General features: G+C 43.2%; 1 protein-coding gene across 6 annotated transcripts; it reads right to left on the bottom strand.

The window, feature by feature from the left end:
* Positions 1-107,877: 107,877 nt before the first annotated feature.
* CCDC85A (coiled-coil domain containing 85A) lies at positions 107,878-268,278 on the bottom strand. 6 transcript variants are annotated; one of them, XM_006122144.4, is made up of 6 exons: positions 267,053-268,278; positions 261,331-262,255; positions 143,583-143,659; positions 122,301-122,420; positions 115,845-115,943; positions 107,878-109,913 (listed from the first exon to the last, which is right to left on the bottom strand). In XM_006122144.4, exons 1-6 carry the CDS (start codon positions 267,272-267,274, stop codon positions 109,824-109,826), a joined length of 1,533 nt encoding a protein of 510 aa, XP_006122206.2. In that variant the 5' UTR covers positions 267,275-268,278; the 3' UTR covers positions 107,878-109,823. The 6 variants fall into 6 exon arrangements, with proteins under 6 accessions (XP_006122206.2, XP_006122207.2, XP_006122208.1 ...); XM_006122145.4 differs by lacking the exon at positions 115,845-115,943 and having other exon boundaries at positions 267,053-268,277; XM_006122146.4 differs by lacking the exons at positions 115,845-115,943; positions 122,301-122,420 and having other exon boundaries at positions 267,053-268,275.
* Positions 268,279-288,358: the final 20,080 nt, after the last annotated feature.

The raw sequence follows: 288,358 nt of genomic DNA, 5'->3' as shown, positions 1-288,358 counted from the left end.
GCATGTTAATTTCAGCTATCGTAGTAGGGAAATCCGCGGGGGATTTAAATATCCCCCGCGGCATTTAAATAAAATGTCCGCCGCTTTTTTCCGGCTTTTAGAAAAGCCGGAAAAGAGCGTCTACACTGGCCCCGATCCTCCGGAAAAAGCGCCCTTTTCCGGAGGCTCTTATTCCTACTTCCTTCAAAGTAGGAATAAGAGCCTCCGGAAAAGGGCGCTTTTTCCGGAGGATCGGGGCCAGTGTAGACGCTCTTTTCCGGCTTTTCTCAAAGCCGGAAAAAAGCGGCGGACATTTTTATTTAAATGCCGCGGGGGATATTTAAATCCCCCGCGGATTTCCCTACTACGATAGCTGAAATTAACATGCCCCTTCCGGAAAAGGGGCCAGTGTAGACGAGCCCTAGGTTTATATATTTCTTGATGTTAGAAAAATTCATTTTGTTTTGACTAACCACAGTGATTTGAAAGAAAGAGGCATTTGGCTTCCATACTCTTTCCCTCTATTTCAAGGAATTCACTGTCTTTTATCCTGTGATCTCAGAATTCTACTGAGACTACATGGAAATAGCAAGTAAGCCTTTTCTTTTGTTATTCTTGTATGTGATTAAAGTGTATAAGTAGCTTGAGTCTGGAAATTTTTAGCATTTAAAAAGACATGGGGCCAAATTCTCTGTCATAGGTCATAGGTCTCATAGTTGACCTATGTTATGGACAAAAATGGAGGGGCGAGAGGAAATGTGGCTTTAAGACAATTTTTTTTTGCCTCCTGTATTTTTATCCATGCTTGGAACCTAGCCCCAGTGTAAATGTGAGAAGCCTCAGGGCTGCTCTAATTGTCTTTCAGTGCAATGGTTCCCTAAGGAACACACTACAGTACATCCTAGAATACCTGGAATGCTGTTCACGACAACTGTACCCCCTCAGTTCGTAACACATCCCCTCTGCCCTGTGGGAGATGTGAGAGGGAATGACTTCAGAGCTGATCTCTGCTTCCAGAGAAATTCTTATGGCCATTTTAATTGGGTTTAGTCTCTGTGGTTTATGTCTGTTCTTCAGTTGGAAGCATGCTTCCCATCTCAGGTAAGTAGACATGTAAGACAAATAGTAGTATAGTTAGGAGCAGCACAAGCGATGGCGTAGGCTAACCACCAGAATACATGGCCCGGAGATGCGGGCCCCTCTTGTAGTACTCCTGGCCATATGCTAATCGCTGTATGTGTCTTCCTACTGCAGCTGGGAACCACATTCTCAACTGCTGTGTAGATGTATCCTTAGTGATTCCATAATGCCATAAAAGGACCAGAGATGTGAGCTATTGCTCAAGGCCTCACATCATCAAAAGTTGTAGCACTATGTGACTCCAGGCCACAATGCTGAGCAACTGAACCATCTGTGTCTTTTTGAGGTCAGATCAGCAAAGCATGCATGCTCAAAAGTTCTCTTCCTCCAGGACCCATTCAGGTTCCTTTAGTATTCAGCAGCTACTATAGTGACTTACCATCCCTGGGTTGGAACCCGGAGTAGTGGGTGGGCCTGGGTTCCCCCCAAACACTTCCAAGCCAACACAGAGACTGCCCTGAGAAGGGAGACCAGGACTATAGAGGAGGTTTCACCGTGAACTAGCCTATGATGAGTATGGTTCAATAAGCTGTGGACCTTGCCTCTTATAAAGAGAAAGAGGCTATGTGAAAGGCCACAGAGAGCCTCTGAGGCTAATTCTATTCACCAGTAGTGGACACACATGGGGCACAGCCAGAGTTTTGCCACAATATAGATTTTTTGTTAGTCTCTAAGGTGCTACAGGACTACTCTTTTTGTTTTTAAAGTTTCAGATTAACACAGCTCCCCCTCTGAGACTTTAGTACAAGTCAAAGACTTTCTGACCATCAGGAATACCCTCTTGGTGAACTTCAGGGTAATGGAAATACTATTCTTATTTACAAATGGAAAACTCAATCACAGACTTATTAAGTCATTTATTCATGGTCCAAGTCAGAGTCTGTAGCAGAGCCAAGAAATAAACCCTGATAACCAGCGTAATTCTCTAACCACAGATCCCCACTCCTTCTCCTTAGTGAACTCTCACGACAGTTTTAAAATCCATTGATTTCTGTACAGTCACTCCTGGTTTATAACAGTATGTGAGAAAAGAATGAGTCCTATTGTCAGTCATGCCCCCCCCCCCACACACACACACACCCTTTTTGACATCCTGTATATCCTCTATTCCCTCTAGACAGAATCTTCTTTCAATAAAGACTTTCTTTAGCTGAGTTGCTCTCTGATTCTGAATTTTTATACTACTTGTAGGTTTGGAGAATGCATGTCCCTTAGACAATTATGTTTCTCAAATATTCTGACAACTTCAATCAATATTCTTTTCAGGTCCTCCTGCAATATCTTTTTTAAAGAATTAGCATAACCTTGGGACTTTTTGAACTTCCTTTTAATCTAATATCAGGTTAATTGTATTTATTTATTGAATATTTACCACATTCTAGCAACTTGTTATTAGTTTTGATTTGTTTGAAATAAACTAACCAGCTATATAACCTTCTCTGTAGTGGAATGAAAATAACAGAACTTATTTTCATTCCAGTACAGAGAGTTGGGCAACTTTCATTTAATTTGATCTCCTTTCATGAGAGGTAATAAGTATCCATCTTCAACCACTTTCTCTCTTTCTTTTAATCTTCCCTCATCTCCTGAGAGGTACCAGGGCTCCTTTGAATTAATAGGATTCAGCACTAGTAGGCTCTGGAATAATTCCAGTGCTAATAATCACATAAAATACATTGGGATTTTCTTGAACCTCTTTTGAACTACCAAGTACAGTTGTTTCCCTTACAATATAGCATGTTTTATGAGATCCTCCATCTGCTAAAGTCTCAAAACTCATTCTCAGGTTAAGCTTTTGAGCAAAATGAAACTAATATCCCCTTATATAAACTATATAATATCACAGTTTATGGACTAGATCCTCAGTATACTACAGGCAAGGTGATATTAAAGAGAATAAATCACAGAAGGAAGGATGACACAAATGACTCATATTAAAAGAAGTTCAGTGAAATCAATTGACAGATTTCCATTGATTTCATATAAGCTGAAACTTTACAGAAGTTGTGTAGCACAACACAACAATGTACAGAAGGTGAGAACAATTGGCCCAACTAATAGATAGTCTTAGGGATACCTGGCAATAGTCCCACTCCCTAACAAGATCTGTAACACAACAGTGCATTTCATCAATTAGTGGGAAATATACAACTGGTGTTTGAGATTGTGGGGTGAAAGTCTTATGGATATCATTACTTGACTTGTGGGAGGCTGAAGCAGTAAAGGAGCAATTAACATGAGAGAACAATAGGTGGCACATCATGGCTACGTCTACACTGGCATCCTTTTCCGGAAATGCTTAAAACGGAACAGTTTTCCGTTACAAGTATTTCCGGAAAAAGTGCATCTACATTGGCAGGATGCTTTTCCGGAAAAGCGTCCGTGCCAATGAAGATGCGCTTTTCCGCAAAAAAAGCCCCGATCATCATTTTCGCAATCAGGGCTTTTTTGCGGAAAAGAAGTCTGTACTGTCTACACTGGCCCTTTTCCGGAACAGTTTTCCGGAAAAGGACTTTTGCCCGAACGGGAGCAGCATAGTTTTTCCGGAAAAGCACTGATGATTTTACAGTAGATCGTCAGTGCTTTTCCAGAAATTCAAGGGGCCAGTGTAAACAGCTGGCAAGTTATTCCGGAAAAGCGACTGATTTTCCGGAATAAGTGGCCAGTGTAGACACAGCCCATATGTGTTGATTGTCTACCCCCTTCTTATGAGGAAGATAGTCATGCTGCTACCACCAGACACCCCAAAAAAATTACCCAAATGCAGGTGCCTTAAATTACTCAAACAAATATACATCAGTTGTAGCTTTTCATTTGTGCTTGGTCTTTGACTGTGGTGTGGTTCTTCTGTATCATTTTTCTGTCCCCCACTGGACCTGGTCCAATGAGGCATCATAGGCTTCATGAGGGGCAAAATGCCAAACAAACCAACTGGTAAAACACTTGTGTTGATCTTTTGTCTATAGAACACAGGTTCCCATTATCAAGTCTACCAAAGTTCCTGTGTAAATTGAACTGAGGTTCTGAACAGGGTAACAATGAAAATTTTCATTCTGTGGAAAGCTGGAACACAGCATAGTCATGTCAGCCGAGTGCTGCAAGAAAGCTTCAGACCTGAAGAATCATGTAAAGTTTAAGAATGCCAGAAACGTCTCTTTACTCTGTATTTGTACAGCACCTGTGCGGTGTGCGATGATGTGACACCTAGGTATTAACTTAGTGGAAATAAACAATAGCACTAACTATAATATCTTTCTGCCAGAGGAGTTAGGATAAACCAAATGAGACGCCCCTCACCCCCAAAAAATAAAGGGACCCCTGAATTCCTGGAGTACCTGATTCATCAATTCCTGAATTTAAATTGTGAAGAAGCCACTATATATTTAGAAAGGAATTTGAGTGTCCTGAAAAATGCTTAGAAAAAGATAAAGTGATTTCAGTGCCGTTCATATGTTTCTCTCAATTCTGATGAAAAAGGCACCTTCCCTATGAAAGCCCCAGTTTCATTTTTTCCAAAGTTTTGTAACTTCTATACACCAGCCTAGAAGAAAAAGTGGGGTAGTGTGGAAAGAAGAAGTTACTCACCTTCGTTCAGTAACGGTGGTTTTTCGAGATGTGTCCCCGTGGGTGCTTCACTCTTGGTGTTAGACTCGTCCCAGAGTCACTGGTTGGAGGTTTTCAGTAGCTGTTGTCAGCCATACCGTGCATGCGCAGTCAGTGTCTCGCGGCATTCACACCTTTGATCGCGTGGTCTGGCTCCCGCCAGTTCCTTCCAGCCATCCTCGGTTACTGGCAGAGCTTCCCTGTTCTCCTCAGTGAAGCATAGTTTCTGTACAGAAAATCACAATTTAGTTATAGTTAGAGTTCTTGTATGTTAATAGTTAACAGTTGTTAGTTAATAGAGAGTTAATTAGTAAAAAAAAAAGTTAAATAGTTCATTTGTTACTTTAAAATTAATTGCGGGTTCGCATCAGTTAATGGAACCCCAACATTCCTGGCTCGTCAGGTTTCAAAAACTCTTCCCTCTGTCAGGAGGCTATGCGGACATTGGACAGTCATGCAGCTTGTAACTGCTGCCTGGGGGAAGCTCACATTCCGCAAAAATGTGAGCATTGCTCAAAACTGATGACCAGGGTGTGCAGGGATAGAGAGATGCATCTAAAGATGTTTTTATTTGATAAAGCCCTGCAACCTTTAAGCAGCATTCCACCGCCAACTTCAAAAGTTACAGGGGCGCACAAGCAGAGCACTTAGTCCTTCGTCCTGTGACACCGGGATGAGCCTTATGCCAAGAGTGAAGCACCCACGGGGACCACTCGAAGACGAACAAGACTTTATGGGAAAAGACATAAAGATAGCAGTTTAAATGATCGATTCTTTGCTTCATTGGCAATTCAAAAATTAGTTTTCAGATTGCTGACATTTTTTTTTTAAGTTTTTCATTCACTTGAAAAATGTTTTAAAAATCATGTCAGGTCTCTGGCATTATGATGAACACCTTCCCCCCATGCTTTATGAAATGGACTTATGGACATAACTATACAAAACTCAAAGGTGCTTTGAGCAAATTATTTCATCTAACCTATCAATCTTTATGTCATGATCCGCTGGTTCTGTTTATCTTACTTTGATGTATGTATCATTTTTGTGTGTAAAATTAGACATATGGAGTGGGGAATACTTTGTGGGTTTAAATGTGTGAATGAGAGGCATTGAAGGTGTTACCCTCAAAGTCTTGATGAGCAACTCTTAAACAATCTCTTTGGTCCTTAATTCTGAGCAGTTGTTGGTAGGGAGTGGCCTCAATTCTTTAAAAAAGAATAGGAAAGCAGGGGCCTTGGTCTTTTGGGTGGGCTGCACCTGAAGGAAAGAGCCAAAGACTCTAGGGAGGGGAAACAGACCTGGTTTGGAGCTAAGTGTTTTTCTTTCTTTTGATTTGTAATCTTCTTTGCGCTGCCTTTTCTTACTTATTAACACTTACATCCTACTGCTTGTACTTAATAAAATCACTTTTATTTTCTATCAAACCGAGTGTAAATAATTGTTACCTGAAGGGGTAACAATTGATAAACGGAGCTTACCCAGGTATTTCATTGCTGGTTTTGATCCCATTTAGGAAGTGGTACCCCAGAGAAGTGGGGCCAAAACTACATTCTCCTTGCACCTGAAGAGATTCAGTGTCTGTACAGAAGGCCCTTGACTTGCGACGCGATTGGTTCCAAGGGAAGCGTCGCAAGTCGGGGGCGTCATAACTCGAACCCTCATTTACGATAGGTGCTGCGTGCTGTTGTAAATGCAGGCCAAGGACGTAAGTCGGGGGTTTTCTGTCCCGTCTGCACTTACAAAAATGGTTGTAAGTGCGAGGGGTCAGAACTCGGGCGGTCACAAGTCAGGGGCCTCCTGTACTGCTTCTCTGGGGCACTGGGATCTCAGCTGAGAGTCTTGGCTGGGGGAAACTAGAGGACCTGGTCCAGCAGGACCAAGCAGTGAAGAGTCCCAGAGAGTGGGAAGGCAAGTAGCAATGGCCATGTCAGTACCCCAGGAATCACACCCAAGGGGTTGTCTATGACTGCACACCGTCACAGGCATTTTGTATTTTGATATTTTTAAAATGAAATTTTCTTTTGATTTTGACTGTTTTTAAATGTCTCAATTTTATCAGAATCTGTTAACCTTTTTTTAGCCAAAGCAATGTAGCAAAACTGGCATATTCATGTTAATGTAGCAGTGCTACAGAAATACTGCCTACCACATTGTGAATTCATGCCAGTTTTGCCAAATTGCATTGGACAAAAAACAAAAGTTGGACCAATAAAATATATTATGTCACCCATCTTTTCTTTCTATCAATTCACAGTACATTTTGGTGTCACTGAACCTTCGCTTTTTTGCCAAACCTAAAGAGCAATAATGCAGCTGTTACTCTTAAAGAGTTTTAATTTCCCTTAGATCACTGCACAACATTACCTCGATATTTGCGGAATCCCCAGGGTATTCTATATCTTATCTATTAGATTGTGACTGCTGCAGACAGAGTGGTGATACTATCGAAGACAAGATTTTCAAGGTGAGTACGAGAAATAAAATAATTGTACATATACATATGTGCCCATATTTTGGCAGTGCTGGGCAATACATATTCATATCCTATGTTAGAATTTCTTCAAGTCAAGAAAGTCAAAAACTGGTGAGCATGCACAGTTAGGACTTGTCTACATGGCATGGCAATGGGCACTGGGATGTATGACGTCTAATGTGCAATAACTGTTAACTAGTTAACACACACTGAGGAATTTTTTGTGCATGCTAGCAGGGCCTACACAGACATTTGTTTAGCAAACAGAAAAATGCCTAGCACTGGGACTTTCATAGAATGCTAGAACTGGAAGGGACCTCAAGAAGTCATCCAGTCCACTCCTCTGCCCTCATGGCAGGACCAAGTACCATCTAGACCACCCCGACAGATGTCTATCCAACCTGCTCTTAAATATTTCCAGAAATGGAGATTCCATAACCTCCTTAGGCAACTTATTCCAGTGTTTAACCACCCCGACAGTTAGGAAGTTTTCCTAATGCCCAACCTAAAGTTCCCTTGCTACAGTTTAAGCCCATTGCTTCTTGTCCTATCCTCAGAGGCTAAGGAGACCAATTTTTCCTTCTTCCTTTTAGATGCCTGAAAACCACTATTATGTTCCCTCTCAGTCTTCTCCTTTCCAAACTAAACAAGCCCAATTATTTCAGTTTTACTTCATAGGTTATGTTATCTAAACCTTTAATTAGTCTTGTTGCTCTTCTCTGGACTGTCTCTAATTTCTCCACATCTTTCTTGAAATGTGGTGCCCAGAACTCAACACAATATTCCAAATGAGTTGTATATTTTTAGGTACCCTCTTGATTTTAATAAATTTAGGAAAAACTTCTGCCCTACAAAATATATCATTAAACAAAATGGTTGTCACAGACGCAATGAGCTTTTAAAAGTTCAGAGTTCAACTCACTTCTGTATTATGGTCTCTACCATAAATGGGCATTCTGAGAGCTGTAGATTAGCAACCATGGGATTTGTAAGCTGCAACCTAACAGAGCATGATGGGTATAAAAAAGCCTGCTGTCACTGAGATCATAGAGGTAGAAAGACTTGTTGTAGGGTTTCCTACTAAGGTGAAGACAAGGAAAGGTTGGGGTCTCTGGCCTTTCTAATGGGAAAGAGCTTGAAGAAGCCTGTGAAAGGATCCATAAGAGGATCTGGGGGAAAGAACCATTTGGTAGCTCTACATGCAGAAGTGAGAGATTCTGAGAAAAAGGCAAAAGGTCCCTCCAGATCCTGATGAGGGTAGTGAGTCCAAGTAGGAGGTTTTGTCATTGGAAATTAGTCTTTGTTGTTTCATCCAGAAAGGGGCATTTTTGGTTTTGCCAAGAGGCTAAAGCCACCCAGTTAATGAGAAAATTAAAAGATTAGCTGAATTTGGTGTTGAGAAAGAAAGCACCCTCGTGGAGTGATCCCACAACCCCATTTTGTGGTCTTAAAGGACCTACTCAGATCTTGAATTCAGGCAAGAAGGAAGGTGGGGAGAGCAAGTTCTCTGACTCCTCACTATGATAGAGCAAGTGCAGAGACAACAGGAAGTAGAGGAGATATGGTTTGCTCCCTGATGTGCTGGCAACACAGCTGGCTGGACACAATGGGCGGGGAAGGAGAAAGCTGCATCCAGCAAAGGCTGACTGCTGGGGTGAGGCAACTTCATTTTGTGCCTTATGTGAGGCTGAATGGAAACTCTTAACCTAGCACAAAGCAATTCTTTGCAACATTGGTTGTGGTAACTCGTGAATATCAAATGGCTAACATTCTCTGCTACCAATATTTGAGCTTTCTGCAATTCCATTTCTAATTCACACAAATATAAAAACAAATTGAACACCAAGTTATTCTCCCCCGAACAATGAAGGGTGAACAATGGAAAAATCTGGGGGTGGGAAGGAGAGAAATTAACCAAATGATACTAACTCTAGCAAGCTTTGGCTCAAGTTTAAGGTAAAGCTTCTGGGCATTCTTCTACTATATAATTGAGAAAGTTTGTGCACCTGTCTGTCCATCAATCCATCTGTGAGTCCATTTCTTCGGAACTCCTCCTAAACAGTAAGGCTGCATCTAGACTAGCAAGATTTTCTGCAAAAAAACTTGCCAGCTGTCTACACTGACTGCTTTGAATTTGCGCAAGAACACTGACGATCTAATGTAAGATTGTCAGTGTTCTTCCGCAAATACAATGACTCTCCCATTCGGGAAAAAGCCCTCTTGTGCAAATGCTTTTGCACAAGAGGGCCAGTGTAGACAGCTGAGAACTGTTTTGCGCAAAAAAGCCCCGTTGGCGAAAATGGCGATCGGGGCTTTCTTGTGCAAAACCACATCTAGATTGGCACGGATGCTTTTCCACAAAAAGTGCTTTTGCACAAAAGCGTCCGTGCCAATCTAGACACTCTTTTCCACAAAGGCTTTTAACGGAAAAACTTTTCCGTTAAAGCATTTGCAGAAAATCATGCCAGTCTAGACATAGCCTAAGAGTTCAGACCACCAAATTTGGTATGCAGCTTCCTCTGTTAGCTATCATAACTTAAAGCAAGGTCAGGGTTTGGTTTAGGGATGTAATAGTATAGTCAATTAACTGATTAACCAACAAGCAAAAGCTTATACGTTAATGTTATACATGAAACGCATTCCCCCCACCACCACCACCCCACCCCACTCCCACCACTTGCCAGTAAATTTTTTAGCAGGCTGGCCAGCAGCCCAGCTCAGTCCTGGCTTGAACTGTGTCCTGGACCTACCCCCGCTGCAGCTCTGTATTAGGAGCCAGGTGGGCAGGCAGCCCGGCTCAGTTCCACCTCATGCTGGGTTCGGGAGCTCAGATTCCTCCCCCTCCCCCCCCAGACAGGGGCTAGCTGGGGACTATAGAATAGTCGACTAACCAATAAGAATTCATGAGGTTAATCGACTTTTCAATTAACCGATATTTAACATCCCTAGTTTGATTGTGCCAAGACAATGGGATGTGCCTGGAATGCATAACACGGAAAGTGACGGGACTGCTAGCAGGGAGATTTATACTGTAGAATGACCATGGGAAGGGGGGACAAGCAAGGGGCCAAAGATGGAGACCCGAACAGCCATAACCCCACTGGGCCAGCAGGAGGCAGGAGTGGTGAAAGTGACAGTTATCTACTATATATTTCAGAGAGTTTGTCTGTTTGTGTGTCTCTCTCCCAGCCAGTGAACATGCATTCTCCTCCTGCTGCACCTGCTGCAGCAGCTATGGAGAGCTGCTTTTCACCTGGCCCCAAGCTGTTGTGGTGAGAGACGGCTGTGGAATACCTCTCTTCACAGGGAAGCCTCCATACTGAACCCCTCACCTCACCCCCACTCCAGAACTCTGATTTCAGTGAAGAGAAGTGTAAGCAGGGGCTGAACTGCTGCTTGCTGTCAGCCAGCTAAAAGGAGGGGTGGGTGTGCCCACTACAGTTGTTTAGCTCTGCAAGGTAATTAACTGTTAAATGTTGACATGTAAATACTGCTCAGAAGAGAATCTGAGGTGTGGCTATGTAAATCCCATTCAGCCAGGGCTGATGGAAGGTCAGTGTTGGAATGGAATGTGGAGAAGTGTATATCATTTGGGACTGTTGTGGGGGTAACTAATCATGCTACCCCTAAATGTGGGAACTGTAAAACATGCCACCAGTGCTTGCAGGAGAGACACCACCATCATGGTAAGAGGTCTCGGAAGAACAAGCCTCCCCCCTTCCAGAGTTGACTGAACAGAGCTGGGGGAAAGGGTTTGAGTCAGCCTGCTTCACACCTGCCAGGTGTGAGCTATAAGACTGGCCCAGCCTGCACCTTTCCCCCTTTGTTTTAAGGACAGACTTAAAGCAGACTCCCTGAGGAGTCTTTTCTTTTGCTAGTCCAGTGGAAGCTGGATTCATTTGCCAGTCCAGCTGGTGGCTAAAGAGTTGAAATCACTGAGAGCGGAAATCACTGGTTTGGCTGAGTACCAGACCTGTTGCACCAGTGAAGTAGTGGCGACCAGTGGTGTGGCGTAGAGTGGCGGCAGGCGAGGAGCGGCAGCCAGTGGTGTGGCATGGAGCGGCAGCAGCAGGCGAGGAGCGGCAGGTGCCCAGTGGAGCATCCAGAGGCGTGGAACGAGACAGCTGATGGAGCGTGGCGGAGTTTCATATAAGGTGCCCCCTATCTATCTCCCAACCCCCATTTCTACCCAGGTTGGGAGGTGAAACCCTGCGGGTGAACTTTGGGACTCTGGGTGGCACGGACCAGGGACAGAGACCTTTGGGGTGTCGGACTTTTTGGACTTTGGGCAATTCTTGGCTGGGGTGGGGGCTTGGTTCATGTTTCGGGCTATGAACTCTGTTTGTGGTGTTTTCCCCCAAGTTAATGCCGTATGACTTCTCTTTCTGTTTCATTAAATGTTTCTTTCCTACACTCAGACTCAGTGCTTGTGAGTGGGGAAGCATTGCCTCTCAGAGGCACCCAGGGGTGCGTGAATTTCCCAGATTACTGGGTGGGGGCTCAAGCTGGTTCTATGTGTGATGGCCCCAAGATATTGAACCCAGCCCTGGTTACTGCCAGGCCTACCCAGCAGAAGGGTTACAGAAGCAAAATAACTTATTTGAGTTAAGGACCCTAGCGATGCTGGGTAAATCTTCTAGTATTTTATATTAATCTATTCAGCCATCCATAATTAGAAAATCTTGGGAGAAACTGGCAGACTGTAGTGAAGCTATGAATAATTTAAATCCCAGTAAAGATTTATGGTATAGTCCAATATGCTACACTTTACATTTTGCCTAGCATTTACTCACTTGACATTTTTAGCTCTTACCTGACCCTGTAACTACACACAAATAAAACTCAATTTGCAAAACTGCTGAGTGCTTAATAATGAAAAAAACCCTCAAAATGGCTATGTCTCGACTGCAGGCTTCTTTCAAAAGATCGCATCTAGACTGCAGGCGGATCTTTCGAAAGAGAAATCCGCTTTTTCGAAAGAGAGCACCCAGCGAGTCTGGATGCTCTCTTTCGAAGACGGCCTCTTTACATTGAAGAACGCCTTCTTTCGAAAGAGGAACTTTCGAAAGAAGGCGTTCTTCTTCGTGAAACGAGGTTTACTGCCATCGAAAGAAAAGCCGCGTTCTTTCGAAATTATTTCGAAAGAACGCGGCTTGAGTCTGGATGCAGGGGAAGTTTTTTCGGGAAAAGGCTACTTTTCCCAAAAAAAACCCTGAGTCTGGACACGGCCTATGTGAGTGCTTTAACAGACACTTTTAAGATTGCATGCCATACAATATGAGTAGTGAAACTCTTACTGAGAAATAAAGAGTTCAGTAAAGAGATAAAGACAATTACATTGGGGCAGCTTCTTGCACACTGGCAGCTTCTTGCACAAGAACTGTTGTGCGGCAGATTTCTTGCACAAAAAATCTTCCACAAGAGCACATCTACACTGGCATGTGCTTTTGCGCAAAAGCATCCATGGCAGTGTGGACGCTCTTTTGCGCAAGAATGCTCTGATGGACATTTTAACCATTGGCGCTTCTTGCTCAAGAAATTCATGTTGCCTGTCTACACTGCCCTCTTGTGGAAAAGCTCTTGCTAAAAAGAGCTTATTCCTCGTGGGGAGAGGAATAACTCTTCCGGAAGAAGCCCTGTTTTAAAACGCTATACTGTAAATTTACTTGTGCAAGAACGTGCGTGCAGTATAGACAGTAGGTAAGTTTTTTTTCGCAAGAACAGCTGTTCTTGCGCAAGAAGCTGCCAGTGTAGACATAGTCTGGGAGTGTTTTAAAGGCAAACTAGAAAAAAGGACACCCGGTTCCTATTAATTTTAATTGGAATGGGGTGAACAAATTCTTTATTTGACTGAAAGTCTCACACCCTGCTTCAGGAAAGAACTTAAGCACAATATTAAGTCCATGGTTATATTCCTTGACTTCAATGAGACTGAAACACATGCTTAAGCGTCCTTCTAGGAGAGTGGTCTTCCTAAACTAGCACCTTACATTGGTACTGCACATTCTTTGGCCCTATTGCTGCAAGTACAAAGATGCTTAACTTTAAGTGGCTCTGTGGTCCCATGGACATGGGAGCCAACAGCCACCGTAGGCCCCCATGCAAGGTGGGGGCAAAGCTCCATGCTCCCAGAAGGGGCGAGGCCATGGGGAGAAGGGGTGGGGCTAGGGCAGCGAGACCTCAGCACCACTCATACCAAAGTGCAGCCCCCTCACCCAAGTCTCAGAGCTTCCAGGAGCACCAGGAGGGCCCCCAAGTCCCCAGGCATCCCTAAGTGCCACCCAGAGCACTCCACATAGTGCACCTGTGGCGATTTAAAGAAGCTGTGGCTCCGGCTGCAACTGTGGCTTCAGTTGCAGTAGTGGCTGCCCAGGAGCCCGAGGCCCCGTTGAATCCCTTTGCCTCCCCTGTGAGGAGGCCTGCCCATTGACTTCAGCTCAGCTGTATGCTCAAAGTTAAGCACATACCTATGAGTTTGCAGGCTTGGTATCTCTGGCTTTATATATTTTAATAAACTCATATTGTCTGTCTTTTCAACCCAACACTAAATAGCATTTCCCAGAAGCTCTTTTTCTAATGTACATTATTGGAAAGCACAATATATCTCTCCCTTTCCCCTATAGAGATTAAATACAATTTTTGCTGGAAGTTGCCCTACTTTTCTGCTCAGCTGTTGCAGGAGACAAATAACATTGTCACTAAACTTAATTAAAGCTGGTGTTAATAAACTACAGTGTAATGAACCAAATACAACTAATATTTTACTATATTTCTATTTGGCACTGCTTATATATAGTTTTAAATGCAAGAAACCCAAGCTAATGTCATTACTTTCAAACTTACAGCGCTTTCCTTCAATGCAGAGAGACAAATTAGTTATTGATTATCATATGGTGAAAAAAGAATTGTCCCGTGCAGCCAACTTGTAAAGATGTATTCTTAATGTTAAGCGCAGATCAATTAATAGAATCATACACATGTAGGGCTAGAAGGGAACTTGAGAGGTCATTGATTCCAGTCCCCTGTGCTACGCCTGGACTAGGTGTGTATATATAGACCATCCCTCTCAAGCATTTGTCCAAACTGTTCTTAAAAACTTCCAATAACAGGGATTCCACAGCCTCATTTGGAAACAAATTCCAAAGCTTAAATTCCAAACCCATCTAGTTAGAAAGTTTGTTCCTAAGTTTAGCTAAACTAAATCTCCCGTGTTTTATATCCAGCCCATTACTACTTGTCCTACTTTCCAGGGAGAGGGAGAACAGTTGATCACAGCCCACTTTCAAAAAGCCATTAATATGTTGAAGACGGGTCTCCATTCCAACTCATTCTTCTTTTTGGAAGACCAAACATCACAGATATTTTTTGAACCTCATAGTTCAGGCTTCATAAACCTTGTATAATTATATCTCTCTCCCTGGACTGTCTCCAATTTATCTAATTTTTTTCCTTGATATTGGACTAGTACTCCAGCTGTGCCAAAGAGAGTGGGACAATTACTTACCGGGCCTTACATATGACCCTCCTCAGAATATTAGCCTTTTTAGCAACTACATCACATTGTTGACTCTCATTCATTTTTATGATCCAGTATAATCTCCAGATCCTTTCTAGCAGCATTGGTTGTACCTCCCTAAACCAGGACTCTCTGGTCCAGCAAATCCATGGTCCAGAAGGACCATGAATGTTCCTGGACCAGAGAGCCCGGGGCAAAGAGGCCAGTGGTGGGCAAGGGGCTCAAGCAACGTAGGGAGCAGAGCACCAGAGGGCTCAGTCAAGGTGGGGAATTCTGCAATATGGCCAGGAGCCCTGCAGCAGGGCGCTCTGGCGGCGTAAGTAGTCCCATGACAGGGGGTCTGCCAGTGTGGAGAGCTCTGGTGGTGCAGCCAGGAGTCCCACTGGAGGTGGTGCAGGGGGTTCCGTGGCATGACTAGGAGCCTGGCAGCTGGGGGCTCAGATGGTTCAGGGAGCTCCGGTGGTTTGTACAGCGCTGCTCCCTGTAGTGATGTGCTGCTTAGGGAGAACTTAGGGTTCTACTGGCAGGACATCGCTACAGGAAGCAACAATCTACGAGCCACCAGCAGTACAGCCAGAAGCCCAGCAGGGGCTCAGGCAGCACAGAGAGCCCCATGGAGCGGCTGGAGACCTGTGGCAGGGGGTTCAGGCAGCACAGGGAGCGCTGCAGCTGGGAGTTCCAGAGTTGAGGGGGTCCAGCCAGGGCCAGCAGCACAGAAGTGGAGAAATGGAGCTGATAGGTGCCTGTGAGGCCGGTGACAAGGGGCCTCCTCTGGTCCAGAAAATTCTCTTGTTTGGGACCAATTAGGTCCAAAAGGTGTCGGACCATGGAGGTCCAACCTGTACTTCCACTGAGTCAGTTCTTTCCCATTTTGTAACTGTCCATTTGATTTTTTTCCTTTCTAAGAGTAATACTTCACACTTCACTTTATTTAATTTCATTTTGTGGATTTCAGACTAATTTTCTAATTTGTCAAGGCTACGGTTACTCTCACTGAAGTTGGAGAGCTTAATATAAAATTCAAGAGACCAAATTATGTGGGATTTTTCTGTGGCATAGTGTTGGAAAAGTTGTAGATTATTTCTGAGACTAAAACCATCTTCATGACTTTTTCTCTAATCATATTTAGTGTAGAAAATAGAAGTTCTTCCATTTTATTTCCTGGTTTGCACCATTTACAGATGATTGGACACATTTGTTTTGTTTGTGTTTCATGAAGTTTATTCTTTAAGCTACAATCAAAATAATAATTCCTCCAGAGTAAAAGAAAAAAGTATGAAACTCCACTTATCTTCCAGACCTCTCCTATTCACCAAGCATAACAAACTGGAAATAGGCCTACTTTAGACTCTAATGCAATTAAATGCTGTGGGGAAGAATGTATATAAACCAGTCTCTGTCATCTTGTGGATTTAGCCTGGTTATCCATCAAGTTCCTCTGGCTTATTTAAACTTTTTCCCATCATGTGGGCTGATAAAACAAAGTGAAATGCACATTTACAGTCTCATGGTACTCTGTTCTGACAGGGAAACACACTGAACAGCATATTGCATATTACTGGGAAGACCATTTCCAATAAAGTTTTATTGGATGGAGAAAGAAACATACCTATAGTCATCAGAGTTCAACTGTTTCTCTGGAAAGGCCAAAAACAGAATTATATTTGTTTCACACTTACACATTCACATCCGAAATTATCATTCCGGGTGCAAACCTGGACATGCTTCAAACAGCAGTTAGGAATGCAAAGATTGTTATGCTGACGATACAAATAGAACCGCATCACCCCTCCGTGATGTGAAAAAATAAACGTAACTATCATTGATTTATAGTTGAAGGGCTAGAACAGCAGTGAGTATGGAGCTCTCTTAATGTTGAACCCCAGGAGGGATGATCATGAATGTATGTCACCTTTACACCCTGCCCCATTTTGCAGGGTCAGCTGGGGAGCATTTCAGCTCCCAATGCAACAGCCTCAGGGTGGCTATAACCTACGGCAGGGGCCTTCCCAAAGAGACTGTTTCACATCCACCTGAGTATTCCTCCCTGCTATGAGAGTCCTCAGATCCCCAGCTATGCCAGCTTTGCACCCATAGATAGCACTCAAGTTTAGAGCCTGGTTTTACCCACAGACTTCACACACAATCTTTAAAGCATTTCCTCAGTTTACTTCATTGTAAAAAGTTGGATTTTTATTTTCACCTGTCCAGTCATAGGCTCTGATGTACCAGGCAGAGGAGTCCCGAAGCCTGCAGTCTCCATCGGATACATGGCAATTTTAACATATGGACCAACAGCCATTGGCGCTCCATGGGCAGAGGCTGCCTGCAAGATATGTGGAATCGACATCATCTGCCAGAACCTAGTCTTTTTATCGGTCTATTAGTTGTTGTCACTGTTATTATTTACGTGCCATCTTCATGGGCAGGTGAAAGTTTTCACACAGCTCTAACACTTTATTTACTTACTCCCTGGAGCCCGTATTAGACTTGTGAATTGTCCAGGGGCTAGACTGAGAGGAGAAAAGCAGGCAGGGCATAGATCTCTCTGTAGCTTCGGAAAGCACTAAGCAGTGCTCTCTCTTCCTTTGGCTGGTGCAGTGAAGGCTCCTCCTGCTGATTCAATGTACTCTAACCACAGCAATCATCTATTGCTATGTTCACTAAGGGCTCAATCCTTCAAGGTGCTGAGCAATGTCGTGGGGTCAGAAAACCGCCTACTCCTCCTGATCTCATAAACCCTACATGGAGATAAGCACTTCATAGGATCAAACCCTAATAGGTCAACTTTTTCCTAGCGTGTCAAAGGGAATCAGGGCTTCTGCTATTGGCTTGACAGAATTTATTTTTTATTCTTTTATAATTTTATGGTTAATATTGATTGTTTAAAGCTGTTTTTTGCTTGAATTTTAATTCTTTTTTTCAAAGTTGCACAACATTATGGAGGGGTCAGAAATATTTCTTGACTGTAGATGTTGAGATTCAAGAAGTTCTGTAACTATTAGAAAAAGAAATTGTCAACATCACTTCCAAATATACAAAGTAAACATGCTTAACTCAGCTGAGTCCTAAAACAACATCTTTCTTACTTTTTTACTTAATTAAAACCTGTAAATTTTAATTATCGATCAAACTATTTTTTTTCTTTGGTTTTTCACCATGAATCTGAGGTTTACTGACATTTACAGATAAAAATTGAGGCCTAGCTATGTTTTATACTTGTTACAGAACAATAACAGAAATGGACTATGTAGTATAGCCTTATACCAAGAGCCAGTACCTACTATACATTACACTTGTGCAGCTCCAGTTAACTCCAAAACATTAAAGAAGATACTTTCAATAACAGTTCAGCTTCCGTTGTAACTTTCTCTGCAGAGATAGTTTCCGTTGCATGTAGTGAGAGCTGAATTGGAGGACAAAGTTAGGTCATTGCAGATGGTTACAAACAAACTGATGATTACATTGCACAATTAAGAGTCAGCATACTGATCCTTGCAGATTGGTGCATCATGTGACATTTGTACTAACAAAAGGTCAAAGAAAGCTGCATGAGTATTTCAGGTATCTTTAATCCAGGCTAAGCTAGGCACCCATTAACAAGCAGACAATTGTCATTTGTGGAGATATAGATACAACATAACTGATTTAGTACTAAATCTTACAGATTCTAGTCCTCATCAGGCAAAACTCCCATTGGAAGACTGATCCTGGAATGAAATAATGTGATTCAGAATTCCAGCATGGGTGGAGAGTCATACTAAACCTGAAAGAATTAGCTTCACACATGAGACCCATGGAAGATGACGAGCCATGTGCACAAAATGATATACAGGCAGTCCCCGACTTATGCGGATCCGATTTATGTCGGATCCGCACTTACGAACGGGGCTTTCTCGCCCCGGAGGTCGAGGTGGCGGATTGCTACCTGCGAGCTCCGGGGCGAGAAAGCCCCGTTCGTAAGCTGCTCCGGTGCTCCTGGTCTGCTGGAGACCGTCTCCAGCAGACCAGGGGCACCGGGCGGGTTCCCGCGCTTCTGAGGCTTTGCCAGAGGAAAGCCTCAGAAGCGCGGGGAACCGCCGCTGCTGCCGCTTCAGTCCCAGTGCCTGTGGTCTGCTGGGGACCGTCCCCAGCAGACCACAGGCACCAGGACTGAAGCTGCAGCCGCGGCGGGGTCCCGCACCTCTGAGACTTTGCCAGAGCAAAGCCTCAGAGGCGCGGCACCCCGCTGCCGCTGCGGCTCTGCTCCCCGTGTCCCTGGTCTGCTGGGGGGGGGGGAGCAGCTAGTGTGCCCCCCCCCCCCCCAGCAGACCAGGCTTTTGTTTTGGACCCTGGGGCAGAGCAGCTGGGGCGCTGCCGATTGGTCCTGCAGCGCCGCTCTGGGCACTACTGGACCAACCCGGCAGCACCCCAGCTGCTCTGCCCCAGGTCCTGATTCAGCCGCTGCTGGTCAGTTTCAGCAGCGGCTGAATCAGGACGCCTGGGGCAGAGCAGATGGGGTGCTGCTGGGTTGGTCCAGTAGCACCGAGGAGCGGCGCTACTGGAGCAACCCAGCAGAACCCCAGCTGCTCTGCCCCAGGCGTCCCCAAGTCAGCTTCTGCTGAAACTGACCAGCGCTGACTACAGGAAGCCAGAGGCAGAGTTGCTCTGCCCCGGGCTTCCTGGAATCAGCTGCTGATTAGTTTCAGCAGCAGCTGACTTGGGGACGCCTGGGGTTCTTAAGTTGATTCTGTATGTAAGTCAGAATTGGCGGTCAGTTTCAGCAGCAGCTGAATCTGGATGCCAGTTCCGACTTACATACAGATTCAACTTAAGAACAAACCTACAGTCCCTATCTTGTACGTAACCCAGAGACTGCCTGTATGTGCTTATCTTTACAGGATCTGGGGCTAAGAACTTACAATTCAGACACAATGCAAAGCTCAGTGGAGCTAAAGCATGTTTTTTAAAAATTTATCCACGCTTTCGTGAGTAGAGGCTCACCAGAGAACAGCCAGAGATGATCACCAGAATGGAGAAAGTAAAAACAAAATACTGACTCAACGAAGCTGCATCTTTTCCCTACCATTGAAAGGTTTGATTTTTTTTCATCAACAACTGCATAAGCCAGAGTACTGAAGCAAGGACTGATCCTAGGATCTTCCTGCCATAATTCACCATTCGCTTTGTGAAATCAATGGGGCTGCTCATCTGAAAGAGATGCTTGCAAGCTCAGTTCCACAGTGGCAGAGAAATATTTCAGGTTCAAATAGAGCCAATGACACTTGGCTGAATAACAGGGCACCTGGTAAAATTACTTCTATGCAGGAGAGCTGAATGGCAGTCAGAACTATGCAGTAAAAATTTTCAAACTAACATCCAATTGACTGGACCCCTGTTACAAAGAAATACTGCATAGTTGGTTCTTTTTATTTACCTGCTTATCTTTGAGGCGTTAGGGTTCACAGTGGGAGAGATGACACAAACCCCCATACTCCTCCCTCACACAGGGGAGGTGACCAACCAATCTGACCCTTCTTGCTTATCATTCTCCATGCCTAACTGGGCCCCAGGATGGAACCACCTCTCCTGGAGCCTAGCACCTCATCTTCCTGCATGGGGGCATGCAGGGTCACTTGCCCTCCCCAGATTTCTGCCATGGTTCACACCAGTATATAGCCAGCAGCAGCTTTTTGGCCCTGTGCAGGAGGGAAGGGGCTGGAGCTGCTTCCAGCTACAGCAGAGGGGGAGAAGGAATGAACTGGCCCGTGTCTTTGCAGAACTTATCATTTCCCCCCACGTCTCACTATGGATGGAATCATCTTGTTCCTTCCTGCTGACACGGGGTGAAAGGGCAGCTAACAAAGACACCCCAGCAGCCTGTAGGGGCATCACTGAATGGAGTCAACTGGTGGCTGAGCAAAGGCAGGTGCCTTGGGGATGGATCAGCCTACTGCTCCCTGAGGCAGGACATAGGCCAGGTGAGTGAAGAAGGTGCTAAGCCACTGCCCATGGGGCTGCTGTGAAGCCTGCAAGTTTGGGCTGTGAACAGGCTAGTAATACCCCTCCTGCTGCCACTCCAGAGTGAGGCTGAGGAGTGGAGAAGCTTCCCCATCCCGGTGCAGTGTAGGGCTTTGGCACATGCAGAGTCTGTCTCCTCCTGGCTAGCACCCTGGCTGGAGGGTCTTTTGCTTTCCCAGGGCAAGGGAAGAAAGGAGCCTGCCAGCCAAGCTGTTGGTGAGCTGAATGCTCTGACTAGGGGCTAGTTCTCTGCAAAGCGCTGGGACCAAATGTGACCAACTGGAGGGGCTCTGGGAAGAGCAGCAGAGCTGGAGAGGGGAGAAGCAGGGAGAGGCCAGCCAGGGGGAAAGCTGATGGGCAGCAGAGGTTTCTGCCTGGCACATGCACACACTAGCCAGCCACTGAAGCTCGCAAAATTCAGCCAGTGTTGGCTGGAAATGAGATGAGGGGAGGGGTCCTGCTGGCTGAGAGCTGGCACTCAGTGAAGGCTGCCCTGATCAACCAGGAGAGGGAGCAGCTGGTCTCGCATGCTGCATCTTTGCCCCACCACCAGCGTTGTACACCCACTCCCCTGGGCAGCCCCTACACAGCCCCCCTCACTCACCACTGATGGGCAGGCAGCTAGCAAGCAGGGAACCGGTGGTCAGCAGCAGTTGTGGAGACAAAAAATATGGGACAATTTGTCAATTTTTAAGAAAAAAGTCAGGGTACCTGCAGGAGGGCTTAAATACACGAGTGTCTCTTTATAATGGGACATCTGGTCAACCTAGAGGGGGCAGAACCTCAAGTTCAACTGAGCTACATTGGGCTTGCAAGAGAAGGCAAAGGTAGTTTAAATCCATTTTGCTGCTTCCCCTGTCCGCTGATGTAAATTAGAGAAGATTCAAGTGTCTTGACCTGTCCCTACCTAGTTTGTATACAAAGGAATGCTGCTGAAGCCCACATAAGAAAGAGCTTATGGTCTAGACTGAGGGCTGAGGATCTGCTCTCTGGTATGTTTCTTGTTATACCTTGAATATTCTGCCATGAATGGGTTAAGGTTTGCACTATTTCCTATTGTGCACTTTTTTCCTACAAAATTTAGAACCAATAAAGCAAATGGCACAACATTAATTTGTTTACTGAGCATGGAATGAAGTGTTATTCACTGTATTCTGTGAGCTATAGTAGTGTGTCCAATTACCCTGACCTTTCAATATTCTCTACTGCATTTAGGTTAGCTGGCATTTCCATCCCTTCCTTGGTCAGCCAGATGAGAAATTGTACTGAATATTCTGAACTATATACAACACATCAAAATAGCCAGAGATTTAAAAAATCTTAGGGTGGCTGTTGTCTATAAAAATATGCTCAGATCTCAGATATCAAGGGCCAGGTCCTCCACAGGTGTAAATCAGGGTAGCTTCACTGAAGATACAAAGCTGTACTGATTTATACCATCTGGTGATTTGTCCATGAGTTGATACTTGTGGAGCACTGTTCTATCAGACACTGGGTGCCAAATTGGCCTCTGGCTGGATCTGAGAAGCAAGCTCTTAAGTATTTTGTTGAAAACAGCTTGGTCCTTTGGTTTTCCCAAGTGACATATGAACAGCAAAGGGGTCAGATGAATGTTTCCCTATCCTCTGTGTTTTGCTTAGAGTGGAAGGATAAGTCCGTTTATCTTTTCTGTATTTATTCTTTGGCGATCACCTGGAACCATAGGCTACGCCTAGACTACATGGCTCCGTCGACGGAGCCATGTAAAATAGTTTATTCGGCATAGTCAAAGAAGCGGGGATTTAAATAATCCCCGCTTCATTAAAATAAAAATGGCCTCCGCACTGTGCCAATGATCAGCTGATCTGGCACAGCACGACAGTCTAGACACGGCGCAGTTGACAAAGGAAGTCTTTGTCAACCACTCCGGTATGCCTCATGAAACGAGATTTACCGGAGCGGTCGCCAAAGGCTTTCTTTGTCAACTGCACCGCGTCTAGACTGCCACGCTGTGCTGGATCAAATGATCGTCAGCACAGCGTGGCGGCCATTTTTATTTTAATGAAGTGGGGATTATTTAAATCCCCTCTTTGACTATGCCAAATAAGCTATTTTGCATGGCTCCGTCAACGGAGCCATGTAATCTAGACGTAGCCATAGAGTCTTAAAATATCTTCTAAGGCCAAAAAGCTGCCACTGTCATTTCCACACATCAAGGAGTATCTTGCTTCCACTGTGTTAGCATTCATGGAATACTAATCTCCTAGACCTCCTCATTGCTACAAGGCAGTGCATAAGCTACTACTCCCTGGTAAAAGACACAGCCTATTGGCCTATGCCTGCAGTGCAGGATTAATATCGAAGATAACTAAACCATAGCTTAGGAGCTCACAGTATAAGAGGCCTCTATAAAAGGAAAAACTGACTCCATTTCATTTTATCAAAATTTGTTGATTAAAAAAAAGGAGACATGGAAAAAAAGAAAATTCTCTCTAAATATAGATATTTTTGTTCAAATATGACAAATTATACACATTGACTACACAAATAACCCTTACTCTCTTCTTAACCTTCTTTTGTTGTTCATTATCTACAAGCAGAAGGTAAGAGCTGACGGGAAAATTAATAATTGCACTTATAAAATTAGTATTTCTACAAGAATGTCTGCTATCGGTCCCTTCAGGCAGTGTTTTGTTGTCCAACTGCTACAGGCAAAATTCTGACCATGGCTTATTTAAATAAATAAACAAAATAAATAATTTCACTGAAGATAAAATCAGGAAAAATCTGAGGTGAGAAGTAACAGTGCTGTCAAGCAATTCTGTCAGGTTCATACTCGTATAGGACTCATCCTGCGAATGACATCATGTATAACATCCTCTTTAGCTGAAAATAGCTGGAAGGCCACCATCTCTTTTTACAGCCCAGTACTTTCAGTTGTATAGTGCTCCTGGTTTTGATTGTTTGTTTGTTTGTTTGTTTGTTTGTTTGTTTGTTTTCTGAAGTGTTAGTGTGCTCTTCTTTTGTTCTGTACATATGCACAATGACATATTTTAGAGTGCATACCATTTCCTGCTTTGTATACTATCCGTGTATCACATGATTGAGTTTGCAGTTGATCATCTTATGGACATAGGTCAAGTGGATTTTGAGAAAGAGAAATTTGTGTTGCCTTCCCTCCTTCTATCAGTTTCGGGGAGCCTTCACTGTATTTTTATATTATGGCAAAAGAAAAATCCCAACAATTCATCATTTCATAGCACAAATTAAATTAAAAAAGCATGTGTAGATATATTTTATATGTAGTCTGGATAATCTTTGTATTTCCCTAAGAAAATTAATCAAATGCTTTTTTGTTTATTCAGATGAACAGCAAGATAATTTTCCTTATTCACAATGTAAAAAAACCCTATACATATCATCTCTTGTTTTTCTGGACATAACTTTCCATGTTTATCTGCTTCATGTCCTTTCTGTGAAAGTAATAAATGTGTTTTTTATTGTGTGCAGCCTCTTACACTTGACATAATTTAGGGCCTCAAAATGTCACAAGCCAGTTGTCCATATGGGTAGGTGAGCTTAGCTGTCCAATGCAGAAGGAAGGGTTCCCCTTTCTGCCTCTCCCGACCCCATTTAGAATACAACATTCTTCTGAACTCAAAGACTTTACGTAACAGCCATGCTACAACACTGTGGTAAGATAGGAGCAGGCTCTTTACTGCCTCATATCACAGCCAGCCTTATTCAGACAAGCCAGCATCTAGCTCTACATGTGAATCAAGAAACAATCCATCTCTCTGCTGAACTTGAATGAGCCAAGAGATTTGGGGAGTGTGTTGACTGGGAAGTGTCTTTTAAATAAACAATACTTGTTTTGTTTAAGAAAAAAATATTCTAGATAAGAAATATCCTTCTGCAATGTGGGCCTGAGCCAAAATGCATCCAAAATGCATCTGAAGTCAATGAGAGGCTCTGAACCCAGGACTTGTCAGCCTTTTAAGTGTTGAGGAATACCACTCAGCAGAAATAGTTGTTGGTTTCTACAAACCAATCCTATGGGGGGACACTTATTTTGAAGGATCCCTCACTCCATTTTCTCTTATCTTGGCTCAAACTAATAACCCATGCTGGGCGGGTCAATATGATACCACATGATGGCATTTCTGTTTAATGTGATTTTTTTTAAACCCAAGAAATTACAGTTAAAAAAAAAACAAAAAAAGGTAAGAAAGACCAGAATTCAGATTGCAACCATAATTTGTCCCTCTTATACTTACAATAAAATCTTTAATTTTATTATCAGCACTCTTTTTCCATGCAACCCCTACTTTATGCAGTACATGGTTTGAACCTGACATGCAAAGGAAGCAGGGAGGACTAATGAAGGAGACTGTAACCTGCCTCATTTGTTGCACAAGTTGGAATCAGTGTTGTGAATAAGGGAGGAGACTGCAGGAAGAGAAAGGCTCATGACTACAACAGTTGAATGCTGCCCTATGCCTCTATCACTAAGTTTCCATGTCATGCTGGGCAAGTAACTTGAATAAAATTTTTCATGGGTGGTCGGTAATTGTGTGTTCTCCATTTTCTGGATGTCTGACTGGAAACCCTGTGATGTGATTTGCAGAAGGGCTGAGCACTCACAACCACAGCTGAAGTCAATGGGAGATGTGCTTTGAGCATACAAAGTGCTAGGTAATATTAAGGCAGCTGAAAAATTAGGGCCAAGATTTCTTAAACTGCAAGTTTTGACCTTTATCTAACTGCTACAGTTCATCTGTGCAATAGAGAGAGTCAAGCCCCTAACTTCATGGGAGTGTTGTGAAAATAAATTCATATTTGTGAAGCACTTGGACACTATAGTGACAAACACCATTAAAAAAAATGATGAGGAAGTCAATAATTCCATCTTCAAAACAGGGCTTGAAGAGTACGCAGCATATCATGTGAGCACTATCCACCCTGTATACCGAATGAGGCAGAGGTCAGATGGAAAAAATAGTATGTGATCATGAATTAAAGACTGTATGAGAATACATATGCACAACAGGGCCAAAGTAAGGTTGCATGGAGTTCTGGCAGTTCCTAACTTCTAACTGCTGGACTTTGTAATCCTAATAATATTCCTTTAATATCTTTGTTGTCTGTGTAATGTAAATATAGATGATGTATATGTAAGGGGACTGTTACCCCTTACTAAAACTCTGTGGGAGTTTTTTGGTTTACCAGCTTCAGAAGGGGAAGGGTTCATGAGACTGACAGACCCCAGAGACAATGGAAAGCAGTCAACACTCCAGCTCAGCCTGACTGACAGGTTGTAAGTGGGGATTGTTCTGGCTCTCTCTCTGAGCAAACAGGGAGCTGAAAGAGCAGAGCGAGCTGTGTGCAGGAGAGGTCCTGCAAAGACAGAGATCTGAAAGAGGAGTACAAGAAGAAGTCCAGCAGCGACAGAACCAGACACAGACAGGCCAAGCAGTGCAGACCCTGTGCTGAGCAGCAGACTGGCAGTGCTCAGAAAGCCAAAAGGAACAGAGAAACAACACAAGGAACTGGAACTGGCCAAGCAGCACAGCCTGCAGCTGGATGTGGTGAGCTACTGGGACATGCAAAGTGTGGGGAAAGGCTCTGGACTGGGAGAGGGGTCTGGCCACTTAGAGACTGAGGCTGTGTGGTCACTGCCAGTGCAAGCGTGTCCAGCCTGCAGCCCCTTGCAGCACATCCAGGGCTTCTAAGGAAGAGACTGTGAACTGTCCTTACACTCTGCAGACTGCTGTGTTGATGTCCCTGTGCTACAGAGCAGGGCTGTGTGTTCTCATTTAACCATTCTCATTGTTTCTTATTCTATTCTCTTTAATTAGTTGATGTTTAATAAATTGTATTTGCTTTGAACCTTATGAAGTGATCACTGGGCCAAGAAGGCCTGCAGTGTAAAGAGAGCACCTCGGAGTGGGGACACCCTAACTCCAGCCCCTAGTGACTACAAGGTCAGGGATTAAGCCCCAGGAAACCTGGGCCCAGCCTTGTTGGGGTTTCAAGGGCTCTGCTACTCAGGAGAGTGGAGGGGGAGCCCTCAGGATCAGGGAGCCGTGGGGTAAAGGAAGTGGGAGCGGGGACTCAGATCCTTTCGCTGGTCCATTTCACCGGGGTGAATAGAAGCCAGGAAAGTTCCCCACAAGAGCGGGACCATTCCCCCGCTTACATAATTGGCGTCACGAACAGGATCCCATTCAAAGGGTCCACCCCATTGGTTTATTTGTTGAGTTCTGGTAGCACCAGCCAGGCCTGGTCGAGAGCACTACGATGGCTGGAATTGAAGAACTACAGACCCAGGTTGCTGAACTTCAGCGCAGATTATCAGACCAAAGTGAGGCATTACAGCAAGCTAGAGCGGAGCATAGAGAAGCCTTATCACTGGCCAAGGCAGTTATAGACCAACAGGCAGCAGAAGCTAAGAAACCCCCTACTATTTATGTCCCACGGGAGCGGAAGGTTGCAGAGTTTGGTGGCTTCCCAACTAGGCCAGGAGACATTACGGTAGAGGAGTGGGTGAAGTCTGTGAAGGCAGCTCTGCATGTGCTAAGAATACCTGAAGAAGATCATGTGGATTTCATAGAAGAGCACCTCAAGGGCCAGGCCAAGGCCACAGTAAAGTTTATGGCAATGGCAGACAAGAAAGATGTGAAAAAGGTATTTGAACTCCTCCTAGAAGTGTATGGAGACAAGGTACCTATTGGAACCCGGCTAAAGGAGTTCTTTGAGCGAAAGCAGGAGCCTGGTGAAACTATCCGGGCATATGCCTATGAACTCCAGGAGAGAATGAGCAAAGTGGAGCGGCGAGACCCTCAACGAGTTTCAGATGCAGATATGGCGCTGAAAGAACAGATGGTGTTTGGGCTCCGGGATGACTCCCTCCGCCGTGAAATGAAGAGAAGGTTGAAGGAAGAGCCTGGGAAGAAGTTCCCTGAACTCATGCAGGCTGCTATTATGTGGTCAGAAGAAGAGGAAGCTCCTTTGGAAGAGACCGCCAAGCCTAACTCCAGAACACGGAGTGGGGGCCTAGTCAGTGCAACTACTGGGGAAAAGGCCCTGCCCCAAACACAGTTAACATTGGAAAGTTTAAGTGAAGCTATCCAAAAACTGGCAGTCCAGCAGGGGGAGATGCTGAAAGTAATGACTGAGGTGGTGAAAGAAAAATCCACCTCCTCCACTACTTGGCCAAAATACCCCAGGACCCCAGGGTCCCGAAGGCCCCCACTAAAGGATGAGCTGGGAAGGTACATTTGTTATACTTGTGAAAGGCCAGGGCATACTAGCCGAGATTGTCCACTGAAGAGGGGACTGGAATCCCGAGCGTCTGGAATCCAAGAGACACCAAGATCGAGTAGCACATCAGGGGAAGGCCAAGCGGGGACAGAAGGGTTCCTACGGCTGTCCCTCGGAAAAGGGCAGCATGCCAACAGTAAGGAAAAGGACCCCGATGATGCTAGTGCATTTGATGACTTCTGTGGTCGAGCTTTTGGGGACTGCTTGACAGTGATGGTAAAAGAGGTATCACAAAACCTGGTAGAAGGTGAGGATGCAATAATCTCAGGGTATTCGTGGGAAGAGATTCGCACCCTGCAAAAAGAAGGGGACCTTGGGCCAGTCTTAGAGGCAGTCATGAAGCGGATGAGGCCAGACCGGAGCTTTGGGGACAAATACCCTCAGGCTAAGAAGCTGACCAGACAGTGGGAGCGACTTAGGTTGCACCGTGGAGTGCTGTTCCGTGTAATCTGTCATCCTCGTGATGGCGAAGAAGTGTGGCAGTTAGTGGTGCCAGTGTCACTTCGCCGACAAGTTTATGAAGCCAGGCATGACCATGGAGGGCATTTTGGAGACAGAAGCACTCTTGAGGCGATGAGGAAGAACTATTACTGGCCTACAATGGCTAGTGATGTAACAGCATGGATCCGTCAGTGCAAGCGGTGTGCCCTAGCCAAGGATGTGTTTCCACCCACTCGGGCCCCTTTGACCTGCACTAACGTGACTGCCCCAATGGAGGTCTTAGCAATGGACTACACTCGGCTAGAGAAATCTTCAGAGGGGTTTGAGAACGTACTGGTTCTCACAGATATGTTTACCCGATTCACTGTTGCAGTTCCAACTAGAAACCAGACAGCGCAGACAACAGCTGAAGCAATCCTAAAACACTGGTTTATGTATTATGGTTGTCCAGCACGGTTACACTCAGACCAGGGGAGGAATTTCGAGTCAGGGGTGATATCAGCATTGTGTAAACTGTATGGCATAGCCAAAAGCCGAACAACACCCTATCACCCACAAGGAAATGCTCAGTGTGAGAGGTTTAACCGGACAATGCATGACATGCTCAGAACACTCCCACCGGAAAAGAAACGAGCCTGGCAGGAGCATCTCCCTGAGCTGGTGATGGCCTATAATAGTCACATCCATTCGTCGACAGGGTATTCTCCTTTTTATCTCATGTTTGCTAGAGATCCCAGGTTGCCATTGGATATTCTGGACAGAGAGGGCCCTGAGGAAGATGATGTGACCAATCTGGATGACTGGGTCAAAAGTCACCATGACAGGCTGAAGAGAGCCTGTGAAGTTGCTCTCAGTACGTCTAAACAGGCAGCCCAAAGCAGGAAGAGGACTTATGATCGCAAGTCCAGGGGGGCTCTCATCAGGCCTGGTGATCGTGTACTAGTTCGTAATCATAGACACCGGGGGCGTAATAAAATACAGGACAAATGGGAGTCGAGTCCTCACATTGTAGTTGCTCATAACCATCCTGACCTACCAGTTTACACCATTCGACCTGAACGCGGAGGTCAGGAGAGAACAGTTCATAGAGACCAGCTAAAACATTGCACCTTTAGTTCAGTCAGGAATCCTAGGAGGCGTAGATCAGGACGGCCTGAAGAGACTGAAAGGAGTTGGGGAATGGTTCTAGTCCCACAAACTGAATACCAAAGGGAACAGAGGGTAGCAACCCCAGTCTATAACGAGGATGACCAGATCCCTCAGGCTGAACCAGTATTACCCGAAGACAGGGAAATAGAAAATATGGGTAATGAACCACCTGTTGTAAGAAGGTCCCAGAGAACTAATAAGGGTGTATTGCCTGTTAAACTTAGAGATGATTATGTTATTGGTCCTATGTAATGGCTTAATGAGTGTCCGCATGTCCAGTAGAAATAAGATGTTAAGTATGTGAAATGTTTTTGTTAATTGTTAATGTTTTTTATATGGTGTGAATTTTGTGGCTGTGGTAGAATTCTAGCAAGGGGGAATGTAAGGGGACTGTTACCCCTTACTAAAACTCTGTGGGAGTTTTTTGGTTTACCAGCTTCAGAAGGGGAAGGGTTCATGAGACTGACAGACCCCAGAGACAATGGAAAGCAGTCAACACTCCAGCTCAGCCTGACTGACAGGTTGTAAGTGGGGATTGTTCTGGCTCTCTCTCTGAGCAAACAGGGAGCTGAAAGAGCAGAGCGAGCTGTGTGCAGGAGAGGTCCTGCAAAGACAGAGATCTGAAAGAGGAGTACAAGAAGAAGTCCAGCAGCGACAGAACCAGACACAGACAGGCCAAGCAGTGCAGACCCTGTGCTGAGCAGCAGACTGGCAGTGCTCAGAAAGCCAAAAGGAACAGAGAAACAACACAAGGAACTGGAACTGGCCAAGCAGCACAGCCTGCAGCTGGATGTGGTGAGCTACTGGGACATGCAAAGTGTGGGGAAAGGCTCTGGACTGGGAGAGGGGTCTGGCCACTTAGAGACTGAGGCTGTGTGGTCACTGCCAGTGCAAGCGTGTCCAGCCTGCAGCCCCTTGCAGCACATCCAGGGCTTCTAAGGAAGAGACTGTGAACTGTCCTTACACTCTGCAGACTGCTGTGTTGATGTCCCTGTGCTACAGAGCAGGGCTGTGTGTTCTCATTTAACCATTCTCATTGTTTCTTATTCTATTCTCTTTAATTAGTTGATGTTTAATAAATTGTATTTGCTTTGAACCTTATGAAGTGATCACTGGGCCAAGAAGGCCTGCAGTGTAAAGAGAGCACCTCGGAGTGGGGACACCCTAACTCCAGCCCCTAGTGACTACAAGGTCAGGGATTAAGCCCCAGGAAACCTGGGCCCAGCCTTGTTGGGGTTTCAAGGGCTCTGCTACTCAGGAGAGTGGAGGGGGAGCCCTCAGGATCAGGGAGCCGTGGGGTAAAGGAAGTGGGAGCGGGGACTCAGATCCTTTCGCTGGTCCATTTCACCGGGGTGAATAGAAGCCAGGAAAGTTCCCCACAAGAGCGGGACCATTCCCCCGCTTACATATAGTTGCCTACTGAGAACTATTGTAAAGAGTCCTGTAACCCTGTGGAAGCTTTTCAGTTAAAAAAAAAAAACTACTGCTGTTGGAAGTCCATTTCAATCTAGTGAATGCCATTTATATCATTAATGAAATGTGAGTCTAATTTTGATTGTGTAACACATTTAGTGATGACAGCATATATTTAATATATCCACTAAAAGTTGCTAACATGATTTTAATTGAATGACAGAAAGTGTGTTTGACTTTAAAATTACCATCACAGACTTCTAATGGATTTCTTAAAAGACGTTGATATTAACATGACTATCACAGGATTTAAATCAGGCCATTAAATCCTGTAATCACAGTGCTAAAATGCTAGTAATATACCTGGAAATAATCCACTGAAATATAAAGGGCTTTCCCATTTAGGGCTGAAACAAGGCTAGATTGAGAGAAACAGATTGACTGGCAGAGACAATTGTAATGATATCAACAGAGTTAATTAATTGTCATACTGAAAGGAATAGCTACAGTGTGTTAAATGGGCCAGAATTCAAAGTGAGTGTAGTAAATGTTGCACTGAACCTGCTCTATAGGTGCCATGGTTGTTAACAGGGTTAAAATAACCTTGTGCATCATCAGCACTCGATTTGTTAATTATACATATTAGTTACATAGTGGATAGTCCTGACTTGTGACATACATTATCAGCTTATACTATGGGGCATAGATCAGCATTTATGCATGCTCCCTGTCAGTACCGGGCACAGGCTAGGGAAGCTAATTATCCAACCAGTGGATCAATTTAGTGATGAATTCTGGTCATGCACCATCTGAAGCATGGTGCACATACACTAAGAAGAAGCAGCAGCAGCAGCTGCTTATTCTATGTAGTGACATCTGTCTTTCATCAGTCCATGGAATCAGGGACACTTTTCCTCTTGCTGCAACTTACAATATACTTGAACCTCTTTAATCCAGCAATCTTGGGAAATGGGCTTTGGCCAGATTAAAGAATTTTCCAGACAATGGGCATTTGCCATAATGAAGGGTAAACAAAGTCTATTACTAAAGCTTGTGTATGTCCAAACCATTATAGAAAACTGTATCTGTATAACATATCATAAGATAAATACTTAACTCACTGTATTTAAATGGTTTTATTATCATATGTCGGTAATGAAGCAGAAAATTGCTAATTGTGCAATACAGTCCTCTGTCATTTCTCATGTTTACAAGTTAAATTTGTGCTAGACAGTACAGTATGCATTTTTATGTTGTTTTTATTATCGTTATGAAAATACAGGAATTAAACAGACAACCAATACTATAAAATTATATATTAGTGTATTCTGCTATATCTCTGTTGTTTGCATGTTATATTTGTGCCACACCATATGTACTCTTTTTGTTTTGGAGGTGAAAATAAAAGCATTTTGCAAAGTACTGAATTTTTATTTAACATTTAACATAGACAGCAATACATGTGGGCTGCGTCTAGACTGGCAAGTTTTTCCTCAAAAGCACCTGCTTTTGCAGAAAAACTTGCCAGCTGTCTACACTGGCCGCTTGAATTTCCGCAAGAACACTGACTTCCTACTGTCTGAAATCAGTGCTTCTTGCAGAAATGCTATGCTGCTCCCGTTCGGGCAAAAGCCCTCTTGTGCAAATGCTTTTGCGCAAGAGGGCCAGTGTAGACAACACGGTATTGTTTTGCACAAAAAAGTCCCGATCGTGAAAATGGTGATCGGGGCTTTCTTGCGCAAAACCACATCTAGATTGGCACGGACGCTTTTCCGCAAAAAGGGCTTTTGCGGAAAGCGTCCGTGCCAATCTAGACGCTCTTTTCCGCAAATGCTTTTAACGGAAAAGTTTTCCGTTAAAAGCATTTGCAGAAAATCATGCCCGTCTAGACGTAGCCATGGGGTCTGGGAGGGAGGAGCATGGTGAGGTTGAGGGGTCTGGAAGGTAGGGTGCATGAGGAGGATGAGGGTGTGGGTTCTGGGCATGAGAGGGATGCAGGTGAGGCACTTACCTGGAGTTCTGCTCTCAGAGGCACACATAACTCTGCACTCCCTGCCACTATGGGAGCTGAGGGAGAAAAGCCTCTGGAGGAGCATTTCACTGCCCTGCCCAAGCCCAGCCTTAGGGCCAGGCAAGCAAGGCAGTTGCCTTGGTCCCTGTGCCTTCAGGGCCCCACTTTGCCTGGTGCCTGCCCACCCGGCTGCTCACTCACTTCACTGGCTAGGAGCCTCGTGGCCACACAGCACAGCCAGCCACAGCATGCCACCTTGGGCCCCACAAATTCTTTGTCCAGGTCTGGCACTGCCATTCCCCCAGCTGGGACGGAAGGGAGCAGAAGTGCACAGAGCTACTTCCTAATCCCCCTGCCAGGATCTGAGCCATAGGTGTTCCTGGACCAGGGACATCTGGATTAAGGACTTTCAAGTGTAGCTACATACTGAATAAGCAGCAATTACTTTCTTTGGGTAACTTTGTTCATTTCTGCTTTGTTTTGCATCTGTCTTCTTTAACAAGACTTCTGTGGTACCTGGACAACTACAGTCTCATCTGAATGGACTAAGGTCATTTCCTGAAGGTGTAAGTACTGCTGTCATTCCTCTGGCACACTATCATTTGGTCTTCTGTGGTTTTTGGATATCGATAATCATTTTGGGTATAAAATGAGGGACTTTTGCTTCACAGGGAGATTCAGTTCAGGAGTGTGGTGGGTTCTCTTCAGTCACTTCATTCGGGGATGAATGAACCTTTCCAGTTCTTGTTGGTAACTGAACAAAGCACTGATCCAAAGAGAAAACACAGGTCAGTCACTTGTGGATGTGGGGGAAATCCTGGTCCTAGCTAACTCTATCTACTGTTTTCTTAATCCTGACTGGTTGCTGGGGATTGTAGGAATTCCCTCCCATGTCTACTCTGCCAGGCCTCAGCATCTTCTGTGGATATACAGTATTTTTTCCCCTGTCAGAAGGAATGATCATACTGGAATCTGAAGGCCTCTAGCCACAGGCCACAATAATTCATGCTTCTCTCCCCACCAGTATACCTTAACCACCAATCCGAAGTGATCATCTCTTGGGGAGAGGTGAAACTCGGTATCCACAGTCATTGGCCTTGCTATTAAGGAGGATGCTTTTTTATACACATTTGACCTGAGACTGCCACTTCATTTGATACAGTCTTGCATGACCATCTTATAAATAAATTAGGGAAATACAATCTAGACAGGGCTACTATAAGGTGGGATAACCATTCCCACAGAGTAATTATCATGCTGGAAGGGCATAAAGTGTGGGTTTTGCAGGGATCAGGTTTGGGACTGGTTCTGCTCATTATCTTTATCAATGCTTTAGATAATGGCATAGAGAGTACATTTACAAATTTTGCGCATGATACCAAGCTGGGAAGAGTTACAAGTGCTTTGGAGGATGTAATTAGAATTTTAAATGATCTAGACAAACTGGAGAAATGGTCTGACGTAAACAGGATGAAATTCAATAAGGACAAATGTAAAGTACTCCACTTAGGAAGATACAGTCAGTTTGTCACATACAAACTTGGAAATGACTGTCTTGAGGAGTACTGTAGAAAGGGGCCATAGGGGTCATAGCTAAATATGAGTCAAGACTGTTGCAAAAAAAAAAAAAAAAAAAAAAAAAAAACAAGCATCATTCTGGGATGTACTAACAGGAGCATTGTAAGCAACACATGAGAAGTAATTCTTCTGTACTACTTTGCACTGATTGGGCCTCACTGAAGTACTGCATCCAGTTCTGGGCAGCATATTTCAGGAAAGCTGTGGAGAAACTAGAGAAACTCCAAAGAAGAGCAACACAAATTATTACAGGTCTACAAAGCATGACCTATGAGGGAAGACTGAAAGATTTGGGTCTGTTGAATGTGGAAAAGAGAAAACTGAAAGGGAACATAAGAGTTTTCAGGTACATACAAGCTTGTTACAAGGAGGAGGGATAAAAATTATTTCCTTAACCTCTGATGATAGGACAAGAAGTAATGCATTTAAGTTGCAGCAAGGGAGGTTTAAGTTGGACATAGGGAAAAAGTTGCTGTCAGGAGTTACGTCTACACTGCAATACTACACTGCAATACTATTTTGAAATAACTAGCGCTATTCTGAAATAACTTAGTCCGTGTCTACACAGCAGGCAATTATTTCGAAATATCGTCACAATAGTGTCAACCCGAAGGACTTCTTACTCTGATTCCTATAACCCTCATTGTACAAGGAGTAAGGGAAGTCGGAGGAAGAGCGATCTATTTCAAAATAAATGCTGTGTAGATGCTCCCTATTTTGAAATAATCTATTTTGAAATAAGCTACACAACTGACGTAGCTCAATTTGCATGGCTTATTTTGAGTTAAGCCCTGCAGTATAGAAGTACCTAAGGTGGGTAAGCACAGGAATAAAATGCCTAACGAGGTAATGGAATCTCCCTAGTCTTCTATGATTCTATGGTTTGCTGATGGGCATTTGTCTAATCTGCTCTTAAAAATGGTGCTTGGTCCTTCCATGAGAGCAGGGGACCGGACTTGATGACCTCTTGAGGTACCTTTCAGTTCTAGTCTTCTATGATTCTATGGTTCATTTCACATAGGATTTCAAAGTCCTCAGCCTTTCAGTTTCTACTGACACAGGCCAGAACAAAACCAGTGATCTAACAGTGAAAGCTTTTGTGCCTGTTACCAATCTCCAGAACCATTCTTTTACCTATTCATGGTACCTCAGATGTTACGTTAAATATTTCCCACACTGTGAATAGGCATTTCCATACCCAACACACTTGTAGCACTGATACCAACAAAACGTCTCTGAGCTGCAGACTTTTCAGTTGCCCTACCAGTGGGATTGACTGCCCCCTGCTCTAGGCAGTAGCCATTCAGATAGTACCTGCCTTTGTTTGATTTATTCTGCTAGATTTCATCTGATGAGCTAAAATTACTTGTATAGAAATCAATATATAATAGAGCATGTGACATCTGTGAGCAGTACAGGTTGGACCTCCCAAAACCGGGACTCCCTCATCCGGCAACATCCCTGAGTATTCCTGGACCAGGGAGTCTTGATTGGGATCCCCAGTGGCAAGAGAGCTGGTGCCTTAGAACCCAGTAGGGCTGGGGCTGGGACCAGCACAGGAGCGCCGGTAGCACAGCAGGGGCCATGGCAGCCCCAGTAGCAGGACGGGGGTGTGGCAGTTGTGTCAGCCCTGATAGGAGGGTCGGGGCTGGAGAGGTGGTAGCTGTGGAAGCCCTGGTAGTGGGGATGGGGCCATGGCAGCCCAAGTATCAAGGCTGGGGACAGGGATGCAGCAGCCCCAGCAACCCCGGTAGTAGGGCCAGGGATGGGGACACAGCACCCGTGGTAGCCCAGTAGTAGTGAGGCTAGGACTGGGGCTGGGGCAGTCCAGACTGTTGAGGCCACAGCAGAACAGCAGCCCCTCTGGGGGAGGGGGGAGGCAGAGCTGGGGCCAGCAGCTGGGAGGGCAGGATCAGAGAGTTCCAACCTTTAGTAATAATACTCTTAGGCGACGTCTACACTACTGGCTTTTTGTGCAAGAACAGCTGTTCTTGTGCAAAAACTTGCAAAGCATCTACACTGCACCGCGTTCTTGTGCAAGTCAATTTACAGAAAACAGGATTTCTTCTGGAAGAGTTATTCCTCTCCCCACAAGGAATAAGCCCTCTTGCACAAGAGCTCTTCTGCAAGAAGGCAATGTAGACAGGCAACATGAATTTCTTGTACAAGAAACCCCTATGGCTAAAATGGCCATCAGAGCTTTCTTGCACAAGAGAGCATCCACACTGCCATGGACGCTCTTGCACAAAAGCACATGCCAGTGTGAATGCGCTCTTGTGGAATACCTTTCACACAAGAAGTCTTGCGCAAAACAGTTCGTGCTCAAGAAGCCTGCAGTGTAGACATAGCCTTATGGTTAGGAAGACTCACACACTGTTGCCACTATACCAGGTTTTTCCCGTTGCTGTTGTCTTTCCTAAAAGATATAGATGCACACGGATATTGCTTGACTTAGTTTACAGCCTTTTCCTGCTCTACTCTATTAATTTCTCTCTCTCTCTCTCTCTCTCTCTCTCTCTCTCTCTCACACACACACACACACACACACACACACTCTCTCTCTCTCTCTCTCTCTCTCTCTCTCTCTCTCTCTCTCTCTCACTCCTGCTTACCAAAAATCCCTCCAAAAGGCAAAACAAAACAAAAACTACCATTTCTACCTCCACCATATTTGGTCCAATATATGTATTAATTGAGAAGTTATCCATTTTAATGCTAAACTTTGGAAACATGCACTGAGCAATATACTGAATTATTGCATGAAATTGCTAAATGTGCTAAGGGAGATACTGACAAGTGCAAAAGGTGCCACCATTCCTGCTGAAATTCATTGGGAGTGGGGCTTCTAAGTCCAATTTGTGTCTGGAAAACCTCCCACTGTGCTGATAGCTATGTATTCTCTATTCATCTCTCTCTCTCCAGGCTCTTCTTTAGCCCTCATCACCTCCCACCAAGCTCAGCAAAACAGATGACCATGAGATTGTTTTTCCAAATGAAAAATGTACATTTTGATACAGTATGAACATTCTGAGTTGTGCAACGTGCATTGAATGAACATTTTTTTTCCACAAAGACAAGGTGGCTAAGGCAATATATTTTATTGGCCAACTTCTGCTGGTGAGAGAGACAAGCTTCTTAAGTTTTCACTGAGTTCTTCTTCAGGCCTGGGAAACTTACTCAGCATGTCACAGATAAATATTACCTATTAACAGATTGTTTATCATAAATAGTTACACATATTTAATGGGACCATTCAAGGTGAAGTGGCCACAAAGTTCTACAAACCATACTCAGTGGGGACCCAATCCTGAAAAAAATCTTTGCTGGACCCCCACTTCTGGCTTTTAAACAGGCTCTCCACGCTCATTGTCAGAAGCAAACTCCCCACAGATCAGGACATACGGACTGAAAGCAATACCAGACTCTGACACAACGACAGACGCAAAACATGCGGACATATCTCCATGGCTACAAAGGATCAAACCTCCCACAACACACCTTTCAAGATCCTTGAGTTTTACACATGCCTGTTACATTCCTCATCCACTGCACACAATACCGTAGTAACAACTATATGGGTGAAATCAGACAATCACCATACTCTTGCATGAACTCACATTGCAAAATGATTAACATCCTGTCACCGACTGGTAAACACTGCACACGACGAAGTTGTTACAATAAAAATGCTTGTAATTAAAGCAATTTATTACAGAACAGAAGTAGCACTCCATTGTTCAACCTTACACACACACCTCACCCAGCTTCTCTGAGAGGAAATCCATCCCCCTTATCATCTGATTGCTGTATCTTGTCCCAGGGAAGAGCTTATTTTCTTCTGCTAAGTTTGGTAAAAATCCAAAAATGATTTTTGAAATTTTGCTTTCTAAATATTCCCCTGTCCTTCACATTCTGTTTCCTTAATTTGGATGACTCGGCATATCTCCAGGTTTGTTTGGCCAAGACATTTACTGTGCTGGTCTTGCTGAGAAGTAATATATTAACAATTTTATGGGATAGGAGTGTGTGTGAATGAGAAGGTACAAGGATTACTGGGAGAGTGATTTAGCACTATAATATAGTAAAAGTCAGTGAGCCAGGCAGTGCAAGGGTTAACTGGGAATATACATCATTAAAGCAGAGATATAAATTCAAAAAACCGAGGCAAAGGTCCCAGAGAAGACCAATAGCAATATGCATAGGGCAGCCTGCACCTCTTTTCTATTGAATCAAGTGTCTCTACCCAGGGCAAAGCCAGGTTACAAGGAGGAACTAAGAAACTGACCGTCTTCCTTCATTGCTTTAAAGAAACAGTAGGGTCTGCCATTGTGTTCTCCCTTGCTAACTGTTTTGCTGGGATCCTTGACATTTTACTGGGACCTCTGTATGTATGGGTATAAGTTTGGAGAGGCAATGTTAAGGTTGGGTGAGCAAAGACAGTGAATGATGAAAGAGTATCTGGTTCTGTGGAACTCTTTACTGGTCATTTACAGACATTTTAGTACTGGCACTTTCTGAAGAGTGTCAGGTTTGCGTAAATAAAGTGGAGTATTATGTTTGGGTGTTAGCAGGACTACAGTGAAGCATACAATGTTTGTCACTCTAACTAGATACAATGGAGTCCTCTTACAATGACCCCTTTCTTCATATATCAACCTCAATCAGGAGTTCACTACAAGGAATTGCACTTCTTGCTCTGGTATGACATCACATTGAAACGCTTTTGAACTTTCAGTCTACTTCCCTATAAACTGAGTCATCTAAACCATGAAAAGAATAATGTTCACAGATGGCACAAAATGGGGGGAGACAGAGGATAGGTCACTGACAGAACAAGCTGGATCTGTTGGTAAATTGGGGGCAAACAATCAATATGCATTTTAATTTGGCTGTCTCCATATATCGAAGAACAAAGAATGTTTGATATACTTACAGGATGGGGAAAAGCTATCCTGGGAAACAGTGTCTCTGAAAAAGTTTTTTTTTTTTTTTTTTTTTTGCTGGGGGCGAGGGTGTGCATAATCAGCTAAAAAGGAGTTAACAGTGCAATGCCATGATCAAAAGAGCTAATGCAATCCTTGGATGCTGTGATGGAGTGGAATAGGCCCTGAGGTTCCCTTCTGGAGGCTTTGTGGTCCTGCCACACCCCACCCTAAAAGAAGGCTGTAGAGAAGCCCTCTAAGCTTCCTAATCTGGCTGTGTGGGAAGCAGACAAACAGGGGCTAGCAGCTCAGTAAGGCCATATCTAGAATATGCTGAAGTTTTGAAAGTTGCAATCTCACTTTCAAAAGCAGAGCTTTCGAAAGTGAAAGTAGTCGGGATGCGTTTTTTTCAACAGCCCCCCCCTTTTTCAAAAAGCCGCTCTTCCTCAAAAATGAGGTTTACGCAGCTTTTCGAAAACGGTGGGGGGCCGCCAAAAAACCGCATCCCAACTGCTTTCACTTTCAAAAGCTGTTTTCGAAAGTGAGATCGGAAGAAGATATGCAAATTCCCCTGGAATTTGCATATCCTCTTTCAAAACTTCAACATAGTCTAGACGTACCCTATGGGTACACCTACACTGCAACACTATTTAAAAATAACTAGTGCTATTCCGAAATAACTTAGTCTGTGTCTACACAGCAGGCAGTTATTTTGAAATAGTGTCAAAATTCTGTCAAGCTGGAGGACTTCTCATTCCAACTCCTGTAACCCTCATTGTACAAGGAATAAGGGAAGTCGGAGGAAGACTTGCCTTATTTTGCTCTATTTCAAAATAAGTGCTGTGTAGACGTTCCCTATTTCAAAATAAGCTATTTTGAAATAAGCTATTTGCGTAGCTTATTTAAAGGTAAGCCCTGCAGTGTAGACACACCCTATAAGAGCTGCAGGGTCGGAGCAGGAATAGTTCCAGCAGGAGGAAAGTAGATGGTGCTGCAAGCTGGCAGCTGAGAATGCACTAGGACAAGGCACTGAGGTACAGATGAAGACTGTGCTGGGATCGTGGGGAACTGGCTGAGGGAATTATAGCAGCAATGCAGTTATTTAAAGGAACATTGCAGACAGATGCTATCTACAGGATCTCTGGGTTGGACACGGATCAGAGGATGGGCTTAAATTCCTCCCAACCCCCATTAGCTACTGGAGAAAAAGGCCCAGCTATAGAGAGTTGTGGCCCAAAAGTCTCCAAGAGGGTGAAGATGTTGCCTCTATGGAAGGAGCCCTGAGCACTATTCTAAGACAGTAAAAAGCACGGAGGAAGGCCCCTGATGGCTTGTACCCCAGAGGGGGTCTGCTTTGTCTTTCATCTGACAAACTGTATGACTTGGCCAGAGGGCTGAGTCACCAATGACACACCCCTGACAGAAAAAGCATGTTCAGAAACATGCACGCGGTCAGGAGGTGCTCATGAGTGGTGACTGCACCCTACTACAGATGCACAAACAGAGGATTCTTGAATATCAGTAGAAAAGTTATTTTAACTCTGTGTTTGGCATTGGTGAGACCAGGGCTGGAGCTGTGGAGGCTGGAGCTGAGGCAAATACAGCCAATTAGGACCCAGCTGTGACTATATAAATGTGACTGGAGGGAAGGAGAGACTCTCAGTCACTCTTGGTCCAGCTGGGGAGCAGGAAGGACCTAGCTGCCAGGGAAGCTAGAGGCTTCCTGACTTAGAGCAGGGCTGGGGAAAGGCAGGCAGAGCTGGGGAAGCTCTAGCCAGGCAAGCTCCCAGGCTGTAAAGCCTGAGGCAAGGCCCGCGGCTACTAAGGCTGCAGAGAGACAGCCAGGGCAGAAGAAGGGCAGGTCCTTTGTCTGCGTTTCTGACACAACTGTATAGATTTTGTGTCAACAATTCAACAAAGGGAGCTCTATGGTGGGGCTGATTTCAACATGTACTTAGAAATCCACTTTTGTTGCACAGGATTTCAGATTGTTTGTGGCAGATCATATTTTCATATGGAAATTTGCAATGTCCATATGAAATTGGGGGCCTCTAGTGTTCACTCTACTTCTAGTACAGAGAGGCCAAATTCCATATTGTTACAGGGAGTTCCAGTGATGCTTTCAAACCAGTGTTTAAATAACAGCTTCTTCACAGACAGTGACCCCACTGGCAAAGCAGTTCCTGTGTCAGTAAGAGGAAGTGTTCCATCTTCCAAATGAACCATTTCACTTAAAATGTTTGACAACACAAGCTAATTATGTGGCTCATTGTTGTTCCAAGCAAAAGAAGAACTGCAGCCTGAAAATGTGGCAAATGGCCACCAGACTGCTGTGAGAATACTGGCAGCGGCAAAGACACTGCTATAAGCAGAGTTGTAAAACAATGCAAATCCCTTTCAATCTGTACCCATGGTGGTCTATCAGTCTGTATGCATTGTGGCAGTTGAGCTCAGCTCTGACAGCTGAAGTTGCTTTGGCATTGAAAAAGAGTGTGGATATTTGCCCAGACCATCAGGAAGAAAACCTCTAAGGGAATCAAAGTACTAATGAGGAAAAGGATGTTCTGTTTGCATGTGACAAAGTTGAGGGAAATCTGAAGGACATTTGCTCAGGAGGGTTCATCTGTCTGACAGTCAGACATTTAGGCAACATGCTTTGTGTTTCAGAGATGGTCATCTAGATTTAGGACTTCAGATAAAACCTTCAGTGCTATAGAATACTGCTGTTGTGGGTTTTTTTTACCAGTATCTACCTAGCTCCAGTATCCTGGGAAAAAGTCTGTATTGTAGACATAGCCAGAGGTATGGACCCCATATGTGACACACTGCTTGGGCACTGAGATCCTAAGGTCTAGTAGCATCAATCCCAAAAGCAAGTGTCCTAGCTCTTCTGAGGTCCTAATTTGTTGACACATTAGCCCAGAGTGCACCTCGCTGTGGAACTAGGAAGTTCCATAGTTATGTGCTTTAGGGACTATGTGGCAGAGAAGACAGGAACCCATGCTTAGTAAAGGAATGTGTTATTCACAATCACATCACTCTTGCAAAAGCACAAAAGGACTGCAAATTTATGAAAAACAACAACATCCTCAATTCAATCCTCCTCAGTGTTACCTTACCATTCTTGTGAGCCCTGGATGCCTGAGTTTTTTCTTTGGTCCATGCCCTCAGACTAAGTAGCTCTTCCTGCGTACTTCACCTGGTCTTCTGCACATAGTGATGGATTGGCCCCTATTGCATAGAGAAGGATCCCTTTTTAAAAAAAGTCTCAGTGCCTCTTGTTGACCATGTGCTTCTGCCAGGGAAATTCCCAGTTCTCCCTGCTAGTCATCTGCTTCAGTGTAGCGAGACGTTCAAAGTCAGTGGCTGTGCTGGTTCTAGTGAGGTAAAGTCATTCAGTGTTCATAGCCCTTGATAGCTCTGTCATAGCTTCTCAGACAGAGCCTGTCAACTACAGGTCAAGCTTTTGCTACCCAGTGGATGCTTTATTTCATAATGAAGTTTACAATCTAAAAGTGATAGAAATGTTGCCATGTTAGTCTGGTGTAGCTGAAACAAAAAACAGGGCTATGTAGCACTATAAAGACTAACAAGATGGTCTATTAGGTGATGAGCTTTCGTGGGCCAGACCTGAGGAAGTGGGTCTGGCCCACAAAAGCTCATCACCTAATAAACCATCTTGTTAGTCTTTATAGTGCTACATAGTCCTGTTTTTTGTTACAATCTAAAAGGGAACTCACAAAACAAAGAATTCATAAATTGACACTGATATAGCCCCCAAACTTTCATGGGATGAAGCATCGCCTGTTGATGCACATGCTTGACAGCAAAAGACTGATGAGAAAATCATACTTGTGAGATGCAAACAAAAGTTTTCTCATTTGTTTAGAATTTCTACTGTTTTGCTCCATCGGATCCATGCTAAATTGCTTATAAGAACACAACCCAGCAGCCACAGAGAGAGAAGCTGATTTGGCATCTCAATGCACCATCTGATTGATACTGGTGAACAGGAGAGTCCAATAGATCACTTGGAGCTGGAAAGGGAGAGGCAGCATGGTGCAGCTTGACATGTCTTCTTGCAGTGACATCAGAAAATTCATTACTAGTCATTACGAGGCATGGAATGAGATTGCTGCTGTTTCACCTACTTTCAGTTTTCAAGGTAGTATTCTTCATGCCACATTCAACATTATTACCTATGGGTACATCTAAACTACATGGCTCAGTCGACGGAGCCATGTAGATTTGTTTGTTCGGCAAAGGGAAATGAAGCCGCGATTTAAATAATCACGGCTTCATTTAAATTTAAATGGCTGCGGCGCTGAGCCGACAAACAGCTGATCAGCTGTTTGTCAGCTCAGCGCACTAGTCTGGATGCTCCAGCGCCAACCTGAAAACCCTTTATCTACCTCCCCGGTAAACCTCATCCTACGAGGCATAACGGGGAGGTCGATAAAGGGCTTTCAGGTTGGTGCGGGAGCATCCAGACTAGCTCGCTGAGCCGACAAACAGCTGATCAGCTGTTTGTCGACCCAGCACCACAGCCATTTAAATTTAAATTAAGCCGCGATTATTTAAGTCGTGGCTTCATTTCCCTTTGCTGATCAGCCTAATCTACATGGCTCCTTCATAAGGCCATTTCTGCAACAACTGCCAGTAAAGGGAAAGAGCCACAACTCAATCCAAATTAGAAAATAAATGGCAGTACTGCAAAGTAAGATATATAGGCCATCAGTTCTTTTTCTTAGCAGAACACATGGCTTCATGAGCATATTTTTAGCATGTTAGGGGGACAAAACAGACAAATGCAATGAGGCTCTCCAGCACATCTCTGGATGTGTCTAGACTACAGGGTTTTGTGACAAAAGTGGACTTTTGTAGACAAAACTGTACCTGTGCGTACACTGCCGCTGAGTTCTGTCAATATAACGTCGACAGAACTCAGCAGTTTTGTCGACGGCTGTAAACCTCATTCTATGAAGAATAACGCCTTTTGTCGACTGTTCTGTCGACAGAAGGTGTTATTGCATCTACACTGTCATTTGCATCTACACTGTCATGTCAACAAAGCGGCTTGCTTTGTCGACAGAACTGGATGTAGTCTAGACGCTCTTTGTCGACAAAAGCCTGTAGTCTAGACATAACCACTCAGCCATACAAAGGGACAGAGACATCCAAGAAACAACAGACTTCCCAGGGAAGAGAGTAAGACCTTTGTAATGGTACCCCGCCTAAGGATGTCTGGGGTTATCATTGCTTCTTGTAGGTCAATCAGGACAGGGTTTAGGGTTGTCAAGATGGCAGATGAAATATTCGCTCTCAGCCCCACAAACTGAGACTAATTTTACATGTAAAGCAGTTGGGGGGGAGGGACTTCTTCCCCTGCAGCAGAGGTGAGTGGAGACCTATTCGGGGAGTTCAGATAGCACACTGATTGGCATAATGTATGACTCTCAATGGAACAGAGCCGCATGTGCTAAAGACCATGCACAACTGTCACCACTTACATGTGTTTTCAAGGAACAAACCTCTAAATAAGCTGGTGCTAAATGGCCATCACACCAAGATCTGGTGGATTTTGGCCATTTATCTGTAGTCTCTGCAGAATTTCAAGGACATAACATGGACAAGCAGAGCTGGCCACAAGCCCCTTCCTCTTTGTTGCCCTGACTTAACAGATGACTGCACCAATTTTTTTGAATACTTTTTCCATTCCCAAGGCTTCTCTGCAGGCCAAGCACATTTGGCCCAGAGTTTTCACTGTAGTCATCTGAGTTTTAAAACCCAATTATCCTGTGGTCTGGTCCAAGGATTTCAACTGCATTGTGCTTACTGCACTGAAAGTGCAAAGCACTGACAAAGCAATACCTTGTCTATTTACTTTATGAAATTAAAACACTGAAAAAATCAATTTTCTTTCTGATATAATATGTTTTTGGATAACCACTATTGTAAATATCAGACTCACACAGAAGTTCATTAAGAGCATCATGCTTCAGGTGATTTGCTGAGGGAGTGATCCTTTATCTCTCAAGCACTGGAGCCTCTACATAACTTTAAGGCGACAAGGGCCCAGATTAGCATTAGGTTCTTAAAATACCTTTGAAAATCTGGACTATTATCTCCAAGGACACTTGAGGGAGTACACCCAACCAGGACATGTGTCACACTGCTTCAGAGGGCTAGCTTGCCTCCCACACAGAAGTGCTTTCCTAGTGCACCCCAACCCTCTAATGACCAGGCCTGCAACCCACATATGCCACCAGAGGATATGCAGTGCTTCTCACTGTGCTAGCAGATGCCTAATCCTTACTTCCAGGAGCGTGTATTGCTGCAGTGTGGGATTGCTCTTGGGGTCAGGCGGTGCTCCCTGCATGCTCTTGCACTCATGCAGTAGCAGCATGATGGTTTGCAGGGTACATGTTGCTTTTTATTTATTTGGTGATTTTTATTGCTTACCACCCTGTGTTCATCCCAAGGACAGTTCAAGTCTTCTGTGTGAAAAAATCGACACATGGTGACCATGCCCCTGTTGCTTGCCAAACCAGTTCTTAAAGTTCTCTGCTCTGCCAGCAAATGGCTCCCCAGAGAGCCCCGGGCTACTCCATCCATTGGCCTAGGCAGGAGAGAGGTGCAGAATTTCACACTAAATTACTCTGGGCTAAATTAGATTTTTGAGGCAGCAGCTTTTGGTGTCAGAGAGCCCCATCCAATTTAGAATGGATGAAGAGGGGATATTACAAGATCCACGGCTGTTAACCTGGTAATATAGATGAGTGTTTCTCAACCTTTTTTTATAAAGTACCCCCTTTTAAAAAAAATTATAAGTACCCCCAGTACCTACAGTTTTCAGACACACACATTTTTTTCTACCATTGCAATACATTTATTTAAAAGTTAAATCGTAAAAAGTACAAAAATAATAAAGCAGTGTCAAACTTAAATAAAACTTCAGTTTTTTCCAGATTTCAGTTGTGTTGACATACTCCCCAGACTTCTCCTGAGTACTCCTAAGGATACTCATACCACTAGTTGAGAAACACTGGTATAGACATAGCTACCGTGATGTATTTTTTCAGTTCTAGGCATCCCCACCTGTTCCATTATTTTGAAATAATAGCTCCCAAAGTAACTACTTTGAAATAAGCTTATTCCTCTTCACAAGCAGGAGTTATTACTTCAAAATAACAAGCCCCTTATTTCAAAATAACTACCAGTTTTGGTAGTTTGGATGCTCCCCTTGATGTTTCAAAATAAGGGGAGTCATTTTGAAGTAGCTCCCCAGTGTAGATATGCTCTGTGGGACTCACTGTGTCTGCACTCGTGCATTTTCTTCAAGTAAATTACAAGGGCAGGGTTTAAGCAAGTTTGTCATTTATCACCTTTTTAGGAACTGTTCTGCTGTTCTCATCTGCCCGTTTTCTTCCAGTATGGTGGGTCTGTTTTGATCCTGCAACAAAATAAATACTGCATTATCTAGAATCTGCATAAAGGCATTTCTTGACAGTTATTGTTCCATCTAATTCCATCTCCTAAATAATTTAATTTAGTGCTGCTTTGGCTGTGTTGAGGTTTAAGTTGAAAATATTGGAAGGTGTTTTGCATATAATGTGGCATTTACAGAGCCTGTATACAGACTGTATACCAGAATTTTTAAAGAGTGATTTATCTGTGGTAATCTTCCAGGCTGACTTATCTGTTTTAGGCCCTGAGAACTGCTCTACAGGGCACATCCACATTGATGTCGCTGGGGCTTTGGGCTGGTGGCAGGGTCCACGTGCACGGTATATTTTGTAGGATAGGGCTTTATGTACCCATCCTTTCACTGTTCAAGTCACGGTTGTTCTCAAACATTTTTAACTGTTATGGAGCAATCACAGACCTGAATGACCTTTGCCTGTTGGGATCAGCAGGGCCACTTACTTTGAAAGTCTGTCTACACCTGGGCTGAGCAAAAAGCTGGAGTGGTTTGCCAGGGTCAGTCCTAAGTGCATTTTATTTATCTGCAAGTTCATAGGTACAGTCTCTTACCACTCCTGTTGGCCACAGATAACCATTCCCTGGTCTTCACCACTTCCCATGGCTTGCATTGACTGGGAATGACAATCCGTGGCCAACAGGAGCTGCAAATGGATGCATCTGCAGACACTCAGGTAAATAAAACACTGGTAGCCCACCATGGGCCACTTATTGCTCACCCCTGGACTACACACATGCAGGGAGAGCCTGGAACTTAATTGTGAAGACCACATCATAATAGAGACTGGCCAGATATCTCCATCACATGGACCATCTTTTCTCACATTCAGGATTGCTTAACATTACCCTGGAAACCACAGCAATCATTGACATGGAAAGGCACTATTAGGAAAATCTTTGTGCAGATTTTACTGCTTTTAACAGAAAGGAGAGCCAGCACCATACAACTAATCAGCTCTCCTTCCTGAAACTCACTGGCAACTAGTGTCCGCTAGATCACCGTTCAAGATCTAAGTGTTTGTTAGCATGTCAGTATCCATGTGTACCACTAACCTCTACTGGATGGAATGTCAGACCAGCTCAGACATGTGTGGTCATATTGCCTACAAAATATAAACCCTACCAGGCTTACAACTGATTGAGATTATCCATGGGTATGTCTACACTACCCCGCTAGTTCGAACTAGTGGGGTAATGTAGGCATACCGCACTTGCAAATGAAGCCCGGGATTTGAATTTCCCGGGCTTCATTTGCATAAGCCAGGCACCGCCATTTTTAAATCCCGGCTAGTTCGAACCCCGTGCCGCGCGGCTATACGCGGCATGGAGTAGCTAGTTCGGATTAGGCTTCCTAATCCGAACTAGCTGTACTCCTCATTCCACGAGGAGTACAGCTAGTTCGGATTAGAAGCCTAATCTGAACTAGCTACTCCGTGCCGCGTATAGCCGCGTGGCACAGGGTTCAAACTAGCTGGGATTTTAAAATGGCGGTGCCTGGCTTATGCAAATGATTCTTGGATTCTGTTACCTCCACTCCAACTCATCACTTTACCCACGAAAGCTCATGACCCTAAACATTTTTTGCTACTCTCTAAGGTACCATAGGACTACTCGTTTTTAAAGTTACAGATTAACTTGTGACTCAGTAGTGGCAGGCTTACCCAGCATTTCCTGGGCAAGGAGCTTACAGTGTGGAAAGTGCAGGAGTCAGGGCAGGGCCTTGGGATGTGGGTGTACAGGAGGCTGGGTCCCATCCAGCACAGGCCTCTTCTAGCCCCCCACATACTTGTGGCCACCGGGGGTGCTTTCTCTCTCTCCAGCTCCCCCCCCCCTTCCCACACACACACACATACAGCCACCAAGGACTTTCCTCCACCCCCTCCAGCTCGTCCCCTGGCTGCCAGGGGCCTTTTTTACCCCTCCACCCTTCCCCCTCTCCAGCACTGTAGCAAGAGCTGAAAGGGAGGGAAAGAGTTCAGGGCAGGTACCTACTCACTGGTGCACTGGCAGGCAAGATGGCAGAGACTAAGCCCTGCTGGCCACTCCCTTGGTGATACGGCTTCCCCCTTTGGACACTCTGCAGGACAGCTCTCTGATGCAGGCTCACTGTTCCCAATGGCCACTCTCAGTATTGCATCCCTCCAAACAGCAGCTCCTCCCTTTGCAGGTTATGAAAACAGTCCCTTTCCCAGAGCTTCCAGTTGTCCTGGTGCAAGAAAACCCTGACCTTACCTTCAGGACAAAAGGAAAATGTATACCAAATTTGATGGTCCTAGCTCTTACTGTTTACTGTTCTTGAACAAATGGACTTGCTGATAAACACTCAGACTGGCACAAACCTCTAAAATATACAGAGAAATGTGGTTTGGTGGTTTGTTGTTAAAAGACATTGTTACTATTTTCATATCAAGACTCCAAGCTAAATTTAGGAATTTCTGGTTTAAAGTCCACCCTAAAGTCCTAAGTAATGTTTCCCGAAAAGCTGTATAGTGCAACAGTCAATTACTGAAAACACTATAAAATGTGAAGTAATTTATAGAACCATGTACTGGAAAAAAAGAAATTATTAGAAACATTCCACTAATTTAGAGAAAAAAAAACTTTTCCAGAAATATGACACAGGAAATAAAATATTTATGATAACAGGCTTCTATTATTTATTCATATCAAATGTCCCAGAGTTTCAATATGCTTAGTGCTTTTGGATGCCTCCATTTTTGGGACCCCAACTTCAGTATCTTTCAGGGGCTTGGGGTTTTTAAGCAACTGCTGAGCATACACTCAAAGCGATCAAGCAGGCCAATTAGGCGCTGTCAAACTGAGAGCCTAAACTTGGGGCATCTAAATCACAATGAACTGTCTCAGAATTGGGGCCAGTGTATTTAAAAACACCCCATATAAATAACATGTGGGCAGCAAAGAAACCTTTTCGTGGAATATCAGGAAAAAAAATCTATTTTGCAAAATCACTATTTCTGCACGTGAGTGGACCCCAATACATAATTTTGTATTAGCATAGGAAATCCTTTTCCTTTCTGGAAAAAGGCACTAGTTTATTAGTTCACTGATGGCCATCCTTGAATTCTAGCAGCCTATTTCCCCTCTTACATTCTAAAAATGCTGTTGCCTGCAGTGGAGTCACCCTTGATGTACATCACTGTAAGTGAAAGAAAAATCAGGCTCTTTCTTTAATGTCATATATTACAGATATTTGTCACATAAGAAACACTTAGGGGATCAGATTCAAGGCCTCAGTCCTCACTGCTTTGTATCACTCCCAACATTTTCTATGTGACATAAAGCCACCATAGCAACTGCTGGGCAAAGTCCCTTCCACCTCCTGTGGTGCTAGAAATGTGTCCAGAGGAAAAAAGTGGGAGTATGACCAAAGTGTCTCTGGATTCTAACAGTTCCTGGCTGCAGGGCAGCAGTTGTTCTAATCTCAGCAGGGGAATGAGTCCCATAATCAGGATATGTCTTAAATCATCTTTGTCCCATTCCTTCCTGAACTGCACTAAACACAGGTCAAGCAGCCCAGTACTCTGTGTCTTGGCCAAATGAATCAGACTCTTAATTTGTGTTTTTGTGTTGTTGGTTTTTTTAACCATTAAGAAGTCAAGGGGGCCATTCCTGTGATTAAGTATGAAAGTAATGGTTACCAAATCAAGCCTTAAGGCTGGTTTTGTTCTGTCAACAAGTGTTCAAAGTAACTTTTTTTCTCTGTAACTATGAGATAACTAATGTGTTCCCTTCAGGAGCTTTGAAGAATTCTCAATACAAAATCTGTGCATGAGACTACAATAGGCCAGTGCTTCTAGGCATTTTTACTATCTTCCAGAAGTTTACAATTGTAGGACAAGATTGTGTTTGGTATGATAAATGGAAGATCTCAAATAAAAATGAGTGGCACTAGAATTTAGATGGGTTTTAGTTTGTGTCCTCACTTACAGGTGGAATAAATTATACTACTGATCAGAAAAGTAAAATTTTTTTATGGGAATTTTTATTTAAATGTCTTGTAAATATTTTAGTTTTTCAAAGGAAAGCTGAAACTGAAGATGGTTTGGGTTTCACAAACAATTCTCGGTTAAAATTTTGTTTTCAGACATCATTTACAATAAAATCAGATTTCAGTTTCTAGTCTTTATTAAACATGTTTTATGCATACACTTTCACTTTGAATGGAAATATTGTTCAATAAAAGAGTTATGAGTAGCTTTAATGTATTTGTAAAACAGAATTTGAGGGGTTTTTTCAGTAACAATCAAACAAAGCAAGGAGTTAGAGAACTGTAGTGTAATAATCATGAAGACAAATTAGATTGCTATCCCCAATGTGTTTTTTCAGAGAGGTACACATTTATTTTTAAAGAAGTATTTGTTCCAAGATGAACTTTGGCATATATAAAATACCAAAGCAGAGTTCAAACAATGTGAAGGTCCAGTCTTTTTCTGCAATAGTACTTGGATTATGTCTTATCTCCTCATGAAGTTTAAATATTTTCTCAGATCCTTCCTCTCCTGTTTTGCATAAAGAGGATTTCAGTTCCAAAATGAGTTTTACTCTTACATCACCTTCTTTTGGAACCTGAGAAACTTAGAAGAAATAATATAAAGCTACACACTATAGAACATTGTTTCTAATGTAACCTAAAAAGAGATCCTGGCAAACACCTACTGTACTTGTTTCTCCAGCCTTTTCCTCATTTAGAAACAGATTAGAAAGGACCAAGGTCTCCCACTACTGCATCCAACCATGGAAATCAACGGGTGTCACTTGAATGCAATGGTTGGAGAATGGAGCCAAAAAGATTCTGTCTGCTATGTGTTATCTTCAGAAATGAAGATATTGATTTAGAAACATGAAATTCCAACATATGCGTTCATCAATGGAAAAGGGAATTTCTATCAGGCACCTACAAAAGTTACTGTCTGAAAATCTGAGCATTGCACCATTCCTACTATGGACAGACTCATGGAATGTATACAGGAAACATACCCTTTTATTCTGAAAAGTCACACAGGTCATTTTTAATCATGTCATTTTTCCTGATTTTTATCTCAGAGAAAAAGCTTAAGTTTTGATCCATGGGTATAAGGAAAAACACAAAGGGTGCATCTACACATCTACCCTAAACTCAGAATAAAATATGCAATTTGTGCTATGCAAATTGTGTATCTTATTTCAAATATATTTCAAAATAACTTATCTCTACAGTGCCAAATTTCAAAATAACACACTATTTTGAGACATCTCTTATCCCATGTGCAACAAGGTTTACCAGGATAGCAAAATAGTGTGCCCATTATTTCAAAATATATTTCAAAATAACAGGCAGCTTGTATAGACATGGGGTAGCTATTTCAGGATACTAGAGGTATCCCAAAATAGCCGTGCACCGTAGACATACCCAAACACATATACATTTTCATCTAAAAACTCAGCTAGTTAAATACATTGACTTTTACCCTTAATCTAAGTCTAATGGCCAGGTTAAATACACCTGAAATGAGAAGCTTTGATAAAAACACTGATATTGTGGTGATGCTTAACAGCAACAAGGCTACCTGGGGTTCTGTAATAAACCTCCTTTAGTCAAGGGACTTAATAAAAACAATGGTGGTTTTGTCCTCTTACAGAGATTTCAAAGTTCAGGTTCACAGCAAATGAATTTTTCTGCCTATTTATGACTGAATTGATGATGCACTAGAGTTCTATGCCATTGATGTATCTTCTCAGGGTTAGGAATTCAATCCCACTGAAGCTGAGGCCTTTACACAGAACTGATGCTTGACATGAATAGAAGACCTTCATATAAAAGAGGAGTTCATTGAGGGATGTGCTGAATGGAATGAGCCATTGAACAAGCAGACATCATGATGAGATGGATATAATTGGGAAACCAATAGCACACTTGCCTTCCACAATTTCCTGCAGTTTGCATGATAATTTTATACAAAACCCTGAGAAAAGCAATGAAACGGGACTATGCAATTGTAACTTGACCATAGCCTCCTAAATAGAGCAATGAAGAGAAAATCATTTCAGCTCTTAACTGCAGAAGGGATAAAAGTGTCATCTGTAGTTTGCTGGTTTAAAGAAATGTTCACGTGGGGGACTCCTCCTATCACACTGACTTCAGTGGGCTAACCTGTAGGCAGAATGTTAAGCTAGCTTGTAGCTTTTCTCACAAATCTGCATAAGGGGCAATACACAAGGGGACCGCACTAGGAGAACTGCAGGGAAGGAGCTGTGCCTCAGAGGCATACTATGCCACTAATTAACATGTCATAGTAGGGATAAGCCTAACTGTCCTAGCTTTAATCTAGCTAGTGCAGGTGACAATAGTAGTGAACTTAGAGTAACATGGGCATCAGCATGTGTTAGCCAACAAGCATTCACCCACCATGGGCTTGTACTGGGGTGGCTGGCCTGTGCTGTCTACATCTTCATTGCTGTTGATACTGATGAGCAAAGCATGGGTAGTCCTACCCCTGGATATGGCTACCTGCACTACAATTTCACCTTAATTAGCAATGGAGACATACCCTGAGAGGCACAATTGTCTACTTGTTCCCTCTTGTTGCAGGGAGAAAATACTTTTGCTGCTGAACCGCAGCAATAGGAAGTTTTGACAGGCCCCACACCAGCTCAGTGACTCCCTCTGATCTCCTGGGGACAAGACCACTCTTCCCTGCAGAGAATGCTTAAAGTCCAAGTAACCCACTCAGAGCATTAGAGAGAGTCTTACATTTACCTAGGTCTTCACATATGTGCACAGACACAGTCTAAAGGACAACGTAAAAACCCGTGGCACCTTATAGACTAACAGATTTATTGGAGCATAAGCTTTTGTGGTCAAAGACCCACTTCGTCAGATGCACACACAGTATATATAGTGCCAGTTTACAGAAGTACAAAAAACATCATGCTGATGTCTCTAAAAGCTTGCTATTCAGAACTAGGGTAAAACACTTTACGATGTTGTTTGGTTTAGTTTTTCTCTTGTATTGAGTGAAGAGTGACTACAGAGACTTTCACTGAAAAACAAAGCACAATTTACAGAAGACTGTTTTTTGCATGTGAAGAATAGCTCTTGTAGACATTCACATCTAATCATTCCCAAATAAATGAATAGAATGGCAAATGCAATTAGAATAACTGAGTATGCATTAAAAATAATTTATGAAAAGAATAATTTATCCTTTGCACATCTTAGAATGGTGTAAAAATCTCCAAACTATACAACAACTTTCCATCTCAGTATTCAGATTTCAAAGTCAAAAGTGAATAATTCACTAATTCCAATAGCATTAATAGAAATTAATGCAAAATAAGTTCCACAGGAATATACAAAAATGTCAGATGACAATACCTTTGTAAGGCAGAACATATTTTATGCATCCTGCTCATTACTGCCTGAATGTCTTTTGTCATTACTATTATTCATATTATGTATTATGAGATACCCATTGAACTTTCTAGAATATGAAACATTTACAAAGAAATTATTTTTAAAAGTTATTAAGTTGTAGTTACACATTTATGCAATTGTACTCATTGCTTTTCTTACTGCCATGATGCATCAGACAAAAAGACACTTAAATTCCCACTGATGGACATTTCTAGCTATGTATGTATTATATATTATAGGGCTGCTTAGAAAAAGAGGCTTTAATATTCTTTTGGAAAGCTATTAATTTTTAAACCCAACTTACACAGCAGTAATTCTCCATAAGTTAGTTTGTCAAAACATCTCCCAGGAAGTGCATATAGAATCTTCTCTACTTATTCCCAAGGACTTAGCCCTTGATATGAAGTATAGTCCTAGAACCAATATGTAGAAAAGCAAAATTAAAACAATGGAGAAGTTTTCAAAGCCAGACAAGCCAGGAAAGCAAATATGCCTAAAGTTTCTTCCCCGTTAATATGATAATAATAAAATTGAGCGCTTACTACTAACCAATTTACACTGCATCACAAACCATATAAATAGAGATGATTGGAATATTGTTTACATTTTTAATTTAAAAATTGTTTCCAGAGGAAAATGGAGATAAGGGGGTGGGGGGAGAGATCATTTTTGTCAACATTTTCCATAGAAGATATAGACATTTCAGTGGAGAAAATGAAAATATTTACCCCCAAACCAAAAAGATATTCATTCCAAAATGCCTGTGTGGTTCCTACTTGTAATTTGTAATTTGACCTCCTCATGTCCCCAGTCTCTTCTATGAGCAGGATTTACTAGCCCATCTACATTTCCCAGTCTCCCCTCTTGCTGGGCTGCCTCTGTGCATCAAGGGAGATGATGTCTACTGGCAAATGTTTTGTTCACATTGGCCGTGTCCAGACTCAGGGTTTTTTTCGGGAAAAGTAGCCTTTTCCCGAAAAAACTTCCCCTGCGTCAAGACTCAAGCCGCGTTCTTTCGAAATTATTTCGAAAGAACGCGGCTTTTCTTTCGATGGCGGTAAACCTCGTTTCACGAGGAAGAACGCCTTCTTTCGAAAGTTCCTCTTTCGAAAGAAGGCGTTCTTCAATGTAAAGAGGCCATCTTCGAAAGAGAGCATCCAGACTCGCTGGGTGCTCTCTTTCGAAAAAGCGGATTTCTCTTTCGAAAGATCCGCCTGCAGTCTAGACGCGATCTTTTGAAAGAGGCTCTTTCGAAAGATGCTTTCGAAAGAGCCTCTTTCGAAAGAAGCCTGCAGTCTAGACATAGCCATTGTGAATAGACCTAGTTGTGAGACATGTTCTCTGAAGTCAAAGTAACAGCCCCAGAGGAAGGTAGTTCATAGAGCAAAGGCACATGTCTGTTGCGCCAAACCCAGCTAGTGACAAAGGAAGAAAGAAGGATACAGGAGAAGATGTGCAGTTCAGTAGGAGTTTTGTGAGCATTCTCTGAGGTATCTGTAGTATAGCTTTTCAAACTAGCATCAAGCCTGAAAAACACTACTTGCAAACATGACTCTTTGGCCTGTCAAAAAAAAAACCCAGTCATGTAGCACTTTAAAGACTAACAAGATGGTTTACTGGGTGATGAGCTTTTGTGGGGCAGACCCACTTCTTCAAATAAGCAAATAAACTGTTCATTTCATGCCTTTAAAGTTTTTCTGAGATAAACCAGTAATCAAGAAGAGCAATTTCATTCTCCAATGGCCTGATTCTGCCCACTCACTTGTTCTGACCACTCTGAAGTCACCTATCAAATAGTTTCTGGAGAAGGGACAGGGTAGATGTTCACATGGAACGGTAGGAGTAGGAATATTCCAGCTTCCCCAAGCTGCTGTTGCAATCCATTTCATTGTGCTATTTACAGAGAAAGTTGCTATGCAAGGTGAGAGGGTAGCAAAATCAGGTTCTAAATGGATAAAATTGTATCTCCAGCCATTTTTCCTCAATCCTTATTAGTGAATTTTAGAATTACCAAGTAACCTTCACCTCCCCCGCTTAACTATATAAGCATTGAGTCATCTGTCAGCAGAATTTTGCCATGCCTTACAACATCACCTTTATAGAAACCGAAGTCCTCAAAGGACAATGCCAGTGGTTATTGATTTTTGAACCTCTGACACAGCAGATAGCATTCACGTGAAAGGAGAGATATACAAGGTCAATGCCTTCTATAAGACACACAGTTGGCTACTTGAAATTTGATTAAATTCAGTAAACCATCAAGGATTGATCGGCAGCCCTGTTTATAAAGGGTCATATCTGTACAAGTGTAGGCCTTTTTCTGTTCCATGCAATTTATTCTCTGTTCTCAGTGTCAGAGATTTTGAATAACACAAATGTGACCTTCCTATTAAAAATGAAATAGTATTTAAGATCATCATGAGTTCAACTGTCACAAAGAACCCAAGAAATATAGCATTTATGGTTACATAAATCAAAAAAGTCATATTTGTAAAAACATAACTTCAATAAAGGCCATCATCCTATGTTTTGGCAAAACCTTTAATCCACTCACAAGGCCATGGTCTGCAGCTGCTACTGTAGCTAGAGTCAAGCAAAAACATCTACAGATGCTATGCCCCCCATACAAAGGGGTTTAGGATGCAGGACTACCCAGGGGCACCAAACTTATCATTGTTGAGATACAGGGAGCTGTGTTTCCCAGCACTGCAGCATCGTGAACTGCCTGCAGAGCGTCACTGCCCACAATATGCAGCGGGACTGCAGTAGACTCATACCATTCAAGACTTTCTGTGCCTTGGGAGATCTGTACCTCCTGTATGTCTTTAAAAGTCTGTACGGGTAATGAACAAGAAGAGTCTTGAGGTAGAGGCCTGAGCAGATACAAAATTTGTATCAGCATCCACAAAATGAGTCATGAATATTTGCATTGGCACCCATGGATGCAGATACAAAGCAGATATCGTCAAATTTTCAGGGTTCTGGTTAAAAAATTTGCATTTGCAGCCACATCTATATTTGCAAACATGAGCTGTGGATATTTGCATCCACGTCTGTGGATGTGGATACCCGTGGATATAAAGTGGATATCCATAGATTTGCAGGGCTCTAGTCTGAGGTACTGGGAAACTATCCAGAGACTGTAACTGCTTCCCCCATAAATGTTGAGAAAACTATTTCTTTACATTGGAGCAAATCCAGCCCATCACCTGAACCATAGAAACATCCTTGGCAGCAGAATCACTGCAGGGACTGGAGGGATATAGAAGGTATTCAGTCGCTTCACAAATTCTGCTCCTCCCTGCTTCCTTTTCTCCTCCCCCATACATCCGCCCCCGTGAGAAGCTTTGTAAAGATTTAAAGAGCCACAGATCTTATTCCAGCCACTAAGCCAGAGCGGCCTCCACAAAATGGTTCCAATGCCATTCCGTGGTCTTGACCATAAACACATCTTTTCCACCCACCCATACACATACATTTATTGTTCTCCCCACACAACTGCACATCAGCAGATCACTCAGCCTATTACCCAGAGCAAACATTGGCATGTGAATTTACCCCTACACAGCTAATAAGAATGAAAGATAATCTGTTCTGATTTTAAAACAACCCACTTGGGTCCATGCTGGCCTTTAAATTCTTCTATTCATCAATATCAAAATAGACCCCCAAAATGTAGGCTAATAACCCTAGGCTGTGCTATCTTTAGCAGTTCCCCTGTGTGCTGCTATCTTTTTAATTGTTATTGTGGAAGCCTTTGCTGCAAAAGTGGCTGCTGTTTTATTAGATAAGAATCATTCTGCACTCCACTTGTTCTGTATGGGATCATCATTGAGCTAAGTAGAATCAGATTATGCTGACAGGTCTGACAGTTTCTAAATCTATTATTTTCCTACACCATATAACTAAAGTACATACTACATAGAAAGTGGTGTGAAGGGATGTGGAGGTGTGTGTGTGTGTGTGTGTGTGTGTGTGTGTGTGTTAACTTACGTTGTAATATTTTGCTACATTGTATTAATATGCATATAAAGCTGATCTAAAGATAGGTATTAAGTTATTGCAATACAAGATTAAATCTCTTCAGCTGATTTGTATTGATTGATTTTACTTTGCAGTGTTGACCACTTCATCCTATATAGCTGCTTTTGTGTGTTTGTGCATGCATGCTATAATAAAGGGTGTAGAGTAAAGTATAGCTCCCTGCAGCAGAGAGAAAAGAGTCAGCATCCTTGAGTGTTTACAAAATCACAAATGTCTCACTAGGGGACCAGACTGGAGCCAGGGTCTAGCTTTTATTGTACCAAAGCCAACTACCACTAAATATACTCTGTTTCACTGTTCCAAACAACTACTGTAGCAAATCCGGCCCCATATAAATCCTTACCTCATCAATAGCCAATCAGGTTTCTCCTGCGGGAAACATACTTCTCACTGTTACAATTGTGACCTAATAGTGCTCTCAAAATATTTAGAAGTAGAAAGTGCTGATGGATTAGCGATGCACCCTGGAAAAAAAATAATTCCAATGTATTCTTCCATCTCTGTGAATTGCAACTTTACGGCTGATTATTAGCTCTGGTCAAATGAAGGAATTCCTTTCATTTCAGTCATTGTTTCATAGTTTAGACTCTAAAATAAGGGGCTCCATATTAGTCATCTCTGTCACTTCCAGGTAACTCTAGTTACAAGTAAACTGACTGACAAATGCATCTTGGGAAATGAATGCCAAGCTGTATTTGTTAGGTTCACTCCTCATCCACAGTAGTGCTGACCAAACTGAGATGTGTTACTCAGAGGTTCTGTTTTCGTTCCAAGTCACTAGCACTGCCAATGTTCTGGTGATAATTAGGGCAAAATACTAATGATATTAGATTTTAATGGCAAAAGGTTTGGCATCAGGGATTTGGTTTATAATCACATTGATGAAGCACAAGCTGAAACAGAGCCTGACTCCTTCTCCCTCAGCTGTGTGTGCTCTGCGGGGCTAAGTCAATGGGCAGCACTAAATATCAATTTAACTAAGCAGGTGCCACTAAGTATTGGGGAAGATATAAGAGGCAGCCTCATTGTCAGTCACCAGCTGGGTCTTACTGCGGTTAACGTGAGCCAAGTGCTGAGCATTCAGGGAGTTAGGCCCAGATCTACAAAAGTAGAGCAGTAACCAAACCTCAGATTTAGGGACATAATCCTAGATTTAGGTATCATTAGGATCCACAAAAGTCCTGCCTGGCCACCTCCAGCTCACCCTGTAGGAGCCTAAACTTACATAGTGCTTAAAACATCATTGTAAAAGTCCACCTATGTTTCTGCCTGTAGGAATGCTCACTGCTGTCTATCTTACGTATAAACCATTCACGCAATCCACAAAGCAGGGGGAAATAACTGTTCCCTCACCTGATTAAGGAAGGAAATGCCAAGTTTACAGTCACATTCCTACCCAGAGCCACAGTTTGAGCTAGACCTTCAGTCTCCAAAGGCCAGAAAACTGCCCTTACCAGCCCAAGGCAAATCTCTACATAGAGCCAGCTTTTTGCCAAATACCCATTTCTGTTCCTCTACACAGTATAACGGATGGTAAGCAGGCATGCTGGGTGCAGGAAACAAGAAATTTCAAGCTAAATTAAAACAAAAACCAGGATTATGTAGCACTTACCAGCATCCGTTGGAGTGCCCCACTCACTTGGAATTAGCTGTCTTAACTAGACCCCTAATTTGAACCCTGGAAGACTGAGAGTCTCTTCAATCTTCCTCTGTAGTGTAGACGTACCCTCTGAGAGAAATTCAAATAGCTCTAGCTATGATTCTTGGAATTAGTTCTACCAGTAAGTCTAAGCAGCTTCTACATTTCCATCATTGGATATGCTGGAAATAGAGACAATAAAACAAAGAATTCACCTGGTACCAACCACCAGTTACAATTTGCCTCTTTATCCTTGCCTCACATGAAACTGAAGCAAAATTTCATTCATATGTCATAAAGGTTCCCATTGATGCTCTCCCATTAAAAGAAACAAGAGACGAGACAAAATAATCTCATATTTTAAGCAAACATAGCAATGAAGTCTTTGAACTTCATTAATATTTACCATGTATCATTTCAACCTCGACAAGTGTTATAGCTGTTTAGTAGGTCTATATTAAAAGTCACTGACAATAGCAATCAATATAACTGAGCCACTATACAAAATTTAAAATCGATCCATGTTTCACTCCATTACATTTTTTTACAAGGTTTAAAGTGAACTCCTTTAAACAGTTTGACAACCTGCGTTCCCTAGTCATTCCTAAACAGGCAAATGATGAGACTGTGTCCACTGGTAGGCCTGCTAGGTGTTTTATAAATAGTAGTAGCTCATTTTGGAAGCACATTTTGAGGGGGTTATATCTTGTTCACCTATTCAAACCACAAATTGCTATGCTATTAATATAAATTAATAATTCACCTAGGAAGTTGCCTGGGAATGTATTGTATTTTAAAATGGGCATTTTGTTCTCTAGTACTAATACATGACATTTTAATGCAGACATTTAATTAAAATAGTATGGAGATACTGATGCCACCCAAGAGAACCTGTGAAAATCCTGCCATCCTTAGCATGTTTGTTATGCATACCAGTGCAGCACTCATGGCCAGGATAGGCAGAAGATTTCACACTTCTTGCATAATATCCATTCCAATATCGATTCCAATTAATGGAATTTCCTCAGAAACTCAATAGGTACCTGTGACAGGATGTGAATACCCTGCACTGGGGCAGAAGGGGTTAACCCCACACTATGGGCAGAAGAAGTTCCACCCCCCAGACGATAGCAGGCATGCTCTGTTACCAGATTTGCCCAATACTCTGGGGTATGCTCATTTATCAGGGTTACCCTTATGGGACTGGGGGAAGGTTAACAATTCTATCAGTGTGCTGTTGGTGCTTACTTGGGCTCTCATATGGAGCTGAATTCTCCCTGCTGCCAATTCCCCCTCCCACTGGAGCTCTCCTGCAGGAACTAGGTTCCTCAGGATGGGGTTCTTCCCACCTTAGCAACACACACAGACACTCACACCCACTAATCAGAGCACGTCTGAGAGGACTGGGTACTCAGCACTCACAAGCTGACCCCCTCATATGTCCCTGGACTCAGCTGGCTGGGTTTCACAGCAATGCCACATTGCACCCTCATGTGCCTTTGGACTCCGTGGGCTGGATTAAACAGCACTTTAAGCTGCCATCCTCATAAGCCCCCAGGTTCAGCACCCCCTATCCCCACTTTCACACCACAGTCATTCACTGGTAAACCACACGATGAGCAAACCCCACAGGATTTTGGGCACTACAGGGATCTTTTGCTTAGGTACAAGAAGCGTTGTTGCAGAGCGAATGGGGAAGCCAAAACAACACCCCTTAAGGAAGAGTGAGCAAAAGAGAAAGAAAGAGAGAGAAGCAACCAGTTTAACAATGAAAGTGATTTATTTCTGAGTAGTGAATAGATATCAAACAGTTACAATATTAAATCTAACAATTACAATATTAAATCTAAATTGAAGCTGATTACAAATGTTATGTAACCATATAACAGTTTACACAGGGCAGGGTCAGGAGGCTATGCTTAGAGAGATAGTTGAGAGAGAAAAAGAGAGAGAGAGAGAGAGAGACCTCACCACTCCACGGAGCTTGCACTGATCGGGGTTCCCAGATGATGATGGTAGCCGGGGGTCCAGAGGGCAGGAGAAAAGCAGGACAGAGCACCCCAGCACGATCAGACAGGAGATGAAGAAGTCTCAATGGAACTGATGCAGTTTAAGTCCAGGTATCAGAACAGTTTTCTTGGGGCAAGGAGAGGAGTTTTTATAGGGATAGTTCAAAGAGAAAGAGGAGAGACAATAGAGATTGATCACCCCTGGTTATGGGTGATGTTCCTTGAACGAGCTCACAATGCAACTAGGCATTCAGTATTTTAGATGTCAATAGGATCGTTACTAGAATTGGTCTGATAATGACTAATCTGGGTGTGAGCAGGCCTAGGTTCATTAGCATCTGGAGCAGGGATTTCCCATCAGGCAGTGCTTCTCTGCTTTCGGTGTCCCATAGTTCAGTGCAGTTCCTGCCTTGGAAGAGCTGCTCTCCATTCTGTATGCTAATGAGATGTCCCTCTGTTCCATCTTTAATGTAAATGAGTCTGGGGTGTTTCCTTAATTGTATCACCCTTGTCTGAAGCAGCTAGGTGTGTCTTCCCCGGCCTTTTCTTTGCTTTGTTTTTGATTCTAGCAGAGGCCTGAGGGAGGGGAATGGTTTTCCATGAATGTCACTCCCTGACTCCCCAAGAGCACAAGGCTGACAGGCGACCATGTTCTGGTTCCCCAAGAATCACAGAGCTGGTGGGTAACAAATCACAGAGCTGGTGGGTAACAGCTCCAAGTTCTATCTCATATAAAAGGGAGCAGCCTAGCTCAGTCTGAGCTGACTGTTGGAGAATTAACTTTTTGGTGCAGGATCTGGCTGAGGAGCTGTCTGAGCCCTTGTCTGCTGGAACTGCAGATCCTGAGGTCCAGACCAGAGATTTGTTCCTACCAGCATCCCACGGAGTTATCTGCACTTAGGAGCCTGGATACCCTGATGCATGAGGGACTACAGCTTCAGGAAGCTCAGTAGGAAATGACCCCCCTGGACAGTGAACAAGTGGTATCTCCCACTCTTGTGAGGTCAGCATGTTTGAGTAGGATTCCCCACTGACCCAGGGGCAAATCTTTGCCACTGTCAGAGTTCTGAGTAAAGGCCTGGTGTAGTCAGTTGAGCCCAGGTTGCTGCCCCTTGTGATGGCCCCTTGCACTGGCTATTAGGCCATGCAGCCCTGATTACAGGAACTGCATTAGCTCTGGCCACTAGGCCATAATGTCCTGGACGGGAGGGCTGCTGCTTAAAACCTGACCCTGGCAAAACCCACAATAGTCTGATAGGCTCTAACTGCAGTAACAGCACATCCCCTGCCCTCCCCAACAAAAGCGGAGGCATGCATAGACTGCCACTGTAATCTTTGCCATTCATTTTAGTCTTGATTATTACACTCATAGGTAATATGAGGTTCAAGATAACATTGTATATCAGCCACAGGGATGCTGAGTCATGTGAGTAGACCAAGCCTAGTTCCTCTGTGTCAGAGTATATGGGCCCAAGTCAGACAACTAAGATGGGGAAGTGCAATAGTTGAAGATGGTGTCACCAGGAGGGCTTTGGCTTCCTTGACCATGGGATGCTGTTCCAAGAAGAAGGACTGATAAGCAGGGATGTGGTTCATCTTTTGAGGAAGGGGAAGATAATATTTGGATTCAGACTGGCTAACCTAGGGAGGAAGTTTTAAACTAGATTCGATGGGGGCAGGTGACCAAAGCCCACAGGTAAGTGAAAAACATAGAGACCTGGGAGATGGTTCAGAAATGGGAGGGAGCATGGGCTATAATAGAGAAATAAAGGAGGGACAAGGCTGAACTGGGGTGGGGCAAAATCAAATCAGAATCTTAGATGCCTGTATACAAATACAAGAAGTATGGAGAATAAGCAGGAGAAACTTCAAGTGCTAATAAATGAACACAACTATGACATAGTTGGTATCACAGAGAGATGGTGGGATAATACACATGATAGGAATATTGGTATATAAAGATACAGCTTACTCAGGAAGAATAGGCAGGGGAAAAAGGGAGAAAGTGTTGACTTACATATTAAAAATGAATATACTTGTACTGAGGTGGAGATGGACATACAAGACAGACTTGTTGAGAGTCTCTGGGTTAGGTTAAAAGAGGTAAAAAAACAGGATGATATCATGCTAGGGGTCTATTACAGATTTACCCAGGCAGAAGAGGTGGATGAGGCTTTTTTTAAACAACTAACAAAATCATCCAAAGCGCAAAATTTGGTGGTGAAGACGGACTTCAAATATCCAGATATATGTTGGGAAACTAACACAGCAGATCACAGAGTATCCCACAAGTTATTGGACTGAATTGGAGACAATTTCTTATTTCAGAAGGTTGAGAAAGCTATTGGGGGGAAGCTGTTCTTGATTTGAACAAATAGGGGGGAATGGGTTGAAATTTTGAAAGTGGAAGGCAGCTTGGGTGAAAGTGATCATGAAATAATAGAGTTCGTGATTCTAAGGAATGGTGGAAGGGAGAACAGCAAAACAGAAAAAAATGGATTTCAGGAAGGCAGATTTTAGTAAATTCAGAGAGCTGGTAGATAAGTTCCCATGTGAAACAAGACTAAGGAAAAACAACTGAAGAGAGTTGGCAGTTTTTTAAAGGTACATTATTAAGGGCCCAAAATCAAACTATTCCACTGCATAGAAAAGATAGAGGGTGTGTCTAGACTGGCAAGATTTTGTGCAAAAGCATGTGCTTTTGCGCAAAAATTTGCCAGCTGTCTACACTGGCCACTTGAATTTGCACAAGAGCACTGACTTTGTAATGCTTCTTGAGCAAATACTTTCACGCTCCCGCTCGGGGAAAAGCCCTCTTGCACAAGAATACTTCCCTGTAGACAGGGAAGAATTGTTTTGAGCAAAAAAGCCCCGATGGCTAAAATGGTGATCGGAGCTTTCTTGCGCAAAATCGCATCTAGACTGGCCACAGATGCTTTTGCACAAAAGCACTTTTTTGCGCAAAAGCATCCGTGCCAATCTAGACAGAAAAGAAAAACTTTTCTGTTAAAAGTATTTCCACAAAATCATGCCAGTGGTATGGCAGGAGACCATCTTTGATCAACTAGGAGATCTTACATGATCTAAAAATCAAAAAGGAGTCATATAAAAAATGGGAGCTAGGTCAAATTACAAAGGATGAATATAAGCAAACAACAGAGGTATGCAGTGGAAAGATTAAAAAGGCAAAGGCACAAAATGAGTTCAATCTAGCTAGAGAAGCAGTTCCCAACCTTTTCCAGGTAGGAACACATTTTGACAATTCAGGAAGACTTGCTGACCCAGGGCAATTCAACAAATGTGTGAATGGCTCCTTAAGAGCCACCTGGGGAGACACCTGGCAACCCTTTTGAAATGTAATGGCAACTCATATTTAGGCCCGACCCATTGGTTGGCAAACCCTGAGCTAGAGGCATAAAGGGTAACAAGAAGGTGTTCTACAAGTATATTAGGAGCAAGAGGAAGACCAAAGACAGGGCAGGCCCATTGCTCAGTGAAGAGGGAGAAACAATAACAGGAAACTTGGAAATGGCAGAGGTGCTTAATGACTTTTTTGTTTCAGTTTTCGTCAAGAAGATGGATGGTGACAGGATGTCTAACATGGATGTTGACAGAATGCTAGTGCAAATGGGATAGGTTTAGAAGTTAAAATTTAAAAAAAGAACAAGTTAAAAATCACTTAGAAAAGTTAGATGTTTGCAAGTCACAAGGGCCTGATGAAATGCATCCTAGAATACTCAAAGAGCTGATAGAGGAGGTATCTGAGCCTTTAGTTATCATCTTTGAAAAATCATGGGAGTCGGGTGAGATTCCAGAAGACTAGAAAAGGGTAAATCTAGTGCCCATATATATAAAAAGGGAAAAAAGAACAACTCAGGAAATTACAGACCAGTCAGTTTAACTTCTGTGCCAGGGAAGATAATGGAACAAGTAATTAAGGAATACATCTGCAAGCATATGAAAGATAATAAGGTGATTGGGAACAGCCAGCATGGATTTGTAAAGAACAAATCATGTCAAACCAATCTGATAGCTTTCTTTGATAGGGTATTAATACTGGCCTACACAAGTGAAATTCCCTCCTCAAGAGCGCAGGATGATCAGCAATGGTACCGTCTCCACACACAAACACAGATGCCAACACTATACCCTGGCTTTACTCTAGCAATTACAGTAAATCCCCCAAAATGCAATAAGTGAAACATACAGCTCCTAAGTGCTTTGGGTTGGGAGGAGAAAGAGGGTATGTCTACACTACCCACCTAATTCGAACTAGGAGGGTAATATAGGCATACCTCACTTGCAAATGAAGCCCGGGATTTGAATTTGCATGAAGCCAGCCGGCGCCATTTTTAAATGCTAGCAGTTCGAACCCTGTGCCGCGCGGCTACACGCGGCACAGAGTAGCTAGTTCGGATTAGGCTTCCTAATCCTCATTCCACGAGGAGTACAGCTAGTTCGTATTAGGAAGCCTAATCCGAACTAGCTACTCCGTGCCACGTGTAGCCGCGCGGCACGGGGTTCGAACTGCCGGCATTTAAAAATGGCGCCGGCCGGCTTCATGCAAATGAAGCCCGGGAAATTCAAATCCCGGGCTTCATTTGCAAGTGCGGTATGCCTACATTACCCTCCTAGTTCGAATTAGGAGGGTAGTGTAGACATACCCAGAGGGAATCACTCTGCAAGAAGCTACTTGCTTATTTCTGATATCATGAAGAGGAGCAGGGTATAGGCATATTGACAAACAGACAGATGCCCCACTCTTTGGATCTTAGGGCCACTGTGGAACAAGGTTGGAGTTTTGGTGAAAACTTACATCTTGGAAGCCTTAGCACTCCCTTGTTCACTCATCCTGGAGCTCAGTTATTTTATGCCAAAATTATGAGTAACAATCAGTTACTAGGGTCATCTTTAGATAATATAACTCAACACCTTTTTTCTTTTTATTTTACTCATTGTTTCATGCCATACACGCTCCTTGAGGAACTAGTCAGAAAAATGTCATCCTGATGGAAGCCTCTACTGCTGTGGTCACCAACAGGTCGATCGCGAGCTACTGGTCAATCGCAAGGCCTCGACCAGTCGCTCGCGAGGCGTCCTGTCTGCCCCGCCCTTATTTCCCTACCACCCCCTAGAAGCCCCTCTACTTACCTCAAGAGAAAACGGAGGTAGTGTCGGCTTCAGAAGTCCCGCAGCTTAGCGCCACTTCCAGCTATTCCAGAAGTGCGCTAACTGCTCTGCCGGCCGGTGTACTGTGGGAGGGAGCATCGGCTCCCTGCACCGCACAGGAGGGGTGAGTCAGCCCCGGGGCAGGCGCGTGCACGGGGCTTCCCTGCGTGGGGTCAGCCCCCTGGGCAGGCGTGCGCTGGTTTCCCTGGGAGGGGGGGAGAATCCTGGGAGCAGGGAGATGCGGGGGACTCTCTGCCTCCACTGGCACCCCACTCCCCAGCCACAGAACGCTGTCCCCACTCCCCTGTCCCCAGCTACAGAATGCTGTCCCCATTCCCCTGTCCTCAACTACAGAATGCTGTCCCCACTCCCCTGTCCCCAGCTACAGAACTCTGTCCCTATTCCCGTCCCCACTCCCCGAACTCTGTCCCCATTCCCGTCCCCACTCCCTTAACTCTGTCCCCACTGGCATCCTGCCCCCAGCTGCAGAAACCTGTCCTCTGCCCTCCCAGCACCCTGTTCCCTCTCCCCTGCCCCCAGCCGCTGAACTCTGTCCCCACAAAATGTATAATTATAAATGCTTCATTTTAGATTTAAATAGCATGAATAAAAAAGGCCATTTATTTCATAACTATAAGCACATGATTTTAATTGTATGTATCGCATTATTTAAAAATAAACTATTTATCAGAGTGTATAAGTAAGGGCTGGGGATAGCAAGTGATGGACAGGAGGAGAATAGAGAGGGCGGGGCTTCAAGGAAGGGGTGGGGCGGTAGATCTTCGCCTGTTCCGAGATTTAAAAAGTGATCTTGGGTGTAAAAAGGTTGGAGACCACTGCTCTACTGCTTTAGTTTGTATAATTGTTCCTCAAGCAAACCTAATGAATTTTGTCCCATGGCAGTGAACAGAGAAGGAAAACTCTGCTTTCATCTGCAGGGTTTTGCTCATTTTAGCATCAGCTAAAGAGTTATTTTTCAAATGTTGAAAAGATTTTTCCGTCTTGAAATCTAAACTGTGATTCACAGCACAAAGTGCACTGAAGGACAAAGGGAGCATTCTGTTTGTTCTGGCACATTTTTGCAAACTGAGTCGTACTCCTCTTATCAGCAGCACTTGCTGATGAAAGAGAAGGAAAAAAGAAGAGAACATGTTAGGGGTTAGAGTGGGAGAAAAAAATAGGAAAGTCACAGAAAGGAAATAGGAAAGTCTTTGCATGTATATGTGTAAATGATTACTGTGTGCACAAATGGGTCTTTGCATGTGGAACTCCTCAATATACCCTTGCACCATTGAGTTTTACAGGCATATGGGGTTTTTTTCCTGGACAAAGCTTTGGCTTCAATGCTAGAAATGCAGCCAGCTTCTTGTGTTCAGTAAAGACGTGATGCTGCATGGTGCTGGTTTCCAACAGGTGCTAAGCCACCTCAGCTCCCATTGACTTTAGTGGGCATCAGTAAGCCCCATACCTCTAAATATTACTCAGCAACTTGAAGAATTAGCTCCTTCATTTACATTCCGATTTCATGTTTGAATTTCTTGCTCTGGTTTTGGCTTTGGTGTGAGAATTTTAAAAGTTCTTCTCTTTGATGAAAGGAGCCTTGCAAGGATATTGACCATAGAAAAGGAAAATCCTTTCCTCTTTTTGAAAGACAGGATGAGGCAACTGAAATAGGAACTCTTGAAGGTACAATAATTCCATGGGAAAAGTCCTGCATGAGCTCCCATGAGCTTTTCATTGTTCCTGAAAAGGCATGTGACCAAGAACAGCCGTTCCAGTCCCATCTTTGCATTGATTATGCCCTTCATGACTCTGCTGGTGACATTCCCTCTTTGCTCTGAGCTGCAAATTAGACATTTTGTCATTCATACGGAATCAGATTTCTTTGTAATGACTAACTCAGCTCAGTATCATCTTCAGTCCAGACCACCACAGACTAACTCCAGAGATCATATATTATTCCTTGCTCATCTGTGCAGCTGGGGTGGTAGGAGGGAGAAAGAAAAAAAAAGTACAGAGATATTGCCTTGTCAAAAGCTGTGATTGCTTTTATAGTTGCTGGTATGCACAACCAGAATAGCTGTAGAGTTAAACTACACATGGTGACTTTGCTTTCTCTGATAGTATTTCCTGATAATATTTGTGACTTTGGGAGTACTCCAAACAGATACATGCATCATTTAAATCCATAGACTAACTCCATAGGTAAGAAGCCCTCACCCTCCTCCCCTGCCCCCGCTCAGCACTGGGAGTGTTTGTGGGGTAGGCAAGGGCTATAGTTTTGCTCTGATGTCCTCAAGCAACCCCCCATCCCTTTCAACATGGAAAGGAGGGATTTCTCTGAAAAATGTTCTACAAAAATGGTATGTCTGTGTGTCTGTCACTGGGCCTTTGCTGAGGTTACAAGGAAAAAAGTATTTTTTCTAATTTCCAGCCCTACTAACACAACCAGGGAAGCTAAGAATCAAGCTGGGTTCTTTCTGGGGAGCACATGTTCATCAGTGTTAAAAATATCCCACAGGCAAAATAATTATCTCAGTTACATCCACGTAAGACCATTGACTTCAGATTCTGCCCTGGACTTGTACATTTGGGTTGTCCAGATGCTACTGCACCACTAGAGCAAAAGTGGGCCCCTTGAATTTGAAATGAGAGCAGTTACCAACCTGTACTCACTCCTGATGTCAGCACTAAGTCTATACAAATTATATTGTCTGTATTTGCAAACATCTTATATACAGTCTTCATAGAGCATATTTACCATGTAATTACCTGTCAAAACGTGCATACATCATATTTAGTTATCAGCAATTTATGTGTGGGGAAGCTGCATGTATAATGCTCAGCTACTTATTTGTGTAAGCAAAAAGTTGTAGCAAGACATTTGATAGATCACACTAGGATGTGAAATGAATTTACTCACTCATAAGTAGAGGAATGACTTGTATTCAGTGCTATAAATTATTCATGAACTATCCTGACATTACCTCTACATTTTCAAAGTGCAATACAAGAATGAGACACAGTAATTGCATTGAAGTCAATGGAAGTTATAACCACTAGCTTCTCTAAATCCTATGGAACCCTTTGAAAATCTAGGGTAAAAGAGCAACAAAATGTTAATTTTGTTTTTAACCCTCTGAGCCTGATATAGGAAATGTGAAATACCGAATGTATCTGATAGTTTATAAAAGCATATCTATATGTTTTGTTCACTCGTAATTTAACTAGATATGGCATTAGTGAGTTATTTTAGCTATTTATGTTAAGGAATAACCAATTTTTTCTACTGAGTACTGTCCTGGTTACTTATGGAAGACAACGGTCTAAGCACAACAATTCTCTGATCACAACAATTAGACTTCTAAGCTTTGGGGGCCAGATGTTCAAGTTCATGTCAAGTGGCCAAACTGCAGGAAGGCAGTTCACCCCATCTATGGATCTAGCCCATTGTGTTTATTTTCTGCTACAAACACTCCTGTTGTGTTTCTTCAATCTTGTTATCTTTGCTGGTGCTGATATAGGCTTGTACTTTTTGGCTCCCTGTGGGCTACAGCCTGTAGCCCTATGACTAGTGTCCAGGTGGCACTTTTTTAGGAATTGCTGTGCCCAATTGTTTAACAGTAGGTATCACTTCCTCCCTGGCCTCCTCTAATAAGGGCTCAGAAAGTCATTTGCCCCTTATAAATATGTATATGTACAAGATTAACTTCAGTTTGTAAAACTCAATCATCGCTAAAATTAGACTATTTGTACTGAACGTACCCATTCCTCAGGCAGTAAGAATAGAATCACTATATTAATAATGAGCTGCATCATTTCAATGCTACGTTCTTCTCCAGATTCCATGAGTATCAATGGGAGGGCTGAAGTGTATGGAGTTATGTCAAGCTAAAAGCAGTGTAAATGTGAGGAGAATAAGGCCCTTAGATTTTAACACGTAGTCAATGCAATATATTTACATTTATTTATGTGTATTATACATCTTTGCAATTGTTAAAGATAGTCTGTAGAAAATCCACTAGTCTAGACCTAGATTCAAATAACCTTTCTCCTTCTGTGACTTATCCCACTGAAGTTATTGGGTGACATTTTCACTTCTGGTCAGCCCCTGTGCACTTAGTAAAAGATCGGGAGCAGCATAAAGGAATTCTAAAGGCCCAAGGACAAGGATAAGAATTCTCCTGATGCAGGAACTGAGGAAGAGAGCTGCTGGCTGCACTCCTGAAATACTTCTGTAGGGTCAAGACTAAGTTTGGAGGGACATGTCTGTAACGAGTCCACAGAAATTCTAGGCAGTGCTGTTGGTCATAGACAGCTGGACTCTTCCTACCCTAAATTCTATGCTGTGCCTCAAGATATAATCTTACTCACTGTGAGCAATCCAAATCTCCTCCTAGCAAATATCAATCTTAGATATGCAAAAGTACATATGCTGCTATCCATTCAAACTGTAGCTTCATCTTATCTTGAAGAGAACTCCCATTAGAGCATAATTTTATAGTTAGAGTACCAGAGATTTTTCAAAGTCTCCTTGATGGTGTTGAAAATCTATGCCTAAATGTAGTGGGAAAGCACATCTCTCTATATCATCTATCATAGCAGAACACTTACTAGAACCTTTTGTTAAGTACAAAACTTAAAGTAACTCCTTGAAACTTTGTGTTTGAAAAACAATTCCTAATAAAACCTCCAGTGTCTAATATGCTGTCAAAGTAAGTGTAATGTACTATAAGATTGCTACATTTAAATTATCTATTTGTAGCTCAGTCTGTAATCCTATCACTTTGTTAATATTATTTTGTTTCATTATGGTCACCTCTATTTCCCTGTAAATGAAAGTCACTTTTGGGGATGTCTGAATGGACATCAAGCTGATGTGTTGTCGCAATCCAATTTTACAGCTCTCTCTTTTAACATTATAGATATGTATATAACTTTAGGTGTGAAGCTATGTTATTCTTCATGCCACAAGATTTGAGACCCATGTAATATATAATAAATACCATGAATACAGCTAATATTCAGTTTATGAAGAAACCATTTAGGCAAAATTTAATTGTTCCTAGAATTCAGCAGTCTGCCTAACATTTTTGCTCATCCATAATGGACTGCATGTGGTAATTAGATTAACTGTGTTTCCATCTTGCAATCATTCTGATTTATGAGCTTATACATTCAGGTTTGTTTCTATAATGACTGAAAGTGTCTTAGAACTAAAATGCAGTAAATATGATTTAGAATAAATTTTTAAATGGTATTCATTCAATATTTTTTCTTAACCTTTTATTTTCATGGTTGCTGCACACTCAGTTTCTTGTGTGTAATAAGATGCATAACACAAGATTTATCCTAGTGTTATTCAAGTTATTTTCAAGGGACTAGTCCTTTTTCTATGTGGCATTACATGATCAGTAGTCCTCAAATAATTTTTAAATGAGATATTTCAAGTTAATAAATGGAAATAAGTCCAAAAATTACCATTAAAACAAATAGAAGAGCTTTTATTTTAATTCTTTTTGCATGTTACTTTTGTCCCAGGCCTTTCCTCTGTTTGAATACTGGTAATTGCAAGGTATATATGCTGCTGTCCTTCTTAAGATAAGTGTCTGCTAACATCATCCCTCTAATGCAGTTTCTGTATTCATAGAGTAACTTCATCTTATATTGAAGAGAACTCCCAGTACAACATAATTGTAGCCCTGCACTTGTCGCACATTGGTTGGCATATTGGCATGTTAAATTTTAGACTATAGTCGCTCAAGCAGAGATTATGGTTTTGGTATCTCAGTAGTACAGAATAAAATCTGCCTTCAATAAACTGAAGTTATTGAAAATCCTACCTTACCTGTATTGCAATACATTTAAATGGATTAGTTATGTTAATCAAGTCTCGGTGTGGAGAAAACTATTGATTGGATGGCTATCATATTTCAGAAGTATGGTCTGTAGTTTTAGGAAGAAAAGGTGTCTACTGGTTAAGGCACTGGACTATGAATCAGGAGCCTTGTAGTAATAACCTGCCTGCCACAGACTTCCTGTGCGACCTTGGGTCATAGTGATAAATAAGTCTTACAACAGCATGAATCACTCTGTTGACATTTGAAAGACAAGGCAGTGCAGGTAATAACTTTTATTGGACTAGCTTCAGTTAGTGAGAGAGAGAAGCTTTTGAGCTACACAGAACTCTTCTTCAGGTCTGGGAAATATACTCAGAGTGCCTCAGCTCAGCACAAGATAGAACAGATTGTTTAGCATAATGTTTCAAGGGAACATTCAAGGTGGAAGTGGCCTGTTAATGTCTCTCCAGGCATTGGGCATAGGGGTGAGAAATCTGTGGGAGTGGATGTTAGAGGGTTATGGATTGTGAGAAGTGTTTGTCGGCAGCTCAGATGATGTTTTTATCTTTTACCACTTTTCTGTGTGTGTTTATTATCACAACCCCACTGGCAGTCATAAGAAAAAAGAATCTACTGTCTGGACACCTCAAGTGTCATTTTCTCCACAATCTCTCCAATATGAAGAACAGTTGTTCAGTCCTTGAAATTCAGCTATCAGTTAGTACTCAAATCAGCAAAGGGGGCATTATTGTAGTCCTCTACTGTGACGGCTACATTAATGAGGCTAAACAACAACTCTCTAGTGCTACCTACTATAAAGAACTAAGATGAAACCTCACCCCACAATTTACCCATGAATTTGAGGGTATCATCAAATCCTTTACCAGACAACTCCAAGAAAAACTCTAAAAACATCATCCCCCATGAAACTACCCCAGGGATCACCTACATGCTCCTCAAGTAACCCAAACAAGGAATTCTGGGCAGACACATCATATCTGGCTATGGAACTTCTACTGAAGGAATATTGTGATTCATAGAAACCATCCTCAAACCATTAACCATACAAAGGGTATGTCTAGACTACATGCCTTTTTTGACAGCAGCCTTTTTGAAAGATACTTTAGAAAAAAAGTGTCTAGATTGCACTAAGCGGATCAAAAAAGTGAAAAAAAGGGCACCTGGAAGCATTTCTGCCAGGGCATGGGGGCAGCCTTTACTTCCAGATCCTGCTACATGATCTTTGCAGAGATGCGTGCTTTCAGGGATCCTCCTGAACAGCCATTGCTGTGCTCCTGCAGCTGGCTTGCCTACCTCCTAGAGCAGGCATGTCCAAAGTCCGGCCCGCGGGCCAATTGCGGCCCGTGTTCCGGTTTAATACGGCCCCCCAGGTAATTTGGCAATATCTATCTTTTATGGCCCCCAACGAATCCATATGTATTGAGATGAATACATTGTAAAATCTCAGTTAATGTCAGTTGGTCTAAATCAGTTATAAATATATTTGGACACAACATGTATACTTGGTGTTATGTTCCTGTTCATATTTTTTGAACTTAAAAGTTGACAGACAACCTTTATTACCAATAACATGTAATGTACTTTACAATGTTCCTGACATATTTCAGCTTCCTGGATTTTTTTTTTCATCTGGCCTTCAGATATGAAAGGCAGAGTGATTTAACACCTGTTTAGATTTGTCATCCATGTGACGAAATGAAAAGTATGCCGTTTGCAATAAACTTTGCATAAAATAGTTAATTTGCATTTAATTTTAATGGTTCAAAGAATGTCAGGCAAAATGGTCGGCCCTCACGCATGTTCATTTCATCAAATCTGGCCCTCTTTGAAAAAAGTTTGGACACCCCTGTCCTAGAGGGACAGCAAAGCTTCTGCAGTGCTTGCTTTGAGTGCCCTGCTTTATGGGACTCCACAGCATTTTGTTTCCTGGTTGGTTTTTGTGCTTTCAATTGTTTTTTTGCCATGGAGCCTAGCCAGCAGCTACGGCCTCCCTGAAGCCCAGAAGATGTGCAGCCCCCCCCCCCCCCCCACACACACACACACCATGGCCAAGCAGCACAGACAAGTCTCAGGCCACAGTTGGGGTTCCCACAGCTTTCTGAGAGGCCTGAAGCTGTGTTGCAATCCCAGAGTCTCCAACCCATGCCTGCACCTGGCATCACTGTCTGCAGGAGCAGGAGGTGCCTCGCACCCATGCGGGTGCAGGAGTAGGATGGCTCTCCCTAGGGTCGGGCATGTGTGGGGCCCACCCCAGGCTGTGATCAGCATGACACATCACAGTTCTGCACCATCCGCTTTGCTCCCGCTTTTCTTGCCCTGTGTGTGTTGGACCCTCACAGCACTCGCCTGATGTTCCCTCCTGGTGTCTGAAGTTGTCTGGGAGGCCTCCTGCATCTGAGTGTCTGGCTCCAGGGTGCGGGTCACTGTGCTCCTGCTGGTGTCTTCCTCCTCCTCCTCTTAAAGCTGCTGGTCCTCTAGGGTGTCATCCTGGAGTTGCTGCACAGGGGTCTCCATTTCAGACTCCACAACCTTCTCTGGAGACAGGGGTTCCCCTGCCCCCAGGATCCGGTCCAGGTCCTCATCGTATGCACAATAGTGTGCTGTTTCTCCAGAGTGGGAGCAGCACTCACGGGCCTAAACATACTCCTGCCACAACTCCTTCACCTTTGCTCTGACCTGGTCTAGTGTGCGGGGGTGGTGGCCTTTTTTGGCAAGGCCATCAGCCATTCTGCCATAATTGTCCGCATTCCTCCTCCTGGACTGCGGGGCTTGAAGAGACTCCTCCTCGGACCAGAGCTCTAAGGAGGCTTTGAACTCAGGTGCAGACCAGGAGGGTGCCTGGCATTTGGTGCCCCTGGAAGGGGCAGGAGGGTCTCGGGGAGGCTTGTCCCTGGGACATGGCTCTGAGTGGGCCTTCCAGCAAGAGCCAAGCAGTCAGGGTCCTGGTTGGAGCTGGCTTGCTGCCCTAATGCTACTCCTGGTGCCTGTGCCTTTAAAAGATGGCTACAGGCAGGAACAATAGAGGTGAAAGGTCTGGCAGGAGTGTCCACCAGGGCTTTTTCCAGGAGGCCTTTATTTTCGGAAAAAAAAAACAACCCTTCCCTGCATCCACGCATACCTTTTTTCAACAGATCTGTCGAAAATAGCATTATTCCTCGTAATACAAGGTTTACCGCAGTCAACAAAACCGCCTCATTCTTTTGATTTACTGTCGACAGCAGTCTAGATGCAGGGGAAGTTTTTTTGAAAAAAGGCTACTTTTTTTAAAAAATCCCTGTAGTCTAGACACACCCAAAGGGCCTGCTTCCTCCAGAAACTCCACCACATTACCAGTCTCTCTCGGAGCACTACTCCTGCTACCATGGATGGCATCTCCCTGTACATCAGGAATGGGGAACCTTTTTTGAGTCAGGGGCCACTGACCCACAGAAAAATCAGTTGGGGGTTACAAACAAGTGAGAAGATAAAAAAACAACCCTCACTGATGTGGCCTCCGACTAAGAAGGAGAAAGACACTCCTCACATTCCCCTCCCATAGCAGAGCCTAGTGGGGCCCCAGCTAATAGATTATGTGCTCCAGCTCTGTTGGGGAGATGTTGGAGGGGCCAGATCCAGTCAAGCTGGGAGCTGCATTTGGCCTCCGAGCCTTAGGCTCTCCACCCCGGATATACACCAACAGCCCTCACAGTGGCAATATTGCTGCCTCCCTTAAATATTTCTAAGATATTGGATAACACTCAGGGTATGTCTACACTAAAGCGCTAATTCGAACTAACTTAGTTCGAATTAGTTCATTCGAACTAAGCTAATTCGAACTAACGCGTCTAGAACTAAAAACTAGTTTGAATTAGTGTTTTGCTAATTCGAACTAGCATGTCCACATTAAGTGGACCCTGAACCGGGCTTAAGGATGGCCGGAAGCAGTGCAGGCAGGGCATCAGAGGAGGACTTAGAGCGTGGAGATGCTGTCTCAGGCTAGCCGAGGGCTGCGCTTAAAGGGTCCCGACCCCCACCCCGGACAGACAGTTCTCAGGGGTGCCCCGCTTGCAAAGCAGTCCTGGCTTGGTGTGCCCGGAGTGCCCACACTGGGCACATCACAGCACTCGGCCATCAGCCCGGCTGCACTTGCCGCAGGCTGCCATCTGGGGAGAGGGGACAATTGGGGGGCTGCAGGAGAGCTTCCACCCCCAGAAGCCCGGAGAGCCAGCCCAATCCTCCCCATTGGGGGCGCGTACCCCATTCCTCCCTCACCTCCTTCCACTTACCCTTCCCTAGCCCCTTTTCTTGATGTACAAAATAAAGGACAATTGTGTTAAAAAATGGAATCTGTCTTTATTGAACAAAACTGGGGGAGACTGGGAAAAGGAGGTGGGAGAGGGGAAGAGAGAGGCTGGGAGAGGGGAGGGCAACTAAAATGATCAGGGGTTGGGAACAGGTCCCATATGAAGAAAGGCTAAAGAGACTGGGACTTCTCAGCTTAGAAAAGAGGAGACAGAGGGGGGACAGGATAGAGGTCTCTAAAAGCAGGGGTTGGGTGCAGAGGGTGCATACAGAAAAGTTCTTCATTAGTTCCCATAAAGAAGGACTAGAGGACACCAAAGGAAAGGAATGGGTAGCAGGCTTCAAACTAACAACAGAAAGTTGTTCTTCACAAAGCAAAGAGTCAACCTGTGGAACTCCTTGCTGCAGGAGGCTGTGAAGGCTACAACTAGAACAGAGTTGAAAGGGAAGTGAGATCAAGTCATGGAGGTTGGGTCCATGGAGTGGTATTAGCCAGGGGGTAGGAGTGGTGTCCCTGCCCAAAGTTTGTGGAAGGCTGGAGAGGGATGGCACGAGACAAATGGCTTGGTCACTGTCTCCGGTCCATCCCCTCCAGGGTCCCTAGGGTTGGCCGCAGTCGGCAGACAGGCTACTGGGCTAGATGGACCTTTGGTCTGACCCAGGACGGGCATTGTAAGCTCAGGGCTCAGGGTCGGGGGTCTCAGTGGACCACCTTGATTTTCATGCACTCCTGCTCCTGGGTGGCCAGGCTGGCAGCTCTCCTGCCCTAGACGGCCACCTTCCTGTGCCTAGTGCGGAGATCGTGGACGAGGTCCACGATGTCCGCACTAGCCCAGGCGGGTGCCCGCCTCTTGCAGTCCTGGGCAAGTTCCCGGGAGCTGCCAGCCTGGTCCCGGGAAGAGGGGGAGGGCTGGGGGGCATCGGGTGGCTGGCTCGAGCCGTGCCAGGTGCAGGGTCTGCTGGCTGGGTGCTGGCAGGCTTGCACCTGGCACGAGCACCGTAGCCAGCCCATGCCCCTTTAAGGGGTCCGGGGCCGGGAGGGGGGCATAGAGTTTCCCTGGTGTTGGCCAGAGTGGCCACCAGGGAAACCTGGGAAGCCTTAGCCTCCCACTAGTTCGAATTAAGGGTCTACACAGCCCTTAATTCCAACTAGCTAGTTCAAACTAGGCTTAATCCTCGTAAAATGAGGTTTACCTAGTTCGAACTAAGCGCTCCGCTAGTTCGAATTAAATTCGAACTAGCAGAGCGCTAGTGTAGCGCCTATTAAAGTTAGTTCGAACTAATGTCCGTTAGTTCGAACTAACTCTGTAGTGTAGACATACCCTCAGATATTGACCCCAAACATATCACCAAACTCATCCATTTCATCCTCACCCATCACAATTTTACATTCAACAACAAATACTTTGTCCAAACCATTGGAACAGGTCTGGATACTAAGATAGTTCTAATATGTCAACATCTTCATTGGCTATCTTGAGGAAGAATGTCTGGGCAAATGCACCACAAAAGCCAAGTGGTATACCCAAGATACAACAATGAAATTTTCATCCTCTGGACAGATGACATATGTTCCCTCATAGATTCCCATCCACAACTTTAGCATCCACCACAGATCCATTAAACTCCCTTTAGAATACACCCACATTATAATCAACTTCCTGGAGCTGTTTGAACCACAAACAGATTCAACAATACGACCCTACAGATACCTTTATACAAGAAACCCACAAATTACCACAAACTGTCTTCCCAGATCTAGTAACCACTTCATACAGACAAAGAAATCTGTTACCCAGAACCATGCACTCAAATACCAAGGAATATGCACTGATGAGAAAGTCCAGGACATACACCTTAACACATTTAAACTCACCTTCTCCAAATAAGGAGACTCCACCAGAAAAGTAGATCTCATCAGGGAATAGGCCTATCACAACATGAGGTGTAACTCATCCAGTGCACCAGCTGTCCCAAAAATTATGGGTGTGAAATGAAACAACTATGCTTTTGAATGAGCTCACAAAGAAAAATGATAAAAGACACAAACACCATACCACCTGTGGGTAAACACTTTTTGCACAGTGATCATTCTATATTTGACCTCTCAGCCCTTCTCCTCAAAGGAAACTTGCATAACACTTTCCAAAGGCACTTTCCTAAGGTCTTAAATTCATAACTTTGGTAGATACTAAAAATCATGGACTGACTAGTGACACTGCCTTATGGCTTATTATTACAATCTGTAACCCAATGAACCCATCCTCCACCTCTTAGCTTCCCCCTACCCACACACACACATCTTCATTTGCCTCCCTAGATCGAACTAGGGGGCAAGTGCAGACATACCCTATGAGTGTATGTGTGTGAACAGACCACTTCACCTTGAATGATCCCTTGAAACACTCCTTATGCAAAGCAATCTGTTCCACCTGCATTTAGCTGTGGTACTCTGAGTATGTTTCCCAGACCTGAAGAAGAGCTCTGTACAAGCTCAAAAGCTTGTCTCTCTCAACAACAGAGGTTGCTCCAATAAAAGATATTACTTTACCCAGATATTAGTAATATTAAATTGTCTTTCTAACATCCTGGGGCCAACACATTTAGAATACTGCATACTGCATTTATTGACCTTGGACATATTTCTTCTAGACACTATGCTTTTGTATTGGCAGGGACCATTGCTTTCCATGGCAAGGGAAATCTGTTCTGTACTCCTCGTCCCCTGAGCTTTTGCTTGTTTTGCTTAGGTGTCTGTGATCTGAAGAACTTATGGAACAAGTTTCAGTGCTAACATGGAGAAAATAATCATTTCAGTATATGCGGCGAGGAGTCCTGTGGCACCTTATAGACTAACCGAAGTGTTGGAGCATAAGCTTTCGTAGGCAAAGACCCACTTCGTCAGATGCATGTAGTGGAAATTTCCAGAGGCAGATATAAATATGCAGGCCAGAATCAGGCTAGAGATGACGAGGTGGATCCAAGCAGGGAGGATTGCGAGAGAGGATAGCAAGAGAGGAGAAGCTGCTTTTGTAGTTAGCTAGCCATTCACAGTCTTTGTTTAATCCTGAGTTGATTGTGTCAAACTTGAAGATGAACTGTAGCTCAGCAGTTTCTCTTTGAAGTCTGGTCTTTGAAGAGAAACTTCAAAGACTGTGAATGGCTAATTAACTACAAAAGCAGCTTCTCCTCTCTTGCTATTCACACCTCCAGATCAGCTGCTAGAAGTGGGCCTCATCCTCCCTGATTGGATCCACCTTGTCATCTCTAGCCTGATTCTGGTCTGCATATTTATAACTGCCTCTGGAAATTTCCACTACATGCATCTGACAAAGTGGGTCTTTGCCACGAAAGCTTATGCTCCAACACTTCAGTTAGTCTATAAGGTGCGACAGGACTCCTCGCCGCTTTTGCAGATTCAGACTAAGATGGCTACCTCTCTGATTTCAGTATATGCAATTTCATTTTAAAATATTTTATAATTGTACAAGCTGAAGAGTATCATTCTACAACTTTTATAAGTGTTCATCTGTCCTATATACATAGAACCAACTGACAAGCTGCTGTAAATTGATGTATCTCCAGTGAGGATCTGGCCTATCATTTTAAATACAAACATGAGGAAACAAAAATGATAATTCAGAATCTCTCTTAGATCTAAGAACCAAAACACCAGGATCATGAGAGGTGCATAAAGTTGAGGCGATCATGTTCCACTCCAAAATACACTACTTATTAACCAATTTAATTATGGATGGGTAAGACCAGTGGCATATGGTCAAAGTCCTGTGTGGATAAAATATTTGTATCCGCATCCACATTTGTATCTGCAAAAATGGGCTGCGGATATCCACATTGACATCCGCGGATGTGCATATCCACAGATATAAAGTGGATATCCAAAAATTTGCAGGGTTCTAGATACAAAATCTGATTCCACGTCCACAAAAATTAGCTGAAGATATCACATCCACACCCACAGATGTGAATGCACACAGATATACAGTGGATATCCACGGATATGAAGGGCTCTACATGTGGGACATACTTTAGTGACTATTTTGGTGTTTGCAGTGTTAGGATAAGTGTGGAAACCTTGCACAGTGTAGAACTACACTCTAGATATATTTTAATTACCTTTTTTATACAGGTACTCACTAGAAGATCATGTGCAGTAACTGTGGAAATTGTGTTGCATTGCATTTACTGACATGCATACTACTGCACGGCAGTTACAGTGTATAATAGGTAAGCTTATCATCCAGTTCTATTTAACTGATGGATGCAATGTTAATCTTCAACATGCCAATCATAGAATCACAGGACTGGAACTGACTTCAAGAGGTCATCTAGTCCAGTCTCCTGCACTCATGGAAGGACTTGATACTAGATCATCCCTGATAGGTGTTTGTCTAGTCTGCTCTTAAAAATCTCCAGTGATGGAATTTCCACAACCTTCCTAGGAAATGTATTCCCTGACAGGAACTTTTTCCTCATGTCCAACCTAACCATCCCTGATACAGATGTTAATAGCTGCAGTGGGGTCAGAGTCTCTCACTGAGTTATGCTAACTTCCTCCAGCAGAACCAATGCACAGAAAAAATACAGTGACACTAGCCAGTCCTACCCACATCCCAGCTATATCAGAGTGAGATATCCCTAGCCAGAAAGTTAACTCTAATTGTCATTAAAGTGTATTCAGTTAATGTATGTCTACACTAGCACCCTAGTTCGAACTAGGGTGGTTAATGTAGGCAACCGGAGTTGCAAATGAAGCCCGGGATTTGGATTTCCCAGGCTTCATTTGCATATTGCTGGGTGCCGCCATTTTTAAATGTCCGCTAGTTCGGACTCCGTGCCCGCGGCTACACGCGGCACGAACTAGGTAGTTCGGATTAGGCTTCCTATTCTGAACTATCTGTACACCTCGTTCCACGCCATCTAAAAATGGCAGCACCCGGCAACATGCAAATGAAGCCCGGGAAATTCAAATCCCGGGCTTCATTTGCAACTCCGGTTGCCTACATTAACCACCCTAGTTCGAACTAGGGTGCTAGTGTAGACATACCCTTAGATATTGATCCAGAACCTCCTGGAGCAAAAAATACTCCCAAACTCTCATTGATTTCAAATAGGGGTTTTACTGTACTCACCTTAGGCACAAGTAGAGTTCCACTGAAATAAATGGGAGTAAACCAAGCCCAGGGAACATGGCTGCCTTAAATTAGCAGTGCTCCTGAGAATATCTGACTATCCTTGAAAAAAACATCAGCCTTCTCCTTCCTAGAGGCAGACACACAGGCATAATGGTGACACACTCCGTTTACTGATTAAGACCCACATTTTACTACACTATGAGTGAAGGCATTTCAAACCAACCTGGTCATCTTAGTTAAAAGACTGAAACTAAAAGGGCCCATCTCCAAAACTCTGGAGTCCTTCTACTGAGTTGTCAGAGGATTTATATGGTCTGGAAAAAGCTCTGTATTGCTAACTGTACATACAATTGCCAGAGTCACTTTCATTTTAGCTGAATCAACACAGATGGCTCAAACCAAAAGGTCATGTCCTCGATCAGCCCACATGTGCAAGTTTTTAAAAATAGCCTTTTAATTTACTATATCCAAACAAATATGCACCTCTTTTCAGACTACAGAGATCCCTTACGCATTATGGGTCACTTTATGCACACTTCTCACTGTGCATCACGAGTACAAAGTCAGAACCCTGACACTCAGGAAAACAGTGTATGCTCTTCACTTACAAGTATGAGCTCCTTGTTTGAGTGCCTGATTCTGTTCCCCTAGAAGTCAATGGGAGCTCTTCTATTGATTACAGTGGGATGATAATTGGGCCCTAAATTTATTTAATCAAAGTAACCTTTGTCTACAATAAAAAAAAGCCTGTCTAAGCCAAAAACTAGTGCATCTGGTGCAACTATGGGGTTCACTTCAGCTAAGTGACTGAGTGAGTAAGGACTGCTTTTTTGTAAGAGTTGCAGGGCTGTGCCAGTAAAGCTCTGAATGAACCACAAATATAAAACTGAACCATGTAACCTCTCACTTGAATCAGCTTGTGTCCTGATGACTATAGGACAGGTAATATGACTTCAGTTTTTAAAAAGGCTCCAGAGGCAATCTTGGCAGTTACAGGCTGCTAAACCTAACTTCAGTCAAAGGCAAATTGATTAAAACTATAGTAAAAACAGGATTATCAGGCACAGAGATTGCTTCCATATGAGGAGAGATTAAAAAGACTGTGTACAAACAATTTACAAAAGATACGTCTAAGTAAGATCACTATATACTCACGCAACACAGAAATTAATGAAATTAATAGGCAGAAGGTTTAAAAGTGAGCTCACCAAACTGGGTGACTAGGCAATAAAATGGCAGAGGAACTTCAGTGATGATAAATTCAAAAGTAATGCACACTGGAAAACATATACCCAATTCCCAGCTATACATACAAAATGCACAGAAAGAGATCTTGGAGTCAATGTTCATAGTTCTCTGAAAACATCCACTCACCAAGAAGTGGCAGTCAAAAAAGGGAAAGGGATAGATAATAAAAGAAAAGATAATGCCACAATATAAATCCACAGTATATCCACATCTTGAATCCTGTGTTCAGTTCAATATATACAATAGACTTCCGATAATCCGGCACCTTTGGGACCCAGGTGGTGCCGGATTATCAGAAATGCCGGACTATCAGGAGGTACTCTGGAAGGGCGGCTCTCGTCGGAGGGGAACAGCACTGCAAGGGCCGAACCCTCTGCCATTTTAGAAGAAGGCAAAGCCTGCCAGCCACGGAAGCAGAGAGAGGCAGGCAGCCGCTTCAAGAAGTTCTAGTCAATTACACTGCCACCGCTGGATCAACAGGCTCTCAATCTACCTTTCCACTCTACTGCCTGGGGCGGAGAGAGGGTAGGAGGTCGGCGGGCAGGGGGTGCTGAACCCTTCCTCCTGTTGCAGGGAGGCAAAGCCTGCAAGCGGCAGAGCCACAGAGGCAGCGAGAGGCAGGCAGCTGTTTTGAAAATTTCTAGTCAATTACACTGCCCCAGGCTGGATCCACAGCCGACAGGCTCTCAATCTGCCTTTCCTCTCTACTGCCTGGAGGGGGGAGGGGTGGGGGAGGGTAGGGGTCAGTGGGGTTGGGTGGGATGGGGGTGTACCGAACCCTCCCTCCTGTTGCAGGGAGGCAAAGCCTGCGAGCGGCGGAAGGGGAGAGGCGGCAAGGCAGGCAGCCGCATTCAGGAAGTTCTAGTCAGTTACACTTACTCCGGCTGGATCCACAGCCGACAGGCTCTCAATCTACCTTTCCTCTCTACTGCCCGGAGAAGGGGGGAGCAGGAGAGGGTAGGGGTCGGCGGGGGTGTGCTGAACCCTCCCTCCTGTTGCAGGAAGGCAAAGCCTGCAAGGGGCAGAACCAGAGAGTGGGCAAGAGGCAAGCAGCTGCGTTCGGGAAGTTCTAGTCAATTATACTGCCCCAGGCTAGATCCACAGCCGACAGGCTCTCAATCTACCTTTCCTCTCTACTGCCTGGAGAAAGGGGGGGGCAGGGGAAGGTAGGAGTCGGCGGGGGAGGGGGCGGGGGTGTGCCTAACCCTCCCTCCTGCTTCAATCAGGCAAAGCCTGCAAGCGGCAGAACCAGAGAGGGAGGGAGAGGCAGGCAGCTGTTTCAAGAAGTTCTAGTCAATTACATTGCCCTGGCAACAGACTCGCAATCTACCTTTCCTCTCTACTGCCTAAGGGGGAGGGAGACAGTGGGAACGGGTAGATCCGCAGCTGACAGGCTGCTGCTCACTCACTTGATCTTTTGATCCTGGACTATCTGGTCTACTGGTAAAAGCAGCAGGGACAGGAAGGGGAGATGATCTCTTGTGAGTTTCAGCAGCAGCCTGTCACCTGCGGATCTACCCGTTCCCACCGCTCCCTTTTTCAGAAAAAGCTTTTTGGGAAAAAGGCGTGTGTGGATGTGGAAGAGAGTGTTTTTCAAAAGAAGAGGCCTCCAAGAAAAAGCACAAGTGCCCTGGTGGCTACTCAGTCCACGGTAATCACAACTGAAATGCAAGATAGCGTTCAATCAATGTGGACACTATCTTTTGAAAAAGTAAATCACTTTTTTCTTGCACTTTTGCTTTTGCTCTTTCAAAAAAAGTTTTTATGGAAGATCTCTTCCAGAAAAGCTTCTTCCAAAAGAAGCTTGCAGTCTAGATGTAGCCCATCTTATTTTCTATCCCTTTTTTAATGATTCCTAACATTCTATTTGCTTTTTTCACTGCTACTGCACACTGAGTGGGTGTTTTCAGAGAACTATCCACAATGATTCCAAGATCTCTCTCTTGAGTAGCTGTAGCTAAATTAGTCCCCATCATATTGTATGTATAGCTGGGATTAGTTTTTCCAATGTGCATTATTTTACATTTATCGACATTAAATTTCATTTGCTATTTTGTTGCCCAATCAGTTAGTTTGGTGAGATCTTTTTTAAGCTTTTCACAGTCTGCCTTGGTCTTAACTATCTGGAGCAGTTTGGTATCATCTATAAATTTTGCCACCTCACTATTAAACCTTTTCTCTAGATTATTTATAAATAAATTGAATAGGATTGGTCCCAGGACAGACCCTTGGGGAACACCACTAGTTACCTCTCTCCACTCTGAAAACTTAACATTTATTCCTACCCTTTGTTTCCTGTCTTTTAACCAGTTATTAATCTGTAAAAGGATTTTCCCTCGTATCCTATGACAACTTACTTTACTTAAGAGCCTTTGGTGAGGGACCTTGTCAAAGGCTTTCTGGAAATCTAACTCTAGGGATCCCCCTTGTCTACTTGTTTGTTGACCCCCTCAAAGAACTCTAGTAGATTAGTAAGGCATGATTTTCCTTTAAAGAAACCATGTTGACTTTCCCTCAACAAATTATGTTAATCTATCTGTCTAACAATTTTATTCTTTACTATAGTTTCAACTAATTTACCCCATACTGACATTAGACTTACCAGTCTGTAACTGCCAGGATCACCTCTACAGCCCTTTTAAAATGTTGGTTTCACGTTAGCTATCTTCCAGTCATTACGTACAGAAGCTGATTTAAAGGATAGGTTACAAACCACAGTTAATAGTTCCACAATTTCACATTTGATTTCTTTCAGAACTCTTGGGTGAATGTCATCTGGTCCTGGTGACTTGTTACTCTTAAGTTTATCAATTTGTTCCAAAACCTCCTCTAATGACACCTCAGTCTGGGACAATTCCTCAGATTTGTCACCTAAAAAGAATGGCTCAAGTTTGGGTATCTCCCCAATATCCTCAGCTGTGAAGACTGAAGCATAGAATCCATTTAGCTTTTCTGCAATCACTTTATCATCTTTGAATGCTCCTTTAGCATCTTGATCGTCCAGTAGGTCCTCTGGTTGTTTATTAGGCTTCCTGCATCTGATGTACTTAAAAACATTTTGCTATTACTTTTTGAATTTTTGGTTAGCTGCTTTTCAAACTCCTTTTTGGTTTTTCTCTTATTATATTTTTACACTTAATTTGACAACATTTATGCTCCTTTCTATTTTCCTCACTAGGATTTAACTTCCACTTTTTAAAAGATTTTTTTTTATCTCTCACTGCTTCTTTTACTTGGTTGTTAAGCTATGGTGGCACTTTTTTGGTTCTCTTACTACGTTACTCTCTCTTACATTGCCAGGGGATGTTGCAGTGGCAACATATAATAGGGTACAAAAAAAATTGGATATGTTCATGGAGTATAGTCCATCAATAGCTATTAGCACAGACGATAACCCCATGCTCTGGGTGTCTGTAAACCTCCAACTGCCAGCTGCTGGGACTGGATGACAAGGGAAGAACCACTTGATAATTGCCCTAATCTGATCATTCCCTTTGAAGCACTGGCATTGGTCACTTTTGAAGATAGGATAGTGGGCTAGATGGATCATTTGTCTGACCCAGTGTGGACATTCTTAGGTTCTTAAGATGAAATCTTGGCCCCACTGAAGTCAGTGGAAGTTTTGTCACTTGTTCTAACGGGGTAAGGATTGTGCTCATAATGCACAGTACCAAAGTGTAGCTAGGTGTTGTCAGTACCAAGGTGCATGGGACAATACTCGTGAGATGCAAAAGGTGCATTAAACTTATGTATTAAATAACTGAACATTTTACCAAACTATTGATTGTTCTAGAATAATCTTTTCCCTATGTCCTATTGGGCTTCTTTGACAGATTTGCAAAGACTCCTTTCAAAAGTGACACTGGATAAATATCCACATTTTAAACTGACTCAAGGCCTATTTTAAATAGAAAGGTGGGGTAAAAATATTTTAAATAAATAAATAAATATTTCTGCTCCAGCAAACAGCTGGGACTTTTTATTTGGAGTAGCAGGGGATGCTCAATCCTTGGGAAAGACTTGATCTACAACGTTCCCTTAAGACTGATAGGTGACTTCTGGAAAGCTTTTAGGATGCATGTAGGTTCATGTATTGTTTTCAATATGTTTTCACTGCAAACCTTTTGCCTTTACAGTAAATGTGCTTGCTTCAAAGGAGCCATGCGGTAGCTTATAACTGTGGGCAATACTCTGGTCATAGCCCTTGGAGAGAACGCCAACTGCACGTGCTATGCTTTTCAGGCAATCTGGTGAGCTAAATATATTTCAGTGTAATCTAGGCAGCTGTGCAGCCTTAAATCTCCCATCAGAAGGGAGTGTGATGTGGTTCTCAACCCACTGGTCATGGCAGCTTTGAGCCTAAAATGGGTGCCTCCGAGGGGCTGCTGAGAGGGTATACAGATATTGTTACCCTGAAACTCTGACAAACATCTTCAGGAAGTTATTTGCAGTAGAGCTTCTGTGTCAGGCTATTACACACTTGGCAATAGCCCATGTACAGCCATGCACATTTGTCTTCTTGCCAGTTAATCTATAGTGCTAATGAGGGTGAAGAACAGAAAGGAGAGAGTTTCTGCTAGTACATTAAGGGTAATAGTAAGTCCTTCCGATGCTCTTCACACCACTTCACCCTCTAGTTTAAAAAATGGCCTCTCCATTAGTGTGACACCACATGGTGCTCCATTAGTGTCTGTGATGAACAGTTCACACTCTAAGGCAGGGCTACTCAACACACGGCCCATGGGCCGCATGCAGCCCACAGCCCATTTGTTTGCAGCCCGCAGCATGGTTTGGATTTATGGGGGCCCAACATGCGGCCCCCGAGTGGGAGCCAAGACAAAACAGTAGTCAATATAATGGTCTTCTGTTGATATGCGTTTTAGGAGTTAAATTTCTGGACTGTCATTGCTCAATAAAAGTGCTGTCATATGAGCAGAATTCGGGTAAATATTGCGTTGTATTAATATCAGCAGAACTGTCTCACATGGGGCCTGTGTGTTGTGTAGTCTTGCCTTAATATTTGTATTCATGCCTGTCAGTATAAAATAAGCTATTTGCATATTTTGCATACATATTTGCATGTTTATCATAGAATCATAGAATCATAGAATAATAGGACTGGAAGGGACCTCGAGAGGTCATCGAGTCCAGCCCCCCACCCTCAAGGCAGGACCAAGCTCCGTCTACACCATCCCTGACAGATGTCTATCTAACCTGTTCTTAAATATCTCCAGAGAGGGAGATTCCACCACCTCCCTTGGTAATTTATTCCAATATTTGACCACCCTGACAGTTAGGAATTTTTTCCTAATGTCCAATCTAAACCTCCCCTGCTGCACTTTAAGTCCATTACTCCTTGTCCTGTCCTCAGTAACCAAGAGGAACAAATTTTCTCCTTCCTCCTTGTGACACCCTTTTAGATATTTGAAAACCGCTATCATGTCCCCCCTTAATCTTCTTTTTTCCAAACTAAACAAGCCCAGTAAATGAAGCCTGGCTTCATAGGTCATGTTCTCTAAACCTTTAATCATTCTTGTCGCTCTTCTCTGTACCCTTTCCAATTTCTCCACATCTTTCTTGAAATGTGGCGCCCAGAACTGGACACAGTACTCCAGCTGAGGCCTAACTAGTGCAGAGTAGAGCGGCAGAATGACTTCACAAGTTTTGCTTACAACACACCTGTTGATACAACCTGGAATCATATTTGCTTTTTTTGCAACAGCATCACACTGTTGACTCATATTCAACTTGTGGTCCACTATGACCCCTAGATCCCTTTCCGCCATGCTCCTTCCTAGACAGTCGCTTCCCATCTTGTATGTATGAAACTGATTGTTCCTTCCTAAGTGGAGCACTTTGCATTTCTCTTTATTAAACCTCATCCTGTTTACCTCTGACCATTTCTCTAATTTGCTAAGGTCATTTTGAATTATGTCCCTATCCTCCAAAGAAGTTGCAACCCCACCCAGTTTAGTATCATCTGCAAACTTAATAAGCGTACTCTCTATCCCAATATCTACATCATTGATGAAGATATTGAACAGTACAGGTCCCAAAACAGACCCTTGCGGAACTCCACTTGTTATCCCTTTCCAGCAGGATTTAGCACCGTTAACAACAACTCTCTGACTACGGTTATCCAGCCAATTATGCACCCACCTTATCGTGGCCCTATCTAAGTTATATTTGCCTAGTTTATCAATAAGAATATCATGCGAGACCGTATCAAATGCCTTACTAAAGTCTAGGTATATGACATCCACCGCTTCTCCCTTATCCACAAGGCTCGTTATCCTATCAAAGAAAGCTATCAGATTAGTTTGGCATGACTTGTTCTTCACAAACCCATGCTGGCTATTCCCTATCACTTTATTACCTTCCAAGTGTTTGCATATGATTTCCTTAATTACCTGCTCCATTATCTTCCCTGGGACAGACGTTAAACTGACCGGTCTGTAGTTTCCTGGGTTGTTCTTATTCCCCTTTTTATAGATGGGCACAATATTTGCCCTTTTCCAGTCTTCTGGAATCTCCCCTGTCTGCCATGATTTTTCAAAAATCATAGCTAAAGGCTCAGATACCTCCTCTATCAGCTCCTTGAGTATCCTGGGATGCATTTCATCAGGACCTGGTGACTTGCTGACATCTAACTTTCCTAAGTGATTTTTAACTTGTTCTTTGTGTATCCTATCTTCTAAACTTACCCTCTCTCTGCTTGTATTCACTACGTTAGGCACACCTCCAGACTTCTCGGTGAAGACCGGAACAAAGAAGTCATTGAGCATCTCTGCCATTTCCAAGTTTCCTGTTACTGCTTCTCCCTCCTAACTAAGCAGTGGGCCTACCCTGTCCTTGGTCTTCCTCTTGCTTTTAATGTATTTATAAAAGGTCTTCTTGTTTCCCTTTATGCCTGTAGCTAGTTTGATCTCATTTTGTGCCTTTGCCTTTCTAATCTTGCCCCTGCATTCCCGTGTTGCTTGCCTATATTCATCCTTTGTTATTTGTCCTAGTGCTCGGCAAGTATCATTGCGGCCTCCAGGGCTTCCAAGGTTGAGTAGCCCTGTTGTAAGGAGAAACGTGGGTGGTTGTTTAGACCAGATGTAAGCACACACCCCGGGTATGTCTACACTACCCCGCTAGTTCGAACTAACTTAGTTCGAATTAGTTAATTCGAACTAAGCTAGTTCGAACTAACGCATCTAGAACTAAAAACTAGTTCGAACTAGCGTTTTGCTAGTTCGAACTAGTAAGTCCACATTGAGTGGACTCTGAACAGGGCTTAAGGATGGCCGGAAGCAGTGCCGGCAGGGCATAAAAGGAGGACTTAGAGCATGGAGATACTGTCTCAGGCTAGCCGAGGGCTGCGCTTAAAGGGTCCCGACCCCCACCCCGGACACACAGTTCTAAGGGGTGCCCCGCTTGCAAAGAAGTTCTGGCTTGGAGTGCCCTGAGTGCCCACACTGGGCACATCACACCACTCGGCCATCAGCCCGGCTGCACTTGCCGCAGGCTGCCATCTGGGGAGAGGGAGTAATTGGGGGGCTGCAGGAGAGCTTCCACCCCCAGAAGCCCGCAGAGCCAGCCCAGTCCTCCCCATCGGGGGCTCGTACCCCATTCCTCCCTCACCTCCTTCCACTTACCCTTCCCTAGCCCCCCTTCTTATTGATGTACAAAATAAAGATAATGTTTCTTCCAACATTGACTCTGTCTTTATTGAAAAAAACTGGGGGAGACTGGGAAAAGGAGGTGGGAGAGGGGAAGAGAAAGGCTGGGAGAGGGGAGGGCAACTAACATGATCAGGGGTTGGGAACAGGTCCCAGATGAAGAGAGGCTACAGAGACTGGGACTGTTCAGCTTAGAAAAGAGGAGACGGAGGGGGGACAGGATAGAGGTCTCTAAAAGCAGGGGTTGGGTGGAGAGGGTGCATTCAGAAAAGTTCTTCCTGAGTTCCCATAAAGAAGGACTAGAGGACACCAAAGGAAAGGAATGGGTAGCAGGCTTGAAACTAGTAAGAGAAAGTTGTTGTTGTTGTTGACAAAGCAAATAGTTAACCTGTGGAACTCCTTGCTGCAGGAGGCTGTGAAGGCTACAACTAGAACAGAGTTGAAAGGGAAGTGAGATCAAGTCATGGAGGTTGGGTCCATGGAGTCCTATTAGCCAGAGGGTAGGAGTGGTGTCCCTGCCCAAAGTTTGTGGAAGGCTGGAGAGGGATGGCACGAGACAAATGGCTTGGTCACTGTCTTCGGTCCATCCCCTCCAGGGTCCCTAGGGTTGGCCGCTGTTGGCAGACAGGCTACTGGGCTAGATGGACCTTTGGTCTGACCCAGGACGGCCATTGTAAGCTCAGGGCTCAGTGTCGGGGGTCTCAGTGGACCCCCTTGATTTTCATGCACACCTGGTCCTGGGTGGCCAGGCTGGCAGCTCTCCTGCCCTAGACGGCCACTTTCCTGTGCCTAGTGCAGAGATCGTGGACGAGGTCCACGATGTCCGCACTAGCCCAGGAAGGTGCCCGCCTCTTGCGGTCCAGGGCAAGCTCCCGGGAGCCGCCAACCTGGTCCCGGCAAGAGGGGGTGGGCTGGGGGGCATCGGGTGGGTGGCTCTGTGCCGTGCCAGGTGCAGGGTCTGCTAGCTGGGTGCTGGCAGGCTTGCACCTGGCACGGGCACCGTAGCCAGCCCGTGCCCCTTTAAGGGGTCCGGGGCCGGGAGGGGGGCATAGAGTTTCCCTGGTGTTGGCCAGAGTGGCCACCAGGGAAACCTGGGGAGGGCTAGCCTCCCACTAGTTCGAACTAAAGGGCTACACAGCCCTTAGTTCGAACTAGCTAGTTCGAACTAGGCGTTAGTCCTCGTAAAATGAGGTTTACCTAGTTCGAACTAAGCGCTCCGCTAGTTCGATTCAAATTCGAACTAGCGGAGCGCTAGTGTAGCGCATAGGAAAGTTAGTTCGAACTAACGTCCGTTAGTTCGAACTAACTTTCTAGTGTAGACATACCCCCATATATGTATGCTTTGCAATAGGGATTGTGAGGAGGGGTTCACCTCTAGGGTCATGAATTACAATTGCAACCAGGACCCAAGGGAAAAAAATCAGTATAGTAGTTTCTGGAGAAGTCTCCATTGATTCTCAGGAAACCAAGATGCATCTGATTGTGGTTGCTTGTGTGCAGCACAAGAAAAAAGAAATCATTCAGTGAATTTATTGTGGCCAAAAGACATTATCATATATAGAAACAGCCTGTAGTCTCAGTCCAGTTCCTAGTGAAACATATCATGAAAATATACACAATTGCACTCACTGATGACTTGTCAGTAGAGTTGTTATGGTCCGAAGGTGTCTAGAGACATAGAGAATCATACTGACAAACTTACAAACAAGTGAGGGGAAGGAGCAGAACAGTGGACTATGCTGGAGGTTACGACCAGGATGGAAAATAGGTGAATGTGGTAGAATCATAGACTACTAGCACTGGAAGGGACCTCGAGAGGTCACCAAGTCCAGTTCCCTGTTTTCACGGCAGGACCAAGCACCATCTACATCATCTCTGAGGGTGCGTCTAAATTACATGGCTCCGTCGACGGAGCCATGTAAAGTAGTTTACTCGACATAGTCAATGAAGCGGGGATTTAAATAATCCCCACATCATTAAAATAAAAATGGCCACCACGTTGTGCCGAAGATCAGCTGATCCAGCTCAGCGCAGCAGTCTAGACACAGTGCGGTCGACAAGGGAAGCCTTTGTCGACCGCTCTGGTAAACCTTCTTTTACGAGGCATACCGGAATGGTTGACAAAGGCTTGTCTTGTCGACCGCGCCGCATCTAGACTGATGCGCTGTGCCGGATCAGCTGATTGTCAGCACAGCACAGCGGCCATTTTTATTTTAATGACGTGGGGATTATTTAAATCCCTGCTTCGTTGATTATGTGGAGTAAGCTACTTTACACGGCTCCGTCGACGGAGCCATGTAGTCTAGACGCAGGTAGTTTGAACTAAGGGGCATTTAAAAATGGCAGTGCCTGGGAACATGCAAATAAAGCCTGGGATATTTAAATCCTGGGCTTCATTTGCAAGTTCGAATGCCTACATTAGCCACCTTAGTTCGAACTAGGGTGGCAGTGTAAACATACCCTTACATTTTTGAGCATGCTTATTGTCCAGAAATTAGCAGTGAAATTGGCATCATCAACTCAGTTTAATTTCAGCCTGCTGCATTGCCCCTTGGTGAGGGGAAAGGATTTGATGAATAGGGCCTGAATAAAACTTCGAAATCTGAACATTCCTGAAGTTCAGATGCAGACATGAACTAGGCAGTTGAGATCCATCCCAAGTTATCGTGAGCTTGATTCTGCAGTTCTTACACAAGATGAGGGGTGCTCGCTCACACAAGCAGTCTGATTTACTGCAGGGGGATTGCCCATGGAACTTTTACTCTGAGTCAGTAAAGCGTGAAGAATCGGCTTATAGAAGTCTTCATTTTAGGCTTGACTCGAAGCCAGCTGAGGTCAATGGAAAGACTCCCATTGACTTTGGATCAGGACCTAAATAATTTCTAACTTTCTTTGACATTCTTAGATACTAATATGATATTTTCCTGCATGCAAATTAACTATAAAGCACTAATTATATATCTTTTCTCTTCCAGAGTGAAACTGATCGAAAGACACAGCTCTCTGTAGCCTTTATTTTCCCCTAAATTTATTAATGATTTCTGTAGAGACCAAGATTAATTATTCATCCTTATTTGTTAGGATTTTCTTTTAGATCTTTTAGTGGAACAATTAAATAGCTCATGTATTTTTGTGAGAAACCCAATTTACAGTAATAAGTCATTTCTGGGCAGTGAAACCTTTTATTGTTTTGATTTCTTAAATCTGAACACATATTTTATATGCGGTAACTAAATTAAAAAGAACTGTATTCCTTTGGGGATTAAAGATTCCAGATGTAAATTGTCCTAAATAGCTGCAGGCACTTGGAGTGTTCCAAAGGTGCTTAAACTTGAATCAGTTCATAGCAGGTTCCACTGAATGCTACCATACAAATTAAAAGTATTAATATGGGAAGGCAAGGTTTGTAAGCTTTTAATTACATTTAAAAATATTTGTAAACAATTTAATTAATATACAGACCAAAAGGTGAAGATGTAATAGTGATGTCCTGGGACATGTTGTTAGGGACCATATAAATAGAAATTCCCCTCTTTTTCCCAAAACAAAGCCAAGTAAATAGGCTTTTTTTGGCAGGGGGATGGGGTCATCCATATGTATACCTGCCCAGGCATGGTGTTGGGCAGTTCCACAGCCCTTCTGGGGCTGCTATTTCAGTTCCTTATCTAGAGCAGGATTTGGAATCCCTGTAGATCACCTACACAGAGATTTGCATCCTCATCACCAGATACACAATGGTCTCACTCTCCCACTGCTCTCAAACTTTGCTCTAACTCACCCCAATCTCCAGAGAGCCCATGTGGAGTCTACCTACGCCATCAGCAAAGATTGCAGAATGCCACTCAATGTTGTCACACCCATTGTACGCAGAGTGGCCACCGAGAAATGTTACCTAAAATGTATTGTAACATGGTTAATGGTATGCTCAAGCCCTGGGCAAGCTTCTCAAATGTGCATCTCCTCTCCCACTTCTTGTAGTTTCATTTTGTTCTTGGATAAGAGATGAAAGCCCCTAAACTTGCAAACCAAATCTTGCTCTAATTTGTCCACAAAGAAACCCCATTCAAAACCAACAGGACATAGTCCCTTTCATTTAATAGAAGCTGTTTCAAATGTGAAGTGAGACCAGCCTGAGAGACAGAGGTTGAAAGTCCAAATCATGAATAGAGAAAACCTTAAGCCCTGGTCCACACTAGAGAGTTATTTCAAAATAACTCCCCTTATTTCAAAATAACAAGAGGAACATCCATCCTACTAAGTCCATTATTTAAAATAATGTATTGGGGTTATTTTGAAATAATAATTCCTGCTTTCCATGAGGAATAATGCCTATTTTGGAATAGTTATTTCGAAATAGCAGTAGTGTCGACGTTTCTCTGCTGCTATTTTGAAATAACTACTCCCCAGAGTCATTCAAATTCATTACTCCCCAGTGTTTCCTAGGGCTCTAATTCGAGGTAGCATGTCCACATTAGGGGTGTGTCTAGACTACATGCCTCCTTCGACGGAGGCATGTAGATTAGCCAGATCGGAAGAGGGAAATGAAGCCGCGATTAAAATAATCGCGGCTTCATTTAAATTTAAATGGCTGCCCCGATCTGCCGATCAGCTGTTTGTCGGCAGATCGGGGGAGTCTGGACGCGATGCCCCGACAAAGAAGCCTTTCTTCATCGACACAGGTAAACCTGGTTTCACGAGGCTTACCTGTGTCGATGAAGAAAGGCTTCTTTGTCGGGGCATCGCGTCCAGACTCCCCCGATCTGCCGACAAACAGCTGATCGGCAGATCGGGGCAGCCATTTAAATTTAAATGAAGCCGCGATTATTTTAATCGCGGCTTCATTTCCCTCTTCCGATCTGGCTAATCTACATGCCTCCGTCGAAGGAGGCATGTAGTCTAGACACACCCTAAGGGTGTGTCTACACAACAAAGTTATTTCAAAATAATGGCTGTTATTCCAAAATAACTATGCAAGTCTACATAGCAATTTTATTTCAAAATATTTTTCAAAATTACAAATGGTTTATTCTGACTTCTGTAAACCTCATTTTACGAAGAATAACACTTAGATATTTTGAAAGAAGGTGTGCATAGATACTCCACTTCTGCTATTTTGAAATAGCCCCTCACTAGGGCCATTCTAAGTTATTCCTCCTGGGGCTTTAAATTGAGATAACACATCTACATTAGGGAAGCCTGCCTCAGACTAATTTTGAGGCTTCCCTACAGTGTAGATGTGCTATTTCAAAATAACTATTCTGGAACACCTTATTTTGAAATAACGGTGCAGAGTAGATGTAGCGTAAGGAAGCCTGGCTCAGACTAATTTTGAGGCGTCCCTGTAGTGTAGACATTCTATTGTGAAATAGTAATTTTGGGAGTTATTGTTTCATTTCAAAATAATTTCCTAGTGTAGACATGCCCTAAATGAGGGTACCCAAATTATGAATTACCTTTAAAAATAATTACTTTCCTTGCTTGGTGCCTGAGGCTGTTTTCTCCTGCAATCAGTAAAGTAGTATGATGAAGTCAAACTCCAACAGCATAGTTGATAGTCATTGGTATCACACTGTTGATCCTTCCTCAGTTTATACATATTCATGAATAAGTTGCTCATAGTCAAAGCTGTCATAAAATGGTCTCTGCACCCACAGCTTCTCCTTTTCATACTGCAAGTGTCCTGCCTCCACTGTAGCTGCTATGTCCCTGACACCTCAGGAAAGAATTTGACTTGCATGTCTGTATGGAAGCCTAAGGCTGGGTTGCTTTAAGGGAACTGTGTTGTTGGCTTCTGGATAACCAGTAAGATATTATAGAGGCTCTTTTGCGCTGGCTGGGTAAATCTAAGTATTGGAATAAACAGCAGCTTTGGGGAGTGGCTGTTCCATTCTTTGCAGTTCACCCTAATTGTGTGACCACAGTTGCCTCCCCTGGTCACACCTTAATTATAGGTGTCACTACCAGCTCTGCTTATAATATGATATGCGTGTATGTCACTTACTGACCTACAGGCAACATATGCAAGCTAAAAACTCTTCCCTGAGAAGAATTTATACCTGGCGCCTGAAACTGAAGTCACTGGGTATTATCCTGGAAAATTCTGTGGGCTTCCTGTAAGGAGCTGAGCATCCTCAGCTGCTCATCATGTTGTGGCATCAGGCCCAATGGGAATGGTAGGTGCTCAGCACCTTTGAAAATCATGTCACTTGGGTTGTTAAATAGGGAATTAGATGCCTGAAATTAGGCAAACAGAGTGAGAAAAAAGTTGGTCTTTACCACTCTGTCTCAATTTCCACATCTGTGAAAATAGGTATATTATTTCCTGCCTGTATTCAGGGGAAATCCCTCCTCTGTGCGTTGTTCTGAACTTACCTACAACTCTTTCTTCTAAATCCCTCTGAAATATTCAGAGTACAGATTGGTTGTATGATTGCATCCAAGAAGAGGGAAATATGTTCCCCCTGATATATTTGGTACAACAAAAGAACCAAATTTCACATAGCCAATGTCCAAAAATTCAAGCATATAAATTCAAGCATTCATGTAATTAAAAACTAAGGAAAATTGCACACAAAATCCCCTTACCACCCACCTTGTAAACGTAAGAGAAAATTGCAATCTGAAAATGATGTTAGAGAAGAGAGCATTTTCTTTAAATATTAGTTGCAGGTAAGAGTAGCCTCTTCAAAATGTAGGAATAAAGCGCTGATTTAAAATTTGTTTCACAGTCTACATAGGATCGGATTCAAGAAAATATCCCTATTCAGGATAATACTTAAGCATGTGCTTAAAGTTAAGCATCTGCTTAATTGCTCATCCTGATCCATGGGCTAGGGAGCTAATTAATTTACAATATCACAACCACAAACATTTTTCCAATACACACAATGCGTTTGACTGCTATGTTGCTTATTTGCAGATAATGCCAAATAAAATGTTAATTTTGTCCTTGTCCCCATTTGTTTTGTCTTGGCTAGATGGAGCACTTATCAAGACTCCCTCCTCAATACATTTGGATCAGGGTTCAGATTTTCCTGGAGAGAAACAGAAAACCAGGCTGGCTGAATTAATCCTATAAGTGGAGTTTGTATTGGCTTTATATGCTGTAATTTAAATGATTTTTTCTATGATTTGGTTTGCTTTGTAGTTTTTACTTGTTTGTAGTTTGGTTGCAGTGTGTGAGACCTGTTACCATTTATATTATTGGTCCATTTTCTTAGCTAGAGTATAATAACTGTTCCCATGGTAACATTTTCTGGTGCACCTTTTTGTTGGCTTTTCAAGGCTGTTCTGGATGTGCTTCATGGTGTTCTGTTAATCTTCATCATGCATGTGCAAAATTGTTGGTTGTTTTTGTATGGGGGCGTTTTATTTTATTTTATTGTATTGCCAGTTGAGCATAGCTTTAGAGTATATTTGCTTCTTTATTGTGAAGCTTAGTGCCAATTAAAAGAAAAAGATTGACAGCACTACTCTAAAGAGGCACAGCAGAGTTCAAAAGTCCTCACCATTTTTTTTGTGAGCCTCATCTTAATCTGATGGGCACCTCCAGAGCCAAGAGAATGGGTTTGTTTATTCACCTGATCATGAAGTGGCCTCTCCGCTGAGAACACCACTGAAGCTGACAATGTGGTGTGATGCAGGTTTTGATTAGGGGGGTTCCTAATTATGATTTTCAAAACAATTAGTTACTTTGAAAGCATCACTTTTTGCATACTCAATTACAGAGACCTTAAAGAAAAATGATTTTTGGATTAGTGCGTTCTGAAAATCAGTCTTTAAAGTGTGGCTTACGTGGACACCAGAAAGCTGAAGCATCCTAAATCACTTGTCACTTTTGAAAATCTTGACCTAATCTCAGAATTGAGATCCTGCAAACCAGCAAATCTATTTAACATAGCTCATTAAGATGTCATCAACATGAATTACATCACCTTCCCTACTTTTTCTTAGCCAAGTTACACATATTTGCCTCTTTTTGTCTCTCTGCATGAGTTTTTCTCTCAAGACTCTCACATTGTTGTAGTCAAAAGTGACAGACTTAGGAACTGATTGTGTTGCAACTGACATAACATACTTACAAAGAATCACTGGTTTTTTTTTTAAATCCTCCTTAGTAATTAGTTTAGCAATGATTACACCTTTCCTTCTTTTCATACAATCCCCGTTTATCATGCTATTTAGTGTGAAGCTCCCAATGATATTTACTTCAAAATCGTCACCAAAGCCAAACTATCAAGGTTACTTCTTTAAATATGACTCTATGATTACCTTTTTTAGTGAATATTAAATGTCCCATTGCAGAGAAATGGTAAATAATTCATTTCTTTGAGAACCAAACTGCTAGGGAATGATTGTGGATGAACATAAACACAGCTAACCCCTTGATCACAGACAGAAGATGCCATTGTTAAAGAATGAATGGGAAGTGATTGATCACTCTTGTCCTGACTGCCCAAAGAGGTGAAGGAATGGAAGTGACCAAGACTAGCCAAATCAACTGGGAACTTGGGACTGACTCAACCTGCAGAAAGGTCTGCAAGAATTCCTGCTTTTCATTTCCTCTCCTCAGTCCTTTCTTATTTCTGCCAAGACACCATAGTGTCATGGGAACATGTAGTCATTCTGTTAGTCACAGAATAATCATATAAAAAGAGACAATTTCACTGCTGAGACCTTGAGGGCAAATAAGAATCCAACACACCAATGGCAGATTCATCAGTCTTTTGTTGGGTTACTCAGGCCATTAGAGTACAGCAACAAGAACACTGGCCAAGTCTGAGGGTCATTACTTGGCTCTTTATCCAGACCCATCAAGCCACATCTTTCTACTCCTGCTGGGTTTATGGCATGGCAGAAACATAGGGACTCCCCATTGCTTTTACAGCTTTTAGGGTTGGATCTTGCAGAAATATGCCTAGAGATGTATTTTCTGTTCTGTTTTGTAGGCATACAGCCTCACCCTGGTCTCCCGGAGCATATTTTTTCACACATATATACAGCTCACAATGTCTTCTGAGTGACACATTTGTGAAACTGGCACTGAATGTTACATCCTGCTGGAGGCAGGTTCTCAATCTGTTCAGTTTGACTGGGGCTTCATTTAAACTTCATACATAGAATGGAGTGAATGAGTGTCTGTCTGGAATCGGGGGGTATTTGTTGGGGAGGTCATGGACAGCAACAAGTGCTGGAGAGTGTGATTGAACAAAGAAAAATCTTTGGTGGAGCTGATGTTCAAGAGACTCAGTTTAATATAGCATAATACTGTACACAGATCCTGATCTGTAGAATATGTTTATGCTAGTGCTAGTGTGTTCTAATGGTATGTCTACACTGCATGGCTAATTCGGGATAATAGCTACCCTGCATCTACACCCCCGGCCCATTATTTCAAAATAGTTTTTGAAATAACGAGTGTGCTATTTCGCCATCCCGGTAAACCTCGTTGCACAAGGGATAAGGAATGGCTCAAAATAGCGTGTTATTTTAAAATTTGGTGCTATGTAGACACGCCAAATTTCAAAACAAGTTATTTCAAAATAGATTTGAAATAAGATACAAAATTTCTGTAGTGAAAATTGCGTATCTTATTTTGAGTTTAGGGTGCTATGTAGATGCACCCTAAGTACTGAAAAGAACATGCTAGCTGTTTATATTGTTCATAAATATGTCCATCAACTGTAACCTTTTGGGAGTATACTATAGTAGAGTCATCCAACTTGTTAAAAAAACAGTGTGCTTCTCTGTGCTGTCTAGCTCTAAAACAAAGACTAAATTGTTAGCAGTTTTGTTGTAACTCTGTTGGTCTAAGAATCTGAGAGAGACAAGATTAGTAAGGGCATATCTTTCACCGGATCAACTTCTTTTGGGGAAAGGAACAAGCTTGGAACTTCACCAGAGTTTCTGTTTAGGTCTGGTGATGGTAGGCAGTGTCAGAGCTAGACACAAGATGGAACAAATAAGCATAAGGAACAAATAAATAACTTTTCTTTATTCACCATCTCCATACAACTCAGGATTTTATATACCTCTATCATATCCCCCCTCAGTCTCCTCTTTTCCAAACTGAAAAGTCCCAGTCTCTTTAGGCTCTCCTCATATGGGACCTGTTCCAAACCTCTAATCATTTTAGTTGCTCATTTCTGCCAAAATATCTTTTTTTGAGATGAGGAGACCACATCTGTATGCAATATTCAAGATGTGGGCGTACTATAGTTTTATATAGGAGCAGTAAGATATTCTTCATCTTATTTTCTATCCCTTTTTAAATAATTCCTAGCATCCTCTTTGCTTTTTTGACTGCCGCTGCACACTGCGTGGACATTTTCAGGGAACTATCCACGATAACTCCAAGATCTCTTTCCTGATTAGTTGTAGCTCAATTAGCCCCCATCATATTGTATGTATTTTTGGAGTTATTTTTTCCAGTGTTCATTACTTTACTTATCCATATTAAATTTCATTTGCCATTTTGTTGCGCAATCACTCAGTTTGGTGAGATCTTTTTTTAGTACTTCACAGTCTGCTTTGGTCTTGACTATCTTGAACGGTTTAGTATCATCTGCAAACTTTGCCACCTCGCTGCTTACCCCTTTCTCGTTTATGAATAAGTTGAATAGGATTGGTCCTAGGATTGACCCTTGAGGAACACCACTAGTTACACCTCTCCATTCTGAAAATTTACCATTTATTTCTACCCTCTGTTTCCTGTCTTTTAACCAGTTCTCAATCCATGAAAGGATCCTCCCTCTTATCTTATGACAACCTAATTTACACAAGAGCCTTTGGTGAGGGACCTTGTCAAAGGCTTTCTGGAAATCTAAGTATACTATATCTATTGGATCCCTCTTGTCCACATGTTTGTTAACCCACGTTCTAGGAGACTACTTAAAATGAAGTGAACAATTCTTTTCTCTGTAGCTGTAGAACAAAAGAGGGTGATAGGCAGCAAGATGTGTTTTAATGAGCCAACAAACCAGTCTTTGTTAATTCCATGGATTTTTTTATAGTGTCCAGAAGAGTTATGGTATTAAATCCTCAAAACTCATCTTTTGAAGATTTTCTGCAGGTTTCCTTTGAGGATGAGGCCTGAGAGGACAGATATAGAGTGATCACTTTATGAAAAGTGTTCACCATTGGGTGATAGGGCATTTTTGTCTTTTAGCATTTTTCTGTGTGAGCAGATTTGAGAACCATAGTGGCTGGTTTCTCCAACATAGTTGTTGTTGGGGCATTTGGTGCATGGATGAGGTTTGCACCACATATTGTGATAAGCACATGTGGAGTTCATGGCCCTTGAAACGTGTGTTGTGGAAGCATTCGTTATTTTAACATAGCTGCAGGCTTTCCATGTGTTGTTTTGGCAGCATCGGTGAGTCCTGGTCTATGGAGAGTTTGCTTCTGGTGAAGATGTCGGTGGGTTGTTTCAAGGCAAGAAAAAAGGGTTCCAGAGAGATTTCTCTCAAATGAGTTCCAGAGTGGGGTGCTAGGTGACAATTATGGATGTACAATCAGTGGGAATTTTTCTGTATTGGAGCAGGTTCTTTTGGAGTATTGGGGTGGCCCAATCCATAAGTTCTGTTTCTCTGATGCAGCATGTATGATGAAGATAGTTTTAAGTATGTTAAGGTATATTTGATGGACTTTCTCTTCATAGCCTATTTTGTGAAACCTGTGTGTAGATTATGTATTTCTGTATGGAAATTACTAGATCTGTGGAATTCTGTTTTATTGAAGCTTGCGGTGGTGTCCAGGAAGCTGATGCGGATGCAGGAGTGTTATAGTGTTTTAGAGACTGGATGGTGGTTGTTGAAACTGTGGGGGAAATCTATGAGGGAACTGAGGTAGCCCGTTCACAGGATGAAAATATAATTGCTTTGGTGGTGCATTTTTCCAGAAATTCTATCTCCAACTGATCTATGAACAGGTTAACATGTTGGGAAGCCATCTTAGTACCTCTACCTGTTCCCATAGTTTGGGCAAAGTGTTATATGTTAGTCCCTTATGTTTACAATCAAACCCATTCTGTATTTAGTTCTGAGCCTCTGCTTACCTTCTCTAGACTTAAAGAAGCTAAATATCTTGTCTCTTCCACCAACAGATGCTGATCAAATAAAAGATATTTCCTTGCCCATTTTGGGTACATCTAGACTGCACTGCAAAATCAAAATAAGATACGCAATTTGTGCTATGCAGATTGCATATCTTATTTTGATTTTATTTCGAAATAGGCTATTTCAAAATTTTGTGCGTCTACATGGCACCAAATTTCGGAATAAAGCACTATTTTGAGACATCTCTTATTCTTCGTAGAACGAGGTTTACGGGGATGCCAAAATAGCGCATCTGTTATTTCAAAAATTATTTTGAAATAGCAGACACATTCCTTGGACGTACATGTTCCTTGCAGTCATGACATATCCTGTGTCTCCCTCAAGAGGACATTGTGTGTTTTTAGGTGACCTATCTTGATAATAAACTCAAGGAATCTATAACTTTGAGGAGGTTCACTCTATTAGGCTTTTGTAGGCAGTTGCCCAATAGTATAGAGAAAGAAAGTTATGGAGTTTCATGAAATTTGGGGGAAATTGGTATTGTTACTGCCTGAGAGGTTTTTCTTTTGTGAATTATTGCTAGTAACAAAGCTTCTGTAGGTCATATTGCACTTCTGGGAACACTATTGTTTTCAGATTATAACCTCAGTCTCACCTGTGCTTTCAATGGGGCACTGAAAATGGATTCAGGGTAATAGCTTTTAAGACCAGCAGGGAGCATTACAATCATCTAGTCTGACCTCCTGTGTAACATAGGCCATAGAACTGCATCAAGTCATTTTTGCATCAAGCCCACACTTTTAGTTTGTGCTATTGCATATGTTTTAGAGAGACATCCTGCCTTTATTTAGAACCTTCATGTGAAGGAGACCCCACTGCATCCCTAGGTAAATTGTTCTACTGGCTAATTACCCTCATGGTTAAAACTGTCTCTCTCATATCTAGTCTGAATTATAAGCAGTGGAGCTTATTATACCTTTATCTATGAGATTAAAGAGCTGCCTTCTATTCACACATGCTTTGTCCTTTGCTTATGCATCCAGAGATTGTATCTGTTCTCTATGTATATTCTTGTCAATGTGATCAAATCCCCTCTTAATCATCTCTTAGTGTGAGAGACTAAAGGAGGTAAAGCTACTAAGACATGATTTCTAGACATTAGATCATTTTTGTAGCTTTCTGAACCTTTCCCAACTTGTCAGCATTCATTTTGATCTGTGAGCACCAGAACTAGACCCAGAATTCCAGTAATGATCTCACTAATGCTCTATACATAGCAAATACCACTTCCTCTTTATTACTGCTTGAGATTCCCCCCTACTTATCCAGCTAAGGATTGCATTCACTTGCTTAGGTAACCCTTAAATCCTTTTCAGAGTCTTTGCTTGCCCATCCCAAATGTGATCTAAATACCTTTCATTTGATTAAGAACATAAGAACGGCCGTACTGGGTCAGACCAAAGGTCCATCTAGCCCAGTATTCTGTCTACCGCCAGTGGCCAACACCAGGTACCCCAGAGAGGGTGGACCGAAGACAATGATCAAGTGATTTGTCTCCTGCCATTCCTCTCCAGCCTCTGACAAACAGAGGCCAAGGACACCATTTTATCCCCTGGCTAATAGCCTTTTATGAACCTAACCTCCATGAAATTATCTAGCTTCTCTTTAAACTCTATTATAGTCCTAGCCTTCACAGCCTCCTCTGGAAAGGAGTTCCACAGGTTGACTGCACGCTGTGTGAAGAAGAACTTTCTTTTATTAGTTTTAAACCTGCTCATAAAATAAAGTTTTAACACATGTTGTATTGACACATGTTGTTCAAATGAACCCAATTTACCAAGCACATGAGGTCAGTCGGTAAAACTGGCCTGTTCCCATCCATTATTTACCACTTTGCCATTTTGGTGTTGTGTGCAATTTTTTTCTCCCAGCTCACTCATTAAATTATTGAATATCATTGGGCCAAGAATAGATTCCTGTGGGATTCTAGAAGAAACACCCTAATGGATAGTTATTCTCCATTTACAATTAGGTTTTATTAATCTATCTGTTAACCAGTTTGGGTGCATCTATACAGCAGCATTATTTCAGAATACAGCCATTATTTCAAAATAACAATACGAACATCTACACAGCAATTCTGTTATTTCAAAATAAATTAGAAATAATGGACAGCTTATTCCAACTTCTGTAAGCCTCATTCCATGAGGAACAATGCCTATTCCAAAATAACTTTTTCACTGCTACTATTTTAAAATAGCTCTTCCCCAGAGCCATTCAAAGTAATTACTCCCTAATGCTCCCTGGGGCTCTAAATCAAGGTAGCAAGTCCACATTAGGGGAGCCTGCCTCGGACTAATTTTGAGGCTTTCCTGTAGTTTAAACGTACTATTTTGAAATAAGCTATTTTGGAGTATTTTTTCCGGAATAGCTTATTCTGAAATAAGCGTGCAGTGTAGACATAGCCTTTGAGACCTGTGCTCTCTTTCTGACTGACACTCACTGCTTGGTGATCTTGGACATGTCACTTTACTCCTCTACATTATTTTAATAATAAGTACTTAGTAACAGGTATAACTGTTGGAACCTCACCATCAATAGCATTGTTTGCAAACAAGAAAGAGCAGAACTTGCATTTGATCCTGAAGCAGGTAATGGGAGTAAAAAGCAAAAAGTAAAAAAATCTTCTTTGGGGCCCTGAGTCAGCAGATAGGCCAGTGAGGAAAAGATTGCTTCAGGTAGGGCCATTTTTTTGCATAATCAAGCACAGTTAAAGGCTAAATGATTCCCCAAATATATTTTTAAAGTCTCTTGGATTAAGGATTGGGTTATAAAGGCTGCTCTTAAAAATCTATTAGTTCCACTATACTCACGTAGTAAGATGTTGGTTCCTTCTGGACCTCAGCACATACATGCAGATGGAAGATGGCCACTCTGATAAGTCCTTACATACAGGAAAGGAGCAAGTCTAATATGTACTGTTTTAAATTCTGAACTGTGCTATTTTTATACTAATTTTCTTCTTTGTCAACCTATGTTCATTGTGTGATTTAGGTCAATAGTCAAAAAATAATGATAGGCAATAAAGAAACCTAAAAACCAGAGCAAAATCTAGGTGCACAGTGTAACATCTATGAAGTATTTTTCTCTCTGATCAGATACACTTCTGATGGAGTTCTTATTACAATGAAAAAGGATTTAGCTACAATAATTTTCTTTTCCCAGTAGGAAGCAACTGTTTAACAAAAAATTATTCCTGCTCAGAAGCATTAAGACAAACTTACAGGACATTTGCTCCTTTCAATCTTCTGTTATGGTCAAAGACTCTTGGAAGTCTCAAAGGGTATGTCTACACTACCACCCTAGTTCGAACTAGGGTGGTTAATGTAGGCAACCGAAGTTGCAAATGAAGCCCGGGATTTAAATATCCCGGGCTTCATTTGCATCTTGCCGGGCGCCGCCATTTTTAAAGCCCCGGTAGTTCGGACTCCGTGCCGCGTTCCACGAGGCGTAACGGTAGTTCGGAATAGGAAGCCTAATCCGAACTACCTACTCCGTGCCGCATGTAGCCACGGGCACGGAGTCCAAACTACCGGGGCTTTAAAAATGGCGGTGCCCAGCAAGGTGCAAATGAAGCCCGGGATATTTAAATCCCGGGCTTCATTTGCAACTTCGGTTGCCTACATTAACCACCCTAATTCGAACTAGGGTGGTAGTGTAGACATACCCAAAGGTAGCCCTGACTCCTTTCATCTTGGAGTAGCCAATCTGAACTACTTTACAACTAAGCTGCTTTAAATTAAGCTAAATGCCAATGGTACCCATGGACCCATGGGACAGGCTGGGATCACTATCCTATAAGAAATCCTTGGTCTGTCCCTGTTTCTCATGGCTGATTTCCATATACCACCATCAGAAAGAGGTAGATGGAATGGAAGCCACCATATTGGCTCTACATCACAAGCAAGTCTCCCTACACTGAGATGATCCTCCCATGCCCAGCTATATCAGAATGACAAGATGGTCTATGCCAACTACCTGACATAAACCAAGACCTCCATACAGTAGGATCTGGGCCAGTGTCTTAAAGCAGCAGAATCCAACAAGCAGGGAGTAGACAAGATAATTTAAGGAGCTGTAATTTCCATTTTTGGAGCATCCAATGACTGTTTCCATTGACTTCACTGGACAAGAGAGCTAGATTATGTATTTTTGAGCCCTAATGTAACTACAGTACAATAAGTACTTACAATAGATCTCTCAATGAACAGAATTTGCTTTTAGCATTAGTTCACGTCTCATTAAAAGAAAGCAAACGACTGTGGGATTGAATAATTTATTACCATTGCTAAGATGAACACAGACACTTGATACCCAATTGTATGCAGAACTGTAAAAAAATAGTTTTAATACAGTATCAAAATTTACACAAGTGTCACGTCAAAAGACCAGTGTCCCACGAATTACCCCTGCAGGTAAATATTACAGTTTTACTCCCCCCTCCCCACTATATTATAGGAATACAACAATTTAAGTTTAATGATAAAACTGCTTGAGATAAAAATGTGGAAATATAACAAGCATTTTTATATAAGTATTATTTAAAAAATGCATTTTTCAAAATGAAAAGCCAAATTCTGCAGTCCTCACTCAAGGAAAAGGAATCAACAGGAGTTGTGTCTGAGAAAGGAATGCTGGATTGGAGGCCTTACAACTATGTAGAATGGTACCAAATAAAATGAAAGAACAGGTATATTTACTGCCACAAATTAATCCATAACAGGTTTCTGAAGGCAGGAAGCTGATTTCACACTACCATATAAAAAAAAGTTGTACAGCAGCCCAGCTACATTCCACTACCAACAACCAATAATACAACGTAGAACAAGCCCACAAAAAACAGACTATCACCTTTGAATCAAATTTTAGTAATCAAGAACAAACCCAAAATCTGGGAATTGTTGCATTCCTATTTTTTGATGCTCAGCTATGGTAAAAAGTTAAGCAACAGCATTCAGTCACAAGCCTGTTGCACATTCATACAAGTATCATTGCATTTATATATTCACAAAATACCTATTTTAGCATTTCAATACACACAATCTAATGTTATAGACACAGAAAAAAAATAAGCTAAGCACATCCACAGCACCTCCTGGTCAAAACTCAGGCAATCTGAACAAGAGCTTTTAGCATCAGAATAAATGAAAGACATGCTCTGAGTAGAATAAAAGTTTTCTTTGAAAGAACACTACAGTGGGCCAGGAACGCTTTTCATAAATGCAATGCAATCTTTTGGACTCATATTTTTGATAAATAAAAAAGCATGTCTCCAAACTTAGTAGAAATTAGCATTGGCAATAGGAAAATGATTTCAGAAAAGAATTTTGATGGTGGTTTTGATTTGAGATCTTAAATATTGTTACCTAAGTAGTCTATTCAAAGGGTGGTGCCCATTACATATGTCTCCAGGAGGCGTTCACCAAAGAAGATGAAAAAGTCTATCTTCACTTTCATACTTTCATTTAGAAAGAAATTGTGTTTTACTACATGTATTGTAGTTTTTGCTACACTAATGGCTGGTTAGGAGATTTTATGGTCTTTTAGCACCTCAAAATATAAGTATTCTAAAAAAAAATCAGCTGAAAATTGCCTAAGCACCATTAACTAATATTGTGTAGACTGAAGTGTGAGCTACCAAGTAACTGACTTTCTTGTAACTGTGATGACTGAAGGCACAGTTTATTGGCGTCTCTCCACTCTGGTGAAAAACTTCTGCTAAACCTAATGGAAAAGTCATTCAGACCCACTGGAGGTCCATCTTAAATCATTTTTGTGTATCTCCTGCCGAATCCCAATTATGTGTTAAATAAGAATCATTCAAATCTTTTCATTCTGAATGTGTACTTTTGAATGACAATGCCTTGGCTAAGAGACAGAGTTTACAGCATACTAAAAAGACAAGGCTAAGACACAAGGGCACATAACTGTTGTCTGAAAGACTTTTATGAAGAAGCTGTGCCAATTTTCAAAGCAGTAGTGTCGTCAAACGTAAGCAGAGTTTACCCATTTCTCAGTCGGAGAGTACGGAGTCGAGTTTAGGTCAGCCTATCCGCTTTGTTTTTTAACCACTTCAACGCTGTTCCAAAGAAGTCATGAATCTTCATGTAGACATCCTGTTGTCAGCTGAGGCGTTACTGTGGCTAAAACAAGTTCCCTTTGTCACTGGCTATTTAAATGCTATCTTCTGAGAGAGGTGATACTCAGGTCCCTTTACATAGGTCCTTTATACTGATTTCCCGACAAATGTTGTCTAATTCCAGGACATGAACCTGCAGCATCTCCAAGCTTCCGCCACACAACCTAAAGGCAAGTGACAGAAAGAGATGTCAGCTGTATCATCCAACAAAAAGTGGATTTGTCTATCTGTACGCATTATATATACACTTGTACCATGCAGCATTGACAGAAACAGGCAGAGACACAAAGTAAGAAGAAAGAATAAAATTTGAAGGAAATATGGTATCTTCATTTTTAGTCAACTGTTACTTAGAAGTCTGTTCAGGAGCAATGTCTGTCCTGAAAACAAGGGCCAGCTTTGGAAATCTTTAAACAACTGTTTCTAAGGCAAAACTTTAATCAAAGTTAATTTCAAGCACACAGGCACCAATCCAGCAAAGAGTTTAAGCAAGTGCTGGTCTTGTACCTTTGTTGGATAGGATCACTCGTACCTCACAAGTTAGTGAGAATGTTCAAGATTTTTCATGGTGGACCACGTGGGAACAGATTTGCTCCTTGTCCTCCCCTCTGTTCCCATTCATGGTTGTATTACATACATATCACAACTACAGCAATTCATGGCACAGAAAGGCAATATTAAGAAAGCATTTAGTATGCTTTTAACTGGCTTTTAATTAAGATTACCAACAGGAAGCAAGAACGGTTAGTGTCATGTGAGTAGACATCGCTCTGTGGATGACCAAAAAACAAGTAATGGATCACTAGACAAGACTGGTTATTAGGAAGAGAAATAGAAGCAAAACAGGTCAGAAGTAAAGATGAAATAGGAGTATGCAAAATCAAGCACAGGGCTGCAAAGAGATTTACAGACCAGTTGTATAGGCTCAAACCCGACTCCAAAGCTCAATGCCCTCTGAATTTGGTGTTGTTCTAAACTGGTCCCACATTGTGGCCTAAGCTATTGCCCAGGCCCACCAATTGGGGAAGTGAAGGGGGCAACTGCCCTGGGGCCAAATGATTCCAAAGGGCCTTACGCTCTCAACTATCACTGCAGTGGTGCAGTTCTTTAACCGCTGCAGTTCTTTAACTCACCATTGCAGGGCTGTCCAGCACATTCCAGGCAGCACTGAGGAATGGGGGCACATGCAGTGGTCCAAGCAACTCTGAGGGTTGGCTTTTCTGACCCTGCCCCTTCTGCCCACCCCATCCAGGAGAACGGAGGGTATGTCTACACTAGCTCGTTAGTTCGAGGGCAATGAGGGCAACCGGAGTTGCAAATGAAGCCCAGGATTTAAATATCCCGGGCTTCATTTGCATGTTCCCAGGCACCGCCATTTTTAAGTCCCCCTTAGTGCGAACTCCATGCCCGCGGCTACATGCGGCACGGAGTAAGTAGTTCAAATTAGAGATCCTAATTCGAACTACCATTACTCCTCGTGAAACTCCTCGATCTCTAATTCGAACTACCTACTCCATGCCGCGTGTAGCCACCTAACCCTGTAACTTAGATGACACTTAAGTTGTTGCTGTAAAATTTCCTCTTGTGACCGAGCAATTTTGAGGAGGGGGGACATAACTCTTAGCCCAATGGATAGGATATGAAAGATGCCCAATTCCTTTTTATTTGTCCAGAAGGCCATTGGAGCAGAGGGTAAGTGCCCTAACAGGATATAGAGCCATTCTCACAGTGTCTCCTGCCTAGTGACTTCAATTATTTAGCTAAAGCGGAACATCTTCTCCAGGTGAGATTGAAAGTAACTCGCATCAGACCATCCCAAAGCTCAGTGGTTAGGATCCTCACCTCAGAGAGGATAAAACCCTGTTCAAAACCTCTCTCATCCAGTGCTAGGGAAACCTGAACTGGAGGTCTCCTAAAGTCCAGGTAAGTAGTCTAACCACTAAGATTTAAGCATTTCCTATGTCTTGTAAGAAATGCTGTTAATTCATAACTCCAAGAAAGGGTTCACGACTGTGGATTCCAAGAAGAGATAGGCACCACACTCCCAGAGAAGCTGACTCAGACTTTGGGAATCACAATGATTTTCTAGGCGCGAAAAAGTTGGGCATTGTGAAGCTTAGGGTTTAACATTTAAGTCCCTTTGGGTATGTCTACACTACAGTGCTATTTTGAATTAACTTATTTCGAATTAGTTAATTCGAAATAAGCTAATTCGAAGTAATGCATCTAGACACAAAAACTAAATCAAAATAGCGTTTTTCCAATTCGAAATAGCGTATCCACATTGAATGGACCCTGAATCGAAGGTAAGGCTGGCTGGAACCAGTGCCAAAAGGGCATCAGGGTCGGACTTAGTGTGTGGGGCTGCTGCCTCAGGCTAGCCGAGGTCAGTGCTTAAAAGGCCCCCCATCCTGGACAGACAGTTCTCAGGTTTCTCTGCTTGCTGGTCCACCTCACTGAGGGACAGCAAAGCATTTGTCTCGGAGTGCTCTGCTTGCCCTCGCTCAGGACATAACGGCACTCTGCAACATGGAACCAGACCTGCCCCCGGGGTCTCTGCTGTGTCTCATGGACACATTGCCAGCAGCCTGGCTGCACTGTCTGCAGGCTGCCATCCGGGAGCACCATGGAGGGGCTGTCAGGATCCAGGGGGCCCTGCGGGAGAGCTTCCACCCGGAGGAGCACTAACAGTCTCCCCGGTCTGTCCCACTGGGGGCTTGTGCCCCATTCCTCCCTCTCGTCCTTCCACTTTACCCTTCCTTAGCCCCCCTTCCTGATGTCAAATAAAAGACACGTATTTTCAAAAATATAACCTGTCTTTATTTAACACAAGTGGGGAGGGGGAATGAAACTCTAGGGAGACAAGGGAAAGGAGGTGGGAGAGGGGAGGGAGAAACTGGGAGGAGGGAGCTGGAAGGGGGAAGCAAGAGGAAGAAGCGGGAGAGGACTCTCAGGGCTCAGGAGTGGGGGTTTTGCCGGGCCAATCGCCTCCCAGCACAATGGGGGAGGGGGCCTTGTCATCCCCAGGAGGATGGGGAGGAGGGTGCGGAGGATGAGGTGGGGGGTGTGGACATTGAGGAGGAGGCTGTGGAGATTGAGGAGGAAGCAGTGGGGGGGGACAGGATTGGGAGGAGGGACAGTAGTTCGGGGGGGGGCAGCAGGCACAGGACTGGCACGGGGCACCATGCTCTGCAGCAGGGCTTGCAGGTTAGAGTTCAGCGCTCGGTCCTCAGCAAGCTGCTCCTGGTGGAGCTGCAGGTCCTCCAGCATCCAGGCCTAGATGGTGCGATGCAGGGCTCGCAGGGCCCCCAGGTGCTGGTCCTGGTACTCCTGCCATGTGCTGGTGGTCCGGAGGAGGCCGCGGGTGCAGGAGCATGTCCCGGGCAGGATCGTGTGCCCTGCATGAGCAGCTGGTGCAGCTGTAGAGAAAGAAGAGAAGTGGTCAGTTCTCCCTGGGGACACAGTGGATGATGCCCAGCCCCCTCTCCTCCCCCTATGGCATAAGGGCGACTGTGCCCTGCACTGTCAGAGCCGCTGTGCTTGCACAGAGGCCATGGTCAGGATGTCTGGCTCTCCCCGGGACTGAGAACTGGCCCAAGACCGCATCCATGCCCCTGTGCCGTGTATAGTGAGGCTGGGGCAGGAGGGAAGATGTCCCCTGCCTCTGTGTAGAGGGGGCGTGTGAAAGGAGAGCATCCTCCTGGGTCTCGCCCCAGGATTGGGAGCATGTCAGGTCTCTTCACACCTGCATGTGCCTATTGGGCCACGGCCCCTGGGTGTCACACAGCTGGAGCCACCTGCCCAAGGGTGGCATGGCACGTGCTCACATGTGCACAGGTGGCTGCGTGATCCATGGGAGGCATGGCCCATGCGTGCAGTCCCTGGTCTCCCTCTCTGCCTCCCCCCCCAGGTAGGGGACAGTGGTGGCACTTACCTGGTATGGCCTCCCTGGCTGACCCTGCCGACTCCAGTACTGGGACAGCTGGTGGTGGCCCCTCTGGTGTGTCCGGTTCAGAGCCCTCTGGTCCTAGCTCGCTACCTCCCGGGCTGGCATGGACTGCCCCGCCCCCCAGGAGTTGGTCGAGGGCGGGGAAGTAGGGGCAGGTATGCCTGCCACAGCTCTTTCACCTTCAGGCACATCTGCTCTTGGGTGCACCTTTGGCCTTTCCTGGCCATGGTGGCCACTATGCGGCCATAGACGGCCTCATTCTTCCACCTAGAGCAGAGATCATGGATGTTGGGGGCCTCCCCCCAAACCTCAATGAGGTCCACGATCTCCATACTAGTCCATGAGGGCGTGCGCCATCTACGGCCCCTGACTGGCCCTTGGGTGCTGGGGGCCTGGGCGGGGGAGAACTGGCTGCCCTGGCTGCCATCCTGTGGCCACTGCCTGAAGGTCTGCGGCTGCTGGCAGGCCTGGCTCTCGCACGTGCCCAGTGGCCAGATTCTGCCCCTTTAGGGCCCCGGGGCTGGGGGAAAGGAGTTTTCCTGGTTGTGCCCAGAGTGGCCACCAGGGGGACCTGGGAAGGCTGGAGGCCCCCTAATTCGAAATAAGTGTCTATACAGCACTTATTTCAAATTAAAACAAAATACAGGACTATGTAGCACTTTAAAGACTAACAAGATGGTTTATTAGACGATGAGCTTTCGTGGGCCAGACCCACTTCCTCAGATCAAATAGTGGAAGAAAATAGTCACAACCATATATACCAAAGGATACAATTAAAAAAATGAACACATATGAAAAGGACAAATCACATTTCAGAACTTCTGAAGTAGGATGCAGGTGATTAGGTCATTGAGACAGTATCCTTTCTGGTTGAAATGGCAAGAAACTGTTTTTTCTTTGTGATCCTGTCTAATGTCTGTTTTGTGAGCATTGATCCTTTGGCTAAGAGTCTGAGATGTTTGTCCAATGTACATAGCAGACAGACACTTTCAGCACATGATAGCCCCCTCCCTATATCCCCCAATTTATAAATGGAGAAACTGTAGCACCAAGCAGTTACTATTCCTGTTTAGTGTCACACAGAGCTTCACTTTCTTTTAACATCCTAGTCTTGATGAGAAAGCTGAGAATAAAAACCAGGTCTCCTGAGTCCCAATCTAGGGTCTTATCCACGGGACCACTTTCTCTCTTTCTCTATGCAAATTTATCTCTCTATATATACATATATAAAAAAATGACCTCCTGGATGACAAATTGAAGTTATCATGTCATCAACATCCACATGCCACCGCTGCCACCTGCCTCCGCCTACGTCCTCAGCTGCTTTCTGTGGCCAGCTTTGACGTCATCCCCTCCAGGCATGGGCTGCTCCAGCTCTGGCTCCTGCTTCACACCCTGGGGGGGCTGCACTGCTGGGGAAGATCTACTGGGGCTGGGTCCCCTCCACCATCCGAACCCAACCTGCCATCCCTGGGCCACGCCAGGTCCCCTCTGCCATCCAAGCCCAACCTCCACTCCTGTGGGCCTTGCCAGGTCTCCTCTGCCATCTGAGCTCAACCTGACTTCCTCCACCCCAACAGGCTGTGCTGGGTCCCCTCTGCCATCCGAGCCCAATCCCTCCACATCCCCTCCGGGCTGCTGTCCTGACCTCCGCTGTCCTGACCTCCCCACCTCCCAGGCAGCCTCTGCCATCCGATCCTGACCCCCCACCTTGGGGCTATGCTGGGCCCCCTCTGCCATCTGAGCCTAACCCTCCCCCAGCCTCTTCATCCCTTCCACTGAGACCTTGCACCCCCAGCCTGCTCCTGCCCTTCCTCCCCAGCCAGACACCCTGCCCCACAGCCCACTTTGCCCCCTGGCCAGACACCTACCCCCAGAGAGACGGGGGTTGGCGAACATAGCAAGCAGGGGTTATAGCCCCTAGTACGTTATAACATAAAATATGCTGATCAATGCTGACCAGAGTGTAACAATTATTTAGTTCATGAAAAATTGGTACATTATGTTATGGAGTGTAAGTGGCTTTTCACTTTCATATGGAAATGTTAAAGGCATATTGTCAGCAATTTGTAAAAATTAATAACCTGAGTACAAACAGTGTTTCAGGCTTCAGTACAGAATACAAAATTAAGCAAATTAAACTTACATTGCACATTTCTCTGACTATAGCTTTTTCTGTCTCACTAAGGTCATGGTCATATTCTTTACCATGCTGCCGATCTACATTTTCCTGAGCTTCCAAGTCCTGGGTATGTTGAAAAAAAAGTAAACTTTATTTTACAAATGGAATTTGTTCAACTACAATAAGAGCATTCAGAAATTTAACCTCCAAAAAGGCCTTTTCAGCATAATATGCATGTGTAATTGAATAATAGATTTAAGTGTAATGAAGCAGATCAGAGAGTGTAGTCAGCTCACAATTTCCTCCAGTATACAGTGAAATTGGACTAGATTTAAAAGTTTGATGCAAAAATTACCCGGTAAGGGTCTTTCGTCTCTGTTATGCAGGAGGTCAGAACAGATGATCATAGTGGTCTCTTTTGGCATTAAGCTGTGAAAAGGGCTTACCTTACATCAGTACTGTTACCGCCCTGCTCAAAATCAGGAGCCAAGTCCACCCTACTCCTCCCTTGCCCCTTGCTGAAACCAGGAATTGAGCTGCGGGGCCATGACTCCTGTGAGGCAGGAGCATTCACAGAAAAAAGAGTGGGCACTTAACCCTGTAGAGCAGCTCCTCCCCTCCTCTCCAGCCCTCTTGTCTGCCAGCAAGCCACACCAATCAATTCCTCTCCCTCACTCCCTTCAGTTGTTGAGATCAGCTGTTCAGTGGCTGACAGTGGGGGACAGGGAGGAGTGGGGACTGGAAGAGAGAGGGAAGCGGTGGAATGTGGAAGGCCAGACCAGGGGATGGGGCAGGGATGGAAGAGGTGGGACAGGGTGGAAGCCTGGGGCGGAGTGGGAGTCGAGCATGCTCCAGGAACACAGCAAGTTATCACCGTTGCTTGGCACCAACCCACGCCCCCACACATACACACTCAAAGTGGGAGGGCCTGTCACTCCTCATGGAGCAGAAGCCTGGAGCTACAGGGATGAAGCTCCAATCCCTAGTACCCACATAAAGATGAAATTGGGAGTGGAGTGCCAGGACTGAAGCTCTGACCCTTGGTGCCATAGGCCCCAACTCTGGGCATGCCCCAGGCTTGGAACACTCACATTAAAAAACAGTGGGTACTAAGCATCCACAGGCAGCTCTGTGGATCAGCTTCTCCCACTCCCTCTTTCCCCTCCCATCTGCTCAGTGGTATCCAAGGTGCTGGGAGGACTGGGGTCAGGAAGAGGCACAGCAGGGGCAGTAGGTGGAAGCGGAGTGGGGTCAGATGGGGCAGGTGTGAGGGTTGGGGGAAAGGGTGAAGTGGGGGCAAGGGCTAGGTTAGAGCAGGGATCAATCACCCCTCAGGAACACAGAATGTCAACACCCTGCCTGGCACCACCTCCCCAGGATAAACTGGGAGTGACCCAGCAGCCAGGAACAGAGCTATGAATCTGAAGCCCCACACCCCAGTACCTCCCATAAGGCTAAAACTGGAAGCAAAGTGGTGGGGCTAGAGTCCCAACTCTCAGCTCCCAGACCTATAGCCCTGAGCGCTAATGCTCTCAAGGGGCACAAACCCTAACCCCCCCCCCCCCCCAGGAGTCCTAGTGGCCCCTAAAGTCAGAAGACCTTATGCCCCCCTGGGTAGACTCCCACCATTCCTGTGGCTGCAGCCCTAACTCTTCCATTTCTGCAGTTCATCACAGGTTGTTCAGAGTTACAGATCATTTCAGAGTTATGGACAGCCCACAGTGTCTGTAACTCTGAGGTTCTACTGTATCTCTACATAAAAATATGGGTTTGGGTGATAAAAAAACATTCTGGTCATAACGTAAAAGCATGTGCTTCTATATGAAATGTTCACACAGTTATTTCATATGTAATCTAGTTATGTAGTCTTAAACCAGGCAAATCTCCCAAGGAAAGGCTTTCTTCCATTTGGGAAAAGAGCATTCAATGCATTAGATCCCAATCAAAAAATCCATGCCATTCACTCAGCCCTACTGTTTTAATGGTTCCTAGAGGGTAACCTCGTCCTGGGACTTAGTGCAAATGTGCCAGTTGTCACAAGGAAGAGTGGCACCGATGCCATCCATTTTACTAGATCATCTTCTTCCTGTAAATAGGCACAAAAATGCTGGGCACATTGACCTCAATGTGCTTTGGATTAGGCCCTTCAGATTTTGATTCAGGCAACAGTCTTGATTCAGGAGGGCACTTACACCCCCACACCTAACATTGAAGTCAACGAAATTTAAACACATGCTTAACTTAAGCATGTGCTCAAGTTCTTTACTAAACTTTGGGAAGCACCTTTCTGAGATACACCACATAGAAGGTGCCCTTTCATATACTTCCAAGAATTGTATTTCAAATCAACATAATACTTCATGGATTTCAGTTTTGATGAAAGCCAATTTCTAACTTGTTTTATATTTGCTAAATATTTATGTGGTGTTGGTGAGAGGTGATACTCTCTCTGAGCTCCTGAGTCACTGAGGTGCAAACACTCAGGCTGTAACTCACCCTAGATAGTTGTTAAAAGGTTTGTGGAATTAAGTCTCTTCTGCATGGAAAGAAAAACTTTTCTAAGTTTATTTGTGTTTCAGAGCATCTGCACCAAAGGTAGGTCAGTGGCCAGCATCCCCTTACTTTCTGATATTCCTGTATAGGGATAAAAGACTCACAGCCGGCTCAGGTCAGTTGACTTGAGCAAAATCGAGGCTGAAAAATCGCTGTGAAAAATGTTCTGGTTCAGCTCAGGCTGAAACCTGAACTTTGGGACCCTGTGAGGGTGGAGGGTCCCACAGAATGGGCTCCAGCCCAAGCATGAATGTCCACACAGAGATTTTTGAGTCCCAGCAGCCTGAGCTCAGTATGTCCAAATCAGCTGACCCAGGCTAGCCGCTGCCATGCCACAGGGCCTTTTAACCCTGTGCAGATTTAGGGTATATGTCTCCATTACATAGTCTACATTACCAAATTTTATTGAAGAAACTAATGTTGACATGCAGAAATCACAAAAAAAAAAAAAAAAAAAAAGCACGTTTACACTTGCTCCCTCTTTTGACGGATTGTGTCCATATCTTTAGCTCCCCTGTCAAAAGCATGTACAGTATTCCACAGTGCCTGGAGACACCATCTGTCTCTAAGTGTTATGGGACCTCAGAAAAGAGCATGTGGTATCTTGGGACTGTGCAAAACATCCATCAGTCACCGTAGTCCATTTTTACTCATAAACCTATCCCTTTAAAATTCTCCCGTTTGGTAGGAGATTTCCTGCCCTGAAGGGTGAATTTTAATAAACCACACTGAGATGCTGTAAAATAAAAGACTCCCTCCCTTGGGCTGTGTCCAGACTCAAGGGTTTTTTCGAAAAAAGTAGCCTTTTTTCGAAAAAACTTCACTTGCATCTAGACTACAGCTGCGTTCTTTCAAAATTAAATCAAAAGAATGCGGCTTTTCTTTCGATGGCGGTAAACCTAATTTCACGAGGAAGAATGCCTTTTTTCGAAAGTGCTCTTTCGAAAAAAGGCATTCTTGACTGCAAACGGCGTTTTCAAAAGAGAGCATCCAGACTGCCCGGGTGCTTTCTTTCGAAAAAGCGGCTTGCTTTTTCGAAAGTACTGGTTGCAGTCTAGACGCTCTTTTTCGAAAGAGACTTTTTCGAAAGATACTTTCGAAAAAGCCTCTTTCGAAAGAGGCTTGCAGTATAGACATAGCCTGGATGTATAAAAGGAAATTTAAAAAGACGGGTCTGTAAAATAAAGCAGACTTTTTGACTTAGATCTACATATAGAGTTTGATCCTGCATTCCTTGCACACCCAGAGCTACTTCTAGTGTCAGTGGGAGCTTTGGGTAGACAAGGAATGCCAGATCAAACTTATAATGTTGCAATGAATCTCAAGTTTGGCTGAAAGTAAGAAAATTTATTTAACTGGCAAAATTTAACACACATCAGGAAATGTCTGGCATCATTCATCTCTATTTCTGCCTGCTGATACAATTCCCGCCAGGATAAAAGCAAGGGTATCACATCACAGAAAACTAAATTCAGTATACATCCTAACCATTTTAATATCCCTAATGAGACTTTACCACTGTAAACACATCCACTTACCTCCACCAGCTATCATACACTCTCAAATGCATGTTGATAATTGTTCCAATCAAAGCCATTTGTCAGAGGTGCTACAGAGCTAACTGCAATAATCTTATTTTGTAAATCCACATGATCTCTAGGCTAAGTTGTTTTGTGCAGCTTTGTTTTCCATAATGACAGCAGGTGAAATTCATCCATCTGTGGAGGGGACACACAAGACCTGGGGAGCCACTGATACATGCACTATTCAAACTGAATTGCTTCTCCTCCCCTAGATACTACAGGGGCAGGATGGGGAGATTGTACTGCTCCCAAGCAGACTGGGTGTATATGGTGGCTGGCAGTTTAGGAGAGCATGTGGCCAAAGTCTAGTCGTATGCTAGAGCAGCGGGTGAGGAGAGGCTGCCCACTCCCTGATACTTTGCTGAAGAATGGCTTTCACTGTCACAACGCCTACACACTTCACCTGAATAAAAGCTGTTTACTCAAGCTTTATGCAGGAGAATTCAATGTCACCCAGCCACTTGTAGGAGAATTCTCCTTCCCACTAACCAACACATAGGGTATGTCTAGACTACATGCCTCTGTCGGCAGAGGCATGTAAAATAGGCTACCAGACATAGTCAATGAAGCAGGGATTTAAATTTCCCCTGCTCTATTAAAATAAAAATGGTCACCGCACTGTGCCAGCTCAGCTGATTGTCAGCACAGCGTGGCAGTCAAGACTCGGATCGGTCGACAAGGGAAGCCTTTGTCGACCAATCATGTAAACCTCGTTTCACGAGGCATAAGGGATCGGTTGACAAAGGCTTCCCTTGTCGACTGATCCACATTTTGACTGCCGCGCTGTGCAGACAATCAGCTGAGCCAGCACAGTGTGGCGGCCATTTTTATTTTAATGAATTGGGGGATATTTAAATCCCTGCTTCATTGACTATGTCAGGTAGCCTATTTTACATGCCTCTGCCGACAGAGGCATGTAGTCTAGACATAGTTATAAAGTCAAATCGATAATATTCAGCACTTACCTAGCACTTTTTATCTTCGAAGAGCTCAACACTGACTCCAAACTTGCTCACCTTACTGAGGCAAAACTCCCAATGACTTCACTGGGAACTTTTGTCTGAATGAGAGGAGTGCAAAAATGGGCCCCTTAAGTAACTAATTTATCCTTACATCATTTCCTGGTAAGGCACATAAGTAGTTACAATGAGTATTATTTCTGTCTTCAAATGAATAAACTGTATAAGAATAATTTGCCCACACCATGTAGAAGATTATCACTGGCAAACCTGCACACTCCTGGTTCAAGGCTCAGACCATGCGTTTCTCTGGCAATGAGTTAACACACTTGTTCAAAGTGCCCCAAAAGGAGCAGAGATATCTACTGTATAGCTGACACACATACAGTACTGGTACTGTGTATTTGCCTGGTTGCCAGGTAAAATCTCCTGATATGCTGGATACTTCATGATAGCTCATTTTAACAACATTTTGTTTCATTAAGGGAACCATTTGCTACTAACTTCTTAAAAGTCAACAGGACTACTTCCTATGCACTCACCAATATATAAGTAGGAGGCTCACAATCTGGACCAAAGTTAGCATGAAAACAGATTTACTCTACCTTCTGAACTGACTCTACAATGATCATGAATGGTTTTCAGCATTACATAATAGGTATATCATGCTCTCTGGGTGCATCTATACTACACTGCACCTGTAGCTCAAAATAAGCAATACAATTTGAGGTATGCAAACTGCGTAGCTTATTTAGAGTCAATTTCGAAACAGCGAATTTCAAAATTTGGCAGTCTATCCAGCACTTATTTCAAAATAAATTGCTATTCCAAAAGGTCCCTTACTCCTTTTGGAATGAGATTTACAGGGACTTTGGAATAGCAAGCCCATTATATTTAGAAATAATGGGTGCGCTCAAAAGAGGCAGAATAGCTACTTTGGAATACCAGAGGTATTCCGAAATAGCACTGCAGTGTAGATGTAGTCTCTGAAAACACACAACAAAGTCCATATCATGCATGTGAATACTGTAAACTTTGGTTTCACTTTCATAAAAATAGTTTGTGATATTCATATTAATCACTTTATACTAAAGAATACATCTGATCCACAAATTGCCTGTCCCAACCTTCATCATAATAAACATAAAAGAAAATATGTATCATTATTTTTAAGGGAATGCAATAGGACCCATTCTGCTAGACAGTGCACATTCACAATGGAGACAATCCTTGATCCAAAAAGTTCACAGTCTAAATACATGAGTGAAACAAAAAATAATGTTGTGTATGAAGATAATATTACAGTGATCTTGCTCTAAGTACAATGGAACATATGCCAAACAACATACGTAACATTCTGCATAGACTGCATAGCAGTGTGTTACCTTAATAGCATTTACCACTGCTTCAGGTTGCTGAGAAGATGAGACATGTCCACTGAAGCTAGTTGGATGGTTTGGAGAGCAGTAACTCCCATCCTCCCCTGATGGCATCCTAAGGGGTCCCTTAGTAGAAAATTAAAAACTATTTAATAACGAAAGGTGTTTGTAACTAGTTAGGCAGATGTAATTTTTTTTAATCATGTGAGCATGGACGGTATTTTTCATTCAAAATCCTTTCCTATTTCTGTGCGATGCAGTTGCTACTTTCAGTAAAAAAAAGACCTGAATTAAGTCTAAAACACCTGAGCTACCTTGAGCAAATGGCATGAGTTTGATTCTTGAAAGACACTTGTTATCCTGTGAATGATCACTTACCATCATAGGGAGAAAACATGGTCGAGAGATTAGAGCACAAGGCAGAATCAGGTGCTCTACTCCCAACTTTGTCATGAACATAACATCTGCAAGATGATCTACACAGGTCTATCAGTGTAGAACAGCTTGCTGTACTGGAGCCTCATTGACATCTTGAGCAAGTCATTCAACTCTGTGGCACAGTTCTCCCATCTGGGAAAATTAGCATACTACTACTACTTACCAACAGTCTTCAGAAGGGTGTTGTGAAGCTGAAAGGAAAAGAGTTTTGGCCCCAAATGAAGGTGTTACAGTCCAAGGCAACTGCACCTGTTTTCACCTCCACAGTCCAGCTTCTCAGCTGTGAATTCTCTTGAGAAGAGACCTGTACCCTCAGAACTGTCCCATCCATTGGACAGTTTGAGGCAACTATCCCTGGGCCCCGCGAAGCCCAGAGCGGCCCGCAGGCCTCGCAAGGGGCCTGGCGCCAGCAGCTGAGGTCAGGCCTGTTCCTGCACTCATTGGTGGAGGGAAGCAGAGAGACATGGCTGGGAACCAATGGAGAAGAACAGGCTGGGGAAGAGTTGCCCCACTTTCTTCATCTACCATAAGTGTGAGGGCAGGCCCGGCCCCTACTGCTGATGCCAGACCTTCCGCTAGTCCTTTGGCCCGCATTGCTCACCGGAGGGGACTGGAGGGGACTTGAGCTCACTGGAGGGGACTTAAATATATATATTTAAAAATGAAAGCAGTACAGAGGAAACATAACAATAAACGAAACCTTGCTAATAAGCTTAGCACAAAGCACCCAAAAAGGCTCAGGCAGGATTCAATACTTCAGACCCCTCCAAGGTTTGATTTTCTGTGGTCAGATATTCCATAACAGCTTTCTGTAAGAGCAACCATACCCAGCACCCTGAACATCACTTTTTATACAGTTTGGGTCTTTGACTTTGGGACCCTGGGATCAGCAAAGGTCCTCTCCTCAGAGCAAAGCTTCAAAAGACAGAGTTCTTGTGTTCCCAGAAGGGGTGTATTTGCCTTCACCTTCCCCCTAGAGATTTTCTGGGAAAACCATAGAATCATAGAATCCTAGGGTTGAAAGAGACCTCAGGAAGTCATCAAGTCCTGCCCCCTGCCCTAAGCAGGACCAACCCCAACTAAATAATCCCAGCCAGGGCCTTGTCAAGTCAGGACTTAAAAACCTCTAGGGATGGAGGTTCCACCACCTCCCTAGGTAACCCATTCCAGTACTTCACCGCCCTCCTAGTGAAATAGTTTTTCCTAATATCCAACCTAGACCTCCCCCACTGTAACTTGAGACATTGCTCCTTGTTCTACCATCCATCACTACTGAGAACAGCCTCTCTCCATCCTCTTTGGAACCTCCCTTCAGGAAGCTGAAGGCTGCTATCAAATCCCCCCTCACTCTTCTCTTCTGCAGACTAAATAAGCCCAAATCCCTCAGCCTCTCCTCACAGATCACGTACTCCAGCCCTCTAATCATTTTGGTTGCCCTCCGCTGGACTCTCTCCAATGTATCCACATCCTATCTATAGTGGGGGGCTCAGAACTGGATGCAGTACTCCAGATGTGGCCTCACCAGTGCTGAATAAAGGGGAATAACTAACCATGCAGCTATATTTGTCCCATAAGTTCATTTTTATTCGGCACATTGTTTTAAATAGTTCTTCAACAATCAGAACACTTCTCTGGGTTTTTGCTGGTCACATCTTCCCTATTAAGTTTATATACAAGTTCTTGAAAGTCACCTGCATTCGCTCCTCGTTTGTGCCATTGCATCAAATGTTGCCAGTCTCAGAAGTAGCTCCCATATATGGAAATATCAGCTCAGACAGCAACCTGGCAAGTCCAATCTGCTCTTTACTTGTGAGCTGCTGTGGCATTCAGAAATGCTCTGGGTGGCATCCATAGATTCTCTCCCACTCTGAGAGGAGTGTAGACTTTTAGGGTATGTCTACACTTCAAAGTTATTTTGAAATAACAGTTGTTATTTCGAAATAACTTTCCTAACAAAATTAAATCAAAATAGTGGAAGGCTTATTTTGAAATTGGTAAACCTCATTCCACAAGGAATAACGCCAATTTCAAAATTGCTATTTCAAAATAGGTGCTGTGTAGACACTTATTTCTAAATGGGGGCCTCCAGCCCTTCCCAGGGTACCCTGATGGACACTCTGGCCTCAACCAAGAAAATTCCTCTCCCTCTCCCCAGAGTCCTTAAAGGGGTAGACTCTGGCCACAGTGCCTGTGCCAGCTCCAAGCCTGCCAGCCCAGAGCCAGCAGTCACTACCTCTGACCCAGTGGCCCCAAAACTTGAGCCAGCAAGCCACTGGCAGCCAGCCCTCCACTGCTCCCCAGGAGCAGTCTACCAGCTCCCAGGAGCCTGCCAGGGCCCGGAGAAGGTGGACGCCTTCCTGGTCCAGGGCGGAGATCATGGACCTTATTCAGGTTTGGAGGGATGCCCCCAACATCCATGATCTCCGCAATAGATACGGGAACGCGGCCGTCTATGGCAGGATAGCTGCCAGCCTGGCCACCAAAAGTCACATGCTAACCCAGGAGCAGGTTTTCATGAAAATCAAGTTGGTCCAGCGAGACCCCTAACCCTGAGCTTCCCCTCCCCCTTTTCCCCTTGCTTCCCCCTTCAAGCTCCCTCCTCCCAGGTTTCCCCCTCTCATCTCGCACCCTCTCTCCTCCCTTCTCCCACCTCCTTTTCCCAGTCTCACAGAGTTTCATCCCACCCACCCCAGTTTTGTTAAATAAAGAGAGTTTGTGTTCATGAAAATATGTGTATTTTATTTGACATCTGGAATGGGGGTTAGGGAGGAGTACAGTGGGAGGACGTGAGGGAGGAATGAGGCACAAGCCCCCAGTGGGGCAGACCAGGGAGGCTCTTAGTGCTCCTCAGGGTAGAAGCTCTCCTGCAGGGCCACCTGGATACTGACAGTCCCCCGATGGACCTCCCAGATGACAGCCTACAGAAAGTGCAGCCAGACTCACAGCAACATGTCCACGAGAAGCACCAGAGAGCCCAGGGGCAGCTCTGGCTCCATGTTGCAGAGTGCTTTGGTGTCCCGAGTGAGGGCAACCAGAGCACGCTGAGGGAAAAAATGCTTTGCTGTCCCTCAGTGAGGCAGGCAAGCAAACAGGGAAACCTGAGAACTGGCTGTCCGGGGGGGTTCCTTTAAACACAGGCCTCAGATAGCCTCAGGCAGAATCCACACAAAGTAACGCCTGACCTGATGCCCTGCAGAAACTGGTTCTGGCCGGCCTTAAATACAATTCAATGTCAACTCAATGTGGACGTGCTATTTCGAAATAGCCAAATGCTATTTTGAAATGCATTGTAGATGTGTTATTTTGTGTGTAGACGTGTTATTTTGAAATATCTTATTTCGAAATAGCTATTTCAAAATTAGATATTTTGAAATAACACCGTAGTGTAGACGTACCCTCAGTGAGTAGGCGAATGGGGCAATGAAGGAAAAGGGAATTTCAAAAGTGTAGCATTACAAAAACTCAAAAGAGAAAGACAAAAATAAGCAAACAAACAATGGAACAGAGACAGAAATGGATAGGGGATAGGGAAAGCCAAGAGTAGCAGCTAGCCTGGCATGAGAAGATGAGGGATACATCTACAGTGAAATAAAAAAAACTACAGCACTGTGTTTCAGAGGCTGGCTCAACTGGCTCAGATTCATGGATTTGAGGCTGCAGGGAATTGCACTGTAGATGATCAGACTTAGGCTCTGAGACTCACCCTCCCAATGGGATTTCAGAGTGTAGGCTCCAGACCAAGCCTGAACATCCACACTGCAACTTTTTGCCCTACAGCGTGAGCCCCACACACTCGAGTCAGCTGACCCAGCAAGCCATGGCTGCACCACAAGTCTTTTACTGACCTCAGGGGATACTCCAGCATAGAGTTTGGAGACCAGCATAATCTAGTGGATGAAGCACGGAGAAAAGGTGGGTTGTATTCCTGGCTCTGCCACAGACTTGCAGTGGGAGCTAGGTAAGGCACTCCTTGTTCTTATTGTTCCCTTCCACTCTTTGTCTGCTTGACACTGTAAACGCTACAAGTCGGGAGCTGTCTCTCATACTGACCATATCTATAGATTTTACCCAGCATAACTATGCCAGCCAGAGGTGTGAATCTTGACTGACGTAGCTGCATAAGTAGAAGTTGGTAAAATCTCCACTGACACTAGAAGCTCTTTGCTGGTATAGTATGCTGGTATAGGTATAGCATCAGTGCAGCATTCCTAGTGTAAACATGGCCCATGTGCTTGGCTAGCACCCTTACCTGCTACTGTAATAGAAATAGTAAAACCATAATAGACACTGATCTATGTACTTAAACAACAAACAACAACATTTAGCATTTTTTTTAGAAGGGACTTGAAGTTATTGCAGACAATGCTAACTCTACTAGCTAACTAAACATTTGCTAAAATAAACTTAAAAAACAACAAATGGTCTGGTAGCACTTTATAGACTAACAAAACATGTAGATGGTTTAAAGTATTTCCTATAGTGACAACAGGGAGCACAAGGCAGTACTGCTGTGCTGAGGTAATCTTCTCTAGCAGTCTGGTGAAATGTTAAAAATACCCTACCTACAATCTCGCAGTAGCAACCAAATAACAGCACAGACAGAAACAGCTGTGTCATAGACTGAGGAGGCGCTGATGACCTTTTAAACTTGACTTGTTCTAATATGATCCCTTACTGTTTTCATCCCTCATATAGAACCCAATTTAAAAGGAAAAGTACCGCGCAAATCAAAGAAAATCATTTAGAAGTTGCTAAAATAGAGAAAAATATGCCTCCCTCAAACATTTTTTCTCAAAAACATTATATGATATACAAAAATCTGTAATTATTTGTTCTGTGGAAATGAAAATGCATTTATAGAATAATAATAATAAATAATATGAAGAGCCTAGACAGACCTTGTGTTAGGTGCTATGCAAATAAATAATGTGAAACAGTATCTCCCAAAAAACCCACATCTAAATAGAAAAAAAAAGCGGGGGGGGGGTGAGGGAGGGAAGGCAAACAGGCACAGAGAAGTGACATGCAACTGAATTCTTTTGCACAAGAAACAACCTGAGTTTATATGTTCTGCTCCTGATTTCATCAAAACATTTCAGCTTGTGTAACCCCATGTCTCCATTATGTAATGCCTGGTATAGATATTTACACCAGGGCAAAGTGTAAATGACTGCATAAGATGAAGGGAATAGAAGGATCAGGTCCATTATGATTATTACAGACAATGTGCCCGATTCTGAGACTTCCTGGCACCCTCAGATTGTGGGACTGGGATTGTGGGACTTTGTGAAAAATCCTAGAAATAAAGGCATAGCTACAGAAATGAGACTGCTCCTCTATAGATATCATAAATGTACATTGAACACATGTAAATGAATGGTTAGATCAGTGTTTAAAAACATTTCAGGTTCTTAAGCATGTACGGTACTGTTCATCTTTTCAAAGGATGTTGGGATTAAGGATGCTAAAAAGTGGGTATTTGACTAATCGTATAGTCGATACAATTTATAGTAGACACAATTAGTCAATAAGGGAAGGCGATCTGTCCCAGCTTGCGCCAGTACAGGAGCTACCCCCGCTGCAGCTCAGAAGTTTAAGCAGACTGGCATGAGCTGGGACTGAGCCGGGCTTGCTCAGTCCTGGCTTGTGCCAGGTCCAGCAGCCCCTGTCCATGGCCAACCCTGGGCACTGTGAATTTAGGAAGGGAGCTTGGAGTTATGAAAGTACAATAGCTATAGCTATACATCTGCTAGAGAAGCCTAAAGCTACCCTTTCAGAAAGGAAATGTGTTGAAAGGGGAGAGAGGGAAAGATGATAAAATTGGAGCAATTGTTTTTTTGGGAAAAAAAACTTTCAGGTCCCTTTGTTTTCTTATGATTCAATATTTTCAGTTTCTTTTGCTGAAAACTGGCCAATTACAAACCGTTGTAACATAAATATTGATAAATAAATAAAGCAAGGAAATGCAAAACTCTTCACACACAATTAAAACCTCCCACATGCCATAACTTCAAACCTCTGGAGCTTAGTGCCCCTACATGGGACACTGAGCAAGGTGTGTGAGTTACACAGGCACTATGCTTTCTTCCAGGATGTCACTTCTGTGTATACTTGCCCCCCAACTGCTCTCGACTGAACATAGAACTAGTTGTGAACACTCATAGTTCAAAGCAACCACTGTTCTCAAGGCAAACCCAGAGCACATGTTTATAAGGCTTTTGAAAAAATGAATCTTTTCCTCAGGCTTCCATCCCCTTTTGTCCTTTCACAAGAGGTAACAGCTTCATATGTGCTACAAAAGGTGCTTTGCTGCCCTGGATTGTCATTTATCTGGGTAGCTCAATGGCCGCCAATTCTGGTATCTGGAGCTTTCATGGGTACAACCCACTTTTTCAGATGAATGGAGCATTAAAAATCCAAATCCAAGAATAAAAAGTACATCAAAATTGGTTCAGAGGGGTAACCAAGTTAGTCTGTAAGGGTATGTCTACACTTGAAAGTTAGTTCGAACTAACGGACGTTAGTTCGAACTAACTTTCCTAGGCGCTACACTAGCGCTCCGTTAGTTCGAACTTAATTCGAACTAACGGAGCGCTTAGTTTGAACTAGGTAAACCTCATTTTACGAGGACTAACGCCTAGTTCGAACTAGCTAGTTCGAACTAAGGGCTGTGTAGCCCTTTAGTTCGAACTAGTGGGAGGCTAAGGCTTCCCAGGTTTCCCTGGTGGCCACTCTGGCCAACACCAGGGAAACTCTATTGCCCCCCTCCCGGCCCCGGAGCCCTTAAAGGGCCACGGGCTGGCTACTCACTTTGTGCCAGTTGCAAGGCTGCAAGCACCCGTGCCTGCACAGCCTGCACCTGCCACAGGATGAGCCAGCCATCCGAGGGCTCCCAGCCCTCCACTGCTCCCCACGACCAGCCTGGCGGCTCCTGGGAGCCTGCCCGGGGGCGCAAAAGGCGGGCGCCCGCCTGGTCAAGTGCGGAGATCGTGGACCTCATCGAGGTTTGGGGGGAAGCCTCCAATGTCCACGATCTCCGCACTAGCCACAGGAACGCGGCCGTCTACGGACGCATGGCTGCCAGCCTGGCCGCCAGGGGCCACCAGCGCAGCCGGGAGCAGGTGCGCTGCAAGATTAAAGACTTGCGGCAGTCCTACTCCCGGGCCTGCCTGCCAGGGGCTGACCCGGAGGCCTGCCCCCACTTCCATGCCCTGGACCGCATCCTGGGGCCTCATGCCGTCCCTGCCCCCCGGGACGTGATTGACCCCGGGGCAGAGGGACCGCTCCTGGACACCGAGGAGGAGGAAGAGGGCTCTGAGAGCCAGGAGCCTGCCGCCAGCCTTCCCAGGACCCGGGACCCCCGAGGCACCCCACAGAGCCACTCGCCTGCATCATCAGAGGCCGTGGAGGCGTCCACCTGTGAGTACCCTCGTGTTCCCCTTATGTGTACGGGGGGCTGGGGCGAGAGGGAGCCCCGGGACCGTGCGCCTGGGCCTTGCCCACCACGGAGCAGCAGCTGGGGATCCTGCAGGGGCCCTGGCCTTGCAGAGGTGAGCTGGGTTTCACACACCTGGGCCCCTGGGGTAATTGACCGCTGGTCTTCTTGCACCACAGCTGCAGCACCGGGGCCTGCAGGGCGCACCACACCGCCTGCAGCAGCTGCCCACGCCCGGGCAAGCAGGACAGCCAGGAACCAGGAGGACTACCAGAGGCGGCATCTCCGGTTCCTGGACCGACAGCTCCGTCTCCAGGACCACTGGGTCCAGGAGGACCTCAGGCTACGCCAGAGGAGTCTGGAGGCCCTGGAGGAGCAGGGCCGTGCCCTGTGAGGCCACCTCCAGAGCCTGCTAGACCGCTTTCCATTTCCTCCTCCCCCTGCTCTCCCTCTTGCTCCCCTTCTTGCTCCCCCTGCTCCCCCTCTTGCTCCCCCTCTTGCTCCCCCTGCTCCCCCTGCTCCCCCTGCTCCTCCTGCTTCCGCTCCTGCTTCCGCTCCTGCTTCCTCCACACCCCCTGTCCTCTCTGCCCCCCCCTCCACAACCATTCCCCACCGACGCCCCCGGACCCGCAGTGTGGCGAGACGGGAGAGGCACCCAGACTCCCACCCCTGAGCTTTCCTTTCCCTTCCTCCCTTCCCTCCCCTCCCCTTCCAGCTCCCTCGTCCCAGGTTTCCCCCTCCCTTCTCCCACCTTCATTCCTCCCTCCCCCACCCCAGTTCTCTGAAATAAACAGACGTTTTTGTTTGAAAAACAGGTGTCTTTATTGTACAGTAGATAGGGAGGGGAAAGGGGAAGGGGGGGGTAGGGTGGAAGAAGGCCCCGGTGGGGCATGCAGGGAGAGGTCAGTCCTCCTCCTCCTCCACCTGGAAGCTCTCCCGCAGGGCTTCCCGGATCCGGATGGCCCCCCGCTGGGCTTCCCGGACGGCGGCGGTGCGGGGCTGACCGTAGTGTCCAGCCATGCGGTCAGCCTCAGCCATCCAGGCTGGCAAGAAAGCCTCCCCCTTCCGCTCACACAAATTGTGGAGCACACAACATGCCGTCACCACGGGAGGGATGTTGTGCTCGGCCAGGTCCAGACGGGTGAGGAGGCATCATGAGCCAGGGCTGCAGTGGGTAGGCGGCATCCCCCACCAGGCAGACGGGCATGTCCACGTCCCCGACCCTGATGTGGCGGTTGGGGAAGAAGGTCCCGTCCTGCAGCCGCTGGCACACGGAGGAGTTCCGGTACACCCGTGCGTCGTGTGCTTTGCCGGACCAGCCCACATTGATGTCCGTGAACTGTCCCTGGTGGTCACACACGGCCTGCAGGATGACGGAGAAGTACCCCTTTCTGTTGACGTACCGGGACGCCTGGTGTTCCGGGGCACGGATGGGGATGTGCGTCCCGTCGATGGCCCCCCCGCAGTTGGGGAAGCCGAGGGCGCCGAATCCCCGGATGACGGCGTCCGGGTCGGCGAGGCGGACCACCCTGCGGAGCAGCACCCGGTTGATGGCCTTGACCACCTGCGGAGAGAGACACAGCAAAGCGTCAATCAGTGGGGCGCCTGGGTGGCTGGGAGCGTGCGTGCCCTGGCAGTGCCCCACGCCCCACTCCCGGAAGCAACCCCCCTGGCGGCGTGTAGTACGGCCGGGACAGCCCGACCCCTCCGGTGCGGGGCGCCTTCGCCTCCTCCCGCCCCCCCCTTTGTCCCTGGGGCGGCCCATCCCCTCCTCGCAGCCCCCCTCCCCCCCGGCTCGGTGGCCGACGAGCGCCGTACCTGCATGAGCACTGCTCCGACAGTGGATCTCCCCACGCCGAACTGGTTCCCGACGGATCGGTAGCTGTCCGGCGTGGAGAGCTTCCAGAGGGCGATGGCCACCCGCTTCTGGAGGGGGATGGCGGGCCTCATGCGAGTGTCCCTTCTTTGCAGGGCAGGGGCGAGCCACTCGCAGAGCTCCAGGAAGGTGTCCCTCCTCATCCTAAAGTTCTGGGTCCACTGTCGGTCGTCCCAGCGCTCCAGGACGATGCGGTCCCACCAGTCGCTGCTGGTGTCCAGACGCCAGATGCGGCGGGGCACGCCGGTGCCGGGGCGCCGCCGCGGCTCCTCCACGGCCCCCAGGGCGGCCAGGCGGAGAGGCAGGGGGCTGACATTCCCCAGGTGGTGCCAGGCAGCCTCGAGCCATTGGTGGCAGGCTTGCAGCAGCAAGTCCAGAACGTGCACCAGAAGGTGCAGGGCGAGCCGTGGCTCCATGTTGCCACCTGCGGCGGTCCCCCCCGAAGGGAAGCACCGACACAGACGGGCACAGAGACCAACGCTTTGCTGTCCCTCGGCGAGGTTGGCAAGCAAGCAGGAAAAGCTGAGAACTGGCTGTCCAGGGGGGGTCCCTTTAAGCACGAGCCTCAGATAGCCTCAGACAGCAGCCACACAAAGCAACTGCTGACCTGATGCCCTGCCAGAACCGGTTTCAGCTGCCCTTAAATGCCCCCCTGCGTCCAATCAGTGTGGACGCGCTAGTTCGAACTAGCAAAACGCTAGTTCGAACTAGTTTTTAGTTCTAGATGCGCTAGTTCGAACTAGCTTAGTTCGAATTAACTAATTCGAACTAAGTTAGTTCGAACTAGCGCTGTAGTGTAGACGTACCCTAACTAGCGGATGTAGTGGCTGATGTGGCTGGCTGATGTTGACCCAACCACATCAGCCACTACATCAGGGGCTCATTTAACTGCACATCCGCTAATGTGATATACGCCATCAAATGCCAGCAATGCCCCTCAGCCACGTATATTGGCCAAACTGGACAGTCTTTACGGGAAAGAATTAATGGACACAAATCAGATATGTAACAAACAAAAACCTGTTGGAGAACTAGACACCAACACTTCATATACAAGTTTGATTCCTACCATAGAGGTATGACAAAAGACACAGACTGGCTAGCATGCTACCTTCCACATCCTAGTGACTTAACCAACTAAACAGTGGGCATTTAGAAAAGGTGCAAATGGTTCTTATCAGCTTCTTGTAACTTGAACACTGTAATGCACATTTTTTCTCCCCCCAGCCTTTGTTTATTCTTGGATCTGGACTTTTAATTCTCCATTCATCTGAAGAAGTGGGTTGTACCCAGGAAAGCTCTTGATACCATCTAAATGTTTTGTTAGTCTTTAAGATGCTGCTAGACTATTTGTTGTTTTTTAAAGTTTTTCCAGTTACAGACTAACTCAGCTACCTCTCTGAATCAATTTTGGTGTAGTGCCTTATCAGGGAGTTGGATTTAGGTCATCTTTGGCAAACAGTGGCAGTGTTGTACCATCAGATCTCCTCCAGCAGTACCGAGAGGAGTCACTAGAGATGTTTATGAATTAATAAATGAAGTATATTGTCATGGTTTTCTAAATAAACTAGTAATTTTCAGTGCCTCTGAAACTCACTCATCTGCTGGATGTGGTGTAGTGTCCCATGTAGTGGCACTGAGACCACTTAAAGAGAGAATAATGTGTCTTCTCTACACCATTAGCTAATAGGCTTTTAGCTTATGTGGTAGAGGCTTATGCACTAAACCCAGAGGTCACAGGTTCAGGTCTGCCAGCATTACATGTCCAAGTTTTAGTGTTCAACCCGAGAGTTCCAAAATGGGATCAATTTTCAGGGGGGAAGTAATCAGCGCCCTTTGAAATGCCTCAAAGGAGGCACCCCAAAACCGAGGGAAACAAAACCTCTAGTCACTTTTGAAAATCATGATTGATGTTTGGAAAATGTAAAAAGAAAAAGCAGATTCTTATACTGAAAGCGAAGTTGGGTGAAAGTCTTGGAATTCTGATGATTGATGGATGACAAGTGAAGTCTTGAATGATTCTGCAGCACAACACATCCTCTATTAAATGTCCACGCAAGGTACCTACATAGTTGTGCATTACAATGGGAACTTCTTAGAGTGGCCAGGAGAAGAGCAGAGTAGCCTGAATTTCCCCTCTCCGTCCCCCCTCCCCCCCCAGAAGAAAGCAGGTGCTTGCTTCTTTTTTTAAATCAGTGAATTCAGGGTTCCATCACCTCATCACTGCAGGACCTCTTGCAACTTATTCTGAGGCAGCTGGTTCTGTTTCCTGTCAGAGACGGATACTGAAATAAACTGACTGCTGGTCTGATCCACTATGACATTTCCTGTGGTCACTTATGCTACTATGCACTGTTGACTCAATTATGAGCCTGAGATGCACTAAGGCAAAGGTGGAAGGGCTTGTTCTGCCTGAGTGGCAGTGTCAGGAAACACAATGCCAACAGAAACCAGGAACAAATACCACACTCCTAGTGGCGCTGCATGGGACATAATCATCCATGGTACAGTACTTGTGATACTTGTGCTATTTGAGCAGATTAGCACTGTCACTGATTGTCAGTGGGGAGCAGAACTATATTTATGCTCCCTTCAGCCTCCTCTTTCCACTACCACAGGACCAAAGCAGACAGACTATGGCTCCTGAGCAGAAGCACGAGGGATATGGGGTTCTGTGTCCTTTCTCCTCATCTACTCCCTCTCTCAGCTAGGGATGTAAAAGCATAACTGTTTAAATGGTTAACCAACAAGCATCAGCTTATTGGCTTGTTATGGTTACACGCTAGCTCCCACTCCTGGAGAGCCAGATCTCACCCCTCTTTCTGGGCTTTGAAATAAAAAGTTATACCGCAGAGCCTGCAGCAAAGCCAGCCACACTCCCAGGGAGCCGGCTGCACTGCAGGCTCTGCAATATCAAGCATAATATGTATAAGCTTTATACTGCAGAGTCCACAGCACATGTAATTGTGTAACTGCTAGGATTTTTAATGGTTACAACGTTACATTTTAAACCAATTTTTTACATCTCTACTCTCAGCATACCTGTACTGCGAGCTAATGAAAACTGGCATCCCGTGTGTACGTGAGTTTTTAATTTATGTTTCAGTAACCAAAATATCAAGATAGGAGCATATAAAACAGAAGGCCTTTGATCCTGGACTATTCAGATCCAACAGCAATTTTGGCATTAACTTCAGTGGGGCCAGGATTTCATTATGGTTCTTTAAATACTTTGCTTTTTTTCACCTTCTTTGCTCACCTGAAAACACCAGTCCCTGCTTCTCTTGTCCAATTAACTCAAGCTACACTGAGTCAAGTTTGTTAGTACCACTGATCTAACCTACACTGTCTGCAAGTCAAAGGTCTGCAAAAAGCAGGGCTGATTAAAGGAGCTGAGAGCCACATAACACTTCCCTTTCTTTCTAGCCACAAACCTACAGCAGAGAAAGACGGAAACAATAAACATGTGAACCTTTTTCTATTGTGAGTAAAATTATTAAATTCCTAATCCCAGGTCATCCAAAGCAGCTCTTTAATTAATAGGAAACAGAGGAAAATCTAGCACAGCCTCACCATATTGCTCTAGGAAAAACTAAAATAAAATGAATGGAAACCTTGCAACTCTCTGGCATTGATCCCAGAAAATTGGTGAACTCGGTCTATATTTCAGCAGTGCACAGATGCACTTCACAAATAGTTAAGTCACACAGAGTGAAGACTCTTGTAGAACAGTGCATGAAATAACTTGCTCCTTTAAGTTAAGAAAGCTAATCTTAGGCCTTTTCGCTATCAGGGCCACCTTAAAATATCATTTTTCTGACTTCACTGTTGATAAGTATGGTCATGAATGAAAATCCACTGCAGTATGTTATGCACTCCATCGAAGAAAGCTTGTTGTATTCTCACTAGCCATCTCCCCATGACATACAAGAATAGCCTAAAAGGAAGAGCTATAATACATAGTACACTGCCACCCACAGGATGGCTGTATTCACCTCCAAACAATGCTTCAGAGGAAATACAATTTTCTTATTCACTGGGGTCTGCATCAATTGCTCAACTGGCATAGGACATCCTACCTCAGCAAGTATAAAGACCTTGTTCTTCAGGAACATGTACTCCCAAAGGCAAGGACTCTGCTAGGGAAGCTCATTCTTCCAGCTGGAAGAACTCCCACTCCAGTTCAATCACTGTGGGTGTGTCTAAACTACATGCCTCCGTCAACGGAGGCATGTAGATTAGACAGATCGGCAAAGGGAAATGAAGCCGCGATTTAAATAATCGCGGTTTCATTTAAATTTACATGGCTGCCGCGCTGAGCCGACAAACAGCTGATCAGATGTTTGTCGGCTCAGCGCGCTAGTTTGGACGCTCCCGCGCCGACATGAAAGCCCTTTATCGACCTCCCCGTTATGCCTCGTAGGATGAGGTTTACCGGGGAGGTCGATAAAGGGCTTTTATGTTGGCAGGGGAGCGTCCAGACTAGCGCGCTGAGACGACAAACAGCTGATCAACTGTTTGTCGGCTCAGCATGGCAGCCATGTAAATTTAAATGAAGCCGCGATTATTTAAATATTCCCGATCAGCCTAATCTATATGGCTCCATCGATGGAGCCATGTAGTTTAGACACATCCTGTGTGATGCTGAAACCCAGCCACTGCTCTACTCTCCCGTGTTCCCCTCTAGTTTTTGCAAGGCAAAGGGTATGCTTGTTGACTTGTTTGAACTGTTCATGAGAAGGGAGGGGAAATGAAGCAATTATGATAGTAGGATAATCTGTATTTGCATCGCCGTGCTGTGAGGAAAAGAACATTAAAACAAACCAGCAAGGAGTTGATTGGAAATAATCCCATGGATTAAAATGTACATTATTTTATGTCATTTTTGTTCACTACATTTATTGCTGTTGTAGATATCAGAAAAAAAAACATTTTTTCCTCAGGTTTTTTAAAAATTTCTTCAGTGAAAAAAGGAAACTACTATCTCTCTGAGTTCCCATCAGATGGTCAGACACCTTTTTCAGGTGGATCAGCTGGCAAAAGCAAATGGGATAAATGCCCACTTTTGTCAAAAAGTGCGGTGGGGAAAAACATGCGAGATGGTGAGTGACAATGTCAGCCCCATGCAGGGGGCAGGCAGGACTCTGACAAGCAGCGATGCTAGCTCCTGCCTTATGCGGGGGAGGGAGCAGTGACTCCAGTTCTAGCTTTATGCAGGGGGTATGAGAAGGCAGGGCTCAGGTGAACCCCATGCAGTATCTCATTTTCCCTTTTGGAAATACGGTCATTCTCTGTGTCTCAAGCTATGTCTAGACTACACTGATGTATCTAAAAAAGGTACGTAAATTGCGTTCTGCAATTTGCATCCCTTTTTCCAATAGTTTTCTCGGAAGAGGCTTTTCCAAAATTTGGCCCATCTACACTGGGCCAAATTTTGGAAAAGCCTCCTCTTTCAGAAGAGCCCTTTTTCCTCATGGAAGGAGGAAGACATAGTTTCCGAAAGAGCACATCTGCTCTTCCGCAAAAAAAGCAGAAGAGCAGACGCGTTCCCCGGACATGGCGGAGTTTTTCCCGCCTGAATTCTTACTTAGAGCAGATCTCATTGCTAAATAACAATATAGTACCTAGACGAGCCTTTCCCATCCCACAGCACAAAGCCTGGAAAACCATGCACGGATCTATAGTGAAACAGGACACTGAAGAGCAAAACCAACAAGAGCACATGCTACTTTTTAAAAATTTCAGTTTACAAAATAAAGAGTTTCTAAAGTAGTGGATACTGACATGTGATATGTGACAGGGGCATAACTTTTTGTAGCCCTGACCCAAGAAATGAAGCAGTCTCTTATTAGCATTCCTATATGCTTCTTCTATCACGTAATGTCAGAAGGGAACTAAATCTTTCACACACACACAAAACCACACCATGTCAAGACCCTATTATGCACAGTTGAATGGATAAGCAGAAAAGTCAGACAAAATAAAGAACTTGAAAGGCCGAGCAGGAATCCATGGTTATCACTGTTAGAATACCACAACAAATCTTCTAAAGCTCTATTAAGATTGTCCATTGAGAAATGGAGGTAAAGAAATGAAATGTCAGCCCGATGCCACAAGAGAAAGTCAGCATTTGACCTGGAATTAGAAGGTAGGGACTCCTATATATGCAGTGACTACAGGAAGATGCTGTGACCGAACTCCAAAATAAAGTTTTTTTCAGGAAGTTCTTTAAAATCGCTTTTGCTAGCTATTACAGCAATAAGAGAAATGACTTAAGGCTATATCAGCTTTGATTCTCATAGGCCCTGCATATAAACGTTACAAAAAAAAGTAAATGGACTGTACAGGAATATCTCCAGATTATGATCTGAGATCCTAGAAACCTGTTTACACAGAAAAACATGGGAATTTGAATTTTTATAGAGAATCTTTGCTTTTTTACATTTTGTGAAAAATAAATAAATATATTAACTATTAATTACATTTTACTGAAAATGCCAGTGTCAGTTATTCAATGTGCACAACCTCTCCCTCTGGTGGTTGATTTTTTAGCACACTTTAAATTTACATAGGTAATCATATTGTGACAGGCTCCTAGCTAAGCCACAGCTCTGCCACTACAGCCTGGCTGAAAAGGGCAATTGAGGCCAGCTGAAAAAGCCCAAGCCTGAGGGGCTAATGGGAAACAGCTGTGGGCTTCATTAGCCTGGAGGCTAGATACTGCTGCAAGAGAGGCAGTTAAGGGGGAAGTGGAAGGGGAGGAGCCAGAGAGTGCTCCTCAACCAGCTGGAGAGGCTAGCTGAGTTTGCTGCAGGAACAAATAAAAAAAGCTCTGTAAATAGAAGGTGGTGGGAAATTGGCACAGACAATAAAAGGCACAGGTGATTGCACAAAAAGGGTCCAAGAAGGGGTTCCAGCACAAGGAGCCTGGGCAAGGGATTTGTCACAATATCCAATAACCTGTTTCCCAAATATAGAGAGTTTTTGTATCTCAAATTCCACTGCAGCCTCCAGAAATGAGTAATTAAAGTTATGAAAAGCTGCCAAAAACTTTTTAAAAATCACCCCTAAACACCATGTCACTAAGTTTGGCAACCCAGAATTTATAACAGAAAAAGAAGGGAGAGGAAAAAAATGTACCCATCAATTGCAGTGCTGGTGCTAATAAGGCTAATTGAGTGAGCTGGAAGTGTCCCATACTTACCTTTCAAAGTCAATGAGGTGTTAAATGTAAGGAAGGCTGGTTTCATAATGGGACATCCAGTTAATGTCTTTGTTCAGGCCCAGGGAAACAGTGTCAAATTTGCAAATGAAGGTCAATTCTGCTCGCTCTCTCTCTCTCTCTCTCTCTCTGTAATTGGCTGGTGAAATTCCTTACACTTCCATGGGTCCCTTAACGAGTCTTTTTATATGCCAGATCTTCCTTGGTTCAAATTATACCACCTATAAACATCCTTCCCAAAACTGTATCTCTCTAAGTACAAAACTAGCAAGCACTGTTACATACTTGTGTCTGCTAATACTCATATACTGTTTCCCTATGGCAAGCCAATGTTTTTGGCATCCACCATAGGAAGACCTAGCCACATGCTTTTAGTTTTGGAAAGCATTTGGGGTTGTTTTTTTTTTTTTTTGCCCAAATCTCTTTATCTGTGGCCATGATATTGAATGTACTTGAATTATATTTTGTTGTTTATCAGCTGAAAAGAAAACATACTAATTGCTGCCTCCTCCCCCTCCAACAAAACAAATTTACAACCTGTCTGAAGTTTCTCATAACCATTAAAACTGCTAGTAAGATATCAATTAGCAATTGAGCAACTGTTGGGAGACTTTTGCAGTCTTAAATGCATATAAGAATTTTTAATACCACTTCTATAGCCTGATCAGACTGCAATATTGACTTGTGGCTATTGTTTTCCCCTAACCATTATAATCTCTAGGCACAGCACAGCAAACTAGAGCTCAGAATTTAATGTGAACTGTGAGGATGTCATAACTTGAAACACTCACCTTAGCAGAGGTGCCTTCTAATAAAATCTTAATAAATAATAAAATAAATAAATAACATCTTAATAAAACCTCTAAAATGCAGGTAGATGGGGTCTGAAATAAAAACTAATGTAAGAAAAAGACAAGATAAGCAAAGGAAAACGGGAGGTAACTAGTCTGCAAGGGGTTTTATTCTCTACGCATGGTATATGGTCACACAACTAGACAAGTTTGTATGATATGAGTAATGCATATCTAGAAGAGGAAGAAAAAGGTAGGGGAGGAAAGAGCTTAAAGAGGAAAACAGATGGGTTACCAGAAAAAGACAGGTGAGAAGGCAGGAAAAAGTAAGCACCATAAGTAGCACCGATCATACTCAGGGATAGAACAGTTACTAACAAATGTATCTCTCTCACTGTCTTGTACAGTCATGGAGCTTTACAATCCTTCCCATTCTGCAGGGCAAATTCCACTGAACAACAGGAATTGGTTGTTTTTTGTTTTAACAAAAAAAAGGACATTTCCTTCCCAAAACACAGGTAGAATTTTCATGCCCATACGAGGAAAGGAACTTCGTTCAATATTGTGCACTTGGAATAGAATGATCAAATTCTATTGATAATCAGCCTATCCTTCATAAAACTCCCAGGCTGCGTCTAGACTGGCATGATTTTCCGCAAATGCTTTTAACGGAAAAGTTTTTCCATTAAAAGCATTTGTGGAAAAGAGCGTCTAGATTGGCATGGACGCTTTTGCACAAAAGCACTTTTTGCAGGAAAGCATCCGTGCCAATCTAGACGCAGTTTTGCGCAAGAAAGCCCGGATTGCCATTTTCGCCATCGGGGCTTTTTTGCGCAAAACGGTTCTCAGTTGATTACACTGGCCCTCTTGTGCAAAAGCATTTGTGCAAGAGGGCTTTTTCCCAAACGGGAGAGTCATTGTATTTGCGGAAGAATACTGACAATCATTAGATCGTCAGTGTTCTTGCGCAAATTCAAAGCAGCCAGTCTAGACGCAGCCCCATTGATTTAATCAGAAAGAGAGTTAGACCAACACCAAGAGATCTTTTCAAAATCCCATCCTATAGCATCTACTCAGCAGGGCTTAACTCAAAATAAGCTACGCAAATTGAGCTATGTCAATTATGTAGCTTATTTTGAAATTGAAACTGGGAGAGTCTACACAGGATTTATTTAGAAATAGAGCACTCTTCCTCCAACCCCTCCTTACTCCTCGTACAATGAGGGTTACAGGAGTTGGAATGAGAGGTCCTCCATCATGACAGTATTTCAACATTATTTTGAAATAACCGCCTACTGTGTACACACAGACTACGTTATTTCAAAATAGCATTAGTTATTTCAAAATAATGTTGCTGCGTAGACATACACTATGTCTTTCTACTTCTGTTTCGGCTTGACATGTGTTCATAGTATAGTTACCATGTTTCTCATAATGACAGTCAACCCAGACAACAAATCAAGATAACCCACTATCCTTTTAAAGCTTAATAACTTGGAAAGTAGAAAACCAGGTCAGATAGAATGTTGCCCTAAACAAGAGTCTCTCATCAACTCACCTAAAAGCCTTATTCACTTAACTGAGTATGACTTCAGAATGGGCTAGTTGCTGTCTATGCTTCCTTACTGTACTGAAGACAATGCAATTCCTAGGATGAGTATGCATGCTGGCAAAGGCCACCTCATGTAATTTTCTTCATTTCTAATAGTACGTTATCCACTGGTTCTTGGCTAGCTTCTAGAACCAATAAACCAAACCAAGACATAGACAAACATTTGACCATAAAACATATATTTATTAATATAAGGCAAGATGCAGACTTTGTTGCCCACTTAATAATTTCCCTAGCATTTCCCTCTGCTCACCTCCCCATCCTTCCTCAATGGCCACTGTCCCTATTAAGACTTTTAGGCAATAATTTTAGAACTGATTTTGGATACCCTATATGAGAAACCTTAAAAGGTCTGGATTAATAGAGGTTGGGAGTTCTGCACTTTCTAAAAAATCAGATCCTTTTGATGTGTCTCAATAGTGCAACCCAAAAGGGAGACAAACCAAACTGCTGGTAACTTTAAAAATCTTGGCCCTAAAGTGTTTCCTGGAAAATCCATCTCCATCTCCTACTACTGTTGCGCCACACCTAAAACAAATCACAGATTGTGTTTTTAGGTCAATAATTCGCATTTGCCGTGAACATCTTGCTTGACAAGACAATAATACTTTGCATCACAGAGTACCTTTCATCCCAAAGGCACTGCAAATATTATTTTATGTATGATAATCCTCATCAGCCCTTGAAGGCAGTAAGTATTATGTGCCCATTTTTCAGATGAATAAATTAAGGTATAAAGAAATGAAATTGCTTGCTCAGGGTCACATAACTAGTCAGAGGCAGACCAAGGAACTGAACCAAGAACACTCCTTTAACTAGTAGACAAAATCTCCCTTAAAATCTGCTTTAATAAGGACATCGCCAACTCTGATTTTGAGCAGTTCTCATAACTAATATATTTGTCCCCATACTTTCTATAAAATACTAAATCAGAGTCCGTGAATATCATTGTCTCTTCTCTTCACCACTATCTTGGATTTTAAATGTAAGTGATAGTGGTCTGAGTCAATACAATGAACGTGGCCTTATCTCAGTGTACTGTCTCCATTTAAATTAGCATCACACATGGCTTTTTTTTTAATGAACTATTTCATTTGAAAAGTTACTGATTTCCCCACTATTTTAAAACAAAATAGAATAGTAAGATGCAATTGTCAATTAAAAGCTAGTATGTATTGGAAAAATTCAATTATTCATTCATTGCTAATAAATAAATACAGTTAAAAGTAAAAACCAAAGCATGTACCAAGGAGAGCTTTAACTTCACATCTAAAAAGCTGCATGATGACTTGATGTTTGTTTATTTTTAAATGTAATTTCAGGCTCCTCATTAGGTACCTAATACATTTCCCCTGCTCCTGCCTCCCTACAATACCTACAATAAACAATTTATTATTTTAATTGCTTGGCAAATTTCCATTTTTAAATCAAAGTAATTTTTAGATGACTGCACAATAGCATTTGAAACTTTCTACATTTTGCCCAATGATAACATATAAACAAAAGGTTTATATTTTAGAAAGATATAGAGAAATTCATTCTACAATGAAACTAGGAATGTCAAAGGTCAGCTGTTTATAATTTTAAACTTCTTAATTGTTAATTATAACATGGGTTTCAGCCCCCAGGGAATTCTTATAAGCTATCAACATTTGTAAAGGAGAAAAAAAATGCTCTGAAGTATTCTCCTGATCTCAAATACACCAGTAGAAATGCTCCACTATAATCAGCAATGAGAAATGAAAATAAAAGATGCTGCTAGAGGCTTTGATTGCTGTAATGAGAGCCTTTGATCACTGTGAGAGTCCAATTATATCAGTGCCAACCTGCAGAAAACACTAATGTTAAATACTAAGACATGAGTGTTACTATCTAGCTAGGAGCTACTGTTCCTATCAATAGGAAGTCACCCACCTGGGGTAGCATGCGATTTTCCTCCTCCAGCTGTCTTACTCTTGCCTCCAGCTGCCTAACATAGGACAAGGTTGAGTCTAAAATTAAAAAGAAAAAACTCACATTATACACATGGGTCTGCTTTTGTGCACTAGTATCAGATCCTGTATAAAACAGGAGATTTCTGATTTCGTGTAATCTCAGCAGATATCTCCTTCTAAATGTACCTTACAACATTCAGTGATGTTTCTTTCTTCTAAGACAATATCAGCTAGTTCTGATACTGTAAGTAGTTTAAAAACTTTAAGACTTGGCAGAATTGGCCTAATTCCTTGTTGATTGTGAGTCTATACTACTGTACTAAATGACAAGAGAGTTGCTTCTCTACAACACAATGAAAGCCCCAAAGAAAGGCAGTGCAGATCAATTTCTGCTAATCCCTACTCTGAGCTTTCTAACTTTGCTGTGCTATGTAACCACATACAATTTTAGAAACACAAGAATAATACAGTGAACTATGGGGTCATGTTTACAAAACCACAGAGACAAAAGAGTTTGTTCTATTGCAAGATCCAGTCATAGAAGTAAATCCTGTTTACCCCATCCTGCTGTCCCAATTCACAAATATTTTCACTGGCCTCAGGTGAACAAAGACAGCAGAATGTCCCTCAGGTCTGAGATTCTTAAAAGAAGCACACATCAATTCCATGGGCTCACTTTCACCCTAGACAGTCATGCATGACCAATTCTTCTCCCACTGACTTAAATGATGGCAGGATTTGATCCATAAGGAGAAACAAAGCCAAAGTTCAGATGATCGTGCATATCTTGGTACAAATGGAAGCTCTGCAGGTGGAAAATTACATCTAAAGAAAATGTTCACAAATGAGGTGTAGCACCTAGTTTAACATTAATTACTGAAGGCTACTTTTCAGTACAAGAGCATAACTGTAACTCTACCAGCTCCTATTAATTCAACAGAAACCAGCCCTTCTTTTCAGCCTGGTTCACTAATCTACTATACCACTTTTAGGGTGGTGTACACTAGTGACTTTAGTTGGAATTATACCCACCAACTACTCATGGAATAGAATGGAGAATTAGGTTTTTGGTCTCTTAATGGATCTGTCTGTGGACATTCTGGGTCAGGTGTTCAGTTGGCATGAACCCAATGGCTCTACAATTCCCCAATTGAAATTAGCTAAGCATCTGGCTCTCTAGATCCCTAATATATCCAAATAACTTCATGTCCATGAAATAAAGATGATGTTGCATTGAAATACGATGTAGCTATAGCAGTGTTCATCCTAGAATACTTAAGTGACAAGGTGGGAGAGGTAATAGCTTTTCAACAAAAGCTATTACCTCACCCACCTTGTGACTCTAGTAGAGTAGGTTTCACTTAACACACTTATCAAGAGGTAGGGGCACTTTAATTCTGAATTAGAGCATACACACATGGTTTTAACACAGTTAAACACAATTTTAGTTAACTCTGATTAACTTTCCTCTGTCTCTATGTACACAAGCTGTGTAAAAAATGCACACATATATAGTCTATATGAATTTACAGAACATGATGGCAATACTTAGTCATTTGTCAGAAAGAATTAGTACACAGTTAGGTACTGGACTAAATATAGAAAAGTGGAGAAAGGTAACATGAGGTTTTATATGCTATGCTCTGCAAGTGTTGTATTAACTAGTGATGGCTGAGTCTCTGAAGAGTCCTAAAAATTGGTTTAGACAAGCGCTGAAGTTGCAAAGCTCATCTAAAACTAACCATATCCTTTACAAAGACCTCCCCATGTCATGACTACTCCCTTCCCTGTAACCCACCTCGGCTGGTAGCAGCACTTCACAACAGTCTCAGGGTATGTCTACACTACAAAGTTAATTCGAACTAACAGACGTTAGTTCGAATTAACTTTGATAGGTGCTACACTAGCAAACCGCTAGTTCGAACTTAATTCGAACTAGCGGAGCGCTTAATTCGAACTAGGTAAACCTCATTCCACGAGGACTAACGCCTAGTTCGAATTAAGTAGTTCGAATTAAGGGCTGTGTAGCCACTTAATTTGAACTAGTGGGAGGCTAGCCCTCCCAACTTTCCCTGGTGGCCACTCTGGGCACCACCAGGGAAACTCTTCTGCCCCCCTCCCGGCCCCGGAGCCCTTAAAGGGGCACGGGCTGGCGATGGTTCCCGTGCCAGGTGCAAGCCTGCCAGCACCCAGCCAGCAGACCCTGCAACTGGCACGGCACGAACCAGCCACCCGCTGCCACCCAGCCCTTCACCTCTTCCCGGGACAAGGCTGGCGGCTCCCGGGAGCCTGTCCAGGTCCGCAAGAGGCAGGAGCCCGCCTGGTCTAGTGCAGACATTGTGGACCTCATCCACGACCTCCGCACTAGGCACAGGAAAGTGGCTGTCTAGGGCAGAATAGCTGCCAGCCTGGCCACCCTGGAGCAGGTGTGCATGAAAATCAAAGTGGTCCAGTGAGACCCCCGACCCTGAGCTCTGAGTTTAGAATGGCCGTACTGGGTCAGACCAAAGGTCCATCTAACCCAGTAGCCTGTCTGCCAACAGTGGCCAACACTAGGTACCCTGGAGGGGATGGACCAAAGACAATGACTAAGCCATTTGTCTCGTGCCATCCATCTCCAGCCTTCCACAAACAGAGGCCAGGGACACCATTTCTACCCCCTGGCTAATAGCACTCCATGGACCCAACCTCCATGACTTTATCTCACTTCTCTTTAAACTCTGTTCTAGTTCTAGCCTTCACAGCCTCCTGCAGCAAGGAGTTCCACAGGTTGACTATTTGCTTTATGAAGAAGAACTTTCTGTTATTAGTTTAAAGCCTGCTACCCATTCATTTCATTTGGTGTCCTCTAGTCCTTCTATTATGGGAACTAATTAAGAACTTTTCTTTATGCACCCTCTCCACACCACTCATGCATTTATAGACCTCTATCATATCGCCCCTCAGTCTCCTCTTTTCTAAGCTGAGAAGTCCCAGTCTCTTTAGCTTCTCTTCATGTGGGACCTGTTCAAAACCCCTGTTCATTTTAGTTGCCCTCCCCTCTCTCACCCTCTCTCTTCCCCTTTCCCACCTCCTTTTCCCAGTCTCTCCGAGTTTTGTTCAATAAAGAGAGTTTCTATTTCTGAACACACGTGTCCTTTATTTTGTACATCAGGAAGGGGGGCTAGGGAGGGGTAAGTGGAAGGAGGTGAGGGAGGAATGGGGTACGAGCCCCCGATGGGGAGGACTGGGGTGGCTCTGCGGGCTCCTCGGGGTGGAAGCTCTCCTGCAGCCCCCCGATAGATCCCCCTCCCCAGATGGCAGCCTGTGGCAAGTGCAGCCAGGCTGATGGCCAAGTGCTGTGATGTGCCAAGTGTGGGCACTCAGGGCACTCCAAGCCAGGACTGCTTTGCTGTCCCTCATCGAGTTAGACAACCCCTGAGAACTGTCTGTCCGGGGTGGGGGTCGGGTCCCTTTAAGCACAGCCCTCGGCTAGCCTGAGACAGCAGCTCCATGCTCTAAGTCCTAATCTGATGCCCTGCCAGCACTGCTTCTGGCCATCCTTAACCCCGGTTCAGGGCCCACTCAATGTGGACATGCTAGTTCAAATTAGCAAAACGCTAATTCAAACTAGTTTTTAGGTTTAGATGCACTAGTTTGAATTAGCTTATTTCGAATTAACTAATTCGAATTAAGTTAGTTCGAATTAGTGCTGTAGTGTAGACATACCCTCACATAGTACCTTCCTAAGGTGAAATATTTTGGGAAGTAGTTCACAGTCTTTCCTTCTTTTCCAACAACACTCTTTAAGGAAAGACTGTGCACTTCTTCCCTCACCCCCATATGGTGCCATCTTCCCAAGGGGATTGATTTGCAGGCTTCCGCCAACAAGAGGAGGCTTCTAGACTCAGTGCTGCTCCTTTTGAAAACCATGTTCTTGTCAACCCAGCTTGTGCCATTGTCTTCTGAATTTAATTTCACTCTGCATGCTTTTCACTTCTTCCATTTTCTGCCATACCCACCATCTAGCATGGAACATACTTATTATATTTGTAAAAGATTTTCACCTCTCTCATTTATTCCTTGCTTTTAGCAGTTCATAGCTTGAGGATCAGATCTTTAGCTGGTGTAAATCTGCATAGCTTTATTGAAGTCAACATTGATTAACACTATCTGAGCATCTGGTGTAAAATCTCCTAGTTTTTCAAATGTTCCATAGTATGAAACATTTATTTTAATCTCCCTACCAATGCTTTTAATTCTAACAATTAGGTCAGATACAACGAACCTGATCTAGTCAATGCTAATGTAAATGAATAGTCCTTGTGCCCTTGATTATTACAAATGATATAAATTAATATACTCACGTTATGTTGTACAATGGATACCATAACATAAACAAGGCGACATTTTTCCCCATTGAAATCAGGGACAAAATCCCCCATGACTCCTATGAAACTGGATTTCACCGACCGTATACTTAGTGCAGCACAGCCAAAGGCATTATGAGAACTATATCTGTAACACAGACCAGCTCTTCTACGTTAGTGTTGCTTCCCAGCCTAGCAATTTGTAATATTCTAAAATACAGCTCCCAAGGGGTAAGCCACGCCCTCTTATGGCAGGGCACTTGTGTTCTTTTAATTACCAGACTTGGGTTAGCTTAAGAATATGCATCAGTGTCCTTCCTAGGCTCTGATTTATTCGGTTTTCTAGAGGGCATGGCTTCATTTCTTTATTGCCCCAGATCTCCTTCCTTTGGTCCCCATAAAATAGTCTGGTCAGCTTTTTGTCCCAGTTCAGGAACCCTCCCAACCACCTTCCTGGAGGAGGTGTTGTGTTTCAGTTACTTTATCTCTCCCTTCAGCAGGAGCCCTCAGCAGCTATCCTCCGTGGGTCTAAGGATGTAAAATTCCATTTAAAAAGTTAACCGTTACGTTTAACCAGTTAACTGGGATCCTGAACTGGGAGGTATCATGGTGCAGTGCATCGTGGTGAGCCCAGCTGAGCTGGATAGTCACCTGCCTATGTCACAGCATGGTGCAGGGACTGCTCCAGACTGGCCTGGCTGCCAGTTAACTCCTTTCCCTATAAGCATCACCCGGTAAGGTGACCAGTTAACCTTTTACATCCCTACTTGGGCCTGGGTTATAATTTAGCCAGCTATAGGGCCTTAAATAGCCTTCTCCCTCTGCTGACTCCTTTATTCCCAATTAATCCTTAGGTTAGGAGGATCCAAATGGCAGCCTTCTCCTGCTGGTGTCTTCTCACTTCTAACTTAGGGGCCTGCAGGAGCCTTCTTCTTCTCAACTGTATCTGCAGGCATTTAGAGAGAGGAGGCAGCATTTATGTTGGACCTCTTCTCCTAGTTCATTCCCAGTTATAGGGGGAAAGAGGGCACTCTGAAAGGTTCCTGGTCCTAGACTCTTAAAGATATAGTGATAAGATTTCCCCCCAAGCATCATTTATTCCCAGGATCGCTTTCTCTCTGTTCACAATGCCTGTTAGTCCATATAATGGACTCCTAAACCCATACATAAATGGCTATGCCAGACGACTAGGTGGCCCTCTGTCTTTAAGGGGCAACATATCTGGCCACAATGTCAGACAATTACTTTGAAAGACATATTGCTACTCATTGGACAAACAGATGGTTTTCAGATGATGTAATTAGTATAGCCATTTGTGTTTAATGCTTCTCTAAGTACATTAACATATTATCTATGTGGTTCCTAGGATTTTAAAGGCATGGCAAAAGACCTCCATTTACTGCAAAGCAAATCTTAATTGCTAGTTGCATGGATGCTTACATATTTACTCCTAAACAGATTGAATCTCAGCTTCTTCCATCTTAAAATAACTAATAAATAATGGAAAATATTTGCATTAATACCAGTAAAAGATCTATCATCGTTTTATGACTATCAGCCTAAAACTGACAGTGAGGTTGCAGCCAAATGAGGACTTGCATAAGATCAAACCATCTCTTTCAGCTCAAGAGGTAAATAGGGCTTAGACCCAGAGACAGGATGCTGGAATAGATGGACCACCTCTTCTTAGCATATGTTCAATATGCCTCAGGGTGGCACGTGACCAGGATTCATCACTGAATTTGAACCATTGGCTGTATCATTAGCTTCTCCAAACTAGGTGTGAACTGATGGGGAGTGTGATACGAATGAAGGTCCACAACCCACTATGGACTTCAGTATGAGAACTCATAGCTTCATTTTTGGCTGCGTATTACTTCTGCTTCTCACATGGTACAATATTTCTGGTTTTAGACATTTGTTCTACTGAAGCAGCAATCTTGAACCAGTTCCATTCTACTTCATTAAGTATGATCCCGATCAAATAAACACACACTTTATAATTATAGCATTATTCGGTAAAGTCACAAACACAGAAATTAAAGATTTAACAGCCTTTTCCAGTCACAGCCCCTTGAAGAGACAGAATTGTTTCCTTGGTGTATTACAAGGTCTCTCTACACTGAAATAAAACACCTGCTGCTGGTCCACATTATCTGACTCAAGCTTGCAGGACTCCAGCCGTGGGGCTATAAAATTGCAATGTAAATGTTCAGGCTCTGGCTCGAGTCCAGGCTCTGGGACCCTGAGAGGAGGACATGTCCTAGAACTTGGACTCTACCTGAGCCCAGATATCTACACTGAAATTTTATAGCCGTACAGCCTGAGTCCTGCAAACCCAAGTCAGCTGACACAGGCCACCCACAGGTGTTACACTGCAGTATAGACGTGTCCTTTGAGTCTCCTTCCTGTTTGAAAGTATATCCAGATGTACTTGATCGCTTAGTGAAGATGAGACTCCTCAGAGTTTCACCACACATAATTCCTCAAATGTTCTCTTTTTACATCCGCTTCACATGCTGTGAAAAAAGTTAGAAGTGTAATCATTGTGCCTCACTTCATGCTGGGAATGAAACTAAAATTCTTGTCTAGATTATCTGCATAATAACCATGTGATAATTTACCATGCTCCAACACTTAATACCACATTTTTGTAGAAATTCGGATACAATCTGCCTGACTGTCAGTTGGTCTAACACATTATTAGAGGACTTCCACATTTATATATCTGATTATTTTTCTCTTATGACGTCAGACTTCTTTAAGCTGCTAGATATTTTTGCCTTGTGTCAAACTATGTTATAATCTGATATTATTCCCACATGCATATTCTTATCTGGGAATATCTATTTTCACTATGTCTGTGACTGATCTTCCTAAATCTTTCTTCACATTTTCATCTCTATTTTAGAATAGTTCTGGGTGTCACTTAAAATTCTATTTTCTTAAGATACCCTCCCTTTGTTCTATTTCTTCCATCAGGGCATTCTCATACTATGAATGTGGTTTAGACCCTGATTCAATACCAACTGAAGTCAATAGTAGTTTTTCCACTGACTTCAATAAGACTAAGGGTATGTCTACACTACCACCCTAGTTCGAACTAGGGTGGTAATGTAGGCATACCGCACTTGCAAATGAAGCCCGGGATTTGAATTTCCTGGGCTTCATTTGCATAAGCCGGCTGGCGCCATTTTTAAATGCCGGCTTGTTCGAACCCCGTGCCGCGCGGCTACACACGGCATGGGCTAGATAGTTCAAACTAGCAAGCCATTCCGAACTATCTGTACGCCTTGTGGAACGAGGTGTACAGATAGTTCAGAATGGCTTGCTAGTTCGAACTATCTAGCCCGTGCCGCGTGTAGCTGCGCGGCACGGGGTTCGAACAAGCCGGCATTTAAAAATGGCGCCGGTCGGCTTATGCAAATGAAGCCCAGGAAATTCAAATCCTGGGCTTCATTTGCAAGTGCGGTATGCCTACATTACCCCGCTAGTTCGAACTAGCGGGGTAATGTAGGCATACCGCACTTGCAAATGAAGCCCAGGATTTGAATTTCCCGGGCTTCATTTGCATAAGCGGGGAGCCGCCATTTTTAAAACCCCGCTGGTTCAAACCCCGTTCAGCGCGGCTGCACGGGGCTCAAACTAGGTAGTTCGAACTAGGATTCCTATTCCGAACTACCGGTACACCTCGTGGACCTTTAATCATTATTGTTGCTTTTCTCTGGACTTTCTCCAATTTGTCCATATCTTTCCTGCAATGTGGCACCCAGAATTGGAAACAACATTCTAGTTGGGGCCTAATCAGTGCAGAGTAGAGCAGAATAATTTATTCTTATGTCTTGCTTATGACACTCCTATTAATACATTCCAGAATGATGTCCTTTTTTTTGGCAACAGTGTTACGCTATTGACTCATGTTTAACTTATGGTCCACTATGTTACCATATCCTTTTCCACAGTACTCCTTCCTAGGCAGTCATTGTCCAATTTGTTTGTGCAACTTATTGTTCCTTCCTAATTGGAGAACTTTTGCATTTGCTCTTATTGATTTTCATCCTCAAATATTTGCAGAAGTTTGAAACAATAGGGAAGGGCCTTTAAGATGTTGTCTGTAGTCATTGGGAAGCTATTACAAAGACATGAATGAGTGTCTAACCTTGCTTTTATTTCACTGGCTTTGGCAGAAACGTAAGATTTGCAATAACGTATCAAACCAAGCCATTTGCATCCATCTCTTAGCAATGATAAATAATATCTCACCGGATGATAGGTGAAAACCTGCACATAGCCAACTATGTATCATTAGAGAAAGTAATTTTTCCCTTGTCTCTAAGGGTATGTCTACTCTACAAAGTTAATTCGAACTAACAGACGTTAGTTCGAATTAACTTTGATAGGCGCTACACATACAAACCGCTAGTTCGAACTTAATTCGAACTAGCAGTGCGCTTAATTCGAACTAGGTAAACCTCATTCTACAAGGACTAATGCTTAGTTCAAATAAACTAGTTCAAATTAAGGGCTGTGTAGCCCCTTAATTCGAACTAGTGGCAGGCTTGCCCTCCCCAGCTTTCCCTGGTGGCCACTCTGGGCACCACCAGGGAAACTCTTCTGCCCCCCTCCCAGCCCTGGAGTCCTTAAAGGGGCACGGGCTGGCTACAGTGCCCGTGCCAGGTGCAAGCCTGCCAGCACCCAGCCAGAAGACCCTGCACCTGGCACGGCTCGAGCCGGCCACCCGCTGCCACCCAGCCCTCCGCCTCTTCCCTGGACCAGGCTTGCGGCTCCCGGGAGCCTGCCCAGGTCCGCAAGAGGCGGGCGCCCGCCTGGTCTAGTGCAGACATCGTGGACCTCATCCATGACCTCCGCACTAGGCACAGGAAAGTGGCTGTCTAGGGCAGGATAGCTGCCAGCCCGGCCACCCAGGAGCAGGTTGGCATGAAAATCAAGGTGGTCCACTGAGACCCCCGACACTGAGCCATGAGCTTAGAATGGCCATACTGGGTCAGACCAAAGGTCCATCTAGCCCAGTAGCCTGTCTGCCGACAGCGGCCAACACTAGGTACCCTGGAGGGGATGGACCAAAGACAATGACCAAGCCATTTGTCTCATGCCATCCATCTCCAGCCTTCCACAAACAGAGGCCAGGGACACCATTCCTACCCCCTGGCTAATAGCACTCCATGGACCCAACCTCCATGACTTTATCTCACTTCTCTTTAAACTGTTCTAGTTCTAGCCTTCACATCCCCTGCAGCAAGGAGTTCCACAGGTTGACTATTTGCTTTGTGAAAAAGAACTTTCTGTTATTAGTTTGAAGCCTGCTACCCATTCCTTTCCTTTGGTGTCCTTTAGTCCTTCTATTATGGGAACTAATGAAGAACTTTTCTTTATGCACCCTCTCCACCCAACTCCTGCTTTTATAGACCTCTATTCTGTCCCCCCTCAGTCTCCTCTATTCTAAGGTGAAAAGTCCCAGTCTCTTTAGCTTCTCTTCATATGGGACCTGTTCCAAACCCCTGATCATTTTAGTTGCCCTCCCCTCTCCCACCCTCTCTCTTCCCCTCTCCCACCTTCTTTTCCCAGGCTCCCCGAGTTTTGTTCAATAAAGAGAGTTTCTATTTCTGAACACATGTGTCCTTTATTTTGTACATCAGGAAGGGGGGCTAGGGTGGGGTAAGTGGAAGGAGGTGAGGGAGGAATAGGGTACAAGCCCCCAATGGGGAGGACTGGGGTGGCTCTGCGGGCTCCTCGGGGTGGAAGCTTTCCTGCAGCCCCCCGATTGACCCCCCCCCCCCTGGATGGCAGCCTGCAGCAAGTGCAGCCAGGCTGATGGCCGAGTGCTGTGATGTGCTGAGTGTGGGCACTCAGTGCACTCCAAGCCAGGACTGATTTGCAAGCGGGGAACCCCTGAGAACTGTCTGTCCGAGGTGGGGGTCGGGTCTCTTTAAGCAGCCCTCGGCTAGCCTGAGGCAGCAGCTCCACACTCTAAGTCCTAATCTGATGCCCTGCTAGCACTGCTTCCAGCCATCCTTAACCTCAGTTCAGGGTCCACTCAGTGTGGACATGCTAGTTCGAATTAGCAAAACTCTAATTCGAACTAGTTTTTAAGTCTAGATGCGCTAATTCAAATTAGCTTAGTTCGAATTAACTAATTTGAACTAAATTAGTTCAAATTAGCGCTGTAGTGCAGACATACCCTAACAGTGACCAGTATCAGTTCAACATAGATATAATCAATCATGCTTTAACAGTCAAAACTAGAAGTGTTATTACTGTATCCAACCCATATTAATATGTAGCTACTATATTTGGTATATTGTCAACATCCTCTTCTTATTTACACGAGTATAAATTCATGGTGGTACCATAAATGTCACTGAAGTTATTCTGTATTTCCACTGGTTTAGGTGACCAGAAGCTAGCCCTGTCAGAACTGCATCCCTTCCATGACATTCTTAACTCTTAAAGAATTTCTTGTTAAAAGTATGGTGACCTTCCCCAGAAATCCAACAATGTTAAGGTTGGTACTATCATACAGATAGAAATGAGATTTGCCTACAGGAAAATTGTATTAAGCTCAGAAAAATGTTTAGAAACTGTTTACTATGGGGAATGATTGGTAAAGCATATGTTTTCTAGACAACCTATCATAGCAAAACTCTTAAAGAAAAGTATGTATCACTCAGATTATTGTTCTTTTGACAGGAATAATTATTTGTCTTAAAGTTTGCTGCAGCATAACTGAGCTCTCTCATCTATGATTACTGGTCTACGACTACTCCGTATTTCCCCCTGGTAGCTAAAAATAGAACTTTTGTTAGTGGTGATGGTTCTTTTTGTTTTGTTTTGTTTTGTTTGTCAATTCACTAAACTCAATTCCATGAATACTACTTTGATTATTTCAAAAGTAAGTCTTACTGCTTGTGGGTTTTGTATTTTAACTAAAATGTATCCTTCAGTTTAGAATTTTTTCAGTCAAAACAGTTATTTTTATTTCTTAAGCAATAAATGCTGTACCTCCGGTTCTCAACGCACACAGGATCCAGACATGTAAGTAATTATGGCTCTATAATTAGACATTTTTATCCAAATTTCTTACAGTGATGTTTTCTCAGTTGCAGCTTTTACTTGCAAATTATCTCTATTTGTTGAAGTCAGAGGTTTTTTTTTCCACAGTCTTGACTCTGCTATAGTCTTGGCTTTAATGGTTTATTGATGAAGTCTGACTGAGGTTGTCTGTGTGTTTGCATTTGTCTGGACTTAAGTGCTACTTTGACACTGTAGATGATGACATCCTTTTGAAATGGGGTTACACTGACCATAACCAGAGTGCATTAATTTTGCTCCTACTCAACAGCGTCATTCTGTTTCGGTAGCAGACTTTTGTTTGACTCCTGGTTATGTCAGTTTGGGACTTCCACAAAGAGTTGTTCTAAGCCACACTCTTGTTCACAATTTAGATGTTCTCTCTGAGACAGGTTTTTAAAAATACAGGCTTAGGTTTCTATTTTCTGTTGAGGATAAGCAGATTTATATTTCACTTAACAATACTGATTCTACTGCCTTGGCGTAGGAGGTTTATTTGCTGCACATAAAACTCTGGATGCAACAAAATTTATTCCAGATGAATTCAGCTCTAAGAAAAGCTCTGCTCTCAGACCTCTCTCAAAGCTCTTGCCAAAAAGCTTTTATTACAAAAGTGCATCTCAATGGCTAGGAAATCATCACTAGATCTTAGATCAGATATAATATAAGGTAGTCTTGATTCAATCTTCTCCTTTAAAGCTATAGGTTGGATTTCTTTTTAGCAGCTGCATAAAAATGCCACTTATGAGGCCCTGCTGTAAAACCCATAACATTGATTCAGGCTTTTTGTTGACTCACTAGTTGACAATCATGATGCTTTTCTTACTGGGATACTTGATATCCTTTGAGCTCAACTTCTGTCTGTGTAAAATGCATCTGCCAGGTTATCAATGAAAACTGAGAAAAATCAAACCCATTATGCCATTGCTAAAAGCTTCTCACTAGTTGCAGTTTATTCTAGAATTGATTTTATGTGCTTCAGGATTGTCAAAGGTCCTACCGGCATTTCTTATTTCACTGAATGGTTAGTTCCCTATACCAGCACACTCTCTTTTGCTCATCCAGATGTACCCCATTGCACTTTTAATGCAGCAAGGAAGAACTGGTGTTCAGAATGGGCTTGATTCAAAGCCTATGGAACTTAATGGAAAGACTGACAAAACTGAGCTTTAGAGCAGTGTGACGGGGTGTACTAACCCCGCACTGGTCTGGGAGGGGTTAACCAGGCCTGCTGGGCTGAGAAGACCTCTCCCCCACAGCCCTGCTGGGCATGCTTCAACTGCAGGCCCCGTATAAAAGCCAGAGGAGCAATTGGGGCTGACCACAGCAGGAGAAGGAGCTCCTACCAGAACTACGGAGCAGCTGCCGCAGCAACAGCCACTGAGGCAAGCGGATGACTGGGAGAGCTACTAACTGGGAGGATGCAGGTGGGGAATATGCCTGCCAGCATAGGAAGTTGTCCGGTGGGACAGGTTACCCACCCTGTGACAAGCAGGTTCAGTAAGAGTAGAGCCAAAGAAGGGCAGAGAGCTGTAGGCCTCCCCATGAGCTTGGTGTGTTTCGGGCAGATTCCCTGCTGAGCCAGTGGTGGGATACGCCTACCACTGACAGGGCCCCAAGCTGTGGCCCGATGGAGAGGGAGGGCCCGGTCCTCCTACCCCCACCGTTCTTGACCCTCCCCGGGGGGGAGGGGGAACGAACCTATCACAATAGAGACTTGGCTACTGGGCTTTACTGCCCCACAGACTAGGGTGCTATAGACTTGGCCACAAAGCCTTATTGCCCCGCAGACAGGGGGTGCTATGAACTTGGCTGCTGGGCCTTACAACCCTACTAACAGGGGTTGCTTGAGGCCAGGCCGCCGGGCCTTACTGATTGAGGGCACTACAGACTAGGCCACTGAGACATAACACCCAGCCGATAGAGGATATAGCTGGGGCCAGATTACAGGGTGAGGCACCCCGTGACAAGCAGCTTCAGTAAGAGTAGAGCCAAAGAAGGCAACAAGGCCACAGGCTGTGCTGAGGCTCAGAAAGATTAGTAGTATACGAGGATCACTAAATGAAAAGAACTACTAAATCAGAGAAAGGATTACGAATTGGCCCAGGACCAAGAGATAACCATGGGAAGGGTTCCACAATTAGTGTATGGAGAGAAGCACATGGATGGGAGAAAGAGGAAGCATCCAGTCTAGGACAATAATCTTCAATTTGTCACAGTTTTAGTATTCTGATCTATTCAATTTGTATTTATTATTGCTATTAATACATGACTCCTTACTGAAAAGGCCCCTGGGTTCTACAAAATGCATCAACAGTACAGAAGCATAAGTCAGTTCTAACGAACCAGCTACTGACAACCCTCCAGCATCAATTCTTCTTTCTCCTACCCAATTGTGCAGAAACAGTGTCATTGTTCCATACATACGTGTGATAGCCTAACTGTGCAAGAGGAAAACAGTCATGTCTTAATGACATGTGAGGGCCAAATCCCACGAGGTGCTGGTTCATGCAACGATAGGTGCTCAGTACCTCCCAGCTCTGGATACAGAAGTAATAGCTGCACCTCGGATCAGAGAAGGTACAGATTTTCTGACTCTGTGGAATCAAAAGCCCACTCGCTCAGCTAAGTAGTCTGAAGAAGCACATAAATCTCCAAATGGGATTGGTTGAGAGTTAAACTTTTGATACAGTCATTTTGTCAGTAATAATTCAATTGGAAGTCAAGGAACAGTAGAATCTGTACTACTGAAGACAAAGTCTAATAACTGTGAACAGTAATTTTGCATTAACTGAAACCTAGGAAGTACTTGTGTGCACATCTCTTTAACTAACACATTTGCAGGCAGTAATCCAGCCTACACATTCCCACTCCATGTGTTATCATATTTGTGTCAATCAAAACCAATATAGACAAAATTCTAGTGATGTTCTTGAAGAAAATAATTGGATCACTGAAATGACTGAAACTGGTGATGGACAACACCCACATTTTTACTGTCTTTGCAGGAACTCTGAACTTCCTGCCAGAATTCAGAAAAGAGACCAATGACAACACAAACATGTGCAGGAACAGCTCCTACAATCTCTAGGGTGAAGCCTGTGTCCCCACTGAAGTCCTGGGAGAAGAATTATACTACCTACGAGTCATAAGCATAAACTCCCTGCTCACATCAGGCGTGACCTGACCAGAGGAGGCCCCTCCAACCCTAACCCCTCCACCTACCCTCATTTAATTGGTTAACTGATCAAACATAACATTGAACTGGTTAATTGATTAACCGGGATTTTACATCCCCAGCTTTATCCAGATGAAAATGTTTCCATCAGTATTCTGCTTAATACATTTATATACCAATATTATATACCAGTCTTTTATGTGCTATGAGCTATGTTGGAAAGCCGGGTAGAAATCCCAGGAGATTACTTTAGAGTTGTGTGGTTTGGAATGCCAACAGATGCAATGAATTCACCTTAGATGGCATTTTCCACGCTGTGTTTTAATCTGTTTAGTGGGCATTTATCAACCACACCCAAACACCTTTTCCTGTGTTGGATGGCATGACATGTTACTCTACAAAGCACTGTTTAGAAGTGAATGTTTGGGATTCGTGACCCTCTTGAAAAGCTTTTTACCACGATGGAGAATTTTTGGCCCACAAAAATAATTGCTGTATTCCCAAGCTTCTTGCACAAGTTATTCTTATATTGGAGGGAAATTTTGCCTTTAAGGTTTGCCCCTTGCCATAGAAGACCCACAAATATACCCAAATCCTAGTGGATTTCAGGGGATCCTTCAGAGGCAAGGTTCATCTGCAAGGAGATGCTTCATCTCTTGCATTGGCTATCACCTTTGGACAGCGGCTTCTGCATCACGCCTGATGTGAACAGGGGCTGCTCCAGTTAGGCAGAGGAGCACCCCTGCCTGCAGCGCACTGGAGAGGGCCCGCCTCAGATGGTGTCCGTCCTGCAGCAGGCCTCTTAGGGCTGGAGCAGCCCCGTCCACAGCAGTTGGAGGCTGCTCCAGCCCACCAGTTAAGCAGTTAACCATTCACACCCTTAATCTTAGCAGCTGAGGTCAAAGAAAGATACTGGAATAGATAGAAAGAAAATGTCAAGCAGAATGTGAAAAAGTCTAGTTACAACTGATCTTATTCATGCAACAGACAAAAAGACTTTAGTAATTTGAGTTACAGATCAGACAGGAAAAGATGGTTACAATTAAAATATATGCTCTGGACACTAAGGAAACTTATAGTAATAAACAAACCTTACAAAGAACACAACCCACCAACTACCTGAAAGGACCTAGTGGAAAAAAAGGAAAAAAAAGATAAATATTCTAAATATTCATATACAGGTTGAACTTCTCTAATCTGACTCTCTGGTCTGGCTACATCCATGGTCCCGCCTGATTTTAGTTAGCTGGATGCCCACTTATCATAGGTGTGGCCAAGTATCCCATGGTTCAATAAAGTTTGATTACAGCCAATAGTACTGGCTTTCAGTGTTCTGTGCTGTTATTTAGCTCTAATTTAGCTTTAAATGTCTTCTCAGAGCCTATTATGCCATGGAGGTGTTGATAATGCTGCTTGACAATATTGGCCTCCTGTAGTTTGGCAAGTTCTCTGGTTTGGCACCGGTCAGGTCCCAAGTATGCCTGACTAGAGAGGTAAAAATGGTTTTTTTTAGAAATGATTATATGTAGTTCATATAATCTCTAACCTAAATGTATTGGTATAAAATACCATAAAACACTTTCAAACAATAACCTTATATTTTTCCCCATGATCACAACCAAGACTCAACCTACAGATCAAAAAACCCAGTTAGGCCTATCTGTCAAATACCCACCCTCTAACACTCACCCAACACAAACATTAGAGTGCTTCATTCAGTAAATCAAACCAGTACATTACTTAATTGCCATGTTTGTAGAATTTTTACATTTTATGTGTAGTCCATGACCTAAAACAATTACATGTTGTTGTAATTATAAAATAATCATGTTGCTATTAGATAAGTAATAGGGACATGGATGAGGGAGATCACCGCTGGATTGCTTTTCTTGCTTAATTACCTTATTTGACAATGGTCATGCCTGCTCACACAATTTGCAGGGATGTTTTTTTCTGTGACATTGTAAATCTTTATCTCAATTCTCAGTCATAGAAACACAGCTCATCAGTAGTAAAAAGAAAAGTTATTCTGCTTTTGGCTACAGATATAAAGATTTCCAAGAGTATCTTACTAGCTGCCTTACAAACATTGCCAATAGACAATTTTGTACTGGAATAATGAATCAGACTTGCTAAAGGCAGTAAAATTAATTCTGAATTTCAGATTTGTGCTTCATTTACCCCAAAGCTTGGAGTTATAAAAGGTAAGTTGATTGGAAGAGCTCAAATTAACTCCTCTAGTTAAAGCTACACAGACAAATCTATCCTTAACAGAAAAGAACTGTTATTCAGACTTTTACCTTTTGGATTTAATTTTTCCAGCTTTGTTCTGAGTCCCAGAATTTAAAAAAAAAAAAAAACTTTGAGCAAAACTGACGTAGCCATTTTAACAAATGCTTTGTCTTCCTTCAGACTGCTCCTCTACCATGATGCTTACACTTGACAATGGCTAAGCAGCTGGTTTGCTGGTTATTATATTAACTGTAGTCATCCTACTGTTACCCTTTCCTCACCTTCTCTGTTTGTCATATTCACATGGCTTATGGTTTATAGCTAGATTGTAAGCTCTTTCTTATGCTGCCTAACACAGTGGGGCTTTGAACACCAGTTGGGGCCTCTGGACATTACCACAATTGAAATAAATCATTACCGAAAAGAACAAAAATGAATGTATGTATATCATAAGGCCCAGCTCCTTTCACCAGCCAAGTGTGAAAGGCATGCACAGATTATAAGCACTTTCCCTTCACTCCCTTACCGTCTGGGGAAAGGGATGAAAAGCAAGCCATGACCTGGACAGCTGCCCCCCTACCCTCCTGAAATGGCACCTTTGACTAGAGCCCTGATTGAAGAATGTGAATAGTCTCAGTGGATTTCATGGGGCCACTAGCTATGTGTGGAGTAGCTGTCCCTGTTATGTAAGGATGTAGATATGACTGCGGAGACCAAAGATATCCTCCATTTCGAAGGCCTGGTCCTGCACTGCAAGAAGCTGTAAGCTAAAGTCAATACCAGGCTCCAGATGCTGCTGTGTTCGAATTATGTAATGTTGAACTGAAAATAACTTCTGTGTGAAATACAAGCTCTCTGTGCCTTTAACACAACTATACGCTCTTACCCTGAAACTTGGACAATGATAACATGATGGATTTAACCACAAGCTACCCATGTCAGGCATCACATATGACACTCACTTGTTCAGCAGCCTTGTCATGCCAACCTTCAGCTCAGCTGCAGAATGTCATGCATTTGGTTGAGCTGCAGGCAGGAATGGTAGCCACAATGGCCACCAAAGATCACTATGGCACGTACTGCTCCACCTCTCCCTCTCTACTCCCTCTGTTTGATGCAGGCAGCAGCTGGAGGAAGAAGTGTCAGTAGCTGCACAAGGTGAGGGATAATATTGGCATCAAACTCCCTTGTCTTACTCTGCCCCCGCCCCCATAGCCATACCTCACCAGCCATGCCCAATCTCATACTGAACTAACCATCATCCCAGCCAACTACCTCTAACACCAACCACCCTCTGACCACCCTAAAAAAACAATCAACCCTTAACACCTGAGAACCACCATCTAGGGATGTTAAATATCAGTTGATTGAATAGTCAATTAACCTCATGAATTCTTATAGGTTAGTTGACTATTCTATAGTCTCCATGGGTGGGGCCAGCATCCAGTGCACCCTGGCTTCACTCCTCTGTATCAGACGCAGCAGTGCAGGGTGCCAGGCAGGAGCTGGTCCGCAAGGGGAGCAAGTTTAGAAACCAGCTGCCTGTGACCTGGTGCTGCTGCTTCTAATAAAGAGGCAGCAGCATGAGGTGCCAGCAGCCCCTATCTGCGGGGAGGAGAGCGGGGGGGGGGGGGGAGTGAGCTCCCTGACCTGGCACAAGCCAGAACTGAGCCGGGCTGCCTGCCCACCTGGCTCCTAATACATTTTAAATGCAGAGCTGCAGCAGGGGTAGGTCTCAGATCTGTCGCAAGCCAGGACTGAGCGAGGCTGCTGGCCAACCTGCTAAAAAATTTACTAGCAAGGAGGAGGGGAGGAATGCATGTAGTCTGTAGCATTAACCGATAAGCTTTTGCTTATCAGTTAATTGACTACACTATTAAATCCCTACCACAATCTACCACATTTTTCACAGCTTCTTGTTCTGCTTCTGCCACTTCTTAAGACAAAATATGTTGATCATAAACTGAATGGGATTATGTGCAAATATGTGGCTATATAAATTACATAGTTAAACAAGTTGCCTAAATGCCACATGGTCTGCACAAAATCAGCACCTTATGGGGAAAAATTATCACATCAGTACGAGCTTGCTGAGTTCCCTGGCATGCTTTCACAGAGAGCCATCACAATGCTATTATAATATGTTGCTTCAGATTTTGTTACTGTGGTGATGATTAAGACATTGCTTCAAACATTTGGAGGAAAAGTAATCTACAATTCAGCTATAATAACTGGCACACAGAAGTGCTGACAGATTACATCGTGTACAGTCTTTCATCTGCTTTAATGCTATACTACAATTTGAGGAGAGACCATATGCATGTGGATCTTAATCTGTCTTCCATCCTCAGCTACTATCATGATATTCCTGCAACTCCTGACAGCCGCTTTATGAAAAGTAGCATTTCTTTCCATTCAAATCCCAAATTGTGGTATATAAGTAGTTATGATAAATAGCCACATGACATGGTCTAACTGTCAGATATACTGTGGTTGGGGAGTTGTGGGCCTTACTGAAACATCAGAGACTGGCCATAGACAGGAAACCTAAGAGGATGGACTGACGCTGGGAGATAGTACAGAGAATCCTTTCTAGATGCTAAGCTCACATGTCTTGTTCTCATGCTCAGGATCATACTGAGTACCAGATTTGAAAAGACAGAGAAGTCAAATTGACAAAGATCTTGAGGGTTTTTTCATCTATTTCAACAGCATATGATATAGTACACCCACTGGGGTCAATTGGGCATAACTCATCTGATCAACTCCCAGCCAGTACAAAAGTCTTGGGCATTGATGGAACTTAAGTATCTCCTATTCTCTGTCTATTGCACACAATTCCTGAGGTGTGAAATACTTTAGTCCAACTAATTTTTGTGACTTTGCTATGATAGATAAGCTATTTCAAAATTTACTTGAAATAACCTACGCAATTGCGTATCTTATTTCGAGCTATGGATGCAATGTAGACACACCCTGGAAAAGCTATTACAATCAGAGGCTCAGGCTGTACTAAAGCCCTGATGTGCAAGCCATGTTACATTTATATCAAGCAGTCAGGACAATCCTTCTAGAAAAGAGTTCATTTGCACTAAATTACTAGGCCAATAGAGAGATAGCATAGTGTCCATTTAACCCTGAAAAGTTATGGTTAGTTGGTCAGTTCTACTAAGCTAAATAAAGGGCAGAAACGTGGACTATGTAAACAACTAAACAGGTTTAAAGCATACGTGCTATCCCAGTGCTCCACATCATTTACTTCCAGCTGCTTTCAGGTGTTTTCTTTTGGGTTCTCTTTTAATTTGTCTCAGTTTGTCACTGTTCCAGAATTAATTTTTGTGATAATGGTGGCAAATGGTTTGAATGAAGTAGGGATACCCCTAAGTAAACTGAAAAAAAAAATCAGAATATGACAGGCTTCATCTGCAGCTCTCACAGCACTTTACATTGCACACATGATTGCAAAAGCATCATAATATGCTGTTTTTAAAAAACAATGGTATAATTTTTCAAAAGCAACAAGTAATTTGTGCGCCCCGTTTGACACATCTCAGATAGATCTGAGAGAGGATGCTTGGTAATTCTGCAAAATCATGCTGCCTTTTGTTATTACGGTGCCACCCAAAAATTGGGAACCCCAAAATCACTAGTCACCTTTGTACATTTAGGATTCTCTGTAATCCAATATTTATTTAGGCTCAACTATGATATCCATAATCACACTGAAGATTAACTTTCACCACGAATACTGAAATTAACATGAATGAATATGCAGTAGAAACAAGATATTGTTCAAAGAAAACAAAGGTGGTACAATCTGGTCTGTCATAAAATACAGTTTAACATACCATGCTCTGGTGGTGACTGATGTATCTATCCTTCCTCCAGCTGGATGCAAGATCTGTGTAGAGGGAGCTCTCCATATGGAGAACATGGAATGGATGGATTTATCACTTCCTTCTTTGAACACAACAAAGGTGTGCTATCAAAGTGTGGGGATTTTGTCAAGATTTCCTGAAACATGTATAGCTAAAATTCACATCTCATCTTAAAATCTCTCTGGTCTTTTGCTTTTGAGGAATGCACAATTTGATCGGTTCTCTAAGAAACATCTCTTGCAGTCTCCATTTGTTATGAACACACATATTTTATGCTTCTGGCAAAAGAGGAAGAGAGTGCGTAAAAAAATAAACAAACAGAAGAAAATTCCATCTGACTTAGAGCTATATTGAGTGGAAACAGAAACATAAGGCTCCTCAAAAATATACAAGAGATTGGGAGAGAGTCCCCAAATAAGAGCTCCATGCCAGAATATTAGATCTGGCAAGTGAATTGTTTACCATGTGCCTGGGGCCAGATCCTCAGCTGATCAAATCAGTATTGCTACACCAGCTAAGAATCTGACTCCTCAATGAATAAATTGTGTTCACCAGTGGTAGCACTTTATTAAGGACACTGTGACAAGGCAGCGGAGCCCTGCACTTGCTTCGGTCCCTGGAGGACTAAGGGGAAAGGCTCGTTGGGCGGCCCCGGGGAAGCGACAGCCGGCTAGGCCATTGGCTGCCCCAGGCCAAGGGGGGCTCCTGGTTGGGGCTAGAGTAACACAGGCGCTGACCCCAGGGACAGGGTTTGCCCCAACACGCGGCGTTCCGAGGGGCGGCAACCTGACAGACACTAACACGTTTTAGTTTGCCACCTCTGTGAATTTTAAGATAAACCACAAATTCTTGTACAATTTTCTCTGCAGTGTCATGATTTAATTAGAAATAGCTCAGTGCAGACACAAAGGCAAATGAGATTAGTCATACATAAAACACGGCTAAGTTTCTCTTACCTTTCTACATATCACTTCAAATTGGAGAGCAGTTAAAGATGAAGATTTACTAAAGCTAGCACAGGGAAGATGTAAACTGCACCTCCCTGAGCCAGACATGGACACTGCATACTAGGAGAATTCATCCCAAGGAAGAGCAGGTGGTGATGCTGTCGTCTGCCCTCCCTCTCTCTGCCGCTTGTAGCAGATTTAATTTCCACAGAGCAGTGATTGCTGAAATGGATATGTTGACTCACATATCCTCCAGCCACTTGGCCACACTACGTCTTCGCCTGCACCTACCCATTTCTATAGAACATATTCTTCTCAGATAAGGGGAGGCTGTAGCCACCTTACATCAGCATTTTGTCCTACACACCAGCTATTCTGCGGCTGCATCTTTGCCAGCCTTCTATCAGACCCTTCCAAAACCACTGGTTCTTTAACCTAGACTCATCTCCTCTTCTAGATAGGTGGGGAAGTCAATGGAATGTATGTACTTTCATTTTACTATTCAGAGGACAATAATTTATCTAAACAATCCCTCTCACTGTACCATCTTCTGCATAGGAGAAATAATCAAATATAAAATCATAGAACTGGAAGGAACCACAAGAGGTCATCACATCCACTCCTCTGCACTCATGGCTGGACTAAGCACATCTATACCAGGGGTGGGCAATAATTTTTGATGGGGGTCACTCAAAGAATTTGGAAAGTGGTCAAAGACCATACTCTTTCATTATATTAATGGTGCAGTGCAGTGTCTGGGATAGAGGTTGGGTGCAGAAGGCAGCATTAAATTCCTGCAAATGTAAACAAACTTGTTCGTCTGAGCAATTGGCTGGTCAAGAAGTAGGACTGCAGACTCTAAAGTTTTAAGTTATTTTTTGTACATAATGCTGTATTTGTAGGTTCAACTTTCAGTACAAAGAGATTGCACTACAGTACTGTATTAGGTGAACTGAACAATACAATTTCATTGTGTTTTTTACCATGCAAAATATTTGTAATTAAAAGTAAATATAAAATGAGCACTGTATACTTTGTATTATATGTTTTAATTGGAATCAGTATATTTGAAATATCAAAGACATCCAAAAACATTTAAATAATAGTATTCTATTATTGTTTAACAGTGAAATTAATCACAATTAATATTTTAAATTGCTAGACAGCTCTATATATACTTTGTAATGCGCAGCCAAAAATAACCCAGGTAGCAATTTCTCTATTGCAGCATCTTTCTTCAATGAGCTATTTCTGCTAAAGGCTTTCAAACCCATGGTATATTGCTACCTACGGAGGACGAGTGAGTTGGTCTTAACCATGTTCTCAATCTGTTATGGAAAAGTGCAATTTAATTCAAAGGGGATTAAATCAGTAGGCTTCTACAGAAAATACTCTTAAACCTATAAAATTTACTACAAAATTATATTCATTCTAGCTTCTGTAGGTTTTATTTTCTACCTTTTTGCAGATTTCTATAAACAGGGATGTAGGAAACTTCAGAAAGGCTAGACAAGGCTATAATTTTCTATTACATTGTACACAACTTTTCTATACGAGATAACATAGCTGGTTATCTGTATCATCCAGTTGACACAAACATATATTTAAATAAAGCCTCTCTTCTTTACTTCTTGGTTTTTTTTATAGTGGGCAAGCAGTTCCCTTTCCTAAATAACTGAACTCTGTTTTAAGCCACAATGGACAGCGGAAACAATATCTTTGGGTATACTACAATGTTAGTTCGAACTAACAGACGTTAGTTCGAACTAACATTCATAGCCGCTACACTAGCGCTCCGCTAGTTCGAATTTGAATCGAACTAGCGGAGCGCTTAGTTCGAACTAGGAAAACCTCATTTTATGAGGATTAAGCCTAGTTCGAACTTACTAGTTCGAATTAAAGGGTGTGTAGCCCCTTAATTCGAACTAGTGGGAGGCTAGCCCTCCCCAGGTTTTCCTGGTGGCCACTCTGGCCAACACCAGGGAAACTCTATGCCCCCCTCCTGGCCCCGGACCTCTTAAAGGGGCACGGGCTGGCTACGGTGCCCGTGCCAGGTGCAAGCCTGCTAGCACCCAGCCAGCAGACCCTGCACCTGGCACGGCACAGAGCCACCCACCCGATGCCCCCCAGCCCACCCCCTCTTCCCAGGACCAGGGTGGCGGCTCCCGGGAGCTTGCCCTGGACCGCAAGAGGCGGGCACCTTCCTGGGCTAGTGCGGACATCGTGGACCTCGTCCACGATCTCCGCACTAGGCACAGGAAAGTGGCCGTCTAGGGCAGGAGAGCTGCCAGCCTGGCCACCCAGGAGCAGGTGTGCATGAAAATCAAGGGGGTCCACTGAGACCCCCGACCCTGAGCCCTGAGCTTACAATGGCCGTCCTGGGTCAGACCAAAGGTCCACCTAGCCCAGTAGCCTGTCTGCCAACAGTGGCCAACCCTAGGGACCCTGGAGGGGATGGACCGAAGACAGTGACCAAGCCTCGTCACTTGGCAAGTCTCGTGCCATCCCTCTCCAGCCTTCCACAAACTTTGGGCAGGGACACCACTCCTACCCCCTGGCTATGACTACTCCATGGACCCAACCTCCATGACTTGATCTCACTTCCCTTTCAACTTTGTTCTAGTTGTAGCCTTCACAGCCTCCTGCAGCAAGGAGTTCCACAGGTTAACTCTTTGCTTTGTCAAGAACAACAACTTTCTCTTACTAGCTTCAAGCCTGCTACCCAGTCCTTTCCTTTGGTGTCCTCTAGTCCTTCTTTATGGGAACTCAGGAAGAACTTTTCTGAATGCACCCTCTCCACCCAACCCCTGCTTTTAGAGACCTCTATCCTGTCCCCGCTCCGTCTCCTCTTTTCTAAGATGAACAATCCCAGTCTCTGTAGCCTCTCTTCATATGGGACCTGTTCCCAACCCCTGATCATGTTAGTTGCCCTCCCCTCTCCCAGCCTTTCTCTTCCCCTCTCCCACCTCCTTTTCCCAGTCTCCCCCAGTTTTGTTCAATAAAGACAGAGTCAATGTTGGAAGAAACGTTATCTTTATTTTGTACATCAATAAGAAGGGGGGCTAGGGAAGGGTAAGTGGAAGGAGGTGAGGGAGGAATGGGGTACGAGCCCCCGATGGGGAGGACTGGGCTGGCTCTGCGGGCTTCTGGGGGTGGAAGCTCTCCTGCAGCCCCCCAATTGCCCCCTCTCCCCAGATGGCAGACTGCGGCAAGTGCAGCCGGGCTGATGGCCGAGTGCTGTGATGTGCCCAGTGTGGGTACTCCGGGCAATCCAAGCCAGGACTGGTTTGCAAGCGGGGCACCCCTTAGAACTGTCTGTCCGGGGTGGGGGTCGGGACCCTTTAAGCGCAGCCCTCGGCTAGCCTGAGACAGCATCTCCACACTCTAAGTCCTTCTCTGATGCCCTGCCGGCACTGCTTCCGGCCATTCTTAAGCCCTGTTCAGGGTCCACTCAATGTGGACTTGCTAGTTCGAATTAGCAAAACGCTAATTCGAACTAGTTTTTAGTTCTAGACGCGTTAGTTCGAATTAGCTTAGTTCGAATTAACTAATTCGAACTAAGTTAGTTCGAATTAACGTTGTAGTGTAGACGTACCCCTTCAGAGTTCATAGTGCAATGAAGCCAGAATATGCCTCCTGCAATTTTCATGGAGAAAGAGACTCTTTTTAAAGTACCATTACCAGCAATAGAGGACTATAGTTGTTACTGAAATTTATATTACAGTAGTGCCCAGAGGCTCCATTGTTTTTGGTATTATATATCTACATAGCCCTCAAGAACTTACAATCTGAGGGTATGTCTACACTACCCTCCTAGTTCGAACTAGGAGGGTAATGTAGGCATACCGCACTTGCAAATGAAGCCCGGGATTTGAATTTCCCGGGCTTCATTTGCATAAGCGGGTAGCCGCCATTTTTAAAACCCCGCTGGTTCGAACCCCGTGCAGCGCGGCTACACGGGGCTCGAACTAGGTAGTTCGGACTAGGCTTCCTATTCCGAACTACCGGTACACCTTTTAAAAATGGCGGCTACCCGCTTATGCAAATGAAGCCCGGGAAATTCAAATCTCGGGCTTCATTTGCAAGTGCGGTATGCCTACATTACCCCGCTAGTTCGAACTAGCTGGGTAGTGTAGACATACCCTGCGAGAAGTGCTCAAAGGACCTGATCCAAAGCCACTGAAGCCAACAGAAAAGCCCACTGATTTCAAGAAATTCTGAATTATGTTTCAAGAAAGAAGATATACTGATCAAAGACAATATCTAATCCTAAAATAGTAGCCCCAGTCCAATGCTACCATCACCTTCTCCCAAAGATGATTAGACAGGAAACAAAAATTATGATTTTTTTAACATAAAGTTGGTTCTTTTATTTGCCTCCTAGTTTCATTTAAGTCACATTTCCAGGCCTTTCACCAAAATGACAAGGGCTAAATATTTGCTGTTTTAAAATAAAGATGGAAGCTGAGAGTCTTAAAGTATCATGTGACATCAGAATTGAGGATTTAAGAAAAATACCAAATATTGTGAACTCACAAAAAAAAAAAAAAAAAAAAAAAAAAAAGAGTTGGCAACTCAATATTCACAGCAGATTTCTCACATTGCATATGACAAGAATCTAAGTAACCAGGCTAAATATTTTATAGATTAGGCTACTTCATACATCACAATATACATTTCAATAATTGTGATTTAATAATTTTGGAACATACTTTAAGCTGATAGAGCCAAGAATGTAGTACTAGTTTATCCTAACCATTTTATTAATATTAATACATGTGGAAAAATGTAGTAATTCTGTAAAAAATGAAAGTTCTAGAAAAAACAAAAATGCTGACACTTTAGTCTCCTATCAGCTACAGGCTAGAAAGATATCTCCTGAGAATTTTTAGGATTAAGACAAAAAGATATAACTATTCTCAGAGTCCTGTATGATAGAAGACAGATATGACTTCAAGGATGAATTGCAATGAGTAAAACAGTCAAATGGGAATTGCAAATCAGATGATAGCATATACATCTATCCACCCTGTCTCATTAAAAAGACAATAAAAAAGACAACCTCTTATTTTATTAAGTCAGAATGAGCTTAGACAGTACAATGATGAAGCTATGGAAGTAGCTATACAGGTAGAAAGTTCTGTAATTGATCTGGCAGGGTAGGTACTAGATCAAAATGCAGATAGCACTCTCAGGAGTTTGAAAATAATGAAGAAAAGCAATTATAAGGATTGAGATATTTTAAACCAGAAGGGACTATTATGATTTGTTAGTCTGATCTCCTGTATATCATAACCCACAAAATTTCACTGAGTGACATCAATAACTTTTGGTTGAATTAGTACAGTTAGAAAGACTTCCAATCTTGATTTAAAAATGATGAATAAATTTTCCATCTCTAGGAGAATCAATCATATCCCTTTGTACTTTGTTCCAATGGTTACTTACCCTCTCTGTTAAATTTATGCTTATTTCCAATCTGAACTTCACTAACATCAACATTGGTTCTTATTGGTTTGTGCATCGTATTACAGATTCTTCCAGTACTGGAAATCTCCTACCAACTTTTAGCCTGTTAACCTTGTCTTGATAAGCTAACAATTTTCTGGGTTGTCCACTGACAGAACTAAAGCTGGTCACAACATGGATTCTTTTCCATAGGGGTAATGTTTGACAAAAAAAAAAAAAAAAAAAACCAAGAAAACATTCAGTTTTCCATCTAAAAACATATTTGACAGAAATTTTCAAGCAAATCTAGTCACAACCCGAAGATGGTATGAGAGGCACTAAACTATTGAAGCAGGGACATACTCAGCCTGTGCCAGGAATACACAGATTAAAAAATATTGCAATTTTTATTGCAATTGTAGCCTTAGAGAGAAATGTCAAAGGCTACGTCTAGACTGCAGGCTTCGTTTGGAAGAAGCTTTTCTGGGAGAGATCTTCCGAAAAAACTTCTTCTGAAAGAGAGCATCCACACTGCCAAAGTGCATCGAAAAAGCATTCTGCTTTCTCAAAATATAGCAACCACATTGAATGGATGCTATCTCACATTTAAGCTGTGATTACTATGGACAGAGTGGCCACCAGTGCTTTTTCTTCTTTCCTCTTCTTTCGAAAGAACTCCCTCTTCCCCATCCGAAAGGTCATTACCAGTTGTCCCCAGCAGGAGGTTACCCACCACATGCTGAATAGATCAGGGCCACACACAACCCTGCCCCTGAGTTATATTCCCACAACTTTTGTCCCTGTGGAAAGGATTTTTATTGGATAGAAATGAATTTCTATTGAGTAGTATGGAAAATTATATTGCTGACAAGCACCAGAAAACCAGGAAATTTAATGCTGAGGTTCTTGACAGGTAGCTTTGCAGCCTTGTCCTTCTTGGTTTTTTACACTGTGACTCTTTAAAAACATTCATTACCACAGAAGAGTTTCTTCTGAAGTTTTGCAATCCTTCAAATTTAGCATAAAAGCATTGGCTAATAAATTGTTCACGGTGGCTAACAAACATTATTGTCTCACAGTAATTGACTATGCAATGAAGATTTTTAATTGCATAAAATTCCTATAATAGCTCATGTAATAGCTCATGTAATACCTGTGTTAACAATCCTGCATAGCCAATTCATTTCTTTAGTTAGTAACTGCCTTTCAGAGTATTAAATGAGAACATTAAAATCACAATTGAAAGTATTTTGTTTGAAAGATTTGTCATAGCTGACAAATAGAAGTTATGACCTCACATCCTTACAGCATGATACTTACTGCCTGTGTGATATTTTACAATGTTTTATTTAAAATACTGGCATCAGTATATGAAATATTTTAGAAATCTAGTCAACAGTGTCATAAACCAGAGTCTATGAAACTTATTGTTATTAAGTTGACAAAAAACGTGTTGCAAGCTGACACATATTTCCATACCTGCTGTGATCTGACAAGCTACATGTTGTGCTTACAAAAAGTGTCATATCCAGATACAAGCTCTCTCGTCGTCTTTGCCAGTTCTTTTCTTTTCACTTCTTTGTGTGCGCGCGTGTGTCTAAATATGGCAAATCTCAGAGGTTCTCAACTTTCTTCCTTCTGAGCCCCTCTCTCCCCCCAACATGCTATAAACATTTTTCAGCCCATCCATGCCACAACTACTGGTTTTCAGTAGATTAAAAACCGGGGCAGTGTGGATGCAGCAAACATAGCAACTTGACCAGTGTTGGGGGGCTCACAAAGCTAAGCTGCTTGGGTTTCGGCTTCAGCCCCATGCAGCAAGACGAGATTCTGCTTTCTGTCCTTGGCTGCAGTGAATCTAATGCTGGCCATGCTCCCTGGTTTATTTAGAGGATCACCTGAAACCTGTGGGCCTGGACTTCCACTGGCATAACTGACTATACAACTTGAAAAAAGTCCTCTCTTTAACCATTAAACAAATAAGAATCCATGCTTATTTCTCAATGTTATTGTACTGTATGTGCCTTACTCCTAACTTGGAAGGACTGTCTCTTAGCTGTTAAGTGACTAACCATCCATTTCTACAAGATCTGCCACATGACACAATCCATAGCCCGGAAGTCTTCAAATTCCACCTATCTTACAGTGGATTTCCTTGCCCATAAGGTGAATTCCACTGATATCTAGGCCTGAATTTTCAAGGTGCTCAACTCACAGGACTTCAATTGAAGTCAACTGGAGTTGCAGATAGTCAGTATCTATGAATTCACAAGCCTGCCTCACTTAAATCCATTCATATGTGAAGGTATATCTCTTGTTGTACCTAAAGATGTACCTCTTGTTCATGAAAGTCCTACAGCAATGGGCAAATGAAGTCAGATGCAGGTGGAGTATACTACTGGAAGCAGCTAGCGATAAACTTTTATATAGGTGACCCAGGAGTGATGTCGTCTGCTGAACTGGAACAACGGCAGCTCCCGTATCCTGCCAGGTGACAAAGCAGCCCTATTTAGGAACAGTGTTGCTTTCTTTGAAAGAAGAGGGGGAGAGAAAATCATCCTTAAACACAGCTTGGTCTAATTGATTCCTGTCAGTTAACCGCAGTGAACTGGATATCAAATTTTGTGGTCATAAGAAAAAATCAACAACTGAACAGAAACTACGCTTTGTACCCTGGAATGTATGTACACTTCTTGACAGTGATGATCACCATGAATGCAGGACAGCAATCATTTGTAGGGAACTTGCATGTTATAACATTGATGTCACAGCCTTAAGCAAAAAACCACATCTTTGGTACCAACAAGTTCACAGAGACTGTAGCAAGCCATTCATTTATGTGGACTATCCTAGGGGGGCATCAAAGACAAGCAGGAGTTGGCTTTGCCATCAGACATCACTAATTCCCAATCTGAACCCCAGTCACATGTCCTTGCCTCATGACTGCAAAGCTTAGATTGAGGAAGGGACAATGCCTTGTACTTGTTAAATAGTAATAGAGATGTAACCATGTTACTCTGGTCTAGCTGAAACAGAACACAGGACTATGTAGCACTTTAAAGTGCTATGTTAGTCTTTAAAGTGCTACATAGTCCTGTCTTTTGTTTGTACGTGTTAGTGCAGTACATATGCACCAACTTTGCCTGCTGCAGATGATGAAAAGGACTTTTTACGATAACCTGAATTCCGTGATCTCTACAGTATTTTTTATATCCAAACTATATATATACTCTGCAATTTTAACACTAGAGTTGGTCAGAATTGCACCACATGTCCAAAGGTCCTTGGACATCATGGTATTTGAACTCAAACAGCACCCTCCTTCAAACTTGTGCGCAGCATGTGCTTGCAATAGCAAGAACATTCTTCCAATAGGCAAACAAATACAAAGCAACTTAGATTCACCCTCGGTCTAAGCATTGGTATATGACTGACTATTTAATTACAAAACAAAGAGATCTTTCTGATGTTAAGTTGACTCATGGCACTGGCTCCTGGTCTGACTTGCATGCGATATAGTGTCATCTCCTTGAGCCTTTGTCCACCAAAATGTCATCATTCTGCTGTCATGCCAGAAAAAGTTGGATGTAGATAAACTTGAAATACCTGAGACACAAGCATTGCTTCAATTTAGTCTTGATGCTTCCTTAGTCATCAACAATGAAGGTCCAGAGCAGCCATCTGCTGCTGGGGAGGACAGGATTAACATTAAGGAAACAACCTATAAATTGATGTCAAAATACTAGGTTTCCAAAAACATAAACACTGGTTTGATGAGAAGGACAAAGATCTGTGAGCTCTTCTTGATCAGATGCATGTGATATACCTGGCCTGGCTAAGTGATTAGGGGTATGTCTACATTACCCTCCTAGTTCGAACTAGGAGGGTAATGTAGGCATACCGCACTTGCAAATGAAGCCCGGGATTTGAATTTCCCAGGCTTCATTTGCATAAGCGGGTAGCCGCCATTTTTAAAACCCCGCTGGTTCGAACCCCATGCAGCGCGGCTACACGGGGCACGAACTAGGTAGTTCGAACTAGGAAGCCTACCTAGTTTGTGCCCCGTGTAGCCGCGCTGCACGGGGTTCGAACCAGCGGGGTTTTAAAAATGGCGGCTCCCCGCTTATGCAAATGAAGCCCGGGAAATTCAAATCCCGGGCTTCATTTGCAAGTGCAGTATGCCTACATTACCCCGCTAGTTCGAACTAGCGGGGTAGTGTAGACATACCCAAAGAGAATGCCTCCAGAAAATCAGCATACATTGAGCTAAGCATAAGGCACAAGTGAAATTATGGCAAATAAAAGAGGACTGGTGGAAATGTAAAGCAGTCAAACTTCAAGATGCAGCTGATAGATATGATTTTAAAGCATTCTATATTGGGCTGAAGGCAGTCTATGGGCCATACGTTGCTGGTTCTACACCAGTGCACTCTGCTGATGGCAGCACTCTAATTATAGATAGTGCTAACATCCTTGACCACTGGGCTGAACATTTTTGCTATGTATTAAAAGTAGACATCAACTTTTGACACCAGGATTCTTGAAGAGATTCCTTAGTGGGCTAGTGATTCACTGCTGGTTACAATGCCAACTCTTGATGAAGCATAAAAAAGCTGTGAAGCAGATGAAATCTGGAAAGGCACCTAGCGGTGACACAATCCCATCAAAGATTTATAAAGCTGGTGGTGGCCAGCTGATACACCATCTCACCAATTTATTTATCATCATATGGGAGAAAGAGCAAGTCCCCAAAGACTTCAAAGACGCCCTGATTATATACATATACAAGAGAAAAGGTGACCATGCTGTGATGACCACTGGGGCATTTCACTGCTGTCGATAGCTGGTAAGAACCTGGCCTGCATCCTCTACAACTGGCTGTCATTACATGTGTTCACAAATGGCATTACTCCTGAAAGTCAGTGTGGATTTCATGCTGGTTGAAGCACTTCCAACATCACAGCCAGGCAGATCCAAGAAAAATGTAGAGGGCAACATCAGGATCTCTACATGATTTTCATCAACCTTACCAAGACATTCGACATGGTCAACAGAAATGAAATTTGGAAGATACTTGGGCAGACTGGCTAGCCTGAAAAATGTATCAATATAGTTCAGTCCTTTCATGAGGGTATGCTGAGTCGTGTCCTTAGCAATGGAGAGACATCAGCACCTTTTGAAGTGTCAAACGGTACCTTGCTTGTCTCCTGTTCAGCATCTATTTTTCAATTATGTTTTTAGTTGCTTTCAAGGATTCCGCATTGAGTATATCTATTCAGTTCTAAACTGATGGTTGCATTTTCAACCTCCGAAGACTCACACCAAAGTGTTCTTCATAGTTATTCATGACCTTTTGTTTGCTGATGACTGTGCATTGTTAGCTCATTCAATCGAGGATGCACAGGAGCTGCCCATTTTGAACTCACTGTGAGCCTCAAGAAGACAGAAGTATGTTCCGGTCTGTGCAGAAAGAGCCCAGCACTCCAGTGATCACTGTTGCTGATAGTGTCCATAAGACTACTGGTAAGTTTCACCACCAGGGAAGAGAACTGTTCCCCAGCATAAATGCTGATGACAGTGTATCTGCTCAACTAGTCAAAGCCAGAGCTGCCTTCAGAAGATTGATCAAGCACTTATAGAATGACCATGGTGTTAAACTTTATACAAAGGTAACAATTTATCAGGCAGTTGTTCTGAATATCCTGTTGTATGGCTTGGACCCATGTGCCATATATCACGGTCCCATTTTGAAACTTGACCAATTCCAAATATGATCCCTCAGGAAGACTACCCATGTGAATTGGTGGGACAAAATTCCTAACACAGAGCTCCTTAAATTGTGTGGTGTCATGGGCATGGAAGCAATGCTTATGAATGAACAGTTTCAATGGATTGGTCATGTTATGAGAATGGATGACACAAGGATATTGAAGATGGTCTTCTATGGCCAGCTTGTTCATTGAAAGCTCTCTATTGGTGGTCAGTATAAGAATTATAAAGATATCTTAAAGGCCAACAAATAATCATGTGACATATCATCCAATAACCTAGCTTAGGACAGATGGTTCTGGTAGCAATTTAGCTTAGGACAGATGGTTCTGGTAGCAAACTACTGTACAAGCTCTCAAATGCTTGAAGGAGAAGCACATGGATCAGACAGACACACCTTTTAGGGGAAGGTCTATTAATTGAGATTCTCTAGGTTCTAGTCAGGAGGAGAGGATGGAAGATGATAAAATATGGGTCAGATAAGATGAGACACATCAAATGAGAAAGAGTCTAACACACCAGGAAATAGCAGATAAATAGTGTCACATTTTTAAAGTGCTTATACACAAACACTAGACCTCTATATAATAAGATGGGTAAACTAGAGTGCCTCATATAAAAGAGGATATTGATATAATAGGCATCTCAGAAATTTGTTGGAATGAGTACAATAAATGGGACTCAGTCATACCAGGGTACAAAATATATCGGAAGGAAAGAACTGATCATGCTGGTGGGGAGTGGCACTATACACAAAAGAAAATGTAGAATTGAATAAGCCAGAATGTTCCATAAAATCACTATGGGTAGTAATTCCATGCTCTAATAATAAGAATATAGGAGTAGGGAACCTATTATTGACCACCTGATCAGGACAGTGATAGTGACAATGAAATGTTAAGATTATGAGACTGAGGGTATGTCTACACTACCACCCTAGTTCAAACTAGGGTGGTAATGTAGGCAACTGGAGTTGCAAATGAAGCCCAGGATTTGAATTTCCCGGGCTTCATTTGCATCTCGCCGGGCGCCGCCATTTTTAAATGTCCGCTAGTGTGGACTTCGTGCCGCACGTAGGTAGTTCGGACTAGGCTTCCTATTCCGAACTACCGTTACTCCTCGTTTCCGCGCGGCACGGAGTCCGCACTAGGGGACATTTAAAAATGGCAGCGCCCAGCGAGATGCAAATGAAGCCCGGGAAATTCAAATCCCGGGCTTCATTTGCAACTCTGGTTGCCTACATTACCACCCTAGTTCGAACTAGGGTGGTAGTGTAGACATACCCTATGAGATTAGAGAGGCTATCAAAATAAAAAATTCAGTAATAGTGGGGGCTTTCAACTATCCCTATATTGACCCCCATATTGAAAATTGTACCAATGCATGTCAGAGGGTACGTCTACACTAGCCTCCTAGATCGATCTAGGGAGGTTAATGAGGGCAACCGGAATTGCAAATCAAGCCCAGGATTTAAATATCCCGCGCTTGATTTTTGCATGTTCCCGGCCGGTCGCCAAAGGGCTGCAACCGGCCCATGGGCTGCAGGTTGCCCACCACTGATCTAGGCTGAGTTGAACCAAAGCACTCTTTGAAAGGACATACACATGGTTCAAGCTCTACTTTTAACTTACTTTTTTAGGGACACTTTCAAAGCTTATTGGCCCTTTATGTAAGTGCTCCTCTTTTAAAAATATGTTCCTCAGTTTAAAAATACTTCTGTTATGGAGAAAAATACTGCCATTCTCGCATGTGGGCAACAAAATGCCAAAGAGCTCCCTTGTGCTGCACAGTGCAAAGGAAATAAAGGAGAACCAAATAAACCCAAAAATAACAAAAGCAGGTGGTTACATCACGTTGCCATTTCAGGAATGTCTAGAAGCCACTGCACGCTTACACTGTGTTCCTAGGTGTCATTGGACTGAGTGGGGGCTTTGGAGCTGCAGAGAGGAAGAATTCTGTATGATAGGCTTCTCTTCCACTAGCTAAGGTCTGGCTGGGAGGGACAAGTCTCAGTTTGGGCAGCACTGAGGCCTGGGTTACCCCAGATCTGCCTCTTCTGCCCAAGGCCCCACACTTTTGGGAGCATGGAAAGCGTCCACCCAATCTTGCAATTCTGTCAGCCCCGTCTGCAAAACACCTTCAGAGTCTCAAGCACAAATCTATGATGTATCTCGCTGCTTCCTCCCACCTCAAAGGAAGACATAATGCATAGACACTGGGCAGGTCTACACTACAGGGTTAAGTCAACCTAAGTTATGCCACTGCAGCTATGTGAATAAAGTAGCTGAAGTCAATGTAGCTTAAGTTGACTTAGTGTGATAGTTACACTGAACTAGGCCAGTGGGAGACACTCTCCCATCAATTTATTGTGGAACGAGGAGTAACGGAAGTTCAGAATAGGAAGCCTAGTCCGAACTACCTAGTTCGTGCCGCGTGTAGCCGCGGGGCATGGAGTCCGAACTAGCGGACATTTAAAAATGGCGGCGCTCGGCAACATGCAAATGAAGCCCGGGAAATTCAAATCCTGGGCTTCATTTGCAACTCCGGTTGACTATATTACCACCCTAGTTCGAACTAGGGTGGTAGTGTAGACATACCCTTAGATTGACCCCTGGTGGATCGATCACCTGGTAGGGAAGACAAGCCCACTAGTAGAGTTCAACTCACTACATCTTTCATAGAAGGGAGTCATTTTAGGCCACATTTTTAAAATGCCATGACCTAAGCATGAATGACTTGAACATTTCTCAATCTTTTTCATACCAGGGACCATCTTGCTAATTTCCTAAACTCTGTCTTGGAGATCTCAGGATCCAGCCAGAGATCTTGATTCATAGACTGATCATTGATTGCTCCAGTCTTATAATAGAATAGTTTAAACAAGGGTATAGTAAATAAGCCATAATGGGAATCTGCTTGGACAGGTTTATTAATATGCAGAGACAGCAGAGAGTACCAAATTGGTTTTGATTAGTTAATTTGAATTATTTAGTGTGGATAGGTATGATAAGTAGCCTCTCTCCTTCAAGTAGAGAAAGACACAAGGTCTGTGTTCTTTGTTGTCTTGCTTGTTTCTGTTTTAGAAAGTGTTATAGTTTGTGTCTGTCTCTTGCCCGTAGAGGGGGTTATAGTCCTGATACCCTCTGCGCACCCCATCTATCCCGTGCTTGCCACTAGTCTTTCTGCGGTCTTGATTACTCCTCATGGCACCTTTTTACACCGAGAGGAAAGGGAGACCTGGACCCTCCGTCACTCCAGGTCTCAGCCCAGGACTCTATGAACAGGCACAACGGTGTCCTGTTCGGCCGGTGGGGCCACAGCGTAACTCACTGGCCTGCAGGCTAATCTCAGCCCTGTCCTGGTCTGCTTCCTTCCCTCTTGAGTGGCAATTCAGTTGCCCCAGGTTTCATCTCCATCCGTCGGTGGTGCTGACAGCCTCACTCCTTCGTAGCTCTCATTCTCTCTTCCTCACGCTCCACCTTCCCTCTCAGGTATGTCTCCCTTTCTTTTCAATGCCGGCGCCCTTTTTTTTGGACTGCGGCATGTGCACTGTCCAGTCAACGGAGCTGTCGTGCTGGGAAACCCCCACGCATGTGCGCGCTACGGCTGCCAAGCAGTCCCGGCACAACCACCTGTGTCCCGCAGTATGGGGGCCAAGCGCCACTTCAAGTCGGGACTTGCTCCGTCCTGCCCCGCCACCTCATCACAGAAAACCAAAAGAGCTCTTCAAATTACAACCAAAGTGAAACCAGCAAGTAAAACAAGATGGTGTCTATTAGCAAACCAATGGGAATTTTTCTTGATTAAGGACTTTGAGCGGGCTAAAGTAGCTTTTGTGGATATTCTCCCCATAGTGGCTGTATAGTCTGAAGAGTAGGGTATGTTCACACTATCCAATGAACCTCTCCCCAACTATTCAATCTGGGGGCTATGACGAGTTCTAGGCCTTGCTGAATCACCACTAGAGTGTTATTCATTTTCTTTATCATGATTGCTTATAAAGTCTTAAATGCCATCACATAAAACAGGCAGAAGTGTTATGTTTATTGCAACATGTCTTCCACTCAAACACATTTTGTTGATAAGTACTACAGACAAATATAGTCTCACATTCCAGAAAAAGCAGCGCATGCAAGATTTTTTAGTATCTGTTATCCAAGAATGCACTGATTAGGGCTCCCATACTATACAATAAAAATGATTAAATGTAAACACTACTAACACAGCATAAAAGTTTTATATAGTATTATATTTTATATGGCTCTGCTGTATCATATATGCTGCATTGCTCTGTGGTTCTTTTTCCCCATTAGATCACCTGCAGCTCATGTGATGAAAGTTTCTCCGTTGAACTTTTGACCCACTTCAGGTAGAAAAGCTCACTACAGGATTATTAAAATGCTCTATGTCCATAATAGACCCTCATTCATTCTAGTGAGCACTTACGTATATTGTTCCACTGAAGCCAATATAGCTTAATGGGAGCAAACATCAGAAACACACACATCTAGTACAGCAAACATCGCCTGGGAATCAAGATACCTGGTATCTATCCCTAGCTTGACCATCACATTTTTGTGACTCTCTCTCCCTTTTGTCTTTCTATTTAGAGTGTAAGTTCTTCAGAGCAAGGACTATCTCACAACATTTGTTTTAAAACATAAGAATGGCCATATTTGGTCAGACCAATGGTCCACCTCCCCCAGAATTCTGTCTTCTGGCAGTTGGCCAGTGCCAGATGCTTACAGGGAATAAATGTAACACAGCCGTTACCAAGTATCCATCCTAGCTTCTGGTAGTCAGAGACTTAGGGATGCCCAGAGTATGAGGTTGGCTAATAGCCATCGATGGACTTGAGTCTTCCATGAATTAATCTAATTCTTTTTTTTTAAAAAAACACAGATAAACTTTTGGCCTTCACAACAACTGAATGTGCATGCTATGAAGTATTTCCTTGAATTTGTTTTAAATCTGTTGCTATTCATTTCATGGGGTGATTCCTGGTTCTTGTGTTATGAAAAGTGTTAAAAAACATTTTCTTATTCACTTTCTCCACACCACTCATGATTGTATAGACGTCTATCATATCTGCCCTTACTCTTCTCTTTTCTATACTAAACAATCCCAGTCCTCTTAATGTCTGCTCATATGGAAGCCCTAATCATATTTATTGCCCTTCTCTGTATTTTTTCCAATTGCAATACAGGCAGTCCCCGGGTTACGTACAAGATAGGGACTGTAGGTTTGTTCTTAAGTTGAATCTGTATGTAAGTCGGAACTGGCGTCCAGATTCAGCCACTGCTGAAACTGATCAGTTTCAACAGCGGCTGAATCTGGACGCCAGTTCTGACTTACATACAGATTCAACTTAAGAACCCCAGGAATCCCCAAGTCAGCTGCTGCTGAAACTGATCAGCGGCTGATTCCAGGAAGCCTGGGGCAGGGGCTTCCTGTAGTCAGCCGCTGGTCAGTTTCAGCAGCGGCTGACTTGGGGACGCCTGGGGCAGAGCAGCGGGGGTGCTGCCGGGTTGGTCCAGTAGCGCCCAGAGCGGCGCTACGGGACCAACCGGCAGCGCCCCAGCTGCTGTACCACAGGCGTACGGAGCAAAGCCGCAGAGCACAGGGGCAGCGAGACAGCCCAGACGCACCGTGGCTGTCCTGCTGCCCTCGGGCTCCGCGGCTTTGCTCTGCTTTGCTCCCCGTCTCCCTGGTCTGCAGACCAGGGGGACGGGGAGCAAAGTGGCGGAGCACACGGGCAGCGGACAGCCTAGACGCGTCTGGGCTGTCCGCTGCCCACGTGTTCCGCCGCTTTGCTCCCCGTCCCCCTGGTCTGCAGACCAGGGAGACGGGGAGCAAAGCAGAGCAAAGCGGCGGAGCACGCGGGCAGCGGACAGCCCAGACGCATCTGGGCAGTCCGCTGCCCGCGTGCTCCGCCGCTTTGCTTCCTCTCCCTGGTCTGCTGGAGACCAGGGAGAGGGCCCCGTTCGTAACTGCGGATCCGACATAAGTCGGATCCGCGTAACTCGGGGACTGCCTGTAAATCTGTTTGAAGTAAGATGACCAAATTTGCATTTAGTATTCCAGATGTGGGCACAGCATGTGCTTATATAGTGACATGATATTTCCTATCTTATTATCTATGCCTTTCCTAATAGTTCCTAACCCTTAATTTTTTGACTACTGCTGCACATTGAGGAGATGTTTTCAGAGAACTATCCATGACAACTCCAATATTTTATTCTTAAATGATAACAGCTAATCTAGAATTCATCATTTTGTATGTGTAATTGGGATTATGTTGTTCAATGTGCATTATTTTGCATTTATCAACACTGGATTTTATTTTGGTACCATGTGACAGCTTCCAGGGCTTCAGTCAGCCGCTGTGCAGTGGCTTAGAAGGCCAGGATGTACCCCAGTCCTGATGCCTCCCAATGGGCCTCACCACTGACCACACGATCCTGCCCTCCCAGACTTTCCCCACAAGCTCAGCAGCAGCTTACCTTCAAGGTGCAAGATCTTTTTTTATAGTAAGATAAAGCCCAATTATTGTCTGACAGGACCATATATATAGTTCTTACGTTCTGTTCTGATGTGGGTATATTATAAATAAAAAAATCAGAACAGAAAGGATAAGTATCATTAACTAAAGGTTCACAGTGTATAGATTAATAAGTAGTCTTGACACATGCATAGAGCAAATTCCCACATACTATTTTTCCAATGCCCTACATAATCCTTACTTGTATCACTTTCCCTTTGTTGTTTAACACAAACTGCGGATTGTTTAGCACATTACTGAACTGCATAGTTGTTTGGGATGTGCAGAACTGGAAATAAGGACTAAATTCATTTTACTCATGACCACCATCAGAATGTGAATATAGGCCACCAGAGGTCAAAGGTTAGTGCACAAACAATCTCTTAAATTAATATTAGTAGCTATAAGCAATGCTTTTAACATATCACATTAATGAGGCATGTAAATATCCATCTGTTAAAATGGAAACCTGTGACAATGATTTGGAATAATGTAATGCTGCAGTTTGCTTCTGGAAATGTTACTTTCATGTTAAATAAAATGCTAATACAGTTCTATTAAAAACAAAAAGTACCTAGCTTGGTACATTCTGTATGTATTACTGATAAAAGCACACATGCCCAAGCTTAAATTATTTCATAATAGTAGCACTAGCTAACTTACTTTATATCCATAACTTCCATACAGATTCGCTTAGCATATCAATGGCAGTGATAATCTGACAATGAATAATCAGCCTTAAAATGAGCTAGCTGACTCATTAATGTGTAGCAAGCTCACAATCAACTCTCAACAAAATAAGACTGTATGGAACATAGCACCAACACCATTCAAAAAGTGAAAACATCTCAGACATGTGAAACTGGTCACTGGTAAAACATGAGCTTGGTTAAACAACACATCTGATGATGAAGCTTTAAATTTCTACATTATAGAAGCATTTCAATTTAGAAGGTTGAGGGTTGTTTCATTTTCCACCTGCTGCAAATTATAAAGATTTACATTTCCCATGAAACACTTCTTTATGAATTTTTAGTGTACTTAAGTACTCAACAATACATCGTAGTTCAGATCATTATTATTCACAACCATTGGCACTAAAAGTATTTAATATCCAACTTGCTTTGCCTGAAAGACCATAAAAGAAAAAGGAAGGGGTGTCTGATGAATGTAGGTAAATCTGATGAGTCATGCTCACCATGAGTAAAGCATGGAGCTTTTGATAAAGAATGTGAATACAATAGTTGAATACCACCCCGTTGTATATTTATTTTATGCGATGCTGCACAGCACTCAAGGGCCTAAAGACTGACCTAAAATCAATATAATGACATGAGCATGAATATAAAGTTTTTTTTATCTTTCTAATATAAATGAAAGTCATAATTAGCAATGACTTATATGTTTGGGAGTCAAGGCTTGATTTGAATAAGAATCTATAAGAACAGATGTTTATCTGCAATGTCTCCAAACTAAGCAAACCCTGAATCAGTAAAATTGAGGTGAAAATCTCAAGAAAACAGGATCCTTTTCCAGATTTTTATCATTTGCTTTTGTGAGCCCCAGCTGCAAAATACATAGCAAAAAATGAGGTAGGTGGAAGTTTGCCTCAAAAATTTTCAAAAAAACCTGCTGATTCTCAGTGCTTTAGTTTTTCAGTGCCTGCACTGAGCCATCATGGACAGCAAGCCAAACACTGAGGATCCCTAATTCACAGGCTACTTTTGAAGATGTTTCTTTTCTAAACCAATTCTCTAATAGCAACTAATTTTTGATTAATTGTTTAATCCGGCATGGAATATGTTTTCTGCCTCTGTAGCTTTGTGTGGGATATTCTGCTTTTAAACCAAGACATATGTTTAATCTGAACTGAGCCTTAAATGAAAAATACCTGCTAAAAGGAACTGATTTTTTGAGGATGAGTGCTTACATCTGCAATGTCTATACCATCTCCGACTATACATAAAAAAGGATTTACAAAATTCAGGGCCTTACCATAGACAAACAATATACTTCATCCAGGTTGAATCAGTGGCATGCTTTATTTTAGAAAGTAGTAATATATTATCATCTCCCCAACATGTAAGTCAAGAAACTTCTTTGGGGAAAAATATCTTATCTAATGCCATTGGAAATCAGTGACTGTTTTCCATTAACTTCAATGTACTTTGGATTATGCCTTTAATTTTGTCTTTAACCACAAAAACAAATTTGAAAAATCCCTCAGAGAAATTCCTGAAGTTGTTTTAAATGTATAATTCAGGTGGACCAAAATTTAATGAATCTACAGTTTTAGAAGTAAAAAAAGTGACCTAATATCTATTTAACAACAGCTATCTGTTTTTGATTTTTTAGGGTCCATCTATTTTTTATTTTAAGCTGAAGTCGAAATACTTTAATTTGGCATTTAGCACTGTCTACACAGCAGGAAGTCGAAGGAAGAACACTCTTCCTTCAACTTCCCTTACTTTTTGTGAAATGAGGTTTACCGTAAGTCAGAGGAAGAAGTCCTCCAGCTCAACATTATTTCAAAATAAAGGCTGGTAGTGTAGACGCACACTATGTTATTCCGAAATAACGCTGCTGTGTAGACGTACACTTAGACTCTGGTTTCTTGTTGTAAAATAGTCCCCTCAGAGCCATTCTGTGAAGCTGATTAAGATGACAGAAGGAATTAATTTTTTTTTTTTTTTTGCAATATGAAAATAGGACTTTTTTGGCATTTTTCATGCTCCCAAGTGGGAGTTCCATAGAATGTCTATTTTGGGGCGCTCGAAAAAGAGGGCAGTGTGAGGACAGTTTAACTCAATGCCATGCCACTCTGGATTCTGTTCTCGTGAAAGCTGACAGCCATGTTCAAATGTAGGGCCTGCTTAAGTGGGCACAACCCCATTGCTTTCAACTGTGTTATATTTCCTGATTCAATCAGTGGATTTAACCAAAGAATACAAAATTAAATTGTTCCAAAACTCAGAGTTGATAGTTGCTAACTTTGATCACTACCACAGAAAACACATGTTATTTGTAGTTTCTTCCCAAAGCTAACAAAAGTAGTGGCCATACTGAGCAGCAGCTATCATACCTAATAATGCTTTGACAATACACATCACTTTCATTTAATAATCTCTTTCATCCCAGAAAAAGATAAAAAATATCACATTGCATCAAGCAGACTTATGAAATCATAATATCCTATTGACTCCAAGCCAATGTCATTCATGTGAGTATATCTGACAAGATCAGAATTTCTGAACCTTGTAAAAGTACAGATCAACAGTGAAACCCTAGAAGCTGGATGTGAAACAAATTGAACACAATGGCATAAACATTGTTTACCTATCTCAAGCAAATTAAAGAATTCATCCCACCACCAGAAAATTAAAATGAAAGTATCCATCACCCCCAAAAAAGTACTGCAGTCCAAGAACCAGACCCTGCTCATAGTCTGCCAGTAGGATGCTGGTCCCTTTCCAAAGGTAATGTGATACGTTTAGAGTTAGTTGAGAACTTTTCAACCAAACAATTTTATTTGAAAGTGCCAATTTTGTCCAAACCGTTTCTCAGGTCCAAGATAGAATTTCTGGTCAAACCAGAGAAACAAAGCGATCCAACCCAGAATAACAGAGAGCCCTATTAGATCATTCACCTGAGATGTATAATACTCAGGTACAAGAACCTGTTCTAAATCAGCCAGAGCAGGGATTTGAACTTCCTACATGAATGCTCTGACCATGGGATACTGGCTATTCTGAAATGGAGAGCTCTTGTTTTTCTATGAAATATTTGAAAAGATCTAGGTTTCATTCTGCATCCAAATGTAAACAGCAACATTTTTCACAAAACAAATCTTCTTTTCCAGACAGTCAGAGTTCTATAGGACTTACCACTAATTTAGTATGTAATCTTGGACCAGTAGCTGCTACATGGCAGCTATGTAGCAGGCGGGGTGACAAGAACACTGGGTTTACATAGCTTTTGCATCTGCCATCAGAACCATACTGCAATTTCACAAGGTAATCATCTATGAACTGCAATAAACTGTTATTTTACTGATCCTCTGAAGAGGAATAATTCACTAGCATCTGATTTTGCCAGCTACAGTCATGTGACCTAGCTGGATGGAGCTAAACACTTCCCACTCAGCATGTTATAAATGAGTGGTGGGCAAACTTTTCAGCTGGAGGGCCACATTTCGGTATAGAAATTTTATAGCGGGCCATGAATTCTCATAAAGTTGCGAGTTGGGATGCAGGAGGAGAGAGAGCTCTGGCTAAGGATGTGAACTGTGGAGTGGGGCCAGAAATGAGGAGTTCAGGTGTGGGAGGGAGCTCCGGGATGATGCAGCAAGTTTGCATGTGAGAAGGGGTGCAGATTCTGGAGTGGAGCCATGGATGAGGAATTTCATATCCTAGGCCTCAACCCCTACCCTAGCTTAGATTCCCGTTCTGCCCTCCTGTACCACAAACTATTCATCCCTAGCTCTACCCCACCCCAGCCCTCACTCCCCCTGCTCCCTAACCCCTTGCCCCAGCTCTGATCCCCCTCCTGCCATCCAAAACCCTTGGTCTCAGAAACTGCATTCCCACCACAGGCCTCAGCTCTGTACCCCAGCCCTCTGCCCTAGCTATGATCATCCTCCAGCTTGGGTGCAGGCTCTGGGATGGAGCCATGGATGAGGAACTTGGGGCATAGGAGGAGGCTTTGGGTTTCATCGGGGGGTTGAATTGCGGGGGGTGAGGGCTTTGGCTGAAGGTGCAGCCGGGGATGAGGGGTCTGGTCTGGAACAGGGAGTTGGGGTGTGTTGGGGAGTGGGTTCTGGGAAGGAGTTTGGGTGAAGGACGGAATTTCAGGCTGGGGCAAGAGGGTGGGGTGCAGAAGGGGATGTGAAATCCCAGTGGTGCTTACTGCAGCTCCCAGGAAGCAGCTGCCAGGCCCCTGTGGCCCTTAGGCACATATGTGGCCAGGAAGGTTCAGTGCACTGCCCTCATGCACACAGGCACCACCCCCGCATCTCCCATTCATTGTGGTTCCAGGCAATGGAACTGTCAAGCTGGCATTCATCAGTGGGAGCAACCCGGAGCCTCCCACCACCAAGAGGCCAGAGGGACCTGGCAGTCATTTTCGGGAGCCATGAAAAGCAATAGGGAACCTGCCTTTGCCCTGGACTCCTGCTGCACCACTGACCAGACTTTCAATGGCCTGGTCGGCAGTACCAATCAGAGCCAACAGGGTCTCTTTTCAATTGGAGATTCGACTGAAAACTGGACACCTGGCAACCTTAGACTGCTTCCTCTCCTCTTCTCTAGGGAAGTGTGGTGCCCACCTACGGGTAGGGAGAATCCGGGCTATCGTTGCACCAATCTACACACCCACCAGACAGTGCTGCTGGTCATTTGTGTAGGGGTAGTAAACTCTGCCCCACTTGGGATTTAGGAGTTGTCACACTACCCCTCCATACCCAGCAGTTCTGGGAGATATTCTGCTTTCTTGAAGTAGAAGGATCCCCAGTTCTCCTCCTGAGCAGTGTGAGTCACATTTATATACACTGTGTTGGAAAGTAATGTTACAGAAAATCCAAAGCAGACTTTAGGAGATTTCAGCACATTAAATTATTTAAAAATTTAGCACCCTACATTGCCAGAAATAGTGAAAGGCCATGACCCCCCCTGAGTATAAAAACACATGCACACCGATTTGATGTTTCTAGGCCCCTTCTAGAGTTAGAACCATTTTGCAAAATTTAAATGCCTCTGAATTGAAACTGACTTATCTAATTACCCTCCAAACCTCCCTTCCCCCTCACAAAATTGTCTTCTGGCAGAAAACCACACATAAGAAATAGTCAAGTGGACTAATTTATTTCTGATCAACCTTGTCAGGGGGATCAAGAGTTAAATTAGGGCTTGCAACAGAGTGATAGCCACAATCTTAACGATAGAGAGATACTACAATGACCAAATATTATTTTGAGTTGTTGCAGATCTGGTTGAGCACCCCCTGTTGGACACTCAGACATGAGTGCGGATCCAAACACTGAATCCCACATGCTCTTAGCTTGCTGAGGCTGGCCAAAGTTTAGTCTTTTGCTTCCATGGTTACGGTGAAAAATCATGACACTTTTCTTTGGTGGGGGGAGGACAGCATAGTTGACTAATACTGGGATGTCTGGTCACCCTGATTCTAGCACAGATGAACAATGGAAGCATGCATTTTCATCTCAGTAAATAGACATTTACTAAAATTATCCCTTTGACAACGAGTAAAAAATAGGCCTGTCTGGAATGCAACATCCTGTATTAATTGAATCACAGACAAAGTGCTTGAAAGTCCTAAAAGTTTTTTTTCCCCCTAGTGAAAGCTAAGGATAAGGTTAATATTACTTGTTGGTCTCTGTTTATCCACAGATCCACCAATGGGATGTATCTGCCAAACACGTATATTCATGCATCTCTTGGTTGTTTTGAGATACTACAATGGGGAGCAGGTGGAAAATACTTTTGGAAACAATGTCTGACTGATACCAACATCATTCTTGGATAGTAATTTTAGACCTAATGAAAATTCAGAGAATTCATGTCTGTAGCAGGTCTCGGGGAATGCCAATAGATTTTGCTTTAATTTTTATTAGTCATGTCTCAGGTTGTTTAATAATGGGCAGGATATTGTGAATAACAAATGAAAGAGATAAAATTTATAAGAACTTGTCTTCCCCATGATTTGTTTAGAACTTTGCACATTTGTAATTTAAAGGTGCAAAAAGTACTTTCTGTACAGTCTTTATCAACCTGAAGATAGTAATATCCAGACTTTAACCTAGAGTTTATTACATTTCTAGCAAGATGACAAATAAGAATAAACACCAAACTTTCATTTTTCCAGCCAAAAATGTAAATCCTTCCTGAAGACCTATTTCCACAGTACCTACAAGAAACTACTCATTTCCTTCTTTATTCCTGTAGTGAACTACAGGAACTAAACCTGGAAACAGCTGTGCAAGTAGTAAGACCCAAACTTATCACCTATCTAACCACTCGGGATGTAAGCGAATAGTTAAGTAGTCGACTACCTGATAAGCTTAAGACTACTCAACTATTCACATTCCACCCCACTTGCTGCCTCTGTATCAGAGCTGGTGTTGAGGGAAGTGGGTAAGGAGGGCTGGGACCTCCCGCGGACAGGGGCTGTTGGACCCGGTGCAAGCTGGGACTAAGCAAGCCCGGCTCAGTCCCAGCTTGCACCGGGTCCAGGAGCTACCCCCACTGTGGCTCTGCAGTTTCAATGTAGTAAGAGATGGGCCGGCTCTTACTACACTTAAAATGCAGAGTTGCAGTGGTCCCAGACTGGGCACGAGCTGGGACTGAGCCAGGCTTGCTCAGTCCTGGCTAATACCGGGTTCAGAAACTACCACCACCACAGCTCTACAGTTTAAGTATAGTAGGTGCCAGGCTGCCTGTGTGCCCAGCTTCTACTACATTTAACTGCAGAGCCGTAGTGGGAGTAGGTCCTGAACCCAGCACGAGCCAGGACTGAGCGCCTTCCCTTATCTACTAATCGTGTAGTCGATACAAATTGTATTGACTACACAATTAAAAAATTACCCACCTCTTAATATCCTTATTGACCATTTTGCTTGTCTGCTGTGCACCTCTCCATTTCCCATCTTCTGTCTCTCTTTTAAACTGTGCACTCTTCAGGAGAAGACTTTGTGTTTGGCAAGTACCTTGAACATTCTGAGCACTACTGTGATTTAGTTAATACATCTGATTAACTCCAGCAAGGCCCCTTTGAACAAGAAACAACAGCAAAGGCAAAAAGTCAGGGAGAGAGAGAGAGACAGAGGACGGCAGTGGAGCAATAGCCATTGCAGCAGAAAACACCACAATGGTATCTGATTAATTTAGTTTTCACCATCCCTCAACATGTTTGGGTATTGCTCCCAGGGTTTGACTTTCAGTGAGCTGTGAGAGTATCAGAAAAATAGCTCATGCCAGGGTTCCAAAGCACATATGTCAAGAGGACATACCCAGAAGTCATCATATAATTTTTTTTTGCAATCAACATAAAATAGCCACCATTAGAGTTATGTGCTCATTCCATCTAGAACCAGTCCAAATCCCAGAGATATCCTGTCTTTGTAATAATTGTAATCTTTCCACTGTGGATGCAGAGGGCCCAATTCTGCCTTCAGTTATAACTCAAGACAATAAGCCAAATGTACTGAAGTCAGGGGAGATACCCTAAGGGTGAATTTGTCCCCATATGGTTGCATAGGACATTGAGAACTGATTTGGACTCACAATGCTATTTTTAAAAATAACAAAATTAATATATTTACTTTAATAACAATAGACATTTTCACCCGCTATATATGGTCTCAATAAGAACATATATAAGAACATATATAAGAACGGCCATACTGGTTCAGACCAAAGGTCCATCTAGCCCAGTATCCTGTCCGACAGTGGCCAGCACCAGGTGCCCCAGAGAGGGTGGACCGAAGACAATGATCAAGCGATTTGTCTCCTGCCATCCTTCTCCAGCCTCTGACAAACAGAGGCCAAGGACACCATTTTATCCCTTGGCTAATAGCCTTTTATGGACCTAACCTCCATGAAATTATCTAGCTTCTCTTTAAACTATATTGTAGTCCTAGCCTTCACAGCCTCCTCTGGCAAGGAGTTCCACAGGTTGACTACACACTGTGGCTGTGTCTACACTGGCATGAATTTCCGGAACTGCTTAAAACGGAATACCATTCCGTTTTCAGTCTTTCCGGAAAAGGAGCGTCTACATTGGCAGGCTGCTTTTCCGGAAAAGCACTTTTTCCGGAAAAGCGTCTGTGGCCAATGTAGACGCGCTTTTCCGGAAAAGAGCCCCGATCGCCATTTTCGCGATCGGGGCTTTTTTCCGGAAAAGACTACTGGGCTGTCTACTCTGGCCCTTTTCCGGAACAGTGTTCCGGAATAAGGACTTATTCCCGAGCAGGAACAGAATAGTTTTTCCGGAATAGCGGTTGATTTTGTACAGTAGAGTGTCATTGCTTTTCCGGAAATTCAAGGGCCAGTGTAGACAGCTCGCAGCTTATTCCGGAAAAGCAGCTGATTTTCTGGAATAAGTGACCCAGTGTAGACACAGCCTGTGTGAAGAAGAATTTTTGCTTATTAGTTTTAAACCTGCTCCCCATTCATTTCATTTGGTGTCCTCTAGTTCTTTTCTTTATTGGCCCTCTCCACATCACTCATGATTTTATATACCTCTATCATATCCCCCCTCAATCTCCTCTTTTCTAAACTGAAAAGTCCCAGTTGCTTTAACCTCTCCCAGTTGCTTCCAAACCCCCTAATCATTTTAGTTGCCCTTTTCTGAACCCTTTCCAAGGCCAAAATATCTTTTTTGAGGTGAGGAGACCACATCTGTACACAGTATTCAAGATGTGGGTGTACCATAGTTTTATACAGGGGCAGTAAGATATTCTGGGTCTTATTTTCTATCCCTTTCCTAATAATTCCTAGCATCCTAATGCCATCTCAATGCCAAATTCAGCATGGCAATATTGTAGTACAGGTAGAGAAAGGGAGTAAAACACTCAATAAAACAGGGTAAGTGGTAATACTGGAACTTTTCCTGTTTAGTTGGGATGGGGGATTCTTTACCTTATGCCCTCCTGCAGTAGCATATTCTGCTACATCACTCTGGCACCTGAAAGCATACATCACATTCTTTTGCACATCCACGGAATGCCATATCAGTGCACACTATGCTACTTTACCATTTACATCTGTTTCATGACCAACTTATGCCTGACGTGAAATGTCAACCACCATTTGTTTGACTGCTCAGTCTGACTCCCTGAATGCAGCACTCTAGGCTAAATACCCACTAGGTCCCCAATTGGTCTTTATTTTAGAAGTTTGCAGTACTTGAAATGGCCCACTTCAGCCCTAATTAATAATATTCTCAAGTGCAGTTATTTTTCCCCTCACAGCTGCCAGATGGAGCAGTGTAGATTACTCTCCACCTCATCATTTGAGTGTTTAATTTTTGTAAAGCCTCTGTTACATAGTGTACTTTTTCCCCTTTCATCCCAGCACATTTGCCCTGTTTGATCCAACGTAATAACCAAGTATAATGAATTCTGGCTTCCCTCTGAGCTTCAGATACTACTAGTAGGTCACTTCACTGTTTTTTGTTACGTGCTTGTTTTTATTTAAAAAAAATAATCCTTATAACAAATAACAGGCAGTGTAGCAGGTCAGTTTGAAACCCAGCTGGCCTAGTGGCCAGACTCTTGTTCCATAGTTCTTTTCAGTCTCTCCATTTTGGAGGGCCTCAGCCCCTCTTTGTGCATCCCTTTCTTTTCCTTCAGGGTTCTGTCATGACAGAGGAATAGGAGAGCAAGATAGGGGCCCTGGGCCCCTACTACTCCATCAGGTCCTGAACCAGGCGCTAAAAGAATATTCCAATGCCCATATTACTAGTTAGTCCACTCTGTTAGACAACTGTGAATTGTGTTATTCAAACACATAGCTAACAGACTGCTACTAGAGAAGGGATAGATCATAAAAAAGAAAATATTATAGTGCCACTATATAAATCCACACCATTGAGGGGTGGCAAGCCTGTGGAGGCCCCTCAGCTTAATTCTCTCGGTTGAGTGACCTCACAACCCCCGAGTCTATTTATGGCACAGCCCAAAGCCTCAGTCAATATAAACACCCTTTTACTCAGGGTATCATGGCCCCTGAGGCCCCGATCAAAAAGTTCACCCGTCTGTTCAGGGTATTACAGCCTAGTGGCATCGGTCCACATACACAAGTCCCCCCTCTTCAGGGTAATACGGCCCCCTGGTCTTAGTCCATGGATAAGCCCCAGCAGCCTAAGTCTATGCCCCATTGGTAAAGCAGGGTTTTGGATATGGAGCAGCTTTCATAGGGGGAGAGATTAAAAAGACTGGGACTGTTCTGCTTTGAAAAGAGACAACTAAGGAGTTGACAAGAGAGGTCTATACATTCATGAAAGATGAGGAGAAAATGAGTAAGGAAGTATTATTTATCCCTTCATATAGCGCAAGTAGTAGGAGTCACCTGATGAAATTAATAGTCAGTATATTTACAACAAACAAAAGGAAATACTTCTTCACACAACACATAGTCAACCTGTGGAACTCACTGCCATGGGATGTTCTAAAGGCCAAAAGTATAACTGAGTTATAAAAAAAATAGATATTTTCATGGTGGATCTGTCCATCAGTGGTTATTAGCCAAGATGGCCAGAGACACAACCCCATGCTCCAGATGCCACTATCAACTTCCAAAAGTTGGGCCTGGATGACAGGAGATGGATCACTCAATGTTCTCTTCATTCCCTCTGAAACATCTGGCTCTGGCCACTGTCAGAAGACAGAATACTAGACTAGACAGCCCAATAATGTCATCCAGTATGACTGTTCTTATAGTACTAAATATTAGAAAAATAATATTTTATACTATTATAAGAAATTATAAAGGATTTTTTTCTTTTTTATCTCTCTCTGCTGCAGCAGCATTTCAGTATTTACCAGAAACAGTTTAAGAGCTGTGTACAATATGAAAATGGTTGTGGTCGGCGCAAATAGCAGGGTGAAGCATAGTGTCAAGGAATGTCAATCCCGCTCTTCATTAGCAACTTCGGTATGCTTCATTTGCCTCCCTAGTTCAAACTAGGGGGCAATTTTAGACATACCCTTAGAGAGCTGATCCTGAGCCTATTGAATTCAATGGGAGTTTTGCCATTGACTGCAGTGGGCTCAGGATTGGATCCTAAAATAGCACAGAATCTTCTGGGGGTATGTCTACACTACCGAGAAGATCAAAGCTACTGCTGTCAATCTTCCAGGGTTTAAATTAGCAGGTGTAGTTAAGACAGTTCATTTGAACTGAGAGGGGCATGCTGGTCAATGCCAGTAGTCCTGCTTGCACTCATTGACGTGGCCCCTGACTGAGAAGGCAAAAGACACTTCTCACATTCCCCTTGCACACCAGAGCCTTGGGGGGCCCGGGCTAGTAGATTTTGTGTGCTCCTGCCCCAGGCAGGGTGGACTACAGAAGGACTGGAGCATCAATGATGCAGGGGAGGGAAGCCTCGAGGGCCAGATCCAGGCAAACTGGAGGCCACATCTAGCCCCTGGGCCTTGGGTTCACCATCTCTGGATTAGAGGATTATTGCTAGGTACCCTGTGAGACTGCTATACTCAGCAGCCCATAATGAATGATAACACCAGTTTTCACAATTCTATCTTAATGAGAACATGGAAATTAATATCAGTCACTTTATTACAAGCCTATCTAGCACATGACATGCAGCATTCTTCATTTCTCCTATCATCTAGTTACCGTAAGTAATTAACTTCATTCTTGACAATTCAAAGGTTTCATTCTTTTTTCACCACCGCATATTCTCATAGAAAGATATATTTCCTTGAATCACCTGGTGGATATGAAGTTCCTATGATGACAAAGAAGAGTATGCACCTCTCCAGTGAATGCATTATAAACGTCAAGAAAAAAAAACCAATTACTAGCATTGACAAGATGTGAAACCTACAGGTGAAACCTACATTGTAACATTTAAACAATCAAATTCCTGTTGGTTAATAAAATACCATGACTCCCCAATAAATTCAAGTGAAATCTGACCAATTTGCCATACTCAGGTAACCTGATTTTGAACAAATTAATTCTGCAGATTATTTTTTCAAGCATACTTCTGCAGATTAAGCAAACACTATGAAGAATATACATACTTTAAATATTTGCTTCTTTTTCAACCACGTCCCTACGGTACACGTTACATTTCCTTTTATTGATAGGTCTTTGTTTCTTTAATTCTTCATGGCTGTTGTATTGTTACCTTTATACACTCACACCCTAATATTCAGCTCTGAGTTTGATTAGGCTTTTTATCCTTGTTTTGTAATTACAGTAGGGGTATGTCTAGACTATATGCCTCTGTCACCAGAGGCATGGAAATTAGACTACCCAACATAGTCAATGAAGCCGGGATTTAAATATCCCCGGCTTCATTAAAATGAAAATGGCCACTGCGCAGTGCCAGGTCAGCTGATCGTCGGCACAGCGTGGCAGTCAAGACGCGGATCGGTTGACAGGGGAAGCCTTTGTCGACCACTCCTGTAAACCTCGTTTCACAAGGCATAAGGGAACGGTTGACAAAGACGTTCCCTGTCGACTGATCCACGTCTTGACTACCGTGCTGTGCCGACAATCAGCTGAGCCGGCACAGCGCGACAGCCATTTTTATTTTAATGAAGCCGGGGATATTTAAATCCCAGCTTCATTGACTATGTCAGGTAGTCTAATTTACATGCCTCTGGCGACAGAGGCATGTAGTCTAGACATATCCTAGGTTACTTTTTTGCATGCTCTTATTACTTATTTTAAAAGACGCTTTTTCCTATTTGGCCAAAAACATTGAAAAATATAGTTCATAATTTTCTATTCCTATGCCATAACCCATTAGTTTAAATCTTGTCTGTACATTTTGCTTGTATTCATATCCCCACTGTTCTTCTGGTTTATGAATTTTCACGTGACAATTATTATCTGGAGGCAGAGAGAGAAATGATATACTGTGTTTAGCACTGCGCCAAGTGAAATTTACAAACAAAAGGTAATGTATCTTACACAAGAGACAATATATATTGAGTACAACCAAAATATGCTGAATGCAAATAAGCAGCACTTTCTACATAAGTCAATACAATACATAGCCTCCCAACTAAGACAGAATACTATACCTAGGAATTTAGTGCTAACATCACATTTGTATAGACACACTTCCAAATCACAGCCCGTAGTCTCAGATCTGGCCCTCTGTGCCCCCAGAGAGGTTTCACTGAGGAAGCACATACTATGATTCTGTTAATTATTCTCCTCTTAGATTTGTGCAAAGGAGCATATGGCTACAATATCCAATGGAGGGAGAAGGCCCATAGCATACAGAACTAGGATATACTGAATCAGAGAATTCCTACTATTACTCTGACCATGCTACCATATTCACCAGCCAGCTCTGCTCACATTTCGTGGCTGCCTACAGGCCCCCTCATACAGGGGAAGTTGTGTGACACATTCACTTTGTCACAACTTTCTCATGGCTAACACTTTACTGCTGGTAGCCCCATACCTTGGATATGTTAGCAGACTCCAACCTAGACTTGGACTAAAAGTAACACATTACCTGTAAGATACTGACTGATCTGTTTTAACCCAACACTAGTGTTTCCTATCTTATATGAAGTTTTCCTTTTTCATTTTTGAGAGGTGCTGAAGTGCCTTCTGTCTTATTAACCATTACTCTTAAACCTTTAAAGGACAAAATTGAATGTAAATGGTGTTAGCTCACCAATCCAATAAAATGGTAGCTGATTAAAAAAAAATCCCTGTAAAAACTGACATATCACTCATTCTTCTTGCAAGTTTGCATGCAGCTTACAAAAAATGAAAGTGACACTGGCATTTTTTCTTGAATCCTTAGAAAATGTTGGAATATAGATTATCTATCAGAAAACTGTCAAGCTAGATTTTTAAGTCAAGCAGACTAAAATGACCTCAAATGAGCAGTTTTCTTAGTTTTATACCCCAAAGCTAACTGCTGAAAAATGAGAAGTTATGTCCTCAATTTGACTTCTCTTATTTTTAATGTCCCTATGCATTCCTGCGGCAACACTAATCAGTTTTGGATTTATAATAAGGTCTTTCTTGTGTATCAGGCTACATAATATGCACATAGCCTTTTTTAGTCTACCTGAATATTATGGAGCAAATCTTGAAAGCTGGGGCACAGTGAATGCCCCACAAAGCAACACATTTAGAGGAATCAAGGGGCATTTGCACACATTTCAAAAGATAATTAGATATGCTGTTACCTAACTGTATGCACAAGTATAGGTTGAACCTCTCTAGTCTGGTGCCCTCAGGACCTGACCAGTGCTGAACCAGAAAATTTGCCAAACCACAGGTCCATATTATCTAGCAGCATTGCCAATGCTTCCACTGTTTACTGGGATCTTAGAAGACATTTGGGGGTAAATTAAAGGTAAATAACAGCACAGAACTGAGAACCAAGACTGGTAAAAGAAACAAACTTTATGAGACTGCTGGAAATTTGGCCACATCCATGATCAGTGGACATCTAGCTATCTAAAATCATGCTGGAACACAGATGTTCCCAGCCAGAGAGTGCTGGACTAGAGAAGTTCAACCTGTATTTCTTTGTTTCATGGATGGAACAGGCAAGCATGACTTTGGGGGACCATCATTTGTACCAGTCTTAAAAATTAGGTGCCACATGGAAAAAAACTGTTTAGGTCACCTCAATTTTGTGTGTATATATAGTTAATTAGGGTACGTCTACACTACAGCGCTAATTCGAACTAACTTAGTTCGAATTACTTAATTCGAACTAATCTAATTCGAACTAACAGATCCAGACTAAAAAACTAGTTCGAATTAGCATTTTGCTAATTCGAACTAGCATGTCCACATTAAGTGGACCCTGAACCGGGGTTAAGGATGGCTGGAAGCAGTGCCGGCAGGGCATCAGATGAGGACTTAGAGCGTGAAGCTGCTGCCTCAGGCTAGCCGAGGGCTGTGCTTAAAGGGACCCGACCCACACCCCGGACAGACAGTTCTCAGGGGTGCCCCGCTTGCAAAGCAGTCCTGGCTTGGAGTGCCTGGACTACCCACACTGGACACATCACACCACTCGGCCATCAGACCAGCTGCACTTGCCGCAGGCTGCCATCTGGGGAGAGGGAGCAATTGGGGGGCTGCAGGAGAGCTTCCACCCCCAGAAGCCCACAGAGCCAGCCCAGTCCTCCCCATCGGGGGCTCGTACCCCATTCCTCCCTCACCTCCTTCCACTTACCCTTCCCTAGCCCCCCTTCCTGATGTACAAAATAAAGAAAACGTGTGGTCAAAAATAGAATCTCTCTTTATTGAACAAAACTCGGGGAGACTGGGAAAAGGAGGTGGGAGACGGGAAGAGAGAGGGTGGGAGAGGGGAGGGCAACTAAAATGATCAGGGGTTTGGAACAGGTCCCATTTGAAGAAAGACTAAAGAGACTGGGACTTTTCAGTTTAGAAAAGAGGAGACTGAGGGGGGATAGGATAGAGGTCTATAAAAGCATGAGTGGGGTGGAGAGGGTGCATCAAGAAAAGTTCTTCATTAGTTCCCATAATAGAAGACTAGAGGACAACAAAGGAAAGGAATGGGTAGCAGGCTTCAAACTAGTAACAGAAAGTTGTTCTTCACAAAGCAAAGAGTCAACCTGTGGAACTCCTTGCTGCAGGAGCCTGTGAAGGCTAGAACTAGAACAGAGTTTAAAGAGAAGTGAGATAAAGTCATGGAGGTTGGGTTCATGGAGTAGTATTAGCCAGGGGGTAGGAGTGGTGTCCCTGCCCAAAGTTTGTGGAAGGCTGGAGAGGGATGGCATGAGACAAATGGCTTGGTCACTGTGGGTATGTCTACACTACGCCGCTAGTTCGAACTAGCGGGGTAATTTATGCATACCAAACGTGCAAATGAAGCCCGGGATTTGAATTTCCCTGGCTTCATTTGCATAAGCCGGCCGGCGCCATTTTTAAATGCCGGCTTGTTCGAACCCCGTGCCGCGCGGCTACACGTGGCATGGGCTAGATAGTTCGAACTAGCAAGCCATTCCGAACTATCTGTATGCCTCGTGGAACGAGGTGTACAGATAGTTCGGAATAGCTTGCTAGTTCGAACTATCTAGCCCATGCCGCGTGTAGCCGCGCAGCACGGGGTTCGAACAAGCCGGCATTTATAAATGGCGCCGGCCGGCTTATGCAAATGAAGCCCGGGAAATTCAAATCCCGGGCTTCATTTGCACGTTCGGTATGCATACATTACCCCGCTAGTTCGAACTAGCGGGGTAGTGTAGACATACCCTGTCTTCGGTCCATCCCATCCAGGGTCCCTAGGGTTGGCCGCTGTCGGCAGACAGGGTACTGGGCTAGATGGACCTTTGCTCTGACCCAGTACGGCCATTCTAAGCTCAGAGCTCAGGGTCGGGGGTCTCAGTATTTTCATGCACACCTGTTCCTGGGTGGCCAGGTTGGCAGCTCTCCTGCCCTAGATGGCCACTTTCCTGTGCCTAGTGCGGAGGTCGTGGACGAGGTCCACGATGTCCGCACTAGACCAGGCGGGTGTCCGCTTCTTGCGGTCCCGGGCAAGCTCCCGGGAGCCCCCAGCCTGGTCCCGGGAAGAGGGGGAGGGCTGGGGGGCATCGGGTGGCTGGCTCGAGCCGTGCCGGATGCAGGGTCTGCTAGCTGGGTGCTGGCAGGCTTGCACCTGGCACGGGCACCGTAGCCAGCCGTGCCCCTTTAAGGGGTCCGGGGCCAGGAGGGGGGCAATAGAGTTTCCCTGGTGTTGGCCAGAGTGGCCACCTGGGAAAGCTGGGGAGGGCTAGCCTCCCACTAGTTCGAATTAAGGGGCTACACCTCGTAGAATGAGGTTTACCTAGTTCGAACTAAGCGCTCTGCTAGTTCGAATTAAGTTCGAACTAGCGGAGCACTAGTGTAGCGCCTATCAAAGGGTATGTCTACACTACCCTTTGTGGAACGAGGTGTACAGCTAGTTCGGATGAGGAAGCCTAATCCAAACTAGCTAGTCCGTGCCGCGTGTAGCCGCGCTGCACGGGGTCCGACCTAGCCGGCATTTAAAAATGGCGCCGGCCGGCTTTATGCAAATGAAGCCCGGGAAATTCAAATCCCGGGCTTCATTTGCAACTCCGTATGACTACATTACCCCCCCTAGTTCGAACTAGGGGGGTAGTGTAGACATACCCTTAGTTAGTTAGTTCTGAATTTTTAAATCAGCAATTTTTACATTCATACAAAATGTGCAATCAGTGTGAGACTCAGAATTGCTCACCATTGGCCAAACTGTGCTTCCTTTAACATTAAGGGGAATTTCAACATTGACTTCAGTGGCAGGAGAGTTATGCCAGACTAAGATCTTATAGAATACTCTTTTTCTACTGCTCTAGTATAGGACAAGGTTTAGCTTGCTTTGTATAACTTACACCATCTGATCCTCCATTGGGATGAGTTTCAATTCACCTTCATTGCATCTGCCATTAATTTCTTGCATGTATGCCCCTGCTAACATCACCTTTTGTTTTTTTCGTATTCTTATAAAAGGATCTGTTTGAGATTTTTATAATATACTGGCCAGAAGAAATAATGCTGTACATTCTCTTCAAAGGAAATATTTTCTCCATACGCTGACCATTTCCTGCTCGTCACAGTGCATCTTGCAGTTTTTCTTCCCTTACCTTAACACTAATCATCTCCTAATTTTTGACAACTCATTCAATGCATAGCCTATGTCTACTCTGCAGTTATTTTTTGGAAAAAGGTACACAAATTGCAAACCGCAATTTGTGTACCTTTTTTCCAATTCTTTTTTCGGAAGAGGCTTTTCTGACATTTGGCCCATGTACATGAGGCCAAAAATGGGAAAAACCTCCTCTTTCAGAAGAGCCTTTATTCCTCATAAAATGAGAAATACAGGGCTTCCGAAAGAGTGCACCCTCTTTCTTAGAAACTGATCCAAAAAAGCAGATGCGTTCCCTGGACACGAAAGAGTTTTTCTGGGATACCCGGTATACCAGAAAAACTCTGTAGTGTAGACATAGCCTCATACTTAGTTGAATATGATGCCCATTTTCCACTGCTAGTGCTTCTTTCATTATTGTTCTGCTTTTAGAAAGCTTATCTAATCTACTTCCTGCTGAAGCTGCACAATTCACTACTTAACTGAGCCTACCTGAAAAACTCATGACTGTGTTGACCTCAATGATGCAAAGTTTTTGTTTCCTCTCAGAAAAAAATCACTAGCAAAATAGTATGTCCAGAATATTATACTTTCCCCCTACTTGGTTTCCATTACTTTACCTTTTCAGCAATGAAAGATGATGATGAAGCATACTAAGAACGTAAATAGTTAACTGGTTAACCATAAATGGTTAACCGGTTAACTGTTAAGGGCTTACCAGTTCGAGCCCTGTGGGGCCCACTGTAGGCTGGGGGCTGCTCCAGCTAGCCAGAACAGCCCCCATCTGAGGAGGGCCCACCCAACACCCCTGCCACAGATTACACACTGGCTCCGTGGGAACGGGGCCAACAGGGGGAGGCTTTGCTGCAGCCGTTGTTGGTCTCACTGTTTATTGCAGAGCTTGCAACACATATAACCTGTAAACACAGAGGGTGCCTCTACACAGCAGGGTTTAACTTGAGCTACGCCAATGGCATAGCTTATTTCAAAACAGCTTATTTGGTAATTGGGAGCATCTACACAGCACTTATTTCGAAATAGAGCACTCTTCCTCTGACTTCCCTTACTTTTGAAATAGAGCACTCTTTCTGGGTATGTCTACACGAGGAGTAACGGTAGTTCGGACTAGGAAGCCTAGTCCGAACTACCTAGTCCGTGCCGCGTGTAGCTGCGCGGCACGGGGTTCGAACGAGCCGGGATTTAAAAATGGCGGCGCCCGGCTTATGCAAATGAAGCCCGGGAAATTCAAATCCCGGGCTTCATTTGCAATTGCGGTATGCCTACATTACCCTCCTAGTTCGAACTAGGAGGGTAGTGTAGACATACCCTCACTGACTTCCCTTACTCCTCATACTAGGAGGGTAACAGGAGTCAGAGTAAGAAGTCCTCCAGCTTGACAGTATTTGGACATTATTTTGAAATAACTGCTTGCTGTGTAGATGTGGACTAAGGTATTTCGAAATAATGTTAGTTATTTCAAAATCATATTGCTGTGTTGACATATCCTAAGATTTTTAGCAATTACACGGTTACATTTTTAAATCACTTTTTACATTCCTAAAGCATATTGTGTAAAATATAAGTGTAATGCAATAATGTATCTTTAGCAATATGTAATCAGCCAAACTCTACTTATGAATGCATGCACACAAGTCTCACTGGCATAAATGGGTGTTCTGCATATGCATGTGAGTGGAGAACATTATCCAACAGGACTACCGGTAATTCCTTTGAGAGATTCAGCTAAGACCATAAACTAGTAAAGTGATGCTCAAGTGTTTTGTGTCATCAGATCCTCAAGCTGGAATTCTGTATGCACATTTTGCAAGATATAAAATGTTGCTTGCTGTGTAGATGTACATGAATATAGTTAAATATTCCCCTCTCTGCCTCTTGCCTGCATCTTCATAAACTCAGGCCACTGCTCCTAAGTCTTTTGCCCTTCTGGCTTCCTAACTGAATCTATCACATGAGGTCAAAAAGAAGAGAGTAGGTCAACATATGAAGGATAGATTTTAAAAACAACAACACACAAATGTACAGACAAATTCAGAAGGTTAAGGCACAATACAAGATTAAACTGGGTAGGGCCATAAAGGATAACAAGAAAACATTTTGCCAATATACTATATATTTGAGAGAGTATCTCTGTCTGTCCAAGAACTCCTCCGAAATGGTAAGAGCTAGGACCACCACATTTGGTATACAGGTTCCTCTTATAACTTAAATCAAGGTCAGTGTTTGGTTGTGCAAGGAAAATGGGATGTGCCTGGAATGGGACTGCTTCTCATAAAACCATATAGAAAAGAGACCAAATCACCAGCCCCTAGCCTCCCACCTCCTAGGTTCCTCTAAGGGAGGACAGAGGGGCTGAAGCTTTCCTTCACCTCAGATTCTTCCAGGAACATTGCTGGCTATTCCCCTTCATCAAGGAGTAAGGGGAAAGTGCATAGTTTGATGCATTCCTCTAGAGAATAATGTAGCAGACATCAATGTAAATTAAGTAGGCTCTGAGGCGAAAATAGGAAAAGAGCTAGTTAAGAATTATTTCAACAGATTAGATTCTTCAAGTCAGCAGGACCTGAAAGAACACATCCTAGAATACTTAAGGAACTGCCTGAGAGAGATCTCTGAGCCATTATTGATTATCTTTGAGAACTCGTGGATGATGCAAGAGATCCCAGAGGACTGAAAAAGGGCAAATATCATACCGATCTATAAAAGGGGAAATAAGAACAACCCAGGGAATTATAGACCAGTCATCTTATCTTTAGTATCTAGAAAGATAGTGGGACAAATCATCAAACAATCCATTTGTAAGCACCTAGAAGTTAATAAGGTGATAAACTTCATTTATGAACAAATCCTGTCACACCAACCTAATGTCTTTCTTTGGCAGGGTTAACAAATTCCTGAATGTGGCGAAGAGGTAGCTGTAATAGATCTTAATTTTAGTGATACAGCCTATACACTGGGGGTGTGTCTAGACTACATGCCTCCTTCGACGGAGGCATGTAGATTAGCCAGATCGGAAGAGGGAAATGAAGCCGCGATTAAAATAATCGCGGCTTCATTTAAATTTAAATGGCTGCCCCGATCTGCCGATCAGCTGTTTGTCGGCAGATCGGGGGAGTCTGGACGCGATGCCCCGACAAAGAAGCCTTTCTTCATCGACACAGGTAAACCTGGTTTCACGAGGCTTACCTGTGTCGATGAAGAAAGGCTTCTTTGTTGGGGCATCGCGTCCAGACTCCCCCGATCTGCCGACAAACAGCTCATCGGCAGATCGGGGCAGCCATTTAAATTTAAATGAAGCCGCGATTATTTTAATCGCGGCTTCATTTCCCTCTTCCGATCTGGCTAATCTACATGCCTCCGTCGAAGGAGGCATGTAGTCTAGACACACCCTGGGTGCACAACTAGTTCGAAAACCATACTCAGAAAGTACTTATTTATAGTTCACAGGCAAGGTGGTAGGGCATATCAAGTGGGGTCCTATATAGAGTACTGCCCTTGGTCCACTTCTGTTCAATATATTCATAAATTACTTGGATAATGGCATTTAGAGTACACTTATAAAGTCTGTGGACAATTTCAAGATTGGAGGATTTGCAAGAACTTAGGAATACAAAATTAGAATTCAAATTTTGGCTAAGATCAAGTGTATTATCTTAAACTGGAATAACTGTCAGAAATAAACAAGATTAAATTCAGTGAGGACAAAAGCAAAATACTTAATTTAGGAAGGAAAATATCAACTGCAAAAATAAAAAATGGGAAATGACTGTCTAAGGAGGAGTATTGTAGGAAAGGATCTAGGGGTTATAATGGTTCACAAACTAAACATGAGTCAGCTATGGAGTATTGTTGCAATAAACCAAACTCCATTCTGGATGTAAAGCAGGAATGTAAGCAACACACAAGAAACAATTCTACTCTACTCAGCACTAAGGATGTTAAGGACATTAGATGACTATCTGATCCTGGGCTTAGTGCGGCACAGCCACTTTGAAACGCAATGGTGGCATTTCAAAGGGGCAGCGCCACATAGCTGATCCTGGGCTCCCTCCTACCAAAGTTCCTCCTATCAGACTCTTCTTTTTCCATTGTATGAGGAACAATCAAATTCCAAGCATATCCCATTGTCTTGCCACAATCAAATCCTTTCCTTGCTTTAAGTTATGATAAGAGGAAGCGGCATACCAAATGTGGTGATCCTAGCACTTACCATTTAGGATGATCACTTGAAGAAATGGATTCACAGACAGACAGACAGACAGAAAAACAGTTGGGCTGTGTCTACATTGGCACCCCTTTCCGGAAATGGGATGCTAATGTAGACTTCGGAATTGCAAATTCCGCGGGGGATTTAAATATCCCCCACGGCATTTGCATTTACATGGCTGCCGCTTTTTTCCGGCTTGGGGATAAGCTGGAGAAGAGCGCCAGTCTAGACGTGATTCTCCGGAAAATAAGCCCTTTTCCGGAGGATCTCTTATTCCTACTTTGAAGTAGGATATTTTCCTGATAACATATTATGTACTTCCTTGTCCAACAAGTTTTTTTTTCCCTGTAATAATGGCTTGGCCTGAAGAACAGATATAAATTACACTGAAACTTCAAAACCTACAAAAGGGGCATGCCTACAACTACTGAAGCACATCTATAGTAACAAATGGTACCTCCAGCTGTACAGCACATCTGACCACTTTTCTGGAGAAGTAGTTCAACTGTGACCCTGAAAGACCTACTAACCCACAAAAACTGCTTTGTGCAGCACCCAGATGTTCCACAGAGATTGGGCTGGTTGCCAGCAATCTTGATTTTGCTGAGGTCATTCCACTTCCCAAAGTGCTGTTTTCAGTATGGTAACAATTAATAAAATAACTTTCGGAGATCGGGGAATATTATTGAGGTTCAAACGCTTGGATGACATTTTAACACATTCACCATATTGAGTATGATGCAAAATTATTTTAGTTCAGATCAGAGGGCTATTTTGCTGATCACTGTCAGAACTCGATCTGAGCAACTCCTATAGGGTATGTCTACACTACAATGTTAGTTCGAACTAACGGACGTTAGTTCGAACTAACATTCATAGCTGCTACACTAGCGCTCCGCTAGTTCGAATTTGAATCGAACTAGCGGAGCGCTTAGTTCGAACTAGGAAAACCTCATTTTACGGGGATTAAGCCTAGTTCGAACTTACTAGTTCGAATTAAGGGGTGTGTAGCCCCTTAATTCGAACTAGTGGGAGGCTAGCCCTCCCCAGCTTTCCCTGGTGGCCACTCTGGCCAACACCAGGGAAACTCTATGCCCCCCTCCCGGCCCCGGACCCCTTAAAGGGGCACGGGCTGGCTACGGTGCCCGTGCCAGGTGCAAGCCTGCCAGCACCCAGCCAGCAGACCCTGCACCTGGCACGGCACAGAGCCACCCACCCGATGTCCCCCAGCCCACCCCCTCTTCCCTGGGACCAGGCTGACGGCTCCCGGGAGCTTTCCCTGGACCGCAAGAGGCGGGCACCTTCCTGGGCTAGTGCGGACATCGTGGACCTCGTCCACGATCTCCGCACTAGGCACAGGAAAGTGGCCGTCTAGGGCAGGAGAGCTGCCAGCCTGGCCACCCAGGAGCAGGTGTGCATGAAAATTAAGGGGGTCCACTGAGACCCCCGACCCTGAGCCCTGAGCTTACAATGGCCGTCCTGGGTCAGACCAAAGGTCCACCTAGCCCAGTAGCCTGTCTGCCGACAGCGGCCAACCCTAGGGACCCTGGAGGGGATGGACCGAAGACAGTGACCAAGCCATTTGTCTCGTGCCATCCCTTTCCAGCCTTCCACAAACTTTGGGCAGGGACACCACTCCTACCCCCTGGCTAAGACTACTCCATGGACCCAACCTCCATGACTTGATCTCACTTCCCTTTCAACTCTGTTCTAGTTGTAGCCTTCACAGCCTCCTGCAGCAAGGAGTTCCACAGGTTAACTCTTTGCTTTGTCAAGAACAACAACTTTCTCTTACTAGTTTCAAGCCTGCTACCCAGTCCTTTCCTTTGGTGTCCTCTAGTCCTTCTTTATGGGAACTCAGGAAGAACTTTTCTGAATGCACCCTCTCCACCCAACCCCTGCTTTTAGAGACCTCTATCCTGTCCCCGCTCCGTCTCCTCTTTTCTAAGATGAACAGTCCCAGTCTCTGTAGCCTCTCTTCATCTGGGACCTGTTCCCAACCCCTGATCATGTTAGTTGCCCTCCCCTCTCCCAGCCTTTCTCTTCCCCTCTCCCACCTCCTTTTCCCAGTCTCCCCCAGTTTTGTTCAATAAAGACAGAGTCAATGTTGGAAGAAACGTTATCTTTATTTTGTACATCAATAAGAAGGGGGGCTAGGGAAGGGTAAGTGGAAGGAGGTGAGGGAGGAATGGGGTACGAGCCCCCGATGGGGAGGACTGGGCTGGCTCTGTGGGCTTCTGGGGGTGGAAGGTCTCCTGCAGCCCCCCGATTGCCCTCTCTCCCCAGATCGCAGCCTGCAGCAAGTGCAGCCGGGCTGATGGCCGAGTGCTGTGATGTGCCCACTGTGGGTACTCCGGGCAATCCAAGCCAGGACTGCTTTGCATGTGGGGCACCCCTTAGAACTGTCTGTCCGGGGTGGGGGTCGGGTCCCTTTAAGCGCAGCCCTCGGCTAGCCTGAGACAGCATCTCCACGCTCTAAGTCCTCCTCTGATGCCCTGCCGGCACTGCTTCCGGCCATCCTTAAGCCCTGTTCAGGGTCCACTCAATGTGGACTTGCTAGTTCAAATTAGCAAAACGCTAATTCAAACTAGTTTTTAGTTCTAGACGCGTTAATTTGAATTAGCTTAGTTCGAATTAACTAATTCGAACTAAGTTAGTTCGAACTAACTTTGTAGTGTAGACATACCCATAGAGACAATCTCTGCCTTGAAAACAAGACAATCTTAGGATAGGAAAAAGGACTCTTATTACTCTTTTTTTTAACAGATGGAGCACTTATATACGGAGAGATTAATGGTACTCCTTATAAAAACATTCAGTATTGGTCTAATTTTGCTCTCCTTAGAGTTTTACTGTGGATTTAATTGGGATTAGTGTTAGTTCAATGCTGAGTGCTTTTGAAAATCCAACTCTAAGGGATTTGGTCATACAGGAACACTTAGGAAGTGAAGCCAATGCTCCTAAATCTTATACAGTGACTTAACCTTAAGGTCATCTTTCCTCCCTAACAGAATGATGTCTGAATTCCAGCTCAATTTGTTCCACTAGGACAAAAACATGGTACTGTTCAAGTACTAGAATGGCTGAACTCAGCTTAATTTATGAGATTTCCTAAATAGCCCACACCAGTAGGACTGCAGGTAAAGGCAAAGAAAGCTAGATTTAACCTGGGATTATTTTATCTAATGTAGAAAATTTTCCCATTACTTAAGTTTCATGACTTTGTAGTTGGCAGAAGTCAATAATTTGAAATCATTCTTTTGTGACTGCATAGCTAAGTCCTTTAACACACATAGGAATTTATTACACTATCAATATTCATTCATATTTTTTTACAACTTTTCTCAAGGGTGAAGACCAGAACGCCAAGGGCTTGTTAAGAAAACTGTCTCTTTCATAAGTACAGCTGTTCATCAGATAGGCAAGCCAAATATAGTCATGAACACCCAAACACTGATCACTCATATTCATCTAACATGACAGTAAAAAAAAAATCACAGCAGACTTTCATAGAATCATAGAAGCACAGGGTTGGACAAGACCTCAGGATGTCACCAAGTCCAATCTCCTGCTCAAAGCAGGACCAATCCAGGGCTTTGCCAAGCTAGGACTTAAAAATCACTAGGGATGGAGATTCTACCACATCTCTAGGTAACCCATTCCAGTGCTTCACCACCCTCCTAGTGAAATAGTTTTTCCTAATATCCAACCTAGATCTCCCCCACTACAACTTGAGACCATTGTTCCTCATTCTGCCATCTGTCACTACTGAGAACAGCCTCTCTCCATCCTCTTTAGAACCTCCCTTCAGGTAAAGACTGCTATCAAATCCCCCTTTACTCTTCTGTAGACTAAACAATCCCAAATCCCTCAGCCTCTCCTCGTAAGTCATGAGCTCCCGCCCCCTAATCATTTTGAATGTCCTCCGCTGGACTTTCTCCATTGAGTCCACATCCTTTCTGTAATGAGGGGCCCAGAATTGGACCCTATACTCCAGATGTGACCTTACCAGTGCCAAATAAATGGGAATAATCACTTCCCTAGATTTGCTGGCAATGTTTCTCCTAATGCAACCTAATATGCCATTCGCCTTCTTGGCTACAAGGACACACTATTGATACATACCCAGCTTCTCATCCACTGTAATCCCCAGGTCCTTTTCTGCCAAACTGCTGTTTAGTCAGTTGGTCCCCAGCTTGTAACAGTACTTGGGATTCTTCCATCCCAAGTGCAGGATATTAACTGAGCAGAACTGTTTCTGGCTTTGTTTTGTTTCTTGGCTTGTTGCATTTCCTGGCTTTTAATACAAATTATATCAATAATTTACAGTGATCAGTTATGATCAGATCAATGTCAGAAGGAGGTACATAGGTTCTCATATAATCAGACCACAGGAATTTGCAAAATAATAGGATGGCTATTTCCTTTACCAGCCATGGGTATGTCTACACTACCCCGCTAGTTCGAACTAGCGGGGTAATGTAGGCATACCGCAATTGCAAATGAAGCCCGGGATTTGAATTTCCCGGGCTTCATTTGCATAAGCGGGGCGCGCCATTTTTAAATCCCCGCTCGTTCGAACCCCGTGCCGCGCGGCTACACGCAGCACGAACTAGGTAGTTCGAACTAGGCTTCCTAGTTCGAACTACCATTACTCCTCGTGGAATGAGGAGTAACGGTAGTTCGAACTAGGAAGCCTAGTTCGAACTACCTAGTTCGTGCCGCGTGTAGCCGCGCGGCACGGGGTTCGAAAGAGCGGGGATTTAAAAATGGCGGCGCCCCGCTTATGCAAATGAAGCCCGGGAAATTCAAATCCCGGGCTTCATTTGCAATTGCGGTATGCCTACATTACCCCGCTAGTTCGAACTAGCGGGGTAGTGTAGACATACCCCATGATAGACAGAGGCCTAACACAAGTTTTGAAAAAAAAATTAAAGATTATTCAGAAGATTATGTGTGGGAAACTATAATTCCAAGACAGAGAAAGAATAAACCTGTGTAGGGCATTTCTGTCAGTGAGGGACCCATTCAATGACAGAGAGAAAAGCAAAAAGTTCAGGAACATGGAATTTTCCTTCAGACACAGTGCAGAATAATTTGGAGCCTTAGATAACACATTACTTATAGTTATATAAAATCTTCAGAAGTTAAATTTAGTAATGGCAGTGAATTGGGATGGAATACAAATATATTTCTTTTTAACATAAACACTATCTCAGATGATGAAAATATTGTAAAGATTTGTAGAAATTCAATTTCAGGAGTCTCATTGTATCAGCAGGACCTTTGTTGATAATTCACATTCTGCTGAGGGACCATTCTCAATCTCAGCTCTTTCTTGCTCACAGAAGAACTTCATTGAATGTGATAAAGTCAAATCAATATAAAGAAGTTTAGTATCAAGCTTTACCTGGCAAATTCTGCTATCCATTACAAACATGACTTCAATGGACTTGTAACCAAAACCAAAACTTAGCTAGTTTGATATAGCAACCATTTTGCCTGCTTTTGGCACAAAAAGTAACTGTTAATAGCACGCTGCTGCACTATGTAACAGTTCATGACAAGAAGTGAATGATAATGTATCCAGTTAAAATTACAGGGGAATGTGCGTAAGCAAAATGTAATTACCCATGTTAACAGATGGACACAAAACACTGGAAAACTCTTCCATTCTCATAAAAAGTCTCTGGGATTTTAAACAAGTAAGAAGGATTTCAGTTTAATCTCTCAGCTTCAATGCTTCCTATGTTTATTCCTGACTCAGAGGGAAAATGCTGTGTATTGCATTATCTACATCTCTGCCTGCAGCACCTGGGTTGTCTGGATGCTCATACAAGTAATGACCCTGCCTCTCCGTGCTTATCTTATAAAATGAGTAAAATGAAGAAACAGCTGCATTAAACATAAGAATATCCATAAGGTAACAAATGTTACTTTCATTGTACACTTTATACATGGACATACTGAGTTCTGACATCTTGCTTCCTACTGAAGTATACATTGAACTGAAATGATTTTCAGTTGCTTAGAAATGCCTTGATCGTGATGTTTATTTCTTGTTGTTTTTAAAATATTAAATGCACTGACATGCCAGTAGTCACTATAGGTAGAACAGATCAAAAAAATTATAAGAGCTAAATGGAACATGGATAGGGCCCTATGATTCATGGCCTATTTTGGTCAATTTCATGATCATCAGATTTTAAAAATAGTAAATATCATTATTTCAATTATTTAAATATGAAATTTCATGGTGGTGTAATTGTAGATTATGGTGAGGGCACTGAGGCACTTGACAACTCACAGGGGCAGAGCCCAACGGGGTTGTGGATTTGCTTCAAGACAGAGTCGATTAGGGATAGATAGTTGCTTTTATTAATCTCGCTACATCACTACAATTACAGGCTTAATACTGCCAGATGGTTACTGCAAAAGTAATATGCCAATAAGTATAGGCGAAGCAATGCATAAATGAGTAACAGGCACCTGGAAATGCTTATGCCCCTTCAGTTCTACGGGGAGTCCCATTCTGGTCACCTCGCACTAGGCCGCAGTGGACGTGGCTCCAACTGGGGGACCCAGGGCACCCTTCGAGGTTTAGGTCCCTGTTGAGACTCACAGAGGGGCAGGTCTCCCAGTGATCTTATACTACAGTTGTTTACCAGGTGTGCACATACGTGGCTCAGTGCCATTCTTATAACTTTCATGAGCTGAGACTGAGGTCAAACTTGTTTACTGCTCAGTAGTTTCCCAGAAAAAGACAAGGGTTAAAGCTGATAAAGCTGCTGCTGCCAGCAGCAGTGCAGAAGTGAGGATGCATGGATATAGTCTGGAGGCCCTCAGACAGCAGCTGCCACTCTGCAGCTGCCCACCTTTGAAGGCTGCTGAGATGATGTAAGTATGGCATGGAATGGTATTGCCACCCTTCCTTCTGCACTGCTGCTGATGGGGTGCTGCCTTCAGAGTTGGATACCCAGCCAACAGGTGTCATTCTCTGACTTCTCATCTCTGAAGACAGCACAGAAGTAAGGATGGCAATCCTGCAATACCTCTAAAATAATCTTGTGATACCCTTGCCCCCCATAACTCCCTTCTGGGTCACGACCTGCAGTTTGAGAAACTCGGGTCTCCCCATTGAAATGAGTATAAGTATAGCCTAAAAGCACAAAAAAGACCATATTTCACAGAGGGAGACCCTATTTCACAGTCCATGATGCATTTTTATGCACATAATTTTGATAGGGCCCTAAACACAGGGCACTGACATATAGGACCTAATTCTCCACCTTTGCATACATTCAGCCATTGGTTTCTGTTGACTAGGAAGATGTTGCTGAACTGCTCTGTTACTTTTGGTCTGAGTGAGAGCTGGTGTATAAAGATGGGTCTCACAATATGGTCTACACAAGGCAAGATTTGGGCTCATTAAGATCCCTTGCAGCTTGGTGTTTAACTACTCTGAGGAAATGCTCTGTCCTCAACTCCCTAGACTTCAAAGTAAGGATAGCTCTGAGTGTCCCAGTAATTGAAGCCACCATGAGGGATCCCACAGGAAGAGTTGGAATACCGAGAGACCATTCAAGTTAAACCCACGGAGGGCTTTAAAGAACAGAACCACCCCCCACCTTGAAAGGGAACCAGAATAAAATAAGCCACAAACCCTTAGTTTTAGCAGGGTGCTATAAATGGCTATAAGACTAGATTTAGATATTCCTAAAATATCTCAAGGAAAATACTGAAGTTCTATAACTGTGAAAAGTGCATTTTAACAAATACTATTTTCTTTTTTCTTAATATATTTCAGTTATGTTTTTCGATCAAATAAGTTGCCGAGGTGGACAAACTAAACAAGCAATTCGTGAATAATCCACTAACATATAATTCTACATGTTGGTTCCACATTTTTAGGGCAATAGAGTACAAAATCACTGACAGAACTAGGACATCTATTTCATGCATGAAGTAGCACTTTATTGTGATAAAAGTATCTTTATCTTTTATTTAATTGATTGAGGTCTCTGGCTAGTTCCAAGATCCTGCAATAGGTTTCCACATTCTATTTACCAGAGTTTAAAATAAATCAAACATTGTACCTGTTGGATTTTTAGAAAATGATATAACTATTTCAACTACTGAAACTTTCTATCTCAGCAAATATAATTTAATAATTTCAGACATTTCCTTTGTTCACCATTTCACTTATATACTAATTGAATTGGTGGTGTCACCTCCTACAGTTCAGCCAATTAAACTTTACAGAGCTTATCTTTTATTTCAGCTTTCAAATTAGCCTAGAGCAGTAGCTCTGTCTTGTATGCTAAACATCCGTAACACAGTACAAGAAGCTTCAAGGATACTAAAAGCAATTAGTACACATTTGCATTTTCTAAACCATTTTAGGGTATAATCTGGAAATGAAGGGAGAGAGACTTTCCCATTTGGGCAGAGTCTTCATGGTCATCCTAAAAATCCAAAGAAGCCCTTATATAGATGAACTCTGTGCAATTCTTCCACATTTAGATTCTCTCCCAGGCACCTAAGCTAAACGCAAACACTGATTTAAGCATCATTTGGAAATGTCCCTTCCCTTTCCACATATCAGCATTTTATACAGTTTGCTACTGAGAAAAATGGACTGTATCTAGCAAGCTGGCTGGCTAGCTATCTGGCTAGCTGGCTGGATCTAGAACACTAAACAGCAACATAGATGAGAAGGAAAAGAGGCAGCAGCAGAAAAATGCACAAGATTTTACCACCTCCAAATTGTAAAGAGCTTTAAGATGTATTTCCTGATCCAATCAGCTGTCAGATAAAAATGGTGCCATGTTAGCACACACAATCAACTTATGTCTATTAACTGACAAATCATTCATTAATTTATCTAAAACAAAGAACAAAGGCCTATTTGTGTGCATTGACGTGAATAGGTCTGTGTCTTCGGGTAGAATCTGGCCCCATGTATTTTTACATTTGTGTAATTTTTGCAGTTTTTTGTCCAGAGCTTTGTTCCACAAACCATCAATGTACAATATGCAGAATGGAGCCACAAAAATTGTATTCTCCACAGTATAGTATACAGTGATGAAGCATTCCTTACCTTACATTATTACTATTATTACAGATGAACAGCTCCCCTTGGAAGGTATGTATTCCAGAAAACAAAATACAGACCCCTGAAATCCTGTTTCAAGAAAGAAACTCAATTCAATCCATGTGACTTCTGTGATATTTATACTCAACACAGAGAAGTTAATTAAACTTCCATGAAGTTAAGCAGAATTTTTAAGATCAGCAGTGATCTGAATACAAATAGTGGACATTGCAGGCTCTCAGAAAAACAACATGACCTGATTCTGTCCCAGTGGAAGTTAATGCAAAACTCCCAGTGAAGTCAAGGGGAGCAGGAATAATCCCCCGTATCTTAAATTTGTCATTTAATTTTTTTTTAATCAAGAGGAGTTTTGAACATTTCTCATTTCCCTAGGTATCATTCTGTATTTTTCACAAGAATACTACAAATAACACCTCAATAGGAGCCAGGAAATATTGCCCCTTGATCATCACTATGATTTTACTGTTCTTAAGAGTATAACAGGCATGTGTTTAGAACTGTCAATGTTTTCTTCCCTCTCTTCCTTCTCTACTTACCCGCATCTTTTCCAACACTGGTAATAACAATTACTGTGAGAAACCAAAAATCAGATGTATTTTTCAAAAGCTCATTCTAAAGAACAAAGCACAGATCCCTATGCAAACAAAAGAATCACAAAAGATTTCTATCCTACAAGCTCTCAGTACAAGGGTAAATTTCCTCTCTACTTTTGCTCTCACAGAAAACAAAAATGTGATTGATAACCTAAGCAAAATATCCTGGAACTACTCTTCCAAACATGCACCACTCTCATTCCAAAGGGTTAGCTCCATGCTGAGTAGGGATGTAATTGACTAGTCAACTGTCCGATAAGCATAAGATTTAGATAGTTTAGTGACTCGACTAGTCAGTTCCCCCTCCCTTGCTGCCTCTATCAGAGAGAGTCAGCAAGAGGGGGAAGCAGGAGCTGGTGCTGAGGGGAGGCCGCTTAAAAGCCAGTTCCCCCCCGCTCCTCCCCAGCATCAGTTCCACATGGGACAGGGGACGCAGAGGCACAGAGGGAACAGCATGAGCGAGGACTGAAGCAATGCCCTCTCACGCCAGGTTTCAACTGTGTCACTTCTGCTTTTGAAATGTAGCAAGAGCAAGAGCCCATGAGGCTCTTGCTACATTTCAAAAGCAGAAGCACCTCAGAGAGCAAGGGGCGAACAAGAACTGAAGCAGGCTGAACACAGTCAGAACACAGGGCAAGTGGAGACTGCTTGAGTCCCCACTCGTCCCTTGCTCCCTGCTGTGTTTCTGCTTTTGAAATGGAGCAGGAGTCCCCCGGGGCTCTTGCTACATTTCAAAGGCTGAAGCACCACAGTCAGAACATGTGTTCCCCACTGCTCTTCTGCCTTTAAAATATAATAAGAGCTGCAGGCAACTCTGACTACATTTAAAAGCCTGAAGCGCAGCCAGAATAGCGAGCGCCCAACCTCCCTCTTATCAACTAATTGAGTAGTTGATGGAAATTCCATTGACTACTCGATTAGCTGATTCATTGAAATTTAACATCCCTAATGCTGAACAGTAATTTTATTTCACTCTTGTGAGAATACACAGCCTACCTCACCCCTTCTATCCTTTTCAGTACCTTAAGAATTATGTTCTGGACATATCACATTCCAAATATGATTAACAAATGTGGAGCTTTCAAAAGACTAATACTAGACTCTAATAATTTAGAAGCCTCCCTCCCAGATATTCAGCTGGTGTAAATCAGAGGATCTCCACTGATGTAAGTGGAATTAAGTCGATTTATACTAGCTGAGGATCTGGACTATCCTGTTTTCTTATGAGGCCCAATCAATTAAGCTAAATGCCAGTCTTTCACATACATCACTCTGAGCAACCATGGTTCACAGCATAAGTCTGTGAAATTTCTCATGGTGAGTATAAAGGCCATGGGAATCTGTGGGCATTCACTTCTTGAAATATTTAGAAAAACTATTTTTTAAAAGGGGAATTCTTTGCTTATTTCAAGCACTTGTGGTTTTTTTTTTCGAAGTGATATTATTTGGAACTGGAGATGAAACTGGAAATGGAATAAATTATGTTTTTATTTCTATGGTGGACTCTTGTTTGCTTTCATTTTTTGCTATAACACCTAGAATTCCTCAGCCCAATTGGCTTTTCCTGTGTCCCAATTCACCAGCCCCTTTGTGGCAGTTTTTAGGAAAAGGCTTATAGTCCCTTTCACTCATATCTGAGAACCTAGTCCAACAACCAGTAAAGTCAGTGGAAGATTTTTCCATTGACTTCAGTGATCTGATACATGATTCATACTCCTATCATGACTCAGCCTTCCCTGAGGTCAGAGCCAGTCTCTCCAAGGCTCCCAAGAGTAGGTATCCAGCACATTTCATCATCCAGTACCATTTGTTTGAAATACAGGGACACCAGTACAAAGAGAACACTACTTATGCGACTTCTTCACTTAGGAACACAGAATTTCCAAAAATCGGCCCTCAGTATTCACACCTGGAATAAATGAGATTTCAGTGGTGTTACACCGGTGGAACTGGGAGCTGAATTCAACCCAGGATACACAATACTCTTCTATTTTTGTCAGAAGACCATGTCTAAAAGCACTACTTGAAAACAAACATGAAATTATTCTGGCTATGAAATATGACAATAAATGCTGTAAGTGCTTGTTCACATACCTCAATGCCACTTTTAGCTCTATACACAGAGTTGTCCACCAGTATCTGTCCAGTACTCATTTACAAACTGTCTTATTCCATATGCATGGTCTTCTGCCTATCAGTATAACAATGTCTTGATTACATCCTTGTATTATTTCTTCTTTACATAACTAATTTGTATCATTTCAAATATATTCTTGTATCTAGTTACAATGTTTATTTGTTTAACCAACTGCATAGTCTGTATACCTAATTGCTTCCAAGGTTGGGTACTTTCTCATACTAGTAATGATCCCTTCAAAACACGAATAATTTGTTTAAAAAAAATCCTCTTTATGAGAAATTCCAAATACACAAAACATTGAGCACAAACTACCTATACTGCAGGGAACATTATTATCAAGATGGCCTCTCAATCGAAGTATAGTTTATTTTACATTGAAATCTGAATTTCAAAATAAATATTTATCTGTTTGAAAAGCTATTTTTGCACTTAATCAAAAGAATCTTTATATGTCTTCAATCCTCACTCATTAAACTAGCTTCTGTTACCACAGTCTTTTCTCCAGGCAGAGGATCTGCCCTCTAAAATTTAATTTTTAAGACGTGTAAATATTTTTTTTAATTTTGTTTGTCTAGCCCAAAAATCCATTTCTCTTCTCTGGCATCCTCCAGGAAAGGTGTCTATCCCCACAATATCTTTGGTTGGTGTTAATGATCTGGATGAGGGGATTTAATGATCTGGATGAGGGGATGGATTGCACCCTCAGCAAGTTTGCGGATGACACTAAGCTGGGGGGAGAGGTAGATACGCTTAAGGGCAGAGATAGGGTACAGAATGACTTAGACAAATTGGAGGATTGGGCCACAAGAAATTTGATGAGGTTCAACAAGGACAAGTGTAGAGTCCTGCACGGAAGAATCCCAAGCATAGTTACAAGCTGGGGACCAACCGGTTAAGTAGTAGTTCTGCAGAAAAGGACCTGGGGATTACAGTGGATGAGAAGCTAGATATGAGTCAACAGTGTGCCCTTGTAGTCAAGAAGGCTAATGGCATATTAGGTTGCATTAACAGGAGCATTGCCAGCAGATCCAGAGATGTCATCATTCCCCTTTATTCGGCTTTGGTGAGGCCGCATCTGGAGTATTGTGTCCAGTTCTGGGCCCCCCACTACAAAAAGGATGTGGACGCATTGGAGAGGGTCCAGCGGAGGGCAACCAAAATGATTAGGGGGCTGGAGCATATGACTTATGAGGAGGGGCTGAGGGACTTGGGTCTGTTTAGTCTGCAGAAGCGAAGAGTGAGGGGGGATTTGATAGCAGCCTTCCAACTTCCTGAAGGGAGGTTCCAAAGAGGATGGAGAGAGGCTGTTCTCAGTAGTGACAGATGGCAGAACAAGGAGCAATGGTCTCAAGTTGTGGTGGGAGAGGTCCAGGTTGGATATTAGGAAAAACTATTTCACTAGGAGGGTGGTGAAGCACTGGAATGGGTTGCCTAGGGAAGTAGTAGAGACTCCATCCCTAGAGGTGTTTAAGTCTCGACTTGACAAAGCCCTGGCCAGGTTGATTTAGTTGGAATTGGTCCTGCCTAGAGCAGGGGGCTGGACTTGATGACCTTCTGAGGTCTCTTCCAGTTCTATGATTCTATGATTCTATGAAATTTATCAGAATTACCATTTAGACAAGATGAGAGAATAGAAGTAATCGGGTTGTGTATTAATCTCATGATTTTTTCTATGCATTAAAATTATTTAAGAAAATTTTGCAACTTGCTATCTTTGTAAGATTATTTAGTTAGTATCTTGGTAATTTTCAAAGAAACATACTTATAACAAATTACTGGAAAAAGCTTCAATCTGTTTTCTGAACTGTAGGGAATTGTTTTTCAGACCTTAACTAAAGACCTAATCTTTTCAGTGACTGTATCACTAAGATACAGTACATAATAAGAAGCTTTCATTATTTTCAAAGTGTATTGTCAATGATGGATTTTCTTTCTCTAAATCAAATGTGGATGGATGTTTCCAAGTACGTGCACAGACAGCAAATTCAAACAAATACTGCTTTGTCACAGGATCATGTTGTCAGGATATTTCCTACTGATTTTTCTGACCCTTTGTGGATCTCCAATACATTTATACACCTTGTCATGGTGTCATGCTAACACCGTGACAGTTAATTGTGAGTCCAATCCAAACACCTCTTGCCATTCATTTTCTATTGGAATGTAATTTCTCAAGCTTTGTCTCAGCAAAAAAAAGTGAATTATGTTATAAACGTGTATTGTCCAAACATGGTGGGAAAGGCAGTTTTAAACAGTTAAGAAACTTTTCAGATATTCTTTTTTTTACACCCTGCTAACTCAAACAGTATTATTTGAAAAACTCATAGGGTGGTGACTTTAAGGGTGACTTGCAACCGTAGGCACAGCCTTCAGCAAGGGATAGTGTGAAACAGTTTCATCTGAAGAGTAGTCTTGCCAGGCATCATGATTCAGCCATTCATCTTTGTTTCAATTTCTCCTCAGCTTCCTCCTGGCTGCTAGGCAGTTGGGAAGGTCTTAGTAATCTACTAAATATATATATAATATCCCAATGCTGACTTGATCACTCTGACCTCAAAAAGGGGAGGTGCATTTGTGGTTTCACCCATTCCCTATTTCTTCCAATTCAGGGATGTAGTAAACAGGCAACTAGTTCCACTTATTCCTAAATATTTGCATTCAACATCTGGACAGCCCATGAAGTTTTATTCCACCGTACTCCTTTGCGTAGTCCAGGTCTGAGCCTGCCCAGAAATAAGCACTATGATCCCACTTCTGTGAAGTGTAGAATGCTCCCATCTCCCACTGATCCCAGCCCTCCGCAGAAAGATTCAGCTCTGCATGACGAAGTTTGTCCTTTGAACTAGCATTAAGGTACAGATGCTTGATACCAATGTTGCTCAATGCATTAAGCCTCACCTCTTCACCTCTCTTCAAGAATTTTTGAAAAATTACATCTTGCAATATTCATCCCTTACCTCTATTTCAGCATATAATTATCATAATAACTGTAACCACACCCATGTGACTGGGCAATTCAGAGGAAAGGAGATATCTGAGGGACTTGGAACTTTTGCTCAGATAGTGCTGCTCATTTCTCTGCTAGTACACCAATAACCCTCATTATTTTCAATCTGTAACAAGAGTAGCAGTAGTTTAAGACTATTTTTAAGAGTACTGATATAACTGGATGTAGCAGTGCACCAAGGGATCAGCAGAATGAGGGAGTCACACTGAGATGTTGATCGATGCTCTGGTCAATTTTCATGAGGGTTAGCACTAGGTTTGCTGCCTATCTGTATAAAAAAAAGAATAGAAAATCATTGACCCAGCCTGGTAATTCTAAGGCTTAAATGTGGACACTCTATTCAAACCTGATCTTAAAAGCAATCCCACTGAAGCCCATGAGATAAGAAGAGTAATAAGATCTATTAAGTGTCAATAAAAATATCAAAATTTGGTCTTAAGATTTTAAGAGTTAAAAATAATAGGCATGGGACTATTTAAGTCACTAAATTGTACCATCCACCCTTTATACATTAAAAAATAAAACAATATGAAGGTCACTCAGTAAAAGATACAATTTCAATAGTTTAAATCCATTTATAAATTTAATTTTACCTAATCGGACTAGATATTTGTGCCATACCCATCACCACAACATCAGAGTGTTTGTGCATTTTTTATTGGACTTAAAAACAAAATATGAGCAATACTTTCAATGTGCTTCAAGCACTGGACAGGTAGGTATAAACTCTATCATCAGATTCTAATTTGCATCCAGTAGAACTATTTGCTTATATTTGCAAAACATTACTGCAAGCCTAAAACACAGAAGCATCTTTAGTGAATTCTCCCAGCAACACATTTTTCAAAAATTGACATTTAAACAGCTGCAAGACTCTGAGCGGTGATCCTCTAAACAGCACCTCATAAGCTATTGAAAATAAAATAAGGAAAAACGAAGAAGGACTTGTGATTATTTTAGTCACTGATACATTTGTAGTAATATATGAATCTCCATTATGCTCAGGACCAAATGCAGCCCTACTGTTACCAAGCATAATGCTGTTGAAATCAATGGTGTTACATCAGTCAGAGGCTAGCCAGAATTTATGTGCTAAGGTTCATTACACAATGATTAAAAAGAGAACATGGACTCTCATATACCACTGTTTATGTAAGAAATTAAATCTTGTTATGTTATTATATTAAACATTATAATACAATGTTGCATTGCTCCATTATGCTTATGATTTATTCTAAAAGTCAATAAACTACAACTAAAACTGAAAACACTATATAAACTAAGCTGTGCTTTCAAAACAATACTCACCACTATAATCTTTCTTGCAATTACATTTGCTACTTTGACTATTGGGTCTGTGCTCCTTGTTAGAGCAATATAAGGCTGGACCATCTCTCTTCTCGGAGATTCTCACAAACATTTTCTACGGTTTTGATCCCCATGAATTTGTTTTACAACTCATCAGATAGAGATTCCAAAGCCAAAATTTGATTGAAATCTTTCTGTCAACATGACCTGAGTTTGAAGTCAGTGACAAAGCTCCTCAGTGTAGTTGAGTCTCTTGTGGTTCTAATTATGTTGTGTGTATTTTGCACAGTTCTGCCCTTCAAAACAGGACCAGGGCCCAAATTCTGCAAACATTTACATGCATGCTCAACTCTAAGCACTTGAACTAAGTCCAACTGAAGTCAATGCTACCACTCATGTGCTTAAACATTGGTACATACACAAATGCTTGGAGGACTGGAGCCTAAGATGCTAGGCAAATCGCACTGCAAGTTTACTTAGAAAAGAGAACCACAAGAAAAATGTAACTACTAAGCCATATTTGACTTTTGAATAATGTGCATTGTCTCTGGCCTGATGGATCATGCTGATTATGCTTAGCAGCACATTGCTAAGCTTTTAAGCAGCTCTACAGTACTGATAGAACTAGACAGCATGAGCTATCAGTATTGTCCACTAAATGCCTGTATTCTGTTCTTTTCTACTGCTGCACTTAACCTATTTTCTCATGTTCCAGCTACAGTGGACATCTTTTCTGACAGACTCTTAGGGTGTGTCTACATACCAGAGTTTAACTGGAAATATGCTATGCAAATTGAGCAACGTCAATTGTGTAGCTTATTTTGAAATAGCTTATTTCGAAATTGGGAGTGATTACACACCACTTATTTTGAAATAGAGCATTCTTCCTCTGACTTCTCTTATTCCTCGTACAATGAGGGCTGCAGGAGTCAGAGTAAGAAGTCCTCCAGCTTGACAGTATTTTGACATTATTTCGAAATAACGGCTTGCTATGTACATGCAGACACGTTATTTCGAAATAATGCTAGTTATTCCGAAATAATGTAGCTGTGTAGACATACCCTTACAAGAAAATAAAAATAAAACCAACATCTAACCATGTGGTGAGGCTGCCATGTAATACAAACACACATACACATACACTGGTTCTGCTGCATAAGTAGGCTTATATAAGATATTGTGGAGCCTATGCAAGAAGAGTGAATGAAGTAGCTACTGTGATTTTTCCAGACTGCACAGGGATGGGTGACAAACTTCACTGGGCTTTCTGGCTCTTTTCTAAAGTTACAACAACAAAAAAAGCTTCCTGCTTTTCAGAAGATAGGCTTTTCAGGGCATCATCTGTGTCCTTCTAAGACGAGGTGTGCAAGAGGCTGCCAAAGGGCTGGATCTGGCCCCTCCAAGCCACGAGATCGGGCCTGTGGCCACCTTACCAAAACCCTGGCTTAGAGTATGTCTACACTACAACTTTAATTCGAACTAACTTAGTTCGAATTAGTTAATTTGAACTAAGCTAATTCGAACTAACGGATCCAGACTAAAAAACTAGTTCGAATTAGCGTTTTGCTAATTCGAACTAGCATGTCCACATTAAGTGGACCCTGAACTGTGCTTAAGGATGGCCGGAAGCAGTGCCAGCAGGGCATCAGAGGAGGACTTAGAGCGTGGAGATGCTGTCTCAGGCTAGCCGAGGGCTGTGCTTAAAGGGTCCCGACCCCCATCTGGGACAGACAGTTCTCAGGGGTGCCCCGCTTGCAAAGCAGTCCTGGCTTGGAGTGCCTGGACTACCCACACTGGACACATCACACCACTCGGCCATCAGCCTGGCTGCACTTGCCGCAGGCTGCCATCTGGGGAGAGGGGGCAATTGGGGAGCTGCAGGAGAGCTTCCACCTCCAGAAGCCCGCAGAGCCAGCCCAGTCCTCCCCATCGGGGGCTCGTGCCCCATTCCCCCCTCACCTCCTTCCACTTACCCTTCCCTAGCCCCTCTTCTTGATGTACAAAATAAAGATAACGTGTCTTCCAACATTGACTCTGTCTTTATTGAACAAAACTGGGGGAGACTGGGAAAAGGAGGTGGGAGAGGGGAAGAGAGAGGCTGGGAGAGGAGAAGGCAACTAAAATGATCAGGGGTTGGGAACAGGTCCCATATGAAGAGAGGCTAAAGAGACTGGGACTTTTCAGCTTAGAAAAGAGGAGACGGAGGGGGGACAGGATAGAGGTCTCTAAAAGTATGAGTGGGGTGGAGAGGGTGCATACAGAAAAGTTCTTCATTAGTTCCCATAAAGAAGAACTAGAGGACACCAAAGGAAAGGAATGGGTAGCAGGCTTCAAACTAGTAACAGAAAGTTGTTCTTCACAAAGCAAAGAGTCAACCTGTGGAACTCCTTGCTGCAGGAGGCTGTGAAGGCTACAACTAGAAAAGAGTTTAAAGAGAAGTGAGATCAAGTCATGGAGGCTGGGTCCATGGAGTGGTATTAGCCAGGGGGTAGGAGTGGTGTCCCTGCCCAAGGTTTGTGGAAGGCTGGAGAGGGATGGCACGAGACAAATGGCTTGGTCACTGTCTTCGGTCCATCCCCTCCAGGGTCCCTAGGGTTGGCGGTTGGCGGCAGACAGGCTACTGGGCTAGATGGACCTTTGGTCTGACCCAGGACGGCCACTGTAAGCTCAGGGCTCAGGGTCGGGGGTCTCACTGGACACCCTTGATTCTCTTGCACACCTGCTCCTGGGGGCCAGGCTGGCAGCTCTCCTGCCCTAGACGGCCACTTTCCTGTGCCTAGTGTGGAGGTCGTGGATGAGGTCCACGATGTCTGCACTAGACCAGGCGGGCGCCCGCCTCTTGTGGACCTGGGCAGGCTCCCGGGAGCCGCCAGCCTGGTCCCGGGAAGAGGAGGAGGGCTGGGTGGCAGCGGGTGGCTGGCTCGAGCCATGCCATGTGCAGGGTCTCCTGGCTGGGTGCTGGCAGGCTTGCACCTGGCACGAGCACCGTAGCCAGCCCGTGCCCCTTTAAGGGCTCCGGGGCCGGGAGGGGGGCAGAAGAGTTTCCCTAGTGGTGCCCAGAGTGGTCACCAGGGAAAGCTGGGGAGGGCTAGCCTCCCACTAATTCGAATTAAGTGGCTACACAGCCCTTAATTCAAACTATTAATTCAAACTAGGCTTAGTCCTCGTAGAATGAGGTTTACCTAGTTCGAATTAAGCGCTCCGCTAGTTCGAATTAAGTTCGAACTAGCAGATCGCTAGTGTAGCACCTATCAAAGTTAATTCGAACTAACGTCTGTTAGTTCGAATTAACTTTGTAGTGTAGACATACCCTTAGGGAGTAAAGGAATCTCAGTAGTTGAGTGTGGCCCAGCAGAGTGATGCTGCTGCAGGGCCAGAGAATGGTGAACTGTTGCTTAAGGAAGTTCATAGGAAAAAGAGTCCTTGCAGTGCTTTTAGCAAGCAGTTTGCAGTGACTGAGAGAAGTGACAATGCCTTGCTTGGAGAAGGTATTCAGGAGAAAGCTCTGCATGTAAAAGGTAAGAGCTCGATGTGTGAGACACTTGTTTCACTGCCTGATAGACAGAATTTGTCTGTTAGCAGTGACTCCACTGACTTGGATTTAGAAGAATCTAGTGTGGATGGTTTTGGAGAGGTCTCAGAGGGACTGAGGATTGTTTCAGATGAGACAGAAAAAGCTCTTTTGGAAAAAGGCTTCTTCCTCATAGAAAGAGGTTTACCAATGTCTGTTCTTTCGAGTTTTTTTTTGAAAGAACGTGATTGCAGTGCGGATGTAAGTGAAGTTTTTTTCATAAATCGGCTCTAGAGTGTAGACATAGCCTTAGTGAGGAAAACAGAAGCACAAACTCTGGCAAGTCAAGTGTAAAAGTATAAATAATCAGAAAAAAAAATAATTTGAAGAGCAACTAGCAAAAGACAAGAAATAATAGCAAACATTTTAAGTCCCTCAGGAGCAGGAAGTAATTTTGTATATGTGATTTACATTTTGCCTACCTTAACATTAATAGGCAATCTGTCTTACAGGCTTTATCCTTTTACTAACTTTTCTGATCTTGGATAATGGTTTAACAACATGTTCAAATATTCATGATTATCTACTTTTTGGAAGAAAAATTAGTGACTAATACACTTTTTCTACTAAGACCAAGATCTTCATTCTCGATAATATTTTCAATTTAATATATCCTTCACAGCCCATTGATTAATGTACTGCTAGTCTATAATTTTCTTCAAATTAGGTATTTTCTACGCTCCAGAATAAATACTAGTAAATATATTTGCTGACCTTTTAAGGCTGTTAGAGATCAAAAACAAAATTTCTTGTTGCAGCCACTGCAAAATAAGTCACTGTTAAAAAATACTACTGATATTCTTCCAAACCAAACCAATTTAAATACTACACAGGGAACAGTGAAATGTCTGAAAGAGACTGATTAATAGACTTCTTTGTGTTGTTTTTAAAATTACAACCAAACTGCAGAAGAGTCCTTTAAAGGTCAAACTGATACTATAGAGGCAAGTAATCTAAAACATCTATGATGAATGAGCTGTTAATTATTTATAACAGTTCAACAGGCAGCTGCTAAAAATTTGTGCAGCTACATAGCATCTTACATTTATAGTGAAGATTTTAAAGTAAAATTATTATACATTAATAAAAAACAGAATATTGAAAAGTACAGTGTGAACATAAGAAGAATACCAGCTACTGTAATAGGAATAGTGAGCTGAGTAAAGCAAATAGAATTTGGCCCTAAAGCTACGTCTAGACTCCACTGCTTTTTCGGGATACTAAAATTATCCCGGAAAAGCATTGCTGCATCCAAGGAACATGCCTGTAATACTGAGGCCTAAAAATCATGGAGTAGAGTGGAAAATTTACTTCTCATGTCTTGCTTACAACATTCCTGTTAATAAATTTCAGAATTATGTTTGCTTTTTTTCAACAGTATCACACTATTGATTCATATTTAGCTTGTGGTCCACTATAACTCCATTTCCACAGTACTCATTCAAGATCCCCTAGTTAAGCCAGGGTGATCTCTTCCATACTTCCTATTTTTCCTATGCAGTGGAATAGTTTGCTCTTGTGCCCTTAATAATGTCTCTTTGAAAAACTGCCAACTTTCTCCAGCTGTTTAACCTCTTAGATTTGCTTCTCGTGGGATTTTACCTACCAAGTTCCGGAGTTTGCTACAGTCTGCCTTCTTGAAATCCATTGTCTTTATTTTGCTGTTCTCCCTACTACCATCACTAGAATCACGAACTCTTGTCAATTCATGATCACTTTTACACAAGCTGCCCTTCATTTGCAAATTCTCAACCAGTTGCTCTGTATTTATTAAAATCAAATCTAGAACATCCTCCCTCGATAGCTTTCTTCCACCTTCTGAAATTGTCTCCAATACAATCCAAGAACTTGGTGGATAATCTGTGCCCTATTGTATTGTTTTCCAAACAGATTCCTAGGTAGCTGAAGTCCCCCATCACAACCAAGTCCTGTGATCTGGATGATTGTGTCAGTTGTTTAATAAACTCCTCATCCTACTTCTTCCTGGTTAGGTGTTCTGTAATTGACCCCTACCATGACATCACCCGTGTTTTTTACCCCTTTTATACTTACCCAGAGACTCTTGACAAATCTGTGTCCTATTTCCATGTACACCACAGTCCAAGTCTATACATTTTAATATATAAGACACGGTGAGGAACCTCTGGCCAGTGGCCCAGAAGAAGCTTGCCAGGGTGGGCCCCTGGAGAACTGCCATCAGAATTAACCAGGCTCCTGTAGCAGGCTTCTGTTGCAGCATCTTTACCTGGACACAAACTTTTTACATTAGATATCCCAATATATTGTAATAATAATGCAAATCTTTAGACCCATGTAAAAAAAACTAAGCAGATTTTATTATTTTTCTGGCAACTGGCAAATCCATAAAAACCCAGCCAGGCTGGTCAAATATCAGTCAGTGGGTAACCCTGTGCATAACAGTGCTCCAATATGCTAGCATCCGCTTGTCCTTTCCTAATGATGGTGGAATCAATAGTTCCAATGGAGCAAAAGGGTAACTGATCACCTGGATGGAATATTCTGCAAAAAGTCACACCTTAACTGACTTCATCAGCCTCTGAGTTTTCAAGTCCTGTAAGCTTTTTCAGCTTTATGCTAATCCTGTGCCAGGGCTACTAATATAACCAGTCAATGACCAGTTCCTACACAAAGCTGAAGCGTTCACCAATAATCTCTCTCCATGCCCCTGCACTGGAGCTGATCCAAGTTTCAATGGGAGAATAGGACCTCCTCTTTCCTAGCACTCCTACAGATACAAGGTGTCAAAAGAGGTAAGGGATGGGGCCTGCCCCCTAACCTCTCACTACACTGGACAACAGGGAGAGTTCATAAAAGTAGTAAAGCAGTATGTGCTGGCTGGGAGCCCCTAGAAGAGAACCTAGATGGGTCTCTCTCTGCCACTTCCTGAACTCCTAAAACAGAAAACAGCTAACCTTTTGGAATTCCCACTTGCTAGTGGTCAACACAGCTTCTAATTAGTCTTTGAACACTAGAGAACTAATTCTTGGTGACTTTATGAAAAACTGTAGAAGAAGGCAAGGCCTTGAACTGAGACAGTAAGTTCAAGCATCATGTCATGTTAGATGACCATCTTTCTGTTGCAAGCCAAGGATGTGATTTGGCAATGAGGCTTTTACAGTTAAAGTGCTACATCCCTTTTGATCCTGCCGTGAGGACCTCACAACTGCAACACTTGTCCTCAGGACCACATGCCTCAATTACTGAAATCCCTGCTTAGCAGGGTGTCTCTAGTGCTCGCAGATTGTTCAGAAAGGCAGCCAGGACAATACATATGCCCTCTGGATAAAGCTACTGTTACCATGAAAGGGCCACCCTGTGTGCTTCTCATCAGCTGCCTGCGGCAGTGAATTGATTTTAAGATAGCACAGTTGATTTTTAAAGGCCTTAATAGTGTCAGAGTCAGTTTTAAGAGATGTCTCATCCTTCAGCCTCAGCTTAGGGGGTCTCTGCAGTCACGCACTATCTATTCTTTAAATGACCTATCTCTGGTTCTTAAGGTGGATCTAAAATATGCTTCACCCTAAAATCCATTTCCATCATCTCTCCCTGACTTTTATAAAACTCCTTAAAACTCCTTGCCATGAAGGTTTATTTGTTACTGTAAGAATTAGGGATTACTATTCATGAGTCTCTGTCCTTCTGCACATTTTTCTTTTGTTTTTTCTAGATCTCGACTACTTTTATTTTTTTCAAAGGTAGTTCTACTATTTTAATGACTTTAATTATGGCAATGTTTTAATGATGTAAAGTTCTTTTAGTTATTTATTAGTATCATCATTAGATGAGGCAAAATCCAGGAAGCAGCACAATGCAACATTTCTAAGTGGTTTCAAAAGGAATAATGGTTTCATCAGCTCTGGGCAAATGCAAAAGACCACAGAAGAGTGAGCGCCTGGAGTAGCACTGTTCAAAGTAAGTACTGTGTCTACACTGTCAATAGACAGGTTACAATGAATGAAAAGATTTCATAAAGTCACACAGAACGAGTGTGTCTGAAAAATACCATTATCTCCAGATCAAATGTGCTGCATTAATATATGTCTTCCTTAATATGAAGTTCATTTTGTATTTATACAAGCACACATGCTCCATGTTAAGGCTGTATTTAAAATACTTTAGAAAAAAGGGATATGTTAATTATATAACAATATACGGCCAACATACAATATATTGTTTAGTACTATTAATTCCATATTTATATATGAACCAATGTGTCACAACAATTCAATTGTAATTTCTTATTGTAAATGATCAAAACATAAATAATTGAATTGCCCCATCCAAGAAAAACCAAAAATCCATTCCTGAAACGAATAACACTGCTCATGGCTAGTTCCAAACAAACCTCATCTTGCATATAGAGAATAAACTAGACTCATTTTCTGTAGTCACTAAGGGTATGTCTATACCGCACTCCTCCTTCAAGAAAGGAATGCAAATGCAGCTGAGCGAAATTGCAAATGAAGTGCAGGTTTGAATTTCTCATGCTTCATTTGCATCATCACGTCCGGGCGCTATTTCAAAATACCCTATTTAGAAAAAAGAAATACAGTCTAGACATGGTTATTTCGAAAGAAAACCCTTCTTTTGAAATTACCCTTAAACCTCATTTTATAAGGAGTAAGGGTAATTTCGAAAGAAGGGTTTTCTTTCAAAATAACTGCGTCTAGATTGCATTTCTTTTTTTGAAATAGGGTATTTTGAAATAGCTCTCGGACGCGATTATGCAAATGAAGCACGGGAAATTCAAATTCGTGCTTCATTTGCAATTTCGCTCAACTGCATTTGCATTCTTCTCTCGAAAGAGGAATGCAGTGTAGACATACCCTAACAAGCCAAACCTCAGAAACTACAGGAGCATGGTTTGTCAGCACTTTTGAGAGAAAACGTTATAATCCCACTTCAGTTATGTCTATACAGCAGTGTTATTTCGAAATAACTGACATTATTACAAAATAACATTAACCACGTCTACACTACAAGCAGTTATTTCAACATAACATGGAAGTAATGTTAAGCCAGAGAACTTTTTACTCCAACTCCTGTAGCCCTCTTTTTATAAGGAGTAAGGGAAGTCAGAGGAAGAGTGCTCTACCTCGGACTTCCTGTTGTGTAGACAGGCCCAAAAGCTGAAATAAGCTATTTCGACTTAAGCTACGCGATTGACATAGCTCAAGTTGCATAGCTTATTTCGGCTTTAGACCTGCAGTGTAGACATGACCTTACTGTTTAGCTGTACTTTCTATACAAATATGCATATCACATTATTAAGAAGCAAAAGAATATCTCATCAAGTACTGGAGCTATTCAGAGTAAGGAGTTTAATGCCATTTCATTTACAATATACAGTTTTAATTTTTAGAATGCGAGGCAGTGTTCATCCTGCAAATTTTCATAAGAAGCATGGTAACCACCAAGGAAGAATGCAGTCTATTTAATTTATACTCTTAACTTTCTCTATCAATAGGAGACTTCCCCAATGTCATTCAGTTTCCCCTTTCCACCACTATAAGATACTCCCTCTTTTTGCCCTGCCCCTCAAACATAATTCTACCTGTACTCTACTCACAGCTTCCTCAACCTTCCCACAATTTTTGACATTGATGATCATCCCCTTCTCCAGGACATTCTCTCCTCCCTTGGCTTTCATTACTTCTAACATTTCCATTTGCCCTTTTGGTGTATCTTTTGGAGATTTCTCTTTCACTCCCTCTGCAAAGGACCTACAGGGCTTTGTCCTTGTCTACTCTTCTGCTTGGCTTTACCCAACCTCATTCATTCACTCAAATTTAACTATCATCTTTATTCTGATGGCGTGCAAATCTATTTCTCTCTGTCTGACCTGTGTCTCTGACCAGTCCCATATATCTAAATTTCTTTCTCTGAGGTTTCATCCTTGATGGGTCACTGACAACTCAAGCTGAATATGGCTCATGCAGTGCAGAACATGGGATATTTAAAACTACACTGAGCACAAAACAAGAAGGAATCATTTATAACATGGTTCGTCTCAGATAAATGACATCATGGGGTCCTGTGGCTATTGTCTCTCAGGCCATGTCTACACTACACGTAATATTGAAGCAGCTGCAGTCGATCTTCCAGGGTTCAAATTAGCAGGTCTAGTGAAAACATACTAATTCAAACTGAGAGGGGTGCTCCCGTTGATGCCAGTAGTCCTGCTTTTACGAGGAGTAAGGGAAGCTGAAGGGAGAGTGTGCTCCTTTAGACTTCCTGCAGTGTGGCCAGTGCCAAAATTTGAGTTAGGATTACTTTGCCTTAAGCTGTGCAATTAATGTAGCTGAAGTTGCGTATCTTAATTCGAACTTATCCCCTAGTGTAGACCAGGGCTCGGTGATTTCCATATTAAAGGTGTTGATCTTAAAAGTAAAATGATGGGGGATGAGCCTTAATAGCTTGGCTCTTAGAGAATTTCTTATGTGTATTTTGCTATGATTTCCTAGGCTGTTTTCACTGTTTGTATTAAACTACTTTTTTATTAGGTATTTTAAACTTCAAACATTTAATGCTCATCTTATCTTAAATTGGAGCAATGATTTAATTATTTGACCTCTAACCAGGAAAAGGTTTTGAGTGACATACATGCATTAAGCCCACACTATTATTATAAAATTAGCTACGTATATTACGAATGTTTTCACAGGAGAAAATTACATGTCTCTGCAGAATGTTTTACAGAAAAGACATTTATACAAGAGTGTTACCTCAGAAGTGACACCATATGGTCCTGCACTTCAATTTGCAAGAAATACTAAGTGTAAAATAAAACATACTCAAGTCTTTCTGACAAGCTACTGCCCTGTGAACCTTAAAATATACACATATTTCAGGGAGACAATAATCAGAGCAATCTAATTAAGAAACAGATCATTAGAAGACTATCAAAGGTGTTGGTAAATCATGCTCAGGACACATAACCTGATGTTTGCACTAGTTTTTATGCAGAATTAAAATAGTAATAGACCTCATCTGAGATTTAAAATAAAGGATGATTTACAGAGATTAAATTTCATTCAAACAGACTTTATAATAAATAGTCCCATTAAAGATTGAATATTAAACACCGCAGGAACTTACAGTAATTGCAGTATCTTTCTGTACATACACTAGGAGAGGCTACAGTACTGTACCAATCACTTCAGAGTGGAAAATATTGACAAATGGGTGTCCAAATTCCTTAGGCAGCCATGAAAATCTCAATCTTAACTGCAAATTGTGCCCATTGTAAGTGGTTTTAGAAATGAACATTTAGACTGCAATTCATTACGTAACCATCCTGTATAAAATAGAGATGTAAAATCTGGAGCTGTCCCTGCCTATGGTGGACCCCCATGGAGATAGAGCAAAACCCTTCCCACTAGTTAACTGGAACCAGTAAGCATCCCTGGTTAACTGGTCACATCTTCAGTACAAAAAATGACTGTGGGTGTTCTTTCCCAGAGCTTCTTTCAGATCTATGGCCACCCCTTCATACAAATTTCAACTTACCATTCCACCAAGCTAGTGCATGCCATAAACATCAACAGCAGTGATCTACCTGCCAGAAATATGTCGACGCTGCAGAGAACACTGACCCCACCCAGCTTGGAAGAGGCTAATAAGCTCCAGCCTCCACATCTGCCAGGGTCACAGTGTTCTGCCGTTTAGACTACACAGATGTGAATTAAAATATGCATACAAGAGCTGTGTAATAAGTTCCTAGGCGGATGCTGCAGGCGCGACTGGAAAGGTACCCACTTCATGATAATGTAGTCCTCTTTAAACAGGACTATATTAACTTAAACTACTTACCTTTTCATACCACCCATGCCAGACATATGGGCGAGCTACAGTTCAGCACTATGGTGTACTCTGCAATTCACATTTCTTTAGTCCGAACAACAGGGCAAGGTAGACACAGCTTTAGACACCCATCACAGAGAATTAAACATGCTACATCTCACCTCCTCCTGCCCACCAGTATGTTTGCAAAGATGTCACTGTATTGGATGAAATCAATGGCCAGACTGATAATACTGTTGCACAGTCTTATAGTAAGTCAGTTTGAAACAAAACACACACACAAATCAGGCTTGAACACAACATTTTGAAGTCTGTGCTCTTTTGTTTCTCCTTAGGTTAGCAATCTCTGGCTGATGCACAACTGATTAATACAATCAACTTTCTTTGCCAGAAGTTGACTATAGTCATAGTACAAAGCCTAATGTTGTAGCACTATACTGTAACTTGAAAAAAACACGTCACGAGAAACAAGATCAGAAATTAAATCTCCCTTTGCAAACATGATCACAGCATGTAATCCCTTCACCAATTTTTATGTAAAGCTTCAGTCCTTTGTTTATTAAGATGTTTTGGGGAGAGAGGTTCTTAAATTGCATTTTTTTTTTTTTACTTGTGAGCAAGGATCTTTAAGAGAATCTCATTACAAGCATACCAGGTTTTCTGCATCAAAAATAAAATAGTTGTTTAGTTTCCCTTTTGCCCAGCAAAAATGAGGTCTCTACAGAAAGTGGATTTCAAAAGGAAACAAACTGATAATGTTGGTATCATGATAATGATGAAAAATTAGTTTTTCTGTACATGACAGGAAAGCTTTATTTCGCCTAAGATATCAGTTTAGAAAGACCTATAAAGGAATGCTGTGTTGCTAAGTGGACACTGCATGGGCCTGCGCCTCAGGATATATGGGTTCCATGCCTAGCTTGGCCTTGCCAGATGCTTTCACCAAAAATCCCAAACATGTCAAAAAAAAAAAAAAAAAAACAGGAGACCAAACTTAGCTGAACAACAACAACAACAAAAAACCAAGCAGACAAAAGTTGTTGACCAAAAAATAAAAAAGGCCCTGCGCCTTTAAGAATCCCCTCGCTCCTCGTTTCCTCCCACCCATGCCAGACACAGCAGGGGAAGATTGTCCCCACTGGCCTTCTGTCTGAGAAACATTTTACATGTCTGGTATTTTCTGGGTTTTTTTACCGGACAGGGCCAGAGAAAACAGACTGGGCGAAAACCGGACACCTGGCAACCCTATTACTCCTAGGTGATCTTGGGCAAGTCACTTCCCCTCTCTCAGCCTCAGATCCCCCTTCTGTATTACACAGATAATGATTCTGACTTCCTTTATGAAGGACTTTGAATTTGACTGGTGAAAAGTGCTACGTCTGAGAAGCTGACTAACTTACATTTATCAGTTCTCCCACAGCTCTAGCTAAACATCAAGACTTGGACCCTGCAACAACTTAAGTACATACATAACATTATGCAGGCAAGCAGTCCCACTGAAATCCACACTCACAAAACAAAGTTATGCAATGCTGGTGTGATGGCAACCATCTCAGGGACTTAACATGAGTTTCTACAGCTAGTGCTTAGAAGATAAGGCCCCTAGATGACACTGTAATAGACTCAAAGCCTCATTCATGCAGGCACAGAGGGCGTTCTGGAACACACATGCAGAGCACTGTGCATCGGCAGATGTGAATGCTGATATCTGCAGCTCATTTTTGCAGCTACAGATGCAGATGCACATTTTGATCCTCGCAGGGCTCCATACACTAAGGATGTGAATGTTTAATGGGATAACTGGTTAGAGCTAGAGCATCCCCATGCCCACTGTGGGCAGGGAACTGCACCAGCCCCGCAGGGCTCGCCACGGACAGGAGACACTCCAGCCTAACCAGAGCACCCTTGGTCCACAGCACACCCAGACCAGGGCAGGGGCACAGCCCTGCTACGTGGCATCCCCACTCAAGCCTGACCAAAGTGCTGTGCCCCCCACACCCTGTTTAATTAGTTAATCAGTTAAAAATAATGTTTAACCAGTTAACCAATTAAACATTACAGTTAACTGGTTAACCAATTAACCAGGATTTTACATGCTTCTACACACAAGCACACACAGATTAGGCCTATGTACAGTCTTTGCAGAACTGGGGCCTGCAAAAAGAGGAGAGGATTTTCTGATGGCTCATCACAGCAAGCAAGGCACAGATGTATAAAACAATCAAAGCTACAGTGCCTCACTCACCCAGGCCAGTGCAACTGTTTCTATCCAGAAGACTGCAGCATTCACTTGTCCTGACAGCAGCTCAACAGGACTCTGATGAGTGCAGCACTGAGTTTACACATTTAGATTCAGAGCAAGCAAATTTAAAATCTGAGGATATGTACTGGGGCTGGAGCAGGCAGGCAGATCTACTACCACTGCTGATTGCCAGCAGATTCATTAACGAGATTATTCTAGTGACCAATTTAGTAGGGATTTTCAGTCCCTTCCTTTGCCAGATGATCTGTTTAAATACCGTGTAGACATAACCTTGGGAAGGATAGATACTACATTGTACATTTATTTCCATGGCTACTCAATCTCAGTTTTCTGCCCAATACTTTTAAAAAAAAATAAATTTACAAAACAAGAACAATTGAACAACAGAAGATACAGGAGCTGAACTGCTATAATGGGCCCATCCCACCAGGTCAGGGATGCTTCCAGCGTGGTGTGCAGTCCCCTGATCTTTCAGGGAACTGAAGAACCCAAGGAGCTCCCAAGAACTACACAGCACCTTGAAAAGGCAGGTCCTAATAAGCCTGTGAAAAATAATAGCACGCCCTGTAAAATGCCAAGGATTATCGGAATGATTATCACTGCAACCTTGCTTCCATGCATCGATTTATTGAACTGATGGAAGCAGAAACTATGACAAAACCTGTAATATAAACCAGCTCTCAGCAATCTCTGTTACAGGAAACAGACAAACCTTCCCATCAATGTTTTAAAAGAATTTCTGCTCACAGTGCAGGATTAGAAGACATTACTACTTACAGTATTAAGTGCTTGATCCAGATGAAATTAACCCACGCAGCTGCAGTCTCCCAGAAACTCTGTGGAATTTGCATTAATCCCATGGCTAGACTCAGCCCTGGATTTGCCAAAATAATCCAGCATGATTGAAAGCCCATAATAAGTTCTGCAGTTGGGTAGCGTGTTCCCAAAAGGGGCAGCACGGATCATGGTTTGAGCACTTATTTAACATAACCCTATGGCAGCCTTTGCCAATGGGCTTTTCTGCATCCCACCCCCAACTTAATTTAAAGCTGCCTTCCAAAGGAAAATTCTTTAGAATGCCCTTTCTCCAGATTGTATTCTCTGGAGCACAGCTGTCCCTGATGGCACAGGCAGGAGCAAGTAACATTTCCTATGCCAGTAAGGATGAACTGAACCCAACAGCTGCCACTGTGAAAGAAATACCCTATTTTATTCCCCAAGCCCACATAATCCCTTTCTTTAAAGCAGACCCCCTGGGTTTTGTTCTTATTTATGCTGAAACTCCTTTGCACTGCCAGAGCAGTCTAAATAAGACTCAGACATTCTGACTGCCTCCCTTCATTGTCATGCATGGGAATCAGGCTCATGATAGTGATGTTGGAAGAATCGCACAACAGATATGCAGGACATACCCTGATATCCTTCTGCAGGGGATGCGTCATCATGAACTGAGGAAGAACTTTAAGAGGAGTTGTGGCCAAATGTTCCTGTTCTGCTCTGGCCGACCTGTGAAGCTCTCTCCTGAAGTTAACAAAAGCTGCTTTGATAAAGAACTGTCCATAGGTGTAAAGTCCCCAGAATTGGCCTAAACCTCCTGTGTTCTTGATATACTCAAACCATCTTCTGATATTGGGCTGCTGCTGCCCTCTCTAAGGCCAGGTCTACACTAAGCCTGGAAAGTCGGGTTAAGGTATGCAATTCCAGCTACATAAAATACATAAAAGGGAGGCCAACAGAAGCAAACCCTCCTGTCAGCTTCCATTACTCCACTGCCAGGACTTCTGGTGCTGATCAGAACCACCCTCAGCATTCGATTTAATAGGTCTTAACTAAACTTGCTAAATTGAATGCCAGAAGATCAATCTCCAGCGCAGCCTGTTAGCCATCTACCTCTGTCCTGATTTGTGCTCCATTCTTCCATCAGCCTGTCATAGTGCAAGAAGCACTGCAAAATCGAAAGAGACAAATGAAGAAAATGTCACCGGTCTGTCTAGTAGCTTCATATCAACTGCCCCTCCCACTTATGATGATATTGGTCACCGTGAGAAGGAAGGAAGAGATGTTGGATGAGTCTTAGTGCTTTGATTTAAGGAGCTCCTCATTCTCTAGGACACACCATTTCTCATTGTTAATGCTGCTTGTTTTAACTCTTTGCATTTTTCCCACTCTGGATAATGAAAACCAACTAATAGTTTCACTCTGGATTATAGTCTCCTTTCAGTCAATTTCAATGTCATGTTCTCATTCATTAGTTCATTGTATTTTGTGGTTAAAAGCAATTCAGATAATTTTGGGGGGAACAGAGGACAGTACTTATATTTATACTTGAGTTTTATGTAAATTCACTCAAATGATTTGAAGTTTGTAAAAGCATGCTATTAAAATCTTTAATTTGGGGGCAAATTTCACCTATTTCATACTATTTTTCCATAATGCAGATATCTGCCATCTCATAGTAAAGAAATGATAATTAAAACTAATATCTAAAAGCAATCTACTGACAAATAAATCTCTTTGAAATGTAACTATATTAAACAAGAAATAAAAAGAGATTTGCCATATTAATAAAACATTGAACACTTGCACAATTGTACATTCAAACCAATATTTTGTTCTCAAAGCAAAAAAATATTGATTTCACATTGCAATATAATTCAGTCATTCAAACAACACCCTTTTCCAAATGGATATCAGAATTCTTCCAGCAACTGAGTTTGTCAGATTAAAAAAAAAACCCTTCTGATGACAGAGTACCAGAATAAAAATGTGTTGTCCTGGTAACAGACTCATAGCTTCACAATCTACAGTATGCTCTTCCAAGTGGTTGTTGATAAATGTTTACATGCATATTAAAAAAGACCTCTGTTTGATTTGAATTGTTTCATAAATGCCAAGAAATAGGATAACAGAGCTCCCTTTATGCAGCATTTCTTTTTGCTGTTAGACAGCCACAAGTATCTTTTCTGTCTCCTTTGGATCTGCAACCTACATATAAGAGCTGGACTGTGATCAACACAAAGAGTTGGCATCATCCAAGTAATTCTCAACAAAGTCAGGATGACTGGGTGTTTTGAGTTGACATAACTCTCAGATCCAAGATTCCAAAACAGTCTCATCAGTCATTTTTGTGTTTTCAGTTAATCCAGGGATTCAACTTGAGTACAATTTTTCAGTATATTCTAAAAGATAGGCAATCTCATTTTCCATTTTATTACTTTGATATTGAAGTAGTAAGAGATATAAATGCCGATTCCCAAAAGCTAACAGAGCTTGGTTGAATATATCCAAGTTGCAGTGAGTCTCTCCAAACTACACACATGCGCTGTAGTAGCAACTAGATGAAATGTAACATTCAGCATATTGATTGCAGGATGTATCAGGTCTCATTTCTTAGCAAGTTCCAACAAGGAATAAATTAAAGAATACTAAGCACCTGTACCTGGCGGAGACACTGATTCTGGTGTCTTCTGATGTTTAGTTAAGACTGCGGAGCCTTTGGTCTTGGTGGTTCGAGATCTGGTTAGGAAAAAAAACTTTGTTGGAATGCTTTGCTTTTATGTTTTATTATTTTTATGGATTTAATAATGTAGCAAATCCTAAAATGGTTCAAGGTCCAACAACAAATGAAAACAGTGACTAAAATAGCAAGTTAATGATGTCATTCAAAAAAGCGCTGCAAGAAGAACTTTAGAATGTTCCAATTTTAGCCCCTCTGCATTCGTTTCAACAGTTTTAGTTTGACAGGTTTTGTTTCACTAACTCCAGTGAAATACTACATAATCTATAGTTAGACAATATTTTCCTGAAATATATCTTAGTGTTCCTAGTACTGACCTCAGACAACAAAAATCATAGGATAGATTTTTAACAATCTTTAGATTCATCCACTGTAGAACTCTGTACTAAAAGACTTCTAAACCAACATAGGATGTAAATTAGCACATTATCCCAGCTTTCTGCAGAGTTTGTTTAGATGTGAGTTACACAGTAACAAAGCACTTCAGTCATGCTTCAGAAAGCACCACAGATGTTAATTCTTAGCTGTAAATCTACATTTCTAAAACGTGCAGGTAATGATCAAGGCAGAACTAGGGATGCTAAATATTGGTTAATTGAACAGTCAATTAACCTAATGAATTCTTATCAGTTACTCAACTATTCTATAGTCCCCGGGGGTGGGGCCGGCAGCCAGTGTGCTCCAGCCTCGCTCCTGAGGAGCTCCCCACCATCCCACACTTTGTATCAGAAGAGGCAGCACAGGGTGTCAGGCACGGGCTGGTCCCCGAGGGGAACCAGTTTAAAAACCAGATCCCCTGGTGGACCAGCTGCATGTCGCCCCGCACTGCTGCCTCTGATACAGACCCAGAACCAGCATGAGCCATAACTGATACAGGCTGCTGGCTCAGTTATGCTAAAAAAATTACTGGCGGTGTATGGGTGGGTGGGAGGGAAGGTATGTAGTCTATAGCATTAATCGATAAGCTTTTGCTTATCTGTAAATCAAATACACTATTACATCCCTAGGCAGAACTTTAAAATCTATAAGCCCATGAAAAAAGGTAAACTGAAGGAAACACAGCAATGCAGCCATAGCCATTTGGTCATGAAGCCAAACATTTGGAAGCATATGGAAGGTAAAACTAGTTTGGATGATTATATGGAAGTAGTTAAGCATTTAAGCTTTAAATCTAAACTATGTCATAAGAGTTCTGGGAAAATTACTAAGTGCTTCCCAAGATCACAAAGTCTTTTAAATGTGTAATGGGTCGTATTTACTTACTATTTACTAGTTCATATTAGGGATGTAAAATCCCGGTTATAAATGTTAACAGTTTAAACAGAATGTTAAACATTCCATTTAACCAGTTAACCAGGATCCTGCAGTGCGGTGGGCCTGGCTGGCTAGAACAGCCCCCAAATTGGGCTGCCAATTAAGCGATTGCCAGCAAGCATCACCCAGTTATTGGATACCCATTAACATCCCTCATTCATATTTGCTTTATTATGATGTCTATCTCAAGGCTCACTTTGATTAGCCTTGAATTAACTGTACAGGCAGTCCCCGGGTTACGTACAAGATAGGGACTGTAGGTTTGTTCTTAAGTTGAATTTGTATGTAAGTCGGAACTGGTACATATTGTAGGGGAAACTCTAGCCAAACATTTTTTTTAGTTTTGGATAGCATAGGGAAAGGTTAACTCCCCTCTAATGTTTGTTTTGCTGTCTGTTCCCCTGTTCAGAAGATTTCACATCTATTTCTGTCCCTGTGACAAACTCAGGACTAAAGGAGTAACTCATCAAATACCAAACAGCTCTGCACCATGCTTTGAGCTAATAGCTTTATTTCCACACACCACCCAGGGTTCTAGGAGGAGGGTCCTTTTTTTGCTAACACAATGAGGCCAGCACTTTGTTTGTTTTGGTGGAGTCTTTGTTTGCCCAGGGAGCCCAGCATGTATAGGGGGAGGAGGGGCGGAGAGGCTGCTTTTGTCTGCTGTTCGGCAGCCTGTTGCTCAGGGGAGGGGGCAGCCTGTTGCTGGCAGGGGGAAAGGGGGGAGGCGTGCAGGATGCAAGGCTGCGGGGGGGGGGGGGGGCAGCGGGCGTGGGGAGGCACTTTTCCTCTGCCCGGCAGCTCTGCGGGATCCCTGTCCCTGTGGCCAGCTGCTGCAGGCAGAGGCCAGTTGGAGCCGGCCGAAGAGGAGGAGGAGGTGGATTCTAGGACCCAGGTGAGCGAGCCCCGGGGACGCTGCTGCGCTCCGGGAGCCCGGCATGTATAGAGGGGAGGAGGGGCAGAGAGGCTGCTTTTGTCTGTTCGGCAGCCTGTTGCTGGCAGGGGGGTGGGGGGGGGGGCAGCGGGCGTGGGGAGGCACTTTTCCTCTGCCCGGCAGCTCTGCGGGAGGAGGAGGAGGATCCTAGGACCCTGGTGAGCGAGCCCCGGGAATGCTGCTGCGCATGTGCGGGAGTTGCCTCACCCCGTTCGTATCTAGGGATCCGACGTAAGTCGGATCCACGTAAGTCGGGGACTGCCTGTAATACATTTCTATTATCTCTAACAATGTTTTATATGCTTCTGTGTTTGACTAATCTGAACAGAACCCTAAAATCATACTACATTTCTACAGAACTGCACTATAAATGTTGCAGTCTCTTCTCCTCCATCACCCCATATTATTTGTACTACATTTCAGGATAACTTAAATGAAAATTCACACCAATCAGAAAAAGAGAAACTCAGTAAACTTTCGCCATTTGTGGTAGATGTGTTCCTGGCACCACCGCAAATTGTGAAATCCACAAATACTGAGGGCTGCAGCTCCCAGCAACTGTGGTGAGCTCCCTGCAGTTCTCAGGTCCCACGGTGAGCTCCCCATAGCTCCCGAAACTCACTGCAGCTGCTGGGAGCTGTGGGGTATGCACCATGGAGGCCAGGAGCTGTGGTGAGCTCCGCACAGCTCCTGGTCACCAGTTACCCATGGCTCCCAGTAAGTGCAATTAGTGCAGGGGAGGAAGGGATCCTGATTGTTGCTGACATCTGGTAATGCCCCTCCCCCAAGCTGTGTTTCCCCACCAGGCAAGGAGGGGTGCAATGGGGGACAGGAGAGACCCATGAATACGCAAAACCGCAAACAGTAATTCCGTGAATCGCAAGGGTCTCCTGTATCCAGCAGGCTTTCAGAGACATTTGCTCATTACATAATATGAATAAATAAATGAAGCCATCTTTTCCCAAGGAACAGTAAAAATACACTGGAAGCTCTGTAACAAAACTGACGCATTATGAACCACAGACATTTTTCTATTCACAGACAATCTGCGCCTATCTGTTTATATGTAATTAAAGTGCCAGAGTATGTGAGGTTATTATATTTTCTTGGGCCAACTTCTGCTGATGCAAGAGACAAGCTTTCAAGCTTCACAGAGCTCTCCTTCAAGTCTCTATTGAGACCTAATAAAAGTTCAATTACTATCAAAATGGCAACTTTCATACAGTGCACTACATCTTTAGATCAAAATCAGCTAGTGGGCACACCTCCAATCCGAATCTCACATCTTCCTGGAGACTACTATAGTGATTAGTTACCTCAAAAAGTAAGTAATACTAATATAGATGCAAGATTTAAACAAACTAACTTTAATGGGATTGGTATAGCTACTTGACTAAGGGTACGTCCAGACTACATGCCTCCGTCGACGGAGGCATGTAGATTAGCCAGATAGGCAGAGGGAAATGAAGCCGCGATTAAAATAATCGCGGCTTCATTTAAATTTAAATGGCTGCCCCGCTCTGCCGATCAGCTGTTTGTCGGCAGATCGGGGCAGTCTGGACGTTCCCCTGTCGCCAGAAAACCCTTTTGTCGACCGCCCCGTTATGCCTCATCCCACGAGGCATAACGGGGCGGTCGACAAAAGGGTTTTCTGGCGACAGGGGAACGTCCAGACTGCCCCGATCTGCCGACAAACAGCTGATCGGCAGAGCGGGGCAGCCATTTAAATTTAAATGAAGCCGCGATTATTTTAATCGCGGCTTCATTTCCCTCTGCCTATCTGGCTAATCTACATGCCTCCGTCGACGGAGGCATGTAGTCTGGACGTACCCTAAGTATCTACCACCATCTTTCCCCTATTGACTCTCTCCAAATATATTCTATCTTTATTACTAATGAGATTTACTTAATTGCCTCTCAAGTCCCACTGCTCTAAGTTCCAGGTCTCTTTCTGGTTTGGTTCTGTCTCTCCATGTATCCTTGCTAATGCTCCAGTTTTAGAACTGTCTGCAAATGGGTTCACAACTTACACCAAAGGAAGGCCATGCAGCAGTGCAAAGGGTTGTGTTTTATTTTGGCGATGGGCATTTGTTATTAAGTTCCTTGATCAAAAACTTCTGGAAATTCTAAAAGAATCTGAATTGATCTACAAGGACTCCTTGGGGAATTCTGCCCCCCCCCCCCCCCCCCCGTTGCAATGCAGAAATTAAAATTGTGCATGAAGAATTTCCTTCTTTTCACCCATATAAATAGGCTGCAGACCTGCTAGCTTCCAAAACGAGCTGCTGAAATAGCAGAGCCCACCTTGCAAACAGAAGATACTTCCAGTGGTGGAGAGGAAACTGGAGGAATCCAGGAAGCTTCAGGATTAAGTATGCTCTGAAGCAAGTAGGTGGCATGAAGAAAATTCCATACAAGTCAAGGGACCAGCAGAAGGCTGTTTCAACTTCTGGATCCTTGGGCTCTGGGGAAAGTGGATGTGGGTGTCTGGGCTGGGGGGGGAGGGGGAACACAGCTGGGTTCTGGGAAGAAGTGGCAGAGAAACAGGAAATGAACTGTCATAGGGGTTTCTCTAATTGTACTCCTGGGAGGGGAGAAATTTAGTGTGTCTGTATTTTTACATACATATTTGCTGACTGGTATTTTGAAATAAATTACCAACATAAGTGAAACTGGCATGATTATATAGTGTTATTTTGACAAATAAAGTGTGCCGAATTTTTAAAAATTGCACACCGAATTTTTAATCTTTTGGTGCAGAATTTTTAAAATTTTTGGCAACATGTAACCAAATCATCACTTTTGGGAAACTTACAAATGCTTTTACTTTTGTAATAAAGGTCTCTAACATCAGTAGTCTGGTGGCCACAGCTGGAAAACTAGCTTGTAGAATCAAGAACATGTATCGTAAAAAAAAAGAGCCATCTTTCAAAAACTGTAACCTAGAAACACAGGGATTGCCATGGTAGATCCATCTCATCCTATATCATGTCTGTGACAGTGATCAATACCAGCTACATTAAATGAAGATGCAAGACACATTGCAATAGGCAGTCATGGAATAATTTGCCCATAGTGATTTTTCTTCCCAACCTACAATAGCAGAAGATGGCTTATATCCTCCCACAAAAGAGTTTCAGTTTTGTTTTGTTTTGTTTGATTTTATTTTTACTACTGTAGCTCTGTATATTGTCAAAGTCCCAAGAAATGCTAATCCTGTTTTCAAATCCTGCTAAGCTCTTGGTCTTATTGGTATCCTGTGACAATGAACTTTGCTAACTGTGGTTTAAAAAATTAAGGAGGCTCATCCTATCAAAAAAAATTTCCCAAAATGCCACTGTATAGCAGTTTATCCTTTTTCAAATTCAGATTCTAAATTCAAAAGCATTTCTGAAAGACCAAAATACTGAAGATTAGAAAATATATCTTCCTAAAGTCATAAAATACAAGGTTGCAAGGTTACACACACACCCATCACAACATGGATCAGTTTTGATCCTGTGACATTGAGAACACGGCATTTTGAAGATGTACTACTCTCTGTGGCTATGTCTACACAGCAGCATAACTAACGTTACTCTGAAATAACAAAAGGTATCTTCTATGCTACAAGCCATTGTTTCAAAATAATGGCGAGTTGAAGGACTTCCTACTCTGACTCCTGGTAACCCTCATTTTATGAGAAACAAGGGAAGTCAAAGGAAATGTGTTCTTCCTTCCACTTCCAACTTTGTAGACAGTGTCAAAAGCTGAGTAAAGCTATTTTGACTTAAGTTGTGAAATTGACATAGCTCAAGTTGCACAGTTTAATTCAACTTTAGCCCTGCTGTGTAGGCATATCTTGGAAAAAGTAGAAACATTCAGGCTAGCGGCTACGTCTACACTGGCATGATTTTCCAAAAATGCTTTTAACAGAAAAGTTTTCAGTTAAAAGCATTTTCAGAAAAGCACGTCTAGATTGGCAGGGTGCTTTTCCGCAAAAGCACTTTTTGCGGAAAAGCGTCCATGGCCAATCTAGATGCGCTTTTCCGCAAAAAAGCCCCAATCGCCATTTTCGTGATCGGGGCTTTTTTGTGGAAAACACTACTGTGCTGTTTACACTGGCCCTTTTGCGCAAAAGTCTTTCGGAAAAAGACTTTTGCCCAAACGGGAGCAACATAGTATTTCCGGAAAAGCACTGACGATCTTACATGAGATCATCAGTGCTTTTCCGGAAATTCAAGTGGCCAGTGTAGACAGCTGGCAAGTTTTTCCGCAAAATCAGATGACTATCACAGCCACTATGTCTACACTAAAGAGTTTTGTCTGAAAAATGGACATTTTTCTGACAAAACTTGAGGAACATCCATACTGCAATTGTGTTCTTTTGCAAGAAAATCTAAAGAACAGAGGGGGTTTTCCAGCATTGGTAATCCTCATTCTACGAGGAATAAGCCCTTTTTGTGAAAAAGGCGTGTGTGGACAGGGAAGAGTGAGCTATTTTAGAAGAAGAGGAAAATGCACAAGTGCCCTGGTGGCCATTCCGTCCATAGCAATTACAGTTTACATGTCTGGACGCTCTCTTTCGAAAATGCAGATTGCTCTTTTGATGGACTTTTGCAATGTGGACACTGTCTTTCGGAAGACATTTTTTCAGAAGATCTCTTCCAAAAAAAGCTTCTTCCAAAAGAAGCCTGTAGTCTAGATGTAGCCTCAGAAATTTAGTGGATGGAGTTTCAAAATGATTTTCTTCATGGAGACTACACTGTAACTATTCAAATTGCATCACCTGGACAATGTTTATTTCAAGACGACTAATTGAACATAATGCTGAATGCTCTCTTGGTAGGGAAAAATTGCTCGTATGTGTCAGGAAAGAACTAAAGTCAGCCTAGCAGTTCTCTGGCTCAGTAATTAAGGCAATACTTGGTAGCTCTAAAACCAATAAACAAAATCACCTTAGCAATGAAAACTAGGCATGCACGGTTTTATTGCGCTTCACTAAAGAAATACATCCTTGGGAATCCCTAAACAACATATAATACAAGTAAGCATCTGTACGGCATGATGGATGGTAAACGCATGCTGCTTTCCACTTTACCTGACCACTTGCGCTCATTATTCATTGTTAACCCATTCTACGCCAACTCCTATTACATCTAGCAGCTCTTCCTTTAATGCTCTATTATTTCAACTCAGCAGTAAGAAATATTCTGTTAGCATATGCAGAAGGAAAGAAAAGAGGCTTTTTGATTAATGTATATTATAAAATCCTAAAAGAGTGAGGAGGTTAAGCAAAGACCACTTACAAAGTAAAGTATGATAATATTGTTGATCTGCATTAATACTGTCATATCTCAGATAGTCTGGCAATTTAATCACCATAATATAGCTAGAAAACATTCTTTACATTGTAACAATATTGCAATACAAAACCCCAGTTCTGAAATCAACTAGAGTAAAGCGTTGAGTTGAGAGTTTATAAATTGTGGCTGACCTTCCCTCTCAGCCTAAAAATTTTAATATACTACATAAGTCAGGTAGGCAAGTGTTCTCAGATCCTCCAAGCTCCTGATTGTTCTCACGGAAATCAATTACTTCAATGGGTGCTAAAAACAAACTCCTACTCGCTAATCTAGTATCACAATACAACATAAAAATCAATTAAGAAACTATTGCTCAAATGTATCCCACGTGTAATCCCAGAAAAGTTGATAGATCTGAATGAAAATTGGATCACCCAGAAGGGTTCTGCTGAAGGTGGCACAGCGATTTAAAATGTAGCTTTTCACCTCTGGAAGTCTATCTTCAAACTTCATTTATGTTCTAATGTATATGTGAAATGAGCTGGGTAGTATCATATCTCAAATGACCCAGACAGTCTGGCACAGCTGTTAGATTCTGTTCTGCAAATGTCAAATACAGAGAAGATCGGGGCACTTGCTGGTCTGGAATTGATAGGACTACGCAGATACCTCCGTGTAATTGCCATATGCCTAGCTCTATCCATCCCCACTTGGGGAAAGTGACAATGACTCAGAGAGTCCACTAAGCATGAAAGTTAATTCAAACAAAGCGTGCTTAAAAAAAATGTGCCAGATAACTGGCCTGCAGTAGTTATCCCCTCTTCCCTTTATGTGATTCCCACTCATTTAACAACCAGCAATTCTGCTTTGGTGCCACGGCATCTGTACAGCAACTACTGGACACATTATTAGTTCAAAGCACATGCCAGGCAGAGTGGCTGTTTTGCTAGAGTGGAGGAGTACTGTTAAAATAGTCCACCAAAAAAGAAACTGCTGGATGCCAGGAGCCCAAAATATTTTTAACTTTTATTCAGCACAGCAACAAGTGAGGAGAGAGGAAGGAAGTCTGACAGGGGCACATAGGAAAGCAGGAGGAAAAGGAGAGTAAAGGTGAAGGGAAAATACATGCATAAAGCAGTGTTTCTCAAAGTGGGTCATGGGCTTCAGTTTGCCGTTTCCAGCCAAGAGGAGCCACGAGAAACAGCAGACTGGAGCCAATGGGATCTGCAAGCCTCCACAGCTATGGAGCCTTTAGAAAAACAAACTAAAGCGGCCTGTTAGCAGCTTTCTCAAAGTGGGCCATAGGCGTATGGCCCACTTTCAGAAACACTGTCATGAGGTTAAAGGGGTTTCAAATGTTACTGTCCTCAGGACCTAGGAATTCTCATGGATACCACTGGTCTAGCAGATATGACTGGTCTTTTACTCAGGAGGTTTACTAGATTTACCATTTGCTATACTCCACTCTCTAGATACACAGGCACCTGTTTTGTTTTGAGGCTTTTGTTTCCCTTATGGCTAACTTTTCCTGTTGAACTAGTGGATCCCTTAGACCAAACTTCTTTGCTCCATGACTCCTTTCTGACAACAAAAATTACTACAAGACCCCAGGACAAGAACTGAAGAGATCTCGCCCCGGACAGGGGGGCCAGAGCCAAAGCTCAAACTCCACCATCCCAGATGGGGAGCCAGAACCATAATCCCACTTCATCCTGATCAACAAGAGCTGAAGTACTCAGGCTTGGACTTTATCCTGGGCACTGGGACTTAGACTTGCTGGAGCCCGCAGCCTAAGTCCAAACCTAACCCCAGCCATGACCCGTTTTGGGGTCCTGACCCACATTTTGAGAACCACTGCCTTAGACTGTTTGTAAACATTGCTTAGATGGCAGTTCCCCAGCACGTACAAGGTATACTGTAGAGCTCTTTAAAAATGCTCTATGCATGGTACCAAAGAGGGTTTAGCTAAATAAGATTTCCAGAATATAGGGGTGTGTCTAGACTACATGGCTCCGTCAATGGAGCCATGTAGATGAGTTTACTAGACGTAGCAAAATGAAGCAGAGATTTAAATAATCGCGCTTCATTTACATCAAAATGGCCGCCGCGCTGTGCCGACGATCAGCTGATCCGGCACAGCGGGGCAGTCTAGATGCGCCGCGGTCAACAAGGGAAGCCTTTGTCGACCGCTCCGGTATGCCTTGATTATTTAAATCGCTGCTTCATTTTGCTATGTCTAGTAAACTCATCTACATGGCTCCGTCCACGGAGCCATGTAGTCTAGACACACCCTAGGATCTGTCACACCAGTCAGGCCATGGGACTAACAAAATGGGTTATCCTGAATCTGGTATGGGTCTCATGAATGGATTTCCAGAGAAATTGGAACAAATCCATCTAACACCTGGATGCCAAACCAACTCCCAAGTATTTTCACCGAATTCAATAGGAGTGGATTAGACACTGGCTAATCGTACAATGCTGTCCATGGAGGAAGAGAAGAATTCTTTCATGACGCCTGAGGCAGTCAGCATCATGATGCCTTGAACCACAAGATGTAACTACCCCTATCTTAAGATGCATAGCAATGTACTATGGCTGATCATCCATACCCTGCTGTGAATCAGTAAGCTCTGTGCTTGTGTGGCCACTCAGGAAAAATTAAAATCCATCCAGCTAATTAACAAAGCACCCCCAGATAGGTTTTTGTTTCTATTGGTGATGCATATGCACAGATGCCTCAGTGCAAATACATTTATTCCACACATGAATGGAAAAAATCCACACGTGGATGGAAAATATTAGAGGAAATATTGCTGTGAACTCCTGTGGTGAAGCTAAGTACATGCTGCATGAAATAGTAATGGAAGGTTCCTTTTACTATTCCTATTCTCCTGCCATTCACTTCACTGTGTGACCTGACATTTCACCTTGTGGGCACTTCACAACAGAAATGTTTGTTTTCATTCGGGAAGAGTTACAGACACACAAAGGGCAGTTACATGCCCAGCACTAATTAGAAGTGGATGCCTAGGATTGGATTGGATTGGATACCTAACTCCCCTTTGTACCTTTTGAAAATCATTTTCTATAAGCTTTGTAACTTGATAAGTCCCCTCAACTCCTTTCTTTTCAAAGCCAATTGATCCTAGCCTTTTGCAGTTTCCTGTCCTATGTAAATTCTTCTTTCCCCCCAGGCACCTATGTTGTCCTGCACTATCCCTCCCTTCTCTGCTCTACCCTCTCCACAGTGTATGGGAACCAAAATTAAACGTAATAAGATGCCTTGCTTGACATCCATTTTTACGTATATTATATTCTTTACCATGTCGTATTCTTTATTAATACACTCAAGCACACTAGCCACTTTTTACATATACAGGCAGTCCCCGGGTTACGTACAAGATAGGGAGTGTAGGTTTGTTCTTAAGTTGAATCTGTATGTAAGTCGGAACTGGCGTCCAGATTCAGCCGCTGCTGAAACTGACCGCCAGTTCTGACTTACATACAGATTCAACTTAAGAACCCCAAGCGTCCCCAAGTCAGCTGCTGCTGAAACTGATCAGCGGCTGATTCAGGAAGCCCGGGGCAGAGCAACTCTGCCTCGGGCTTCCTGTAGTCAGCGCTGGTCAGTTTCAGCAGCAGCTGACTTGGGGACGCCTGGGGCAGAGCAGCTGGGGTGCTGCTGGGTTGGTCCAGTAGCGCCGATGAGCGGCACTGCGGGACCAACCGGCAGCGCCCCAGCTGCTCTGCCCCAGGGTCCACAACAAAAGCCTGGTCATCTGGGGGGGGGGGCACACTAGCTGCGCCCCCCCAGCAGACCAGAGACACCAGGAGCAAAGCCTCAGAAGCACGGGAACCCGCCACGGCTGCGGCTTTGCTCCCGGTGCCCCTGGTCTGCTGGAGACGGTCCCCAGAAGACCAGGGGCACCGGGAGCAGCTTTTCTCGCCCCGGAGGTCGAGGTGGCGGGACCACTGCCTGCGAGCTCCGGGGCGAGAAAGCCCTGTTCGTAAATGCGGATCTGACATAAGTCGGATCCGCGTAAGTCGGGGACTGTCTGTATAGAGAAAAGACAGAAAGACAGAAGCAGAGAGAGGGGTGTGCAGTATAATAAAACTTTATATAAATCTCAGATTAATTTTTACATGATCTTAAAAAATATGGTGAGTTCATACTGTAATACTGCAGAGCCCACTGTTTTCCTATTTTTACAGAACAATTCTCTAGATCTGATGCTCAAGATTTAAAAGTGTTAACAGTTTAGTTAAATCACAAAAGCCTGAATTGTTGCAATTTCTGCTACCAGTCATGAGCACAACTACTATATGTACCAAATGGAAATGCAACATAGAAATGAAAAATGAGGGCAAACAGGTTTGATGTAGGTCAATTCAGACTGTGCTGGCCCAGTGTGAGTGTTCATGGGGACAGATGCAATACTATTACTCCCACCCTTTACGTCCCACAGGAACAAGCCAAAGTTCGATCCGCTACATTCCCTAAACACAAGGGCTGTGTCTACACTGCACCCCTTTTCCGGAAAAGGGATGCAGATGAGACAAGTCGGAATTGCAAATGAAGCGGGGGATTTAAATATCCCCCGCTTCATTTGTATAAACATGGCTGCCGCTTTTTTCCGGCTCGGGGCTTTGCCGGAGAAAAGCGCCAGTCTAGACGGGATCTTTCGGAAAATAAACCCTTTTCCAAAAGATCCCTTATTCCTGATTTTAAGAGGAATAAGAGATATTTCGGAAAAGGGTTTATTTTCCGAAAGATCCAGTCTAGACTGGTGCTTTTCTCCGGCAAAGCCCCGAGCCGGAAAAAAGCGGCAGCCATGTTTATACAAATGAAGCGGGGGATATTTAAATCCCCCGCTTCATTTGCAATTCCGACTTGTCTCATCTGCATCCCTTTTCCAGAAAAGGGGTGCAGTGTAGACACAGCTAATGGCTGTGTCTAGACTGGAAAGTTTTTCCACAAAAGCAGATGCTTTTGCGGAAAAACTTGCCAGCTGTCTATACTGGCCGCTTGAATTTCCGCAAGAACACTGACGATCTTATGTAAGATCGTCAGTGTTCTTGCAGAAATACTATGCTGCTCCCGTTCGGGCAAAAGCCCTCTTGCACAAATCATTTGCGCAAGAGGGCTAGTGTAGACAGCACAGTACTGTTTTGCGCAAAAAAGCCCCGATGGTTAAAATGGCAATCGGGGCTTTTTTGCGGAAAAGCGCGTCTAGATTGGCACGGACACTTTTCCGCAAAAATTGCTTTTGCGGAAAAGCGTCCGTGCCAATCTAGATGCTCTTTTCCAAAAATGCTTTTAACGGAAAACTTTTCCGTTAAAAGCATTTCCGGAAAATCATGCCAGTGTAGACGTAGCCAAGGATAGTGTGGTGCTATCACTGAAATACTCTTGAAGGGAACAAGAATGGACAGGAGAAAGATCCAGGCCATCTTCCATATCAGTGTGTATGGGGAAAGTCTATTGCACCCATGCAGACATGGGCTATTCCAAGGGCCTACCACAAGAATGATTTCTGGCTGAACCAAAATACCATGGCTGCCACATCCCCTATCAGAAGCACTCTGTAGGCTTAACTCTGCCTACACTGAAATAAGGGCATGTCTACACTAGGAAATTAATAGCTCCCAAAATAACAATTATGAAATAAGTGTTATTCCTCATGAGAAGCAGGAGTTGTTATTTCAAAATAACCAGCCTGTTATTTCAAAATAATAGGCTTGTTCGTGTGAAAGCTCCACTTGTTCTTTTGAAATAACTCCCTACTGTACACCAGGGCTAAATGATCAGACTAATAGGCTGCATCTAGACTGGCATGATTTTGCGGAAATACTTTTAACGGAAAAGTTTTTCCGTTAAAAGTATTTCTGCAAAAGCGTGTCTAGATTGGCACGGATGCTTTTGTGCAAAAAGTGCTTTTGCGCAAAAGCATCCGTGGCCAGTCTAGACCAATTTTGTGCAAGAAAGCCTCGATCACCATTTTAGCCATCAGGGCTTTTTTGCGCAAAACAATTCTTCCCTGTCTACACTGGCCCTCTTGAGCAGGTATTCTTGCGCAAGAGAGCTTTTCCCCGAGCAGGAGTGGGAAAGTATTAGCACAAGAAGCACTGATTTTGTACATAACAAAGTCAGTGCTCTTGCGCAAATTCAAGCAGCTAATGTAGACAGCTGGCAAGTTTTTGCGCAAAATCATTCGCTTTTGCGCAAAATCTTGCCAGTCTAGACGCACCCATATTGATTTTAATGGGAGCAGAGTTAGGCTCCCAATGAATGCTTATGAAAATCCCCACTCAAAATTTTCTTTTGCTGGACTATCTAATTTAAACAATAAACTTTGGAATTTGGCCAATGTTGACTTAAAATAGGTATTTCTTATTATCTTCCAGCAAAGCCTGATTTAAAAGTTTACATTTTTTGTCTGTTTCTTGCATAGGGCTGAAATTCTCTACTGGCATTTCAGAAATGCAATCATACAGCCCAAAGATACTACATTCACGCAATGTGCATGTTTCATTGTCATCTGCTCTTCCCTATACATGGGTGTGAGGATGGAGGTCTCTTAAATGAAATCATTTGCAGCATCTTCCACTTTTATGTGCATTGTTGTCTGCTACATTATATCAACTGTTGATGAAGACCCAGTTTAATCTTTAGTTAAACTTTTAGTAAGCAGAATGGTGATGTGCCAGTACATTCAGCCAACTGTTTAAACTAGCTGCAGAGGGGTAGCCAAGTTAGTCTGTGACAGGAAAAACTTAAAGCTGTGTATGGGGTGGAAGTTGTTGAAATCCCTGTGAAATTCTTCAAGGGTTTCTTTCCTGTGGGTTCATATGATGAAGATGTCATCGATGTAACCTAAGTAGAGTAAGGTTTTAGGGGGCAAGAGCTGAGGAAACGTTGCTCAAGGTCAGCCATAAAGACATTGGCATATTGTGCTGCCATGTGGGTGCCCATGGCTGTGCCGCTGACTTGAACTTTAACTCCTCCAACACATTATCAGCAATCCACAACCTATCCTGGAAAATGACCACTCACCCTCAGAGGCCTTGGGGGAAAGACCAATTCTCACTTACAGACAACCCCCTAGCCTCAAACAAATTATTTCCAGTAACCACGTAAGACACCTCCATAATAATCATCCAGGAACCTACAGTGCAATCAGCCCCAGTGCCAACTGTGCCCACACATCTATACCAGCAATTTCATCGCTGGACCCAATGACATCAGACACCAAATCAAATGCTCATTTAACTGCACATCCACTAATGTGATCTATGCCATTAAATGCCAGCAATGCCTCACTGCAATGTATATTGGCCAAACTGGACAATCTCTACGGGAAAGAATTAATGGACACAAATCAGATATCTGAAAAGGCAACATACAAAAACCTACTGGGAACACTTTAATCTTCCTGGACACTCATTAATGGATCTCCAAGTCATCCTTTCATTTCAGACCAATTCCACAAGCCAAATACACAAAGAAGGATTGGAACTTAATTTAATTCACAGGTTTAATTCTTATGCAAATGGTCTGAACAGGGATATAGGATGGCTCGCACACTATCTTCCACCTTTTAGTGACTTAACCAACCAACCAATGGAGTTGCTAATAGTTTTTAACAGCCTCATAACTATTTGAACTATCTACTCACTGTCTCACTTTTTCTTCCTCCCTTCCCCTTTTTTATTCTCTCCCCCTGCCCCCTTACTTATTCTTGGATATAGACTTATTATACTCCAGTCATCTGAAGAAGTGGGTTTTGCCCAGGAAAGCTCATTAAACCATCTACATGTTTTGTTATTCTTTAAGGTGCTACTAGACTATTTGTTGTTTTTTAAGTTTTTCCTGTTTAAACTAGATTAGGCATCTTTGTAAACCAACATTAGTGTTCCTATTAAGATTCACCACATATAAAATATAAAATATTTCCAGTGTGGTTAAAAATGTGAAAGGCAGTATTTACAATTCTCTCCAAAGTGTCAGACACAAATTATCCAGTGACATGATGCTATCCAAAATCTCCACAATCTTCATATTACAAACTACACCTCCAGCATCAACCACACTATAACACAAAAATATTTTCGTTTGTATAACAAATCTAACATATTCTAGTCATACAGATACCCATAAACTGAAGTTCAGTGGAAGGACTCTCACTGACATCAGTGGACTTTGTGTCAGTATGTCTCAATCCTGTATCATTTACATGAGCATATTTCCACTGTAATCAATAGGAGATCTACAAGCAGAAGTTCTGCAAACTGATTTGATCCTAAAACCCAGACTTATGTGAAACATGCAGATAGTCCGACCGATGTCAACAAAGCTACTTGCAAGAGTAAGCACCTGAATAAATAGTGCTAGATCAGAGCTCTACTTACATGAGTACAGAAGTTTCTGTTTAAAAGGCTACATTTACCAACAAGTTACCACACCATATTATTTGAGATACCACAATGATTTCCTATACTGAGAATAAGGAAGCCTATACTGAGAATAAGGAAGTAATTGTTACATCTTAAACAGCACTGTGTGCTGGCTGTTGATAAGATTGATTTTTAAAGGAGGTTACTGTACCTTAATTAAACTTGCACAAGAACATATGCCATATTTTGCTCTTTGGCCACAGGATGTTAGCCATATTGCATACTACCCACAAGACAGCAATTAAATCAGTTGCAGTATTGCCACTCAACCTTTTCTCCCTGAAGACATACAGCAATTTCTGTGCTCATTCACATACAAGTAGTGTACTCTGCTATGCATGGTCTTTCCTTAAAAAAGCAACACATTTATAACAATAATTGTTCGTAATTTAAGATTTGTATTCATTTAGCCTACAAATATTTTTTCTATTAAAGAAATGCTGCTGCAGTTGTTCTTTACATAAATTCCCAGCAGTATGTACCAGTTAATGTTAGTCAGCACTTTTACTTTGGCTCATTAATAACCTCAACAGGATGCAAGAGGCAGTTCTAAAAGCCTTTGATATTTTCCTTTGACACAAAAATCAAAGTCCAGACTAAATCAGACCCAGAAAATGGGAGATTTATAATAAACCATTTAGAATAAAAAATTACTCAAACTACTAGCCCTCAAAGCCTATTAATTAATTTGGAGGTACAAATACAATACCTATGTTTATGTCAGAGTTAAAGATTGTCAGACGTTATTTCTAGATTCCATAAATGTTCACTGTAAAACTTACTTTGCAATTGCTATTTTGAACTATAATTTCTATAGTTTTCTTATCACCAAAGAGACCTGTGCTCATTAAGTAGAACACTTTAAGAGTGATAACTATAAAATATTAATGGCTACAGCATATGTTGTATTCAGCTGATGTCTTTAAGGTTAAATACATGTTTTCAGTTACAAACACTGGGCCAATTTCTACTCACCAGCCCTGATTCAGCAGAGCATTTAAACATGTACAGCTTTTGAGCAGATGAGGGAACCCATTTTGGTGAACTGCACAGAACATTTTCCCATGTTCTACTTTTTAAAACTTTCACAGTATGATCATTAGAATTTAAAAAGGAATAAAAAAATCATATTATACTAAAACTGGAAGGGACCTTGAGTGGTCATCGAGTCCAGTATCCTGCCCTCACGGCAAGACCAAGCATGAAAACCATGTAATGCAATCATAATTTTGGCATTTACAGGTGGGGGGAGCAGAAATTTAAACTGAAAGCTGACACCCAGCATCCTTTACTTACCCAATTGGGCCTACTAATACTGCTCTCAGATGCAATTAGTTCTTATTAACTTCATTTGGGAGCCCTAAGAATGCATCCGAGAGAAAACTAGACCTTAAGTATGACTACACATACCATTCTACATAATGAAGCATATTTACTTAAAGACCATACAATTCAGATATCCTTAGTATAGCCTATTCAAAAAGCCTTAACTCCACCATGTTTGCCAGTTTCAATCAAATTATTATGCTATTTTAGACTTATTTTTGTATGTATTTATAACACATATAGTAGGGCAAAATTTTGCCATTGTAATTGTGGAATTTTGGACAGAATGAAAAATACATATAGGAGCTTTCATTTTATAGAAATGTCTTGACTGTTTACAACAGTGCTTTCCAAATACCAAGAGCAATTTGTCAATTTCAAGTCTGCATAACAGAAGTTTTCAAAATAATGTTAATCAAAGAATATTCATCAAAAAAGGAGCACCTCAAATTCTAAGCATTTTATATTTTTTCACAATTTATAAATTGGAAATGAATCTGTATCCATGAAAAACCAACTCATTATGTGTTCAAGCTGGTAACTGTCACATAAGAGTGACAAGACCATAATCTGCTATGTTGCTTCAGTCACATGCTATTTGAAACTGCCAAGTTAGAAATCTTAGACAAAATTTATAGCATAAATATGAAAGATCAACAACATCCAAAGCAAGCAATGCATCTGTAATAAAGAATCAACATTTGTGTGTAGGTTAGGATTTTTCTCTTTTGTGTCTTTACAGAAATAATGATGTTCATATCCCCACTGCAGAAAAATTCCGCAAAATGCATCTCATTACAGTAATATACATTCCACATTTTAATCACACACACAATTTCCAGCCCTACATAGGACTCAATCTTGCAAAGCACTATGTTCACCTCTCACTGAAGTCAGTAAGAACTAAGCCCTGGTCTATACTAGATAATTATTTTGAAATAAGCCCCCATATTCTGAAATAACAAGCAGAGTGTCCACACTACCACTCTACATTATTTTTAAATAACGGGCTGATTATTTTGAAATCTGTACTCCTGCTTTCCTTGGGGAATAAGCTTATTTCAAATACTTATTTCAGGAGTTATTTCAAATTTAGTTACAGTATTTCAAAATAATTTTCTAGTGTAGCCATGCCCTAAGGGCTCATGGCCCCCACAGGATGGTTTGGCATCAGGCAGAATTTTACCCCTACAGCCTGATCCAAAGCCCACTGCAGTCAATGGGTACGTTTCCTTTATTTCAAACAGATTTGGATCAGGCGTCTGATGAATAAGTTAAAATTCTGATTACAAGAGATGAAATTGGTCCAGTACAGCTCGGTACGGTTTACTGGTAAAAAGTGGCCACCGGTACGGGCCCATACACAGCTTTAAATTGCCATGAAAGTCCTGAAAAGCTGGCTGAAGAAAGCTAACCCCCATCCCTGCCCCCTCCACCTGGGGCCCTGCCTCTTTCAAGGACCCAGCTCCAGCGTACCAGTAAGATTTTTAAATTACTTTCACTTCACTTATTACACATTTAACACATACTATAAATTGAAACAATTTTAAACCTTACTATTCTTCATATGCTGTCACAAATAATATTTCAATGAGATTGCAAGTACACTATAAAGTGAACACTATACATTGATATTTGATCAAACACATGCTGTCTTGTACTAGTTGACTAACCCACACAGGATCCCACAGTGCCTATAACAAGTTGGATTTTTTTTTCATAAAATGCAATGATTATAGCATTATTTTTATTCCATACCAGTATGTTTTGGGTTTATTTTTCCTAAAGGCCCTTCACATTTGTGCTTGTAAACTGTATTATCTTTACTGAGTTGCACTCAAATTCTGGGTAATCTAACACACAATTTCCTAATCTGCATTAAAATGTGTAGGCTTTTTGCACATGTCCCAGTATGCATAGAATTGTGAAAAAGCAGACTTACAGGCCACTTCTGAAAATGTTGTTCTTTATTATCCGATGTCATTTTTCTACTTTTTAAAGTAATTCACAAAACAGTTTGGCTACATCTACACTGCACAGCTATTTCAAAATAAATTATTCTGGAAATATCTTATTTTGAAATAGCATGTCTACACTGCAGAGAAGCCTCAAAATTGGTCCAAGGCAGGCTTCCCTAATGTGGATGTGCTATCTCAATTTAGAACCCCAGGAGGCACTGGGGAGGAATAATTTAGAATGGCCCTCATAAGGGACTATTTCAAAATAGCAGCAGTGGATCATCTACACGCACCTTATTTCAAAGAAGCTATTAGCATTAAGATATTAGGATGTCCAATGTTTTGCATTCATTTCAAAATCAATAAACTGAATGAAAAAAGAAATGTACTTTTAAAAAGCATAAGGAGTTTTTAAAAAGTATATATCTTTAAATCTATATTCTCATTTTTCAAATATTTGCTTTAATTAATTGTTTTAAAAATTAAAGAAATCTCCATATTTAACTATCGCTCAGGATTTGGTGATGTGGTGAATCTATACTCCACTAGGAATAAACCAATCCTCATGCCTGAGGAGTAGGTCATCTCACAAACAAAGCCTTCCTATAGGTCATGTATTATTTAAAATGGTCCAAGCTGAGGGAGCCATGTGGCAAGCTGAAGAGGAGTACAACCCAGGCATATAATTCATTATGGCCTTGATCCTAAAAGCAGATCCACACAGCCAGTGCAAAGTTCTATTGTAGCAAATGAGCTCCATACAGATGCACGCTTCTGGCCCTAGCAGAGCTGGGCCCCTATAAACCCAATCCCCAGCCCCTTACTCAGACAAAATTCCCACTGTCTTGAGATTTATAGGATGGCCTGCTCCAAATCAGAGTAAAAAGAAGTGAGGAATGAGTTTTATACCTCCATAGCTAAGACTCAGGCCTTCCTATATGGAACTATCCCATAAAATATAGAAGAAATTATAAAAAGTAGATTTTATAGAAACTGCTGTAAAAATTTGAATTTATAGGTGAGTTTTCCATCCATTCTATAAATATTCCAAAGCAGAGATAGACTATTTTATTGAGTTCTACAGGTTGAATTTAAAAGATATTGTAGTATGTTAATTTCTATAGGATTCTTCCATAATATTTCTCTCCTGCCAAAATACTAGACCCTCAATTCAAGAAAATTCTTAAACATGTGCTTATCTTCAAACATGTAAGTACTCCCATTGCTACCTTCCTGAATTGGAATGCTAAAAAGCAGAAAAGAATACTCAAAATTCTCACTAATCTTTATAATTTCATTTTCAATTCATTAATAAATATATACTAATTATAGCATTTGGGAAACTATAGGGGCCTTCGGCCAAGTGATAGCTTTCTAGAAGATGTCAGGTTCATCCTGAGGCTGCCTGTTTATCTGTTTATAAGGCTCATGAAGAAGTAGGGGTTTTGGGGGGGAGAGGAGGCAATCCAATATCTCCAGAGAAAAAGGAACTTTCAGCAAGTTTTAAAATTTTTTAACTAGGAGCCTGGATGTCTCAGGATACTGGCAGAGGTTTGGAAGCTTTCAACTCTAAGTAGGTGGTTCACATCCAGTCAGCATCAGACATAACTGGAAGTGGTTATTACCTAATATCTGACTTCAGTGTCATTCCACTAAGAGACTATCTATATAATTTGCATAGCAGGATCAGAACCTAGAATTTTTAATCTCTCAGAGACGTGGTCTACACTACAGAGTTATTTTGTAGTTATTTTATAATAGCCCTTATTTCCAAATAATAAGCGGAGCGTCCACACTGCCAAGTCCATCATTTCAAAATAAAGTGCTGCTTATTTCAAAATCTATATTCCTGCTTTCCTCAGGGAATAATGCTTATTTTAAAATAGTTATTTCACAATAGCATTACTGTGGACCATACACTGCTGCTATTTTGAAATAACTACTTCCCCAGAGTAATTCAATGTAATTACTCCTCAGTATTTCCTGAAGCTAACAGAGCTTGCCTTGGACTAATTTCGAGGCTCCCCTGTAGTGGGTATTTCAATTTTGTTATTTCAGGAGTTATTATTCGAATTTAGTTATCATATATATAGTAGCCTAATGTCTGTGACTCTGTAACACTGTAGCATTATGAGTTTCCTCTAGGAGGCACTGTTGCCTCCCGCCATGGCGCTCGGCTGACTTCTGCGCCGCTCAGCTAGGCCGCCACAGGGGAGCAAACAGCGCAAGCGGCCGTTTGGGCCCCGCGCTCCCGTGCTTTCACTGCTTGCTCCCCCAGCGGCCCGGCTGAGTGGCGCAGAAGTCAGCCGAGTGCCATGGCGGGAGGGGGAGGGGGCGGGGCGGTGACGTACACACCCAGGGGGCGGGGCCTGGATGAGCGTGCATCCCCGACAGAGACAAAGGAGAGCGGAAAGAGAGTTAGAGGCAAGAGGGGAAGAAGAGAAACAGAGACACAGAGAAAGAGGCAGAATGTGGAGGAGAGTTGAGAGGGGAGGGGGAGGCAGTAGGAGGAAGAGAGAAAGAGAGAGAGAGTGAGGGAGTGAGAGACTCAAGTGAGGGAGTGAGGGCTCAAGACAGAAGACCAACGTGGAGGAGAGACCTGAAAATCCTGTTTTATGATGGGCTAATTAGCTAGTTTCAAAATAATTTCCTAGTGTAGACATGCCCAGACATGACATTTACAAACTTAAGTGATATAGTTTCATTATCCCTTACCTATTTTTTAAAGTCTAACTGCCAATGGATGTCTGGATGGCTACATTATACCTGCTTCATTTTATAATGCAACAATATTTAGCTCTTAATGGCTTTATCATTACATGTAGTCAGGGGCGGATATACGGCAGAGCGAGAGGGGTGGCCGCCCCGGGCCCCGCGCTTCAAAAAGCCCCGGGCATGAGCCGTGGTGCCACCGCGCATGCACGTTGCGTCACCGCGCATGCGCCATGGCAAAGGGGGGCCCCGCAAGATTATGCTGCCCTGAGCCCCGCAAAACGGTCATCTGCCCCTGCATGTAGTTATTCTTTTCAAAAGTGGCTGGTATAATCTGATACGTACTTCAATAGTCTTTGTAAATGTGAATTCAGTAAGTATATTGACCCACCATTCATTCCATTGTATACACTTCTGTGATGAGGTGACATATCATCTGCTACTTGTCTCCTCAGGGTACCTTCTCTGCTGCCTCCACTGATATGTTTGAGATGCTCTGGACTTCCCCCATAATGTTGTTTGAGATGCTCAGGGCTTGTCCCTCTCACTTTCTGGAGATGTTCTGTGCTTCCACTCAATGTGTGTTTTTGAAGATGCTCTGGGCTGCCACTGCTGTGCTTTTGATGCTCTGGACTACTACTAGGCCTATGTTTTTGAAAATGTTCAGGGCTACTACTTAAAATGTGCTTTGGAAGAGTTTCTGGACTACTACTGGTGTGCTTTTGCTTTTCAGGACTACCTTTGCCAACATTTTTATGATGTTCTGGACTTGGTCCTTTCATATGCTTCTGGTGATCGGGACTTCCAGAACTCTTAGGTTTTTGGAGATGCTCTGGGCTAACACTCCTATGTTTTTGATGCTCAGGGCTTCCCTCACCCCTACTTTTTTGGAGATGTTCAGGACTAGTATTTGGATGGTGTTTATGATGGTCTGGACTATCTGTACTTCCAGTGCTAGAGGTGCTACTCCCATCACCGACATCTCGTATGTAAGCACTTGTTGCATTTAGTTGGCAGAGGCTGATTTGGCTGTCAATAGAACTCCTGCTGCCTGCTCCACCACTTTTCTCTTCATCCAGCAAAACACACAGTTCTTTCAGTTCCATATTTTCCTTAACCACTTCTTCTTGTCTCACTTCCAATTCTTTCAGTTTCTGTAAATATAAGGCAACCTCTTTGTGCATAACTCCAGCACTGTACCTGCCCAATCTCTGCCACTCTCGTGATACCTTCTTGCCTTTCTGCCTATCATCATCCAGAAAACAGCAAAGGTCTCTCAGTTCTTGGTTATCTTCTTGCAACTTCTGATTGATATCCTTTAAAAGAAAGAAAAAAATTGAAGAGAGAAATGGCTAAAAAATTAACATTCCTTTTAATGTAACATTATATAAACCAATTAACAAAGCTATTGTAGACATGTCATCAAACTTCCCCTTGCTCTATTCAGCACATACCAAACAATTTTGCATGTATGATTAGTCTACTATGGCTGCATAATATTTCTGTAAAACCGAGACTAGTGAATGGGCCACATGAGTGGGCCCATCTCAGCAGGCAGCAAGATTGTTGTAACCAAGACGGTCTCCTGGGATAGAGTAGTTTTGCTAACTGTGCTCACATACCTAGAATTTGCAGGATGTGCTAAGTGAAACATAGCAATGCTTTGAATACAGAGGGAGTGTATGGTTCTCATAGTCATTGTTGTGTGCAGCATGCACTTCATATGCCCTTGCTTTGAATGAATGTCACTATAGTAATACTAGTAGGACAGAAACCAGCAGAATCTTTGGCAATAGTAAACACACCTTGTACTGAGGTTGCCCACCACCGCTATAAAACAGAGAAAGAGAGAGAGAGATTCTCTCAAAAGATTTCCGCTATTACAAAATGTACTCTTGTGTGTATTGCTGAATAAACGCAGAATGTACAGAGGACTAATAATTAGATATATGTAGTAGGGATGTAAGCAGCTACTCACATTCCACCCTCCCTTGCTACCTCAGTATCAGAGGCAGCAAGTGGGGGGAGAAGAAAGGGAGCAGAAGTCAGTGCTGGTGGGAGCCAGTTCAAAAGCCTGCCCCCGTCTACAGGAGGGGAGGAGGTCCAAATCCACACTGAGACACACACACACACACATACCCATGGACAGGGGCTGCTACCAGCTGAGCAGGCTGGGACCAAACCCCACTGCAGCTATGCAATTTAAAACACAGTAGGAGCGGGGGGGTGGGGGAGAAGGAGCGGGAGGCAGGCTGCCTGGTTCCTACTGCCTTTTGAATTGAAGAGCCACAGCAGGGTTTGGTCCCGGTGTGAGCCGGGACTGAGTCAGCTGCCTTCCCCTATCAACTAATCAAGTAGTAGATAAAAATTATATTGACCACTCAATTAGTAAATTAACCTAATCTTAAAATCCCTAATATGTATGATAATACTTTCAAGAAAGAAAGAAAGAAAGAAAGAAAGAAAGAAAGAAAGAAAGAAAGAAAGAAAGAAAGAAAGAAAGAAAGAAAGAAAGAAAGAAAGAAAGAAAGAAAGAAAGAAAGAAAGAAAGAAAGAAAGAAAGAAAGAAAGAAAGAAAGAAAGAAAGAAAGAAAGATCAAACTTCAGAGCCCAAAAGAGTTTATGGCTTCTCTCGGTTTGGTTCCAGTTTTGCATAACAGACTCTGCTCAGGTTTGATTTAGTCCAAACTGGTTCAGCCATTCTAAAATTATATACTTTCTTATAAAAAAACTATTAATAATGATAACTACTTAAAGTAAGGATGTGAAAGATTAACAGGTAATGCTTACCAGTTACATTTAACTGTAGGAGCTGGACAGGGCAGGTGGCCAGAGTAACCTCTGGCCATGGTGGATTCAGCCCAACCACCACAGATTACATGCTGGCTCTCCAGGGCCGTGTCCAGACTCAGGGGTTTTTTCGGGAAAAGTAGCCTTTTCCCGAAAAAACTTCCCCTGCGTCCAGACTCAAGCCGCGTTCTTTCGAAATTATTTCGAAAGAACGCGGCTTTTCTTTCGATGGCGGTAAACCTCAATTTACGAGGAAGAACGCCTTCTTTCGAAAGTTCCTCTTTCGAAAGAAGGCGTTCTTCAATGTAAAGAGGCCGTCTTCGAAAGAGAGCATCCAGACTCGCTGGGTGCTCTCTTTCGAAAAAGCGGATTTCTCTTTCGAAAGATCCGCCTGCAGTCTAGACGCGATCTTTCGAAAGAGGCTCTTTCGAAAGATGCTTTCGAAAGAGCCTCTTTCGAAAGAAGCCTGCAGTCTAGACATAGCCCAGGAGTGAGGCCAGCAGGGACTGCCGGCTGCAGAGCCTGCAGCAAAGCCTTCCCAGGAATGATACTGGCTGGCCCTGCTCCTGGGAAGGTTGCTCTTCCTGCTGCAGAGAGTAGTAGACTAGCTCCCAGGGAGGCTTCACTGTGGGTTCTGCAGTATAAAGCTTCTTTAAGCTGTATACTGCAAAACCCACAACACGTGTAACCATTAACTGCTAAGATTTTCAGCAGTTACACAGATACCTTTTTAACCAACTTTTTACATCTCTAATTCATAGATTCTCACTTCAAATAAGACTAAGAAGAACATAATCCATGCCCTTTTCTAACTACTGCACGTTCTTGCTCTGAAGTAAAAACATTAAGGATATTGCTGTAGCAGAATATGATGCAAAAGAAAACTTTTTTACCGTTCTTTTTTATTGTTCCTAGTTTTAATAATGAAGACTGTGATCATATTCATCATTCTCAGCTGTGGATATTCTTTTCCAGCTTTTGTGTTATTCTGTGTATTTGTGACACATGTTTATTTTGTAAATGCTCACAGTTTAAATATATTTTCTATATTTCTTTTACTCTCTTTCTTATGAAGGAGAAAATATCCAATAACACACAGATGAATTACATATATGATGTTTTTGCCTTTTCATTTTTTCCTAGTAGCAAAAATGGATGTTGAGTCAACAAAGTTAATATAGGCTCCATTTTTCAAAGAAACCCATAGAAGCTAGATGCCTAAATCCCAATGAAATTCAGTGTGAGGGGCAGGCACCTAACTCCCTTAATATCTTATAGAAATCACAACCATGTAGCCTTCTGGAGCTGAGCCTGAGGTTTTAAAAGAGAGAATGGAGCTTCTTTAATGAATATCATTTACAATTTATACTTAAAATGTTTCAAAGCAGGCCTATGAATTATTAGAAGAAAATGCATTGCGAGTTCCAGTTCAAATATATATAAAACATGGGAAAATAAAGGTATTAATTATGCAGTTCAAATTCAAGATAGTAACTTACTACTCATTTCCTAACACATTCCAACATGTTTTCTTAATTAAACTTACCTACTATATAAAAACATACATTCTAACTACTCCCCTGCAATACCAAGGGGCAGCAAACAGAAAGAGTGACAGCCTTAATTGTGCATTTCCTTGCATTGTTGTTACAATTTAGATTCGTAGCTTTACTAAGATAATTGTATCATCACTTGGGATCTGACACCTTCTGAAGTGCACACTGATTCATTTACTGCCAACATGCAAACAGGTCTATGTTTTACAGAACAGGACCTTTAGGGGGAGGAGAGGAAATGAAGTCATCCATCTGTGATTTTCAGTTTCATTCTACACCATTATCAATCACCAATCTCTGGCACATTAGAAAAGGTTTTCTTAACCAAAGTAGATAAAATGGGCTAACTGTATGCATCTGTGATACTCTATCAGACAAGAACTTCCACAGATAGTATTTTACAAATCCATACCTCTCTGTGTGTGTCTCTTCCCGTTAACCCCAATCTCAGTTTCAACTCAGTTATGAACTCCCTGGGAAATTTCGTACCTCAGAGCAATAAAATGGAAAGTGTTTGTGAGCTTATGTAAACTATATATACTACAACTGAGATAACTTTTTGTTTCATATAACAATGTTGGCATCCTATATCATAGCTGTAGCTATGACTCAACCCCAGATCTCAAGGCAGGGTAAGCATCCATGAATGATGCTTCTCACCCAGAAAATGTTATAACTGGTGGGAATAAATAACTGAAGGCTGATCTGAAGTCAGTGTAAATACTCCATGAGAATGGCTGGATCAGGCCTTGAAACTGAAACAACATGTCAAAAAGGGGAAACTCTTCAAAAATATGCCTAATTCATAGATTCTGTTAAAATTATTAAAGGAGGAAACCAGAAAACTATTTGTCTTTAATCAGAAGACAGGTTCTCACTAAAGAAATCAAAGCATAATACTGGCGCAACCAAAATCAGGGAGGTTTCCAAAAATCTGTCCCAGGACTAAAAGGCACACATACTATGCAGTGCATACTGAAAATGATCAAGGCTTCCCAGAAGCCTGGTGAAATGCTTTGCTGATAAATTAAGAAATAATCTTAAATGAGCAACAGAGTGTGACACAACAGGCAGAGGCTCTTAAAAACAAAATTCTTTGAATCTACCCAGAATTGTAAGTTTTATCCTTTCAAGCACACTTCAAATGAGAACATCTGAACCTACTGAAATCTACAAAGTTTTGAGGGCAAAAATTCATGGAATCAAATGTACCCATCACCACAAAGTTTCTGATGTATTCTGCACTATATATTCATGCTACACCCTGAATATAGTTTCCCACTTCTCTTTCCTGAATACTCCAGGGAGGAGATAAAAGTAGAGTGATTTTTTTTAAAAGAATGAACTCCTATTGTGGGCTGAATCCAGCCATTTTTCCCCAGTAAGACAAACTCCTATTCACACCCGATGAGACTTAACCTAAATAATGACTAAGTAAAATCATGTTCGGAGGAAGGGGATTTGTCTCTGACCGATCCGCATGGAGCTAGGTCCCCTGAAATCTGTTTGAACGGACAGATCCCGAAACCCACGGAAGGCCCCTATGCTAGTCCCTGCGGGAGAGAGGAGCATTCATAGGTACCCCCTAACCTCGCGGGGAATCTGTGCTTCTCTTCTCCTGCCCCGATCCCGCAAAAAGCCACCACCAGCCTCTTGCTCAAATCGGCGCATCCCAAGCGCAGAACCGCCCCGCAACCCGACCGCTCCCGGTGCGCCCCGCCCAGTCCCAAGCGGCCTGAGCCCGGCCGGGGCTGCCCGGCCCCTCACCTTGAGGCCGCGGATCTCGCCGAGGTGGAGCTGCAGCCGGCGGTTCACCTCCCGGATGAGGTTGCTGTGGTCCAGCATCGCGCTCATCTTTTCCGCCTCGGCCCTGCGCAGGCTGCGGATCAGCTCCTCCTTGCTCCACTTCAGCAGCTCCTCGTCCGACACCTTGGACAGGTCCTCAGCTGGAGCCGCCCCGCCGCCGTCCGCCGCCGCCGCCTTCGACATGGTGGCAGCCCCGTCCGACCTCCCTGCGCCGCAAGCCAGCCAAGCCGCTGCAGCGAGCGCCACGGACTGCAGGGGCCGGTCCTTCAACAGCGGGGGCTGCTCCGGGGGTCCGTCCGCCAGCCGGCCCGGGCTCAGCCCGCTACCCCGCAAGCCACGGCTCGGCTGCCGCGGGAGTCAGGGAGTGGGAGCCAGTTCAGTCCGGACAGCAGCGCCTCCAGCCCAGGGCTGCTCTCTCCCTGCCAGGTGCCGCTGCCGCCGCGCGGTTGCCAGGCGGGCGGTGGCCGGCCCCGGAGCGCGGGTGCTGACGGAGCTGGGGAGTTGGGCTGGAGTCTAGGGGGAGGGGGTACCCCGCCGCCAGCCTGGGGCTCGCCCCCTCAGCGAGTCAGCTGCAGCTGCCGCTGCTCCTCCTCCCCGCCGCTCCTGAGGCTGTGCCCAGCCCCCGAAGCCATGCTCCCTAATTAGGCACTGAGCCCTCCTCCGGCCGCGCGCCACAGCTGGGGCGCAAAGTCCCGAGCCATAGTGGAGGGGACGGGGCGCGCAGGAGGCTGGAGAGCAGGATCCCGGGGGAGAGGCCGGGAACCGGCGAGCGCCCCTTAAAAGCTTCCCGCGCCTGGCTGCGCGCCCCCTCTGCCCGCGCTGCAAGAAGGCTGAAGGGGGCAGGCAGAGGGCAGTGCCGCCGCGCTGCTCCTGGGCATGTCTCCTCGGCGCGTCCCCGCCGGGCGGCACGGAGGCGGCATGGGACTTGGGCGGGGAGGCGGCGGAGCGTGGGCGCGCCTGCGGCGGCCGCCGGAGGCTCCCCGGCCGCTCCTGCCCGCGGCGACTCTCCCGGCACCAGTGAGCTGGCCAGGAGCGGCGCGCGGCTTTTCACAGAGGCGCGTGCCATGTGCGAGCCCACCGGGAGGGAGGGAGCTGCCAGGCGCAGCAGCCGCAGTCCAAGCGTGGCTCACAGGCGCCACCTGCTGCAGGCACTGACTCCGCTGCCTGTGCAACTGCCCTCACCCAGTGGGCTCCTCAGTCAGCTCCGCTTTTCCCGCAGCCCTCTGGATTGCCCTGCGGGGGAGGGCAGCATTATGGGTGCTGGAACTAAGGACGCGGGGGATGCGGGAGACATGCCCCCCTGCTTTGAAGGGCTTTCCATTGTATGCAAGGTTTACAGTTTGGATCAATGGTTCTCAGCATCCCCACTATAAAATTGGTCCAGCATCCCCAGGGCAGCATTCCTCATTTGGGAGCTGCTGCGAGGCTGGGCACGAGCTATCAGTCAGGAGAGATGAGGCAGCAGATAGTAGACTATGACTCACCAACTCCACTTAACCTCTCTGCCACATCTCCCACCTCCCAACTTTGGGCAGATCTCTTTACCTGCCCCCAAAGAGTGGGGAGGAGGCATTCGCTCAGTTCCAAGCCTGGAAGGGGTCATTGTGATCTGAGTCTAGAACATCTGGTCAAGAACATTTAGAACTGCCTCTCAATAATTCCTAGAGCAGTGGTTCTCAACCAGTGGTGCATGTAACCTGGGGATATGCACAGGTCTTCCAGGGATACATCAACTCAGCAATGCATTTGCCTGCTTTTACAACAGGCTACGGAAAAAGGACTAGCGAATTCAGTGCAAACTAAAATTTAATACAATGACTGGTTTAAATTACCCTATGTACTAGGCATTGAAATGTAAATATGATATTTATATTCTAATTGCTTTATTTTATAATTATGTGTTTAAAATGAGGAAGTAGGCAAGTTTTCAAAAATATTACACTGTGACACTTTTGTAGTTTTATGTCTGATTTTATAAGCAAGTAGTTAGTAAAAGATATTAAACTTGAGTGTACATAAAACAAATTAGACTCCAGAAAGGGGGGTAGAGTAATCTGAAAAAGCTGAGAGTCACTATCCTTGATCACATCTTGTAGGAAAACTTTTAATGATCAGGGACGTAGACTCCTTCAGTAAATTGTTCCAACACTCACTTACTCTCTCCCTTAACATTTTATACCATATTTCAATGAACAAGACTATGTAAGTTCTAAAGATTCCTTATTAGTGTTTGTTGTTATTACTGCTTCCATTCTTGTTGTCCAGCTCAGCCCCCGACCAAGTAGAACTGTTCTCTATAGTGCATTACAAATTTCACAATCTTGATGCCTCATGAAAAATTTGATGGGAGGGTGAGATTTGAAACCAATGTTCAAACACATATATATATAAACCATTTTAAAGTGAAAATGTATTGCAAAAATGCATCCTTTCTGTTAGCATTCCTGTTTTCTCTAGTGAAGCAAATAAGTTTGTTTGAGCTTGCCAAGCAACAAAAAGTTGCATTTCCTACACTTTATCCTCACCTCTCATTTACAGACAGAATTTTCCTTTATGGGCCAAATTCAGATAAAGTATAATTGTCTACATCATAATTTTGCAGAAGTTTGTATATCCCTGCAATATATTGCTGACTGGGATTTTCAAATTCCAAGTGCCCAACATTGTGAAAGTGTTTGGTTGTTAGGGGTTTGCCTAAAGAAGTAAACAGCCTGTACTACAACTGACCTTCTTTGTGGATGACTTGAGAGTATTGCCTTATAGACTATCAGTGTTCCTCCCCAAGTAAGGTGAATTGATTTATCTCAATTTTACCATTGGAAGAAGCTGATGAACCAAACCTATTTGGTAGATAAGCTACTAAATTCAGTGTAGTAGGTCATCTAGTCTCTCTAGAACAATCCTGCACAGGCAGAAAGAGGCACGCTTTACTAAGAGGCCTTTTACCTCCTCTGATTCTGTGATTCAATAACTGATTGGGAACATAAAAGCAGAGTTCTGCCCACTGTTTTTGAGGGCACTTTTAAAGTACTCAAGACCGTCTCTTCTCTTTGAAAATAATGGTGGATCATGAGGTTACAGTCTCAAACTGTCACAAACAAGGCTGGCTATGGCAAATGGTATTTGCTGCTAGATAACATGCATCCCCTCATAAGCCTGCAATCACTGTCATGCTGAAGTTTCTAAACATTTTTCTGCCCCAGACAATAGCCTATGCTGTCTATAAAAGGGAACCAGCCATTGCCACAAGAGCACACTACCCTAGAATTATTTTCTGCTCTTGGTAAAAAAAGTTGTCACAAGTACAGCTAAACCTGAAGCCTTTTTTTGTTTCTGTTTCTAATCTGAATCTAAGTCCTTCCCATGACAGCTGATCTCACTTGGCACAAACAAGATTCTGCTCTCCCTGTTTATTATGTTCATGTGCCTTCTGACTTAAGTACTATGCATTTTCTGTCTCTAAAAATCTCTAAGATTCATTTGGCCAGCCCCTTTTTACATGCTCCTCCAGCTGCCCACTGTGGCTTGCTTTACCCCATGGCAAACACTCTGACTTCATCTTTATTACATCTCTGATATTTCCTTCTTCTTTTGGGGATACCTCTGGACGTAAGGGGTTGCTGAACTCTCTGAAGAATCTTGGCTTTTATCATAAATTAATTCTACTTAATACCTGATATTTTCCTGAGACATTTTCTTTCAAAGCATTTAAATGTCTGTTCAGACCTTTGGTGGATTTCCAGCTTTCACATGCAAATGTTAAGCTGGAAATAACATTTGAGTTAAAAACTCACGGTTTGGTCTTTAAATTGTAATTTTTCAATGACCATATTTCGATTAAGCTGGTGGGCACGCCTGCCAGCTAGTTAATTCCTGACATTATTTCCTTCTGGACATCCTCATTTGCTTGCACCTTACTGCCCAATGTGAATTGATGCAGGTGTTCTATTCCTTGCCTTTTTAACATAATGTGTGAGTTGGGAGTTGCTGGGGTTCTCAGCTTGTTTTTTTGTTTCTATAACTGATTGTTAACACCATCTTTTCTATGATGCTGGGCAGTCTTAGTTGATCTGTCATTTAGAACATTATGGTGACCATGGCAATCTAGATCTTGTGTACTTCTGCTCAGCTATGTGGTTTCTAATCTTAAAGAATTTCAGTGACAAGACTCTGCTTCTGCATGCCTCTGACACAGGGACACAAAGGTAGTGGGAAGGAACAGGAAGCAGACAGAACTGCAGTGCCACAAAGAGAGTTGGGGTTGGTGGCAGTTGTGGTTGCCTCTGACGGATGCTTGACAGTATGAGAGAAGTTAGCATTATCTCTTCAGCAGACTCCTGGTGCTTCCAGGGATGCAGCACACCTACATATTATCCCCAACACACTGCTATGCCTACAAGGCTCACCCAAACTCCAAATGTTTAGTGAGATGCATTCTGGATGGGGTTATATCCTGTAAATCTGAGCAGCATTTTGAATTCTCTGCAATTGGTCATACTGAAAGGAGTTTAAAAAGTGTAATATGAGAGCTAGTTAGAAAGTAACTATTCATAGAGGGAAAAAAATAAATGAAAACAATGTTTGTTTTATTCAAAATTTGCCTTAGATTTTTTGCTTTTATTTTTTAAAAAGGACAACCCCACATAAAAATATTTTAATTTGGGGTTGTTGTTGTTGTTCGTCCATCGTATTCGAAGAGGACCTTGACATCTAACAGGTTATGGACTGTTCATGGTGTGTCCGCAAATGGCTGATAAGGCCGATACGGGCACAGAATGTTCTACCACAGGTCGGGCAGACATGTGTGGGCACCACTGTTGCAGCTTTTGCAACTCTGGCTTTACGGAGTGCTCGCTTCTCTTGTGCTATGGTTGTCCTTCTGGCTTCAGATGTTTGACAGCCTTGGTAGATCAGCGTGTGCCATGTTGATCGGTCTTGTGCCAGGGTCTCCCAGGAGGTGGTGTCAATATCCAGGGACTTGAGAGAGGCTTTAAGCGTATCTTTGTATCGCTTCTTTTGTCCCCCGTGCGATCGCTTCCCTTGAAACAGCTCACCATAGAAGAGCTGTTTAGGGATGCGATGATCTGGCATCCTTGCAACATGGCCTGCCCAGCGTGTCTGAGCTTTCATCAGCAGGGTGTAAACTGACGGCAGACCTGCTCTAGAAAGGACTTCTGTGTCTGGCACCTTATCCTGCCACCGGATCCTCAGAAGTCTGCGGAGGCAAATCGTGTGGAAGTGGTTCAGTTGCCTAGCGTGCCTCCTGTATACAGTCCAAGTCTCACTGGCGTACATCAGGGTAGTTAACACTACTGCTCGATAGACTTTAAGCTTTGTAGCAAGGCTTATTCCACGGCGGTCCCACACTTTGGTCAACAGTCTGCCGAACGCAGAGCTTGCCTTGGCGACTCTGCAGTTGACCTCGATGTCAATTGTCACTGAGCGGGAGAGGGTGCTGCCAAGATATGTAAATTGGTCCACTGCTTGCAGCTTTTGTCCCTTCACTGTGATGGTGGGCACTTGATGCTGAGCTTTTGGAGCTGGCTGGTGCATCACTTCGGTTTTCTTTGTGTTGATGAGAAGGCCGAAGTTGTCGCATGCTGCTGCAAATTTGTCCATGCTGGCTTGCATTTCCTGCTCTGATCCAGCATTCAGGGCGCAGTCATCAGCAAAAAGGAGATCTCGTAACACAGTCTCTTTTATCTTGGTGACAGCCTGGAGTCTTCGCAGGTTAAACAATTTCCCATCGGTCCTGTATCTCAGTCTGATTCCCAAGGAACTGTTCTGAAAGGCGTCTGACAGCATGGCTGAAAACATTATGCTGAACAGGGTCGGTGCCAGCACACACCCTTGCTTGACGCCGTTTGTGACGGGAAAGGCCTCTGAAGCTTCTCCATCATCCAAAACACGAGCCGTCATGCCGTCGTGGAACTGACGTACCATCAAGATGAATCTGTCAGGGCACCCAAACTTCGACATGATGCACCACAGACCTTCGCGACTGACAGTGTCAAAAGCCTTGGTGAGATCCACGAAGGTGGTGTACAGTTCACGATTCTGCTCTTGACACTTCTCTTGAAGCTGTCGGGCTGCGAAGATCATATCCACCGTGCCACGCTCTTTGCGGAAGCCGCACTGTGTCTCGGGTAATAAACCCTGTTCCAGGTGGTTAATCAGACGATTCAGCAACACTCGTGCAAGGATCTTACCTGCGATGGAAAGCAGTGATATTCCTCTATGATTATCGCAAACTTGTCGATTTCCTTTCCTCTTGTAGAGGTGTACGATAGACGCGTCTTTCAGTTCCTGAGGAATAGATCCTTGATTCCAGAAGGACTGGAACAGCTGAGTGAGTTTGTTGACAAGCACTGCACCACCACCCTTATAGACTTCCGCTGGAATCGCATCAGATCCTGGGGCCTTGCCACTGGACAGCTGGCTGATGGCCTGTAAGGTTTCAGTCTCTGATGGTGAGACATCCAGGCTGTGGTTGATATCCGCCTGGGGCATTCTATCAATCGCCTCGTTATTGATGGAAGATGGGCGGTTCAGTACGGATTGGAAGTGCTCAGCCCAACGCTGTAAAATCAGAGCCTTCTCAGTAATGAGAGTTGCACCATCTGAGTCCAGTAGAGGGGAACTCCCTGAGGGCTGAGGTCCATACAAGGATCTAAGGGCTTCGTAGAACCGTTTGGCATCGTTTCTATCAGAAAACTCCTGGATTTCATCTGCTTTGGCACTCAACCAGGAGTCCTGCATCTTACGAAGCTTGTTCTGTACGATCCTGCGAATGTTGTTGAAGGCATTTTTCTTAGCTGTTGACGATGGGTCATTCTGGTGAGCACGGTGAAGGCGATGCTTTTCAGCAAGTATGGCCTTGATCTCTTCATCGTTTTCATCAAACCAGTCCTGCTGTTTCCTGTGTGAGGGTCCAAGAACCTTTAGTGCAGAAGAGTGCACAATATCCCGGAAGCGTTCCCAGTCCTTCTCAGCATTTTCTTCTAATTGCAGCTCTAAAAGTTGGTTGCCAAGATCTTCTGCTAGTAAAGTTGCTGTGTTGGGGTTCCTCAGTCTACTGACATTGATCTTTTTCATCACAGCTTTGTTTCCCTGCGGACGTCTCTTTGGCTTGATGCGAAAGCTTAATTTGGAGATGATAAGTCTGTGGTCAGTCCAACAGTCAGCACTCGGCATGGCCTTGGTCACCCTTACATCCTGTCTGTCTTTCCTCCGCACAATGACATAATCAATGAGATGCCAGTGCTTAGAGCGTGGGTGCATCCAGGACGTCTTTTTGCGAGTGGGCAGGCGGAAGATGGTATTGGTGATGATCAAATCATGAGCCGCACATGTCTTCAGTAATAGTAGGCCATTGCTGTTACATTTACCGATTCCATTTTTTCCAATGACGCCATCCCAGGCAGTGTGATCAGATCCTACTCTCGCGTTGAAATCGCCAAGTAGAATCAGCCTGTCAGTGCGCTTCACGGATGAGAGTAGGGCATCGAGATCTTCATAAAACTTGTCCTTTACTTCATCCGGATTCGTCATTGTGGGCGCGTAAGCGCTGATCAGTGTGGCTTGCTTTCCTCTCGGTAGTGGAAGATGCAGTGTCATGAGTCGGTCATTCACGCCCTTGGGAAGACTGGCAAGTTTGCGGACAAGATGATTCTTAACCGCAAAGCCAACTCCAGATTCACGACGTTCGTCACTGCTGCGTCCACGCCAGAAGAATGTGTAACCACCTCCTGTTTCCATGAGCTGACCTTCATTTGCTAGACGAGTTTCACACAGTGCCGCAATATCGATGTTAAATCTTGTGAGCTCTCTGGCGACCAGGGCTGTTCTTCTTTCTGGGCGGTCTGCTGAAGGGTTGTCCTGAAGCGTGCGTACGTTCCATGTGCCAATAGTGAGTGGTGTCATCTTGCATTTTGTTCGAAATTTTATTGTTCGACCGCATGAGATGGGATCCCCTCCAGCCGCGGTAAGCTGGCCAGGGTTCTGTGAAGCAAACAATGTTTAGGGCACCTTTTCTAGCCCCTTCCTCTTACTACGGAGGTGAGCAGTGCAATCCTAAAGAGGGCTGCTCAGTCACTCAGGTAGACGCCGAATCCAGCTGTTGCTTCCACCAGCAAGAAGACGACCATTAGACCTGAGCCGCCTGTGTGCAGGTCCGCGGCTACAGCTCCCAGTGTATCCACACCTGCTGCTTCGTCGCTCGCCCGTCGCCACAGGACTTAGGAGATGTCAAGATGTCAAGACTTGCGCGTGAATTGGATTAAAGTGAGGGAGAGGTGCGCATAGTCAGCCTCACTCTCTCTTCCCAGATTCCATCTTACTCCAATGGCAGGACTAAAGTCGAGACGGTTGGAGATGGGCTGGGCGCAGTGGTTGACCAGGGCATCTTTCATGTCTTGCCGTGCTCTTAGCGTACCACATCGCTTGCAGAAACCACCTTCATGACCGTTGGTCCTATTCTAGTAGGTCTCATCCGCTCGATCCGCCGGAGTCTGTCTTCACATGCTCGGGATAGACAAGTCCCTATCTCACCGAAGGTAGATGACCCGATGGCTACTCTCAACCTGGTTTAGCCAGCCTGTCGAAGCTGTTGCCCTGGGTGTGGCCGCTGCACATGCTACAGCTACTAGGAGCCACAGGTGAGAGTTGAGTGACAAGTGGGGACCAAAGGTGGGGGGTTGATGAATATCCAAAATGTGTAATGAAAATGGATTTTGTTCATGGAAATTTCTATTTAGTTGAAAAAACAAACCCACTTTCCATTGAAAAGTATTCTGGAAAAAAAATCTGACCAGCTCCAGTGGCAATATAACTAATGACCATCAAGAGTGTTTTTTCATTCCCAAATCAACTTTTTTTTTCCATTTTGATATAACTAAAAATGAATAGTGTCTGAGAAATGAAATAATAAATATTTTACTTGTTCTCAAAAATTGGTAGTGCATTAACTGAAATGTTAATTTCAGTTAGCATTTTATAACAACATATTTTTCAATAAAACAAAAATAAGTGTTTGAAAAAGTCTGGTTTGTGTCATGTCCACACATGAATAACCTCCTGCCTAGATCTGACATTTATAACATTCACCAGGACTGGCATTTCATACACCTTATGTTGAGACCTATAAAGAACATGATTCTGAAGTGTACTGCTAAGGGAGACATTGGAGTCTTCCATGGAGTTATCTGTATCTTTGATTGCATCAGGATGGATCACTGGAGCATAAAAAATATAACTAAAATATGATATGGCTTTTAAAGAAAGTTTAATAAAGACACATTTAAAACAGTTTAGCACAGACATATCTCTACTAATAAAAAGAAGAAATTATCAAGCAAAAAGAAAAAGTTATTCACCTTGTGCAGTAATGACAGTTCTTTGATGTGTGTCTCCATGAGTTCTCCACTATTGGTGTCTGGTCATCCCGGCACTGCAGATCAGCATTTTCCCTAGCAGTAGCCAGCCAGACCCTGCTTGCGCACCAGGCATCATGCCTTTCTCTTTGCACACGCAGTCCAGCTCCCACCAATTCCTCATGTCTGCACGAGTATCTGAAAGAAAGAGACTCTGAAGTGGGGAGGAGGATGGGTAGGGGTGTATCCATGGGAACACACATCTCGAAGAACCGTCATTACTGCACAAGATGAGTAACTTTCTTCTTTTTCGAATAATATCCCCGTGGATACTCCTCTGTTGATGACATTGTAGCAGTACTCAAGAACACAAGATAGGCAGGTCTCAGAGTCACCATTTAATAGCTGTTGATAGCATGGCCAAGGCTACTGATGTATCATTAGTTAGATGTTGAGAAACAGCATAATGTTTCATGAAGGTATCATTTGTTGCTATGGCTCTTGTGGAATGAGCACTGTGTGCTCCCAGAAGTGGCTTGTTTCGGATGGTATAACATTGGGTAATGTAAGACACTATGAGTCTAGAAATGCATTGAGATGAAATTGGTTCACCGTTGGAGTGCTCCACAATGGAAACTAATAATTGTTGCAACCTGCAAAAAGACTGGGTTCTGTCTATGTAAAAAGCGAGTGTTCTGCACACGTCCAAGGTATGAAGAACAACATCCTACTGGGACGCATGTGGCTTAGGGTAAAAGGATGGAAGAACAATTGGTTAGTTGACATGGAAGTCAGAGCACACCCTCAGTATGAAGGAAGGGTGAAGTCACAATATTACAGTGTCCTTATTAAATATGATATATGGTGATACCACCATAAAGGCTGCAAGCTCACTGACTCTCCGGGAGAATATTATGGTAAGCAGAACAATCACCTTGATGGTCATTATTAAGAGTGGACACATAGCTAGTGGTTCAAATGAGGGTTGGGTAAGAGTGTTCAGCACCATTTCAGGCACACCAGTGGTGGTGTTCTGTGTGGCAGATTAAGGTTGCACAAGCCATTGATGAACATCTTTCTGATGGGGTGTACGAATATTGAAAAGCCATCTATCAAGTGGTGGAAGGCAGTGATTGCTACTAGGTGGACTTCAAGGGAGGCAAGAGCTAAGCCAGATTGTTTTAAGAGAAGGATATATTATAAAATTTTGTGTAAAGGTATTGAGTAGGGTCAAAACATTTGTTATTGCACCAGGACACAAATCCATGCCATTTTGAAGGTAAGTGGAATGTGTGGTGTGCTTCCTGCTAAGCATCAACACTAATTTAGTGTGATTTAATGTGCATTTCAGAGTCATGGAACCAACAAAGAGACAGGCTGTCAGGTGTAGAACATGGGCCTAACGGTGTAGCAGCATTCCATGGTTCTGGATCGAAAGGTCATGGTATTTGGGGAGGAGATAGGATGGTTGGGGAGACATCAGAGATAGATAAGGACACTATGGGTGTGTCTAGATTACAGGGTTTTTTCGACAAAAGTTGGCTTTTGTAAAAAAGAACGATCCCTCTGTCTACACTACCACCGCGTTCTGTCGACAGTAAGTTGCAGAACATGGCAGTTTTGTTGACAGCGGTAAACCTGGTTTTACGAGGAAGAACGCCTTTGTCGACAGAGATCTGTCAACAACAGGGTGTGTGAGGACGCAGGGAGCGTCGAAAAAAAGGCCTCCAGGAAGAAGCCCAAGTGGACAGTCCACCTGCATGCCTGGCACCTCTATTGTTCCTGTCTGCAGCCATCTTTTAAAGGGATAGGCACCCTGCCAGCCATTAGTGGGAGGAAACCAGCCACAGCACATGGCTATTCCTGTCCCACAGGATCCCAGGCATGTCCCAGCCCCAAGACTGTCCTGGCCCTTCCAGGGACCCTTCTGAGGAACCACTCAGGGGTTCCAAACACCAGGCACCAGTATGGTCTGGGCCAGAAATAAAGAGTCAGCAGTAGCCCCTGTACAGGGCAGCATACTTTTTAAAAATAATTATCCTTGCTACAAAACAGGGTTGGTGCATAAGATTGCTTTTCTCCTTTTTCCTTCCACCACTCTGAGCTGCTAGTGCATCCTTCTAATTTTCTCCACAACAGAAAACTATCTGTTTAGTCACAAAGAATTAATAGGTACCTATATAGTTCAGCTCCCTTTGGTGTGAAAACTGCTCATGACTGTAGTTTTCTTAGAGTTAAGTGGAGGAGAAGGGAAGGAAAACAGTCTAATCTGGGCAGTGCTGAGTTTTTCATTTTATAAACAGATGGCTATAGTTGGAGCCCCCCCCCCCCCCCCCAAAAAAAACCCCATAGGATATGGTTAGTTTGACATTTTGGACATTCTGAATACGAACCCACATATATATGGGGAGTTTCCAAAATGGCTCCTATCTTTCAAATGTGCAAAGGTAAATTCTCCAATTACAGCAAAACCAAATGTGGGGTGGAAACAATTCAGATCAGGAGCCAAATCCTAATTTTGTTGCTTAAACCAACCTCATTTTCCTGGCTTATTGTAGTGGGTGAAATAGGTACAAAAATGTTAATGTAGCCTCTAGCCTTAACTCGGTTTCCTGTTATATGGTGAAGACAGCAAACAACATTCAGCATAGTTGTAATGTGAAAAATGAACAATGTTCCACACATCTGAGGCTGATTCTTGTGAACATTTTTGCAGGCAAGTGTTCTTGGAGTTTTGGAAGCCCTCCCACTGTCTCCTTTGATAGGTTTTCTTTTGTTAGCTAATTCCCTAGTGACAATGGACACAACAGACGCAAAGCAAGGGTAGTAACATCAATTATAACTGCAGAACTAATGGAAATAGCAGATTGCATGGACCCCTAGTGGGAGAGGCTGGCTATGTTTTCAGTGTCATTTTATTTTGTTTTTAGCAGACTCCCCCCCCCCCCTTTTTTTTGAAATTTGAGATACTGGGCCTTATTCTAACATCAACAGAGCAGATATCTCTATCTAAATAGACTCAGATGCAGTTACAATTGTTAGTACACAAGGAACTATTGCAGCTAATATACATATAGCAGCCACTCAATCACCTAGGATCAGCTGTAGTGGAACAGATGTATCGCTTTCTCTTCAGGACCTCTGCTGAAAAAAAGATCAGACTGTCTTCAAAGGAAGAAAAAGATTGGAAGGTTCTGTATCAACTTATTTTATCTCACAAAAGCCTCAGGACTGGTCTCACTTATAATAGCCACAAATAGAGACTTAAAGAAAACATCTGGGGCATTTTCATTAAAAACACAAGTATCAAGTTAGCTTTGAAGTGTACTCTTCTCCTCCATGGAACATCTGGAATTCTTGTGACTATATGAACTATACCTGAAGTAGTTGCCATTGAAGACAAGGGAGCCAACAGCCTCCACAGGCCCCTGCATAAGTGGCAGAGGGGACTCCATGCTCCCAGAAGAAGAGAGTCAGCCAGTCCCCTGCATTGGCCAGAGTACAGCATGCCCCTGCCGCACTCTCCAGACCTCTGAACTGCATGGAGCACACAGCACGGCACTCCAGTTTTCAAATCTATTTATTCATTCCAATGAGGCACATGTAAACCAATACATTTCAAATTCCTTTAAAGTTTAAAAATCAGATTCAATCATTCATTTTTACATCAAATTACAGCATGGTTCTAGGAAATGACAGCTTTCCAGTGCAGGAGAAAACCTACATGGGACAATAACTTGAAGACATCTAAAATTGTTAATTATAATATTTGCATGGGCTTGATATTACCCTGAAGAACTTGGTAAATTTTTCCATACAGCTGACAGTTTATCCTGGCCAGGATCCAAGAGAGGTTCATCTCTCTAACATCTGTGAGTTAGTTTTAATTGTACTTCTATTTATCATTGTGGGAGTCTTGAACTTCATTGTGTCTTGATATTTGATTAGGTAGTTAATGAGGAGCCAGATGCTTCCCTCTGCTTATGCTGACAGAGAGAAGCAAAGCAAGTGGAAAGGATGAAGGGGGCATGCTCCACAAAATGCTTTCTTCCCTCCTCCAAGCCCTATGTAAATGTACTAAGCAATAGGGGCTCCACAGAATAGGAAGGGCTGAAGATGGAGAACAGCTGCTTTGTATGCATGCTTCTCTCCTAATCAGCCTGGAGGTGAATGCAGCTTTACTGCCCCTCCATGGCTGCCTTCAGAGAGGTGCTGTAGGCATAGGTACTGGGGGAGAACCAATGGGAACTATGGCTCTTGAGAGAGGCAGGCAGAAAGCCAGGGAGCACACAGACTGCTCCGTTCCCATCACTGGTATCCTCTGATCAGTAGAGAGAGAACCAGGTTTCTGGATAGCACCTGAGGGCATGTCTACACTAGGAAAGTATTTTGAAATAATAACTTCCGAAATAGTATTTTTGAAATAGAGTGTCCACACCGCATTATTTTGAATTACTGTGGATGTGCTACCTCGGCTTAGCACCTCAGGAAGCACTGGGAGGTAATTAGTCTGAATTACTCTAGGGAGTAGTTTTTTCAAAATAGCAGCACTGGAGTATCCACACCACTGCTATTTTGAAATAGCTATTTAAAAAAAACATTATTCCTTATGAAGAGCAGGAGATATTATTTTAAAATAACCAGCCTGTTATTTTGAAATAACAGACTTAGTACTATGGATGCGCCACTTGTTATTTCAAAATAAGGGAAGTTGTCTCAAAATAACTCCCTAGTTTAGACCAGGGCTAAGTGTCTTCTTCCCAATTGCAACTCACAAGCACTTCCGTCTTAAAGGGAAAATATAGAGGAAATGCCAAACTTGCTGACAGCATCTTGTTTGATCTCTGATGTCAACATTCTGAGCTAACAATTTCCAGATACGTTTTTTGTAACAAGCTGATGAATTTGGGAAGATTGTTTTAATTATATAAATTTGCAAAGCTAATTTTTGTTAAACTTTCAAAGTGTTTTAGTAGATTTCAGTCTTTAAAATGTAATTTATTGGTACATTGCTTTGATGTGACATTATACTAAGGCACAAGGTATTTTAGTTAATTCAGTGTTCATGTAAAAAGGATGGATTGAAGACTTTTTTATTCTCCAAAGGGGTGCAGTGCTAGTTTTCCTCACCACTGTGCCAATAGGCCATGCATTTGGCCTGGCGAGACAACTGGCCTAATTCTTGTTGATTTGCACCACATGTTTTCAATCATATCTGCAAAGTGCGGGCAGAAGGCTACCAAATGAGTAACTAGTGTCACTTTGCACTGATATAAAGAAGCAGCCCAACAGGCCCCTTACCTAGAAATAAAATTTGAATGTTAGTTTTCATTAAAATTCTGCTGAGATTTCCATGAAATATACCTGTTCACACAGACAAAGGTGGCAGCTGTTTCAATAGGCACAGTTATCCATTAAGGACTGGGCTAATAGCCTTTACTCCACATAGGCAACCAAACTGCCATTTCACAGTAACAATTTTCAGCCACACTGACTACTTGGATTTAAACCAGTGATCAAACTAGAGGTAAAATGTTCATTTATCTTGTCATCAATCCCCTGAGCCATCCAGTTCCTTTGTGGATGAGTGGTGGAGTGCGATCACCCCCTACCGGGTGGGCAGGGGGGCTCAGTGAACCCCTTCGTTCTCTAACAGGGCCCCCGGCCGGAATTCCCGGTTGTGCGTCCCATCAGGTGGGTGCGATCACCCCCTCCCTGCAGAGCAGGAGAGCGGGGTTCAGCAGACCCCGTGTCTATACCCTGGCTTAGCTGGGGGGGCTTGTGCCCCGAGTCTGGCCCCTCAGAGGGGCGATACTCTGGCCGGCCCTGCCGTCCAGCCATTGCACGTTTATGTGCATTCCAGTTCTGAAAGGGGTTGGGTGCTCAAGGGGGATTGGGAGGGGGACCCGGGCCCACCCTCTCTGGGTCCCAGCCCGGGGCCCTAAGTGCAGGGGCTTGCTGCCGCCCCTGCACGGCAGACGGGAGGGGGGGGGGTGTTTCCTCCTGTAACACGTCTGCCCACGGTCGCCAGAAGGTCCCCGCCCCGGGCTGCTTCCTCCCTTCCCCCAGCCCCCAGAGCACCCCTGCCATTCCCCAACGCCTACCGGGATTCCGTGGTCTGGGTCCGGGGTTGCTCTGCAGGAGTCCCATCGGTCCTTCTGTTTCCACGGATCTTGTCCCAGCCGAGTTGCTCTCTCCACGGGTGGCGGGGTTTGTCCTGGTCGTCCTCCGACCCGGGACTGGCTGACTGCCGACCACGGGGGCCATCCCGGGAGCCCCTGGGATGGGGACGGGCCACCTGCCGGTTTCGGGCATGCACCCAGTCCATCCTGGGCCCCAGTCTGTTTCTACCTCCCTGGGAGGAGGCTGCCCCCTCCATCTGTGCCGGCAGGCCTTTTTGAAATGTCCCGCCAGTCCAGACGCAACCCGGTGATGTGGCGGCCTCCCCAGCCACGTCTCGGCTGTCATTCCTTGCAACGGCCCCTCCCTGAGCTCTCCCGTGGGAGGGGCCGGTGGCCTCCCGCTGGCGCAGGCGCGGTGGCAGGTTCCAGCCCTGCCACCATTCTCTGGTGGCCCCGCAGCAAGGGAGGGTTCTGCCCACGGCCTCGTTCGTCTCCCGGCGGCTCTGGCCGTCCAGCGTGCGGGCCATTGGCGGCCCGTCACATCCTTGCACAAGGCATACTACTTATATTCTTTGTAGACCCAAAGTACGGTTTTTTGAACTGGTCTATTTCATGATGTGGCCATTTTCTCTTGTAGAAAATATTTTGATGTGTAGTTATTCTCACATAGAATCGAATTTTAAATACAATTTCTCCATAGCAAAAGACACTGAGAGATCCTTGGCTAGGTAAATCAGCATAGCTCCACTTAGTTCAGTGGAGCTGTGTCCATTGAAACCAGTAAAGAATTTGGACCTATATTTTTTGTGTATAGCCAAAATGAAGCATTTTCCCCATTCTTCATAGATACTGTGTTTTATAAGTAGGCTCTGCCATTCCAATGAATACCCATAAATGTGGCATCTTTGTTTATAATCCCGTCAAAACCATGATACAAAGATGGCTCAGAAGTTCACCTGAAAGGCACAGTTTAAAATGCACATAGAAGCAGACTGTTAACAAAGCCATTGACAGTTTAAGTCCGTGAATTCTGGAAGAATTCCTGTGTAGAAGGTACCGCACGTCAGCTATTTTGGTATGGAGGAGAGGGGAGAAAGATTGGAAACACACACAGCAGGAATTGAGTTCATTTCAAGTTCATTGATCACTGATTTGAGAATTAAATCCACAGAAGTAATATGCACATAAAAGCCAGCCTAGCTTAAGTGTTGTCCTTAAAATGGGAAGCTATGATTGGGAGGGGACAAACCCTGCAATAAGCATTCTTCAGAGATCCTTCAAATGTAGCAGCTGCTCCTGGCATCTCTAAATTTGCATACCCTGCTCAATCAGCCACTAAGAAGAAAGGATGGGATGCTGAAAGGCACAAAATTGTCAGCAATAACCTTTCTCCTGCAAAGGAACAGAAACTTTTCAAAGATGCAGGTCTGAAATGGCCCCAACACTTCTGTACATCTTTAAAGATGTGCACATGCACCCACATCAATTTTAAGTACAGCTTTGAACACTTTATATACACAAATAAGAGATACACAAATAAGAGATAAGAGCTGGTGTTGGAAAACGGGGTACTATTCCACAGAAAATTTGACAAATAAAAGTCTTCTATCCATTGATATTGCCACTGATTTTTTGTTTAATTAACCAAAAAATGCAAAAATCATTTGGTTTTTGATTTTCATTTTTGTGGTGGAAAAAAAGGAGCAGTGTGAATTTTCATCTTCCATGAAAATTTTCATCTTACTAAAAACCCAGTCTTCTGTGGTTAGAGGTTTAGAACAGCTGCCATATGAAGAGAGATTAAAAAGACTTGAACTTTTCAGCTTAGAAAAGAGAAGACTGACATGGAATATGATAGAGGTCAATAAAATCATGACTGATGTGGAGAAAGTGAATAAGAAAAAGTTATTTACTTGTTCCCATAAAATAAAAACTAGTAGTCGCCAAATGAAATTAATAGGTAGCAGGTTTAAAACAAACAAAAGGAAGTGTTTCTTTGTGCAACCCACAGTCACCTTGTGGAGCTCCCTGCCAGAGGATGTTGTGAAGACCAGGTCTTTAACAGGGTTCAAAAAATAACTAGATAAATTCATGAAGCTCTATCAATGCTTATTAGCCAGAATGGGTAAAAATGGTGTCCATATAGTCTCTGTTTGTCAGAGGCTTGAATAGGTGACATTGGATGGATTACCCATTCTGTTCATTCCTTCTGGGGCACCTGGCATGGTTACTGTGGGAAGACAGGATACTAGGCTAAATGGATCTTTGGTTTGAATCAGTGTGGCTGTTCTTATGTTCCACCCAAAAAAAAGTTGACAGAAAATGTTTGACAAGCCCTAGAAAGATACTTTAGGGAACTGCAAGAAGAAAAGGTAATATTATGTTGGCTAAATTGGTGGCTAACATTGGAAATATCATGTGGATTTGCTGCAAGGAGGTGCGTTCCTCTTTAAGCTATTCAGAAATTGCCATTAGTGTAGACTGAAGCCGTCCACTAATAATGTTCACACTGATTTTCTTCACTGAGCTGCCATAGCTACCAACTGGCTGGAGTTTAGTTTAGCAATTCTGATGTTACATAAGTAAGATCAAAAACTGAAACTTATCTTAGACATCTGTGTTCTGCTGGGTTAACAGAAATAAACATAGCTGAACACTCATTTTGTCAACATACTCTGAATATTTACCTAGGGAGAAGATCAGGTGAGAAAAATGCCATTTTGTATAGTCATTTTTCATAGTAAAGCAATATATTAAGCTACTTAAGGAAAAAAACAGAATAAGGTGGGCAGCAAGTACCAGATATTAAAGTAGCTTGAGACTGAGTGAAAAGAGAAGATTTACAGTCAGGAAAGGTCAAAATGGGAGTAATGGGACAAAGAAGATTTTAAGTGCCATGTTAGTAGCAATGAACTTAGTAATGAAATCTAAAAAGATTATGGAGAGCCAATGATGGCAGAAATAAGACAATATCCAAACAATGCCTGTGCAGATGATAATAGTGAAACCATGAGGACTGTGGTAGGCATTAGGCATTGAGCTGAAATAGAGAAAATAAGGGAAACATTTTAGCACTCACAGTCAAGATGGTTAGCCCCACTGAAAATAAATATCAATCTGGGAATTCATAGGGAAATTTACTGATGTTAACTATTTGAAGGAAGATCACCATGGTGACTTAACTGACAAAGATAGTCTTAAGCAGTTTGAAATACAAGGTCTTTGGGGATTAGAGAGGAGACAAGATTACAGCTGTCAGAAAGTGTAGTGTTATGCGTTAGCTGCCTTTCCAGTTGCAGCGCCTGTTGTTGGTTTACAGACAGCAGAGACCAAGAAGGAGGAAACAAACAAATCAGTGAGCAGGCAAGTGTGAAATGCCTCGGACTTAGTCTATTGTAGTTTGTTAGCTCTCCTAATGAGTCCCTGCACTGGCCCGACATATGAAAGAGAGTTTGTGCCAAATTACGCAACAAATTTGAGAAACTATCAAGATTATTGCTACTGAAACTGATAGAGAATGGTCCATGAATCCTGTCATTGTAGCTCTGTCTGCCACCTAGATAGTGCTTCCACACTTATCTCTGCAATGCTACACTTGGCTGATGCAGCAACTCATGGTGTCAGATGCCATCAGGTGGTCAAGGGACATCTACATAGAACATCACACTGGGCATTGGCAACAGCAGAAGGGATGAAGAAGCATTACAACAAGAATCACAGTCAGCAAAACCTACCCCAAACTCTGACTTACTGAGGGACATTCTCCATGCATCAATGTGTTTGCTTCCTACAGACAACTCTCTGTAAATCATTCCATACTTTAGATATTTCAGTTCAAATGTCTGAACTGTATTGGTAAATTTACACACTTAAATTTAGGTTATTGCTGATTGTGTGTTAAATGTATAATAGGACTTTTAAGCAAATGTTTTATTTGTAAATAATTCAAGCATGACAACCAGATGTACAGAATCTCCTTTTCTCAAACCTGTATACTATGTACATTTTTAACATTAGCTTTAATAAAAAAAATATATCAGAGTTCTTTTATTCTGTATCTTTGTCTCCCCATTCCATTCTGACTCTGGGAATGTAGTCAAATGCTATGGCAACTTCCAATTGTACTGACAGTTTGGCAGGTAGTTGCCTATTTGATGCCTGTTGTCATGTCATACTCACTAATATTCTGAAAATCCCCACTTTCCAGGTACCACTCCTTGACAATTGAGGGAATGCCATGCTTTAAAAAAGGTTTAGAAGCAACTGGGAAGGCAACTTGAGACTGTTAAATGAACAGTATTGAGCCGCATGGATCACTTGCCCCTGACTTTCACCTTCAAGAAACAAACTGTTTTGTCATGCTGTTGATTCCCTTTAGCAGGACAAATTCTTTAAATATCTAATTAAGCCGTGTGTGATATCTTAGGTAACTGAAATATTCCAAGAAACACTGGCCTGATATTACACATTGTTGTAACCTTCTATTTGAAACTGTATTGCAGTGACATGCATAGTATTGGTATGTTCATTATTTGAGTTTATTGGGGAAAAAATAGCATGCTTGTTAAATGCCTACTTGCCTTGTGTTATCACTGTTTAACCAGCTCGATAAGGGGCTGGAACTTGCAGAGTTTCTGGGGCACTTAAATGAAAATAGATGTGTGTGATTTTCCAAAGGGGTATTCTAGCTGCATGCAGGACCTCTGTGCTCCCCAGGACTGAATGTACCTAATTTCTGGGCATCACAAGCATCGCTAAGGGTATTGGAGCCAAGTGGAATTTTCAGACTCAATAAGGGGTCATCTGCTAGAGTTGCACAGATAAAAATTAGGTGCAATCAATGCTATTGGACACTGATCTGGTTTTGGTCAAGGTGCCCAAGCAGCACTAGAAGATCTTCCTGTGGAGAGCTTCTGATATATTCTGCTAACAGAAGAAAATGCTGGAGAAACACCAGGTTACTGAATGTGATGCAATGTTGACATTTATCCAAAAGAGTGACTTAAGGCACAAGGGAAAGAGGGTGTGGGAAAGCACATTCAAAGCAGAAAGAGAAGGGGAAAATAATGCATTCTCCAAAATGTGGGGAGGGAGGATGGAAACTGAACAGTGAGAGAGAACTTTGCAATGGGAGAGGGAAGAAAATGGACTTAAAATACCATGATTCAGGAGCTCTAGGTGATGCTGAACCAGTCACATCTTTGTGTCTCAGTTCCCCATCTACAAAATTCAGAGATTTTAAGGCTAGAAGGAACCAGACCATACAACCAATAGTTTCTGGTTCAAATTGGGATTCACAGTACTCCACTCTCTGACAGGAACGTGGTAAGAATTTGTTTGTTCACACAATAGGGTGATGGGGCCACAGAAGCACGACAAGGACCAAGACAGACTAGAGTGGAGGCAAACACTGGAGGGGTGTGGCGGCGTATGCACTCCCTGTTACAGGCAGGAGCCTATTCAGGAGTGGGATGCCACCCGGTTGGCCACGAGGTAGCTGGCCATCTCTACAGTCGCCTAATCTTCCCTTCTCAGGGTAACCCAGAGTCTATAAGCAGCCCCATGCACTGGGCAGTATAGCCCACTGTCCAAAAGTCACTTAATAGCCCCTATCGCAGGGTAACACAGATAGTCTATAAGCGACCCCTAGCACAGGGCAATATACACTGCCAGCTGGAGTCTCTAGACCTTGGCTCAGGGCAGAGTGGCCTAATAGCCAGAGTCAGTGTATAGCCCTCAGTTCAGGGTGGCGTGGTCTACTAGCCAGAGTCAGT

Source organism: Pelodiscus sinensis, chromosome 3 (genome assembly GCF_049634645.1).
Source record: "Pelodiscus sinensis isolate JC-2024 chromosome 3, ASM4963464v1, whole genome shotgun sequence".
NCBI lineage: Eukaryota > Metazoa > Chordata > Testudines > Trionychidae > Pelodiscus > Pelodiscus sinensis.
This window is presented reverse-complemented; position numbering and strand designations above follow the sequence as displayed.

Excerpts from the sequence above, each read along its gene's own strand:
- CCDC85A (XM_006122144.4), bottom strand. The coding sequence starts at position 267,274 with ATGTCGAAGGCGGCGGCGGCGGACGGCGGCGGGGCGGCTCCAGCTGAG. Across the intron at positions 262,256-267,052 it reads GCGAGATCCGCGGCCTCAAG|GATATCAATCAGAAGTTGCA; the intron begins GTGAGGGGCCGG and ends TTTCTTTTAAAG. Across the intron at positions 109,914-115,844 it reads TAGTCAGAGAAATGTGCAAT|GTTGTGTGGCGGAAGCTTGG; the intron begins GTAAGTTTAATT and ends ACTTGCCTTTAG.